Source organism: Toxotes jaculatrix, chromosome 15 (assembly GCF_017976425.1).
Source record: "Toxotes jaculatrix isolate fToxJac2 chromosome 15, fToxJac2.pri, whole genome shotgun sequence".
Lineage (NCBI taxonomy): Eukaryota > Metazoa > Chordata > Actinopteri > Toxotidae > Toxotes > Toxotes jaculatrix.
This window is the reverse complement of record NC_054408.1, coordinates 18,813,123-19,032,908: the sequence shown is the minus strand read 5'-3', so window position 1 is coordinate 19,032,908 and position 219,786 is coordinate 18,813,123. Positions and strand designations below refer to the sequence as shown.

The 219,786-nt window shown below is 40.0% G+C and overlaps 1 protein-coding gene across 7 annotated transcripts; it reads right to left on the bottom strand.

Annotated features, from left to right (window-relative positions):
• Positions 1–22,362: 22,362 nt before the first annotated feature.
• Positions 22,363–207,363, bottom strand: pard3bb (par-3 family cell polarity regulator beta b). 7 transcript variants are annotated; one of them, XM_041057217.1, is made up of 27 exons: positions 207,312–207,363; positions 205,982–206,207; positions 195,711–195,812; positions 166,712–166,865; positions 160,534–160,628; positions 152,137–152,207; positions 144,995–145,078; positions 143,715–143,840; positions 139,726–139,984; positions 138,570–138,678; positions 136,923–137,062; positions 136,605–136,733; positions 124,445–124,636; positions 123,242–123,400; positions 119,898–120,054; positions 115,311–115,413; positions 114,766–114,902; positions 111,000–111,044; positions 100,994–101,209; positions 98,159–98,384; positions 89,109–89,219; positions 88,229–88,606; positions 73,132–73,252; positions 41,578–41,654; positions 25,535–25,750; positions 25,233–25,343; positions 22,363–24,993 (listed from the first exon to the last, which is right to left on the bottom strand). In XM_041057217.1, the coding sequence occupies exons 2-27, from the start codon at positions 206,096–206,098 to the stop codon at positions 24,951–24,953; spliced, it is 3,678 nt and encodes a 1,225-aa protein (XP_040913151.1). In that variant the 5' UTR covers positions 206,099–206,207; positions 207,312–207,363; the 3' UTR covers positions 22,363–24,950. The 7 variants fall into 7 exon arrangements, with proteins under 7 accessions (XP_040913151.1, XP_040913153.1, XP_040913152.1 ...); XM_041057219.1 differs by lacking the exon at positions 207,312–207,363 and adding an exon at positions 206,954–207,243 and having other exon boundaries at positions 114,793–114,902; XM_041057218.1 differs by lacking the exon at positions 207,312–207,363 and adding an exon at positions 206,954–207,243 and having other exon boundaries at positions 139,732–139,984.
• Positions 207,364–219,786: the final 12,423 nt, after the last annotated feature.

Genomic DNA, 219,786 nt, shown 5'->3' with positions numbered 1-219,786 from the left:
ATGTGTGTGTGCTAGAGGAGCCAACTAATGTGAAGGTTCTTTCATTAAGCCACTTCACAGAACAGCCGGTCCATGTTGGTGGATGGAGTGTGTAACTGAGAAGGAAAGAATGAGGCTGTATGTGTGTGTGTGTGTGTGTGTGTGTGTGTGTGTGTCAGAGGGTGAAAGACTCAAAGACAGCATTCAGACTTTCAGACAGTTCAGTGTTCTTTTGTGAGTGTGTGTTGAGAGGAAGCAAGATAAGAGGCGCCACTAAAAGCTTCCTTACTCTCACACCCTCTGTTGTTTGTTTGTTAAACGGGGTCAATTTTTTTTTTATGTGTGTGTGTTTGTGGTGTCGGACTTCGTGTGTGTGCATGTTTGAGTGTATGACATCCTGAAGGAGAGTGGGAGGAGAGGGACGGAGCGAGGAGAGTGATGGAGAGCGGAGGTGTAGAAGTCACTTGGGTGTCAAAATGACAGAAGGGAGGAAGAGAGGAGAGAGACAGAAAGAGCAGCAGATGAAAAGAAGGATGAGCAAAGGTCAAGTATTTGAAAGAAGAAGGAAGTGTGTGTGACAAACAATCCCTGATCTCTCTCTTTATTTCCCAGCCTCTCTAAGAAACAGTTTGTTTTTTTTTCCCTCTGTCATGTTGACTGGTGGAACTGTCCCTGCTTGTCCAGCCCTCTGACCCAACCTTTTTCATTTGACTTGGAAAGAAAAGAAAAACAGACAGACAGACTTATCTTATAAGATGAATTGAAAAGGAAAAGACAGAGAAAAAGTACAATCCAGCCAATACATTTCTGCGGTTTTCAGTGTACTTTTACAGAAAATTACAAGTAAGCATCTGAGATCGGCCGTTGAAAACATTAAACAATAACAGTTATCCACACATCCTGCTTTAATACTAGGTGCTATTTGTTCTGGCAGAAGCAGACCATGGCTGAACTTTACAGCTGCAGCTGCTGGTTTAATGTCTGAAATAACTGATGTTTTATGTTTTGGCTTCTTTCAAACTGTGTTTACAGAGTTTGGCAGAAAACCAAACAGATAGGCAATGGGGTCAATAAAAGAACACTTTTCATTCAACTACTTTTTTTTCCTTCCAACACACACATACCACACACACCACACACACACACTTAAGAGCACAGTTAAATTGCTATTTTCAGCAATGATGGACTGACTGAAACACTGCAAACAGTGTGAGTTGTTTGTACTGTCCAACTGTCCAAATGACTTTTATTGACTTCCATTATCACTGCTGAAGAAAACAGAAATGCACCTCACATTTCTGGGTCCATTTTGTTCTTGGTTCTTGAATCCAGAGACAGCTGAAAGGATGTTTGGAGCAGATATTTGCAGACCACAGTGCATTGTAGTGACAAAATGTATCATATTTTTAAAAAAGGGGGGCAAATCTTACTGTTTCTCCACAGGAAATTCACCATCAGCATTGAATTTGTTCGTGTCTGAAGCCATAGAACCACAGTGAACTGACAAAGAATCAAAGACATTTCTCATATGACACTGTGGGAAATGCAGGAAATCACATGGTGCATAAGTTGAAACTGCAAGTTAAGGGAAACTAAGAACAACAAGAAGGTAAATTTCAACATTTCAACTGGCAGAGTGCCACAGTTACAGATTTAAAGGCTGTTTCGTAAAACTTGGCCTATATTTTTAGGTTTAATATTACTTGTTTCCTCTTTTGCCTCCAAACTCTATTTAGTGCATCCAGGACTAAAAACAAAAAAGGGAAAGAAATAAAAAACATGTACCTCAAGCTTCACTGCTGGTTTCTGCTTTGACCTCTGTAAGATTGTAGTGGATGTTGTTGTTGTTGTTGTTATAATGTGTTATTTTACACTTGATAATTGGTGTTTAACCCAAAACACAAAAAATCCATTAAAGGGATAATACAGCATTTTACTGTTGCACTTGCATAGAGTGAGGGCCCTTTGTACAAGACATTCAGTCTCTTGTACAGGCTCCAAAACACTAGATACTAAAATTCCCATATTGTATCTCAGTAGTTCTGTCCGCACCTGCAGTCTGTAACACTGAATTTCTTTTTCTGTTTGTTGTCTGCAAGCCAAGGTTAATAATCTCAGACAGGATGAAGCTCCTCCAGAGCTTTTTTTTTTTTTTTTACAAAGGCTGACTGGTGCAAACAGTCATTTGTAAATGGACTATCACTGTTTGTGTGAAACCGGTGGTCTGGTTGAAATCAACACAAACATTTACTAGTAAATTCAATGTTACATTTGGATGAATAATCGAAAGTAATTACCAGATTGATGACTGAGTTTGAGCACAGGCAGGGAACTGTCATGTAAGCTTCAGTAGAAATACCATCACACGAAGGGAAAAACAAACAAAATCACACAATTGTTTTTGTTTGTTTGTTTATCTCTCTGTGTGTGTGTGTGTGTCTGAGTGTGTGTGTGTGTGTGTGTGTATCTGAGTACTCTACAGGCATCATCTTTCTGTTACCCAGCTTGTTAAGGCTAAAATGTCAAAATAATTTAAAATCTAAATCACAATTAGGATTTAGCCAAAGTAAATGAATACTTACTGTAAACTGGATCTCAGTGTAGAGTAGAAACAGCTGACAGAGATTAACCAGAGTAGCTAGAGAAGAATGGCTCATTACTGTGTTTGTGTGTGTGTTTATGATTATTATTCATGTGGAGTTGCTATGATACAACCAAGCCAGCTGGGGAGCAAGAGCCGAGCTCAACCTTTGTTGCCCTTCCTCATTTATTAAACACACACAGAAATGCATGCAGGCAAGACCGAAAACACACAAGCACACACAAATCAGACAAATCAGTAATCTACCCGAGCCACACAAACACAAACACACACACACAACCTCTCGCACCCTAGCTCAAGTTAACATTCAGTTTATAGTAGCAGGTTTAGTAAGTGGCTTCCTCTCCGCCTACGCACAGCTCACGGAGGCTGAGAGCATCTGAAACACTGGTACACAATGTAAAGTAATGCCAACTACAAAACAACACAGGAAGGAATGCATATGTGATAATTCATTTCGTACAACACCTTCCTTTACTGACCTGCAGATGTTTGTATCACAGCTGGCCAATTAAAACAGAGCAACCAGCACATACTAATACACTGATTAACAACTTGTTCCTAGCGTGTGCGACGTCACCTGGTATTTATATAACATAGGTCATATAGCGTTCAATCACAGGATGACATATTATCGAGTTTCTCTATGAAGAACACAGACTAAAAAAATGCTCAAAGAAAAAGAAAGTGACGCACATGGTTGCTTTTGAAAGATTTGGATGTTAATATCACACAAAATAGGAAAACACACACACAGAGCTGAGCCATACTCAGAGCTGAGTCTCTGTGGTGAATTACACCTGTGCTGTTTGGTTCATGGTAACCTGTTTGTTTCTGCATGATATCACAATTCAGTGAGACCTGTGACTCTTAGGAATGAAGGAAAATAGCCTTATTTTGGACTTTGACCTAGAGGATTTTTTTCCACAGTTCATCCTGTGGATTTCTAAAAATCTTCATTGGACAAGGATATTGGAGTCCTGTGACAGAGGTTGTAATGTGAGAATGCCCAAAGTTAGAGTAATGGCTTTAACATATGCAAAAAAAAAAAATCCTTAAACTTAAAGGAAAAACTAGATTAAGTGACAGTTCCTTCTAAAACAATCTATATGAGTGTTTTCTGACCTGCCTCCATAGGTAAGCGTGAAGAGAGGTCAGTTAGGAGAAAATATGAGAACATCATATGAGGAAGTACACAGGATGCAAACCGACTCCAGTGTCCACAAGCTGTCTTTTTGAGGTGATATAACAATGCCACACTCATTTTTGCAAGAGAGTGAGAACAATCCTTACTCCAACAGTCACAACCAGCCACTTGTCAGGATGTAAACATGGAAAGTTAAAGTCATTTAAATGAGGACCCTCATGTGTAATGTATGTATGTGTGAAAACAATGAGGTTTCAGCAGTACATGTATGTGTGCTTGTGTTTGTCTGCCTGCAGCCAAGTGTAGGTGTATGTGTTTGGAAGTAACATGTATCCATATGTGCACGTGTGGAAAAGATAACAAGGTTATTCTGCTCAATATGTTGATCAGTACAACATGGACAAATCAATAGTGTGCATGTATATACGTGTTGGTGTTCCCTTTTTTGGATGTACTCATCTGCATTTTACATGTGCCATAATGTAAGTGTAAATACACAACCCTGTCTCCTATACAACTCTACACAACTAAACTGCAACAGCAAATATGTTTTATAGGAAATGTTAGTTTTGAATGAACGAGGAGCTACATTCATCAGTGTCAGTCACCAGGAGGTGGTGCGCGACAGGTGCTGTGACAGTCGAAACATAACAATAAAAAAAAGTTTAATAATGTTTCAGTCACTAAGAATGAATACTGCTCTGCAAAATTGGATATTTTGGTGGAAAACAAATACATTATGGTTTGGCATCATCATATTTTCGACTTGCCACATTCGTGCATCACACATCTTCACTGTGTTTATAGAAAAGCAATCCAGCTGCAATTTTACATATTTGCTGCTGCAGTTCAGTTGCATAGAAACTCTGAAATATGTCTGCATTCTGTATGTTACTGCAAATGTGTATGTGCTTTACACGTGTGTTGAGAGTAAGATGATTAGTTGGGAGGCAGCAAGCATGAAGTAGGTACGTAAACACATGTAATGGAATGAATGTCACTTTGGGTCAGTGGCACAACGATTATCGGTTTACTAATCAAACAGTTGTTTGTCCTGCTGTCTACAAACTGTAATGTAATGGGTATTTCTATCACACACTCACTTCACATTTAAATTCAGCCAAATCAATTATGTATATCTGATGGGAATATGATGGTTTACATTACAGCTATAGGAAACTTAAAATCATGAATCTGTAAACTAAAATGATCTTAATTGTGTTGTTTTTTTAATGATGTTAAAAAGGTTTACATCTATTACCCAAGATCTGAATTCAGGCCCTTCCGCACAGGCAACACCTGCTTGAAAGTCTCTCACAGAATAATAATATAACATAACTTTAATAACTTTAGAGGTTATAAATACAAGCACTGTACTAGAGTACAAACACACGTTCAGACATGGACACACAGAGCTGAGCGAAAGCAAAACAACAGAGGGAGACAGACCCTCCACAGGTGATGACGACTGTCTCGGGAGCAGCACAGGGTTCAGTAAAGAGCAACAGTCCATGACCTGTCTGGACAAACACTCAGACACACACACACACACATAAAACTCTGCAGTGACATGGTAGTGCAGTCAACTAGGACCTCATTATCACCTGGCTCTGAAATACACTGTTGACCATCCAAGATCGACACACAACCACACTTGGTCCGGGTACTGGTATCGGTTAAGGGTTACTGGGCAGAATTTGAACCGCATCTCTTGTGACGACAAGGGCATGAGTGTGTGGGCTTGTGTGCATACATTTGTAAGCTTGTGAATGTGTGTGTGTATTCTGTGTACCTTGTGGCCTTCAGTGTTTGTGTAGTATGCGTGTGTGTGTGTGTGTGTCTCGGAGGGCCAGCAAAACCGGCCCCTGCTATCGATACTCTCAGAGTGTCACACACGCCTGACTGACCAGCTACAGGAAAGAGGAAATGAGAGGATTCGGAGTGTGACATTCACGCTTGCATTTAAGAGAGTGTATGGCTTTGTCTTTGTGTGTGTTTTGTGTGTGCCACATTTCCCTGTCAGTCTGTGAGGTTGCATGGGTCAATGAGTTGGTCTGTGTATAGTATGAGTGAGCAATTGAGCATTCACTCCTGTTTCTTTGCTTCACTGCAAGTGTTAGTGTCAGACAGAGAAGGTTCAGTGTGTGTCAGAGCAGTAAGGAGTAACTCTAGTAGGTGAAATAAACTGAGGGGAAAAGGGATGAGGGTGGATGAAAGGGAAGGAAGGGAAGAGGGGAAAAAAGGAAGAGAAGGTAGATGGAGTTAAAAGGAGAAGGATGGGGGCTGAGTGCAAACCCGGTGAAGGCAGTGTGGAGAATGGGTAATTTTTTACTCAACATATTTTTTCATTTTTATTTTGGTCGTAATGTTGCTTTAGCCAGATAACTGACAGTGAAGAAATGTCAAGAAATATTGTGGATAGTGGTTGGGGCTTTAACCCCTGCAGTAAGCCACCCATGCCTGCCTTAAGACGAGAAAATAATAACTCAGGACTGAAATTGGATTGTAAGTAATTGGAATGAGATTTGAAAGGGAGGTGGTCGGTTTAATCAGTTTAATTGGGAGGAAATAAAATAGGATCATGTAAAGTGGGGAAAGAAATCCCTACACCATTGCCTTCTAATTACCTTATCACCTTTTACACAGTTGCCGTTTAGCAGTTTAGACCCAATAAAGATCTTTGGGATTTTAGTTAATACACATTGCTCTTAAAGTTAACAAAAGAAGTCTTATTGGTTCTATTCAGAACATTTCATTAATTCTTAAAAGTTTCTCTGCCACACCAGAAGTGAAGTGGTGAAGAAATAATTCTTACAGCATTTTCCTAATGATGACCACAAGAGCATTTCACTTCTTTAAAACTGGGTTTTGCAGCCGTGAACTCTAAGCCTAGCACCAGTTCTTGCCACCAATGAAATCACCATTTTAACACCTGTTTTGGTTATTCTAGTCACATGTTTCTCAAAAACAAATGCAAAGCAAAAAAACAAAATCCAGCTATCACGTCTACTACATAGTAAAGTACTGTTTTGAAAAGGTGTGACTTTCTTTAACCAAACAAAGACAGCTCTGAAAAGCAGAGAATCTTTTTTGCCTGATTTTTTTCCCCATAATTGAAAATGTCTTCAAAGCAGCAACAAGTGTTGTTAAATGATTTGCAGAACATCTGCAGAGTGGCATGTACGTGTGGCTTACCAATGCAAGTCCAGAAGTTATAAAAAGAAGATATGAGAGGCATAAACTGCTACAACATTTTCTTGCTCCAACTAAAAGTGCTGAAATTATCAGAAAGTCTGAGGGTCAGAGAAAAGCCTTAAATCCTGCTGTAAGGAGTTGTGAGTGGGTGCTTTTATAGCTATTTCAGGTCTTGTGTAACTTTGGCCTTTTGACATTTTATGGGTAGTTTGTGTTGGAAGGATTTAACAACAAGTCAAAATGCAAAGTTTAAGAAGATGATTATTAAAATCAAGATTAAAGCACTACCACTTTCCCAACAGTTACAGCCATGTACTGTGAAATTTCCAGTGCGTTCTGTATTTTTTAATAATAAGTCCAGCTGGTGCTGTAATATTCAGATTTTTGTCTGCAGTGAAAGGGGAAGGAAGAGAGAAGACATCGCAAACTGGGAGTGAAAAAGAAAAGGTGACAATGAAAATAAAGACTGAAGGCGAAAGATGGAAAGAAATGGAACAGGAAAGGAAAAAAAAAAAAAGAAGAAGAAAGCCGGAGAGAGGGACGGGTTCTTTGATGAATTGGTTTGGAATGAGAGCAGAGTGCTGGAGGGACCAGTGAAAACAAACTGGACTGAAGCCTTTATTTACACTCTGCTTCTCAATTAAGTCAAATAGGCCACTTTAACGAGGCTGACATTTCAACAGTATAATGAGATACGGAAAGCTGAGGGTCCTTCTGCAGGATGCGTGTTAACTGTGTGTGAGTGTGTGTTTATTTTCATATGTGTGCACCTTAGTACACATGTGAAAACACACCCATGGTACAAAGAGTTTGTTGTATTACTCAATTTGTTTATAAGGATGCATGTGTGCCTCTCTGCGTGTCAGTTCGTGCACCCTTGCACATGTGTGTTTATTCATATTTTGCGGTGCAGTCCCAGTCCTCCATCCCTCACCTCCTCTGTCTCCGCCGCTCCTCTGTGGCAGCGTTTGTCTAAACAGAACAATCTGGAAAGCTTCTGCGGCCGGCCCGGGAATGTTAACAGGCTGCGTCGTAACATTACACCTACAGGAGTGTGTGGGTGTCTGCAAGTGCAAGCGAGGGAGTGAGTGAAAGGGAGAGAGAAAAGGAGAGAGGGATGGAGAGATAGGAAGGTGGAGTGTGTATGCTGGTGTAACAGAGCGAAAGAGAGAGATTGGCTTGATGGAGACAGAGAGATGGAAAGTGAAGGTTTGGTTTCCCCTGTGTGTGTGTGTGTGTGTGTGTGTGTGTGTGTGTGTGTGTGTGTGTGTGTGTGTGTGTGTGTGTGTGTGTGTGCGTGTGTGCGTACTGTGAGGAATGCGGCACTTTGGAGAGCAGGGAAACTCCCTCTGTGGTAATGTTTTAAGCAGCTAATAAACTCTCAGGGCTGAAAGGATGAAACTGTATCCACACCAGGTGAAAACCATTTCTCACGCTTTCGTGTTTAGATGTGAGCGAATGCACAGATTCCTTCGTGTGCATCTGCGCCTGTCTGTTCAAACGTGTGTTTGTACCTGTGTATAAATATGTGCACACATGTTCTGTTTGTGTGTCTTCGTGCGTAAAATGCCTGTGTGAAGGTGTCTGGATGAAAACCTTAATTCCTGGGGGGGGGGGGGGGGGGGGGTTTTGAGAGCATGCAGACTCTTTTATGTTTCAACACAGAGCAGAACTCCTGTTGAAAAGATCCATTAAATGTACATCACCACACCTTCAGCAAAATATAAGAAACTATGAAAAATAAGCTTCTATAACTGGGCACATGGAATACTTTCTCTCATCCATACAAAGACATTTTACAAAGACAGGCATGGATACTGAATATGTGCAAGTACACAGTAGGTGAGTTGGCTTAGTTGCCCAATGCTAAAAGTCTTATCCCTACAACAGCAGTCAGAAGTTACTGTAAAATGTTAGAGATTTATGCTTTTCCTGTTTGGAACTGGGACCATGAAACAGAAATGCAATGACATTTTCCTAACCCAAACTCCAAAATCCCCCAATTTCAGACATTTAACAGACATTTTAATTTGAAAAACATTATCATCGTCCACAAGAATGATTCAGCAATTATGGTAAGAAGATGGCAAAGGCAACTCAGACTGTATTTACACAATCAAAAGGACTTTTTGCAATCACTTAAAAAAATCTGTTAGTAATGTTTATTCCAGCAAATGTGAATGTTTCCGTTTCCACAAGCCACAAAGTCTTTTTGGACGAGGAGGCAAAAGACAAGAAAAGAAAAAAGCAAACATAAATATATATATACATAGATACATATATATGTATCAAGTGTTCACAGATAAGAGAAAAGACATTTAGTTTTAAGTGGACAAGTTGTTGTTAGCGTAACTGTCAGGCTTGTTTATGTTCCCTGTGTCTCTCACTTCTCTGGACTTTGTCTTTGCTCTGCGTGTGTGTAAATGGATGTCAAAGTGTTTGTGATGAGAGCGTGTGAGTTGTCTTACAAATGTGTGCGCACACTCACAAGCTCGTACGCGCACGCTGGAGTAAGTGAATGTGTCCTAGAGAAGACAGACGACTCTCCTTTCAGACCACAGCGGAAAAGCTTCATTCCTTCCAGCCTCTACACAGACATTTTATAAGTCTGTCATCAACATCAATACAGCAACAGTGGCCCATCATCAAACACACATAGGAGCTGCAAAAGACATCCTCATTAAGCAAAATTACAAAAAACAAACAAAAAAACAAAAAACTGCTTTTCATACTATATTGCAAAAAAAACTAATAAAAAAAAGTTTAAGGTTCTTCTATTAGGCTCAAGATTGTCTCTCTTTCTCTCTATAATTCAGTCAGTCAGACCTTTTACACCACTCATTCAAGTGAATAACGAACAAATCTCAATTGCAGAGCTTAAAATGAAGCGACAGAGAGAATAAAGTCACACGTTGCTTGTTAGCCTATTTGCATTTCAGAACCAGCCTCACAAAGCAGAGCTGTGATGGACGCCACGTTCTGGAAAATTAATTAAGTCCCAGTTGACTATAAAATTTGTTTCTCAGTATCATCTGAGCTCTTAAATGCTTGTTGCGAATCTAGTACTCTTAACTGTCTCATGACTGTAGTGTGTAAAATGGTTTTCCATGGAGACAGTGTTTTGTAGGAGTGTGTGTGTGTGTGTGTGTGTGTGTGTGTGTGTGTGTGTGTGTGTGTGTGTGTGTGTGGTTGAGCACTGATGGATATTATTTAAAATGCTTTTTGGAGCCCCACTCAGTTTCAAATGCTTCTGGGCTCTACGGATTAGTTCCATATCAGTTTCCATGAGAAAAAGTTGTGGGCACTGCTAGAGGTCTTTCATTGTAGCACACACCAAAAACGTGGTTTGGCACAAGTCAAGAGGCTTTGTCACTGGTTTTACCCAAATTCACCAAAACCCCCCTCGTTACAAAGTCTCTTCATACCAAAGCACACATTCAGAGCTTATAGTTGATCCACATGGAGATTGTCAACAAAAAAGATATCCTAACCTCAAACAAACACGGATCATTTTTCCGCAACTTTATTCTCTTTCTTCAGTTGCACTTAAATGTGCCAACACATGAAACAGTTTCTCCTGATCTCCCACTTACTTTAGCAAATGAACAGATACACACTAAATAGATACACACTAAATATGATAAAAGCTCTCTGATACAACAAAATCACTAGTTTGGCTTGATACTATCCCCAGTGGTATCTTACTGTAGCCATCTCGTCTGCCTATTGGGTTACAGTAGAAGGAAATGGGATTTCACACCATCCATATTAATGCTACAACCTTGTTTTTAAACCGGAGAACATTAGGTGGGTTTCCATCCAAATGCAACACAAATTTTAACTGAAATTCAATATATTCGGCAAAAGAAAATGCAAATTAACACACATTTCTATCAACTGCTGCTGTGCTAATAGTAGGAGTTGGTTCATCAAGATAAACAGTCAGATGCCATTAAACCACTGTAGAAGAAGAGGGTGGAACAAGATGATGCAGTTAAAACATTGATTTAATTAAGGAACTTAACAGTTTCACTATCACTTCATGTAAATCTAAGATTTTTGTCTGCAGTGGAGCGTCACGTTATGTAATGATTAATTTGAAAAGCATTTTTCCATTGTACTTTCTTGGATTTTGCATTTGTGGATTCACCAACTTTTCCAACTGAGCCAAGTGGAAAAACTTTTTTGCAATACGACAACATTTTTATTTTGAATTTCTGGCTGGATGGACACCCACCTATTGACTTATTCAAAGATTGTTTTCACATTACATGTTGTTTTTCTTCTATTTTTAATTTAATGTGCTATCAACTGGCAAAACACCTCAAACATGAAAGGCTTGCTTTTCAGGCCAAGTTAATTCATAAAGCCCTGTTTACAAAACATGACCTTCACAGTGTTTCACAAAGGGACAGGAGGACCTTGCATGCTCTAATTTTCTTCTTAATTGAACTGTCTGTGTGCCTCTCTCTCCCCATCCTGCCATGAAAGCAATGAAATCATAAGGGCTCCACCTTGTCCTGCTTTTGGTATCAATACAAGAGACAAAATTATGTTGGCAAAGACAGGTACACAGACTAAAGACCCATCTTTCTATGGTTATTACAAACTGAAAATGAACTACTTTACTTTGATCTATGATATCAAATAAACAGCATTGTTAAGTTAGGTACATCGTTTATCTTTCAGATTTTTTTTAAATAAAAAAATCAGAACATTTCAGACATTATGCTTAACAACTGACAGGAGTTTACATTTTGTTTTCACAAGCCTTCAATGCACATTGCGAACTCTGCATGCCTCCCATGACTCATCAAGGTGTTTGCATCCACGCTTCTGAGAAATCGCTATGATGCAAAAACCACAAACATGAAGGAAACGGGGGCTGCCAAAAGGACAGCAGTGTATGTTATTGTGTGATTGTGTGAGTGTGTATGAGTCAGCAGAAACATCTGAGAACCCAACTAATGAAGTCAGTGGAGGCGGCAGGAGCATGAGCACAGAGGTTAGAAGTAGCCCACGCCTGGTTATAGAGACCACTGATGGTTAGATATCAATGCCTAACATGGAACAAGATGTCAGTAAACTCAATTTATCATGCTGAGGATATTGTGGACCAAATCACGAAGTATTGTTATTGTTGCTGTAACACGTCCTTCCATGGATGAATCATTTTAGGCTTTCAAGAGAACATCTACAGTCTCCCAAAGACCAACAGAAAAACCCCAAAAATCTGGGAACAATCCAAATTAGCGGTGGAGAAAACAATCCTAATCCATCCAACAGGATGAGCTAATCCTCATCCTGTTGCACTCTTTATCCTTTTTAACTCCTTTATCCATGTTTAACTCTTCCTTTCATCCTTCACTACTCGCTCTCCAAACAGTTTGCTGGATAACAATTCAGGCACTGATCATGTGACCCCAACACACACTGGATACAAGACAGATCATCCAAGTGTCTCCAAAACCACCTCAACTGCTATTTGTTTGCTCAGATTTACTCTATAAAAGTGTTTGTTGGACATTTTGTACAAGGTACAAATTTCACTGTTCTGTTGAGAAAAAAACTGAACAGATACAGAGAGAGACACAGAGGATAGTTACACTGAGACAGATGGAGAGAGGGAAGTGGGTGACATTTGGAGGGTCTTGACCTGATAAACCCCTTTCCGACTCGCTCCATCCATTTCCTCCTCTCTGCCCTTCCTGCTCCATCACAGCCTTCCAGAGGATAAAATGGGCTTTAGGAGAGAATCTGTCCACCAGTTCTCCATGCCAGCACATGGCACTCAGTCATGAGAAGATCAACTTATGGCACTACCAACAAACTGGTATCAAATGAATCTTATAAGCAGAGCTGGACTGGCCATCTGGAGGACTGTGAGCAGTGGAGTGATGGCATGAGGGTCTGCTCAAGAAAGCTGATTTAACAAACTCTGCACTGAACTGTTTTTGGTTCCAGAGCAGGTGATGAGACATTCATATTCACTATGAGTGAACGTGTACAATCTTCATCAGTAGAGCTCTAATATAGTGGGAATAAGAAGGACAGAGGACCCATTTTATTCCGGACTGACTGACCACCCTGACTGGACAGTGGAGCCAATCTACTCTATCATAAAGCAAAAAGTTTAACTTGGTCTGGCTCTGGGATTCCCTGGTGGCCTTGGGGTTGAGGCACTGACCATGAACCACAACTTCCAGCCGGGCACCTGTATCACACATCATCCGTTACTCTCTCCACTAATTTCCAGTCGTCTCTCTACTGCCAAATAACAGCACAAAATGCAAACTGTTTTAATAGTTCCTATAAAAAGTATTTACTCTTCTGATATTAAGTTTCAAAATTAATTACACAAATACAAAACATTACACACGTTTCCATGAGTATTTAAACCCTTAAATAAGACACAGTGATACTGTCGCTGGTGAAGCCCGTTGGTTTTACAATGAGACCCTCTGTTTGTAGTCATGGAGTATCAGTAAACTGTAGTATAAATATATGTATATCTGGAAGATCCAACCATTGTGTCAAAACCACCACCAAGAAGACAAAGAACACTCTGATTAACTCAGGGAAAAGATGACTGAAATACAGTATTTCAGTTTCTGATTTCTGCTGGAACACAGCTAAGGAAGGTGGTGATGAAAAGACCTGAATAAAGCAGTCCTCAGCCTCAGTACAATGTACTAATGTTGTATGTTCATAAAGGTAAACCTGCTTTAAAAAAAAGGGGGGGGGGGGGGGGGGGTAGACCAAATTAAGTGCCACTTTCAGAACTGGAATCAAATCCACAGTGTGATTTATTCTTGCTTGTTGTGTGAATTTCTTAATAAAACTAATAAAATCAGAGGAGATGATAAATTGGTGGACTAACTGCATAATACAGAGAAACACAAACTGTGTAATATCCTTCTCTCGCCACTTATCTTCATCTTTCATTCTCCTGTCATCTCTGAGCTTTCTGTCCTTGTGTGCCCCCACTGAAAAATCCCTTTCCCTTCTTCAACCCTCATCTCTTTCTCTTCTTTCCTTTTCCTAAAGTCTCCCTTTGTGTCTCTTGAGTGTTTTTTTGTGGTGGAATGTTTGGACAGAATCATTCCTCCTCTCTCACACATACTTATCCATTTCAGATTTTTTTTTTCCCTCCAGTATCTTGTCTCACAACAAAACAAGACATAACTGTTGCCTGTCGTTCCTTTTCTAACCGCCCTGAACAGAAATTAACTCAGTGGCTCAACAATCTGTACTTAAAGAGCATGAAAGAAAGAGAGAGAGACAGAGAGAGAGAACAGGGACTTTATGAGTTTTTTGTGTTCACTGGAAATCACTCGCTCGGGATTAGAAGTTAAACAGGCGTATATTTGTGCATGTAAGTTTATACCCTCTCTCTCTTTCACTGTCCCTTCTTCAGCTTCCTTCCCTCAAGCGATTTGAACACAAATCCGCAACTACAGAGTCTATTAGTTCAGACAGGGATCGTGTAAAGAGGGAGATGTATTTTTGGAAGATTATAATTGCTCATGTCATGCTGGTCCCATCCCTGTGACTGACTGTAACTGTGTGTGATTTGGGTGTGTGTGTGTATATAGGCTGAAAGCGCCCCATGGCTGTATGACAAAATGTGTGTATGTGTGTGTGTCTGGAAGAGAGTGAGAGAGAGAGAGAAAGACAGAGAGAGACACAGTGGTGCCCCTTACAGAGGAGCTTTGTTAATCAGATAAAGTACTTTCCCCCCTTCTGTAGTTTTTCTATTCATCCATATTGTTTCCAAGAGTTTGTTTAGACGTCCTGAATTAAGGCTTTCAGCTTCCATAAATGCTGCCCTTTGGCTGGGATCTGAAAAGCATAACACAGACCTTCACCCTCTTTAATTTAACCACAATGGTTTGATTGTTGGACCTTCACTGGGTCTGTACACAGTCTGGGAGTAAAAATCACCTCAGAAGCTAAACTCAGGGCAAAAAGCAGCATGAAATTACTTTTAAAGATCTCTTCAGTACTGTCTCTTTTCAAACACACAGATAAGGCTGATGAACCAGTGCGTGAGCATTTATGGTGGTTACACAACGAGTTTGGCAGTCTACAAGAACCCACAGTTGTGTTTTATTGTTAGATGACCTCGAGCGGCTGCAGTAATTATGACGGGAGCAAAAGAGGAAGTCAGGTGGCGTAATATAAAAAACAAGTTGTAGTATGAAGGGGAGGATTGATCAGTCAACAAACACAGGAACTTCACAGAGGAGACCGCTGTTTGTTTCCAGGGTGAAACTGATGACGATTCTACAACCTTTTCTGCCTGTTTATTATTGTAACCATGACGACTAAGGTGCTCTAACCTTAAGGAAGTATTTATTTCAACAAAACCACCACATCATGATCTTTTCCTTAACCTAACCAAGAAGTTTTTGTGCCTAAATATAACCAAGCTGTGACTGTTTCACAACCTTAACCACGTGTTTATTATTGTTATCATAATGACAAAGGTTCGATACTCCTGAAGTACGCGCCTCTGGGTTTTATCTGAGGTGGGACAAGCGACCTATGTGGTCACTGAAGCAGTATAAGTGTCCGACAGTTTTTGACTAGTAAGATTCATTAACATGAAACAGGAAAAAATTGGAATTCAAGCTGGTAATTTATTGCATTTTGATGTTCTTTTTTTCTTCATATATTTGGGGGTTTATTCCAGAGTTGACAGTAAAGAGAAGACACAAAACAAGTGGAGAGAGAGAGGGAGGGAGAGACAGGGAACAATATTATATAAAGGTTCCTGTCTGGGCTTGAACTTTTATGGCTGGCACCTTAAACCCCAAGGCCACCATGAGTCCCAAGGGACCTCCATGTTCGACAAAAATCTGCAGAATTGGGACCCTTGTACCAATTTAAATTGAACCTGAAGGGTGGATTATAAAGTGTGGAATCAGGTTAAATCTGCTCTGCCTTTCTGAAATGTCACCTTTACAGAAAAGCTGCACAGTGTTTTGGGTGCTGTTCAACTCAGTTTATCCAGTGAGGAAGATAAATGTGAGTATTTTTCCAACAGGTACATTTCTCCCACTCACACAGAAGCATGTGATCCTTCCACTTTAGTTAAAATAAAAATGATGAGGTTTAAGGTTTTGATTATTTTTTGCATTTTATTGTAGCGTTTCATTATAATGTACTTTATTTTTGACTATAATTGTCATCTCTCTCTAAAAAACTTTGGTCCACATTTGTTGTTTTAAACATGCTCGATGAATAAATAAATAAATTGACTTGTGTAATTAGTGAGGCTGGTCATTTCTGTATGATTTGCTTTTCTTTCCGGCTTATTCTGTAGTAATTATTTTTAGAAAACTAAATATTATTCACAAAAAACAGACCAAATTGTCAGATAAAAGAATGCTGTCACAGCTGCTGAGTGACAGCTTCATAATTCCACATTTTCTTCTTCTAATTGAAAGTTCATGTTAGTTTGTGAGCAGAATTTGTGTCTTGACCACAGAGTCAGACCCCACCAGAAACTTTGAGTGAGTTATTGAAATGATTAAAGACAACACTAAAAACACTATATTCTCAAAATTTCAGTTTAGGCTACATTACATGACAAGGTCAGAAAAAAGTTTAGAGAGGTGCATGAGTGAAAAGAAAGTGTGATGGGAAAATGGAAATAAAAACAGGCAGGAGAATCACATTAATGAAAAGATGAGTGTTTTGTTTGTAACTTTGCTGTGGCAAAAAGGAAGAACATGAAAGAAAAGCAGACGACTACTGAGATGAACGAAGCAACTTCATTTCCTGTTTGGAGAAAAGCAGCAGTAATCCTGTCTTCTCTCACTTTGTCTTTCTCTCTGACAGTTGTCTTTTCTCCTTTCATCAGCCTCTCCTGCCAAACTAAATGCTGTAGCAGTGCAGGATTATTACCAGCCGCGACAGTGTGGCTGGTATTGTTTTCACCTTGTGAGTCTGCAGGAGTGTGTGTGTGTGTCTGTGTGTGTCATCGTGGCGAGATGTGGTTCTGGAGACACCTACTGTAGTGGGAACGACCACAGGGGTGGTTTTGAGTAATTTGGCAGATGTTTACTTGTCTGTCTGTGACAAATTATGTCACCACCAGAGCCTCTCAACTGTGAAAGATGCCTGAAAAAGTCCTTTTTGAACTGAACCGAACAAACTGCACAAAACTCAAATACTTCAAGTGTGCTGCAAAGCTTAAGCTGAAAATTTCCGCATTGTGGTTTTCTGTTTTCTGCTGTTTTGTTCCCGCTTGTGTAATCACTAAGGAACCCACATAAAGCTGTGGTGTATTCCCTCCAGGTTCAGCCACTTCAGCTGCCTTAAATGGAGAGAGCAACAAATTTCCTTGTCTTTGTATCTGTGTGTCTGATAAACAGTGCTTAACTATCCTCTGCGTTTGTTTTGTGCTCACAGCGCAGTGTGTGCGGCCAAATGCATTGAATTTTGTTTGTGTAACTCCCGACTGCTCTGTTCGGTCCTGAAAATCACAGGTCCAGCTCACATCATGGGACAATGCTGGCAAGCAGCCGAACACAGCAGCACACACACCAAAAGTGTGTGCTGGTAATATGGATTGAGCCTGACACACAAAGCCAGGCCTAGAGGATCCAGCAAAAGAGACAGCTTGAGTTTGTGCGCTAGCAAGATGCCTCAAGGTTACCACTGTGTGTGAGTGTGTGCATGTGGGATGGGAAAAGGGGAAACAGCTGCCAGTGGAGTTTACCACAAGTCATTACTGGGCGCAGGGGACAGAGGAAATGTAATTTTTACACACAAACTCTTAAAAGGACACACTCAGTGTTCTTAATGCACTGTCCATGACCCTGTCAGGATATGAATCTCTGGACTCACACACACGTACAAAACACAATTTGCTTCCACCTCTGCTTTTACTATGTGGTCACTGGCCGTTCACATGTTCCCATCACTGTGGTTGAAGTTATAACTACATTTTTATTTAGTTTTTTTTTTAATTTTATACCTGTAATTGACCTGATTTCTGTTAGTAATGTACTAAAGCTAAATCCGCTGTATATTTTCAGGACGTGACAGTGATGCAGGTTTTGTGTCCATTATTTTCAAAGTCTGACTGTAAAAGGATGAGAGGTGTCAAACTGTAGATGGTGATGCTTGTGCCCATACGGCCATACAATATGAAAAATGAAAAACAATCACAAATTGCATAAAACTCTCACAGTACTTCTTATATTTTTCTGAAGTGCACACAAAGTGCTGACTGGGATTATCAAATCTGATGACTTAATGGAAAACTGACATTTGGCTTTGTGTATGACTTCTGCATATCAATACTGATTCATGCAATACTGAACTGCACCATCAGTTTCAGACGACTTAAACTTACTTAAGTTCCAAGGAAAAAAACATGAACACTGGCCAATTTGTATTAAGATGATTAAAATGAACGTGTGAGGAAGTGATTCTCTCAAAAAAAAAAAAAAAAAAAAAAAAAAAAAAAACCAAAGGAAAAAACCACACAATGTTATCCAAGCTTGTCACCCTTGAATCACAAGTCCACAGCTGTAGAGAAAACAGGATCATAAATTGACAATAATTAATGAGGATTTTGGGAGATCTGGCAGTTTCAGGGATGGCCTTCAAACAGGGTGTACATGAAAAAACAATCAGAAGTCATGGGAACAAAAAGCAGGCTGCCAGGCTGCCAATAATAGCTAGGACTGAACAATACCTTGCCAAGGAGACACACACACACACACTTACTCGTCCACAAACTGGCAGCCACTCATAATAGGAAATCCTAATTACAATGGCTTCCAATGCTTATTAAAACTACTAATAATAACTGCTAATAATTACAACATGCCAGACCTGCCATGGGAGGGAGGCTGGAGCAATTACACACCGAGTCAGTAAGTGACTAGCTCATACAGTCAATCGGTGAATCAGCTAGCCAGTTTAACAGCCTCTCAAACACAACACCGGTCAAAAAAATGTAACCAGCACAAGGCCACTCAGTCGGCTAGTCTGTCAGGAAGTCTAGGACGTTACTGTTCGGTTAGTCACACTCTTTATGCTGCTGAGAGCTGCACAGATCTGCACAGTGTGAAGACGATTCTCAGCGAGATCAACTGTAGCAGCAACCTTGTACCTTCACAGGAAGTCTTCCAATGTAATGGTAAAATCAAAACTCACCATGTCTCTGTGATTTAGGGAGAAACCATCCAAACATTAACAAAGGTTTATCTGTCAGGTAAACAGGCCAGTCGTTCACTCCTCCCTCACTCTTTTCATTTGCTCCATATCAGTGACATGTTTGATCCAGACCACAAGAAGATTCCAGAAGTACACTGCAATTAATGTCTGCGACTAATTTAAGTTCTGGCATACTTTAACACAGACACCATCCTGCTGTCACCAAAACTGAATTTGCTCCCATCTCCCTGCAGATCCCTTTAAACGCTGCGTTTCTCTTCCTCTAGGTCCCAGCCTGCTTTCTGTAATCCAATACTCTCAAGTCTGGTTTCGTACCTATTTCAAAATGACATTGTCATACTACTTCATTTGACTGCGGCCTTTGATACCATCGATCAAGTCATGTTCAGTGCTAGATTGTATAACTGGGTTGACTGGTTTCATTCTTATTTGACAGATGGAAAATTTAATGTCTGTATCAACAATTGTGTATTTTCTTCAGCGCCCCTGCTGTGTGGAGTTCCTCAGGGGATCCTCTTCTCATTGTACCTGCTTCCTCTGAGTCAGCTGCTTTCAGGACGTGTCGTTTCACTATGACGCTGATGATTTGCTGAATCTTTAGACTGTTTTAAGCATCTTCTAAAAACCCATCTTTACAAGCAAGCTTTGTTACAGACCCCCATCTCTGTCTTATGTTTCGATTCATTCTAGTTTGGTCTGTCCCTCACGGTGCTGTGTTGCATATTGTAGCATATAGTGTAGTTTTATTCCTTTATTTGTTTGTTCTTGTTTCATCTTTGCGTGTGTGAAGCACTTTAAGTGATATATATATATAGTAAATAAAGCTTTACTTACTCACCAGCACTTGAAAGGTTATTATAATCAGAACACTGAATGTTGAAAATACACTCTCTCTCACACACACACACACACGCACACACACGCATACACAGATGCACTTTGTAGATCCATGCTGAACACAACGTGCACAAAGTGAACCTTGGCAGTGACTCAGGAGAACTGAATTACTTCCCTCTCTCTCCCCATTGGCTGAAAGGTCTGGGATATGCTAATTAGGCCTTGACTGATAAAACATTCCCTTGGCCTCTATGTCTCATTACTACCTACTTCTCTGACTGCAGCCCAAGTCCAGCACCCATAGTGTCTGATAAATAAGAAAGCACCTTAAGCCACAGACTGTGACTAAATGCTTATTAATCGGTGGGGTATGACCTAGCAGTAGTGATGGCACTCTGCCAGAAAAACTCAAAAAACTTTGTGCTGCAGTGTACCTTATCTCCTTTTTTCTAATTGATAATTAGTCTTGCATTAATTTGGGGCCAACATCTATCTCTTATCACAAAAGGTACAATTTATCAGCTGCTTAAATGATGGACTAAATTGGGTTGGCAATGTTAATGACTCACCTTGCAGGGTATGGGGGACATGAGGGAAATAATTTCTCCTGACTCATATTTAATTAACCTTAGCAGATGTGCTGGGCATGCATGGTAGCTTAAAAAAAAAAAAGTGTATGTATATGTTTAAAACATTTAAAGTATGACATCTTTATCATTTTAAAGTGGATATTTTAATGCAAAAAAGATGTTATATACATAAATATAAAATGTAGGAAAACAATAATAGAAATTGTTATTGTTATATTATAAAATGAGATTTTGGAATTTTTGGATACAAGCAGTGTAATAAAAATGTTATACTTCTATGACAGAGAGGTTATTTAGTTGGTTCCTTCATTCACTGGTATCTGTAAAAGGAGAACCAGCAGTAGCAGAACTCTTCAAAAACAGGGTTCTGGTTAGTACCTTCATCTTGTGCAAGTCATTCCGTACTGCCAAAAACCAAAGAGCGATACGTACGTATGTTTAAAATCTTTGACCATGCTACATCACAACATCTTGTTCACTTTACCCAATTTTGAAATGCTTGCAGAATCAACTTTTTGTCAGGTAATTTGCAAATAAAACAAAATGAACTGAATCTGAAAAAAGTGATCTGAACTATGCAGGGTACCTCTTTCTTCCAGTAGCATGGTAACAGTAGCCAAACACTCTTGTGGCTCTGGTTTACCCAACCAACAACACCAACTATTATTAAAAAGAAACACAGAAAGTAAATGCTTGTGAAGACATCCATACATGTGAATTGTGTACTAATATCAGAGGAGTAACAGTAAGACACCTTCATGTAATGTTCACATCTCAGTACACTGTAGCTCTGAAAAGCGTCACCAGGCACTGAGCCAGCATTCAGAAGAAAAAGACATCCTCCATTGTTGCTTTCTGTTCATTCTGTCTTAAAGGAGTGCAATACAGTGACACCAAAACCATCAACCATGTGACCCCTGCAGGTCATTTCCTCTGATGCTCTGTGCTCTGTAACACATAGGAAACTATTATCATCTAAGCAAGTGATGAAACTGACCTTTTGGAAATGAACAGAACTGTCTTTGGTATAATGGCTTCAAATTCACACACTGTAGATTATTAATTGTCTCATCACCCACATGGCCCTTGGTGGACAATGCAACACGCTATTTTGTTATCCTGTTGCATATGTAATTTACTGTTTCCCCCTAGATCTATTGGTGACAAATATTTACAACCCAACTCCCATTTACCATTTGTGAGTTTTAATGGTACACAAACTACTCTATCACTCACCATGGTGGAGGTTTACCTGCAAATCTTCTGCCTGCTGCAACGTTAGCACTGAGCAAAAGAGTGAATGACCTAAATGGACATGTGAAATATTTTGGTGTTGATGCTCTATACTCGGCAGATGAGATGACCACCAGGCCAGTCTCCTAAAGATGTGTTTTCTTATTGTATTTTCAGCAATAGCTTGACAGTTGGATACTGGTGGAGAAAAGTGATTATAGCATGAAAAAGACAACTGTTTGTAAGTAATTCCCAAAGTCAATACATTCAGTCAATACAAGCCCACTCCTGCAACCTTCCTCCTACTGCAAAACAACTGCCGCCCAAATTTTTATGAACTTTCATTCTTTCCTCTGCTCTTTTCTTCTTAGATCAAACCACAGAGGCACTGGGGTTCTCGCTCTGCATCTGTTTTTGCCATTTCTTCCATCTCTCTCCATCAACACATTTGATCTATAAATCATCTCTATCAGCACCCCCCTCCTTTCTATGCCCTCCTGTTTCAGTTTTCCTTCTTTGCTTCTCTACCAATCCCTCAGTCCTATTTCCTTTCTTTCCTTCTTTCTCTATTTTAAAAAAAAAAATCTGAATTCTTATAACCCATCCTTTCTTTCTGCCCGTCAACCTACATTCTTCTTTCTAATCACAATCTAGTTTTTTTTAGGACAAACCAGCAAATGAGACGGTTTTGAAACATCTACTTCACATTCTTTTGCATGGGCTTCGGTTGAACTACTCTCAACATTCATCCTTTAGTGGTATTTCATCCTTAGTCTCAATAACATAAATGCAATTCACCAAATCCTGAAATGTCATTTTAAACATTTAATCTTCATTGAAATTAATACTGCTGAGCTTGGTAGTGTCAAACACAGAAATGCTAAGCTAGACTCCAACTCTTAGTTACGCTTAATTGATGACTTAGTAAGTGGCTAAATGGATATACACAATGGTGCAGCAGTGAGAAGAGCACTCTGATGCTCAATTCATGTTTCAACAGGACTTGTGTGCACTTCAACACATGGTGACGCCTACGCCACCAGGTCACAGAGATGTGCAACGAACATCCTTCACACCCAAACTACAGTACATCATACACAGAAAATATAGAGAAAAAGTGGCTGCTGAGTAACACAGAGTGAAAACAAGCTCTACAGCTGGTCAGTTTAACACCTGCCCAAAAACAGAAAAAAACCCAAAACATTTCTGCCTGATTTACCGCTCAGTATTGACATCTGCACGGCTTAAACAACTCAGCTCCACATCCAGTTAAAAAAATAAAACAAGATTAGTACAAACTCTAGTACAACACAGCACATTGTAGTGGTTTGTTACGTTATCTGAAATAAACTGTTGAAACGCAATTATTGGAGTTTTGCTCATTTCCTGCATTCTCCTACTTATTTTACAATGCTGCCTTTAAATGCAAGCACAGTTATCACATATGTGCTCATCCCCAACAATGTCGTTATGAAGAGTAGATGCCTTGATACGGACACTGTACCGCAGTAGGAAAAGGCAGCATTAAAAAGCTTTGGTTTGTGTATTGCCTATTATGAAATTATCATCTTGTTCTTAACCAAGCTCCTTCCAGAATGTCAAAGTTTATAGGATGATATTAGCATTCTGATGAAGCCTCGCAAAATGTGGCTGTCAGCTTTTTGTTTATGGCGATGGATTATCTCTGAATTGGATGTCTGACAGAAAACCAAAAATGGAGCGAAAACTCTAATCATGCTGGAATGATTCAATAAACACAGGCTGACTCCATGGATTAGGTAGATATGACTGTTAAAATGTGATTCATGAAAGTTTTTCATACATTCAAGTAGGGGTCGTTTTAAATAAAGTTAACTATTAAAAAAAAAAAAATCATTCAAATAATGGTAATATGTCCTGAAATTAATACATCCATTTGAAATTTTTTTCTGTTATCCCGAGGAGATCATTTAAATGCAGGAACAGGTTTGTTCATAAGTGCTGCAAACCAACAGCCAGGCATGGTTTAAGACTCCTACTGTTATCTAGTCCTGTCCTGGAAATGTATCTAGACTCATCGCTACTGAGAGAAATATTCTGGACAAAAGTGAAAGGCAATCACAGCATTATTACAAGTATATTATTACCGAGACAGATAATTCATACAGTGCTCTACTGTGCTCTCGTGCACTTCAATCATTAAAATGTTTCCGTAAGTTGATAAAACAAAACAAAAGTTGATCATCACACAAATAGTGGAGTTCTCCCTGTTTGGCAAACTGAAACTATAAGGCCTCAGAAAGAGCACTTTTTTTTTTTTAATAATTGATTGGGAATGGATATGCCATCTTACTGCATAGTGTTTCAGCAGCTTTCAGCAGATATTCCTAATATAAAGGATGATATCTTCAGACTTCAGACTGCCGACACAGTTTGGGAACACAGGCTCATTTTGACTTCTTCCATCATCTTCTACATCTCAACTCTCCCTCAAGCAGAGACTCAAAGACCTGCAATCGCATTTTTGTTAACATGAACTGCTTCAGTCTGATTAATAAATTTGGCTTTATCACACATAAGTACTGACGCTGAAAGATGTTATTTGTCTCTGTAAATGGCCACGTAAGTACGCTAATACATGCTACTTTTTAGGGTATTTTATTTTTTATCTTGCTGGTGGAGCGGCAGTAGTGAAAGTACCAGGTACAATGTGAATGAGTGTGCAGAGCTGTATTTATGCCTTTAGTGGCTTAATTTAAATGGATCCAATTACCTGTGACTCTGACTGATTCCTGAAAGAGACGACTTAATCAGAGTATAGTGAAACCAAAAAACCCTGCTAATTTTATACTCTGGGTAGACTCAAAGAAATTTAAATGACTTCAAACAACAAGACATTATGCATCAAACCAGCCACTCTATAATTAACCTCCTTTACCTTGCTTGTCTGTGTATTACCATATACTTTTCAACAGCGTAGACAATGTTTGATAATGATGGTGATTTGAATCGCACCATTAAGAGGTTTCAACTCTATTTCACTGGAGTAGAAAAAGCAGAAGCACTGCACAATAGCAAGTAATAAGCATTCTGCTTTTTCTCATCTCTGCAATTGATTTGTCTACACAGCTGCAGTCATGGCATTCTTCTGTCTTGGGTTGGTTTGGTGTTGCTGTTGCTGTCTTCCTCCCTATCCAGCGTAGCCGTATTGGTCTGGACTGGGATCCAGGTGCCTGTACCAGTCAGATATGTTCTTAGGTTTGTTACTTTACTTAAAATCTACAGCTGTAAAATTTAATTCTAAACTGTTCTTTTTTTCATCAAAGAGAGAGACAGAAATGTTTTACATATTGGAAACATACTGCTTTCTTTTGTAATCGTAGAACACTGTACAGATCTAAAGTTTAAAGAAAGGAGGATTTCAGCTCTAAGAAATTACCTGGGATTGTCTTCATCCACAAACTGCCCCTACCTGTAACCTCCACCCCCAGTCCCACGCATCATAGTGTCGTACCGTAGGCCACGAAGCGGAGGGGTGGGAGACGGGGGCACATCCTGTCGCAAGGGCCCTCTCTGCTGGGAGCTAGAAAAGAAAACATCGGAAAACAAGGTGTTTGTCCATACACTTAACAATGATCATGTTTACAGACAAGTCAGACAAACAAAAAAAGAGTTGACAAGTCAAGTGTTTTTCTGACAAGTCTGTTAGAGGTTGACTTCTGAGTGCAGCATGCACCGTGTGTTTTATACATACAACAACATGCATTTAATTACCTCGGGTGTGGGTAGTAGCCAGGGTCAACGCCCCGAGGGTCACCTGGCCGTGGATATGGCTGGCCAGGTGGGTAACCAGAGTAAGATGGACCAGACTGGGAGTTGGGGTTAGGGTAGGGCAGGGACTGGGGGTATCCCTGTGGGGCCTGGGGAGGTCCAGGGTAATGACCAGACCAGGGCTGCATGGGATAGTCAGCTGGATCCAATGGACCCCGCCTGGAGGAAAGAAAATTACAACACAAAGTTTTACAGAATTCAACAAGTGAGTTTTCTCAACTCAAAAATTTGTTTGACTTTTTTCTTTGCCCTGTACAAAGGGCAAACATAATGAAGTCATTCACAATAAAACATCATCATCAACCAACTGCGGGCACAGCAAACACCATGTTAGAGTTGGTTGTCTTTGTTTGGTCCGTGATGTTCTTTTCATGTCTTTTAATAAGAAAATATCAGTAAATTTTAATACTGCAGTTATTGCCAGTTTCTCTGGTAAATCTGTCAACTAAATGTCTTTAAATATTCATGAAAATCTGCTAAAAATGTTTGTTTTGGACTAGAGAGGAGTGATAGAGAGGAAGAGGCACACGCACAGCCAACAGCTCATCCCAGCCAAAGATCACATAGCAACAGAATATAAGTGACATGTGGCAGTTTTAAGTAGGCTAGGGCTCAGTTAACATGCACGCAAAGGCAACGGCAAACACACACGCACACACACACACGCACACACACACACGCACAGCTGTGGTAATCCAGTCCAGGCCTGTTAATAGATATCAATGTCTTGTGCCCAGTGGAAAGCAAGTACACAAACATGTGTCGTCCACATAGCTAACATTACGAGGTATTACATTTTATCTCTCTGTCTTTCTGTCTCTGTTCATTTGTCTGCATTTGTTTCTCATTCTCATCTCTATCTACCCATCTACCCATCACTTTCATTCTCTCCTCCATTCTCTCATTTTAAATTTTGCTTGAGTCTTAATCCCTCCATTTCTGAATGCACATTTGTTTACGCTTGTTTGCATAAATGTGAGATTATGGTAAATGTGTTTCAGTATTAAAAAAATGCTGCACAATTGTGATTCTGTCTATAATTACTGAAACAGTGGCTTAATATACTTCAAAATGTGTAGTGAACCATGTGCTTGTGTTAAAATGTGTTCAAAGCAGAATCATGCTATCCTCACCGAGTGTCATAATGACACTTATCATTGATATGCATAGTTGAGTGGGTGGGGCGCCTCAACCTCCAACCAATCGCAGAGTTGACCTGTTGCCTGGAGATAATGGGAATGTGCACAGAACCATGGAGACAGACCAACTGAATCAAACACAGATTTGTATATAAATACATGCACACACACACACACACACACAGTGTGCTGGTGGTCCCCATGCTGACGCCTGTGTGTGGCAATTTGGGTGGTCAGCAGTGGAAAGTGTCTAACTAACTACATGCCCATCATGTTTGGGATGTCTGCTTTAGCCCCTCCTGTCTCCATATCTGCCATGAGAGTGTGTGTGTGTGTCTGTGTGTGTGTGTGTGTGCATGTTAGTGAGCACGTTACATTTCTGCCTCTCTGTCAACTCATCTGTCAGCCTATCCGTCATCTGTCCTCTGGTTTTCAACTTATTCTGCTACACTTACTGTAAGTCATTCTGGTTAAGCGTAACAGCTACATGTCTCAAATGTCTCTCTTCTTGATAGTCGCAGCCGCTTTGTCTGCTTCTCTACTGCTAGAAAGTCTACCAACATGTCGGTCTGCCAGCTGCCCAGTCTGTCCATGTGTCTGCCTGGCTATCTCTCTTTTTAGAAGTTTTATGGCTACAAGTCTGCCTGCCAGCCAATCTGCATGACTTGCTATCCGTCTCTGAGCCTGTATACCTGGCCCTGTATCGGTGGGTCAATCTGTCACTCAGCATTTGGCCCCTGGCCACGATAATGTCGCCAAGGCAGAGATAAGAGCAATAGAAAGGTGATGGGAAGGTGAGAAAGGCAGGGCAGAGAGGAAAAGAGAGAGATGAGAGGGAGAGGAAGAGGAGAGGAGGAGTGTAGTGGGAGGTATGAGGGAGAGATACAGATGAAAAACAATGAGAGGAGAGGCAAAGAGGTGAAGGAGATAGAAAAGAAGAAGGGAAAAAAAACTCAGAGGAAATGGAAGGAAATGTGATGAATGTAAGAAGCAAGGAGGAGTGAGGGGCCAGTTTTCTGTCCATAATTTGGCAGATGAGACACTGAAAAAGACTCATGGAAAATTGGATTTCACCGAACTCCTGAGGTTTTTTTTTTTTTTTTTGGCACTTCTGTGATCTTACAGTGGTTACAGTTATGAAATACTGTACTGGCTAGTATGACTCTGACTAATGAACATGTGCTTATTGGTTGCTTGTGGCTTGCTCAGATTTCTATGTGATGCCCTGTCTCCAAACCTTTGTTTGCCTTTTGGCAGTCTAAGAGTGATCTACTGGAAATCAAGAGGGAAAGCCTCTGGAAAATACTGAGGAGGACTGGCGTTTGACAGGTGTTGGGTAAAGTTTAAAATATTAAAAAAAAAAAAAAAAAAGAAAGCAAAAATAAAGTACACACGCTTTTAATAAGTTAATTTATAGGCATGTGCTTTAAATTTAATAGAGCTTAAATGATCAGTTGATTAGGTAATCAAAATAAAATTGCAATTTTAATAACTGCTAAATTGTTCATCTGATTTATCAAACAAACATTTGCCTGTTGCAGTTTGTCCAATGTAAACTTTGTTGGCTTTCACTGTTTTAAAGTATTATAAATAGAATATCTTTGCACCTTTGGTTGGAAAACACATTCAACTTAAAACAAGTGACAGTGGGCATTGCTCTCTATTTTCTGACATTTTACAGACAGAGATTAATTGATTAATTTACAAAACAATTGCAGGACTAATCAATATTAAAAACAATGACTAACTGCGGCCCTAGTGTCTTATGAGCGTTTCCATATTGGGACTGGAACAGAAATCCAGCGGGAATCTGCTGTAAATCCGTTGGCAAGTTTGGAATTCTCTCTCCAGGAACCCAGTGAGCACTGCACAGCAGCTGGGGATTACGGGGTAATGAGGGTGGAACCCATTACTGGTGTGCACACACACACACATACACACACACACACACACACACACACACACACACACACACGGATAAGAATATAGCATGTGAGCTGAAACTTGTACATAGACATACACACCCACAGGACCCAACATTCGGCACACTCATATGAACATGCACAGGCATGCACACACACACACGCTGAAAACCTTAGCTTAAATGCAGTTCTAGCTCCTAATCACCCCCTCCCAAACCCCACGAACTCTGGAGGGGGCAAATTGGCACACAGCTGGAGAGGAGTTATGAGGAAGCTGGTGGTCTGTGTGTGTGTATGTGTGTGCACATGTGTGGGTGAGAGGGAGAGACACAGAGAGAGACAGAGATAAAAAGGGAGAAACAGATGTAATGAATGAGAACAAATTTCTGGCACATGCAACAACTAGTTTAACATGACTGAGAGAGTAATCAAACCACAACGAAAGAACTAAAGACATTCCCAGCAGAACAGAAACACCACTGAAGACTCAGTTTGAAGTGAAATTCAACTATGTAATAATACCTGTTTAGGGATGACTTCCTAGATTTTGTTAGCCGTGCAAACAGAGGATATAGGTTAGATATTTGAAAGGATAATTGGAAAGATTTCTCTCAAGGTCTGACAGTAATTGAGAGTAATGTGAGCCTTTCTAATTCCCTGGCATTTAAAAGATTTCTGATGGATTTCGGAGGAAACAAGGAGTTTGTTATATGTCCTCTGCACCTGCCCCTCTCTCTCATAAAATACACACACTTTCACTTACTCTTCCTAAAAGGGCTGGATACAGCTGTTATACTCGTAGAAACACACACACACACACACACACACACACACATACACAGCCATCTATCACCCCAGCCTGTCTCACAGAGACACGAGTATCTTTAAGAAAGAGAGACAAGACGTAGCGTTGTGACACAACACATTAAAAAACTCCTGAGAGCCAATGACAGCCACATCGCAGATGGATTGTCTCAATAAAACCAGACACTACAGCATAAACACTAACAACACTGCTTCAAAATTAGAACAGAGGAAAAGTTTCAGATGAGAGGGGGGGGGGTTATAGAAGGTGAGAAAAAGAGGAGGGGGGACAGTTTTAAAGTGAATGAGAGAGGAGCAAAGGGAGGAGGAGGAGGAGATAAACTACAGCAGCGTTAATTCAGTTATCTTCTTTATGAGTCTTTATAGAGCTGAGTCCTCACCTTGTGATGATACCCATTTAAAACTGATTCTAGGCTTGAGGTTTGGAAAGAACTTCATATATTCAAATTGCATTCAACAGTGTCAGATTCTTTGTCAATGAGAGTCACGATATTTTGACAGTCTGGTAATAAAACAGATTAATAGCTCAAATTGTTCCACAACTGCTGTTGTAATGTCATTTTGGGAGCCACAGTGAAAATGGAGCTGCCGTAATATAATGTCCCTGGAGTTAAACTATCTTTAACTTTGTTTCATCTTCCTAATGTGATACTTCATTATAAAGCTTTAATCATGGAGGCATCACAGTCCAAACAATGAGGCAATAAAATCTTAAGTGAGAAATAATGAAGGGTAGAGAAAATATTTTATCTTCTATCTAAGGAAGGGTTAGGAAACAGTGACAGTGAAGTCTATTTGAAGGAAGACTGTACTAGAATGAAAATGAAACTTGTGTCACATCTCGGGTTACTTTCCATTTACATTTAATATTAGTTTTGAAATGCTTAGTAAATGTGTTCCAGCTTAAAACATCAACATACTGTAAATTATAGCATCAAGTTGGTTATGAAACTGACATTGAAAATCTCGATCAAAATCAGTTGGCACTTGAAAAAATTGAAAAAAAAAAAAAGATGATCAAGGAATGAAACTAAGACTTGTGCAATAACAGTAAAAATGTCTTCATTATAAACAAATTTGCCCGAATGCCTCAGATGACAAAATATGAAATATGGCCCTTGAGCTGCCTTCCATAATAATATTACACATTAAACAAGGACAGTTTACAAATATTTTGCTTTCACATATGTGGCATCATTATGAACCCTATAAATTAGAGCTTTAAAAGAGCTGTTGAGTTTCAAGGAAAGTAGCTGATGCTCATTAATATGCACATTTATGCTGCAAAGTGCTTCAAAATCCAATTATATCATCTGATCCTGAGGGGGATCCTGAGATATAATTATGAAGTTTTTGTTATGTGTTGTTCTTCATTACTATGTTTACTAGCATTGGTCCACACAGAGAAACAAAGGTGTCAAAATGAATATATAGTGCCATGTGTAACATATAGAACAGTGGAGGCACAGATTCAGAGTAAATGTGCGAATTAAGACAGCAGAAATTTCATCAGCCAGGCAGTGAAGCAAGATTTTCAGGCATAAAGCAGGGAGGTAAGGCTTTCAGCGTGATTGGCAGTTGTCTTTGTCTAAGTAAAATCACTCTAAGCTGCTGTGTGAGCACACTGCACAGGTACAGTATACAGCATCTGGAACTGTCTTAACTGTGAGTGGTGAAAAACAGAGACTCCTAACAGAACACAGTCATTAAGAGTGACGCCTAAAGCAGCAGAGAAAGCTTCTTCTGTTTTATTAGGAGAAGCCCAATAAGACACTAAGCTGTTTTCCTACTTATGGTTAAGTGGTTACATACTGTGTCTGAGTGTGTGTGTGTGTGTGTGTGGCAGAGATGGTATTCTGTTGGTTCAGCTGTCAGTGTGGATTGTACTGGTGCTTGTGCATGTGTGTGTGTGTGTGTGTGTGTGTGTGTGAGACCTCCAAACCCCCCCTTGACTCCTGACCTCGTGAAGTCACATGACACTCCATCAGTTCCCACCAAACACTTAGGCGATGGGGTCAAAGGCTAAGCAAGGGTATTATCAGCCAGGATTAGGGGGCATACCAAACACGTAGACATAACATTCAGACTCTCAATACCATTTGGTAAAGTTAACAAGGACATGACTATTACTAACACTGCAACTACAGTGGAAGCCAAGCTAACATAGTGTTTTATCATCATGAACATCACTGACATGGGTTAAAAACAGCTGATTTTCTGGATCTTACAATAGGTCTTTCATGAGGGCAGTTCAATGCTGCCCTCACGAATACCATCAAAGCTAGACTTGTGTTATTTATTTATTTTACTTTTTGAAAACCAACAGCAAATCCAGCTTTCTGCAGTAAGGTGGAGTCTGATTTTACTCAAATTGAGCACATCTGAGTCAAACATCGTTGGTATAAAAAGGATGAATGGAGGGCTAAGAGCATGCAAAATAAAGATCAGGCATCATTATATCAAATAGGGACTGTTTTATCAGCTAAAATGAATATACAATCTTTTATTTCTTGATCTGTCAACTAATTTAGTTTTTTGGTCTAAGTGCCCAAGATGGAATTACTGAGGACTTCACAGTGAGGGAAAATGTGTTTGAAGCCAACAAGGAGCTTAAAGGCAAAGACCAGACCACTGCAGAATAAAATCTTCATCTGTATTCCTTTCAAACAACCAATGAGAAAAGGACAGAGAGGGGGTAGGTGAATGTAAAGGGGATAAGAAGTTGGAGTAAACAGAAGACAAAGAGGTGTGTCTGCAGAAGGATGAGCCAGTCAGGGGAGGCAAAAGAGGAGGAAGGAGGAGGAAAGGACAAGACCTGGAGAGAGGGTGAGACACAGGTTGTCCCTAAAACACAAGATTTAGAGGACAAACAGACGGTCTTGCAAAAAGTTACTTCAGCCAGGGAAGGCGTGAAGCTTACAAGAAGCAGAAAAAGCTCTGACATTCAAGTAAAAGAGAGGACAAGGGAAATAAGCTTGAAGAGAAAGACAAGGACAAGACAATGAGGTGGAGGAAAATGACCAGGGAAAAGGAGAGAGAGAGTTTAGATTTGAAAGCTGAAGAAAAAGGGGTGATGAATGGGGCTAGTGGAAGTAGAAGAGATTGAGCCTCCCAGATGGAATTCTTGTGAAGCTGAGAAGAAAAACATGAAAGAGGAAGAAAGAAGCAGAAAATGAGAAGGGAGGAAGAAAAAGTGGCGGAGGGGAGGAGGGGTAGAAGAATGGAGCAGAAGAGAAGAAAAGAAGGAAAAAGGCAGAGAAACAAGTGCTGCCCTCCAGAGAGCTGGCATGCTGAAGGTCAGCATCTGCTGAGAATAATAGGCCCTACTTTAGAGGAGTGTGCGCGCACACGCACACGCACACACACACACACACACGCACACACACTCCCGGATGCTTGTTCATACAGTTCACGTTTGAATGAAACTATACACCTTTCGGGGGCACCTATCTGTCTTTGTCAATAAAGTTCTGTCAAACATGATTAATCCACCTGGATTTTACAAATTACAAACTGACCAGTCCAGGAAACTAACATGATTACATCCCCTTGTGTATGTAACTGCGTGTGTGTATAATTTGGGAAATATGTGTGCATCAGGGAATGAATGTGTGTGACTGTGAGTGTGTCAGGGTGCATAATACAGAGTACTCGTATTAAAGAACACAGCTGAAGTGTTAAGAGAAAAAAAGACAAAGACAGGCAGAGAATGAGATGAAAATGACCACAGGAGAATAAAAAGAGGATAGCGGGGAGCAAATGAAAGGATACAGTAATACAGTAAGTACTTAAAGTGAAAAGCATGAGAGAAAGCAAGAGCGAGAAAGAGGAAACAGGAGAGAGAATCAAAATCAGAAAACAAAAAAAGTAAAAAAAAAAAATATATCTATGATGAGAAAAAGAGAAACAGTATGGAAAGAAAAAGAAAATGAGGTGGGAAAAGGACAGAGGAGAAACCCATTAGAGGAAAGTGAGAGGAACTGAGGGATGAGGGCCTTCCAGATGGTAGGAGACTGTTGCCTCGGAAACACAGAGAGGGCAGAACAATGGGGATTTGGAGTGGTTTTTCGCATCCCATCATAATACGGCCATGCCATTTGGAAACTGAGCGATGAAGCTAGAGCCAAAAAAAAATCGCAGAGACCGACAATTTACTGCAGGAAGCTCCTAACAAAAAAATAAAAAATTTAAAAAATCTGATCAACATGTGAGAATGAGAGATGAGCTGACGGATCAACGAATCAACAAGCTAAGAAACATGCCCTGTACTACCCCTTAATGCGGTTCAATGTCCTTCAGACCCTTTACAACTGTTTTTCCACTGCTTTCTCTCTCTCTCTTTACTTGTTAGACATCAGCTCCACCTTTAGTGAAGTGTGAACACAAACCCTCTAGAAACTGTCTTATGACGTGATCAGTTATATTATCTCCTAGATTAGAACAGATGATGATGATGGCAGGAGTCCTATTTTGCTGCAAATAAGAACAATAATATAGTGACAGCAGCCAAAGCAGATACAAATTGAGGAGAAAAAGATGTCTCACTAGTATACAATTAAATAATTTAAATCCAGATTATTATATCAACACTTAGGGAGACCAATCAAAATATGTGTGGAATAAAGTATTTTTTTTTTTTTTTACCACTGTTATGCTTTAATAACTTCATAAAGGAAAGGTATTGATGTCTAAGGTCATATATGGCTGTGTTATAAAATCTTCATATGTGTATATGTTATTTTGAAGGTCACACTAAATTATTAAAAGATATTTGCTCTCCATAAGAAAACTGTCCCAGAGGGCCGAAGGAAATAGGCAGGTAGAGGTGTGTAAATGTCTAAATAGCTTTACAAAATGTGCACTTATTGCAGCAGTGTTACATCTTTGTTAGACATTATACACAGAAATCACTTTTCAATGTTCTGAAATGTACCTTACAAACTAAATGAGTTCACAAACTCTAATATCAGAAGAGATGATAACCTTGTTGCAGAGAGCACCTCTTGAAATTAAGCCATCAGTCATGTTAAATGGTGCAAACCAAGTCGCTAGCCATTTCAACTTTTGGATACTTCACTGTGCAACAACCAAAAAGACAGACTGATCACATTAGCAGTGAAGTGGCTGCACCTTGTAAGTATCTGAATGGGCCATGTCTATCTATACTGCATGAAATTATCAAACTAAAGATGACATTTAGTTAAGACAGAGTCATACATAACCACTTATAGACAGCATAGTGGGTGACATCCTGAAACATCATGAAATCCATTACTGGTAACACCATATCCCACTCAGATACCTTCCATTATATCACATCTTGAGCCAATATGGTTCCCCTCAGCAAGATGTAATAGTTTCAGGCTGGTAACATTTTGCTCTGTGCACGACAATGGGGGTACAAATTACTGATAAAATTTCAATCCCTCAATAGCCACTAATTTGGTACATGAGGAGAAGTTCTGAAATTATACTTGTACCACACACACACACACACACACCCACACTCACACTCACACACACACACACACACACACACACACACACACACACACACACTCTTATGGTCACACAGAGATATGTATGCACAAACACGGTTTCTGCATTTGTATGGTACCTTAAGAAAACATATGGTTTGCACTTTACCTGCACACAAGCAGTTACTAAACCTATCACTACTATTACTGCAGTGACTTTGGATAATAATGGGCAAATGCTAAATTTCAGTTTTGTTGAAAACATAAAGCGTACTTGGGACTTTAATAGTGAATGTAGGACGCTGGAGCTGAATGTAAATGCGTACGTTCACTCACTAACTTGACTGCCACAGCCTCACCATTTTATTTTCATGTCAAACCCCTGCCTATTGAAGTAACATGAGCTGCTTCCTGTTTCAGCAGATTCATAAATCACCATAACAATCCGCGGTGCCTTCCATTTGGTATCAAAGAACTTGATGATGAACTCAATTTAGTGCACACACTAATCATGTTGCATGTCATACTTTGAGTAATGGGGAAAAAGAACTTCGAATGCACACACAAACACATTTAATTATCATTTAAAGCCACAATTTAACTTTAAGAATTTCTGGAAAAAAATTCTTGTTGCCGAACAGGGACGACAGATGGTCATTAGGCTGCTGCCAGATGTTAACATTTCACAGCTGCAACTGTTGAAATGTATGAAGCACAGTCCATCTTCTTGTTCTTCAGACAGAAGTAAATAACAACATATAATCCCTTAATCTATTTCCCACACATCGCATGATTAACTGCTGTAATTTATATGCAAACTATTGTCTCCCCTGAAAAAAGGTCAAATTTAAAACAGAGAGGAAGACGTGATACCAGTTTTCAAATAGGTATTGAATGAATAATCAATTGAAATAAATGGTGGATTCTGACTTTATATGTACCATGAAAAACGCTCTGTCTCCTTTGGTAACTACTGAGTATAAACCTTCAATACCTGGGTATTACTCTGCCACAATGTAACATTTATGTGTTTAAATTTCACAACTTGTACTAGACCTCCTTGACTCCACATGAGCACAGTATCACTTAACACCAGTTTAACTCCAGGATACCCAAAAACCTGTTAGACATTCACCGGCTGGGACCTGAAGGGAAAATTTCTTCCCTCACCTCAGGGTCCAGGCATATGAAAGCATATCATACTCTTGTCATGCCGGGACCCGTGGGTTCTGCAACACATTATGGGTTGTAACCCAACATTTTAGAGTCCACGATCAAGATCAAAGCTGTGACCAGGACTCTTTAAAGCACCAATGGGTGAACACACTCGAAACACTAGAAGCAAGGAACAAGACAGGGTCAAGAGAGAGAGAGAGAGAAAAGGAGAAACGGGAGGAGGGGAGGTAGTCTGTGAGAGGCAGGGTCTTTCTTGAGATCCCCTACATGGCTAACAAACAAGCAGAGTCTCGATGAGTCCAGAGACACACAGAAAAACAACTGGACAATGGGGTGGTTTGTGCAGCAAGTTGTAAAGTGGTCTGGGAAACTCTCAGGCCTGGTTGGGAGGTCTTCTCAAGAGAGATGGAGGGAAGAGAGGCAGAAAGAGAAGTGAGAGGCATGGCCATTTCATTTCCCTCCCCAGCAGAGTGAAATGATATTCAACAATGTCCTTTTCACCCCGAGTTCAGAGAGAAAGAGAAGGAGAGGAGGAGGAGCAGAGCAAGAGAAAAAGGAAGAAAAGCAGAAAGTGGAGGGAAATGAATGAGGAAATAAACTAACTACTAACTAACGACTAAAAGAGACATACAGACGGAGTGCAAGACGCAGTATGACATCTGCTTTCTAATTACTAATCATCTAATTATCATTATAATGAGGAAGTGACAGCCTTCCCAGAAACCTCTACAAGAATTCTGATTGGCTCTTTAAATCCAATAAGAGTAATAACAAGGACAAATGGGAAAGGGTGTTTGACTAATCAAATTGGGTCAAGGCTGTGTTTTGAACAACAGATAGCTGTTATCAGCAGAAACAGTCATGTCTTTGATCAAAGTTGATTAAGTCCAGTCTTATGTGCTTTAAAACTCACATCCACAAGCATGAGGTCTTCAGAAACAGTCATCAACAGAAGTATGGGCTGATGGAAGAACCATAAAACGCACAGGGTGGGCGGGTGGTTTATTCGTTTATGGATATGAGTGGGTGGGTTATAGCACTCCAATTGCCATTACTTCTCATTATGGTGGTTACTGACCTCTCATTTTTTCAGCTACCAAGTTAGTTTCCTGCCTTCCTTCCGTCCTTTCTTTCTTTCTTAATGATATTTTTATGGTCAATAAATCTATCATAACTTAACACTGTTGACTGTAAAGATGAGCCTGGTACGAAATCTTTAAACTTTATTTTATTCTTTTATTTTTTCCCTTTTTTTGTTTCCTTTGACTTTGTTTTTAATATGAAACAACGGGAGAAAACAAACATGTCTACATGTGTATGTGAGACAGAGAGAGAGAGAGAGGGAATGTGCAAATGGGTCAGTAATGGCACACACATGGTAGGAGCGCAACCTGCTCACACTGACTATACACACACTCTGATAGCCATCTACTGACCCCAGAATGACTGAAACTCACACACACAGGTGCATATCCACCCATAGTAATGGACATGTATGCATACAAATCACTGAAGTTATTTCAAACAGATGTACATTCATTCTCAAACATTAACCAAGACTTGGAGAGTGGTTGCATGTCATGTAACCACAACTTCCTGAGTTTGATTCTGGCCAGAAATATTTTTTCATACACTCTTCTCTCTTTCTTTTTTTCAGGTCTATTTCCACTCTTATCTAATGAAATGAAAAGGGTGCAGAGTGTAGTTTCATATACTTGTTCTTATAACACATATGAATAAATTCCAATCTTAGTCCTAAACACACCAGCATAAATGTCTTTCATTATTTAAAATTCAAATTGTTTGTCACATGGGTGGAGGTACAGGGACGCTCTCTCACTCTCATCTGGGTTCTTTGTTTCGGTATAATACCACCACTGAGGGACAGTGAGATGGAAGGGGAGATGGAAGGAAAATGGTGAAGTACAGAGACGAAGGTGAGATGTGGAGGATCGGGGGTGGGGTGGGGTGGAGAGGTCATTTCAAGAAGATGGTAGCGAGAGGAGGGATTCGGGGGATTTGGAGTGAAAAGACATGCAGAGTTGTGTCTTCCCCTCTTTCCTTTTCCGCGTTGTCAACTTTCCTGTTCCATGAAAACTCAGCTCTTAAGAAAAATACTTTAAAAGAGTACGAGAGTTAAGGGTGCTATTTTCTGAATTTTGAGCAGAGATCATTAAGCACAGAATATATGAGCAAGTGAAGTACTGAATGTTTGAATGGGTTACAAGTTGCTGATAGACTAAAATCACCTGGAGAAAAAAAAACGCTGGATCAAATAATATGCATTAATATTTATCATTTGATAACATCCAACATGGTTTTATGTGTAAGATTATTTTAGATTCAGGAGTACAGCATTTAAAATCACATTTAATTACTCTGGCAAAAAATGACTTCGGTGTCTGTGTTTCGTGTTCTAATACGTCTACTTTCCAAAACACTGAATAATTTTATGGAGAAGCAAAATATACAATATACCCTCAAAAGACTCCTCTCTATTTCATGTGGTGACATTTGCTGACAGTATGTTAAGTAAAGTGTTTCTGCTTTAGGCAGGCAAACATCATCCACTGCTGCTGGGTCATGTTTTAATTTTAGAGCCATCAAAATCTCGTCTCGTCTCACACTCACACAGCACACCCAGTGCTCCAGTTAACTGATTTTGAGTCAAACATACAGTACCTGACTAAGCAGCCCCACAGCTATTTCTGGACTCACTTGGAAATAGTAGAAACACAAACTCACAAATACACACAAGCAAATACACAAACATCGTCCCACCCACTCACGCATACAGGTATACCGGCATGCAGACACTAGATACACACTGCCTGCCAGCTATTTCCGAGTGAGTGGTGAAATAATATGTTTTCATAAGGTCAACAGCCTGGATGCGGTTTCCAAACATGATCTCTTCTCTGACTCTTTAGTCCCTGAAATATCTCTAGAAATAATTGACAGCAGGAGAAGGAGCATAGGCAGTGATGAAGAGGCAGGGAGAAAGCTAAATAAACGACAGAAGGAGAGACATTAAATCTCTGAAAAGGAAAACATTTCTGGGTTAATCTATGTATTTAATAACAGCTTTTTGGCTTTCAGATTGGTGTGCTCATTGTGGAAAACTTTCATGTTGACTCTCTTCAAATATGAGAGGCTGTTATGGAACTAAGTGCAATGCTCACATCGCATTTGGCATCCAGTTTCCAGCTATATATTTATTTATTTGTTTATTTTACAAAAATAATTTAGCTCTTGTAATATGGGAAATTGTCTCCTCAGAGTCAAATCTGCTGCTTGATAGTTCTAGTCTTTAAAGCAACACCCCCTAGTCTTCACTTGGATGGTGTACACAAAAATGTCATATGTAAGAAAACTGTATTATTGGTGACATGACTGTTTTAAATCAGACTTCAGCCGTGAAGAAAATGTTTCAGAACTGTTACCAGGTCGTAAGTGGGCAGATTGTCAGTGACTTTTATGGAAAAATGACTCGGGGCCTTTTTAAAACATGAGGTCTACATGTAAAATTGGCACAGCATTTACGGATTACAGTGCATGTCTGAAAGTGGAAACAGAGACGGGGTGTACTGTATGTGAGAGTGTGTGTGTCCAATTTCCCAAGGCTTTTCAGATACCACAGCCAGACCTCAAAACTATCATCACTGTTCTCGCTCCCATCTGCCAAAGTCATCACCCACACACAGGCATACTCTCTCTCTCTCTTACACACACACACACACACACACACACACACACACACACACACATGAAAGAGGTGTGAAATAGCCATCCTTCACCATTTTAACAGGGGTGGGAACCTGGCTATAAACTTTCTAACGCTCAAAACTTCTGTCTGTCATTCCACTTACTGACTTCCTCACTCTCTCTCTCTCTCTCTCTCTCTCTCTCTCTCACACACACACACACACACACACACACACACACACACACACACACACACACACACACACACACACACACACTCAAATGCACACACAAACAAACATTTGTTGTTGGCTTGTTGGTCTGCTGAGGTGTAAGTAGTCAGAAACAAAACAAAATGAGGTGAGAAGAAGGTAGTAAATTACTTTCACTGGAAAAAAAAAGGAAATGTGGACAAGAGTAAGATATCACAGAGAAGAAAAGGGGGAAAGAGGAGAAGGAATTAAGAGAGGAGAAGAGTACAGGAAAAGATGTAAAGAGGGTGAAAGTGAAGAAAGAGAAGGAAATTAAAGTTGAGGCTTTTCATGTCGGAAATGAAAAATGAGATGCTGAAAAACTGGGAGTTACCGATGATGGCTGGAGAATATGGTATGTTTTGGATTGTGTTTTGTGTTGACGTTAATACGTTTAAATGGTCAGTGAACAGCTGCGCCTTCAAGGAAATTTTACAGAAACGTATATATAACGGTGGCCACTCAGGGACAGAATATTTATCTGACTACATCAGAAAACCCATCATGAGAAACACATGGAAAGAATCCTTCAGCAATTGATTGGTATGCTCAGGAAGCTGTTATTGTTCTTGTGTTGGCTAATGTTAGTGATATTTCATGCTGTCCAGGGAGGAAAACAACAAAATGCACTGGGCAATAGGCAAACACATGGTGCACAGAGATAGTTGAATGGTTATGCTTCCCTGCTTGACTGTCAAATCTGACCAGAGCTGTCTCTTCTGTGTCCTCCACTCACCTGCCTCCTGACTTTTCAACTCTCTGAAAAAAACTATTCAGTCTTAGATATAAAGACAGAAAATTTGCCCAACATTGCCAAATGTTGGGCAAATAATATAAATAATATAAACTAGGAGGAAACTGACAAATATTGCAGGGCATTTACAACAGTTATTTCAGTAAAAAAAAAAACAAATCAGTGCCTAAGTGACTTTAGTTCATGTAGCTGCTGATTTGAAATGCAGAAAACAAGCAGCAATACATGCGCTAATGCCAATATTCATGATAAGTTCTTTATCCTGTAACAATGTACACAACATGGGTTGGAGAGTGAGGTGCTTGAGATTGTTCTTCAATTTTTCCTAAAACTAAGAAAAAAATGTTGCCAAAATTAAAACACTTCAGTGAAATGTGCAGCCTCAGTATAATGGCTGACATTTGAAGTTGGAGACCAAAAAAAAAAAACAAAAAAAAAAAAACACCACATAAAGACAGTCATGATGACTTTGAAACTACTGCACGTGCATGAGCCAAGGTAAGTTTTGGTGGGGGAGCAGATTCAGGAGTCAGGGATCAGTTTTCAACCCCTGTATGAATGTGTCTTCCCCAGGGAGAGGATAGGGTGAGTTCCTGGCTGAGACTGAGGCCTCCAGAGACACACGGAAAGACATACAGACTATTTAATTATATGTTTCAAAGAGGAGAGGAAAAGAGAAGAGAAGACATTTAATACTTTTTGATATTCTTATAAAAGGGAAGGAGAAAAAGCAGTACCTTGGTAAGGAGGCATACTGACGTTCCACCTCTTCGTAACGTGGTGCCAATCGAGGATCTGTCCCTCTGCCTGGAATCTGGTAAAGACAGACAGCTGGTTAGTTTGTGGGTGAACTTATTCCAAATGTTTTGATATTTTCAAGTAAAGTAGCCTAAGTTATATATTTGCCTGCTTTAGATACTATTAAACTGAAAAGCTGTGAGCCTAAGCGTGAATTGAGCACGCATAAGGCCGTCGTTTTCTGTGTTATGTGTGTGTGTGTTTGTGATACAGGGGTAATTTAGGATTGACAAGGGCTAGTTATTAGGGATTTAGAGTTAGAGTTTCGGTCTTCTGAGGGTTTTTTTTTTTGGTGGGGGTCTCCATCCTAGATTAGGTTACTTCAAAACAGGATGGAGTCGTCTCGCTCAAATACACACACACAAACAGAGTCGCACATACACAGTCACGTCTCATCTCCATCTTGAGGGAAAAAAAAAAAGATTAAGTCAAGCTGCTGACAGTTCAATCTCTTGTGCGTCCTCTCTTACTCTTCATCTCACTGCTTCTCTCTCTCTCACCCTCACATCTAGTTTTCTCTTACTCCACTTTTTCCCATTCCGCTCTTTTTTTTTTCTACCCATACACACACACACACACACACACACACACACACACACACACACACACACACACACACACACACACACACACACACACACACACACACACACACAGGCTCTCTCGCAGAGATTATCCCAGTCTATTCAGTAGGGAGATTCCGGCTGCTGGGGTACTCCTTAAAGAAGCTGAGTAAACCCCAAACGAGAACCTCAACAAGCTCCATTAATACACACAAATACACAAGCCATTTTCTTTGTGGGACACACTTAATATTGTAAATGAGACTCATTTTAATATATAAAGTAGGGTGACAGAGTGGGACATGACTCAGGCTGACTGCCATAACTGGACAAATGCTGAACTCTACTAATAAAAGTAATACTTCTTTGCAGCATTGCACAGTCCCTCCAGGGTCTATGTAACGCTGAGTCTCTGAAAACAGCCCATCAAATTTAGTCTATCACACCACTGCCTCTGTAAAATGATGCTTTTTTGATAATACACATCCCTATAACACACATAACTATTTTTAAAGTACACTGTTGTACCTTCAAACAGGTCATTGCTGTGTGTCATTGCACATTTTTGCCATAATGCCCTTTAAAAGTAGGGTGTACGTCTTGTTCCCACATACTGGGGAAAAAAAAAGAGCTTAAGAGTGATATTAGATCCAAAAGAACATAATGAAAGGAGGGGAAAGTGCATGAGTATGTCCCAAGTGGTGAAGACAAAAGGTTGAGGGATTTTTAGAAAACTTGCCTCTTCTTCTCTCTTTGACTCAAGGTAGTGCTGTCAGTGCGGAAGGTGCTGAGAATTAGATATTACAGACCACGGCTTTTCTTTGCTCTCTGCCTCTCTCCTCTTCTCTCTGCATTCCAGGGAATGATGCCAGGAGGCACATAAAACAGATTTGCTAGTCCTGCTTTCTTTTGAACACCTGTCTTTATAGCTTCAATATCTCAGGTAGAGAGACATAGGGAAATTAGGAGGGAACAGAGAGGTGGAGCGAAAGAATGAAAGGCATTAGATGGAAAAGAAAGGAGGAAGGAGAGGTAGAGGGAACGAGAAGTAAATGAGTTAGAGAGAGCTGGAGAGGGAGATATAGAACGGAGGAGGGACATTACGAAGCCATTGAGAAGTGGCAGGGGGAGAGAAGAGATGAGAGGTGAATTATAAAACAAGGGAGTGAATGGGGTGAAGACGGAGACGACAGAGTGGGGAGCTGAAGGGAACATAGCGACACGATTTAAACAAGATGTTAAAAAAGGGAACTGGAGGAAGCGAGAGAGGTGAGAGATGGGGGGATGGTGCAGCATCTGGTGGTGACTGAGAGGTGAGAGAGATGACTAAAAGCCGGTTAATACTTCTGCGTATGACGTAGAGCCTACGCTGTAGACTATGCAAGTGGCCTACACTGTTATGATAATGTGTAGGATAACAGCAGAAAGTGGCTTTAAGGGGGTGAAGAAAAAACATTGATGAGTCATGAATGGAGGGCTGAAGGGAAAATGAATGAAAGAAGGAGGCAGGTGTCAAAGAGAAAGCAGAACTGTCTTTAAGGGATAAGGCTGGCGTTATTCTATATATTTATATTGTCAAGAAATCCCATGGCAAGAGCAGAACCGATGCCTTAGTATAACATCCCCTACCTCGTGTGTGGCTCTCAGAGCACAGAGTGCATTTGTTGGGCACTATTTTTAGCTGTGGATAAATACACATTTCTGTCTCCGTGGAGCCTCTATGTGGCATTGAATTAAACCACAGTGCCCATGTAATGGTAACGGTAATGAAGAAACATGTCCCAGTGCAGCTTTGTGGCTCATTTATGCGTTTTCATAATTTTTGGACAACAGCGGAGCTCACTGAAGAATAAAATACATCAGCCACAGGGCTACAGGGGCAATACTTGTTAGCTGGATCAATTCACTGTAGGTTTTGGTCTTTTCAAGTGATTTGTTCTCAATAAGGAAAAAAATATATGCAGTATTTCCAGCCTTATCTTTTGAAAAGCAGTGGATCCTGAGCCAGGAAGGTGTTCCAGTACAGACAGATAGTGAATATGTGATTTGGTGCTCGTCTGCTCAAATGTGTGAGTCTTTGTTTGTTTCCATACACGTGGATCAAGAGCAGATTACTGTGTGATGCCACATGCTGGGTAAACACAAACAGATGAACATATAATGAACGTGCATGTGTGCGTATGAAGTCAGGAAGTCTATGGAGGGCAAAACAAAATTAACTTTATCTGACCACTAATCGCACACATGCACAAGCACAACGAAGTTCAGTGAGGGTGTTGGAGGCGTGGTAAATATGACCTGATATAAGTTAATAACATCAAAAAAAGCTTTTTTTTATTAAGAATACTTTCTCCTGACATATCATTATGTGTGTACACCTCTCTGAGTGTGCCTCTGTGGTACAGCTTTGTTTGAGTTTTGTTTATAGATTCAGCAACATCAACAGTTTGGAATAAATATAATAATAATAATAATAATAGTGTTTGATTCACAAGAAGCCCGGGCTGTGCAGCACACAAATCACATAGCACTGAGCATCTCATGCTATATTCAAATACGACATAATTACAGTGAATCTGGCTTGTGTGTGCACTTGTTTTGTGTTCTGTGAAAAACTTTTTAGGCCAAGGTAACAAAATACATATGGTTCCAGTGAAAGATGCTTATAGCTGAAAATTTGACAATCCCAAAAAACCCACTCAGCCAGAGCTAGAAGATTCCCTGGTTTGGTAGTAGATTCTTCACATTCACAACTGTGACAAGAGTACAGTGCAGGGCAAACACTATGACAGCTAAGGCTGCACGGGGACATACTGTACACACACACTCTTTTTTTGCCCTCACATGCACACACACTCAGAGTGACAAGCACACACGTACCAACAAGTGCACACAATCCATTTTCCCCCCACACATAAACAAAACATGCACAATCTTTATCTTTCAAGTGCAGCTACTGTTCACATGCACACAGCCAAATACACACCCTTCTCTCTCTCCAGGCACACACACATGCACGCAATTTAAACACACTCGCTCTCACTCACAGAGGACTGTGGCAGTAGTGTAGCACACTGGTTGGGGTAATGGTCTAGTGAAAAACCATTTCACGGCATAGCGAGCAGAGGAGAGGCAAAGGAGGGGAGCGCGGAAATCAAGCAGAAGAGACTGATACTGAAGGGAGAGGGAGCAGACACACACACCACAACTGTCACAAACACACACACACACAGGCTTACACAGGAGCACACACTGTAAGATGGGGTCATCTCTCTCCTTTCAACAGACCCTTCAATTTACCCATAAAACACACCAACCCCATCACTTTCAGCACTGACACACACTCTCTGTCTTTCTCCCTCTTTCTTACAGGTTTCTTCTTTCTAGGCAGATACACAGACACACACATTATGGCTCATACGTCCCATCCTTATCACTCGAGCTGTGTCAAGGATTTCAAAGGGATTTAGATCGACATGGAGTATTTGGTACATGCACACTGCCTCAATGAGGCTACTTAGCCCAAATGTTAAGTGTCTCTTTCTTTTTTTCCTCCTCTCTCCTCTCCACACTCTATCATCTCCCTCTTCTTTCTCTTCATCCCGCCATCAGACTCTTTCTCACCTCTCTTCCTCGATCTCTCTTCCGCTCCCTGTCCACACCTCATCTCTTCCCTTCATTAACCAACTCTCCTTAAGTGAAATAAAGGATTCCTCTGAGCAATGTAAAATCTCCGTCCCTTACTCTTAGTTAAAATCTCTTTTTTCCTCCTATATACTTGATGTTGTCTTACTCCACTGTCCTTTCTCCTTACCACCCATCAATCGCTTAACTCTCTCTTCATCATGCGCTCTTTCATTTACCTCCATCCCTCTTCCATTCCACAGCTGTCATGCTACCCCCTCCCGGCCTAAAATCAGTCACTGCACAGATTTGGTTTTTCTGTTAACCTAACAGAAAGGGGAAGGGTTTCCTCTACAATAACCCACCATCCTCCTCCCATACATTTCTTTTACTCTCAATCCCTGTCTTTCTTTCACTCCCAATGTCCTTTTCTCCTTCCGTTAATCAATAAAAAAAGATTTTGCTCCCTTTCTGTCCTCCCTCCATTGTGCCCCCCCACCCAGCCTTCCACCCCTGTAGAAATCGATGAATAAGGGAAGGCTGGTCCTAATCCGTATCAGACATATCGTTCTGCTCAGCCAGCACTTTGAGCTGACTCAATTAAAACACAGCTCTGAAGAGACTGCGGTTTATGTGTGTGTGTGTGTGTTATACTGCAGGGTGTGATATACCTAATGTCTAATGCCTAATGCCTGTGTGTGCGTGTGTGTGTATACAGTTGCATCTGGGTGTGTTTGGATGAGGGCCACCTGAGGAAGCCTGCGACTGCACACAGCAAAAGACAATAACCATTCAAGTGATGATCTTTTCACAATGGAAATGGTGTCCCTGGTGAATTCACACATTGTAAGTGTGGCTTTAAATACTGTATGATATTAAACTCCTGTTTTCGGAACAAACTGACTATGAAGAAGAGGGGAGGGTTATAGCCAGAGTGTGCCACTGAGACACTGTCCACCTTAAAATGTGAACTGTCCCGTTACTACAACCTCCCTGCTCCCAATTATCCCCCGTTAAACAAGACCAGGATCCAAACTCTCACCAGTATTCTTTTTCTTTATAAATTTTATAAGTAGCATCAAAATGTATTTTGACACTATAAAATAAACTTTTGGATGCTATTTAGCAAATGTGCATGGCCAACCTGTGGCTGTAGGCTCAGTCAACCCTGATAAAATTATTACATATGAAAATTTATATTTTTCATATCAATTCTTATCAATTCTCAGATAATTTTAATATAATTTTGTAGTCCTGACTGAGTGTACAGTTTTTACAGTGGTGTTTGTCCTCCTTTGCAGTAACCTCTAGACTAGTACCACTGGGCCCTTTTGACTCCCTCTTAGACAATCTAGGCTTAAAACACCAGGGAAAACAGCAGCTCATACACACACACACATATATATATATATATATATATATATATATATATATATATATATATATATATATATATATATATATATATATATATATATATATATATATATATATATATATATATATACAGTTTATAAGCACAGTGCAAAGAACTTTAAATGTACAACACATTTACAATGAAATAGCCACCATCTTTATAACAGTTCTTTTTTTTTTTTTAAAGAAAAAAGCAAAAAGCCCTCCAGCTTTCACTCAGGCATGTCACACGGTGTAAAAACTGCCTCAGGTTTTTAGGAAATTACAACACCTGGCTGTGTGCTATTAGTTGGATTTTGTCACCAGCTCATGTTGAAGGCCATTCCATGTGATTACTTCACCCCAGGCATGCTCTTATTATTTCACAGGGATGGAGAAAATACTTAAATCCATACACATACACACACACACACACACACACACACACACACACACACACACACACACACACACACAGGAAAAAAAAGGAAATTCATGCATACACAACCACATACTTAATCACACTCCTGCACACCCACGTTCTGTGTGTTTAAGATTAATACACCCTGTTAATCAAAACGATATCAGTAATATGTCATCATAGTCTCGAGTGAGGGAGAGAAAAAATATTACACCTGTCTCCCCTGTGTGAAGTGAGCGATGATTCAGCTCGGAAGGCATCAGAGGGATATCTAACACCGGTTTCAGTACAAAATGTTGATTTGTAATTTCTTTTCTTTTTTTTTTTTTTTAAATTTCCTTTCAAAACTCATATGAAATTTGGCTTATACCCTTCATAACCTCTCCGTCATTTCTGGCCACAAGCGAATGAGTTGTGATGCCATCCACTGTCACTCAAGCAATAAAAAAACAAAACAAAACAAAACAAAACAAAACAAAACAAAACAAGAGGACAGGGTAAAACAAGCTCGCTCATTCATCCTGTTCTTCCTCACACACTCCATCTTTCCTTCCCCCCACTTCTAACCAACCACGCATACTTCCTTCCATTCATTCACCCCTGCCCTCCATCACAGCACCCCAGTCTTTATTTATTCTTCTCTCTATAACTCTCCATCTGTTCATTTAATACCGTATGCCATCCTCCCATCCGTCCATCCATTCATTCTAGAGAAAGCAGTAATTGCAGCTGCTGGTGAAAAGCCATCCATTTTCTCCAGCTAATTACTACAGCCTCTTAACAAAGTAGCACTAAAGGAAAGAGAGTCGACAAGCACACTCACAAGAACGTACTTATTCACATTCACATACAAGTTCACCTCTGCACACACACACACACACACACACACACACACACACACACACACACACACACACACACACACACACACACACACACACACACACACACAGCTATTCTAATGAGCCCTTTCCATAGCTCATCATTCTTCTAATGAGTCTGTGCAGACCACACAAGAGACAGTTGCTCTCAGAAAAGTCAACTACAGTAAGCGAATTGTTCATTGCTCCATAAGATATGCATCAGCATCACAGGCTGGTAGCTTGTGGCTTGTACTTTCACCAGCGACCTAAACTATTTCCATTTTTCTGGTTTGTTAAAAGGACGTGATAATTTGCTTTCAGATTTATTTTAAATTTCAGTTCTAACAAAAATGCTTAGTTTTGGGTTTTTTTTTCTTCTCTTAGCTTTTAATAAAATCTAATGAACTGTGATTCACCTGCTTGTAGAATTGTGAGCCATCTTTGGGAAAATAAAAATCTGTCTAAGTGGGTGGTATTTGTGCGTGTGTGTTTATAAAAACACAGTAAAAGGTGTGGGCCGGAAAGTGAAGTTTCACAACCCGAGATCTCAGCACCTGGCAAAGTAATCGCTGAGTCATTGCTATTGATCAACAACCCCACAAGACCTCTGCAGACATACACCACTGTAGTCATTTTGCGCTGTTGGGTTGTAAAATCTCAGAGGCACAGAGAAAGGCAGCCAAAAGAGTGAGGGTGATAGACAACAAAAGCCAAAGTCTCCCACAAAACTGTAACAGAGGCAGAGAAAGATAGTGGAAGAATAAAAATAACCATGGGCAAATTTGCTTATTTGTTTACAGCACCAAAGAAGCAGCGAACATCTTTATTCACAAACCCTCTTCCTACTGAAATGTCAGCAAAGCACTAGAATAAAGAGCTAAGAATTAAGACTGGAGCACAGTTAAATGTCACAGCGCTGTTGAGCCTCTGGTACAATTAAGACCACAGAAGGTCAATTTTCCCCAAAGCATGCAGCTTAGAGCGTCTCCCATGAATAAAGCGATTAATACTACTTAATGCAAAGCATATCCTGTTTATTTAGTGTAGGTCTGTGAGGCGACGGAAGAGACCGCATATTAGGTTTGTGTGTGCGTGTTTGTGTGTTTGTATGCATATCAGTCCGCAGACCTATCAATCAAATTAATTCCTCTTTTTTTTAAATGGCATTTAAAAGTTATCAAGCACGTAGCATCCCAGCAAACTCACTGCACACACAAACACACACACATACACACACAGACACAAAAATTTTACATCGCTGCATTTTAGTTCTGGTTCAGTGTATGTTTAAACTGGTTTTAAACTGGTACACACTGAGATGCAAGAAAAACCCACCTCTGACCTCAAATTTTCACTTTGTGACGTACCAGGAAAAACTCATTGCATTCACACAGTGCCATGTGTACATGTTTCCATGATTAATAAATCCCCTTGTATGAAATTAGGCTATGCATGCTTATTTAGATGAGCAGGTCACATTTGTAATAGTTTATGATAAGCAAATGGATTTAGTAAAAGTTCAGCTTTTGAATTTACGCTAAAATCAGATATCTACTCTCACACACTTCTGTGGCTGGCTTGTTTTGTTTTGTTTTGTTTTGAGACCACAAACGAACTGCACCGAAGCCAGCTTGGAACTGGACCGACACTGCCTCTGGTTGTTTAGTCCACACCGGAGTTCAACTGACAGATTTCCCACCGGCCCAAACATCCTGCACTAAGTGGGCAAACGCTCCACAGTTTGTTTGAAATGGTTGGAAACAAGTTAGGTGTGAAAGCACCTATGAATGGTTTTCTTTTGGGGAGGACTGACTTTTGTCCCTAAATGGGAACTAAGTCCCCTGTGTTAACAATTTCTGATCCTGAACAATGAAATATGATCTTGCTGTGCACTTTTCCAGTTCAAATTGCAGCTATTTTTGTAAGTGTGTGTATATCTTATATACACATATATATTTTAGGAAGAGAGAGGGAGGAAAGTGAGGGATAGAAATGAAAGGGAGAGAGGGAGAGAAAGGGAGAGAGAGAGAGAGAGAGAGAGAGAGAGAGAGAGAGAGATGGGGATAAATAAACGATAGTAAGAAGGAAGGTAAGGCGATAGCAGAGAGGCTAGGATTAGCCTCTTCTGTAAAGCCCTAGGAGAAACACACACAAAAACACATGTGTACACACGTACGCACATATGCACAATATCCACGTGTGCGCGCACAGTACTGAGTACACATTCAGAAGATGACAAAGACACATATTATCCATGCAGTAAAATAAATAAATAAAAGATGGAATGGACACAAAATCACACATACATTTAAAAGCACACACACACACAGGTTTATCCAATCCTTAGTGTTCTTAACAGTTAAGCTTGTCCTTGAAAGTGCAAGGTGGGGACTTGATAAGGGGACAGGGAGACGGAGAGAAAGGAAGAGTCGGGGTGATGGCATATATAGAGGGACAGAGAGAAGGATGAGGAGAAGGAGAGCCGAAAAAGTGAAGCCAGATAATTTGGTTACCTCTAAGCCCACTCCCTGCCACCCAGATAGTATATCCCTCTTCCTCTACCCTCCCACTCTCCATCTGTGCGTCTCACTCCTTCTCTCTACCCCAAACTTCCCGACTTAAAAAAGTTCCCCTTTGAGGATTAGGGGGAACAAAGAAAGGTGAATTCCAAGGAAGACTGAGAGAGTGGGAGAGAGAGAGAGAAATATGGGAGAGTGAAAAGAAGCAGGGGTTAAAGGAGACACAATTTACCTGACAGAGACATAGAGATGATGGGAGAGAGGACGGAGACAGCAAAGATGAGAGCAGGGTAAATTTTCACCCCCTCTGCCATTTTTATAATGTCAGCGCCTTAGGTAGGAAAATCTCTTCTGGGTTTTTATTTGTGGAATCCTGGATTATTTATTTATTTCTCTATGAAATCTCAGGAGCAGGACTTAGCATAAGAGCATAAGCACATAAGAGCAGCACAGCCACCTCCCAACTGTGCACTCCTGTGTGTGTGTGTGAGAGAGAGAGGATGTATGCATGTGCTAAATATGAAAATATATACGTTTTGTATGCGCGTGAGTGCGTGTGATTGTGCGACAGTGGGAGCAGGTGGCTGCAGTGGCAGGTTAGATGGAGCAGTAATAGGATGAAAGTGACACTTTCTCTTTCTGCCTCGCTCACACACTCTCTTCCTCTTTCAGATGATTGGCTCCAGTCGGGGGGTAGTGATGGCCAGGGTGTCTTTTGATTCTTTCCTATATTTCCTATATTTTCTATGTCTTCTAATCTCATGAAAGTCCTGACCTCCTCTCTCCTATTGTCTCCTCTGTCATACTGTTCCAGTCTCAACATGTTTTATATCTTGTCCTCTTCATTTTTACATTGCTCTTTTGCCTTCTCATCTCCTGTTTTTCTACTTTTCTCACTTTTTCAAGACATCCTGCCACTTCCATCTTGTCTGTTCAGGTAATGCTGGGACTTTGAGGCCCTCCACTACCACATACAATAAGACCTGCTACCACTCCCAAAGTATTTCATTACAGTGAATAAAACTACAAAACACTAACTATGAATCTCGGGTCTTTCTACATTAATAACGTGTTATAAAGTTGGCCTATATTGTGGAATGAGATGAGAAACACACACAGTACTGAATGATATAAACATTCACAACAATGCAGATCGATCTTAACTCTATATGAAATGTAGAGAGAGAAATTGAAAGAGAAGTAATAATAACACCATATTAATCTATACTGAATTTTTTTTCATTCATGAAAGGTGTGTTTGTATATACTGTACATGTGATGTGCGAACCTGAATTTGCACATCTGAACATGCAGATATACCCATCTGGACATCTTTAAAACTTAAGGCTTTTCTGCTCTATACTGCATAACTCCTGAGAACCTTCTCTTTTCTAGTAGTCAACGTTTTCCAGAAATTGAGCAAAAACTGCATTAAAAAGCACCTTTTAGCTATTTCACAATGTATCTGAAAAGACTGGGCTGATATGGTGTCATAATGACTGTGCACAGAAGGAAAACTAAGTTGTCTGCATGTTGTACACACAAAAATCTCAAAAATCCTGACAGAGATGAGAAAACATCACTGAACACTTTTCAATTTGCCTGAAAGCTCTGACTTGGCTGAAGGGTCACATATTACCTTCAGTACAAGGGTGGATAGTGTCATCTATCACATGCCCTCTAAGAAATAGAGATGGACATTTTCTTGCAGACACAAGCAGTCTGTTGCAGATTGGCCAGGATGTAGACTTAGCTCTAGTCCAGGTGGGGCAGAGGATGGGGGGGAGGATAGAGGAGGAGAACAGAATTAGAGAAAGCAGGATGGGTGGGAAAGAATGAGAAATGTAAGGGGAGAGCAAGATGGGGATTAGAAACCCTCCGAAAGGCAGTCACTTAATTTCCTGGCTTACCTGGCTATGATTATCTCCTGGGTGGGAATGGAACGTTTGATGTCCTGGGACCAGACTAATCCTTGGTGACTAACCTCAACCTCTCATTTCCTCTGGATTAGCTCACTCTGCTACTTAATATAAAGTTGAAGGTGGACAGATATTAACCTACAGCGAAAGAGAGAAAGAGAAAGATTGTGTCTCTCTTTCTCTGACTGTAGAGACTGTCCTCACCAGAGACACGACAGTGGTTGTCATTTGTTCAAACATTTAAAAATCACTTATGTCTATGTTTCCTAACAAAAACCTCTTATGGCTTAGTGCGTAATGAATGAATGTATCCAAACTGGGGTGGACAAAGGGCGCTACTTTTACACAGAAGTCTGATGTTCGCATGCTCTCTGTTACTAACATGGGATTCTTTTAACCACATCCCCAGTCGTTCCCTCACCTTAGCTTAACAGTACAACTGTCTGAAAAAAAAACAAAAAAAACTTGATCTGTGCTGATCTCTTCTAAAAAAAAAAAAAAACAACCCAGAAAAAACAGTGTAGGAGTGCAGCAAGCTGTGCCTTCAAAAGGACTCATACACTCGTGCTTGTACCTCAGACTGTGGGTTTTCCTAAAACACACTGCCTATCTGACCAACTGCATGCCCCGCTGCCCTCAGTAAACTAGGTTATTATCATCCTTGTCTTTAATGCAAAATAGAGACAACTAGTGAGCCGTGCAAATAATCATTAAGTAATGTTTAAAAGCATTTTGGATTTGACACCACAGATGCAAAAATCATGGATAATAGTGAGGCCGTTTGCTCCCTGTGAAGTGCAACTGCTCTTCCATAACACTAGCTTTTCAGCAGAGGCACTGCAAACAAAGGGAACAGCGTTTTGTTAAAGAATTTAAGCTAACTTGAGTGAATAATGTTATAGTTTGAAGTTGTTCAAACTTTTTTTTTTAACAATACCATTCTGTGGACAGGGATCTGAGATCAGGAGACATTCATATGGGTCACTTTACCGTTAATGTTGCAGAATGTGTGAAACTGTCACAAGCGTCCACTGTAGAGTTTGATTTCAGAAGACAAATAGATGTAAGGATTAGAGGTATTCAAGTCAACAGGGAAACCAGAGAAAAATATGAGAGAGAAAATAAAGAACAATGAATGGTAGATGGAGAAGGAGACGCTGAACAGAAATACTAGGCTTCAAATCACATGGGGGGTGAGTGATAACTGAAGAGAGCAAAACAGGATAACTTCATTCAGTGCTGTTTTTACATAATCATCATTTCAACTCAGCATAGTGCAAGACCACTCAAAGGAAATTCAAACACACACACACACACACACACACACACACACACACACACACACACACACACTCTTGCTTCTCATGGTAACCGGTTGGCTGTGACGTCTTGCCTGTTTGGATTGATAAATTGGTGAAACTGAAGGTGACACGGTGCCTCAAACAATTTAGGATCTAATGATTGAGGGTTATTTGCAAATTTACACAAGGACTGCAACTCCCATAAATACACACTTTTATATCTCTAAGAGGCTGCAAATTAACTGACAATTTTTCAGAAAAGCTGTTGCCAAATTATGTTCAGCAGTCTTTCCCTGTTTTTTTTTTTTTTTTTTTGCTTCTCACCAGGCTTTTCTCAAGAGGCAAAGCCTGAAGTGTTGCCAGGTTACCAGCCAATCTGACCAATGACATGTCACTTGACCCTTCTCTCGGCCAATGCCATGTCTCCAACAACCGGCTGGGCCCCAGCTGGCCAATTAGCTCGCCTCTTAGTGTGGAGCTCGGCCAATGAAAAGCCCCGGGAGACTTCTGTTCATCTGAACTCACAGATGGGAGGACAGAGAGGGAGAGAAGAGGGAGAGGCAAAGAGGAAGAGTGTGTACGTGTGTGTGTGCGAGTGTGTGTGTGTGAGAGAGAGAGAGAGAGAGAGAGAGAGAGAGTGAGAGAGAGAGAGAGAGAGAGAGAGAGAGAGAGAGAGAGAGCGTGTGAGGGACTTGGCCTGAATTCCCAAACACTATTGAGACATCTTCACTGAAGAGGTTGGCTAGTTTTGAGTTAGCAGTTGGAAACAAATCTCTCCATTTAAAAGCGACCAATGGGAGAATTCCATTGGTACTAGAAGAAATGAAAAGGAAACCAAGCTGTAAACCTGGCAGATCTTAAGATGGAGACCACCTATGCTTTATTTATTCTATTTTCTGGAGGTTCCCTGCATAACCTTATGTTTCTTAAACATTGATAATCTACAAAACAATGCTGTTTTAAGCTTGTGATTTAGCATTTTAGTTTCTGTCCAGCCATAACTAGGTTCCAATGTGCAGCAGTTCCATGTGCCTTTCATTATGGATGCATTACACACAGAAGAGTTTTAGCTCAAACTCAATTTACTTTTTTTTCCTCCCTCCAAAATCACCTTCCTCTCTATCTCTGCTTTACTTTAAAAATAGTAAAATCACCAAGGCAGGCCAGTGATTTCCTGTCCATTAAGCCTAATTTAATGAAGAGCTCTTTCAGGTAAAGTTGGCAAGCTGTGAAAATTTGAGTATTAAATGGAAAGGCCTAAATGTTACTGGGTTGGAAAAAGAATATCAAGTGAGCTGTATGGAGGAAATACAACAAAATGCAGAGAGCAGTGGAACTTGAAAAGCTTTCTCTGCCTCACTAGTTACACAGATTTGGAGTGAAAATTCTCCCTGCATTTTAGCAGTATGTCTATTCTTTATCACAGAAAACATTAAGTGAAACTGACTTCCTTTCAGTCAGCATTTTGGACAGCTGTATTGAAATGCCATAGTTACATAAGCTCGCCCTCTCTCAATATCTCAGCATGTAACTTGAATTTCCTCTCTATTTCTGTACAACTCTTGCTGAATCTTTTCCCTGACGCACAATCTCCCCCATTTTTAAAGATAGCACTCTCTCTCTAGACATCTCTTTCAGCTGCAATTTCTCTTTGCTTTGCTGACATAGAATCACAGTTCATCTGTAGTGACAGGGAAATAGAAGAGAAAACCAAACATGCAGCTACAGTAAGTACACACTTAAACAGAATAACATTTCTAAATTTTTTTTAAGTGGTATGTTTGTATTAATAAATGTACATAAAGGTATATACTATGCATGGTGGTATGTCAAACAAACACTCTATACACATACCTAGACAAAGCTGAGTGTGTGTGTTTAAGTTTGCCTGTTGGCGTCTTTCTCAAAGGTTTGATCATGTGAACTAAAATCTAAATCTGATCAATTCAGCATGAGGTTGTTTGTGCTCCTGATGTTCCTCCTCAGCATCTCTCTCTTCTCAGGTTTATAGCACACCATGTTTTCACTGTGTGACTTTGATGCCACTTTAATGCAGTGTGTTCAAAATGGGAATGTTGTAATAAGCTGGCAGCGGAGGTGGTCACAGAGTCGAATCGGCGTCTGTGTAAAAGGGAGAACGGGCATGGCGGCATGGGATGATGTTACACATCACGCCTCTGACTCTGAAACGCCGGCGTGCTATGTAAAATCACACACTGAGGCAGCATTATGCCGACTTTGTTTGGTTCAGAGTGAACAAGCAAAGCTGGCATAATGAGGGGATCTTCGTAAGGCCAATACGGTGGGATCTCAGTTTAAAAGAGGCATAAGTTGACTCTTTCTCCCACACACTCACTCACTCTCTTTAGACACCTCTTGAGTTTCTTAAACCTGCTCTTATTTTGAAACTCACTGACTCCTTCCTACTGAATGTCTCTCAGTCTCTCCCCCTTTCTATCCCTCCCCTCCTCTCCAGCTCTCAGTAATTCTTATCTACCAGATGACTCACCATATTTCAACGTCAGATATTTCTCTCTCAGAAGCTCAAGAGCTGCATGCTGCTATAAGAATCGCTGACAATATCCAAATACACACACATGCACGCACTTTATCCTCGCTTGCTGACACACTGACAAAAGTGTGTATACAGCGTGCACACAGGTACACATATTTGACACATAGAGGTGTGTATGTCCTCGACAACACAGCTGAGCCAACAATCCAGGAAAAAAAAATAAACCATGTACACACACACAAGTGAATGGCAGTTGGCTATCTGTCCTGTCCACAGTGCAGTGGCCAGTGGTGATAACACTCGCCACTGGACCAAAACGCATCACTCTTTACCCACATAACTGGACAAGGCTTTGTGTGTTTGTCTGTATGTTTGCCTGTTGGCATCTTTCTCAAAGCCTGAATGAAAGTCATGAGAGCTAAATAGAAATCTAGATTTGATAGGACATAAGAATGCGTAGACCAATGAGCTATACCTGAAAGGAAAAACACACACACACACGCAGCTAAACACACAACCATGACCACAACCACAGATTTTCCAAGAATGTGACCTCTACATAGTAAACTGTATTATTTCAACCATTTGTGCCAACAGCAGTGCAACAAGAGACGCTTTCACACTAGATTAAAGGATAATTTATATTTCTGCATGTGATATTGATATGGCCTAAAAACCTCGTGTGTATGTGTGTTGAAAAACATGTACTGTACATGTCCTGGTGTAGACACTTATAAAGCATGGCCATTTTAACCTAATGTCCAGAGCATTTGTATTGGGACGGGTACAGGTGAGTCAATCTGAAATAAAATAATGGATACTACATTAAGTCTTAGGTTTAACGTGGGAGACACAGGCCTATAAACACAGTGCACAGAGTTTAGTGGTTCAAAAGTAGTTAAAATAGATGATTTCCTTTCACAAAGTCAAACAAAATCATAACATTTTGAAGCTGAAGAACAAAGAATGTGTAACTGCCCAATCAAATTGACAGCAGGAATCAAAAGTCATCACTTGTGGGCAGTCGTTTCTTGAGTCTGTTCCTGGATAAAGGTCAGGTTTAATATGGCATGTTCATGTAGTTTTATATATTCTTTAAATTAAAACAATCCACAGCCATGTGTCTCTTTTGTCCTATTTGGCTGAAGAACCAACATGACTTAGTCTGATCCTGTTCCCACACACATGTTCTCCCGTTATAAATATTTCCATTGCATACTCACAGCAACCCATAACTTCATATATGACTTTTTGATGCCTCAACCCTCAACGTATGTGGTCATGCAGGTGTGTACTGTAGAGAAACAGGGCTGCTTTGAAAAGGCTCGCCATGCTCACCTTTTAGCACTCTCTTATTTAGAGTCTCTCTGGTTAGGAATTCAGCACCACATCATTTTTGTTTTAACCTCCATGCTACAGATACCCAGCTGTTCTGTCAGAGCTGGACTGAGGCTGGACTGTGGGGAATCATGCATGTTAAAAACAGATAAGTCATGACATGTTGATTTAGTGTTTCTAAAAAGACAACACTTCCTGAAAGGCTTTGATTGTGAAGCAGTTACCAAAAGTGCAGCATCTTTCACCAGGGTTAGCAAGTGGCTGCTAACTCCATGACTGATGGTTTATGTTAACATATGGACTATTTCTTTGCCTTTTTTGTTGGTGAACCAGTGAATATATAGCAACACAGGAAAATTAAAAGGAACATTGAGATTTGTCTATTGTTCTTTAAAGACAGTGAAAAGAAGAAAACACTTCTTCTTGTGGTGTCCAACAGCTGCAACTGTGTGTTTCTACAGCTAACAGACCACAGTACACTTTAGTGAGGTCACTGGCTGATACACAGACAATTAAATCATTGAATTAAGGCTTCTTCAGCTTTTCATGTCAGGAACTACAAGAGGAATTTTGTCTCTCACCTCAGGACTCAGGCACAAACAAATTACAGAGGTAGTCATGTGGGGACCCAACAACCACAGATCCGTGAACCGTTCTGGATCTCAAACCAAACTTTATGAGGCCAGGCTGTAGGGAATCGTGCATGTTATAAACAGATAATAAGTCATGACATGTTGACTCACTCTGCCCTGCTGGAAGAAAGAAGACACAAATCACACATGCCAGCGAGGGAGTGTGTGTGTGTGTGTGTTTAAGAGAAAGTGTATGTATTCAGACATAATTCTTTACTACTGAGTTAATGTGAGATTGTGTGTTCATTGTTGTGTGCACTGTGCGTACGTGTGTGCTCGTTCTGGCATATATGTCTGATGTGTGTTTTCATCCTTGTGTTTTATTGTGTGTGTGTGTCTGTGTGTGTCTAACAGACGTTCAGCAGTCATCAGACCATCCAGGCACCAGTCCCAGACAGCAAGGTCAGAGTCATTCACTAATCATATTAACATTCCTCCATAATGACCCAACGCATAACTCTCTCTTTTCAGTCTTTTCCTCTCTCCCTCCATCCGTTTCACTCATGCTTTCCCTTTCACCCCGTCTACTCCCTATCTATATTTCTTTCTTGATTTTATCTACCTCGTCACCTCATTCTTTCTGCCTCTTTTTAACTATTCTGTCCACTTTTGACCTTCAACAGTTCTCTCATTTGTTGACTTTTCCTCCTGTATGTTTTTTTTTTCTGGTTTCCTTCCCTTCTCATTTTCCTCTCATGATTTCTACCCCTCACTCTCTCCAACTGTCCTTTCATTTCCTCTAGTTAAATCCCATCTCATCTTTCTTTCGATCCCCGTCTTTCCTCTCAAATGACCTCGTGAATTATGATGCTGTCTAATCCAGCAAGAGGTCACCAATTTAATCCTGAGGCCACAAGATTATGGGCAATGATAAGCACCCTTTACACAGGAGTGACAATGGATGTATCATTTAGAGATGGCTACAGTGGACAGATATTTCAGACATTTTAGTATTACACCACATCATTATTTATCCAACATATTTACATCACGCTTTACTGCATCATTTTGTTCATCTTTTTCATCTTGATGCATGAATTTGGAGACTGTTTACCCTCTACTCTCTGACTGTGTGCATGCACAATGACAGAAATATGCATACATGTTCTTTTCATCAGATTTATAAAGCCACACATGCACCTGGGTCTGTTCTTTAAATTTCAGTCATTGTGGAACTGGTCGCATGTACATGGTTTTCATTTCCACTCCCACAGTTCAAATTAGCAGATGTAGAAATGGCCTTAAACATCTGTTTGCATCACTATACTTGTGCCTGTACTCCACCACTCATCAGACCTGTCAGTTAGAAGAATGGCAAAGAAGATGTGAAGGTTTACCGAATGTGTCAACTCGGCGAGGTTCTCCTGCAGCATCAGAGCAACTGTCAGTACACACGGCTGTGGCTATTTACAGAGTCCGTACCACTAATTTATCACACGGATCTGTACGGATGTAATATCTCAGTCATCATTATTAAACGTCAAAAAGATGATCAATGATTAATTTGAAACGCTCATGTTGAAATAGACTTAGGTATGCTACTTCACGGTTGACAGCAAAATTAAAAAATCACCGACAGGGAAAAAAAAAAAAAAGAATGATGTAGTTTGTCACTCATAAACAGTTAATTAAAATTAATCTTATAAATGCCTTTGATCAAAACTTTACAGATTGATGTGTAAATTCAAAATTAATGATACAATCAGCGAAAATAGCAAAACACCTAAATGAATATGTCTCTTCTCTTAGATTTTATCTACTCCTGATCATGTCACCTGCAGTCGGCTCTAGAAAACTGTGTGTACACCTGGTCTGAAGAATGCATGAGGTGACCTCAGTCTCACCTCGCGGTTTTCTTTTAGAAATACCATACACATGCAATGATAAAACTTATGCCTTTCTTGTCCATCAATAAGAAGATACATTTTTATTCTGAGATTTGTCCCACTAGAATCAGAACATTTCCCCTGTTAAAAGAGAACATGTACTTCTGAGCCTAAAAAGGAGGAGAAGTCTGTGGTTAGATTTTCAATACTTCAGTGAGAAAAGAGCAACATGCAGGCAGCTGGATGTAAGCTCCAAAGATTTTCTGAGTCCACTGAAGGTTCGTCGGCACAGTGAGTCTTACTGTTGCAGTGTATTGCAAGCATGTGACATAAGTGCTTACTGTAGGTCAGTTTTGTGTTGTTTTAGGCATTTTTACTTGCTTAGATAATTTGTGAGTATAAAGCAGATCTCTATCAACACCAGGTTTTGCTTCTACTCTTTCCCAGCCAAATCAAACAGAGCCTGTGTGACTTGGCTTGGACCAGTCTGACTCAAAATGGTTATGCATTTGGTCTGATTTTCAGCAGTGGCTTTCATATTAGCCTCTCTAACTCCACACACACGTATCGTCTTAAATCTGTAAACACTGTCAAGGTTTCTCTCTCTTTTCTCAGTTACTACAGGTACCATTACACCGCCCCACTCTCTAGCACACACACATTAATGTGAATCTTACTTGGTCAGTCGGTGTGAATGATTTAACTGTTAATGGCTCCAAATCTCTGACAATGAGTCGGTCGTTAAGTGCTCCAGTCAGTCATAACCACCGAACCTCGCTGAAGATTACCTCATGACTAAGTGTGAGTGTGTGTGAGTTTAGCTCAATGGCGCAGTGGTCCATGGGGACTTGAAAGAGACAGAAAGGGAACATAGGAAAGACAGAGGAGAGAGAGACAATAAATGTCTGAGCATGAGAGTATCTCCATTATTGACTGAGACAGTGAGAGGATGTATATCATATCTGTACTTGTGTGTGTGTGTGTGTACGTGTGCGTGAGTAAGTCTATGCTAGTCCCAGTAGACGAAGCTATGTGTCTGGGTCCACTGAGTCGGCACTGATCCCATCTTGTCTGACTTGGGGATTACAACCTCCTGACCTGCTGCTGGGTGTATTCACATACATCAACACACACACACACACACGCATGCACGCACACACAGATAAACCAGAGGTCGGTGAGAGAGGGAGGAAGGCGATAATAAATGAAATGGAGAAATGCTGAGGAATATTCACAGAAAATGAGTCCTCCCCTGACTTTTCATACTTTACAGAACATTTTCAATTGAAGATATTTAAGAAAATGAACGTTACATTGCTAAAACTCTGCTGCATAATAAAAATGAAAGCTTGTCAAATGCAGAATATCTTCTCTCTAATTGCTCTGCATTTGCCTGTCCCTTCTCACCACTTATTCTCTCTGTCTTGATCCCCACTTCTCTCTCGTCTCGCAGTTGTTCTGAACCATCAGTGTGAGCCCAGTTTCCTTTCTGTTCCATTAGATTCAGCACATTTGTACCGTTCCAACGCTCTACTTCTCCTTATAAGGCCAAAGTGAGTAACAGCATTGGGCTCAATCCCATGATTACTCAGGAAACACCACTGTTTGACTGCAAAGTATGTATTTGTGTGCAGATGCATGACTGTGTCCACATGTTGCTTGTCTGTATGTGTAGACAAGTGTGTATGATCTTATGTTTGCATGCACATGTTCTTCTCGTGTGATGCTGTCTTTTTCACTTCTGCGCTAGATAACCTTTGCAAACCAACTATTCTTAGTTACATCAGATCTCTGCTCAAAAACAGCCTGACATGCATTCTCCATTAGCATTCATTTCTTTATCCAGTCAGTCATCCTTGTATTCACTGAGGCCAGCAGGGGGGAATGCAGGTCCTACCCTGCCACTTCTGAAATAATGCTGGTTTGTCAGATGATAAATTTACATTGGAAGTCTCTAGAGATGCCAGACGCTAAAACTTATCCAATTTGTACAATGGGTAAAATTTGTAATGTGATTCAGTTCTTAGTTGAATCAGTCAGCAAAGTAAATAAAGAGCCTTTTCTGCAAAAACGCTTAATGAAGGGAAAGTCCTCACAGTCGAGAAATCTCTCTTACACAACTGAGCTGCAGTTAAATATAAGTTCATTACACATTGTCTGTATTCAGACTGAGAGGGAAAGTAAACGGACTGAGCAACGGGTTTTAATAGCACAAATGTGTTTTTCCATGAGAAAAGCTGTGGTTTAGTGGTAGCACTTGGCAGTGTACATGTGCGCAAGCACAAATATGCATGTGTTTTAAGTGTGTTCGTGTCCTGTATGTGTTGGCATGCTGACTGCCAGGCTGCATGTGTTGATCTGAGTCTTTTTTCTCCGTTTGAATGCATGCCTTGTTATCTGTGTGTATGGATATTCTTGTAGTGTGTGTACGTGTGTCCGTGTATGAATGCTGATTGAGCAAAAAATGACAAATTAGAGCCCTTTGAAATGCTTCCCCTTCAAACCATCATTTTAGAAATGCAGTCTGTAAGTGTGGTGTGTGTCTGCTTCCAGCAGTGCAGTCTTTGGTGATTGGGTGATGTGGTACAGTATATTCCAGTGGATTTATGGTCACCCAGAGCTGGCATTAATAATGGAGACCAAAGAAATATGGTCCTACTCGGTACAGTCAGTATACTGAAGAACAAAACTCCTCGCTTTCTTCTCTTCTGTGTCTTTATTTCTCAAATTCTGTTTTTTCTTGTTGCACTTGTTGTGACTATATACTGAGTTCAAAACTATGTTTACATGTACATCTTTCCCTTCTCACTGTCCAAGTGCCTGAACTTTGTGACAGGAGGATATACTGCAGATGTATAAATGGGTGGACCTATCAATCATCTCAACCAAACAACAACAGCATTTCATTCCCCAATGTCATACTTAATAGAAAAATAATGATGTACCCCTTATTGGACAGAGAAAGAAATAATGATGACAGAACACAAACTAGAGTGAATATGATGGACAACTAGATCTAAACAGAGAAAGACAGAGGGAGAGGGAGAGAATGGAAAAAACAGTTTTTATGTAGAGCACAAACAACTCTCTTAACCCTGTCTTTGATAACAAAGAGCCACACTCAGCTACAAGGTTTACTGCAGTCCCTTTCTGCTAATAAAGGGTTGGGGTTCGATCCCCTGCCTCTCCATCTATAAAACACCCAAGGTAGTGCGCCTATTTCTGTTTTATAATGGCTGAAATCACATGAACAGTTTCGAGGTCACGAAGGAAAGAGTTATATGTGTGTGTGTGTGTGCGTGCGTGAGTGCGGAAAGATGGAGGGTAAAGGGATTTTGTCTGCCCCGGCATGGCTGTAAAATGACAAATATAAAGGTCTGCCAAATACAGCTCCATGGTATGGACAAAATATCTAGTTTTAGAGGCCTACATTTATAGCACTATTCTGACAGAACATGTTTCATTCAGCCGCCTGGTTAGCTCAGTTGGTAGAGCACGAGACTCAGTCTCTTTCCCCATGCGCTCACCACCTGTGGGAGGTACCATAGGACTTTGGTGCATTGTGGACTGGGTGGGAGTTGCCCCCGTGACCTGGGACTGGAGCCAGATAAGCAGCAGATGATGACATGACACGTTTCATTCAAGCATAACCTGTAATTGGAATTATTAACCCGTAAAGGCTGATTTATGTGGACTACCACCTACTGCCAGAGCAGTCAGAAAGTATAAGGACAGTGACACATTTTTCTTGTGTTGACTCTGTACTCCAGGACACGGTTTTGATTTTGAACAACTACTAATTGTCAGTTTAACCCTGTGAGCCCGTACGTATCATATATGATACCCACATTTCTGGGACTCATTGCATCACCATCAAGCATAAACTTTGCATTTAACCCTTTTAGATGAACTCTTATGCTCGTATACTGACTCCTGGTGGACCCCCCTCACTTTTCCAAATGTTTTGACATGTGTGATACAAACAAAAAATATAATTAGAATTTATTTTTTTAATTATTTTTTTTTTACATTTTGTCAAAGGGACAAATAAAGAGTTCATATTTGAAAAATTAGAATTTTCTGACCATTCTTTCATAGTTCAGGTCTCACAGGGTTAATCAGAAGTAGACTCAAGACTCAAATTTTTGTTTGTAGTACACAAAGTAACTTCGATATCACCATACATTTATCATCCCTGTGATGCTACAAGCCACTGTAGCCATGTACTACAACGATTTTAACTTCTTGCTTGATTTGGGGATTTTCACCTTCAGTTTTCATCAAGGGAGAGAAATGGTTGGACTGAGGTCACATGACTGAGTTGGCCAATGAAAGACATTTCTCACTTAGGTGATAATGGCTAATTTCCTCAATGAAAGATAAGGAATACACGTCTTTGCCCACTACAGAAATACTATTTATAGCACAAACATATCTTCTAATTAATTATGCATCAATAGAGGTGAGGATCACATGAGGGTGTAAGGGGTAATGGGCGCATACAGTAACTTGTCACTGCAAAAGGTAATTTACCAATTCATGGTCAAACCTAAGCAACACAACAGGATGAGCTGATTCTTTCACAGCATCCAAGTTTTACTAGAAGTGTGAGAAATACTGGGCGGGGGGGTCTTGCCTGAAGAATCAGAAACCTAACCTCACTTAACCCTGGACTCCAAATAGAGAAATATTCTCTGCATTGCCACACTGTTTTATTCTGGTTTGTCCAGGATGGAAAAACTGTGTTCACTGTTAGTCATGGGTCTCAGTGGGTGATACTCATGACTAATGTGCCCACATACATACAGACTGTGGCACTAAATTGTGCTATCATGGTGAAAAAGCTTTCTGTCTTCGCCCCAGTTCAATACTCTCTGTCAGTGTTCCAGCTTTTCTGATCTATCTGAAGTTTGTCGGAGGTGGTCGCTTTAAAAGATGGTGTTGAGACCATTAAAATGGAAGCTGTGCAAATAATGTGTTCCACTATACAGGGTGTACACACAATTGTTTAAGCCTGTATGAAGTCTTTGAAATGCAAGGTGGGCTAAATTACCAACAAATGCAACCTATTAAATATAGTAAAGGGTTAATTTTGATTGCACCAATACAGTTGTTAAAAAAAACAACAACAACAAAAAAACCTTAGTCTTTTATGTAACTTCACAATGTGCTGTACACTATGCACATGTTGAATGGGTCAGACAAATGGATGAAACTGAGAAAAGAGAAGAAGTTTCAGAGTAGTCCGTTTAAAGTGAGCAAAAAAACAAAAAGATAAAAATAAAAAAAGTTGTGGGAATGGTGCGGTGGGATTTTCCCAAAATCTATTGTGAATCACACAATGGTGTGCCTGTCTCTGGATGGTAACAGTGACAAGGGTAGGGAGAATACTGGACCCAGTTCAGGGGACTGAGACCTTGAACCAAAGACAAAAAAGAAATTCCAGAAACACACACACACTACAAAATTATTCCGGACACAGTCCTCACAGTACAGGGAATTCAGTCTTGATCAACAGGATATGATACAAGATCCTCTTATAACTGTGCATGGGCAACATTTGGAGGTGGCACAGATGAGCAGTGCTGCCAGTGTTACTGCATGCCCAGGGATATTTTGCCATTTTTGATCATCAGTGCCAATGAAATCAAATGTGTTTCCCTAGACCTGTTGTACACAACAGTGACATCTGCTTTCAAATGTTGCCTACGCAATTATCTTCACAGACAAGTACAGAAAAAAGCGGCTGCTACTATAACTGCAGTTCAAGGACAAATGTTTTTGGGGTGCTACCCTTGGAGCAAGGAAGGGTAAATGAAACATTATGGTGCCAAGGATAGCTTCAGTGTGAGTAACAATCCCAAAATTGAATTTTGTTACATGTTCAAAAGTGAGATTAAACCCGTGCCATACATATGTTCAGAGAGATGGGTGTTTGAGTTATGCTTCACTCAAACACTGACAAAGTTGACAAGATATCTGACTGGACAATGAGTCTTTATTTTCTAGCGAATTGGTTCATTAGCACTAACTTGTTATGGGTAAAGGACCATGATGCAGTTTACCTGATCTACACTGAATGACTGACACAGTTAAAAGTGAACTTGCCTTGGTTTTGAGGAGGATGTAAAACACATTACATAACTTGACTTACTATACTCTAAACCTATTCCTTCACAAGGACTGCACATGTGTATGTGTGCATGTCTTCATGTGAGTGAAAGGGAAATGGAATCTAAAATTAGTAAATAAAAACCTTCTGATTGTCTAGTTGGATTCTGCTCCCTCCAAATTCAAAGTCTCATTAGACGAAGAGAACATTATGTTGACTGGAAAAAAAGAACTGAGGGAACAGCTGGCTGGACACGCAGACACACGCACGCACACACACACACACACACACACACACACACACACACACACATACACATCCATGCAGTATCAGGAGTGGATGGGGAAACAATTCATACAGCAAAGTTTTATTTTTCCAAACCCACAAATCCCAATTCTGAGACTTCTGATCTGCCATCCGGCCCATTAGGACCTTTGAGCATAGGGTTTGCGTGTCTCCCGGTCTCTGTGTGGGTTGTATTCCCACAGTCCGGAGATATACAGATTAGATCAAATGGAAATTCCCTGTAGGTAAGAACTTGAATGTGAATGTATTCTTCTGTCTAAGAGTCTGTTATCCTTATGAGAGACTGGCAACCTGGCCTGGGTTCACCTCCCCTTTCACTCTTTCTATGCATGTTGGGATCGTCAGCACCCTGATACTGAACTGTATTAGCAGATGCAGAAAACAGATGGATGAATAGACCCGAAAAAATAAAAACAATCATCAAATAGCCAATAATCCAATTAAATGACTCAGACATCCACCTTCAGTTTACAAAGCGGCACACTGAGGAAGGCACAGCTGTGCTATATGACATAAAGTTTGAGTAATTTAATCACAATTGAAGGGGAAATCTATTTTGTTGATCAAGTAAATGTGGCAATCCCCTGATGGCTTGATCACAATACAACAGCAGTAGCAACACAATAGTGAAACACAATGCCACAATTAGCTAGAAAAGCACAATGGAATAGAATTCATAATACAAGGAACATATACAAGAAGTCTTTTATTAACTGGGTCATACAGGCACTGAACACAGAACGACTGAACCAGAGACTGTGTTTGTTATTTTATAATATTTGCTCTCTGGTATTTATTTGACCTATCTGCCCACCTGCTCATTTATACTGGTGTATGTTGTATGCTTTAATGGTGTGTTGTGCAATGCCTAGTGTATGTATTTTTGCTGTACTTTGGGAGCAACCAAAGTTTTCCACTGAGGTGGACAATTCACAAGTCAGTCACACCTCCAGCATTCTCAATGTCCTGTTCTCCGAGGTCTGTGAACAGGACATCTTGTTCACCTTGATCAAAGACAGAACACTTTGCCTTATTTGTCACCAATCTGTTGCTCTGGCAAATAAAAGACATTTTGGACACCATCACAACACAAATTGTGTAATACTCAAAGAGGACAAATCGAACAACTCCACCAAAGTTCTTTGGCTGAAGTTTGCACTGACAGTTGCTTGTAACGAGCTCACAGACAACAAGAAATGTACATGACATTTTTTTGTTAAACTAACCAAGTAGCTTTTCTGCTTAAACTTAACCAAACCGTTACCATTCTATAACCTTAACTATGTAACCCCCGGTACGCCTGCTGCTGGTATGGTGCTATGGGTTGTATAATTACTGTGTTTTCTTTTTTTCTATCCTGTTATGAGACCAACTTTTTAACAGATCAGGTATCTGGGAAATGTGTTACACTGCATGTGCACAACTGAAAGGCTGAGGGGCTGAGAGAGCATCAGGGAGGAGGAGGCAGGTGATGGAAAAAGGAGAGAAGAGGAAATTAAAGTAATAACCGATATGTGCAGACAGCAGATGAAAAACATCTTGTTTGTAGTCTTAATTATCACTCCTAATGGTGGAGAAAGATAAGTAAGAGACTTTTTCCACCTTTCTAGCTGATGGAGATGTACTATACATGTATAATAACAGGAAGTGGACAGGGGAAATAGCTTCTCACATTGGCTAGAAATGTATCTAAAGGCTGTGATCAGCTCTGTCAAACAACATGTTTGTCTATCAAGTTAGCCCTTAGGCGGAATATTTCTTATGGTAAAAACCTTCGGCTTCCTGGTGACACCACTGCTATTCAGCTTTAGTTTTTATGCTTTGAAAATGGGGAAGTTCTTTTTTTAATTACCGGAATTAGAAGGAGAACATGGTGACAGGTAGACAACAATTAAGATGGACACTGGAGAGACAGATGAAGTGATACATCACCAAATAGAAAAGACCATTAAATTGCTCTTTATAGAAGCACTTAGTCTCCAGGTGTTTTAGTGAGTGTAGCAGCTCACTGGACGACAGAAAATCCTTCACCAGATAGACTTAAAGTTTAAAGATGAAGCAACATGAAACAGCACTGTGAGTAGGCAGCAGCACTATTAAAGCCCAAAGTACAGGAAAAAAAAAAAAAAACTAGATGAAAGCTTTTCATTATAATTAAATCCTATAATAAAGGCTGTGTCACACCGCCCACCATAACAATTGGCTTCCATACCCTCTGTGTAGGACTGTGTGTGTGTGTGTGTGTGTATGTGACAACAGCAACAGCGCCCTGTTGATTTAGTTCCCCTCTCCTTAGGGAGAAAGTCTGTTGTTGTCTTCCAAAATACACACACCCACCCACAAACACACAATGCAGTCACTTGGAAACAAACTTGTGGTGTGGCTTTTGATGCTTGATAATTGTTTTTAGGCAAACATAATTTTGCTAGCGGAGACAGCTAAGCCATAACCATGAATCAATGAGATGGTAATGGAGCCATAGGGGAAAAACACACACACACACACACACACACACACACTCAGTATACTGTGGCAACATTGCACGAGGATCTCACTCCCTCCTTCTTCTGCCTGCCTTTATCTCTGCTTTTGTCTCACTCTCTCTCTCTACACTTTTTTAAGTTTCCATCGCTTTTACTTTTCACAGTCATTCAGCAAATCCTACAAAAAAGAAAAAGATCTTAAGGAGAAACAAACAAACCTATAAAAGTGAAGTTGAATTAGTTTGCCATCGGCTCACCCCCATAACCATTACTTGTCCCTTTACCCTTCCCACAGAAAGCCAGTCAGGTAAATAATCGCCTGTGCTTTAATTAATAAATGCATCATCTTTAATGAGAGGGGCTTATTAGGCCCTGTGGCAACTGCTACTGGTCTGTTTTTCTTTTGATATTTTTTTTTCCTTTTTTTAAACTTTCCAACTTCAAACTTAATTTCCACCTCTGAAGCATGCTAATTGCTCTCGCTCTCTGCTTTATAACAACAACAAAAAAGTTTTCTCATTTGGAGGCAGAGAGCGGTGTAATGTGCAGCTATCGATCGCAGGGTAAAGGAGAACTGCCCTAGTCACAAACAAAACGACTTTTTGATCTAAGAGTGGGGCAGGTATAAGTTTGGGTAAATGAAAGGCGCTACATCTCTGAATCATTCAGTGTCGCTTTCTGTATTTTATTACATAAAACTGAAAACTCATTGAACACCACTTCAGTGCAGCCTAGAACCCCAAAATAAATCTAAAATAAACGACTGACTAGGGCTGCAGCTTGTTTTCATTTTCAAATATATATATAAATATTTCTAATTTCTTGATTAATTATTTGGTCCATAAGATGTCAGGAAATACAAATGCAAAGTCACAATATTGTGAAAGGTTCAGGTTCATTTTGAAAAATCATATTACTAGCTACATTACGCAACTGTTAAGTCTGCGATTGTGCAGCAGTGGCCCTTTCGCTATTCCACAGTCAAGGTTAAGGTCTTTTCTGTTAGTGGACAGAAGCTCTGCAACAACCTGCTGAAAGAGATCTGCTTGGTTCAGTCAATTTCTTCTTTTAAATCACGTACCAAATCTTTTCAGATAACTTATTCAGATTTCATACTTCTGCTTTCTCCTACTTTACACTCTTTTAAAAACTGCCTTGTTTTAAAGATGTGTCTTGTGATGCAGTCCTACAGAAGAAACCAATAAATGGAGGGATAAGGTTATAATGACTGCAGTTACTGGAATGATGCTCCAAATGAAAGACTTTTTAAGGCCTTTGTAATATTGCTGAGAATGCAATTCAATACCTTCTTTACGCTCCAACTGGTTGAAAGATGATGGAAAACAAACAATAAGGCCTACAATTATTTACACCAATGTACTGACATTTAAATCACATTATTGTCAGTACATCCCTGCTTTATATAACAATAAGTCCTAAATACACAAAATTACCACAAAAAGTGCCTCTGTCTCTTTGAGTATGAAGGTTCTATATAGGAGTGGTGTGGTGGGGCACTGCAGCAGACAAGAAAATTAAATATAATATTAAAACATTTAATAATTTTGTAAATAAAACATAAGACTTTTTAACAGTTTCTAAGTACTTTTTTGACTCCTTGACTTTTCATGACCTGCGGATACCCTGTCAGAAGACCACTTATTCTGTTCATGTACTTAGTTGTTACATTAAAAATGATTTCCTAATATGTGGGTTCCTGCAGGAAGCACTGACTTCTGCTGCAGTAACTGTACTTCTTGATGTACAAGCACATAATGTATTTTCCTTAAACAGCCTTGAGGACTCGTGGCCTGGTGCAACTCCATTAACGAAGACACATCCTGTAAGACATAGCCTAGAATAAGTCTTCTCCTCAGCATTTAAAACTCCTGAAATGCTTTCGGTTATATTTATCAACAAATTCCAGCTTAGATGTGAAAACAATAATAATTAAATTAATCAAGATTAAATTATGAAGTGCTTATCAACAACAAATAGATGTGTTTATTTATTTTGTATTCTTCTTTTAAGCACAGCATAATGATGTTTGACAGCATCTGGGAACACACAAGTAAAGCTTCTGTCTCCGTCCAGCTGAGCTGAATTGAAGTGTTGATCACGGTGCAGTGATTAAACTGTGATATACTCCAATAAACCTGTCCATTTGTCATAGGAGATTAATTTTAGCTCCACCGTGAGGAACTAATTTAGGTTGTTCTGGATGATTTTTTCTTTTTTTTTTTTTTCTCAAGAAGCCATGGAAGCTTAAATATCACTGTGACAAGATAAGCCAAGGTGAAATTCAGGCACTACCTGATTTTATAGCTGTGAAGTTGGTTTTGAAAGGAGGCACAAAGAGGCCAGGGATCGTGTGTGAACTGAAAAACTGAAACTGTACTCAGTGATACCTTTAACGTGTCCATGAAAGAGTGTGGTTAAGATTTGTTTTTGTTAACAGGAAGGGAAAAACAATACAAGGCTTTTGTTCAAATAAGGAGCCTGAAGTGGCCTGCATTACTGTGTATCCCAACAGAGTTTTAACATTCGCTGACAATTACTAATAAATAATCCCGATTTTCCATGACATCAACTCTCCGTCTCAGATTGTTCCCTTACCCATGTTTATATGTTGAGTGACAAATAAAAGTGGTGTATAAATAAACGGTGTCTGAAAAAGTCAACAGTGGTAGAAATAGTGAAGCAGAGCCTTATGAAACCTGGAATAAAACACAAGCCTGATAATAAACTGTCAAACATTTCACAGGTCTCGCTTTGCACCCGCTCTATTAACAGTGTAATCCATTAAAACTCGTCTAGACTTACTAGACGTCTAGAAGTCCAGACGTTAGGCATTAAGGAGAGATGCCGTTACCGTTACCACTGGCATACAAGACAAATGAGTAGCAGCAGGTAAACGGGAACATATTGTCAATGTCTGCTTGACCAAGTGGTATGGCAAAACAATGGCACTGTCAGACTAATAAAAAGAAAATCTGATACCTAGCAACATGTTTATAATAGCAGTACTCACACTTGGTTTACAGCAGCAACCAACAAAGTAATGGCAGGGTGACACCTGGTACCAGAGTGGGAGGTGATTTCTCGTTAGCGCATTAATAATTTACCGTTATTACAGCATCACAGATGTGTTTCAGAGCTTTTTTGCAGCGTGACTCAGGCAGCGTGATCTCAGAAGTCAATCTGTGAGAATGTGACTATGATTCTGTGATTTGAAAAACAGCACCCGCAGGATGACAAGCAAGTCAAACCTCGACTAATCTCCTCTGCGTCTCATCCACAGTGAAAAGTGGATGATATCGGTCCCATCAGCTCAGTGCCTACAGGAGCCATTCACTTCAAAGCGCATCTCGCGACTGACGGCTAAAGGGCCTTGATCACTCGACAGACGCAATAAAAGCAATGATCACTCTGATAACTGATAGGGAATAAGAACTCACACAAACACTCATACGCTGTACTGGTGTGTGAACACTTTCGCACTATTGATGGTGATCTCATGGAAAGAAAACCTGATGATGGACAGACGGAGGAGAATTTAATAAATAAATGTGAGGAGGGAAAAAGTTCAGATTAAGAGACTCCAGTGGACTCTACTGTCATGTGCTTCTTTGCGTGTCCAAATGTCGGCGTGTATATGTGTGTTTGAGCTCCTCACCCTGTGTGCATCGTTTTCGTGCCCTCTGCGTCGTGAGTCCAGCTCTTCATAAGGTGGTACCATTCCTTCTCTCCTTGCCTGCAGGTACTCTCTTCTTAGCTGCTGGATCCTGTCCACATTGCTGCACACGCACAGCCAGAGGCAGGTAGGCACACAGACGAGACCAAGCACACACACACACACACACAGACAAAAGAGAAAAAGAAACACAAAGAAGTAATTGGGTTAATTAAGCTGTTACACACCTGAGGTGAATAAAGAGAATACCACATGTTCAGAAATGAAGCCAAAAACTGAACACATTCATTTTGGGATTCCAGATCCTAAGGACAAGCATGTTCAATAGTGATTCAAAGAGGTTATAGGTCGCTGTGTGTTTTAACGTAGGTTTTCTCACAACTTCATCACATTCACAACTCTGATATTGCCACCAGACAGCTGTCCTGATGATGAGCCAGCCAGCAGATGCCATTAGTTTATTTAAAGTTATTTTCCCGACATCAACCTGCAGGAGTTTGACTGTGGAAATACACACTTGACAAATCCACCTGTATATATGCGCACATACATGTGTGAAGGACACACATCACACATCACACACACACACACACACACATACACACAAAGATCAATCTTTTAATCGTTCTGACTGCCTACATCTATATCTGGTTTTTCCATGTTTTTCTTTTTTCTTTGCAAAAGGCAAGAAAACAAAAACATCAATCATTCTATGAATATTCTTTCTCTCTGTCAACAGAGGAAATATGCAGCATATCAACACTGAACCCTGGGCACCCCTGTGAGTCATACACATACACACATATCCACTCACCCACACATAATGGAAATGTGGAAAGCCATATCATACACATATGTTCCCATATGCACCATTATAACTGCACTGTGAACCAACTTGGTGGAAGGAGGAAAAACACATTGATGTAGAATCAGGATTTATGAAAAGTCAAAAAAAAAAAATAGCAGCCCACTCGCTCCCTTTTCTCCAAGGTGTTCTGTAAACTATGTCTTCTGAGAGGTCACACAAAGGTGGTGCATTACCGGTACTCAGCATGTCACACATAATGTGACATGAACTTTGGTCTTTTTTAGATTTGTGGGTGTTTGTTTCTGTGAGAGTGGAAATCCCCAGTCAAAAATAGGCTTTTAACAATTGAAAATTGTAGCACTGTTCTAACCCTAACCCTACAGCTTGAGATATTCCATCCCTGACAGGGGCTTTGGTTCACGTGAGAAAAACTGAAGATGCACAGAAATGAATTATTAGACATGAGCAAATCATCATGAGCACATCATTAACACCACACATTAGCTAAGGTCAAATACATGATTAACACACAAATGAACAAAAAAATATGAGTAACCTCTATTATGTGTCTCTTGGTAGTGTCTTTCTCTCAAACTGGCCATTCAGTGATTCACTGCCTAAACACACAACCCACAAAATCAGATTAGCTAAGAAGAAAAAAACACTTGTCCATGTCCATGTATGTCCGACCATGGAGAGACAAGAGACATTCCACAGTGTTGACCATGGAGTGGGGAAAAACTGAATTGCGCCACATGACATACCAGGAGCAAAGCAACAAAAGGGTTAGCAACATGACAGACAGTGACGTGGCACATTTAGGTTGCTAGAAGATTAGAACACAGAGCTACAGTGGGGGGAAAAAAGTAGGTTTCATTGTCTACTTTTTTTTGGAGGCTTCATACTAGCAAAGAAGAGGAGCTGCAATAATGTCATTCAAACTAATTCACTCCTCCAAAATAAAACTATCCCAAAATAAAAGTCTTATCACATATAGCAGTATAAATTATAAGATGGCTACCTGTAGATATTTTACCTTCCAAATGATAACATTACTACAAAGTTAAAAATCAAAAGAACTTTAAAAAAAAAAAAAAAGCTTAATCGTGATTTTACAGCAATGTTATTTTCCCAAAATGTAAACTATGCTCAGTAGTTCTTTTTTCTCTGTCCACATTGTCTTTACCTGTTCTCTTGTTCTCTTCCCACTCCGCTCTTTGAAACCATAAACCCAGAGAGCTGTGAGAATGAGTGTAATATCTAGGGCTCTGAAAACACATTTTCCCTGGTCTCACATCACAAATCATGTGTATTGCATGTGCTCTCACCCTCATATTTCAGAAAACATGACTGTTTAAATGTCCTTTTGTTAGCATCTTAAATCACCAAACACAGTCTCTCCCTCTTGAATCTGAATGTTGTTTCTTTTTATTTTTTAATTTTAAGTCTTAACAATATTTAATACACAAAAAATATTAGAAGCAGAATATACAGTGCACTCTTTCATCCATTTAGAATTCACTGGGGGCACAGGAGTCACAGAGTAGATTGAGAGAAGCTGCATTTATGTATAGCATATTGAGGACTGCATTGTGGTGAAACACAATCTAATGTCAGTGTGTGTGTGTATTTGTATGGGTGTGTTTCTGCTCCATATTCAAGCCGCAGAGAGAAAGAGAGCTGTGTCAGCAGTAACGCACAGCATCTACTGTGCAGAGAGCAGATCTGCACAGTGAAATCAGATGCTAACTGCACGTCACGGCCAAGAGAGACATGTTTTTTTTTTTAGTCCTGATTGTCCTCTCACTTTGTCTTTCTGTTCGGTTTAATTCCAACATTTCCTTTTCCTTTAAATTTTTACAATTCTCTTAATGAGTTTTATTGAGCTGGCATTCCATATTTCATCAAGCGAGGAAATCCAAAAATTGTCTCTTCTACCTTATTCAGCATCACAGGGATTGTAGTATCCCAGAATGTTAGAGCATGCGAAAGTGGCAGCTCATCACAGGGCTATCACGTAACAGAAATAAACATTTAAAATATTGGCAATCAATGGGACACCCCACTTCTTCCCTTTCCTCTTTCCTTTACCCTCTGAACACCTCTGGGTGTCTTAGATACAAAGGTGAATGCTCAACCTCTCTCCTTGTCCCCCCTAACAGGGATTTCTCAACAACGCATTTGTAAACCAAGAAAAAAAAAAAAGTTAAAAAGAGAAGAGAGTGCTAATGCATCATTACACTGGATAGCTCTCAACACTCTTGTTGTAAGTGTTTTTATGTGGTTTCCATTTCCCTGTTGGGTTCTTATGGAACGCACAAGTCATGAGTGGGATCCCAGTCTCCTTTATAAGGGCCACTCCAAACTTTGGATGCAAATCAGGGAGAAGCTTAAAGATGAGAAAGGAAACAAAGGCTCGAGGTGTGTTCAAACAAAACGTGCCATGACTGCCTATAAAGACACAAGGAAAACACACAGCTCAAAATCACTGCACTGATCCCGGAGCTTCAATCCATGAACGTGAAAGCAAATGAGGAAAAAAAGAGATGAACTGGAAGGAAAGAACAGAGAGAGAGAGATGGAGCATCTGGTGGGTTTTGCCATCAGTGTGTCTCACTGAAACATAAACAGGTAAACTCTGAACACATACTCTACGTCTGCTGCATACACTGCTTGCTAAGCTATGGCTAAAGTCTGTACAGTCATTACTTTGGCTGTTTGTGGCAAAATGTAACATGAAATGCTCAAATATATAATGTGCATGTTCTCCTTTGCTGTGCTTTTTCACATTTATGTATCACAGTAGAAAAGATTTGTGTTAAGGAGCACCAAATGACACGCACACCATACAAATATGCGCAAGCACACACACTCACACACCCTCACCCCCTGCTCTGTTTTTTTGACAGAGGGCCTGGGAGAATAAGGTGGTAAAATGTACACAACACTCATTTTATACCCACAGACGCATGCACACACATAAACAAACATTCTTAAGTATACACACACAGGCTACTTTATATGATTTATAACCCCACATAAAAGGAAGAGGGTGGGCTCACAAAGTAATAAACATGATAAACACAGACACACATAATGCAACACACACAAACACATGCAAACATTTTCAGGACCACATACTGAGGGACTGAAGAAGTTATTGATTAGCTTCAGAGAAACAAGTAAGCCATAAAAGAAGCAGAATTGTATGACTTTGCTTTTTAACTACCACTGTGGTTATTAAACACTGCTAGGATTGATTCATGTGGTAAAGGCCAAATAGCAAAACACTGTTCTGTGCTTTTGTGTGATACAGTAGATGACTGTGTACCTAAAACCAACCAACACTTTTTCTTTAATTACCAGTACCATCAAGAATAACTTCAGATGTATGTCACGGTTTGGTTCTAAAGCTTAAAAATACCTTAAGGTTTCCATGTTTCATAATAAGAGCACAGGCTTCCCCCATAAAAAACTACTTCTTTCTTTTTCTCACCCTCTCTCTCCTGCGAGCGCACACACAGAGACACACACACACACACACACACACACACACACACACACACACACACACACACACACACACACACACACACACACACACACACACACCCGTGCAAACACAGAGAGATCAATCTCTTGCTCTTGGTCTGTCACACCAATAATAATTCTATAAATGTTTAAAATCAGAATCGGAAACTTGGCATAGCTGTTAATAATGCTGCTATTAATAATTAAGAGTTCTGTTCCATTAATAACATGGTGCGATACGCCCCAAAATATATCAATGTCCACAGTAAAGGAATACATCCTTGTCATTAAAGCCTATAAATATTTACAAGACTGGTTATAAGAGGTGCAATTTCTTTTTCTAAAGTTTCTTTAAATCAGTTTTGGGATTTTGTCATCTAAAAGCAAGACTTCAGTGCTAAGGGCAGGATGAAATGTGACCTGTGTTTATAGGTCGTGAACATTTAACATTAATTTTTAATGACATAATGTGAGATCTCTCAGATCCAGAAGTAACACAATTCATTCAGGAACAAAAAAAAACACTATCCATAGGTTTAAACTCTCTGAAAGATGTTTTATTTATGTAACCTTAATGCTTGTGTTAAGTGTAAATACCCTGAAAAGGCATTATCAGCCTGGATGACTTTAGGCCTGGCTTAATAAGATCATCAATAATTAAATACCATGCAGTGGTTTTGCAAATCCATTACCTACACCAGTGCGGGTACTTTATCAAAAATAAAAAACACAGTGATTTGTCATATGCACCTAAAGACCTATTGGTGTTTACTCTCGATCATAAAAAATAATTAGGAATATAGACAACAAAAAGACAGCGACAAATGAAAAGATAGATACAGTAAAAAAGAAGAAGGATGAGACAAAGACAGAGAGAAAGGACAGGTCAAACAAATGTGTTTAGTGTTCTCTAACAGACCACGCTGAGCTGAAAGGTCTCATTAATCTAACAGAAAATGGCCAAAGGACTGCAACATGCACATGTAAGAGCTCAGATTCACACCTACAGGGATGGACAACACAAAGGTGATGTATAGTCTCCTCTTAGATGTGGCACAGGGGAAATATGTTACTCAGATTCTTGGCTCTGTCTGATTTATTGCATCTATGCACATATGTGTACATGACAGTGTGTGTGTGTGTGTGTGTGGGTATGTGCACAAAAAAATGAGAAGCTAAAAAATACGAAATGTGTAAAGGAAGCTGTTAAATTCTTCTTTGTAACATAGCCTGCTGACATCTCCTTCATGGATGTACAGTGGTACAATTTGGTATTAGAGGGAGTAAAATCATACTTTACTTTCCAAAGCTTAGAATGTGTGTCAGAGAGGGAGAGGGTGTGTGTCGATCTTGCATTCTTATGGGGAACATAAAGACAAAAAAGGATAAAAATGCTACTGGCAGAGCTGTTGACCTTCTTTTAGTAGTAAAGTTAGATTTCCGTTCATTAGCACAAACACAAAGTCATGATAGTGATTTGGAAAAAAGTCAATAAAGCTTGAAAATATAAACTGCAATTGATTCCAAAGCTTAAGGGATGGTACGTACTGTATACAAATGGCTCCGTCGCTATTTTCAGGAAAGTAAGAAATGTGTGACTTTGCATCCTGTTGACGCTGATGAATGCAGCAAACAACAAATGGTTTTCATGAAACCTTCGAAACGTTTGATCCCTTTCAGTGCAACAGCAAATGAACACTGACTTCCTATTCAAATGAGATGCAATAAGGCAGGGACCTCAAAACTTGTTTAGTCAAGGATACAAATTGCATTGATTAACTTAATTATACAAGATTTCTAAATGCAGTTCCATACAACTTTCATATAATTCATGTTGTTACAAAAGAGAAAGAGCTAATTAGTATTTTAACAATCTGAACTCTCAAATGAACGGTCTAAAAATTATTTTATTTTATTTCTTTAGCCCGATATCGTCTCTCTGCAATGACAGGACTCAAACCACAGTCGATAACAGTGGGGGAAAACAACAGAGGAAATGAAGCTTAATATTGACTGATGATGACAAGAGGGAGTTGTAGTCTTTTTCTTTCCACACGTCCACAAATGCGAGCTGGACTGTGTGTGTTCTCCCCGGTGTCTAGTTGTAAAGCAGAGGATCGTTATCAGACCACAGCAACGGACACAGGTCAATGCATTATCTCTGTCTCTCCCTGTGTCTCTGTTTCACTCAGCAGCTTGCTTGCACTTACGTGTGCACACACACACACCGATTACAAAAACAGCTTAACCAGTGTGAGTTATTGTCCATCTGGTTACATGGAAATGAGCTATATGCTCCGTCATTTTGACATTTTCCTTTACAGAGTCATTTAGGGCAGTAAACATTCACAACTCTGACACTTTCAATTTTCATTTTCTCACCCCTCCGTTCAACCTTCCGTTTCTCACTCTCGGGCCTCATCCCACTCTCCACAGTTTGTGCAGGTAATCATCTCTGCTGTCATTTCCATCCCTGCCTTGATACCATCTATCTCTCCTTCCCTCCCACTCCATCTTAATCTCTTCATCATCTGCTTATCTCCACCTCCTCTGCCCTGCCTCCATTCCCCTCGCTCGTCTCGCCCTTCATCATCTTCCTCCTCCTAATCTCCCAAGCTTCTGCTTGGCTCTAATTAGCTGACGTCTCCACTAATGAAGTTTGACAACAAAAGATCACCAATTCTGGCAGGTGGGTCAGAGGGGGAAAAAGAACGAAAGGGGCAAGAACAGAGGGAGAGAGGGTGACTGAAAGAAAGACTTCGTAATACACTGCAGTTGTGTATGTGGCGTGGGCCCGTGTGCGTGCTGTCAGGTTGCTCTGTTACTCTCTTCTCCTCTCCAGGCTAACAGGAAGTGACACGTGTTTTTTAAACGCGGCTGACGGGATATGACACCGCTCCTTACACGGCGCCGTCTAAGCACGGGGAGTAATTAGCGCTCTATCGACTGCCGTGACATCAATCAGACTAGCTGTCTAAATGCCCGCGTGTGCAAGAGAGACACTCACAGAGGCAAAGGAGGCTGACAATCAGTGTGTGTGTATCTGTGGATGTTCACACTGTACAGATTGAAACTTGTCTGGCATAACATTATTTAGACAAACCTTCCTTGTCTGCACAGGTGTGTGTGTGTGTGTGTGTGTGTGTGTTTGTGACAGACAGTGAGAGAGGGTGTGCTACAGGTGGTAAAGTGGATGGCAGGTTGTCTGGCTCAACATTCCATTAATTTATTTATTATTGTATGCACATTGCAGAGAGAGAGAAACAACATTTCGATTCCCCTGTATGTCTGACATATGGTGAAATTGACAATAAAAAGCCTTTGAATCAGCCGTGTGTGTGTAGCAGGAGACTTACTTGCCTAATGTGTCTGCCACTCACATAAACTATAGATTGCAGTTGCCTGTTTATGTTGTGTTGCAGGAAAAGTGCACCTTCAGACCCAAAGAACAAACAAAAAAAAGACAGCTGTTTCTTCTGACAAACTGGCAGAGACCAAACATAGAACAATGTTAAGGTTAAGGTTAATGTTATGTTATGTTAATTTACCATTTCATACTTGATTCTAACTTGACCAAAAATCTCCCTAATAACTCAAGCAGGTTTGAGAAGTCACTCCAGCTGACCTTTTAATTCACATGGCTTCATATCTCTCATGCTCTCTGTCAAATTGTCTTTCCCTGTTCTACAAATATTTGCTGGTTATGTGGACACAACCAGGGTCGTTTTATTAGGTTTAATTAAGAAAAACATTAGTAATAACCCTCATAACCAAACTTTAATAACTAACCTTTCCCGAAATTCGTCAGCTCAACCTTCACCAGCATTTAATATTGTCTAAAAAGGTTCGGAGACAACTTCAAGGTTATATGACGTGCAGAAATCTCTAGCATTTTATACACATGCTGCTACAGTGAGACACCCCAGACCTGTGATTACACAAAATATAAGCTCACATTGTGCATATAGATGCTAAAACCACCATACAGTACACTACACCTCACACTGGCATTTCTGTTAACATAATTACCATACAAAAAACATCTTTAATCATCATTAATCCAGAGCCACACCTTCAAGGACTCAGAAACAAATAATGCACTGCATTTGAATCACAGACAACACACACACACACACACAATGTGTGTTGCTTAGCTACAGGTTTCCACAACTGAAACCTCAATTTAATTCACTTTTTCATAAACCATCCCATGTGACGAGGGTATAAGACACAGAACGGGAACAACAAACATCTATTTAGATGAAAAATAACATTAAAGATGCCCAGAGCTCATTTCGTCACCGAGCATGCATCTCTTTTTTAATTTTTTTTGTTTTGAAACTTTCAGTGTGTTCACATGTTAGTGTGTCCTTTTAAGAGGCCGAGTGTATGTGCCCATGTGTCCTTTTTACCGTGTACGTGCTCTGTCGTGAGCGGATGTCCTTTGCATGGAATTTATTTTTCATTGAGAACTACTTGTGCAAATACGAGAGGCGGAAATCATAAATGAGAGGAAGAGAGTGCAACAGGGGGAAAGAGAGACCTAGAAAGGGTCTATTGACGGAAAGAGAGCAAGGGGGAAGAAGGGATGGAGCAGATGAGTGCCTCTTGAGAGCTTTTCCTTATTAGCCAAGCTGAATCACGCGCTTTGAGTCCGGAAAACACACACTCTGGCCCTTTTCTTTTCTGCTAACCATCACTTGCCCCCCCCCCCCCCAACCCACCTCTTCTCATTCCTCTTTTTTTTTTTAGCCCTCTTCACATTCTCTACTCTCAGCATCCCAGTTCAGTTTATCCTTTATTTTTTTTTTTTCTACTTTCCCATCTCCTTTTCTGAGTCTAATTTGCCCTTTCAGGCACAGACATTCACTGACCCCCCACATCCTCATTCTCCTTGCATGTCCTCACTCCGTCCACCTCGTTCCCCATTTCATTTCATCTGTTGAATCATCCCAAAACACCCACTTAGCCTCTCTTCCCCTCTGAATCCCTTGCTAACTCTTTTTTTCTCCTCACTAGTTGATCCACTTTCCTCATTCTTGCAATTATTTGGGTCCACTCATGTCTTCTTTCAGCCCACAAAATGTGGACCCCGTAGCGTCTCCTCCAAATCATCCTCTTCACTGTTTTTTTTTTAAGTTCTAAACATGCACTGACCCTCAATCTTTTTCTTTACCTTTATCCCCCATTTTCACTACTCTGTATCCCTGTCTTCCTGCTTTTAGATTTAAATCCCCTCTTTTCTTCAGCATTTTGTTCCTTTAGCTCCAGACTCATTCTGGGTCTTTCTTCTCCATACCTCTCTTCTGTTTCACCCCTTCCCCCTCTCTATTCCCAATCCCACTTAACCTTCCATTTTACCTCCCTTTAGTTCCCAAACACTTCAGCCTTCTCTCTCATATCTGTCATGGTCCTTGGATCTACTTGCATCTCTCACTTTTAAAATAGCTGCAAATTCCACTCGTCTTTCCACCGAGTTTATATTATATATATTATTATTATATATTAATGCCACTTTCTTCAAACCTCCATGAACAAACCAGTCCTTTAAAAAACCCATATAAGCATAAGGCAGATCTGCCATGTCCACTAGTGGAACATATACACACCAGCAGTACTGCTTTAAAGTTTAGTAAAGTAAAACTAGCTGATTAAGGTTAGGGAAAGATTGGCTTCACTGTTAAAAGATGATGGGATGCAGACCCTGTCTGGTGTTAAAATCTAATGCTTTATAGCACTCAGACACCTATCCATCCACCCCAGCCTCCAGTCCAACACTTTTCATGGCAATACTGAGCTGCCTCCTGCTCTTCTTCAGCTATGCCTAAACAGAGGTCATTTTAAGCTGCTTGGAAAAAACAAAGAAAAAAAAAAAACCCAAAAAAACAAAAACTGTAAATTACTGCTCCTGCTGCAGCTACTTTTCAGTGCATTTTATGTTTATGTAACTGTAGCTGTTCACTCACTAATGAGCTTTTTGTCACGACTTACATTATTTGAGTTATTACTGCCAAAATCATGTACCTACCCAACCCCTTAATATTAGCCCTTTAATTAATGCACGCACACATTCACACACATACACACACGTCCAAAGACCCCACCCCGGCAGGACTAATTACCTACAAGAAAAAAGTGATGTGGAAACCAGCACTTACACAGATCAACCTGGCACCCACTGAAACTCCCTTCAAAGCGTGTGTGTGTGTGTGTGTGTGTGTGTGAAAAGTCTGCAAGATAAAGACAGTAAGTATGTATTAAAGCTGTGTGTGCGTGTGCAGTCTGTGTGTGCATGTGGCACTCAATGAGCTGAGAGAATGTCTGATTAATTAACATGGAGGAAAGAAAGCCTCTCCAGTGACTAGCCAAGCAATGCTAAAAGCTCATCTCTCTTGCCTGTATGAGCTCCCTCTATGTCTCCCTTGGTCTCCATTTCACCATTCTGACTCTTTAACACACATTTTCAGGAGAGAGTATGTTGTTTACAGTTATGTATTCTGTCAAACAAGACAAGTACAATCTTTACATTTAAGCTTAAATATGTCTGGGAAAGCACAGTAGATGTTACAGATGTGTAAATGCCTTTATGTAGCATTTTAGTAGTCAAATATTCACTGAGAAGCCTAGCAACCACTCCACGGTGTCTTACACTGGGTAACGCAAGGATCTCACAGGACATCTGGTAGCTTGCTCCACAGAAGGAAAGAGTATTACTGTATGATATAAAGCAGTAAGAGGACGGCTGCTCTCTTCCAGCGCAAACGGCAAAAGTTTTCAGAGTTTCTCCAAATGGCAGATGGTGGGACGAGTGAAAGCCAATGGCAAAATCATTTCCAACATGTTTATCCTCTTTAGACAACCAAACCCAAAACAAACACAAATGGAGGAACACCAAGAAGGGAGGGGGGAAAGAGAGCAAGAACTCTGTCTTTTCAGTAAGTGGCAACACTGCATAGCTCTTATCAATCCAGCAGAGGTTTATTCAGCTTAATACAACAACTGCACTGGCACGGAATGGGAGCAACTGATGATCTGCATTTTTTTTTTTTTTTTAGTTCCTACATGTAAAAACGCAACATACAACTTAGCAATATAATACAATACAGTATCACCTCAGACTATAGGCTCAAAATTGACCACTTGCTTGAAATAAAGCCTCTCTAACATGGTCTCAAAACAACTCAGCATTTTAAGCATAGACGTTCTATAATGTTCATGATCAGGATTACTCTTATTAATTATCTTGTGTAAGGAGGATCTATGCTTTCTCCTTGTAAGAGGTTGACCAAATGTTCTCTAGAACTTTCTTTTTTTGCTTCTTTCTTTTTTATGTTATTTGCTCTCAACACAGCTTTCACTCATGTGCTACAGTACATCTGTCTCTCTCTCTCTCAAACTCACTCCACTCTGGTCTCTCCAGGCTGATTGTTTTCTAATTGGTGGAGTGCCAGAGGTCGTGGTTGTTATGGTAACCTGCAAGGGGCACTTGGAAGGGTTAGGTAGTGGTGGTGGTGGTTGGGTGAAGGAGAGAAGGGGCACTCACTCAAGAAAACTGAGGGCAGCCCTCATTCAAGGCTTAGGTGGTCACTTCAGAAAATGGACCCTGAGAGGGAGTGTGTGCGTGTGTGTGTCACTTACCTCAGTTTTGTACATACACAAGTGCGTGAGTGCGCAAGAGGGAGAAAATAGTTCTAGTGAGAGCAAAAGAAGGAGTGAGTAAGGTGTGTGTGTGTGTGTTTACATGCAGGAGGTAGGCAAAGAATCCTGCTCTCCACTTGAAAATCTTCTGAAGAGCTCCTTTACTTGAGTCCCTTTCTCTCCCACCCTGATTCCCTTGCTACTTCCTTCCCTACAGAAGCCACTCAGGCCCTCCAATCTGTCCATCTGTGTACTGACAGAGAGGAGAGACAGAGGGGATGCAGGAAGGTGGACACCACATCTACAATCGTAAATAGAATGACAACACAGGAAACAGTTTCCTTTCAGGAAAGATACTGGTAGAAAAATAGAGACAGAAAGTGATACAGTAGATTATTTACCGAGATGGATAATTAAATTTTGGTTTGTTTATAAGAGTGCTTCTACAAAACACATTCATGCTCTTTTGTGTGTGTAATCTTTAGCAAATGTATGTTGTCTGTGTGTGTGTGTGTGTGTGTGTGTGTAATGCGCTTACTAAATGAGTCTGCATTAAACTCTGCCATGCATAAGGAATTGAGCTGGCTGTGCCCTTTAGAATTAAAGGTGGTGAGCTAGTTGAGAGGCAGACAGTGTGATATATCACTGTGCTGTGTGCTTAAATAACTGTCCTTCCATAATAGAGCTGTTTAAAGCAAAGCACGGATTGAAAAAAAAAAATTCTTATAACACACACACACACACACACATGCTCACATCAGGCCAACTGTGTTCATAGGAACACATAACTAAAGCAGTGGTACCGTGAGGATCAAAACCCAGGTATCCTGTGGTAGTGGGCAAGAATTTTCTCCCTGCACCAACCAGGGCTTGTAGTTACAGGCTGCATGGGCAAGAAATGGCAATAAAAACAGTTTAATATTTAATAATTAATATCTATGAATTTCGTTCTAACAGACAGCAGCCTATCTAAATCTTTTATTTATTCAGTCTGCATACACACACACACACACACAGCTATGCGTGCACACATAACTTTGTACATTTGTGAGCAGTATGCTGTTGGTGTTTCTATCACTGCCTTACTCTCACTGTGTGTTTGTATGTGTGTATGTTTGTGTGTGTGTGTGTGTGTGTGTGTGTGTGTGTGTGTGTGTGTAAATCGGTGTGCCTCATTGCTTTGCTGAGGTGCTGATGGAATGGGGTCCGTAGAGATTTTGTTTATCTCCATCTCCCACATGCACACCACAGCTCTTGCCCCCCCTTGACGCACAGCACAGTAAGACAGAGTCACGAACACACAGACACCGCTGACACACCACCTTCTTTTTTTAGGCCCCATCGATTACTGTCAGCCAATAGCTGGACTTCCTTCTGTCTGCATCATCGGGTTTCAGGAAGTGATGATAAATGAACAGCACTATCTGCCAGGACTGCTGTGGCCATGGATATAGGTTTCCAAAATCAAGACATTTTACAATTTGTTTTAAGGAAGGAAAGAAATGGGAACATTTAGCAAGTAAAGATTGGATAAATTAAACTAAGCAGCCCCAAATTACCACCTGAGATCAAGTACATGTTCTATAAAAGGCCACTCTGGATCCATGAGAATCATTTATCTAGTTAATTATAAGATTGTTAGATAAATATTCTTCTTACTGGCTTTGGATGTGTGTGTAAACCTAAAGAAATGTTTTAAAAGGTAAAAATTCACAACAGCATACAACATACTGATAATTAAAGAGTGGAATCAAGTTCAGACAGCTTTGTTGTGACACGCCTTTGCTTAACAAGAACAGCCATTTAACCCTTAACTTTAGTTTTAGGCACCGTGTTACCATCCCTGATTTTGGATTATCTAAAACTAAACAATGGTTTGAAGTTTGCTTGATTCCATCCCCTTGTGCACATATTTTTTTTTTAACAATTTACTTTTAATAATAATCTTAAAGAAGTCTACCCTAAAAGTCAAGGTTAAAGGAGTCAGGACTTTGCATAATTAGACACCATTATGCATGGAAGAAGCAACACGAGAAAGACAAGGAGGCGGAAAACATCACGACGAAGCCTGCAACTGTCCATCAAACAGGTTTACTTCCTCGGTCGAAGACAGGTACAGAAATAAGGTGGATGGATGTGTGTGTGTGTATGTGTGTGTGTACTGGTAGATATATTCAAAGGTAAGTGAGCTGTGACTGACATAATAAAGGTAAGGAGTAAGGAGAAAGGATTGTTGAGCTGAGTCCTGCAGTGATTGTTTTTTATTTTACTCTGAAACACACAACACACACACACACACACACACACACACACAATATCTATGGTAGTGGGCATCTGAGCGCACATGCTCATGCTGAAGCTCAAAGCAAGCACAAACAATTCAAACTTTTCTTTTTGTCTGTCTGTCTCGATCTCTCTTTTGCTCTCAAAGAAACAAACACAGACACAGACACAGACACACACACACACACACACACACACACACACACACACACACACACACACACACACACACACACACACACACACACACACACACAAACTGGCCTGTGGCAGAAACACTTGATTTAGACAGGAGCAGGTGAGAGAGGTAGAGAGAAATATGAAGCATCAGCAAGATAATACTGCGCTGTAAAAGTGAAGAGGGAGGGTAGAGGGAGGGAAAAAGAAAGTATATTTAAAAGGAGGAACGGCGGTGGGATATTTGTCAGTTTGCTGGGCATATTCTGTGCTTCACAGCCAGTTTCTGACACCTGACTGGCAGCATACATTGCCTCTACACCTGCCGTTGTGGTAGGTGAGCCCACACAGTGCCAACCCCTTTATCCTTTGATGCTGAACCTGACTGAGAACCCAGCGGCTCACCTGGGAGCCTGGCTTCAGGAGGGGGCCGGGTTAATCAGCAGGTTTCAAAAAGTTAAAAAATATATATACATTTTAAGATCTTTCATATGATAAGACTGAATTAAAGAAAAAAATAAAAGAAAATCAAACTAATTCTGCCACTGTGTCAAAGTACAGAACCAAATATTTTATTTTTATACCACCGTAAAAAGAGACGTCACAGTAACTTTTAAATCCAGAAAGGTCATGGTGCCTTACCTGTCATTGGCAGTGGCAGAAGCAGGAGGCGATGTGGTTCCAGCTCCCCTTGGTTTATTGACCTTGGCATAGAGCCTATCAATGTGGTCATCATCAGGGATGGCTCCAGGGTCGTTAGCATGATTTCCATGCCCTGGAAAGGCAGAAGGGGTCTGGGGGGAAGTGGTGTGACCATGGGTGTGCTGCACTGTACTGTAGGGAGGTGACTGAGACAGTGGCTGTGGCACTGAACTCATATCTCGGTCCCTGAAGGATTGTATTCGGGCATAGTTGGGGTCTGTGTCATCATCCTCAACATCTGGATATGTGGACCCACCACCTCCACCCTGCTGGTCCCTGGACCGGTTCTCTCGCAGCTCAGGATGCCCTGCCTCAATTCTGACAGACAGATGGAGAGCTAGTTAAGACATTTACCTCACTGAAATAGAGACTGAGTAAAAGGGAAGAACATTAATGTAGCACTTAAGCATATACTATGTGTGCTTTTGCATGTTTATGCTTATGTGACTGTGTCACAGATGACTGAGAGAGGACAAGGGTGACCAAAGAGGGAAAATGGTTAATAAATCACTCTGAAGGGCACCATGAGCAAAGGGCTCAGGAATGACAATCATGGAGTGGAGAAGGATAGAAGGAATGGAGAGAATGGAAATAATGAAATGAAATACAAGGAGGAGAACGGCAGAGATGTTAATGAAGCAATTTCAGTGGGTTCAGTGAGAATAAGTGAACAATCATCTGCGATCGAAGAAGAAAACAAAATCTGGCCACAGAATTTTCCTCAATGAGAAAAGACACAAAGACGTACTCTGAATATACAAAGAATTTGAGTCTGAGAACACAAAAAGTAATTATCATCTCATCTCAGAAAACTCCTCACCTTTCCCTCTCCTCTTTCATCCTCTCAAGCTCATGATCGCTCAGAATGTCTGACTTCTGTCGCTGCAGAGCTGCTTTCGCTTCCTTCTTCTCCTCTTTTTTCTTCCCGAATCTGGACAAGAGAAAAACAATGAGACAGACAGAAAGACAGAGAGATGGACAAAAGGGAAACAAAAAAGGGAGAGAAAAGGGGAGAAACATATCATATTGTAAAAACTCTGTACGCAGATTTCAACATAATGTGATACTGAGGAACACACGCCACATTAACACTGTCCTTACAACGCACACATATATAGGGATATTATAGATCATGCACATGCAAACACAGTTCTAAGAACAAACAAAGCCACACAGTGTTATTTAGTGTCAGCTCAGTATCAACACCGGTACCAACACATGCCAGTTAACACACAAGTAAAGGTAAACCAAACTCAACCTCTTGCTGTAACTTAAAAAATTGCATGACACTGCTACATGCCACTTCCAGCTGTTTGGTGACCTTTGAAACTGGTAGTGGTAGATAGCCATTGTTGTCAGCAGCTACCATAGCTAAACACAACACTTTAGCCTGCACTCCTGCTGCTGCTGCTGAGTTTTGCTAGCCCTGCAGTTAATGCTACAGTAAAGTCCCATTTACACTGAAATATTCCCCAAACTTTATTTCTACCCTTTTCCCCCCTCATTTCCCTCTTCTTGTTACTCTTCCCTCTTTTTTTACACACCCCATCCACTATGTAGTGAGAAGGATATGGTTAATTGAGACAGTCAAACCTGCTAAATAGTTAATACCTGCAGCCTGAAAACCGTGACCTTATAACACGCCTTATGTTTTATTTATCCAGCGAATGTATCAATGTTATATCCTTTCATCTACACTTCTGCTTCCCATTGTTGCTGACATTTCTAAAGCCACTATACCTGTTTGTGTGTTATTTAAAACAACATTTATGGTCATTCTGAAGTTTGTTGCTCTAGCACGTGCATGTCTGTGCATTGGTTATAATAAATGGTGTGGTATGTGCACTGAGCTAATAAGTTTGACTGAAATGCTTAATGTGGGCTGGTAAAGAAGCCTATTTACCACCCATAGGGTGGAACTCAATGGGCAATGAAAGGCTACAACCGTGTGTGTGCATTAACAGCATGCGTGTGTGTTTGCCTCACAGGGGACAAGCTTTGCTCTAATTACTGCTACCCCCAGTGCTAGAGGCTTACCCTTTCCTTCAACTCTCTCCCATACTCTCACTTACCCCTCTTTCACCTCTATTTCCTCTTACCTTTTCCTCCTCTTTTACATCAGCTTTCTGTTCTTTCATTACCCCTCATTTCTTTCTGTCCATAGATCACCTCGCCTCCACCCCATCATCTCCCCGTCTCGTATGACGTTTTGCTCCTTTCTCCTCGCTATGAAACACTTCTCTCACTGCACTTAACCTCTGAGCCATCCCCTCGTCTCCTCTCTTCTATGCCGTCATCCCCGCCATCCCTCTCTTGCCGCACAGTGAAGACTGATCATAATAAACAAGAAACAATCTGTAACTACGGAAGATTTACCTACATTTAGCGACAAAGTGGAAGGGGAAAGAACAGCGAGGGAGATATGAATGGGGGAGAGAAATGTAAATGGATAAGTCGACACCGACACTGCTCATTATCCATACGTGCAACAGAAATAAAACTGCATTGAATGGACCGGATTTAGAATTACATGACATTTTACTGGTATACTAATCATGAGTGTAATCAGTTTTGTTGTATACTGTACAACAATTTAAAAAAAAATGTTGTGTGTTTTTGTGTGCATGTGACCTTTTGTGAGTGAGGGAGGAAAAACTGAAACATGAGGCATGAGACAAAGACAAAAAAGAGACAAATCTTTCTCCTGCTTCTGCTGTCAGGCTGAACACAGAGAGCATCTAAGGCATCTGAGTGTATTTGTCTTAGCACTTGCATGCACAAGTAAAGACATCAAAATAAATAAATAAATAAATAAAGGGAAACGACTTGTCTCACGATGAAGATGATGCAGCATCTTAATGAATTAATAAATTAAAGCTACTAAAAGGTGGGAAGTAGAAAGTTTTGCTTGAAATGGAAGAAGTGAATTTGAAAACTGTAACTTAAACAGCACATCACACACACATGCACGCACAGGCAGAACATCCCGAACACGTTTTGAAGTTACCACCTTATTGTTTGAGCATCGTTTCACAAGGAATGTCAGATAAGAACAGCTGATTATCAGCCACATTACCTCGTGTTCTGTCATTAGTGGGAACAGAATGATGACTCATGAATATTCAAGACCTAACGCCGCAATCTGTATGAAAAGTGTATGCCTCACTCATTTGCATGTGAGAAAGATCTAATTACAAATATATGCACAGGTCTCTTTAAACTTCCATCTGGGTAGGAAAAGGTAGGATGAAAACGAAAAAAAAAACATTCAACAAGTCTGATGTCAAGGAAAAAAAGTTTTGCTAAGCTATTAAAGTTTCGAGAAAACACTATGTACCATCATAAAATCTGTTGTGCATTGTACATCCACATTACTTCTTACTGATGAAAACACAAGTCATTATAAGGCTACAAAAGAGAATGATTAAACAGTCCCCACTCTTTTCCCAGCTAATCTCCTTGAATATATTTGGAAATATCAGCTTCATTAAACAGAGGAACCAGCAGCAGGTACAGCAGAACACTCCATCAGTGTCGACACTGTCCATATTCCAAGTCTTTCAAAGACTTCACAGCATATGCCATCGTCGCAGATGGCCAGAAAGACTGCTTGAGCCTGGCTGCTGTGTCATTTTGGGTTTAGTTTTCCAAAGATGTGTGCAGGTTAAAGTTGCTAAAATAGTTTTTTTTTGCCTAAATTGTTTGCATTACATTTTTCTCAGTGTGGTTAATGCTCCAAAAATTAACAACATTTTGGATGTTTTGCTGACTATCCAGCCTATAATGTGACACCTAGCCTTAACCAAAAATCAAGCCTACATCTATTCTGACCTAACACTGGCCAGAACATTAGCTGGTATAACATCATTAGATCTAAAACTAAAACTGGTTTGAACATACTGTACATTCACATACACACAGACACGCTATTTGGAACGATGAGCAGTGAGCAGAGGGGCTGTTCCACACTTATGCTTCTGAATAGTCCAATGGGTGAAAACCCACTGACAGATGAGTAGAAAACGAGTGCAAACATCTGTGACTCTCACTTCACCTATTCTTTCTATTCTTCCGCTGTTCTCTCACCCCGTCCCTCTGCCACTCCTCAGACACGCCTTCCTTTGCTATCATTGGCTAATGGATCCCTGAGGGGATGGGTGATTGACAGGTTTGCTACGATTACGAGCACACGCACGCACGCACACACACACACACACACACAGACAAATATATATAAGCAGACAAACAGTGTGTAGGGAAGCACACATTCAGGGGTGAGCATGCACAGACACACACACACACACAGATGACTGGCAGGCATGACAACAATCAGTGACACACCAATGACTTCCTGTCATGATGTTTGATTGGCAGCTGGTGGGTCCTTCCCCCCCTTTCAAGCATGTGCTCACTAATTATGAAACAATGACAGACAATGTCTGGCCAGAAGACAGGGTTTTTTTTTCCCAGCATAAGGAACCTGAAGCGGCCTCCTTGAACAACTTTGCCTTCCCTTTACTCAAACCTGGCCATGTTGTGTATGTATATATGCTAGCTAATCAAAAGAGATCTAAAATATAAAGGATACTTATCTGAATATGGTATTTGATTTTGTGACATCCCCCACATTTTTACAATGCTCCATAATGTAACATAGTGTTTCCACAAAGTTGTACTGCTGTCTTCCTGAATGCCTTTTGTAAAAATCAACACAAACAAACAAACAAAAAATAACAAAAAAAGCATATGGATCTATTTTTTGAGCAGATTTGTATAAAACTCTATCACAGAAGTTATTTATGGTCTCATTCTGATTGAGACAGACGAAGAATAAGATACCCTAACCCTTTTAATTCCAAACTAAATTAAAATATGGCAAACAAACCAAAAATCCTTTTCAGAAAAACCCACAATGCCTCTTTGCCTGTAACAAACCTAAAGACTTCTTGTGTGAGCAGTAATCCAAACACATTTCCACATACACATTTTCCATCCCATCCGACAACAGTGAAACACATTCATACTATTTGCAGATGATTTTGATTTAATAAAGAGCTCCGCCAATCAGAAAGTCTCCCGCAAATGATAGGGACCGCAGCAACAAAGTAAGTCCATTTTCCACCATCAGCCCTTTCATCTATGCACCACGCGCATACATTCAAACACACACAGGGATACAGTGTGAACAGGCTTAGGCTAATAGGCCTACCATGGAGCTCAACCATAATAGACTCCACAATGGAGCTAGTCAGTCCTAATGGGCCCCACCGTTGAGATGGGCTAATAGTCCCAACGATGGAGCACTTTAAGTCTAACAGAGGTAGTGCATTATGACCAGCTAGAGAGAGGGAGAGAGAAGAAAGAAGGGAAAAAAGGGAGGTAAATATGGGGGAGAGTGTAATTATAGGCATCAATAAGAGGAAAAGAAAGGGAACAGGCTTAATGTTCAAAGAGAAGGATGGTGCTCTAATTCTAACCTTAAGTTTTTGTGTTTTTCTTTTTTTATACTCCTACAGTTTTTGGTTTGTGGCTGCATTCTCCAATTATGTTGCTCTTTGAGGTTTAAGTTTTGCTAAGGTAAACATACCTTGTAAATAAAATTTGCTTATGAAAATAGATTATTCAGCTGACGGAAAACATATATGCACATGGACGCAATGTATAAACGCACACACATATACACGTACACACACATAACAGAGCAGGGGGGTAGATGGAGGTGAGTACTGCAGTGCATGATTACAACCAAACAGGCAACGATGCATCTATTATCATAGATTCTCATAAATTCACACCACTTTAAATCTGAAAATGAACAGCATGCACACATGCAACACACAGCCGCAGTCACATAAACATGATGCACTGGCAACAACAGTGCCTGTTCCTCTCTGGTTCTGGTAGACCTTGTTCTAGCCCAGTCTCACCTAATAGATTACCATATTCTCATTTGGACAGTCTCTGTCCCACCCTCTCTTTTTCACAGCCAGACACAGACACAGACACAGACACAGACACAGACACAGACACAGACACAGACACACACACACACACACACACACACACACACACACACACACACACACACACACACGCGCACACACACACACACACACACACACACACACACACACAGATGACAGAACAGCTCGAGAACCATACTCCCAATCCATGGTGATTATGTTTGCAGACCATTAAGTGATGGTTGTAGGTATGTATGTGTGTGTGCAATGTGAATGGTCAGTCAGGGGCTGAGGGTTACACAATTTGTTTGAATATCAGGCATAACTGTTTGAGCAAGAAAAAGAAGAGACACAGAGATCAGAGAGGAGCAAAGGGCCAATCTGGAGAGAATACACACACACACACACACACACAGTGTCTGAGGAAGATTCACAGCAACCACGTGCCAACTATATGACAACCATCTGACTGTGTGACCAATCGTGTTTTATCACCACATGAATATTCATAATGGTAGGATGGTTATCACCGTGCAGTCGCGCGTGCACGCACGCAAACACACAAGCAGATGATTGGCATATCTGATTGGCAGGTGGCAGCAGTTCAGATGACAGAGCCAGCTGTCCACTTTAAAGGGCGTTTACAACAAACATTCACAGTCTGACTTTAATTCCTGGGTTAACAGTGTGAATGAAACATTACTGTAATTACATAAAGCCTGTCTACACTTTTACACCCTCTCTTCATTAAAGTGAAGAACTAAAGTGTAGCCCAGCCTTTTAGGCAGTTACAGTTTAATTTGGGAAAAAACAGAGAGCAGAGTTCCTCTAAAAGAGAGAAATATACTGTGGAAACATTACAACAACAGTACCAGTATTTGTATTTGCAGCAGGTGCATAGTAAGAAACATATTAGTTGCTAAAGAGATCTTCTGTGTCTTTTGTGTGAACCAACATGTGATAAACATTAACGTTTGCAATGTAAAACCAGATACCTTAGAGAAAGGTTGAGTATCCCATGCCACCCCGTCCTCCGGACCATTAGGACAATCAAAGCTGGCCTTAGATGAATGTGACAAATCAGCAGCTCGGCTTAGATTGAACTGTGCTGAATAGCACCAATTTGCCTTCTCAGTCTAACACCATTACATGCAATCAAATGCAGATAGGGAGCTGGAGCTGGAGGGAGCAGATAGAGGGAAAAGATGGAAATGATGAAAAGATTAGAGGGGGGGTGCTGGTGAGGGCAGGGGTGTGGTTTTGGGGGTGAGGGGGTTGAGGGAGAGAGGTTATAGAAATATGACTGGAAAGAGGGGAAGAGGAAAAGGTTGAGATTATCACTGGGCTCTAATCAAGATCCTCTTATAGTGATGAGAGATGGGGTGTAGAAGAAAGGTCTAAATATATCCTTGGGTGTATTAGATGGTTTCTTAGGGCACTTAAGGCAAGAAGTGGTGGGGGAATTGGTGGTTAGATGAAAGGATGGATGGAGAGATAGGAGCATCCAGATAAGACTTGGTTCGATCAAGCCAGAGAATTCTTGGGTGTGCTGCGTAGGCTGTAAGTGGAGAGGTGGAAGAAAGATGAATGTATACACAGAAAGAAGGGATCTGGTGCAACCTTCCCTGAACTACAAGGCTCTTAAAACACTGAGTTGTGTTAGTGATCCATGATTTTTTTTTTTTTTTTACCTTTTTTTTGAAAATTTAAACAGTAGGGTAAAATGTCTTAGAGACATTTTGAATTTCTTATAAGATAAGATAATTCTTTTCATAAAAGAATTTGCACAATATCTGTTTCACAGTATCATATACAAAGGAGTGAAGGAGTTGTGGTTTTGTGACCATTAAATATGACTTTGAAATTGACACTGAAATTGACCTACAGGTTGGAAATTATATTATTTTTAGAACATTAACAGCTTTGTCTGCATTTACCTCAGTATTTGAATCATACACTGCCGGTATCAACACCACCTCCACCCTCCACCTCAGTACTCAAAGCTTCTATTGCATCTGCTGCTGCAGCCCGGCTTAGCTCTCTCCCTCCTGTGCTGCGAACAGGCAGCAGTGGCTTGTATGTATAAATAGGCTGTAGAAATAAGCTGTACTTTCTGTTGAGTCGCATATTCATTATCCTGTTTCTTATTAATTTCCTTTCAAGGTTGTTTAGAGGTCCTTATTACATGAATAATATAAATAAGATAAAGGGATGGATATGGAATTTAATTTAATGGATGTATTTTTGCGTCTTTTTGGGTGAAATGACCTTTTATCAAGTTTGAACTACCAGGGATTTTCTTCCATGTTGCAAGGTCTATCTTTGCTTTGAGACTTGAAGAATCACTTTATAAAACTAAATATTGTTTCATTTTTTTCTGTACAACTCAAAGTTGCATCTTGTGTGATGATTGGTTGGTTGAAATGCCTGAAGGGCTGACACCTCAGGAGGAACTGGCAAAGATGGAGGCAGGCAGGTCTGACATTAAACTAACACTACAAAAAAAAAAGAAAAAAAAAAAGGTTCACATCACATTGCTCCATCTCGTAATACGTTAAATTTTCTTTGTGCATAAAACTGAGTTGACACACTTATCATCAGGCTTCGGCACAAAGAGCCATTTACACACTCAACTGCCTGACAAAGGCAGCATTTTAACATCATAAAAGGAACATTTCTACTCACCATAGGAACATTTCTTACCAATGAGCAAGGGAAAGCACAAAGTTGAGAGGGAGGGAAGCAAGGTGGAAAAAAAGGCGAAGAGAAAGGTGGACACATTCAAAGAGAGAGCACTGAACCTATTCAATTAGGTAACATTAGCGAATATTAGTCTAATTGCCTAATGTTTCACTTTAAATAACACGCAATTCTGAGATATAATCACCATGATAAAATGTGACTTTGAAATCTGGAAGTGTTTTTCTGTGTTCTGGTTCAGACAGACTGCTTTTGTAAGTGCGTTTTCAAAGACTGTGGCTTTATTTTTTTTAGCTCAAATTGCAAGCAAGCGTTTTTCTTAAGATCTATATCTATGTAATGATCATGTGAATTCCCATTTCAGAAACAACCACAGCAAATAAAAAAAAAAACAAAAAACTTAATATTAGGTAGGTGCTATGGTAGAAAGTACAAATTGTTCATTGAAACACTTTGCCCCATTCACAGTGTGTGTGTGTGTATCTATGCCCCGTTCACACTGGAAGATAGAGTGTTAAAGTTAATCACATGAAATAGTTCTGACAGATAATTTTCAGGACCTCTTAAGGAAATTGGGGCACCTCTCTTACAGTGCTCTTTGTGTGCCTGTGAGCATGTGATAGTGTTTCATGAGGGGAAAAAGACCAGTGTTAATGTTTCAGGGATATTTTTCTTATGAATACATGAGGTGTGTGGAGACTGTGCTAGTTTGTGTATCTGATTTTCTGACACTGAACAAAGACGGGATTTATGTTGTACATACACAGTTGTTACACCTCATGTTAAGGAGGGGTCATCTAACCAGTGGGTTAACCTGTTAATGATCAGTCTCAAAATGTATTGCTGTAGGAAGATGGTAAGTTTATAGAGAAAATACTATTTGTGAGACTCTAAATGTGAAAACATAAAGGAAGCAGATGACTCTGAATGCATATGATACCAAACACACATTTCTGTTTATCACAGGAACTGGAGTCATTTCTTACAAATGTCTGAAACACACACTAACTTTGTAAGACATCACATGTCTGACAGAAGTGACTTTATCAGGCAGCACAGGTGCTGTATTGATCATTCTACAAATACATGCACACACACACAGTTTACATACAAATACACACACACAAAGGCATATGACTTCAAATACAAGTTATTTAAATAATCACCTTCGCCTCCTTCTCTTTCTCACACACACACAGTTACTCACCTCAGAAGGCCAAATCCTAGTTTTTTGCTCTTCTTCTCTGTCTCTTCAGGCTCCTCTGCTTTCTTTTTCTCTTTCTCTTTTCCCTTCCCCTTGTTCTTTTCTTTCTTCGTTTTTGCTTTCTTTTTCTTGTCTTTTTTGCCTTTCTCCTCTATCTGATCCCCCGCTCCCTGGCGGGATGAACTACTTGCAGGGGTGTCGCGGCCTGAACTCAGCTCAGAGCCATCATCTAGATGGAATGAAAAGAAGAGGAGAGAGATGAGGGTTTGAATAAGTGGGGGCAGAGCAATGTTTCAAAGAGAAATAAAAGTAGTAGTGAAAGAAAAGAACGTCAGTGGGTTATGTCCACTTCCATCATTTTGTTAGATCTAAACCAATAAATCCAGAGTCTCATAATGATCATGTACCTATCCAGAAATGAACAGTCTACATACACACAGGCTCATGATGCTTCACTTTCTCTACTCCCCATCTCCACAGCAGATTTATTAATTTTACAGTGAATTAATTAAGTCTTAGAAATAAGAAAGCAAAAAGTGTTCAAAGCGTAAACTGTGATGCCTCATTATTTCCTCGACAGACTGGAGCTCTGGTCTTGAATAACAATGATCACACACACACGTTTGCATAGCTATCCTTGTTAGTACATTACACCAACTTCCATTCACTGTGTATAGTCTAACCTAACCATAGCTATTACTAATTCATGCCTAACCCTAAAATTAACCTGACCAAAATTCACACCTTACCCCTAACCTTAACCAGGAAATCAGAAATGACATTACGCCTCATTAAGACAAGCTTTGGTCCCCCATGAGGACTACTAATCCCAACAAGGTCGGTGTTTATAGCGGAATAGGTCCCAAAGAGGTAACGAAAATCTGTACACAGACGTACACACACACCCACGCATACACACACACACACACACACACACACACACACACACACACACACACACACACACACACAAACACACACAAACACACACACACACCACCTGTCAGATTTTATAAGATAACCAAACCTAATTGGTTACTTCAATTGAGATTTTACTTTGTGTGGGTATTCACTTCACCCTTAATTACAAAGACTGTCTCCTGACAGGATAGAAATTTAATTGTGTTTGTATGTGTGTGTGTGTGTGTGTGTGTTGTAAAAACTGAACATGACCACAGTGGCCACAGCTGTGATCTCTATTAGACTTTTGTTTGAGCTGTGTATATACATCCTATGAGAGGGTTTTAAACTCTTCAGCAGTGGATACTGCTGGATTCTGTGAATTATTCAGTGGATTATCTGTGAAATATCTATCTACAAATATTTTATTGTTTTATTTTCTTCCTCTTACCGATAGGTTTGTTCATAAAATCTGAACAGCAAAGTCAGGAAAACTCTGTGTCTGATTTGCCACAGTTTGTTCTGACCAACATAAACATTTGGATAATCGGGACTGAAAGAACGTTAGAAACTTATCACTGCCATGTCACGTTACATAAAACCAATCATTAATAAATTAATTATCATTAATTCCTTTACTATACCAAACTTCAACATTTTAAAAACACAATGAAAAGTATTTAATATATTAAATACGGTACCTTGTACTTACTAAAGTCAGCTGTGTTTAGCTTAGTAGCTATTTCATGAGATAGAACAACAAAAAAGAAAGAGACACAAATGAAACAGAGGTAAGGTAACAAAGCATGCGAGGAAAGACAGAAAGCGAATGACAGAAACAACTAATCACTACTATAATCCATTCCAGCTGACATTAGACATCAAAGCCAGTGACTCAGAGCCTGTGTTGAATGTTCCTCTTGACAACTGAATTCACTGGAAACTGTGAGGCACTGTGATATTAGCAGGATCCCACACAACACATCAGCTACATATAAACCCTGATTAAATATCACTCGTGCACTTATACTGTCAAAATCTTCACAGTGTTTGCCCTCCTAATCACCAGTGGTCTGTAGGTAAAACAGGTAATCCACCTCTCAAAAACCGACAGACGATAATTGATGAGCATTTACATTTGACACAGAAGTGAAGATATACGAATTAAGATGAAAAAAGTGAAAGAGTGAAAGAAAGAGAGAGAGAGATCTTCAGTGTGCACTTCAGAGAACTGTTATCTGTCAGTTAACGGCAGCTCTCAAAGTGTTGAACATTTAGAAAGATGGTGACAGATGTGGCCGCTGCGTGTGTGTGGTGTTGACATGCCCTATTAGTCCTATCCTGTGTGAGAGTAGTGATCTGAAACAGCCCAACTCATTACTCTGGTGGTGACTGATAAGAGTTTGCTGCTAATAATACAGCTGGGAATTGAACCCCCCCCCCTCCCCAGTGAAACAAACCAAGCAGCCACCATTTAGCTCCTGAATAAATATTTAAAGCGGAACATTCTGTGTTGAGTTGGGCTTTTGAATTGTGTTATATGTGTCGATGATCGGAGGCATGATGTACTTATCGGCAAGGCCTTGTCTAACTTTGCCGGAGAAAGTGTAATAGGGGAACACGTTGCATATGGACGTAAGCCATGACATTTTGAAAATGGTAGCATGTGGAGCTTAGAGGGAAGGAAAACAGCATGTGAAATGCATGAACATGCTGTTAGGATTGTGCTGTCACACTAAGCACTCCTTAAGCAGCAAAGTCAAAGCTTTTATGGACATTTCTCTGAAAATGCACAACATACTTATAAGATTCAGGGTGATTCAGTTTTGAACTTTAGTCTTTACTATACTATTTGGTTTGTGTAGCAATTTCTGTTCATGAAAGCGCCAGAACAGCACACAGTCGTACAACACGTGCGATCCCTTTCATCTCTCTTACCATCATCATCTTCAGGTGGTCCATCATAGGATTTATCAATAGCTGCTCTGAAGCTCTCGTTGCAGCCTCTTCCCCTGACCATATTTGGGCGAGGACGGTGGAATGGGAGGAGTTCATTTTTTCTGCTGACCTCCGACATGGCCGTCTGGAGACTCTCCAACGAACTGGACTTCTTCAAGCCAAGGGTAGGACCAAGTTCTACAGGACTTGATGGAGCTGAGGTGGAGACATATACACAATAGTTTAATTATAACTCTTCGTAAATGGGTACGGATGTGTTGCATCAGAAATACTGGTACAATAAGAACAGACGAAGAACCTGAAAAGGATGTATATGGTAGAAGATGGCCATTTTTTTCAAGTATGATCAGGCTATTAAATTGGTTTATCCCTCCTGTGCTTTGCTGTGATTGGGTTAAAAAGCCTGTGGAGACACAGTCTGGGAGCCAGAAAGACCACGACATGGCTGAACTCTAGAGAGCAGAGCCAAGGGACAAAAAAAAAAAAGACAGTGATGCAGTTAACTATGCTGTTGTTGAGTTTGTGATGGATGTGAAGTCTGCTTCTCAGTTGCTGGTCCTCCATCCATCATCACAAGTATACTGTGAGAGATATTACTGAGGGAGGGAGGGATGCAGCAGAAAGGATGATGAAGAGGAGAGCGATGTATGAGAGGACAGACCAATGGTGGAAGTATCCACGGGAGAGTGAGGTAGGGATCAGAGATGCTGTGAAGCTTCAAAATTTCCAGTGTATATAATTTGCAATAAATAAAAACAAGCAAGACATCCCTGTATGTTCTGCATTTAAGCAGACTACCTAACAACTGTTGCTATACTGCTGCTCCAACTCTGACTGCTTAATTTGGACTGAGGTCAGCGTTGAGCTCCATTGTGCTGAGGGCTGCTGATTGTAAAGCAAAAGAGAGAAAGAAGGTAATGTGTGCTTCCAAGTTGGTTTGTCACTGTGTGCCACCTAAAACAGGGAGGACACTGATGGCGGGCAAGATGGGGTGAAAACGGACAGGAGGAATGACAACACGGGGAAAGCAAATTAAGTTTCCTCCAGGGAATGCCACGGTGGCCGAGAGGAAGACAGAGAAAAATGGGAAGGAGGGAGGAAGGGTGGGCTCGCTGCCAGCTCAAAATACTGGTAATCCTTACACACACACACACACACACACACACACACACACACACACACACACACACACACACACACACACACACACACACACACACACACACACACACACACATTTTGGATTCCTTGCTGGCTCTGGCTTGTCGATATGATGCCACTATGATTCATGATAGCTAAACCTGCATCACTTTAGCTAATGATTCCCTATACACACATGACTGCTCTTTGCGTGCGTGGATGCGTGTGTGTGTGTGTGTTTTCTCAGAGCAAAGGAGATGAGAGGGCTGATGTGACTTCCACATCTATTTAAACAACCATTAACCAAACACACACAAACGCATTTAGTAATAACACACACAGAATGTATGCACATACATAATTTAAGTCAGCTGCCAGGAGAGAACGGCCATAACTCCCATCCATAAACACAGTCCACATGACATTCAGATGCAAACTGAAGAAGTAAACATCACACAAGTGCTATGTGATTAATCTATACTGAATCAACCCTGGACTGATACTGCAGGTTTTTTGACACAGCTGAATAAACACGCATCGACAGAAGACAACAAAGTTTGCTTCTATGTTTATATGTGTTTTATAAACTTCCTTTTAATTCTACATGATACAGCAACAGTTTCAGATTAAATGACAGAAGTTACACTGTTACAAATGTTTTAGACTAATAGTAATATAGACCCAAAAGATAGGTGGTGTTAGAGCTATGCCCCTCATATAACTCAGTGTGTAATACATGTCAGTACATGACGGACCATTTCACTTCTTTCAAAATACACGGAAAGACCACTGCTCTTTCAAATGTGTATTTGTCTTTGTAAAGAATCACTCAGCTCTTTAACTCTGGCAGTCAACAGGGGTCAACAGGGTCTCCTCAGCATCCCTATATATGTCACAGGGTATAATAGGATGTTAATTATTTAACTGTTACCATGCACAGAAACATCTGCATGTGTTAACACCATTGATAACCATATTTATAACTTCCAGAAGCTTCATAGTAGTGTGTACACTTTCCCACCATTCTGAAGTAAACTTGTCTGAAAAGCAAACCACAGTTTTCAATCTTAGAAAAAAAATATAAAAACAGTTTTTAAACAGAAATATATACAAGAACAAATTTTCACTTCTAGGGCTGAGAGTGGTGTGTAATGTTTAAAAAAAAAGTTACATATGCCCATTTCAATAGCTAATCCACTGTTTGAAAACTCTGTGGACTGTGGATTAGAGATGCCAGTAACATTTGAACCATGGCCACCAAAGGCACGAATAAACTCAACATGATTCGTCCAGGATTTTTGATGTATTATTCCTTTTATTCACACTCCAGTCAGAGTCCTGAAACTCTTCGAGCCAACAAGTTTGCAGTTGCCAACAACATTATCAAAACACAAGCACAGCATCTGACATTTTCATTTCAGTGACATTAAATTCATAATCCAGCGTACTTAGGCTCAAAACACACAGCTGAATTTGTGCGCATCAGTGTTTAGTCACACGCTGATTTGTGTAGATTAATGCATTACATATGAAACACAACTGAGATGTTTTTCATTTAAACTCAAAGCAAGACGCCAGGGTCGAGGTTCATTCTCCACTCTGGGATCTACAGAGTCTGAGGGCAACTGCAGTCAGTCTAAGAAGTGTAATACAGAAGAGAACGCGCTATTTTCACGAGCAGTGACCTCTGAGTCCAAACTTGTCTGATTGCAGAGGGCTGGATAGCAGAATGATATAGAGAGCGTTAAAATAGCTTAGTGCTGTTGGGCTGGGTTATCAGGGAATGAACAGTCCACACAAGCAGACTCACACACACATGCATCCACGTAGTCAAAAATACACACAAATACATCCTTGGTCTCTCACACACAAAGTATTTTGCTGTGAGTAGCAGGATTTGTGTCATAAATGTAATTACTGCTGTCCAACTGTAAGATGATAGAATTAAGCTGCTTTTAAAGAGAGAGAGAGTGAGAGGGAGAGAGAGCGAGAGAGCGAGAGAGAGAGAGAGAGAGAGAGAGAAGGGATGACAAGCAAGACAAGAGTAACAAAGTGGTCTGAGGGAAAGGATATGAAAGTGGGGGGTTGGCAGAGAAAATACACACAGTTAAAGGATGCTACAGAAAGAGAAACAAAGAGCAACTCTGGGAACGAATGATGGAATATAGTGACAACGACGGCGAGAGAGTGAGACAGAGAAGGAGAGAGGAAAGAAATTAAAAATGAAAAACAAAGCACAAAGAGAGAGAATGCCCAGCTATCCCAAGGCTATTTTATTGGCAGGAAGGCAATGGGCTACTTTCAAAGTCAAAATTACACCAAGCAGTGGCTTAGCAGCAGGCTGCAGTAACAAAGCCAGCAGACTCAACAACAGCAGCAATAAGGAGATGTAACTCTATTTCTGCATTTTATTTTATTTTTCTTTTTTCTTTTTTTGCATTAACGTATACCCAGAGAACAGGGTGTATGTTAATGGAAGTTCCCCTATGTTTCAACCCAGAGTTGAAGAAAAACGGTATATCACAGCCCAGATATTTCACTACCCAGCCCAGCTGCTATAGCAGGATATACTATATACTATAAAGCACTGTCACACCATCAGGTTGGAAGGAAGATCATTCCTGTAAGCAACAGTTTCTTGTATATTATATATGTGTTATGAGGGTCAATCTCCCAGAAGATGAAATGAGGTTTTGCTATCCCACAGGGCTTCATTATAATTGAATGGGCATCATAAACAATAAAAAACATATGACATCAGCCTCAATCTCATGTCTCAGGTCAGTATTTATTGGTTCCCTTCAGACCTGGTGCAGATGCTGCAGCATTGAAGAGCGACAATTTAAAAAAGAAATACAAAGAAATAATAATGCAAATGTAGTATGATGGACTGGTTTCCACAGAAACCATCCCATAACCAGAAGGTACCAGGCCTATGTCATTTCAATGTCTTTGAGCGAGATTGTGAGTTTTAACTATTAACCTGCCATCCCTTTATATGAGCCGTGTGAATTTGTGAATTGTCAACGTTTTAACAAAAAGAAAACTGAACAGATGCAAAGATCTCTTTAACAAACACAGGTTAAACTTGACAGGACACAAAACTTTGTCTAGTAATTATTACGTTTTCCCATTTTCACACCTGAACTGACACACCAAAACTGAGAAAACAGCCATAACAATCACACTAACTACAATTAATCATTTTGTCAATCCCTGTTGCATTTGCCCTGGGTTATTTGGCCAGTGAACACAGATTCAGAAGTGTCTGTGAAAAATAAAATCAGACTCAATTACCTGACAATCAATACTGTTTCCTTACCGTAAACACACAGGAGAGTCTTTCTGTTTGATCTGCAGGCTGAGGATCCCTAATATTGCCACAACAATTTGCTTTTCAGATTCACTTGTTAACAGTGATTACCTCAGTTCACAAAAAGATGCACAATCAAATATCTGTCAGGTCACTAGCATTATTTTGTGGGCAGTTGCTGAAATTTAGCCTTAGCTACTGATGAGTTTTATAACAGAGAAGAGATACATGTCCTCCCCTGTGGTTCAAGATGGAGACTAATAATCTTATTAGACTGTATTTCTAATAAGTTGACTTATTAGATCTTATTATATATACTGAAGTGCATACTGCACATACTGCAACTGCCTCTTGAGACAGTTGCATTATCTCTTATGTATACAAGCAAGAACGCACGCTCTTCAAAAGTCACACAAACTCTTCCAAAATAAATCCATCACAGGGACTGTGACTGATTGGTTCAAGACAGAAACAAATGGCTTCCCACTCTTTGTGCTTCTCTCGCTCAAGAATCATATAATGTACAGTATAACAAATGTCAGTGATCAGTGTGTAGAGCCTGATAGAGATGAATGGCTGTACCAGCAAGAAACGACAGCGCTGACCATCTCCTGATTACTGCTCACCTTTACTGGCTTACTGGAGGAGATGGAGAGGGGTCAAAGGCCATTCAATATACAGAGAGGCAGCCAAGAGTACACACTAAGACAATAAAATATCAATGTGTGCTAACCACAGAAGGCAGAGGCAGATACAAACACGTGCACAGGAAAAAAGGTTTTCAAGATCAAGCATTCCCACCTGCGCACATTCATACACCAAGTGAGGTAAAATGGTAATAATGATGGAGAAGCAGGGCATGCTACATCAGCTGTTTGAATTCTCTAAGAATGGCTGTAAAGAGCTAACGCAGAGTTCGCACACAAGCAAGTACCCACACACACACACACACACACACACAAAGACATGTTGCTCCGCTTGTGACAAATTAATCCATCAATCCACATCAGCCTAACAAGGTGGCTTTCAGGTTAATTCCACAGCAAAGTCTGCAAGAGCCAGAGAGACCGGGGAAACAATGAAAAAAAAATCCCAGGAAAAGGAAAAAAAAAAGAGAGAGATGAAAAGAGAAATGAAGAGACAATCAGAGAGAGAAGGAGACAGAAGGGGATATAGAGAGATGTGGCTCTCTAAAGACGCAGTTTTGGCAGAGCTTGTCAGTGTGTGACTGTTGTCAAAGTCAAAGTTCCACTGGGGAGAGATTCAGACAATGGACTGCACCAGTCTCCCTCAGCATCACACTGGCCCCCTGACACACATACGCAGACATTTTCAGAGAGATGCCGTTCGTTCTAAGCTCCTCTGCCTGTTTGTCAGTCTCTAAGCCTGAATGGCGTTGGCAAGAAGGAAAGCGAGTGAGAGTGAAAGAGAGACACAGAGAGGGAGCTGGTGGTGGGTGGAGGAACAAACATTAGGCAATACAAAGACATAAAACTACAACAAAAGCAGACAAGCACTTTGGCGACTGAGTCTTTTTACTTGAATGTGTCTGTATATAAGAGTGTGTCCTCACAAGTATAGACAGATGAGAATAATTCCACACAACATGCCCGCTTTGCCATCACTTCTTTAGGAAGCATCTGTATTGGGACTTGTGTGACTATTAAACACTCTCACCCACATTTAAGATCACTTTTAAAAAAGAGCGTAACTGAGAACACTGATAAGCATGCGCACATACCCCCTAGAGAGACAGAGACACACACATATACACACACACAGATCACCTGCTTTTCTCTGACAAGCCTTTCATCATCCCTGTGGATATTCATTGCTCACCATTTATTTTCACGAGGAAACATCTCTCCTACACTGCGACACACACACACACACACACAGAGCTCCAGGCTGTCCCCATCACCAAAGGAAAACAAGGTGAAAGAAACACAGCTGCAACTGCTCATTTTATGTCCTGTCAGCAGTTTTAGTATGTGTGTGAGTGTGTGTTTGACTGTACTGTCCTATTTAAAGCAGTTTGAAGAGAGAATTCGTCTACACTTGAGAAAGACGCAGACCGATACATTCAGTTTTTTTACTGTCTTTCGCCATGACTCGGTTCATGTTGCGCAGCAAACGTTATTTTGACAGTGACTTGAATTCGGCTGGATTTTAATTTGAAGCATCGTTTCTGTCACCGCATTTCACTGTTTCCTCTTCCTTATTATTGGAACGATATTTGTGTGTGTCACCACAGAAACATGAGGAACGTCTGACCACAAAAATAAACAAAAACACACACAATCAAGCAGTGCTTACAGTTTCATGTTCTCCATCAGTATTTATAATATCAGAATGCTGAATTGGGTTTTTTTATGCATATTAGAAAGAAGGATTTTTTAAAATTTACTGAAGAGAGTTCCACAATTTACGCAACTGCAGACTCTACACACAGGGAATGTATTTAGTCACAAACACACACACACACACACACACACACACTTTGTAATAAGGCCTCCCATTTCCATCACTGTGCCTCTCAGAATCAGCAAAATTATAATATAATATGACATCTTCCAAGGTTCACATTTTCCACAAGACGATGGAGACTTTCCATTACCATAACGGTCATAGTTTTTGTGTGTGTGTGTGTGTAGTTGTGGCGATGTTGCCCAGTGGTTTCTTGGGGTGTGGAGGGAAAGACCACTGCTGGAAGTGAAAACAGCATTCCCAGAAGTCATTGTCTTTAAAACTACTCACTTCCCAGGACCCCACCCCACACTCCCCTCTCTTCTCACCAAAGTCCATGGCAGCTGCCTGACGCCCCAGTGCACAGTTGTTGGAAGCATTTCAGTTATAAAAAATACATTAGAGCAAAGGAAAGTGCGTTGGCAGAAAAAAGGTCATGCTTGCCAGGCACACACTCTTTTTAACAACTCTCTGGGCAGTGTAGTATTATAAGACAGGAGACACGCTGACATGCAACAGGTACAGGGAATGTGTAAACAGGTTTTAGTAATAGAAAATAAAGGTCTGAAAAGCAACCAGAGGAAAAGGCTTTGCTGGACATTCATCAGACGTATTACTGTGGGAAACACAGCTAAAACTAGAAAGGCTGGAAACTGGTCAGATTTTCAGAACAAAAAAAAAAAAAAAAATTTTCATTTTGAAACTTTCAGGTATCACTTGAGCCCAAATTACAGGCGAGTTTAGATACACCGATAAGAGAAAATGCAACAGTAAATAAAGCCACACACTATAACTAGCTGAAATTGCTGTATTCTGTCCTTGTCCAAGATTTGAGTCAATAAAAAGAGTTACAGGACAAGGTAAAGCCTATAAACTGCAGCATATGTGCTAGATAGACGTCTCAAAAACAAGCTGTATTCTACAGAGCAGCACAACAAAGGAGAGCAAATGAAGTGAAATGAAGACAATACAGCCATTTACTAAATCCACCTCGTATTCCTGGATTATCAACTAAAGAAAATGGAAAACTGAGTCAGGGCTCAAGACCTCAGAGAATCTAAAAATCCAAGGTTCACAGTATATCACTTGGTTTTTGGTAATCTGATTAATTGCAAACTTGTTGAGGAATTTCCAGTACTAAAGAACAAAGCCAACTCAGGTGGGTTTATCATCACTGCTTAATCTTTCAGCCCTGTCTTGCATAGAGACAATTTAGTCTTTAAAACCCCAGGTCTCCCTGACACATTAATCCAGCGGAGCTTCAGAACTTTGTTACACTGTTCATCCCAAATTATGAGCCCTATTTCCCAGGTTTGCTTGATGTTATTCACTAAGCTCTGTCAGTGAGAGAAAATGTGCTCTGCAAGTCCTGGAATACAAAGGAAAGTCATTGACACTTTGACACAGCTTGTAAAAGCTGACAAACACATAAACAGATGTTCAGATTTAGTGTACTTACAATCAAAAGCTTTGTTTTGGAAACCTAAAGGAATAAGAAACCAGAGTCTATGACACTAGAGTTGTACAGTATTCCTGTTTTATTTTTTCTTCACACCAAGTTTTACCCCTCTGTGTTTACCATATCGATCCTGCTGCAGTAATCCTCTTTTCCTGTACAAGATGTTCCCTCACCTGCCTTTTTACACCAGTGTATCCTGTCCAGAACACATTTAACCACTGTCCCACTGTTTTCTGGACTACAGTTACACTTTAGCTCCAAACCCAAAATGAGAAACTGAAAAGGATAAAAGATGTTTTCTCCATATTTTCAGCAGTGAGAAGAAGTTATTTGTGTTATATTAGGGTTTCACTGTAATGAAAAAAATTGTTACAACAGTGCCTTGCATTCTTTCTATATCTTATCTTTTATGCCCCTTGTATTCGCTTGCCTGCTCCCTTTGGAATGGTTATGACCATGGTATACTGAAAAAAAAAAAAAAAACAACATGCTGAACTGATTGACAGGAATAAAGTGGCAGACAGCAAGATAGACACACACAGAGTGGAAAGAAGTAGAGTGCTCTTACACTCAAGCAAGTACAAATGAAACATGGGAGACTTCAAGGCAAAGTGAAGAAGAAAAGTTCGACATCAAACTTGTGTGTGCGGGCTTCTAAGTTGAAAGGTCTTGAAGCATCAGTCATCTTTGTTCCCCTGTGCTTGTGCTTTCCTTTTAGACGGGTGTGTCCTCTCTTATTCTGTCTCTTTCTGTCTCCCACCCTCAAGAACAAGCTTGTCTATGCGTATCTGTAAGAAGTGGCCATAGTCTGGCCCTTCTCTCCTCGCTCCAGTCCTTCTGCAGTTCTCACTTTCATCTGCACTTTGGACAAATTAAGGAGGTATTTCTGCAGAGGCAGAGAGGAGCCAAGTGTATGTGGGAGACGGAAGAGGCAGGATGCAAGAGGGAAAGTGAAGTGGCATGTAAATGCAACTGGAGAGAGAGGAAGAGAAAAAAAACGGGGATATGGCAAACACAGTGACTTCAAACACACAGTGAAGAACTCAGTAAAGTGATAGACACAGCAGAGGCTGTTTTGATTGCATTATAGAAAAGAAGCAAAAAATAGAAAAGAAGACAAAGAGAGAGAGAGAACTCTTTGTATCTATAATACACCACAACATGCGTGTGTGTGTATATATACTGTGTCTACTCTTTGTTTACCAATTTCTCTTGTTTTATTGCAGTGGCAAGACATGAGTCGGTAGGGCCACTCATCATGGTGCAATTCATTCTGATTTGAAACTGAGCCCAAGTGTGCGCTCCAGCCAATGCAGACACAAACACATACACACATCAGCTCTTGTCATCTTCAGGTTTCCCATGATTGAGCTCCAGTTTGAAGGCACCACAGCAATATTCTTGAGGAAAGCCGTGGCTGTGGCTCTTACTTTCAGGTTTAGTTTCTCTGGTTACTTTTCCTTTAAGTGACTTTGTGTCTTTGTCATCCCCTTTGCTCTGTTTCTTGCTGCCTTTGGATAACACCTTATTTTTTTGGAAAATTAAGCAGCAATCTGTGAATTGGAATGTGTTTGGGTGTAGGGGGTTAGGGTCGGGGTTAGACTCACCTGCAGTGTTTCCAACCAGGGATCCTACGTTGCTCTCATCTGCCACTGCAACAAAACAAACATGTTAATATACATATACACTGTCCATTACTGCATAAATTACTCCCTTCCCTTGACTTGGCTTCTGCGTTTTCCATTTCCTGTGTCTGACTTCCCAACTGTGCAAAAGTGTCTTTCTTATCCCATAAAGAACTTTTTTTTCAATCTAATTGCACTTCTCTTTCCTACCTCCTTCTCAGCTTCCACTTCTGTCTCCCTCATTCTCTATCACACTATTACTCTTTCTGTCTCATTTTACAAGATGGTGCAGTAGCTGCTCTTTTTCCCTGTGATGTGAAGTCAGCGTCACTGCTACAGAAGTCATTTCCCTCCCTCCCTCCTCTCTCACATCATTTGTCATTCACCCTCCCTCTTCTCCTTCAGTCATCCCATTTCTCTCCTTTTTCCCCTCAATCTATCTCTTTCACCTCCTGCCCTTAACCCTCCCGTCTGTCCTTCCATGTTTTCATTTTCATTTTAGTTACACTCGTTCCATCCAGCAGCGTTCTTCTCCCTCTATCCCTCCTTTGCTCCTTTCACTTTCTACCTCTCCCCCAGTCCTTCTTTTGCTTCTCCTCAGTGAAGCCACAGAACAGCCCAGTGCCAACAAGGAACACATTGACTGGTAGCACTCTGCCAAATACATACACACACACACACATTCAGACCACAAAAACCAAGCAGTAACATGGCTTCTCCCAGCAAATAGTTTTCTAATGAAAACCAAGCCTAAAGTGTAATTCTAGCTGCGTGTATGTCTGATGGCATCAGCCTGCGGTGAATCAATATGACTGCTTCAGCAGCCCGGTCGTTTGCGGATCAGTGTGCGAGTGTATGTGCCTACTTCAGCAGATCTGTAGATGCCACATGTGACGCACACAGAGGCTTATCACTAGGGAGGGAGTCTCAGAAAAGTACAAACAGAGACAGGCAGAGGCAGTCGTTTCTTAAAAAGATCAAGTTTGAGCTAAAACAATTACTTACATCTATTCCATTCTGTTTGATTTAAACAACCTACAAAGTGTAATCTTAAACTGAGTTACAGAACTGATGTCCACATTGAATAAGCCTGAGTGAAAACTCTGAAAAAAAAACCCTTAAGACAAGAAGAACTGGACGAACTGTGTCAAAGGCAAAGGCAGAGCGAGAGAGAGAAAGAGACAGAGAGGGAGAGAGTCAGAGGGACAGTGAGAACCAGAGCAGGGAGTTCATAATTTGGAACCAATCTTAAGTTATTGTTAAATGTTTAATTGAGCTGGGGTGGAAAATGAAATTAGGACAAATTAAATAAAAATGAAATTATGTAACTGACCCACAAATGAAATGCTGAGAACGCTGTGTCTGCCTCTCTTTCTACTTTTTATAGAAACAGAAACAAAGCAAGAGTTAACACTGGCATTGCTCTCCACCACAGGAGACAGCTCTTGGCGAGTAAAGGAATGACGTTTTTTTTTGCTGCACTAGCAACGTTTCTTCTAGAGTGATAAGTAAACAGCTGTTTACATTAACGTTGGCTTTGCTGGCCTATTTTTTGCATGAACTAAAATATCAAGATTACAGCATAAATGCTGTATCCTGCTCTAATTTTCTAAGTGGCCCTATTAGACTATTTCAATCTAGCATGTAGACACCTTCACAAATTACTGGAAGTGAATTAATACTTATACCTAGCTCAGCTAGTGTTGTTGTCCTGGATGGTGCAGTAGCCATAAATGATGCAGTACTGCCTGATTTTGAACTACATGTAACACTTTAACTAAATTGTGCCACATTAAACAGGCAGACTGGAAAACAAAGTATCCTTACAATACTTCTGCCTCCCCAAATTTATATTTTCATGATCGCACATGAAGCACAAGATATTATACTATTATGGTGGCATCTGTGTTGACGTGTGTCTGTAAATATTCCATTCTTTTGAATTCTGTTTTTCAAGACTACACCTGACAGAACTCACCACGTGTCCTTCTATAGAACCGATTACATTTTGAAAAACTCACTGCAAGCATCTACATACAGTACTAATGAGCCAAATCTGACTTCCATATGGTCATGCAAAGACAAGAGCGCTGACATATACTTGCTAATTAATGTACAAGTTAGGCTGCTTTATTAGCTCATTTGTAAACCTGGTTATGGTTCATGTTTTGTGGTGATTATAGGAGGCTCAAGTGTCTCTTGTTATCAGTGAACTAAATTCTTCTTGTATTGTCACAACTTAGACCAATGTCCACAACCTCTGAGTAGACACATATTAACAGTCACCACAGAGCAGGCAGAGTGTCTGGATCTTTATAAACAGCACTTTGTCACAATTAACAAAGCATCTTACTAACCATAAGCCAAACAGCAGAGAGGGATCTATCAGGATTTCAGGCCAGTCTTAAGGGATAATATTTATCCGCAAAGATGGAAGGTTGTCCTCTCTAAACTACTTCTGGATATAAAACTGCTTTGTAATCTTAGTTAAATCTTCTTCCTCTACTGACAGTATAAAAAAAAAAAGACAGACATTTGTTAATAAGCTGCATGATGGTCTGGCAATGAAAACTGATCATGGCTTTCAAGCAAAGAGGAATTCAGTTCTAATTTATCTGTCGCACATTTTAGTGAAGATCAAGTATGTAAAAATACAAAAGAGGTGATATACAGATGTACAGTTCATACCATCACTTTCTTATTCTTGTAGAAATATGGATCTATATGCTATTCAAATAGTCTCCTGCTCTTTTGTCTCATCTTCTCTGACACACACACACACACACACACACACACACACTCTCACACACAGCTGGCAGTGGAGCCAGCTTGAGGAGGAGGACTGAGGGAAGTGACATTTGAAACAATAAGCTTTTGTTGTGCCTCTGCATCCACTGTCATATTACACAGATGTATGCATGAGCACAGACAACATACACACATACACACATATTTCTAAAGCTGACTTTTTAACAATCACTGAAATGTCACTGAACCGTTGCATCTGAATATCAGTAATCAGAAAGCAACAGGTGACAAAGATGGCGGGCAAAGCAGTGGCCGCCAAAATTAGCCTTGCTGACTTGTATTTGCATAAAATCCTGTGACACAAATTGTGACTCATTTCTCAAAAAATGAATGAGAAACAGAGGGAGGGAGAAGTTTGTTAGGTAACTGTAGGTTCATACATTTAAAAGTGCCACATCCTGTCATTTCAACAGCATGACAGTTTTTTTTCTGAGCCACTGGAGATCTCGTAGTCAAAGAGAAATTCACTGCAAGGCAGGATGAAATTCACGTGTCTCTCCTCCACACAATCCCTGTTAACTTAAACTTCCTTTGCGTCGTCTGTCATCTCTTCTTTCTGCTTCTTACTCCATAACACTTCTTCTGTAACAACTCTCTCCTGATATTGATGGAACAAATGGGTCATATTACAGTCATGGAAAACGTTCCTGTGATGAACACACCAGATAAATAAGATAATAGACACACACACACACACACACACATATCATTTTTGACAGATTGCAAATTGCAAAACTCATGCAACATGCATAAATGACAGATGTGTCTGTGTGTATGGTTGCACAGTACAAGTCTGCAGAGGTGTCAGTCTGCATGTGGCTTTGAGGAGCATGTTACTGGTGCAGGAGGCGTGCATCAGAGGGGATATTCAATTATATGTGAGGATAAGACACATGCAGCCACCATGCAGAGCAAGTAAACAGAAAAAAAATTGCCCCACCAGGGTGCTGCTGGTTCTGAGTCGTACCCAGGTCCATGCTCTTGGAGGCTTTAACATGCTGGAACTGCCGCTGGCTCTGGTTCTGGCTCTGGGTGGGAGACTGGGGCTGAGCCGGGCTCGAGATGTGAGAGTTTTCCCTGGAACAAATTGATGGTACAGTCATCATCTGTAACATATCTGTTATTAGTTACTTTATCTTTTTTAAATTATAATGTAGTTGATTTTATTTCTATTCTCTTCATTTTGTGTGATCTTCATGTGGACAACATGTCTAAGACCGAAGGCTGATCTAGCATCCATGCTTGACACTGCTAAGACTGGCTTTCTGTGCCATAACGTATTTATATCTGTGACTGACAAAACATTTGGCAGCACAAGCTAGAATGACAATTTTGAAACACTTCATGTAAAAACACATTCGCTGAAGCAACTTTGAACATAATATTTCTAAAGAAAAGGAGACTAACCACCAAGCTTCCCTGGGGCTGGCATAAATATCTTTGCATCTACTTAATTTCTGTAGCACAACATACACAAACACAAACCTTTCCTGTAGGTAGGAGTGTTGGGTAGAGTTGTTGAACTCCTCATGTCCATACAGCTCCCCCTCCTCTTCCTCGTCCATGTGAGAATAACTCCCATTGGTCACTGGGGGAAAAGTAGTGGTCATATGATGCAGAAAGTCAGAAAGATTTTTAATAACCATGCAAATTCATTTTGGTTACAATAAATACCAGTACTTAAAAGTTTTCACTATGGAAAACAGCATTTAAACATCCACTATTTCTGGTGTACTAATGGCTGTCCATCAATACGCTAAGCATGTTTTGCACAGCCATGCTGTACATGCTGTACAGTACACTTCCTTCCAAATCTAGTGTGACATAGAATAGACGTTTTATATGAGTTTATTGTATCACATTTAGCCATGGTAAAGAGACATGTCTTTCTGGTGTTTTGTTTACAGAGAAAGCAGCTGAGTGGAAACAGGTGACAGTACACTATAATTCAGATCCAGGCCAGCACTCACAAGCGCTACACACACAAACCGACACAATCATCTGCTCGTGAGCTTTACAAGGCCGTGAGTGAACACTGAGACGAACATAGTAAGCACATGGAAGAGGAAAGAACCAGTGGATTATGAGCAGGATTGTGCTGAGAGGTTTCTAAGGATATCGTGATACTTTTTTTTTTTTAATTTTTACTCCAACAGGTAGAAAATAGCCACTGTTGGAATCCAGTGGAACTGCTTCCAATTCAAACTGACCACAGGTGCCATGGTTCGTGAAGAAGTAAGCATGTTCCTCAGCCACTTCTGAAACTCACAAGAAGTGATATCATACTCAGAAAAAAAAAAACAAAACAGGAGGAACATTTTTAACCAAACACAATCTACTGTGTTCTGCAGTTAACATAAACGTACTCTATAAATGTAAAGAAAAACAGCCATTTCTACAAACAATAGAGTACAAACCTAAACTCACTTGACAGCTTCACTGACAAAAGGTCTTTAGGAATAAAAACTAGAGCGAGTGACAGAGGAGAGAAAGGGTAGAACAGAAAGAGATAAGCGGTTGGATGAGGAAAAACCTAAGGGAAACAGAGAGAGGATGAAAACCATACCACAAACGCAGCTGCTCTACATCTGCAAGTCGCTGCAGATGTAGAGCAGTGATACGACTGTGTCTGCTTGATAAACGAGTTTATGACAACTTCGTACACTGACACATAATGATCCCGAGCGCAATTTACATACAGTCATCACTTCTCAGAGTACACAGCAGCCACAGCAGCCACACAACACATACTGAGATTATTGCACAATCCTCACTGTGTGTCCTTTATGTGCTTGCATCCGCACACGTGTGACTGAAAATGGACCGGCAGCATCTGAAGATATCACACCCTCTCATCTCTGTAACTCCCTCTCACTTTCTCTACACTAATCACCTGCTTTATTTTTCTTCTGCTCCCATTCTTGCAGTCTTCTGATATTTTGGCTGTCATTTATCTCTCCTTTCAGATCTCCCATAAATCATTTTATCTCCCACTCAGTTTCCAGCCTTCTTTTTTTTTTTCTAAACTTCTTCCCTCCTCCTCACTGCCAGCACCTTAATCAGCTGAACCGTCAAAAACACATTCTTCTTTCACCTCACACACGCACACAAATCTGTTCTCACTGACTCCCACTATTTGAAGTGAAAAAGGCATTTGTTGCGTGGATGATAGATCAATAGTAGTTTGCTCCAATAGCAGATATGTGAATCCTCCGCTTTTGCACTCAACTTTTCCTTCCTGCCATCTGTATTTGTCTAAAATGTGTCTATCTAATCATGTCTCTCTCACTCACTCCCCGTCTCTGCCACACTTTCCTTTTCCTCTCTAAAAGGAACCCAATGATCAAGAATTTAACACATGCCTGTGACAATACTGTAGCTTTTTTTTTCAAAACCTTAAAAACAAGGGCCTGTATCATGTATAAAGGGGCAATGTGTAAGTATTTTACAATAAAACATTTAAAAATTAAGATTGAACAGAATGTGAATAAATAACAGTTCTGAAGTTAGCGTGCTGACCCATTAGCCCCAGCCCGTCCCAACTCATAATTAGTGAGTCAGTGTAGCGTTCAGTTCGGTCCAACATGAGAGGATGAAGAAGTAGTAACTGTGAGTAGGCTATAAACCTGTGTTGCAGCCGTCCCTTCTCCGTGCTGAGGACAGATTTATTCAAACGAATGTTGGCTCAGTGTGAGAGTGAGGGTTGAAACCTGGCTGTGATTCGACAGCTGGCCAATTCTTACTCATTGATCCTTCAATTTTCTGATCAGAACCAAGATTATTTGAAAAAACTCGGACATCCCTTGATTGGATAAAGCGTCTCCAGAAGCACATTTAAGACATTAAGCAACTGTTTTCAGATGGTGATTTGCAATAACCATGATGAGTAAACTGATGTTTGAACTGATGTGTAGAATCAGTGCTCCTTTAGTGAGAATACATAAACTTCTGGGTCATTATTATACTAGGACATTTTGGTTTTCCATCCCAAAAACAATCAAAACATGCTTTGATGAAAAAATCGGGCAAGATTGCATAATATCTGAAGCTAGACTAAAACTCTATATCATTTTATTCCATGCCTCCGAGTAGATTAACTCTTCACAGAGAATACAAAGCGACAAAGTGCACAGAAAGGAGAAAAGTGAGAAAGGGGAAAACTCGTGGTAGCAAACTTAATGAGATGCAGCGATGGATAAGAGATAAAGAGAAAGATCCATAAATGCAAAAATAACACATCTGCATAAATACATATGTAGGGAATAATTAAAGTCAATTTATTCTTCTGCAGAAGCACACACTGGTGCAAGGAAAAGATTTCTTCATTTTAATTTGGACTTCAATTCCAAATAAAATGGATTCAGCATGTGAAATAGTTCATTAGGAGACTAAAATACTGGCAACAACTCACACAGCCTGAAAAATGTGCTTACTGTATACAGACGCACACTGACACAAGCTAACACACATTAATGTGTTTATGTAAATGACACTATAGCTGAGGTGAATTTGAACAGCAAAGTGTATTCAAGGTCAAAGCTGTTTACCAGATTCAGTGTAAACACACACCAAAAAAAACAACACTGTTTGATCCTGGCCAAATATCCCTGAACCAACAACACACACACACACACACACACACACACAAAGATCAGACACACACAAGCACATACAGATAATATAGGGGTGGGAGAGGATAGAGTTACTGAGAAAGAGCGATATGAAACACACGGACCTAAAATAACTCTTTATAACAGGCTGAACCCAGCAATAACAAACAGAACAACCTTGAGGAACACAAGAGAAAAATAAAGCAGGAGACGGAGCTAGGGAGAGAAATGAAAGAGAAAACAGGAGCAGAATAGTGTCTAATTAAGGCTAGAGTGCAGACGGCAGTACCTGTTTTGTTTGTGTTTGTGTTTGTTTTATCTTGGAGACATCGCTCATGATGATTAAGCTTATGCAGAGCTTTACTGAAATTACCGCAAATGATACGCCCACCTTTGCTATCGCTTTAATGGCAAAAAATAAAACAGAAAAACTAAATAATAGGCATGTGCATTACATTCAGCTAAAATCAGGGATGGAAACTGAAATGCCAAGGAGCTACGTCCATACTACATTCCCAGGGAGTTCACGCACATCATCATGGTTATTGTTTACACACATCCCCTCCACTAACCCAGCCACCACGTCATCCACTCTGTTACCACAAGATTCCAGACTCTGATCTCCAGGGACTTCAACTGGACTCTCCCCAATTTCACTCAGTTTGCGAATTGCACTACCAAAGGAGAGGTCCACAGACCTGCTGTATGCAAATGCTAAGAGGCCTGACAATTCTACCCCACACACTAGTTTTTGTACATTTCCATTTCTACATTTTTTTCTGTTCATGTATTGTATCTTTATTATTATTTAATAGTAATTTGTGTTAACTGTATGTTGTGCAACTGAAACGAAGCAATTTCCCTGCTGGGATCAATAAAATCTTTCTGATTCTGATTCTGATTCTGAATAAGGTCAGATTTAACTTGAATTAACAATGTGTTGGATGAGTTTTTGAAAATAATACAGGTAATGAACCATTTTCCTCAATAAAGAAAATAATGCTCGGTGTAGATCAGTAATATTACAGACTACAACAATATGGCATCTTTGTTGACAGTGCAATACCAGTTTTGGTACCAATGCCATTTTTTTTTTTAAAACCTTAGTTTGAGCAATATAATCATGTTTTTTACAGGACCCCTTTTTTTTCTATTTTCATAAAATACGCCAAACTTCACAAAGCATAAGTTTTTATTAGCTTCCTTGCCCGAACTTTTCAGCAAACCTTCATGATTCCCTGCTTTAGATCAGGAATATGCTGTAAGTAAACAAGCCTACGACCAAGCCTCCTGGTGCCAGCTTTTGATAACTCACAGTTTCTGGTACTCAGTGCATTGTAGGATATCTGTAATTCTCAGTGCATTGGAAACAGAGACTCAAAATGACTAAATAAGAATAATGACTATCTACTGAAGCTGTGCTGTATGGAAAATGTCATGTCTGTGAAAAAACTCCACTCACCATTAGATGCATAGAGTGTGTTGGTCAGCATGGGTGAAGGGTGAATGGGGCCATTGGCCTGACTGACCAATCCTGTCTGACCGTTCACTGGGCTCATCAGCACCGACAGGCCAGAGGAGCCGTCAAATGAGCGATTGGGTGACGCACCATGTTGATCCTAAGACACAGAGGAAACAAAAACTACAATAATGTACAACACTTTGAAAACACATTTCATACAGAGAGATTAGAGACAGGTCTGACTACCTAAATTCCCAACAATTATGAAAGGACAACACTACTTGATGTCTACTCATAATCTGAAATTAGGTCTGAAACAAACATATATAAAAATATGTTGATTAAATGTTTGCCAAAGTTTGGTATCACCCATGTTTCAGTTATTTACCTTTGTTGTAACTTTGAAGTTTTGTATGTAAGAGTTTGGTATGCGGATTACATTTAAACTGAGAGATGACCAGTGCACCAAGTGAGGGCTTTGTGGAAGACTATTCAAACACAAATAGATGTCAAGAGACTGAATGAGGGAGAGACTCTCAAAAGACAGTGGAGGATCAAGGTGAAAAAGGGGACCTCATTTCCCATGGCCCGTAGGTATTGTAACTACCTTCAACACTGATCACTATTATGTGTGTGTGTGTGAGTCTGAGTGTGGCAATGACAGTCATACTGACACTTATTCCCTAGAGGGATGGCTCTCTTAGGGTCCTGTAATGATCAAACAAAGCATCAGTTGCAGTGTTGATGTGTCTCTTTTTGTGTGTATTTCTTTAGGAATTTAATTTGCATTTATCTGTGTCTGTAGAAAACTATTGGTTTTCATTAACATGTATGCATATGTATGGTGTTTCAGTGGTGTGATTCAGTGTACTTGTGTGTTTCTGTATACAATAATCCTCAGCTCACACAGAACAGATAGCAGTACTGTGTGTGTATTAAATCCTCCTTGCTGTCTTCCTCTTCACCTACCCAACACCACCACCACCACCAGTTCCTGCCCCTCGCCCAGCCTCTCCCCTGTTCCAACCCAGGACACATCATTCTTCAGTATGTTAGAGGTTCCCCTCCCCTCCCCGGCTCCCTCCCAACACACATCCCATTAGCCAGTGTCATAGTGCCATAAGATTACTCTCGAAAAACACACTTCATCAGACACCAAAAAAGGTTGTTGAGGTGTAAAAATACTGGTTTATCGCTGTGTGTAATTTACAAAGGTATTCTTTCAGCTCTCATAACTCTCTACTTGAGAACAGTTCGTGGTTCTAGTAGGGGTGTTGATGTGCTAAAGAAGGAAAGAGCAGAATGGTTCCTGCACAAAAGGTCTTGATTGTCAGCAGGATTGCTGCTCGGTAGCACTTAACATTTGAGTCAAATGGTTAAGGAGAGGCACCAGGTGTTAGCAGGTCCAAATAAAAGTGACACAGCAGAGCAGGGCAAACTCTACTCTAAGTTCCAGTTAGATGTGTGTTGTTTTTTTTTGTTTTGTTTTTATTTTTTTATTGAATACATGATTTGCAGGCTTTTGCCAAATTACAATGGTAAGGATTCTTTTTTTCTCATAAAAAGTAACAGCAGCATTGCTGATGTTGAAGAGAGGCAGGTTATGGCCATGACAAATAAGAGCCATACTTATTTAGCTTGGAGACAGAGGACATTTGACTAGTTATTGAATGAAAAGAGCCGCTGGATAAAGTGAGAGGTTGAGGCAGAGTTGGCTGGAGATGAATACAGTAAGAAGTGAGTGAGAAAAAGACTAAAGGACATATACAAGAAAAAGAAGAAAAAGATCAGAGGGGGAAAAAAAAGTGGAGTGGTCCACTTCTGCAATGTTAAAAGCATCAATACTAAAGCCCAAAAAGGCTTTTAAAGGTACAGGCTCTTATCTATCTGCCTTTATCTCCCTCTTTTTTTTATTCCTGTCTTTTCCACTCTCAAGACAAAGAGGGAAACGTGGATGCAACTCTTTGATGTTGCTAACAGCTTTGACCATCAAGGTACTGGTAGGGGATGCCCTGAGCCCTGCAAGCCCCAGAGTACCACTACATCCACACACACTCACTCAGATGCCAGTTTATTAGGTATGCTCACCAAAAATGCCTGCAGTTTAATACAACAGCCATGAAATAAACCCTACTTTCACAAAGGTTCTAAGTAAGATCAGCTTTAACTAAGACGCAGAGCCACTTTGTGGTAATTTACACTAATTTGGAAAGTTGTATTTTGTGATGCTGTTGGATTGTCTTAATGTATGCTGACAAGTGTTTCTTAATACCATAAATTCTGTTCTCTTGTTTTATCTTTGCGTTAATCTTTTTTTATCTGACTGTTTACTTGTCATGTTTGTGTATGAATATATAATGCAGGGTGTATATGTGGATCTTTTTTTCCGCAGTGCAACAGGCCATTCACACTTGAGCCAGAAACCCGGCTCAGCTTTATGTGTGCAAGGGTTTGTACAAACATTCAACAGAGCCGTGTTAAAGGCATCAGCCAAGATGAAAAGCATCTTTTTTTTTTTCATAAAGAAAAGAGGTACAGCTGGGTGAAGAACACACGGTCACACACACACACACACTCACAAAAAGACAGAAAATCTGAATAGCTGAAGTGTAAATGCTCTTTTTGGTGCTGCTGTTAAGAGCAGGGAAGAGAGCAGGAAGGCTAGTGTCAAGTACGGTATGTGCAGAAAAAGACAGAGGCAATGAGCCGCAGGAAAAAATGATGCTATAGTCAGTGACAGCCAAAAGAGGGGATAGGAGATACAAGGTGAGGATCAAGGAGGTGTGCATGTTTTTCTTCTCAGCCAAGCGCCAAAAGCGTACATGTGCTGTCATTCGCACAGCAGGTTTATCAAACTAGATTTCTATGACAATAAAAAGAAACAATTTAAATTTATTATGAATAGACTTAATGTAGTGTGTTCACCTTTATTTATCCATTACAACAGTTCTTCTGCTGGTCTGTTTCTCAATTACTCAATGAAATGTTTGTTTTTTAAAACGTCAGCAAATACTGAAAACCATACATCACAAGTTCCAAGTGCCCGAGGTGACGTCTTCACATGTTTTTGTGCTGAACAAAAAAACTCCATTCAAATCATCCAAGATAAAGAAAACCAAAAGTATTCTCATTTAGGAACCTGAGAACTTTTGCCGTGTTTGCTTAAAAATAAAATTAAAAGTTTAATTTATTATTTTTCTGTTGACTGACTAACTGATTAATCAGCTAACTGTTGCAGCTCAAACAGTCACTCGCAATCACAGTGAACATTAACACATAAACCAGACCATTTTTCCAAATTCAGGCCCCAGTGGCAGCACTAATACGGCTGAGAGTGCGTGTACCTTCAAAGCCCTGAGCACCACCAGCTGGATGGTCCCTCTCATGTTTCCCTCCTGCGACATGGAGCGGCGGAGCGTCTCCATGGCCACATGATTGGAGCGTCCCAGCAGCGACTCTCCATTTACAGCTACCAGCTGGTCATTGACACGCAGACGCCCGTCCTGTGAAACACACACCAGTTTGATTAAAACACAGTGTGCACTTTCAGTGTGCTGAATTACAGATATCCTGCATGTGTGTTTTACATGTCTATGCATAAATCATCAGGGTTTAAAAAAAAAAACAAAACATGTAAATTCGTGTATGTGTGCACGAGTCCTTAAGTAATTAGTAGCTATATGCTAAACATTACAAATATCAAACTGCTCCATTAATATTTCCTTATGCTTTATGTTAAGATAATTCTGCTCTCTTTTAAACGATGGGAGGAATCACTGGGCTGTTCACAGAGAGCGACTGTATACACACACACACGCACCTGTAGCCTTCACTGAAGTCAAACAGCATAAATCCAAAATACCAAAAACTTGGAATGACACACATTTTCCCATGATTCTCTGACTCCACTCAGCCCCAAACACATCAGCAGAGACTACCATCATCTCCCTCTGTCTGACCTCTCTGGTGTGTTATTTACAATGACTCTACAGCAGACTGGGCCCATCTATTCCTGTCTGTCTCTGCACAGACACTACAAGCTGCACAGGTGTATGGGTGTGAGGGGGTGTGTGTGTGTGTGTGTGTGTGTGTGTGTGTGTGAGTGCGCATCTGTTTGCTTGTCTGGCTCTCTGCTGTCTCCGTCATGTCAAGTGTGTCCTGGTGTGTGAGAGGTCAAAGGTTAACAGAGCAGGAGCACATGGCAGCAGAGACGCAGAGACAGCTGAAGTGGCTACAACAGCTCTCACAAGGCTGTCTCATATACAAAGAGCTGTTCTGATGGTAGTTATTATTTTCCATAATGTTCCACTTCAGTCCTTTAATTGAAGAGGTGAACTCTCTGTGACTCTTGTGTGACATCACATTGACTGTTTGGAATAAACTTTTCATCCTCCTTTTCAGCACAGGGAAGACAGAGCGCTAACTTCAGGCTTAGAGGAAATGGGAAGGACAAATTAAATGCTTTAAATCAGAACTTGTGTAGAACTTACACAGTTCTCCTTTATTCATTTTTACTCATTTGAGAATGTATGAGAGCATTATGTCACCTTGTACGCAGCTCCTCCATGTATAATGGATTTAATGAAGATTCCCAGATCCTCTCCCGTCTCCCTGGACTTGTTTCCTTTGAGGCTGACACCCAGCCCTGCCGAGCCAGTGTCATTTAGAGGCACCTCAAACATGAGCTGCTCCTTCCCATTCTCCGAAACAAAGCCTGGCACACGGGACACCTCCTCCTTCTGGGGGTGAGAGAGAGAGTAATGGAGATGGAAGGGGAGGGATATCAATGAAGAAGAGAGAAGGGTGAACGGGGTGAGGGTGAAGAGACAGAGGGCAGCTCATTGTGTTTGAATAGTATCCAAAAGCTAAACTAAAAGCTTTTCCATTTGAGAGAAACCATCACAAGGTGCTTTTCAGCTAAATTTCTCTATGAATGAAAAAAATTGCAGCTAGAGTTATTTTCCAAGAAAAAAAAGGAAAAAGAAAAAAAAACCATTTGGACTGGCTGCTTTCATATACCCATCTTCTTTTCCCTTTTTTCAACTCTGCAATATCAATAAAATGACCTGTGCATTTTCAAGAGGTAATTGGAGAATACAGCAAACACTGAGAGCCAGAGGGACAAAAGTACTGAGCAGACGTAATATAGAGTGGAAAGAAAGATTGTAAAACAGACAGAAAAAACAAGAACCAAAGACTGACTTTGGACAAATGACTATAATAAAACCCAGAAACATGGTGAAAAACGCCAATCAAGAAGAAGGTATGGCAGTAATGACTAAGTTGGAGACGGAGTTAGAGGGGAAAAATATCGGCAACAAAGAAAGTAAGTGGATCCCTCCAGATGAAAACGTGTGTTTGAAGCTTGTGAAAGCTCAGTGGGAGCGGCAGCATCCCTGCACTACCTATGGATTATACTTGCAATGACAAGTTAAAGGTATTTATCAAAAAAACATTATTCCATTCCAGATACCCAACAAACTTAGATAAATGCCTGCTTGTGAAACCGTAGATTTTCACTGTAAAATAACAGTTGAGTGCATATTTTTCAAATATTATCTTGTCTTACTATCAGGTAAAGAAGCTTATCAGTTGATCAGAAACAAAACACAAGCTTTGGATGAGAAATTATATTATCTAAAACAACACTGTTATTAACAATGATTTGCCAAAATCAATCCATCAATCCATAGCCAAAATGCGGTCATTATTTAAAGGAAAGCATTGAATAGTTAGTGGAATAAACTGTGTGCTGCATATTTTATTATTATTAGACTAAGATGCATAGGATACAATACCTTATTCAGTACTGGACAACATTCTGCATTTGAGGCTAGAAACTGTGATTTTTAAACAGACAGAAGAAAAGAGAATAAACACGGAATCCAGAAAACAAAAGGATGAGGTATGTGCTTGTAGAATGTGTCTGAATGTATTAGCTGTGTTTAAGTTTCCATGCCAACATTTTTGTGTCAGTCAAATTTCTGTCCACGAGTTGTTTATGTACAATAATGTGCGTGCATGTGATGGTGACTGTATGTACTTGTGGTAGAAAGTCTACATCTGTGTGTATGTGTGTGTGTGGTTGTCTATGTACATGCATGAATTCAGTCTGCCTGTGTGTGTGTTTGCGTGGGTCAGCAGTGTCAGGTTTAGACACTGTTTGTCTGTGGGGATGGTAGGTTTAACAGCGTTAAGCCGACACAAAGTCCTTTACTCTGCAGAAAGCTGTTTTCCCTGCTGGAAAACGTCCTCCAATCAGACTGACTGTCCAGACCTGATAGGAAGCTTCACGACCTCGGAAAGAACTTTAAAACCCCAGATGAGAAATGTTAGCTACTTTCTGCGCATAATTACAGTGAGAATTTACGACTCTGTGATATTGTGTCCGAAGTTATGATTTGGGAACTTTTCAGTCTTTCTGCTACTGCTACATTCTTTATTTGTCCGATTTTAACTTCCCCGCCTTGTTAATTTATGATTTCTTTTTCTTGTACTCAGCATGGGACAGAACCAGTGCCAGAGTGAATTTAGAGCAGAGGATGGGTATCGCTGTGCGGTCGAAAAGTTTCAACCAACAGTTCTCAGCTTGGGGGTCAGGACCACCCACAGGGAAGTGAGATGTTTTATGGAACCTAAGAAAAATATGCAAATGTATGGAAAGTTGTTTTTTTTTTTTTTTTCTGGGTGATGAATTCAATTTCCCTGGAAAACAATGAATAAGCACAGCCTCCGGGCTTCCTATGATAATCTACCAGACAAACAAGTGGGCTGTGAGGAAAGAAAACAAAAAAAAAAAAAAAAAGTAAAAACATCAACATTTGGTGTCAAATCTGACTGTTCTGTGGGTTTTTACAATCAGGTGGACAGAGAAAGAACCTGTTTCTACTCAGTGGCTCAATTCAGAAAAAAACACCACCACAAAATTAAAAGAAGGTCTCTCTTTTTCATTTACTGGAATTGCTTTAAAGCATGCACATGTACACACACACACACACACACACTAGTAGACAAGGGCACAAATAATTTGTAAGTGCACACTGCAATTTCATGGAACATTTCTATTATTTCAGCCTCATTGCTATGATAGGTGGTTATATCTGCATGTAATACTGAAATAATAAACAGTGATGTGCTTGTGTGTGTGTGTGTGTGTGTGTGTGTGGTTTCTGTTTGTGGCTATAAAAAGGTGCTTGTATCTTTGCTACATAAACTCTATCAAAGGTTATAGAAAAAAAAAAAACCCTTTGCGTAGATGAACCCCTTCATACTGGTCGTTTAACATTTCAATGGGCTGCCACAATGATGGATCAACGGAAAGACGTGCTATTAAAAAGACAGCTCAGTGTCTGTCGGTGCGTGAATGAGAATGTGTATTGTTTTATTAAACTGAGCCAAAGAACAACGAATGAGAGAAAGATGGAGAGACACATTATGTGAAAGTGAGCTGGAACACTCAACTAAAACTTACACACACACATATAAAAGAAAAAAAAATGTACTTAACTCAAGCCTAAAGGCCAGATAAACTGTCAGCCAGAGAGATAAATAAAGATAGAAAAGATCAAACAAATGAGGAGATAAGAAGAATGAGGATCATAATTTTAGTTATCAGTCTCATGAGTAATATTAGTAGTATGCTTTAATACTATGCTGCTATAAATTCTATGGTCGCTGTGTGTATTTGTGTGTGAGGACACCTGCTTTCAGCAACACGCTCTTTTAATGAGAAGCTCGCAGATGCACTTCCACCAAGCCATGCAGAGAAAATGTGTGTGTGTGTGTGTGTGTGTGTGTGTGTGTGTAGGTGTGCATGTGTGTAGAAAGCCCCATGCTGTGGGACTGACTGCCCAAGGATTCGTTTTACAAGGCCAAACAGCAGTAGCTGCTGTACTTAAATGAAGCAGTAGGTGTGAACACACACACACACACACACACACACACACACACACACACACACACACACACACACACACACACACACACACACACACACACACAGGTAAGTACTCACAGGGACATAACCTGACATTATCATTGTCAGTGCTTGTGACTTTTGAAATTATCTGTCCCATCACGGGCGTCTCAGGGTGGGCCTCTGTTGTCCAATCCCCGACACCCTCTTCTAATGGTCAGTGTAAGGGCTGCAGTGGGGGACCTACAGACCACAATGAATAAATACAGAGGAAAAGACACAGGGAGAGGGACTGAAGTGGTTTTAGTGGGTTAATAAGTCCGCGGGGAAAGTACTATCAGTGACCAGAGCTTTCCAAGGAACCAGGAATTGGTTCATTTCCATGACATATTTCCTATATTATCGATAAAATGTCTGTGAGGGTGCTATACGAAGGGATACAGGTACAGTCCTTTGCAGTCCTTTGCAGTCCTTTGTAGTTAAACGAGCACAGCACTTGTGCCGTCAGTGTACAGTCTCCTCTGGAGCTGTATATTAAAGGTCAGTGCATGCAGGGAATGGCAGCCCGTAGGTGCTGTGAAACCCACAGCAGATGCTGGCGGCACAGGGTTCGTTTTCCAAGGCTACAAGTGGTCATGGGCGGTCACGTTGTAATATGGGACCACGGTGTGGGCAGGGCAGCCGTCTGTTCATGTGCTGGAGCCCCCCACATGAACACCAAATTGCTTCTTGGCAACAGTTTGTAATTCATAGCCGCTGTCTTCAACACACTGAAACACTAAAAGGAATCTTTCACAATGAATGTTTCCTGGTCTGTTTTTTTTTATACATGTAGGTGGTTAGGACAACGAATTAGTACATTTATAACACTAATGATAATTGGATTATTGTAAATAATTAGATCTTAGTCATTGGGTCATAATGTTATCAAAGCTTTTTCATGGTATGCAGTAATCTAACTGTCCCCTAAAATTGAGTTTATGTTTATTGAACAGCACTTAATAAGACTCAATACACCTCCTGAGGACTGAGTGCATTTTCTACATGCCATGATTGCCATTACCAGCACTGATTGAGTATGAATTATTTATAACTGATGTTGTTGATCTGTATACTTGCAAGCTATGGTTAAGCTAACATTTCCAGTGTGACTGTTGCATTTGCCTCGTCAAACTCAGATGGTGAAAAAGGTTTTCTTTTCACAAAATCAATCAGTCTTGTTTAACTTAAATTTGAGGGCATGGGCATGATGTAATGATATTTTCTATCACATCTGCTAGCCTGTAGGTCTCTGAGTTCTCTGAAAGGGTCTGTCGGCAAGGTGCTTTGCAAAGGTGGGTGTGTTTAGATCGGTGTGTGTAGATTTAAAACATCTTTTATAGTTGGGGCTCTGTGGTGACTGTCGGCTACGTAGGCTAATTAATGCCACGTTTCACTCTTGTCATGATTATGCAGACTGTTACCTGGCTACTTTCTTATGTCAGCCAGCGCTAACATGTGCACTTCTATCTTCAAGCTCTTCATTAGTGTGTTTCAGAGTTGTTGTAGTGAATTTTGTTACCTTCAGAGTCAGGCTAGCTGTTTCCTCCTGTTTTCATTCTCTGACAGTAATATCAATCTTCTCATCTAAGTCTTGGTAAAACATAAAAATTCTATTTCCTAAAATGTCATTTCAATTCAAAACTGGTTTTATGAGTTTCCTATTTATCAGATATTTGCTATTCTCAACAAAACTGTTGCTATTACTCTCGAACAAAGATTCTGTTAGTTAAGAGTAAGACCAGCATCTTGCTATGGCAGTCCCCATGCTGATCTCCAGTGATTTGAACCCACAATTGATATGTATGAGCATGTGTGACAATCACGTGTTGAGGGCTTTAAGACACGGCAGCGACTGCAGATGATAAGATAATGAAGGAGCTGATACACCTTCAATAAACTGCAGAGAGAGAGATGAGACAGAGAGCCAGAGAGAGAAGAGAGACATGATACCCCTCTCAGCTGCTCTCCACTGGGATGATGGCAGCTCCTGCAGAGACTCCAAGCTGCCAGGGAGTTTGTGCGAAAATGTGTGTGTGTGTGTGTGTGTGTGCGTGCGTGCGTGCGCATGAGTACACAGGTCTCTGAGGGTGTAACAGATGGGGGATCTACTGTAGTGATTCTATGAGGTCACATTGGTGACGATATCAGACACACACACACACACAGAAACAGACAACAGACTGCACGGACACACACACACATACACACAGTGGCTGCATCAGTGATGGATGGGAGATAATCAGAAGGAAGAAACTGTTCAATAAAGTTGTTTTGTTTTGAATGTGCTCTGTCACCAGTTGCCAACTCTTAAATGATTTGTCAGTGTGTGTGAGAGATCATCTGGTACAAAGGAGAATGTTTCCTGTTGTGAGAAAGAAGGAAAAAAAAACACACACAGGAGAAGGACAGACAGAAGTGTGTCTTGCAGCTCATCACATACCACTGCCAAAAGCAGTGCTACACAAATAGCCTGACAGAGTCACACTTAAACCTTTCATTCAGTCCTCTGTATTAGCAGCCAAAGTGTGTTTGTGAATGGTTTGTATTCATATACTCAACTATTCTGTGGCTGTGATCATTTTCCAGTATTTATGCTTTTGTATTTAAGGTGAGATTGATGGCGAGGAATATAATGAAAGAAATCCAACCACACCAAAGTCTGTTCTGATTTCATCTGATTTATTCCAGTGTTTACTTAGTCAAATCTTCTCACCTTAAACCTCACTCCTCAAAATTATTGTTACTTTACTGGATGTTTAACTTACGTACAGAGCTCGACACTTCAAACACAGTTTGCACATTCATTGTAAGAGGAAGGTTTCTCTGTTATTTCCTTCAATCTGAGTACAAGATAATTGCATATTAGCATAATCTTGTGACATCACAAGGAGTGTGGAAGCTGATTGAGGTGTGATGTGCAAACATGAAACCTCCAGTGCACATTCAGTGCAGTAAAATAAGAATGGACTTTTCAGTGAAATTGAAATTTATAGATTCTGCAGCTAAAAAGCTATCAAATAGTTTATCAAACGTTTTGGCAGGAGAACCATAATATCAGACAAATGATTATGAAAACACAGCCTCTTTATATGGATTAAACTGTGATCGGAGTGGATCTTTAAATCAAACACTAACCTTTTTTACTTATAAAATTAGTGGTCTGTAATAATAATAATAATAATAATAATAATAATAATAATAATAATAATAATAATAATAATTTGCTTATTTCATTTCATATCAGTGTTGTGATATTCACCAGAAGTTAGTTTCAAGGCTCTAGCCAACTCAGCAGGCATTTACGTGTTCATGTGTGAAGAACATTACTGAAAAAATGCCTTTTTATGTTTTATGTGTGTGTGTGTATGCACAAAATGCCTTTACAGAGAGCCAACACAGCAGGTGTATACTTGTGGTACACAATTGTGGAATGCATCTGAACATGATTGTATGTCACAGAAAAAGTGACTTTGAGTAAGTGTGTGTTTGTGCGTGTGTCCATGTGTATAGACATGGTGTAATGTCTTTGTTCTACAGCATGCACACACTTTAGCAGACAACACCAGATGGTGGGCTAAAATGAGACAACGGAAGAGGGGGAGGAGAAGATAGACAAGATCCTTCCATCATTTCATCATCATCCTTCTTCTGTTTCCTCTCCGTAAACACAAACAAGCTGGCATAAATCTTCACATCAAATGACTGAAGAAAAAAAAAACTGTAGCCATATCACTGTTTAAAGTCTGTTAAACATGGTATAAAAATTATTGGAACTGTACATAAGGTTTTGTACAAATTCTTAAACTCATTACAAAGATCTTAAAAAATGACGAGCACTCTCAGCCATTACCATCCAATCCTTATAATATCAACAGAAAAAGATGCCAAAATTTCACCGGCTGTTTTTCTGCAGTAGAACAGAGTTGTTCTTTGGTTCTGAAGAAACCTCTTTCAATTTTTAAAAAATATGGACAATGTTGTCTTTATTATAACTAACTCCTAAAAATTAGGATATGAAAAAAATGTTGTTCTTTTAGACTTTACTGTGATCTCTCTAGATAATGACAAAATGGCAAAATGTCTTAAAGCGAGGACCTCTGGATAAGATTTTGGTGTCAAAGTTATATGTTTTCACCTTTTTTTTTTTGTTAATTTTGACTTAATATTTTGAAACAAATAACAGCCATCAGGGGCCAAATTCTCTTAAAACAAAACAACAGTTCACTTACAGCAGCATAGTGAGTAGACGAGACTGAGACCGTGCTTTTTCCACTCTTGGTTGGGACCATGTAGCTGCACCAAGTGAGGGTGCAGGTCAGTTAAAACAAAGCTTTAACATAAAATCCAAAACTGTCTGTCACATGGCCGTCCTCTGCAGCAGCGAGAGGTCCACAACAAGACTGGCAGAGCTGTGTGGAAGCCTTGTGTGAATGCTGCTTATGTGCAACCGACACTGCAAAACCTGGAAAAGATTCCAGCTAGTGAGGTGTGAGAATACTACAAGGCTTATGCTTGATTTTGAGGTGTGAAGATACAAACGTGGGAAATTCATTGTTTCTATGCGCTCCCTGTTTTGCACTGTCAACCACAGAAAGCGTGACCCGCAAAAATTAACAATAGCAGAGTACAGAGAGCATCTCTCAAATGCTCCGGCATATGTGTTTTATGATATTCAGCTACAGTGATGGACATATTTAGATTTAAAATTGCAAATGAAAGCGACAACACTGAGGCTCAATTCGAAAGATGCATGACAACAATGTCTGTCTTTGCAAGAGAGGACAGTCATTATCTGCTCGACTACAAGAGGTTGCGTGTCAAGATGATGCACAAAAACGATGCAAAACATATACGTATATGTGCACATACACACTGACATACTGTCCTCTTCCAACAGGTAACATGCCCCAGTACCCTTAATAAACTGAACATATGTTTTGCCCTCACCTTATACCCTGTTCGGCCCTTCCCAACATTTATTCAGTTCTTTTTTCTTTTGTACTAAGAAAAATTATTGATAGATATCATGGAAAATAATTTATCTGATTCTTCACTATAATCCAATAGGCCCCTTAAAAATAAATAAATAAATAAATAAAACATCTGGTAATGACTGAGTATCACTGTCCTGAAATGCCCCCTCCCACACATATGAACATACACTTACTTACCACATTATGTCACTTGTAAAAGTTCACTCAAGGAGTGTGTTCACAGCTCCATTGTGCAGAGCTGCAATTGCATCTGCTCTTGAAAACTGTTGTGACTGTTGAGCAAATACCATCAGCTGTTAGTTGGACAGAGGTGAATTCTGGTGGGGAGTTCTATGTGAACAGAGGGTGAGGGCAAGAGAGAGAGAGACACTAAAAGGAAGAGAAAAGCAGAGAAGGAGACAAGTTTGTTGACCAAAATAAAGTATGTAGAATAAATGCTAAATGTTAATGTCAACTTCTGTCTCTCTCTCTCACACCAAAGTCACTCGGGACATCTGTTTCAAGCAAGAGTGAATTACAGCAGTGGTGTGAACAGATTTGTAAAATATGTAATCTTCTCATTTCCATTTATCAAAAAACCACCATGAACAGGGAGGATCCCTTGTTCATTTTCCTGTTCACGGATCCACATCTTCCTCAGTCTTCACATGATCATTCTCAACATCCATCCAAACACACACACTCATCATCTACCTAGAATGATGTATTCAAGCCAAGCTAAGCTCGCCAGTGAGAAACTACCGCTCACCAGTGTAATTAATCATAACTCACTCTAAAATGTAGTAGAGAGTCAAACCATCCATTTTTCATCCACATTCTTCATTTACAGCTGATGGGCCTGGAGCCTCATCAGTCTGCCTTTCGACCAATACCTCCCTTTAATTCCATTTTCCATGACATCTGACCTATTTTGTCCAGATATAATCTGCACTTTCATTTATTTAAATTAAGCAACAACTATAAAAATTCCAATTCACATATTTAAAGAATTTACTGGGATATCCCCAACACCCCTTTACCAGCAACATCCCAGCTGTACTGGAGAAAGCCCAAACTGATCTAACTGCCACACTGCGTGATGTCTGCAATGGGAGGAGTAAACACTGACTAAACACACTAAAATCATGATCACATGCAATAAGTGAATGAAATACAGATCAGGTCAGATTTAAGCTGATATTGTGACATTGAGCCCAGTGAGCCTGTCTTTGCATTAAAGCCCTAGTTCTGTGTTTGCTTTGCAGTTACAGCTGAAGAGGTGTTTTCTTTCATCTTATTTTCTTTATATAAATATACAAGCTTTTTTCTTCTTAATGATGATTAAACAACCTCATAAAACTCACGAAATACGGGAAAGAAGAACTAAAGGCCTCATGGGTCTGCATTAACATGACAAAGCTAAATATCTCCGTCTATTGTTCATTTTATAAAATATAATGGAACAGGACAAATCAGCCTTTGAAGCTGCTCTAAGAGCTGAGCACGCAAAGGGTCAGAACATGCAATAAACCTCTCTAACAATGTGTGCATGCATGTACAAACGCACACAGTACACAATTGCAAGCACGTATCCATAAACACATGTACCTACACACAAACACCGGCAGCGTCCTTGAATCATCAGTTGGTTTAAACAGCTCTCCAAATACACAGAGAGAACAATACTTTTCCTATGGGAGACATTTTGGTGTGTAGTTCAGTATACAAATGAACAATTTTCAAACAGTTCTTTTCTAGCTTTGGACAAGTGAGCATGACTAAGTGAGCATGTGTATGAAAAATATTGGACCAATGAGAAGTCAGTTTCCTGACCGGCTGAGTGGTCTAGTACCTATGTGGTCATGTTTTACTGCCAGCTGGATCTAACCAAAATAAAACCCACAAAAATGACCAACTAAAGTATTTTCTGACAGTAGACATTTTAGACAGTAGATTTTAAAATTAATTCAAAAGCTGACCAACTTTTAAATCCATATGCTGATTGTGAACTCTTCAGGAAGCAACACTGGCTATATGCAAATCATTTAGTAACCATGGAAAAGTGTATGCTTATCAGCAGGCTTTTTCACCAGAATCTGATTTGCCCATGAGGGTCCTGATGATGCCAAAACCGTCCCATCAATTAGTTACTTGTCACTCTGTATAACTTCACGTTTGCAGCTTTTGCTTTTGGTTTGTTTATATACGTCAGTGTGAACAGGATGCAGATCAGAACTAAAAGGAAATGATGTATCTTTTCTTTTCCTCTTTTCTCTCTTTAGTTGCACAGTTGAACATTTAAGAAAAGTCTGCTGTTCTTCCCCAGTTTAGAACAACAATCCATCTGGGAGCTAGAAAACTTCATGATTCACTCCTACTGGGTATTAGCTACCAAAGCAAGCTTTCAAGCATTGTTTGCTGTGGATGCATGTAACAGGATGGCAAATGAAGGTATTCAGCAACACAGCAACTCGAAAACATATCCTTGGTCGTCACACTGAGAGGCCATGGAGTTCACACATGCGTACACTGAGAAACCCTGGACTAGATACAACACTCCAAATGATCCTAAATATTAACACATGTACAAACTCCAGCACATTGCTCCCTTTCCTGTCTGCACAAACAGAATTTCCTACGGGGCTCAGGGTCGCATGCGTGTGGCTAACTTCCTGGCAGCCGTTGAGGAAACATCAGTCGATAAGAGCGGACAGAAACACAGAGGGAAAAGAGACACAAAAGGCAACATAAAAGGAGAATAAGATACAATGAGAGATGGAAAACATGAACCAAAGACATGAGTGATGGGCGGAGAGGAGACAAAAGCAAATGGTTTTATAATAATATGTAAGTAAGACCTCTTGTTATTCCCTTTATGCTAGCATGGACGTGTGTGTGGCACCTCCAAGTTGTGGGGGAAAAAAATCAAAGTCATCGTCAAAAAAGCTGAGATGACAGTGATGACATGACAGAAAATTATCTTAGAGAACAAAGACTTTCAGGAAAAAGGACAGCCAAAGAGCTACAGATTTACTGTACAAGAGTGAAAGCAAACAGGAAAGAAGAAAACACAATAAGCAAAATTACTGTATGAACAACAAATGGCAACAGGATATGAGACTGTCAGGAAAGAAATTTCAAGAAATTTAGAAAAATATATATATCATTTGCACCTATATTTGCAAAACGTATAGAGCTGAAACTAACATCAGAGCATGCACAGTACTTGATCATGCAGTCAGATTAAAGGGAAAAGCAGGGAAAATAGAACAAGGATGAATAAAGAGTTTATTAACCAAAACAGTGTTGAAATTCAGCAGAAACAATGTGGCAGGGGTAGACCAGCACAAAAAATTACCAACATCAAGTGCTTTTCAATCAGAATGGAGTTCGAGAAAAAAACAGTGTTACATGATTGCTTGGCAAGTTTAAAGCGAGGATATTATTGTACAGGGAAGTGCATCATCTGTCAAATAATTCAGAAAAGCCCTCGTTGATATTTAAGGTTACTGTCTATAAAGAGAAGCTTTCCTATAGGCTGCTGAGCTGTGCATCATCCAGACAAGCCTGTTGATTGGACCAGAAGTTGCAAAATTAGAGTTGAAATGTGAAAATGAACTGATGATGTAGTTGTGTGGCTGTCTGTCTTTCTGCCTGCCTGAAAATGAGTAAGAACCATCTTCTTTGCAACTGGCCACTGACCCACCACTCAGCTAGGAAATCTTTTTTTTTTTTTCTCTTTTTCACTGGCAATACAGCATTGTGATTGGCTCTTACCATCTCTCTAGGCAGGAACATGTCTTCCTGACGTAGGACCACTAGGCACACGCTCTCTCCCTGCCGCGTGCTGCGTAGCATACACACCAACTCCTCTTGGCCCACACCTGTGATATCCACACCGTTTACCTACACACAAAAACACAAATATCACCATTTCAGTCCATGACCACATTTTTTTCCCGTGTCTCCACTACTCTCTATTTTTAATGTTTATTTCAATGCCTCACATCTTTTGTATTGTAATAACTTGAACAGTGTTTTGGAGTAATGATGACAGTAATCACATAAGTCTGGAAACAGTCAGCTGCCCCGTACCTCAAGGATGCGGTCTCCAGACTGTAGCCGCCCGTCTTTGACAGCAGCTCCACGTGGCAGAATGTTTTTAACTAGAATGGGACCCGGACCGTGGACTGAAGAGTCTCTGGTTACTACAGTGAAACCAAGACCTTCTGAGCCTAGACAAACATACACAGATATACAAACACACACAAAGAAATGTGAATCGAGGGATGAGTCACAATAAGCAAGCATAAGTCACACTCCTGGGCCAATATCAACACACAAAATATCCTGTATAGCTGTTTACTCCCTGCCTCTATATTTGTCTTCCACAGGCTTTGAGGGCAGAAATCTATCCATCCTTGCACACACACACACACACACGTGCGCGCACACACACACACACACACAGACACCCTAAACTGCACCCGAAAACTTCAACACAGTGTTGTTGACTCAGCTCCTGTCTACATTCTCTAAGTGTGATCATTTAAAGCCCGAGGAAATTGTGTGTGTGTGTGTGCGTGTGTCGTTTTAAAACCTTTAGCTGTATCTGCTGCTACAGTATCTGCAGGTGTGAAGGTTTTAAAAATGGGTTCAGGTGCAGGGCAGAGAGAGGGAAAAGAAAATGAGGAAGCCAAGAGGAAAAAGTAAAAGAGAAATGAGTGTAACTCGGTGGAAATGAGGAGTGAATGTTCTGGAAAGAGAAGGGATGAAGATTAAAATAGTAATCAGTGAAAAACAGGTGCACATACACAAAAAAAAACGTGCACGAAAGCACTCAAACACATGCACACTTCTACCAAAAGGCCACACACAGACAGAGAGACTGGTTATGTGTTTTATAGACCTCATTTAGTCTGGTCTCTTTAGCAGAGCCGAGTCAGCAGTTTGGTCCAGTATGAATTCATATCAGCAGAAATGAACAGATCAATAAAGACTTAATAGACCCTGAAGAGAGGGAATCAGGAAGATGGAGAGAGGAAGGATGAGAGGAAGGAGAGTCAGCCAAAGAATAGAGGAAAGAAGATTTATAGAAATAAGCACAATGCAGGGAAAACAGCAAAAGACAAAGCGAGTCAATTATATTCATTCAGAAAACGACATGAAATAAAAAGGGTCAATGATGGACATTCAGAAAATGACAGAATGAGTGTGAAAGAAAAAAAAGAATAAATTGGAACTAAAACATAGAGATAAAAAGAACAGATGTGACGCTATTAACTTTCCTTAGTTCTACCAAAAAACCAGAGTGCTGATCTGTCACACACATACACACGTCATCTTTAACATCAACATTAAGATTAGAGTATTTCTGACACCCCACTCTCAGTCCAAATAGCTACAGAAAACTCAGCATTTGCACATAGAACTCTTTCTTCTGAAGATAACTGAACTTTTAAATATGTGTAAATGCTGATTTCAGAAAGAAGTTCCTGCGCACCTCAAAGTCTCAACAACAAGTGCATAAAAAAAATCATAACTACGGAAAGTACTGCACACTGCCCATCACTTACACTCAAAAGCAACAGCAAGTGATGGACAGTGTGCAGGATTTGTAACTGTTAAAAATGAACAGAATTAGTTCAGAGGACTAGAAAATTAAGGAACTAAACCATAAGAGATGTGTGACTTTTCTGAAATATTTCCACTCATCAGTAAGATTTACAGAACGTTCCTCACCTTTCTTTAAGTCAATCCTCAGTCTTCGTCCTCCTCTTTTATTGGCCACCAAGCTGGAGAGGGCAGGGCCTTTTTTAAGAAGGGGGCTCTCACTCCTCCCTTTGGGGGTCTAAAAGGAGAAAGTACAGGATTCAGGTTATTTTAACAGAAGTAAAATTAATAAAAAAAATATATAAGGCTACAAGAGAGAATGTCCACAGCAGCTTAATCATTTAAATGAACCATTTGCACTTCAATTGTCCCAGTTTGTCACATTCTACTTCCATGATTTCTGATGACTGGACTAAAATTGATCTGTGAACTGTGGAACTGAGCTCATTTCTTCAAATGACATATAAAAAAATAGAGCAAGGTGATATTTGTTGAAGCAGACTAATAGGCTTTTACACAAAAGTGACCACCTACGAGTCATTGTCAATGTTATCCATTTATTAAGAACTGCTTACCAAATTCAAAACACTAAATTAAGACTGGACTGTTTTCTATTGTTATTTTTCAGTTTAATAGAAACTATATTGCATCAAAGTTGATGCACTAAGCCAAACTTTGACAGTATGGGTTAGGTATGTATTTGTATGTATGGAGGCAGCAGAAAGAGACACACAATGCCCTGCCAAACATTTATGGAACAGAGCCCCGACATCTGCATTACAAAATCACACACTTTACAAAAAAAACATAATAAATAAGATGATAATCAGCTGTTGCTAAGTAACTGTTGGCTCTATCCCAGCTGTTTTTCAAATGTCTGCCATGTCACCATGGTGACGCTGATGCCACAATTACATGTGTTTGAACAAGAAAGACTTTATGGCTGTAGAAAAAGAAGAGAAAACAATGTGGGATTAATACGGTTCCTACAAACTAAACTTATCCTGAAAGAATGAATAAGTTATGAACCAAGTACAAAATAAAATATATAACAATACATTATGTGTAGAGTTGTTAGAAGGAGGAGGCATTTAGGCCTGTTTGTTCTCTAAGAAACAGGCAGAACCTAGAACTCAGCCAGTTTACTGTTGTTGCACTTGAATGATATTAATCATTAAAACACTATAAAACAACATTATACTGCATATACAGTAAGTGAGATTTAAAAAAAACTGTTCACAAAGAAGTTCACAAAATGTCTCTGAGTGATCCACATTAATCTTACGCTGACAGCAGCTTCCAGAGTGGCAGCTTCCTCTGCCAATCGTGTGGCTGGATTCTCAGAGGGCTTAAACACAGGTTTGGCTTTGACAGGCGGAGGCGGTTCTTTGGTCTTGGCAGTTCTGGGGCTGCTGTCAGGACCGGCGCTGTTGCCAAACAGCTGACCAATCAGACTCTTCTCATAGCGATCTCTGTTGGAGGAGGGAATTACTTCCAAGCGGACAACCGGGGAACGCATGGCCTGACGAAACACTTCCTGGGCTCTGGGAGGGTGAGGACGAAAAGATACAGAGAGACAGGAGATGCAGAGCAAGAGAGGAGACAGCAGAGAAAAAGTTTTGTTCAACAAGTGGGTGGAGTTTTAAGTAAGGTATGTGTACTCCACATTCATTTACCACTAAAACTAATCATGCCATTAATCACAATTACATAAAGTGCACAGTTATCAATCTCTGACAAGCAAAGTCATTATCAAAGGATATATAAATCAATTAAGAGAAAAATGATAATAAAAGATAATGGTATGAATCTGATTACACATTGCTAATGATTATAAATGGAGTGTTTGATTTTCAAAGATTGTAATAAACTGTAGCATATTTTAGGCTCATATATCTTTACTAAACTGATTTTAAATGATTCTCATTTTCAAGATAGATGAGTATAACTAACAATTGTTTTTATTGGAAGTTAATTTTTTTCTTAATTAATCAACTGATTATCTAGTATCAGAAGTGTCAGAAAGAATAAAATTTGCTTATAAGAAGCTGTCAGAACCTAAGATGATGTCTTCAATGTGCTTATTTATTTGACAAATCATACATAAATCCTAATCCCATTTAAAATTTACAATGAAATGAAGGACATTTTTGTATTTAAGAAGAAGGAACCCAGCTGACTACTTCATCGAGCCCAAATTACACTAGTGATAAAACTTGCTGAGTTTGAGTTTAGTTTCTTAGTAGGTCAGGAGTCATTCTGCACTGCATCCAGCTTATGCTGTTTTCTTTCAAGAATCGAGTACCTGTGTAAGATTAACAATGAATGACAAAGAAAGTATGTAATAAATACGTAATAAATTATGTAATAACTATGTTTGTAAAAATGATGTTTTCTTAGGTATGAGAAACAGTGTACATCTTGTGAAACACGACACATTTCAAAGAAATCTTATCAGAAAATGAAACCAAATCAAAGTATCCAGGCTCATTAAAACACAAACGTGTGAGTTTACCACAACTAGTCTTTTAGTTTACAGTGTGTAGTCTACATTTACAAAAAAAAACTGCATTAATTTAGTAGTATAAAATAAAACACACATGTGAGCCATGGTCTGTTAACTGTAGCTCATTATTGTCTAAACTTCTGGGGGCTCAGTGTGTATGTTTCTGTTTTTATCTCCATTGAGCTCAGGACAAGACATAACAGGAGATGAAACACAGAACCAAGACACCTGTACAGAAGGCCATTATAATCTCGTGATCTATAAAAAAGATCATTTTGAAGACAATTAGTTTATATCAGATTATGCTAAGTAAGTTAGAGGGACCATTGTGTCAGGAGCGATTGGTACACGCCATCATTCACTTCAGATAACCGACAGAGAAAATCCAGTTTGTTTAAATTTTATTGGATTACACTCCTATTGTTTCCCGCCTAGATTATTATTACATGTAATGTTCATAATGTTTCCGTAACTAGAGACTATGTTTAGAAAGTCATGCGTGAGGCGTATACACATTTTAATAAAGTAGATACGCAATGATAATACTTTAAAATTTGACATTAATAAACGAGGATGACTTATAGACATGATAAAATGGCATTGTGGGAAAGTTTCCATCTCAATCAATCAATCACTGAGGAAATCAACTTTGCTTTAAGTATATGCATGATACATTTATGACCAACTGAATTTTCATCATATCTACTGTGTATTATACATTTAGTAACTGAGCCTTTTTTTTAGACTGACCAATACTTGCCAGCCTTCATAGAGTACTGAGCAACCCACTGATAAAACCGAGAGCCAGCTTCTGTGAATGATGCACTAAGTAAGAATGATCTCTAAGAAAGTGTGTGTGTGTGTGTGTGTGTGTTTTGGGGATGGGTGGTCATCTCTTCTTCATCCTTTTCAGACAGGATTTGCATGTTGAATCTGTTAAACACACTAGGCAGTCTAAGTAAGTGCTTGAGTCACACCTTGCTGAATGACACGTGAAGTGATTTTCATTGTATTAAGGCCACAATACAGTACAATGAAACTCCATGTGAAAGCTGTGTGTGTATTGGGACCATTGTTCACAGATGATATCATTATTGTTCCTGATTGGACAACATGTGCAGGCACATTTGTGTAAAAGAAAATATATTCTAATCAGGCAGGCTTCTTCAGTACAGCTGCCAAGCTGGGACAATGGCAGTGTGTGAGTGCGTGTGTTTGTATGTGGACACTGCACTCACAGGGCTCAGTGGACTATCAGTGGCCTACTTGCCGTATATCTCAATACACCTGCCATGACGGAACAATACTGGCAAGACTGTGTGTGTCTGTGTGTGTGTGTGTGTGTCTTTCTATGGTTATGTTTGACAAATTCTGGTTCAGAACCAACTTTAAATGGTTGTTTGAGGGTTAAGACTTGGTTTTAGGGTTTCGTTTAGAGTTAGGCTTAGGTTAGGATTAGGGTAAGGGGCGGTGTTAGGCCTTCAGTTGTGATGGTTTAAGTTAGGGTAAGGTGCAAAGAAGTGAATTATGTCAATGAGTGTCCTCACAACTAATGCAAGACAGGAGTGAGTGTGTGAGCTGGTGTGTGTGAGAGAGTGAATATACACCTGTTTTTGAACAATAGACGCAAACCCCTCCGGTGATAATCCCTTTACCTACAGTACAGCATAAAATACCTCATATAATCTTATTACCACACTGAATACTGGACACGGACTGTTGTGTAGACTATATAGACATTGTAATGTGTGGTAATCATTATAACATCCACATCAGTCCTTGTAATCTGTGGCAATTGTTTTTACAAGTGTGTCTTTTGTCATTTTAATGCTCTGTAATCATGTTACATCCTCAAATACTCTCATGTTAATGTACATTGTTTCAGGTGCTTCAGTGCTACAGTAAGCAATCTCTACTGAGAAACATCTGGTCTCAAATGAATCTCGAACAAATCTTTCCAAAGAGGAATGAGACGGAACACGCAGACACACAAAGGCCAGCTCCAGGAGAAACACACACACACACACACACGAATTTGGAAGCAATGCTCTCCAAACATCTGCCAAATGTCTTCTCTGCTGTTCTCTGCGATGGCAGTACAGCAGTGATATAAGCCCTCTGACAATGGAAAGGTAAACAAGACACACACACACACAGACAGCAGGAGTAAGAAAAGACAGGCCAGGCCTGACTCCAACAGGTTTTTGGCGGGCCAACAGCTACTCATGTCCACACTTAGACCTTGTTTTTCCTCTTCTTTTTTGTATAATGTTACAGAATCACAGTAGGCGACACATCTACTTTCATGTAACTTAATCTGATTCTCAAATCTACATATTTAAAGCTCAAATCTAATCTACATTTAAATAGTTTTTCCCTCTCTGTAGCAGTGCTTGTTTTGCCATTGTTTTGCACTTTCAGTTCAGTTTAATTGATGTGAGACTAACTTTACAATCTGAGATACATTAAAACATGCATGGATAGACATCACTGGAGGTAAGGCTGAAAATGTTTTTTGTTGTTATTGTTGTTTTTTGGTAATTTAGGTAAACTGACCCTTATCAATAAAAAGGACCAGCATACATCCCTACATTAACCCAAATTCATACACTGACAATAGACTGCTGACTGCATATGCATGTATCTGTACTCAATGTACTGTCTTTTCTCACTATAGACATACACATTTATTTTGTTCTCTAATATCCTTGATGTGGTTTTGTTACTGGACTCATCTCAGAGGCACAGACAAGCATGTGTGCACTCACTGGCTAAATGTCTTGTCCATGAGGTCTGTGTTGTTGATTCGGACGATGCACTCGTCCTCTTGAAACAAGCCCTCCTTTCTTGAGCGACTCTCCTCCTCCACTCCACGGATGTACAGACCGAGAGACCTGAGAGCGAGTAAGGAGAGAAGGGGAGGTTACAAGCTGCGCAAATTGTTGGACATGTTCCCATCACAGTCCCAGTTTCAATAACTGTACACGTGTATGCAAACACAAGGACGCACATTCTTAGAATGACTTGTGACAGTCTGTGCACCAGAAGACTTAACTATCCATATGGTTTGTTTAGACAAGGCTTTGTCAGTTACAACCCCTGACTGTCTGTCGGTGTCCCACTGTGGATTTCTATCCTCGCTTATATGATCCACCATTTGCAGAAAAAATCAGGTGTGGGAGCAGAGTTGTCACCGTTGGGTTAGGAGATGAGAGGACAGAGAGGTAGAACAACATAGTCAACATCACAGAAAAGTACCAACATACACACATGCATTGGCAAGATAAAAAAAAAAAGGCAACCGGACCTGCAGTTTAACATGTGAGAAACAGCATATAGATTTACAGATAGACAGTAAGACTGTAGGATAGACTCAAGAACAATTTCAGCATCCTCAGCCCATAACTTCTACCATTTCCTCACCAAAGCGCAGCTTAACAAAGCAGAGATGATGACAGTGACACACAAAAGACTTCGGCTCCAAAAGGATGAAAGTAGGTTAAGAGGTGAAAGAGATAATGGTAAATGGAGGAAAGAGATAGAGGAGATGTTCAGGAAAGAGGGAGGAGAGGACACACAAAAAAATGGAGAAGAGAGGGAAAAGAGAACAGGGGGGAGGGACTTAAGGAGGAGATTGGTAGGGTCAGGTGAGTCATGAGAACAGCCATAAAAACTCATCCTGCTTTCCTTTAGGAAATCCCCCATCTACTGTCTGACTGTCACACACCCACAGAAAAGCCCTGCATAGCTATGCAATTTTTCCTCCCTTTCTTCTTCTTTTCCATTGTGTGTGTATAAGTGTGTGTATGTGTGTGTATAAGTGTGTGTGAGTGTGTGGTTGCCAGTTCTGTGTGCTGTAGTGCAAGGGACCAGATTTCCTTTCAAGTGCAGAACAGGATTACAAGAACATAACTCTGGGACATACTGTAGCTGCTAAACATACAAGGCTTTCTGAGGTGAAAGGGCAGATCTTTGGCCTTATATAGATGAGTATCTGTTGTTTTTGTGTGCATGCACCTATGTGCGTGTGTGGATGCACACAACTCACCGTCCACTGAGTGATGAGCAGTAGGGAACCACGTGGATTCCCAGGGGACTGTCCTCTCCCAGGATCTCCACTGTTCTGGTCAGGCTATACACATATACACAACACAGAAATCGAATCAGAAAATATTATCAGTATACTCAAATGCAACACAGGTACAAGTTCTGTCACTAACAGCTTTGACTTAGCACAAACACTAAAATAAAATTCCTGCCAATGTTGGACGTGAGTGAGTGTAAAATAGGCCTAATCTATACTTAAAAAATGCTGGACTCTTCTGTTGTAACTATGCAAAGTGATGATTCCAGGATACGGACAAATATAGAGGCAGACCTGAGGCATATAGAGGTCAGAAAAGCTACTACTGATGGAGTGAAAGATGCCTCTCAAAAAAGGGACTTACAATTAAGAACAGCTGATTTGCATAAATCTGAGTGGTCCAGCCAGAGCTCAGACCTTAACCCAACAGAGGTGATGTGGAATGACCTCAGAGAGCCATTCACACCAGACTACTAAGACCATACTAAGAATCTATCTGAGTTGCAGCAGTTCTGTTGGAACAATGGTGCAGAATTCCTCCAGAACATTGTGCAGGTCTAATCTGCACCTACTGAAGCTCTTCTTTGAAGTTACTGAAGCAATTCTGAGTCCTATAGGGACCACCTAACCCCAGTCCATCTCTCTTTAATGTTTTCAGACATAATCTGTATAATGATCAACTATTCAAGGACGAATCTGTGACACAAGCTAACATTACATGGAAAACACAAAATAAAGACATGCTTATGATGCAAAAACATCCGATCAATCCTTCATTGTACACATTTGCTTAGAATATAAAACACGACAGAAAAAAGGGGAAGTAAAAAAGAAAAGTAAAGATAAAGAGAGTAAAGGTGGAGACAAAAAGGCTTTATCAGAGAAAGTTGGAAAAATCTCACACACAAACACGTGTGGTGCCACACAAATACAAACACAGACACCAGAGTAACAACAGTACTGAACATATGTCTCCTGAGGTTAAGTTTGAAAGCTACTATCCTAGATTGATACAGTTAATCACTTTCCATGAATGCATTCACTGTGCTAAAAATACAGTTTTTGTCAGGGACTTAATCCATGTCAATGAACCCAGTCCTTAGAGAAGGGAATGCCAACACTCTATTCAAAGTCAACAAAACTGCAGACTGCTCCGAGAGTGTGTGCGTGTTTGTCAAAACTTTTTTTTTTTGTGCCATTCATCTCTATGGGTTTCTTCCTCTCTTTGAATCTCTCAGTGCCTCTGTCTAGTTTGGATTATTCAAGTGAGTGTCTGCTTTGCATTCTGTCTGTGTTTTAATGTGTGTCTTTGTTTGTTTGATTAGTTTATCTATCAGCGCACAGCCATTAATCCTCTCCTGACCTTCTCTCTGCTCCCTCTGTTTGTGCGTTTTTTTCTAAGTCAGTTTGTCTGAACTTAGTTTTGTGCTCTTTAGTTCTACCCTCCTTTCTTTCTCTCTGTCTGTCGCTAATTCTGTCTGCTTGTTTTGTCTCCATCTCTCTCTGTAGACCATCTCTTCCTAAACCTCCTTCAACTGATAGTAGTGCAGATGCTGATAAATTCCAGTGAGAGGGTGGTTGATGATGGTGGGTGGCAACAGGGGAGAAATGTGAAGTGCAAAAACAAGTTCTCCCCCTCTCTCTCTCTCCATCTCACGCAGACACACACAAAGCTGATGCTGCCTCATCGCCACTCAGCAAATTTGACTTAATCCAGACAATAAGAAACAAGGGACTGCAATAGAGGGGAAGAGAGAGGAAGGCAAGGGCAGAGGGGGGAACGATGGATGAGAGAGAGCAAAAAGTATGTTGTACTACGTACGGGGAGGAAGGTAGGGAGGAAGAAAGAGGGGGAAAGAAGAGAGTGAAGAAAAAGGGGGAGGTTATTAGTAGAGAGGAGAGGAGAAAGAAGAAAAGAATAGAGGCAGTGGGGAGTTACAAAGATGGAGTTAAGGGAAAAACAGGACTAAAATTTTCTTCCAATTCTAAACTACTTTTGACCAGGTTTGAGTGGAGTGGCCGACATGGACATTCAGCTCACCTGGTCCGGCTGCAGAACAGTAAGCTGCTAGCAGTCAGACAGTCCTTCTCTCTCCCCTGGCCTCCATCCTGTTTGGTTTTGTTATATTTATTTGTCTACACTCCCTGCGAAGGTGTTCCTGGCAAGGGGACAGATCCAAAATATGCTGGAGGGATTACATATCCCATGTGACCCGGCTTCACCTCGGGATCTCCCAAGAAATGCTGAAGGTGGCTACAGAGAAGAACGTATGATCTAAACTTGCAGCCATTGCAACCCAGCCCTGACTAAGTGGCGGAAAATGGATAGAGGGAGGGACTATCTGCAAAAAAATATATACTCAAAGACTTGTGTAGTGCACATACATTGCTAATTAGCACTGAACATAAGGTACAGATGAGGAAGATGAGAATGGCTTTAGTCTTGCATTTTTGCACATAAACATACTCAACAAATTGAAAGTCAAGAGATCATCAAACCTAGAACAGACTGTCTGGGAATCATGAATGTCCAAATTTTGTATACCAAATTTTTTATCTAGTAGTCATGGCAATCCATCCAACTTTTGTTGACATATTTCAGTCTTCGCAACGGTGGCGTCAGTTCGACACCACCACCATGGCAAAAAATGACGTGGGGTAAAATAGGAAGAGAACGGGGGTAGAGAAAGGATAGATGTGCAGAAAACTGAAGAAGAAAATAAGAAGACAGAGAGGGGGGAAAAAAGGAAAAAAGGAAAAGAGGGTAGGAAGCAAGGGAGGTCTGGAAGCAAGATATAGTGAAATGAAGGGAGGAGGAGGCACTGAATTAATTAGACAGGGCTAATGAATAGCATTAATATGAGAGGAAAAATAACATCCACTCCTCCCTCTATCCCTTCTTTCTGCTGTGCCTCTGATCTCTAACACTCCCACGAGAACACACACACACACACACCGACAAGCACTTGAGATCCATTTGCATTTCCTTTTTCTATTTTTTGTGTGAGATGTTTGACAGACTGCATCAATGCAAAAAATGAAGTGGGGGTGAGAAAGAGACAAAATGGGTGAGACTTGAGAAACGAGAGAGGGAGAGCAAACGTGAGAGAACAAGAGACGGAGAGAAAGGCCAGAACACACAGAGAGGGAGAGGGAGAAAGAGAGAAGCAGAGAGAGATGAAGAGAGCAGGTGTTCTCTTTATCCACCTGCCACTTCACTGATCCTCAATATGAAAGACGGAAACACAGAGGAGAAATAACAAAAAAGGAGGATGTGCATTACTAAACCACTCTTTCTCTCACTGCATCTCACCCTCTCATCCTTCTTCTTATTTATCATCTCCCTTTCTCTTTCTCTTTATTTTCTGTAAGCTGGTCTTCAAAGTGGAGAGCAGCAGGGATGTAGGGAGAGTAAAGTGAAGGCAAACCAGTGAAAATGCACAATATCGCTAAAGATTAATGTATGCAAATACAAAAATACAGACATTCACACAAGAAATGAAAGTAGACTATAAAAAGTAATTATGTCACGAATGAATGAATGAATGAGCACATAGCTTAATAGTATCAATAACAATGAAGAGTAAGTACACTGTGCTAAAACGCAGCGCTGAAGCTGACCCATGCAGAAAAACGTCATGCACAGTCTTGGGGCAGGGAGTTTCCTCTTGGTCAGACGGGTAAAATGCAGAGTCTCACTAAAAGTAACTACTCAGCACACACAAACTGCAGTAGATTGGCTAGCTAATGTCAGCATGGCAAGTTATGGCCGATGTAGCTACAAGCAGACTAGAAGCCTGGTTGTCTGGCTCTCCTATTACTGCTGTCTCTGTTTGACTGGTAAAAAGGCACTCCCATATGGTTTATCAAAATAAAAGTGCTGACAAAAACAGGAGAGTTGTGCTGAGTTCTTGTGCCTTCGAAAAGCAGTAATCATATCAATGATGGTAACAAACTGTTGGTAGAATTTTTCCATCAGAATGTTTTACCATGGTATATGGTAAAACTGGTATATCAGCACATCTTCACAACTAAATATGTTAAACTAATATTACTCATAATAATATTTATCCTTCATACCCTCAAATACAAAGAATTGACAAAAGGTTCACTGTGAAGATGAAGAATCTGGTGTATTCAATAAGATATCATTAAATATTACCCATGCAAATGTGACAATTAATGGCAATATTGTTTTCAGGTGATTTAGAACACCATTACTTACATATTGTATGGTAAGTAATGAAATTAATAAAGAGTAAAAGTGAAACATGAAAGAAGAGAGTCTAAAAGTGAAGGTCTGCTCCAGTTACACAGCTGGTGCATTAGTTGCTGTACACATGAAAAGAGGGTGGGAGAAGAAGAAACATCGGAACAAAGCTGGAAAGAAGACGCCAAATAGAGAAGAAGAAAGTGAGGGCAGGAGACAGAGACACAGAAAAACAAATGGACAGAGAGAGAGAGAGACACGGCTTAAAGATCTACACACTGACAGACCAAGTATCTGTCATAATCTTAATACCATCACAACAGGCATCCTCACTGCTGATGAATCAGAGAGTTAGGTCCCAAAATGACATATGAATAAACTCTGTTAACCATGGAAAACCCCATTCACATCCAGTTTGTCTTGTGCATCCAGTGAAACCTATTTACCTTTTCACCTCCCAGCTTCTAAAACACCTCCAATACAGAGCCTTATTTCACAAAGAAATATAATATACTGGGAATGCTATTTCAATAAACCAATTTACAGTAAATCTGTTTCCCTGTATAAAAAGGACATTTTGATTCAAAGGTAATGAGTTTTGCAGTGAGCGTGCTGTGTGGTTAAAATGATGATGAGCCATTACTGTATTCATAGGTGGAGCTTCACACTCACAGGTGCATGCACACACACACACACACACACACAAACACACATAAACAGAGACACATACACAGCGGCAAAAACTCATACACAGACACATACACACATTTATTTAACGTATGCTTTACTACTCCAATATTTATAGCTGTGTTCCTCTCCTCATTTTGGACTTTTTTGCAATTTCAAGGATCGTTTCCCCGACGACCACAAAAACCATTATATCACTTTTACATTACTCACAGTTGAGATGGTTTGTGTGTGAGTGTGTGCACATGAGAGGGTGGGTGTGTGTGGGGGGGTCAAACAACTGTGAGGCTGTGTGTGTAATAATAATGAACTTTATATTCACTGCATAGAAGTGTACACTAGTGTTAGGCACAATAAAACTAAAACTGTCAAACAATGTTCTCTGATTGTTCCCATTCAGTTCTTCTGATGAGAATTTGCCTCTCATCGCACTCTATGTCACAGAGTGATCAGGACATAACTCAATATAGAGACGGGAAAAATTCAGTTACTGCCCAGACCTTGCACAGAGAGCGTGCCTCTCCACGCAATACTATGAATACGAGTGCATATGAGTGCATGCGTGAGTGATCTAACGTCTGTGTCTGTCTGTGCTCTGTGGTTGTGGCCCGGTTGCTATGGAGAGAGGCTAAGGCTGAGGTCAACATTATTCTTTGCACACAGCTCTCCCTCTCTGTCCGTACTCGTCCACACAGGGTAACTACGTATGATTTTGTTTCAGTATTTATGAATTAACTATGGATTAATTGCATGACCACAGTGACCTGTTGATTTCTAAAACACCGACTAATACACTATCCATTAACAGAGGTCAGTGTTGTCAGACAGAGCAGCACATTGATCAATGACGTAACAGCCACTTTCTCAAATTTACTGCCGGCCCATTCACCGCCTTGGTTTTGTATTCGTCATGCTAATGCTGAGACTGGCCCTGGCGCGGATGTGTGGGCACTGTATGTTCATTAGAAGACAACTTTGATTTTATTGTGTCTGAGGTAGATGTTAGGTAGCTGTTTCTCTGCTATTACATTGGTAGTTTGTTCTCTGATCAGTTTGTAATGATCTCCAAACCCACAATAACAAAACCCTGGTAAAAAATAAAAATAATAATAATTCTTTAAGAATCAATAAAGCTACAAATTCATGGTGATTTCCAAATGCCTCAGTTTTGGTATGTGATTACACCTGTATGAAATATAATACGAGGTTACATATCATCTAAGGGAAAGTATTACATAGCAAAGGCTACATATGTAATGTAAGGGTGTGTCATGTTACATGTAATGAGGTTTGAGACAAAATAGTGGAGGCAGATTTGAATGCTGACCATTAATGTAGAGGGGGCACCTTAAGCTAAGATAGAACTATGGTAACACACGGAATATTAATGGACTGGTAGAAGCAGCACATGCAACCGTCTTAACCTCAGTTATGCCTTACCCTGATTATAATCATAAACAGAATCAAAGGAGCTTATTATATTGCTCTACATGTTTGTTATATGTATGGCAACTGTGTGTCCTCGCTCTTGTGTTACAATGCATGAGCCTGCCCTCTCATCCTCCTGCCCCACACACTGTGGAAATAAGCAAACACACACATAAACATGCACGAGTAAAAGGCTCACAGGAGACACAGGGCATTCTGCGTCCCTAATACTTAACTAAGCAGCAGTCGTTAGTGTATGCATGTGTGTTGCAGTATGTGTTCACTTGTGTCTGCCTATAAAAGAAAGGCAGATGTAAGTGTGTTTTAGCAGTAGCTGTTTATTTTTGAGTGTGTGGCAGTTAATGCATGTCTTTCTGCATTGTGTGTGTGTGTGTGTGTGTGTGTGTGTGTGTGTGTGTGTGTATATGACCCTGACCCCATTTTAGCAGTCTTTTGTAGTGAGCTAATGATGGAGCTTCTTTACACTAACTATATCAGTGAGGGCCTTGATCTGGATTAGAATACAGCTTTAATGAAGGGAAAGTAGGACAGAGACACACACATAAACATCCACAAACATGAATGTAGACAAACATGCACACGAAAAAACAAGCTTGTGACACACAAAGTCTTAAAAACAGAGTGATAGTGTCCCTTTCTCAGGTTATTCAATCAAATCCATTATCGAGGTTTGTTAACACACTGATTCAGCACGATGAATGGAAACACGGTGTATCCACGACACTGTGGACTTCAGTACAAGAGCAACACACAAACTGACCTGCCACTGAAGGTGTGTTTGCCTTGGGCTCGGTCCACCCCTGCAGGCCTCTCCACAGCGCGACTGGCTGTCTGCAGAGAACACACACAGAACATCTTTCATCTTAGTCAATGATTGGCATTTGGGAAAGAGAGAGACAATACAAGAACAAAACAAAAAGCTCTAACAGCACATTCAATCTGTCAAAAAGTGGAAGGACAAATGGAAAAAAGTAGAGATGTTGTGGATATTGGGGGACATGTGAAGGGATTCTCTAATCACCATTGTAAATAAACAAAAAGCTGTGAATGAGTGACTCAGTGGAGAAATTAAGGGACCCACCCTGTTTTGACTTTAGCTTCTAATGCTCTTCAGCCCAAATGAAATCGTGAGCTCAACAACTACGTCTTTGCAATTTGAAAGACACGGGAACCCATGAAGAGAAGGAATGATTAAATGAGAGAAGCGATGAGTGAAGGAGCCCCTAAATTGATGGATGGATGATGTACAAATAGCAATTAATATCTGAAGGCAAGAAGACAGTGTAGTCAAGCAGTAATAAATAACACTGTCAATGGGTATGGCAACCGAGAGAAAGGAAGAGGGGTGTGAGGAAGAAGGGTGCAAACGTGAGCCGAGGGAGCTGTAATAATTACTCTATACAATGACATTTGGCAGGGTTTGTATGAAGTGTGTGTGTGTGTGTTTGTGAGGACACGGAGAGGTCAGCCCCACAGGGACAAGGTTTTGTGCCATGCCACCATGCAACAGTGACAAGAGAGATGAATTATCTGATAGTAAACATGTGGCAGCATTGTGCATTCACATTCATGTGTGTATGACTACACACAAGCTCCTTATGTGTGTGAGTCCACAGAGTAGACACTGTTCCATGAATATTTAATACAGTCAGACACAACAGCCTGGCCACAAATACCACTTTTGTGAAGCTGATAGCATTTTTGGACATTCTGCAATGTTTTGTAGTTCTTAAATACTGTGAAGGAAAAGTATTGATTTATTTTATCAATAGAGACCCCAAGTCCTTCTGTCACCTCTGGACCAGTGGCTTTTCTACCAGTTTCTGTGTCTTATTGAGTTTTTTTTTTTTTTTTTTTTTTTTTTGCTCAGGGTCTACTATCCATGTTCTCAGATAAATCTACAACAACAGTTGTAATTCAAACCCTTCATGTTAGCACAAAAAAGCCCTCAAGTTTTACCAGCAGCACACATAATATGTCATAAACATCTACTTTAAAAGTCCGATTTCAATTTATTTTCATTCTAAATTAAAGCCAGTCAGGGGGTCGCCACAGTGAATCATCCGAAACCAGCGACTTGCATGTTTCAAATTCGGCACGTTGTTTTACGCCAATGCCCTTCCTGACACAACCCTCTACATAGAAAGAACATGTAAACTCCCGGGCACCCCAACCCCCAAGCGCCCAGAGCAGGGCTCGAACCCGGAACCCTCTTGCCCCCAGGCGACAGTGGCAACCACTGTGCAACCAAAGGCACCTCAAGCATGAACTGCACTATGTAGATAAATTAGCTTCGTCTCGATCATTGTATCAGAATGTCCGTCAAAATCATCAGAATTACTAATCTACATATCTGTCCTCATGGTCCTGTGCGCATGTGGATAGCTGAGCTTAGGCATGCAGTGTGTGTGTGAGCATATGTAGACAAACACACACACACAGGTCAATAAGGCTCAATGTTAGTGGTATGCACTAATGGACTCTTAACATGGCCTTTAACCTTTAACCTTTCACCCTATTGCCATATGACCTACACCACCTGTCAGAGTAGGAAAGAGGGAATAAAAGCAAGACAGATGAGAAAGATGAAAGACAGCAAAAAGAAGATGAAAAACATCAGAGACAATGACTGATGAGAGGAGAGAGAAGAAGATGAGGCGAGACTCAACAGTGAATGACAGACAACAGATACAGTAAACATATGTTTCGGGTTTGGCAGCCTGGAAATCAATTAGTCTGGTCTAGCTGCACATGCTGTCATGTGAGCTTAATTACTAACAGGATGACAGGTAACATTAATTATCCTAACCTCTTTGTCATAACAACAACCACTCATATATTAATTGGAAAGTCTTTGGTCCTTAATTGTATGTCTCATTTAATAAGTGCATGTAGAAATAGTCTCTCTTTCTCTCTCTCTCTCTTTGGAAGAGCGACATCAATTACAAAGGCCAGCAATGTACTTTAATTATCAAAGGGTAATTTAGAACAAGTAAATGAATCTGAACGAATAAATGTGTCCCATTATTCATATTAACCTTACAATAACATAAATAATATGGAAAATTTTAAATTTGTTGAATGGTAAAATGCTTTGTGGCTCGTTTTCACTTGAACAAGCTTTAAAAATGGATATTCACCTGTACTATTTATTTATTTTTACATATATATATATATATATATATATATATATATATATATATATATATATATAGCAGTGACTCGGCATCAAGAGTTTTAAAAAAGATGCTTTAGTTGCCACCTGAACACTTCTACCAGTTACAAGTACTACTACTGTTATTTTAATGAATTAAGTCAATTACATAACGCTAATATTCTTCTTCCAACATCAGCAAAAGCCAATATTCTGGTAATTAAAGACGAACATGCTTAAACCGCTATTAAAGCTGCAAAATTCACTGGAAAAAGAAAATCAAAAACTCTACCATGGATATGTTTCAAGGTTGATCTGCACTGTCAGCCAAACAGCTTTCAGTGTTTCATAATTATATCAAAATGTAAAGTAACACAAACAGCCCCATAAAGAAAGACTATGTATATACATGAGAAGTAAAAGCTCATAAGATATAATGATTGAAAAACCTGACGCTTCAGTTTTGAAGAAAATACAATTATACATTTAAATGACAGCGATTTATTAGAAATATACTGACAACGGCAGGGAAAAATTAATACATTAGTCCACCGACCTTGGACAGCTCAATCGATACTCGTGAGCATTAGGGGCCCTCCAAAAACTGGAGAATAGAGAAGCAGAATTTCCATTTTAACTCAATGATGGATAATCCTACCTTGAATAACTACGCTTCTAAAAAATGGCCTGCAAGCATTTAGTTTTCTCGGTCTAATCTAATAATTGCTAAAAGCGGATAAAAACAGCAAACTATTAGTGATATTACTAATTACTGAATAACCAATCAGGCTAAGTGTTCCCTGAAAACACTCCCAGAGTGGGTATGATAAATTAATAGTGATGAACGCTGGACAGTTTGTGCCTATGTGTATGTGTATGTGTATGTGTGTGTGTGTGTGTGTGTGCGTGTGTGCGTGTGTGTGTTCATCTGTATGAAAGTGATAAACATACACTAATCCATCTTGAAATATCTATGGATGTGGATGAAGAATTTAAATGAATATGTGATAAATACCATGTCAAAGGGCCAGAGGGCTGAACAGGGAAGAAAGCAAAAATGTTCAAAATATAACATCACACTATTTTTTCTATTAAACAAAATCTCTTAATTTATGCAGAATATCACTGGATAAAACTCTAAACTTCTTTTAATGTCTCAAGTCTTTGAGAAGTTTATCAGTTTAAGAACAAATAACATGATGACAATATAATGTGTTTTTGTGTATTGGAGTTAATGTTAACAAATTAATTTGTTAAGTAGGAAATACACATAACCATATCATAGCCTCAATATTTACTTCCCTAGCATGACCTGGGGAAAACAGTGAGTTTCTGTTACTGCATTATTCAGTACAAGTCAGACTCATTTGGCGTACTTAATGAATATGAGCACAGCACTCTAATTGCACACATAGGCAATGGGTAAAGCACAAACAGGGACAAGAAAGGTGTAAACACAAAAGGCCATACGTATGTACAGGTATACAAAATTGTCACTGACAAACATGCATGAAGGGTGCCAGCAAAAAGCCATGACACACACATGCAGACAAAGGTGCACATGTACGTACACACACACACACACACACACACACACACACACACACAGGTGTAGCTTGATAAAGAAGTGCTGCACTGCCTTATTAGCCCCAGTAGTATTCTAGGCAAGAACAAATACTCCCAGCTTGATTAACACATTGTAACTAACCTGTAACCGTGTATGCGAGTGTGTGTGTGTTATAAGCAAGAGAGAAAGTGAGAGAGCGACAGGGAGAGTGATTTTGTGGCTCACTGTACTCATTTGTGCCTGGCATTTAGAAAGGAAGAGCTGCACCACTATATCTTTCTGGGTTGAAATTAAATAAAGACAGGGGACAGAGAGTAGGAGAAGAGACGGAGAGAGAAGAAAGACGGAGAATTACTGCAAGACGAGTACTTTCTTCCCCTCATCGCTCTCACCAAAAGGCCAAGTGACAATTTGAACAATTACCCGGAGCCATTACCTCTATCTGAACCTGGCTGGTTGAGAAGAGACAGACCTATGAGCGTGTGACCGTGTGTGTGCGTGTGTGTATGTGTGTGTGTGTGTGTGTGTGTGTGAGGGAGTCTGAGTGAAAGAGTGAGGGATAGGCACAAAAAGAAAATGATGTATGAGGAAGAAGACAGAGAAAAACAGAGAAAGAATTTCTTTATTTACAGTAATCCCAGAGTCAGCAGGTGGGAGACAGTAAAGCATAGGGTGAAGATGTGTGGCACTGGGGATCATCAAATGGACAGAAAGATGTGAGGTATTAGTAACACAATAAGTTTTTGCACTTATTGTGTAATGAATGAAGTAAACCATATAATTTATGAAGCTCCGCAATGAAAACTCAAACGCAACCATCTCTTTACTAGTGTCTCGCTGGATATAATCATTCAATGGTGCCATTGAAATGACAGTGAAATTTTGTCAACATAAACATATTAACACTTACACATTTACACTTCTTACACCAGGTTTATAGATGTAATAAGACAAGGAAAAACTCAGGCTAATATAAGTTAGAAAACTACTGTTTTGATCAAAGCTGTGATGTTATGTGTGAAATGAGCAACTAGAGAAACCTGAGGCGTTAGCACAAACTGTAAGAAAGAGACAGAAGCACAGCTGGTGTAGTTGACATATGTGTATGGTATCGTGCAGGCGCACCAAAAGACGCACAAAGTCTGGACAGACCTACTGTGTAACTGACACCCAGTAATATTTCATTTGATAGCCACATGAGAGTGAAATTAAACTGAGCTCAGAACAACATGATCCACATTCCTAAGCTTCATCTTACATTTTGTCAAGAAAAGTAAATAGATTAGTCTTGCCAGTTTACATTTATTAGTGACGAGTCCACACCGGGTTTCACTTCCGTTAAACCATGTTTCATGTTACTGAAGACTGCAAATCAAAACAGATTGCAGGTCTATTTCCGATGGATCGTCGTAGTAACTGTGCTGCGTGGAGTCACTATGATTGGGTGAAACAAGCGATCAAATTGTTAACAAGACAATAAATATAAATCTTTGTTGTTAAACTCGTATAGTTGCATAGTCATAAACATGTTAGATCACCCTAAGCAGAATTAAGTGGGGAGACTGGCCACCTCTGAGAACCAATCACATTTCCCAAAAGAACTGAACCTTGCAAACAGGTTGTTCTACAGGGAATACAGTGACGGTTAAAAAAAAAGGATGTTTGTCCAGTGAGGAATCTCAAGGGAACAGTGCTCACCACTCAAGAGTCCAATCAGGCGTGGAGTTCCTTTAACCAGTGAACTTGAGGGATTTGCTGTGTCCTGCCGCCTACAGGGAATATTAAACCGTAGCACTACCATAACAAGCAATCAAAGCTACATCTCCGTGATGGCACACTGTATTACAGTGTTTGTTACCACGTTTTCATAAGTAAGTGCATGTCTGTGTGTGTGCATGATTTGGTAGCGTCACATCTTGTGAAAGTGTGTTTGTGTATAATTCATATAAGAAGCATCACCTGAGACAAGCTGACAAAATAATTGTGAGGAATAGAGGGTAGAAGGGAAGAGAGCAAGGAATAGGAGAGTATTTGGTTTTACTGTCACAGAGTTGGCAAAATATTTGTCTCCTACCTCTCATAAGAAACTCAATACGCTGTGATAATATATAGCAAAATGTTAAGTTTACAGAGTAAACTTGAGAGATGGAGCAGGTTATTCTCAGGACAGTCTGAGTTGAAATAACTGTGGTTCTGTGTCTGTTATAGTCCTTTCACTGTAACTACACCTGGATGCTCAAAACTCGCTATTGTCCTTTTCAAATGTTAATTAAGCTACAGCGGATTAACACAGCAGCTGTTTGTACTGACAATGTAAATGCAATGCAATACACTTTACCTTTTGTTTTTCTACTGATGTATCCTTTGTTTTTCCATTTAGACAGAACACGAAGAAAACAGAGAAGATGAATAGACAAATGTTGTGGCAAAGGACAGAAACATGGAAAGATGTGGAGTTAAGCCATTAGTTCCACAGTTAAAGAAGAAATAGGAGATGCAGCAAAAAACATATATCAGCTTCAGAAGACAAAGAACAGACAGCACGGATCAGCGGGTTTTAACATGAGGTTCTAAGGTCAAAATGCCAAAGCAGACGATGAAGCTGGAGAGAATGGAAGAGGACAGTTTATTTAAAGAGTTTTATAAAAGGAGCAAAAAAAAGAAGCAACAAAATGCTGCAGCCTTCATAGAAAAGAAAAAAGCACGAGCTGTGATTAAGAAGAGAAAGGTAGATTTTGTGGTACAAGTTGAATAGCAGCTAATGTCGTGTCGGCTTTATAGTAGGCATGGACCCAAAGTATTAATTTTGAAACCCTTTGGACAAAGATGTCAAAAATATGATAGCAAAAAGATCAAAAAGTGAAGTCACCGCCAGTGAGGAAGGAGAAGAGGACGAGGGAGTAAGCTGAGAAGGAAAAAAGGAGAAAGGCACAAGTGTTTGCCCTCTGCCCTTTTCAGAGAGGCAGAGAAAGGATGAAGAGCGAGGAAAAAAAAACTAAAGAGTCATTCGTCTTTGTTAGTGGAGTCTGATGTGACAAAGTGTGACTGGATTAAGAAGAATGTGAAGATGTGTAAGCACAGCTCATCCACCAGTCCTCCACCACACACACTATTGACCACAAGGCAAAAAATAAAAAACTTACTTGTTTTATTAGTATGTTCTGATAATTGTTTCCATTAAAAATGAATTGTTTGAGGTTAAACAGTAGGTGTTTGCACATTATATTTTTGAGGTGCTGTATGTATTCTACATAAGAAAGCAGTACAGAGTTTCAATAAGCAAAGCTTTGTTAACTGGATATCTGCTTGCTTATCTCAATAAAATTTTCTCTACAATACAAACTGCTCTGTACAGCATGTGTGTGTCAGTGTATATACGTGATGTGTGTGAGGCTTTCCTAAATACACGAAAAGGCCTGACAAAAAAGAATCTCAGACACATTTTAAACCAATCTGGCACACAACATTTCTGTGGTTGGACTTTTGTAAGCACTTTTTACTTTAACTATGCTTCCAACTGAAAAAGAACAAGGAACTTTATTAATCCCTGGGGCAATCTTTGCTCATACCAGCTGCAAATGCATTAGTAGGCAGTAAAACAATAAGTATACAAAACTACATCAATAACCTGCCCATTGTCTGAGCTTTACCAGCAGTGGTGTGAAAAATGTTAAGTTTGTCCTGGGAATGCTGCTAGGAGAACGGGCAATGGGGTCATTAAAATCAAAGTGTTTATCCCCTTGGGAGTCTTAATGTGCTTAGCATATTTAATGGAAATCTGCCGATTAGATTACAACAGCAGGAGAGGAAAGCTCATAGTGTCCATGAGGATTCATCATAGCAAATCAATATCTTCCAAAAGCTGATGAAGCTATGTGAGCACATGGAAGAAACTGACTTAAAGACTATAGGGAAGAAATTTCATGAAACAAATCAGTTTGGCTTGTTCATTCCTTGGGTTTATAGGGATAACGCCCTCAGTAAATTTAAATGTAATATTTCAATTAATGTCTTCTGTTTTTTTCTGCTCAGGCTGAAATTTTGACCCAATACAGGTGCTAAACAAAAGCTTAGTGCGTCGCAAAGATCATTCAGAGAATCATCCAGACATAGCTGGATGTGGGCCTACAACTTTTACCAAGAATGTCATCCATGATTGCAAACAGTATCAAGCATTTTTCAATTGTGGGGATAGACAAACACTGCAGGCTAGACATGCATAGCAAGACTATAGACGTTAAGAAGTGTTTCAGTGTTGGCTGTTATATACACTGAACATCAGACAGGTTGTCATCACTTGGTTATGGGTGCTTGTGTGTGTGTCCATTAGCATTTGTGGTCTCGGTGACACAGGAGCAATGTTCCTATGTGTTGTGTGTTCCAATGTGTGTTTCAAACTGTATGTGCCATTTTATTAAATTGCCTTAGGGTCTTACCATCTCAGCAGCGTCTTCATTGAGGGAGGGTTCGGTCTCTGTCGGCTGGGGGCTGAGGGCTGAGTCACTGCTACTTCTCACCAGCAGGGGGGTGTCTGTAGAAAACACAAGGACACACACAAATGACATGTTAAGATAGCTTTCTTCATTCTTATCCATGAAGGCCTATTCTTAATGATTTGGGTGAATATCAGAACTGTGCATCTTACTGCACAAGCATTTCACTACAGCACTCTGAATTTAGCTTTGCAGCTAAGGCAAGTTGAAAAACAAAGATATGAGTGTGTTTATACGGTATGTCTGTATAGACTGAATAACTACTTAAAATGTTTAAAGTAGATGTTTTACAGCCTGTAAATCTACCACTTTTCCCTATGTCTTTGTTTATAGGAAGTATCTGCTGGTGACATACCATCAGTTGTTTTAGCTGCAGAAAAATGACCAGAATGCATGACCAACAACAATGTTAATAAAATTTATTTTATTTTTTAAAATTTTATTTCTGTTTTAATCCACATTAATTCTGTGGTATTTTTTTAAAAGCGTACTCTTTTCCCCTCAAGTTTCCTCTGGTAAAAAAAAACAAAACAAAAACAAGACTGACAAAGAATAATGAAAAAAAAAGGTGAGAAATGAGAAAGTTTGCATCTACAGCCAGTCTCTGTGATACATGAGCAAGATCCACACACACACACACACACACACACACACACACACACACACACACACACACACACACACACACACACACACACACACACACACACACACACACGTAACTGTCTTAAAATTGCTAATGCTATTTTGATGGAGTCACAGTTCAGCAAAATTCATGTCTAATAATAATCTTTCAAATGACAACATACAGACTCTAAGCTAGTCATGGCACACTACAGACACACAGAGTGTGTGCGTGTGTTTCGTTGCGAGTGTCAAAGCGTGATGAGGAAGAGAGACGAAAGACGAATATTCCTTTGTTGTGAGGTTGGCAAAATGAATTTCCACGCTGTCATCATCATGTACCTGTGACATCAGTCCAAGACATGTCTTAGTGAGCTTTCAGACAAAAACAAGAGCATCCTGACACTCAGTGTAACAAACTTGGTGAGAACACAACGCTTACCATTAAATTAGTTAAAGGCAGAATAGAAAACACAGTATGAGCACATATAAATGTAAATGTGTCTGCAGATGCATGTGTATTTATCGGGGCTTCGGCAGGTTTTAAATAGACAAGCCTTTCAAAGCAACAGTACCCAGAACTTAATTTACAACAAACTTAATAAGATTTAGAAGTTTTTTGTTTTTCTTGTCAGAGTTTTTCAACAGTGGAAACTCTGGGTTTTCAAAAAGTTGCATTAAAATGACAATGAAGACACACATTTACAGAGACAGGATTTGTCACAACAGATGATATTATTTGCATATTGCCAACTTCATGGAAGCTCACATACATTTACCATTTTTAGCTTGTTTTAAAAAAAGAAATGAAGAGCAATACAGTGTTATGACTGGTCCGTGCACATTTAGCAGAGGATAAAATTCAAAGAAAGAAACAACGAGAAAACATGAACCTAAAATAATTACCAAGGGAAAAACTTTTCATAACTACTTCTTTTACTCATCCAAATTTCTCAGCATTACATTAATGTGACATTAATGTGTGTTTGTCCATATCTGTAGATTACATGCTATAGCAGCAGCATCATCATAATGCTCATTCCCGAATGCTGTTCTGGGAGATGTAAGTGTGCACCGCTCACTGTGTTCATTACATCTCTAAGGAGCAGATCTGTGTGAGAAGTTAATGAATGATCCCTTTCCTTCACATCCCTTCAGTGAACCCACTGGTGTTCATGCATCCAAATGGCCAATAAGTGGCTGATTTGCCGATCCCTGCGTGCATGTAGGTAACATATGATAGTGTCTCCCTCCTCTTCACATCTCATCAGCCCACTGCATAAAATCATCATTTAAGAAAAGCTGATGGATGAAGCACGCCACATTATTGCCTATGCTGCTGCTGGAGCTTGGAGAAATAGTGAAATGGAGAGAAAAGTCAACATTGCAGAAAGCCGTGCAAATAAATAACATTTATACCTGGAGGTTTTAGTCTGATCTGTGTGGTACATTCCCAATCCTCAAATCTACCATCCCCATTCATGGGGCCCATCAATCCATTTATACATTAAGAACATTGTCATGTTAGCTTCTATAGTTCCGCTGGGAATAAAATGAGAAAGGTGGTGGAGAGGGTGGAGGGAACTCTAAATGAGTGGACTCCTCTGAACACATGCCAAATGATATTTGTAGGGTCATATATTGATTGTCACAAAATGGACCCTTGGTGCTCTTAAGACTGGCCGGGGGGTATGGATTACATCAAACCTAATCAATTCATCTCTTCAAGGAAAGGCAATGAAAGTGGGGATAAATGGATGGAGGACAAAAGACACAAAAATGAGAAACAGAGGGCAAAGACAGAAAGATAATTAGTGAGATTTATAGGAAATGTACAAATATAGCTAGATGCACTTTCAGATAAGTAGCAGTGTCTAGCAGCACTACTGTCTATATGCCTCAAGGCATTTTAAGATCAATGCCTTTTACAGGTCTTCTAAAATGCACAGTAATGTTTAATTATAGATCACATAGTAATCTCCACTTCCCTCTATTTCCCTCTATTTAACTTCAGTAATACTTCTATATAAAGGTGGACTAGATGTCAATACTTTATTGATAGCATGGTAATAGCTGGGTACTGTCTTCGATTTTTCTTTTTGGAAAATATGTAAAAATGGCTTGAAATATGAAAAAAATGTACTGTTAAATGGGCAACTGAACAGTAAAGGCTTCAACCTATTTGGTTATTATATCAACATTACAGCTAACCTTTTGATTGAGGGTAAATATCTTGTAAAAGTACCAGCTGTCATCTCTTAAATTTTATCAAATTATACTTATATATATATATGTGTTGTTTTAAGCAGTCACAAACTGTAATTTTTGACTTTTTGATCCTTTCAACACCATACAGTTGATACAATCACTCAATGACCACTGATTATCTTTGGCTCCAATGGAAATGCCCAACCTATGCTTTCTACTGCAAATTATGTATCCTTCCTTAAGTTAAGCAGGGGTGCTCATCAACACTACTGTTTTTTTAGAGTCTTTCATTGAGACTGAAGCATAAAACATCATGTAACTATGTTACCTCTCTTACTGCCTGACAAGTAAAGAAAAACTCCTCAGCAGAGAGATGGGGGGCACAAGGGAAAAGAGACAGAAAAAATCAAAGAGGCAATAAAAAGAACAAAAAAGGGGAAAATGGTCTGTTAACAAGAAGAACGGAGGTGAGTAACAAAGGAAAGCGGTGTAGAAAAAAGACGAGAAAGAAACAAAAGAAGATTAAGACGGTGTGAAGAGAGTGAGCGAGAGACAGGTGGTTAGAGTGAGAGGCAACATTAGACAGTGATAGAGTCCTAAGTCTGACCTTCCCAGATTGACAGTGATAGTCTCCAGAGCTCCGTTACCTCTAATCCCCCATGACAGTCACACATTACCACAAATCTCTGCTGACAGGAGACCATACTAAAACAGACTAAACTTCCTGTCTTAACAGTGTCTGGATCATACAGCTAAGGCCCCCTTCACAATTTAGGAAGGTCATACAAACTGAAACGTAAATTCTGTTATTACTGTCAGACGTTAAGCAAGTAATATGCGTGTGAAATGAGGAGTAGGAAAAGGAGTTTTACTGCAATAATCTACTATGTAAAACTGTGCTTATGATTTCTGATTCAGTCTGGGAGTCGCTGAGCTAAATAAAGTGTTAAACATCCTTCAAGTTGACTGAGAAATTTCGATAGCACCATTCAACACAAGGATCGAAAATAATTAAACTTGTTGATAGAGCGCAGCTTACAATAGATGGATGAGCTTTATCACACTTCATTTGACATATTAATGACTAATATTGAAAACAACCATGACAAATTGTGTTTAAATGTCAAGCTAGTCAAACTAGATGTTTGCTATCAAGTGTTTAAAAAGGTAGATGTAGAGAGGTGGGATCTGCGATTAGCTAAAAGCAGGAGACAACTGGAAGCAATGCACAGGTTTTGGCAAACTGTAGGTACACACAATCCATCAGCCTCACAGTTTGTTATGGTAAGGCAATTTTAAATTTGGACAAGCTGCTGTGACAGCTCTAAGCCCTCTCACACTCACATCTACAGTATCTGTACTGAACAGGCACTTGACTTGAAGAAAGACAGAGAGGAAGAGATGAAGAGAGGGAGATAAAGAAAGGGAGAGAAAGACAAAGTGGAAGACAGAAAGAGAGGCGAGGAGAGGGGTACGGAGAGAAAGGAAAGGTCATGCAGATAGATCTGGCCCATGTAACAGTAACCAGACACAGGCATCAGTTTTTGCTCCGCAGCCTGACAGAACACATACACTTCCTGTCTTCTCTTTCTTGTCCCTCTCCTCATCTGATTCTCTTTAATCCCCATCTCAGTCTGCATCTCAGAGACAATACTGTCAACATTTCAGCTGTCCTCATCTTATTTTCATCAGTGTCCCACAGAAAATGGCAATCACAGCTTGACCTTTGTCTGTAATATAATTCACTAAGTACAAAACTAACATCATTCCTACTGTATTGTCTACAAAACATACAGTGTAAGGTTCTTTTTCATTACGTTTTCAGTTTACATATCATTCATTTTAGCCATCTATCCACCTCTCCAAAATGGTGACTTGACCGCTATCCTCCACGGACTTGACCTGGCAGTAAACCTCCTCATCAAAACTGAGCTTCACTGAACCTGTTTCTTGTTTAACATCAGTTATGGCATTGACCTGAGTATGCACTGACCCACAGGTTACATCTAAAAAGAAAAAGGGTTCGCGAAGGACTTTTTTTTTTTTCTTTGTTAAGTCACAGGAGTCATTTCAAACAGCACTTAGACAGCGTGACCTTGGCATCAGAAAAACCTGCCTGAGTCAGCCGTGGGGGAAGTACTAAAAATACTGAGTTTGGTCACAGAGTAGTTGTGGTTGGCCTGTCTTGTCTTCAGAGGCACAATATTTTATCTAATTTGGATAAACTTTTGTGATGCGATGACAAATGTCAGAGTCTTACAGAGGTTAAGGTCATTGCTCTCCCTCTACAGAGAACAGAGCTGCTACACTAAGCGATCACTTTATTAGTAACACCATACATCACAATGTTCACATCATTCCTGTAGCTTTGTCAGCTGCACGTTCATGCTGCCAATCTCATGTTCTACCACATCCCAAAGGCGATCTACTGGATTCAGATCTGGAGACTCGGCTGTTGACATATGGCATGTGGGGTCCATGGATTCATGTAGTTGACACCAAATTCTGACCCTACCATCTGCAGCCTCAGCAGAAATCCAGATTCATCTTCAGCTGTTCTGATTTGAGCCTGTGCCCGCTGCAGCCTCAGATTTCTGTTCTTGGCTGACAGGACAGGAACCCAACATGGTCTTCTGCTGTTGTAGCTCATCCACCTCAATGTCTGACGTATTGTGCATTCTGAGATGTTTTTCTGCTCACCAGTTGTAAACAGTGGTTGCCTGAGTTTCCATAGCCTTTCTGTCAGCTCCAACCAGAGATCGGAGATCAGCTGTTTCAGAAATACAAAGCAGCCCATCTGACACCAACAATAATGTCACAGTCAAAGTCACTGAGATCGCATTTTTCCCCATTCTGATGTTTGATCTGAAGATTAACTGAAGCTCCTGACCTGTATCTGCATGATTTTATCCACTGAACTGCTTTGTTATGTTATGTCCCATGATTGGCTCATGGGAGATCTGCATGAACAGGCAGGTGTACATGTGTTCCTTACAAAGTGCTGGGTGAGTGCATTTCATAACTTTGAGATGATGAAAACATTTTCTTGCTTCTGCAATTTGTAACTTTCAATAAATTTCAAAAGTACTTGCAAATCTCACAGGAACAAACACAAAGCATTAAATTATGTTTAAAAATTATAAATATGTGAATTTTCAATTTACATGTAGACCTGCAAAGATAAAGATTTCCTTCAATTTGATTTTTGGGGGTGAACTTGTCTAGAAAAGAACAGGCCCAATGTCAAGGTTAGAGCAGGCATTACCAACTTAAATGGAAAATTACTCACTGGACTTGAGCGCTGAGGAATTCACTTCGATCTCTCCTCCTGTGATTGGCTGGAAGACAGCGAGCTCAGATTGGTAGAGGTCAGGGCTGGGGGCTAGGCTTGTGTTAGCCACACCCCTCTGCTGGGCTTCCTGCTCCTCATACACCGCCATCAGCTAAAAAGAAAAGCACAATGTAGCTGGTTATTTTTTAATTACTTCTATTCTTTTCATCCATTATGAATACAGTATCTGATCACAGTGGAGGAGCAGGAACTTTTTTCTACTCCCAACTCACTCATCTCACACTGAGAGAAAAGGCGCTCCAGTTGGTATTACAGCCAGTCAGCAAACTGCTGCCCTTTACTCAAATTATACACAAAAAGCCAACTTTTAGGGGTAACACGAATTCATACAAAGTCACAAAGAAAATGGTAACAGAATCAGCCATAAGCAGCACAACCAGAGACTGACTTGTCTTCTCAACTTAAAAATATTTAAACTTGACAAGAATTTGCAGTAATCAGAAGGTTATCAGAAGGACTACAGTTACTGAATGTACACAAACAGCCCTCTGATCGCAATTCTTCAAAATAAAGCAAAAATAAAGGCTACAGCATTTAGTTTATAAAATTTTGATTGGTTGTGTGTGTTTACATGCACAGAACGTGTGTGTTACCTTGTGGATGAGGACGCTATAGAGGACGTCCAAGGAGCCCAGCATTCCTGTGACAGTGTGTGTGTGTCTACTGATTACCAGCTGGCTCCATTCGTGTCTCCCCTTTGCATGTGTGTGACACCCTGCTAGCTCTAACTGTGTTATATAGTGGAATCCCTGTCCATTGAGTATTGCACTGAGTCTGCGTTTAGCCTAACATAGCACACAGCTTGTCAACACAGTGTTCTAGGGGCCTCCACGCAAAAGCTGAATAGACCTGAGTGTCCCTGTGTGTATATATATATGTGTGTGTCGTGTCTATAGCGGTCAAGAGTAAAGAAAAGGGACTTTACCAGTAAAGCCAGAGGCTTCCTGCTACACTGGAACCCACAAGTGTGTGACATACTCTCTCACTCACACATACACATGCATCCTACAAACAGGCACACACCATGTAAAAGTCTTCACAATAGTACACACATTGCTGTAAGTCATTGCATTGTGGCAGAAAGGCAAAAGTAATTAAGCTGACATTATGAAAATGCAACTGTAAAACAAAAATAAACAATAGCAACATTTTGTACTAAAAGCTCACACAGGTGCAGGTATAAAGAAGTCCAGCCCTGGCATCTTTTTCCAAGGCCAACCTGATAATTAAAGAGGATTTCCACTGGAAGCCTCTTCATTGGGTTTTTAATAAACTGGGAACAAGAGAACCATAAGAAAAGCTCCACAGCAACACTGAAACATTAAGTTTGACAAGACAATTACGCAAATGAACAAAAGTCTGACCATATTTGAACCACACAGACTTTAACACTGCCACATGCAAAAGTCAAAACAAAACCAAATAATTTCTTGTTTGTTGTTGCTGTTAGCTGTACATAATGTTCACATGTAAATAAAGTACACTTAATCTTGGAATTCTTCCATGAACCCGTTGAATTAATAAACAAACAAACAAAAAAACTGTCCCCTATACACTTGTGATTCCATTAAACCCATGTGAAGTATTTTTTTAAGAAAAGCTTCTTTTTTAAATGCTATCTGTGTGTAGATGTGTTGGTTCTATATACTATAGGCGCACTTCTTTTCCAGCAAAACCTCACCAGGCAGAGAGCAGCACAGCATCAAGTTATACAATATTGCACATTTCTCACCATCTTCCCATCCATATCTCACCAACTACTCAGAACGACTGATGCCTCTCAGTCTCTCACACATTCATGTTCTGCCATATTCCCTACTTCCATCTGTCTCACACACACCTTTCTCATTGTCTTGTTCCATCTTTCCTCTTATAACAAACCTGATGTTCTTTTATGCTCTCTCCTTCTAACTTGCTTGTTAACTATCATCCTTTCCTCATCCCATACCACCTCTTCTGTCCCATTACTTCATTTACACGCCGCTCTGTCACGTGCATGCTTGTAGTATAAAGCCTTTTGTTTAGTTGTGCAACTACACATATTTAAGAAAAACTGCTCACAATCTTATCCAGATTCAGTAAATCTGTCTGTTAGAGAGAGGCAGAACAAGACTAATAGCTTCCAGATAAGCACACAAACACACACACACACACACACACACACACAGTGGTGGAGGAGATTCTTAAAAAAGAACATCTGAAAGAATGACAGGGAGAAAAATGGGAAGACAAATCCAACATAGCCTTGCTGAGTTTCTTAAAAAGCAGAGTTGGAAAGAAAGGAAAGACAGCTAGATGAGACAGGGGAGGACTTGGCCTCTGTTCTCTCCGACAGGAGACTCAAAGACCTGCCAAACAAAATGACACCGCAGCCTGAGCATGAGAGAGAGAGAGAGAGTGAGGGGGGTGAGAGACAGAAAGGTGAGACTGCACAGAGTGAAAGCACCGAGAAAAAGAGTGAAATGGCCATGAGGAATGAAAGAGACAGCAGCTGAGAGAGAAATATAATGATAGTAATGAGGGGGACTGACAGATGTGCTGTACTGTAAAAACCTTTGGGATGTGAGAGTAAGACCAAAAAGCAAACCTGAAACTTGACATTGTCTGTGAGTGTCACTGTGTCAAGTGCAATGATGTGTCCATTTTTGACAAAATGAAAAGTTACATGCTGCCAGCGCTGCTTCTATTCCTCTTACACCACAAGCATTTTTTCTGGTCTCAAGACTATATTGTAAGCTTGTGAGTAGACACCTCATGTCTTTCAGCCTTTGAGTAATAAGTTAATCGTTACTTTTCCCAACTGTGAACTGCTACGAGTGTGTCTCCATCATGCTATTATGTTACCTATAATCTTCTCATCAGCTATCCTGTCATCAAACTTGACAGGCTAGAAGATAAAGATGGTAGTAAACTGGTGTTTTCTCTCCCTCTCTTTATTTTTCAGTTATTTTTCGGTTTCAGTTTACTGTCAAATTTTTACTTTGATCATGTTGCTGACAACCTCATGTAGAAATGCCTTTATCCATTTGTGAGCTTGAATACTTGAGCTCAAAAATGCACCTGAGAAATAAGACTTCATTTTGACTTAATTTGGATTTGGGAGGATGTTCTAAACACTGACTATGGCACAAACCACATCAAAGTGTGGTTTGTTTCCATTCTGCTGAAATACTTCATTCATATAAAAAATGAAACTTTAAAAACAATTAAAAAAAGGTTCTTCTGCTCTCAGGAGGGTCAAAGGTAGGTTCAATAACTCTACTCTACAGGCCATAGCAATGCTGTCGCCCATAAAGTAGGGTGTCTAACTTGTGGACACCTGAACAGGACAGAAGGCATCCTCAGGGCTGACTCCAGCTTGTTAAATGTCCACACTCACAACTCAACTTTATAAAACTTGTAAAACTTCTTATAAAAGTTCATCTGTAGCTAGAAAACTTAACCAGTTGCCAGGGATACACTCTGGCTGATGAGATTACAGTAACATCAGTAACAGAGGCTGAAGGGACAAGCTGATATTACAACAATAACAACAATAACAATAATGGTCTAATTTGTCCCACCCACACAAGTGCTACAAAGCAAAGAAGTCAATAAAGCACAGCCTGGGCATGCTTACACAGTCTTGAGAAATCATCTAATCAGACAACATTAGTTAAAACACCTATGTGGGTGGACCACGAGTGTGTAGAGGATTTAAAACACTAACTGGGAGATTGATATTGGATGGTCCAAGTGCCATTTGGGGAAAGATTGTGTATCATCCAACATGAACGTACAGTGCTAGGAAATGACACACACCGTCACACACGGCTATTAAAATCTAAAATTTCTTGGTTCACTCACCAACTAGTAGTGCTATTTCAATGAGCTACAACTGATATACAATACAATGAAGTGCACTGCTCAGCATCTCCTAAAGTGTGTGTGTGTGTGCGAGTGTCGGAGAGGGGATGAAAAAGTGCAGAGTTGGTTCCTATCCTCTTATTAAAATTAAAAGAGCACATGAAATTGAGATAGATAGATTAATAGCAGTTCAGGATTTAAGTGCATGACATGGCAACAGTACATGATCTCTCTCTCTCTCTCTCACACACACACACACACTGATTGATTAGTGTGGTGTCGATCAATAAAATGCTACAATCAGCCAAATGTATGAGCATATACACAGCTCACAGACAGAGCACACAAAACAATCTTTAAATATGCTTAAGCTATAAGCATACCACTGAGATTTGATTTCCACTCATGACTACTTACCATTAAAAAAAATCTGTGTGTGTGTGTGTATGTACTCTGTCAGCAAAACGCTTAGCAATGACCACTCCATCACCATAGACTTAACAACAAATTGAATTGGTTGAGATGGACACACATGATGGCACCTGTCCATCATGTGTAAAATGTGTATGTGTGTGCAGGTCTGTGTATCGTCAGGATATGCTGTCTTATACAATTACTCTATAGGTTATAAGCAGCTCCACTGGTTTTAAGCATAATACATTAGAGAAGTGAGTGGAAATAAGATGAACTGCATATATGGTAATTTTCTGCCAACTGTGTGATTTCAGCTTTTCATGGTGCTTTGTTATTAAATAAGTAACGCTGCTAATGAACTCCAATAATCTGACTACAACAATAAACTGAGCATTATAAGTGTGTCTTCAAGGTCCAAAATCACAAAGCTCTTACTCTAACGCACAAGAGAGAGACCAGGTTTGATCACTCAGTGACACACACACACACACACACACTCTGTGACAGTGGACAGACTGTCAGCACCACCTAGCTCTACACAACAGAAACTGCATCTTAAGTGCATGTTGAAGCCACTGTCACACACCTAACCTGGGCCCTCCCTGTCTGTTACTGTGTCATCGAGCCGAACACGGAGCTGTTTTCTGCCTGTGTGTGTCTATCTGTACATCTGTCTCAAAGGAAGAAAAACTGTATGGACAGCAAGAGCTCCATGCCTTGTCAGTGTTTCCCATACATTTATTTATTTGTGGCAGCTCATCACAATATCACTCAATAACACTGACTACCACATATCGATCCTTTTTTTTTTTTATTTACAATTTCAAACGGCTAAAATCTTATTTCATGGCAGAGCTATGTGCAGCACATTGATGCACTCTGTCCCTCTTTGTCCCACTCTCCCTCTCTCTCTCTCTCTCTGAAACACACTGATACAGACCTGTCTGTGATTAACCCCTCCTCTTCATACACACTCAAAACGTGTTCATGGGCAGGAGGAAGAACTGTTATTACCTTTTGTCCTCAGATAAGACGGCTGGCAAAATTCCTAAAAAGAATCAATCCAGAGTTCAAGAATGGTTAGCATCTTGAACACCCCTGCACAAAGCTCTCTAAAACTGATGTATTCAAGTTACCTCTGAGAAGTTAGTTCATCTATGTTCTTAACACATGTCAATTTCAGAGACCCAATTCTTCATATAAGTTATTAACAAGCTCATCAGGAACCTAGCTAGTAAGGACAGCTATAGGTTAATGTTAGAATAGAGCTGGGATGTCCAGCATAGCACAATGTTTGGTCCCTTAATCTGGATGAATACTGAATACTGAATAATAATAATAATAATAATAATAATAATAATTCCAAAAACCTTGTCCCATGGAGAAGGAAGGGGTCTTGACCCGAGGTTTTTGCAAAACAGAGTACCTGGAAAGGCACATGGGGTAGGTGCACAGTCTGAACAGTGAGGTTAGGTATTCAATTAATTTGTTTTCGAATATTTCCAGGCTTCAACCAGTGCTGCTGTGGCAGCTGAAGCAGCAAGAGAGGGTAAGGAAGGGATCGCTGTAGTTAATGAAGAGAGAGATGTTGGAGAGGAGTAGGAGGACAGCAGTCAACATGCTGCTGTGGGACAGCCTGGTAGGGCATCAGCAACAGATGAGATTACTGAAAAAAATATTTTGTTATTTGTTTGACACAATGTCAAGCAGTGGAGTTGTATACCTAACGTTTGTTTGTCACAAAGCACTTGCCAATTACCACCACCACAAATAGAATCTAAGTCTGTGGGAAATGCTGCTTGTGGTGTATGCAGAATGTCTTAAAGTCCATTCTTTGTAAATGAATTGTGTTTCTGAACTATGCCATTACAATTTACAGGCCCACTGAGTGGCTTTCTGTCAGTGTGTCGTCATTCCCTTCTTTGCCCTCTTCGTGTAATAGCAAAGTAAAAACAAAAAAAAAAAAGGAACTTTTATGTGTCATGACATAATTTTGATGCTCTTTGTGCTGCACCAATAAAAGAAGTCAGTGCATGGTTACTAATGTGGCAAGATAAGGTCACTCGAGCACACATACAGCACAGCTCTGTGTAAAGCTGGCATGAGAGGTCATTTTTTAAAAGCCCTACACATTTCTGTGTGATTCCCATAAAAAATAATTGTGCAGATCACAAAGAGAATTTGAATGAACCCTGAGGCAGGTCAGCTCTCCTATGCTCGGCTATGTACAAGTTTGCCTTTTCGTCTTTCATCAGCACATATTCCTGCTTAGCCCTGTTTTCCCCTCTGGGTTCGCTTTGCCTCCTCTCTTTTGCTTCCACTCATTTCCCCTCCCTTCTCTTGCCTTTCTTCCTCTCTGGTTGCCTCCTTCCTTCATCATTTTGCTTCCTCTCATTTACCCTGCCTCCTTTTGCTCCTTTTTTCTCGGCTGCGCTTGTTTTCCTCGTTCTCTCCCTTTGCGTTCTCTCCTGTAATCTTCTCCACAGCTTCTCTTCTCTGCTGTCCCCCTCGCCCCTCTGAGCTATGGCGGTTCCTTACAAATCAGCTGATGTAAATCATCATGTTCCAGCACTTTGCTCTGTCGTATACACCCACAAAGCAACAAAGAGCTTATCGATTAACACATGAATCTGATACACCCGCGCTCACTCTCTCAATCTCAGTACTCTTAATCTTACTATTTTTTTCCTTAGTGTTTTTTTTTCTCCCCATCTCTCCTTTTCTTTCTTGTTTTAATCCTTTTGTAATGTCTACATTTCTTATATACAGAGAGTATATACAGAAGATCAACAACAGATTTATACGCAGATTAGAAAACACACTCAGCAGAAAGTGATGTATCTATACCATAAAAGTCTCACATACAGAATATGTAGCACAAAAGGACAGCGACAAAAAGAGCCACACACACACACACAACCCCACACATCTCTGACTATGACCTCTCCGGTACAATCGATCCATTGCCGTGGTAATCAATAAACAGGATGGTGTTGTCTCCGTATGGAGAATATGGATGAATGAAATTCACCTGCTCAGCAGTTTCAAGTTTGTGTGTGTGCATATTTGTGTACGTTTGTGTGTGTGTGTGTGTGTGTGTGTGTGTGTGTGTGTGTACGTTTGTGTGTGTGTGTGCTGACCCTCTATTGATCTCCAGTCACCTTACCTCTCAGTAGAGCATGAGAAATACAGACAAAACAGACAAGAAGAAAAAGATGAATGGGTGACAAATGAGAAACACAGACATAAAGACAGAGTCAGGGGCAGGTTACAGACATGCAGTACAGACACAGACAGCAGGAAGCAAGCTAAAAATTCCCACAGAGACATTATATAGACATATGATTTAGAGATAGAGAAAGCACAGCTTCAATTGTCAGAAGCAGAGCAGCTTCCATTTCTACCAGCAGGACAACTGTTCAGTGACTTTGTGAACTTCAGACAGACAGAACTTCAGTGTCTGCCACACAGCCAAAATATAATGACAACTTCTGTTTCCTCAGTCATGCAGATGGTGTGTGTGTGTACGTGCCTGCATTCAAATGTGCATGTGTGTGCGTGAATGTTTGCATTTGTGTCCCTGCATTCATACATATATGCATTTGTTCTTGTGCATGAGAAAGAATATCGGTGCGTATGAGAGCGTGTGCACGTTAACCATCTACCATCAGCTCCCCGAGGCTGTGTGTAGACCACACTTGGCCATATGGAACAGCATTATGGAGACACGCAGTGGCACAGATGGACACATTCTGTGCAGGCCATATTCCCGATGATCCACCAGTAGCGGTCTAAACGACAGCACTCATAAACAGAGGAGCCTATTAACCAGGGGAAACTGCACGGGCTCCGCCCTCTGGGAAGAACGGAGTAAATTAGTTCACTCAGGGTATCGAGTGCTGTTTGCAAACTTTTTCAGCAACTGTTTTTTGGCCTGCCACCAAGTTCCTTACTGAAATAACATTAATCAGTGACAGCTGATTTACCCAGTCGCTAACGTTTGTCATTTTAAACTGCAAAAGCGATAATTAGGGCAAGCTAAAACACAAGAAGCTGCTCCCTAAATGTTTCTTACACTGTTTTTTGGAAAGAGGGAGAACAGATCCATCAGAACTTGGACTGTACCCAAATAACTTTTCACATTCACAACACTCCGATTTTTTTTAATTTGCATGTGCATTTGCAGCGAAATCCTCACACTGTTGAGTTCAGGTCCCATAAAGGAGAGCAGTACCGCCACACTAACATGCTGATGTGGACAAAACATAGCAGACTACAGTAAAGGAAGAACTGGAATTTGGTTGAGTTTACTTTAGCCAATACAGATCCACTAAAAGATGTCTGCACTGGAGTCAATACTGGCCCTTAGAATTAAATCAAAACACCACTTAGTATAATTCAAAACAATCTGACAGCTCCACAAACTAAGGACTCAAAAATGATCACGAAGATGAAACATCTCTCTAAAGGTTTTCACAAATTTTGAACATTAGAACCCAAGTGATTTACTTAATGGTTATTCTTGATTTTAGCTGGGTGTATGGAACAAACCAACAGCCAAGTATATATTTAACAGCAGGCAAAGGGAAAATACAAATTGAATTATATACCTTCAAGAGAACATAGCGTTTGCACTGTATCAATCATGATAAACCACTTCAAGTTTTCAGCAGTGCTGTTGCTGATTCATACTGATGTGAAACTCACACAAGAGAATCCCTGCAGGATGATGTGCCCCTCTGCTGAGCAACATAGCTGCGACCTGAGAACATAAAGCCCACTACACATCTGTTCCACCTCTTGTCAGAACAAGCACAGAGATCTGCCTGCAGTGTGCCAGTCTTCTGTTGCTGTGGAACTACATGAACGAATCTTCTCCACCGAGCCACAGAAGTTCATTAAAACGAGCATAGTTACTGTATCTTCACATTACAACAACACCAATAAAGAGACAAGAAAACTGTACTATAATTGAAGAGTAGGGCTGCAAGTAAAGATGATTATTATTGCTGAGTGTCCTTCAGAAAGAGACTACCCAACATTCCCACCCACTTAACGCTGTGGCTAGTCCGCTGTGCAGAGGTGAGAGGGGAGCTAGGCATTTGTGGCACTTTTAATGCGAACAACCAAGTGTAAGACTATGAATGTCTTCCAAGACTATCACAGCCAGCTTTTCACTGCACCCTTCAGTACAGGGCTTTAGAATTACTACAAACACATTTGATTTCCGACACAGCCTTACAACACGTCTTTAGAACTAGTTCTGAGAGACCATAAACCAATCCTTAGTCTACATCTCTCACATCCCCTGATAGCTCATTTATCCAGCCTTCCTTTCCTTCATCCTCCTGCTTTCTTACCACCATCTTATCTCATTCAATTGGCTCTCCACATAACAATGGATGTCTGAGTGGCCTTTTGAAGTAGGATTTGCTGTCCGTCAGATGTGACTGATTAGGCTACACGCACACACCCACACCCACCATGTTCCCTCTCACATACATGCAACACAGCGTGTTTTGATGGTTATTACCTGAGGATTAATGTCAAAACACTAAGCATTAGTAACTGTCAGCTGACAGTCCTAAACCTGGATCAATGCAGTACACACATACGTGCATGCACATTCACACGGAAACACACAAGAATTAAAGGAATAGATTGTATCAAACCTGTGACAAGTGTAAGTCCTCTTATTCTTCTGGAGAGGGACTGATAAAATGAGCAGAGAATATGATTTCAAACTTTGATGATGTTTTTTTTTCCCAGTGGACTGGAATAAATAGACTACTTCTTTTTATTCTCTTGTACCTCCAACACCAAACCTTGAACATGTTTAGTGGAGAGTCGCTGTCCTGTTCTATCCAACGGAGGATTGCAGCTTTAGCCTTTCACATGTCTATAATCTGTAACCACTCTGGGGATTTTGAGGTTAATTGTTGAAAGGTTGTCTCCTGACCCCCAGACAGCTTATCTGCTCCAGAGCTGAAGGAGAACAATCAATCTCACCATGTCACTTCAAACCACGGAAAAAAGAAAAAAAAAAAAAAAACTGAACTCAACTATTTCTACACAGGAAGGAATCACTCTCACCATTTTAAGTCAACAATTTCTATTCATTCAAAAACTGAAAATAATGACTTAGTTATTACTGAGTTAGTTATTCTTGGTTCAGTCAGTGTCTTCGACACAGGAGCTACTCTTTCAAAGCTAAATCTCACAGTAAATACTTCATACATGTAGCATTTAACTCCACATTTATGTGTTCACTCATATGTGAATGTCATTGCTGACAGCAATACTGGATAAGTCAAATTAATATCATATGCATTTGTATAGGGGTTTACATCTCAACCAGTGCTTAATAAAACAGCACTGGCATCAAAATATTGTGCGCAGATTGGAAAATTACAAAGTAAAATGTTGTACAATGAGAATAATGGACTGTTGGCAACACTGTTGTGATGTGATTGTTTCAATACTGCTGCCGGTTTGCTTGCTAAAAAACGGTATTTGCTAGAAAACACCATCCTAGTTCACATTTTTTTAAATTCCTTGTTGTTCTAATTCCGTCTTGCTCTTTGATGTCCTAAAAGTATAGTCACACAAAGAGTTGGACAAATGGACAGACACAGTAACATGGACAGCCAGTCAATCAGAAGGACAGTCAGAGAGATGACATGTTTCTGTGAGCAGTGGAGGAGGAGGGGGGGGCCTTGGACTCTAGACAGTCTGACCTAAGTCATCTTCCTGATTGGGCTGTTTTTATCTCTTCCTATGTGGAGCTGTGCAACAACATTCAGTCTATTCATTAGTGTCTGCAGATGCTTTCATTACAAAGGGAGAGATGGGAAGCAGTGGAAGTGTGCGTCTGTGTCTGTGTGTGTGTGTGCGTGCGTGTGTGTGTGTGTGTGTGAGGGGCAGAGAGAGAGAAAGAAATAGGGAAGTAAATAATATGTTTAGGGGTTTAATGGTAATGTTTGCTTAGCAGTACCAGAGTATATGCATGCACAAGCATAACATGCAAACATTTATATTACACATACAAACTAACAGACCAAAAACACACGAACAATCTACATAGAAATGGTAACAATTCAATGTTTATTAGGCTATAATAGTTTGTTTCTTTATCAGTTTGCTGCCAAGGAGATTTAGTTTTTTGCCAACCAAACACATCTCAAATATATGGTGACAACCTGCGGTCCTAAGCCCAGGCTCTGCAAGCCATTCCACAATCTCGGCTGAGGACCAACAGTGACCGGGTCTTTTCTGTTAGGGCCCTCAGTCTTTGCAATAACCTCCCTGAGGAGATCAGACTGGCGAGTTCCTTATCCTCTTTTAAATCCCTCTTAACAACAAATTTTTATAAGTGCACTTTCTCAGAGCTTGGGGTCTGAATTCACTTTTAGCTTTTTAAGTAACTTCTTAAAATCTATTATTTTACAAAGTCATTCTTTGTTTCTTATGTTATTGACTATTTAATCATTGAAGAATGTTGTGTGTTTTATTTTACTCTACCTAATTTGTAGCACCATATTTCCTTCCCAATGTTGTATCATTCTTTAAACTATACTTAAGTGTTTTCTATTGTTTGCATTTAATTTTCACTGTCTTTGTAACTTTGTTTTGAAAGGTGCTATATAAATAGTTTTGGTTTTTTTTAAGTTCGTTATTATTATTTGGCATGACCCCATTTTTAGTCTGACTGGTCTAGACAACTGCAGATTAAGTATGTAGTTTAAAATGCTATAAAACTATTATTTTTCTTACTTTAAAATAATCTTTTAGGTTCCTCAGCTGCACATCTAATACAAACTAAGCTCTAACCCAGCTACTAACTTGTGACTGCATGGACTGTACATGTAAACAAAGAAAGATGTTCCATGTCGTCATCCTTTGTTAAAAAAAATTAAATTAAATATTATACTATACTATAGCATAGCTGAACTGTGCTACCAAAAGTCAAAACTCAGTTACAATCACTTCAAATACCTCTATTAGCTTTGATTGCATTTCTCTCTTGCTCACTGACTCTCAGTCCTTCACTTCCTCTCTCCCACTGTACTATCACGCTGTCTTACCTCCACCTCCTCAAGGTGAATGACAGAAATGATGTGATGCCTACTCAGGGAGCTGATGATCTGTGAGTGCGCGCGTGTGTGTGTGTATGTGTGTGTGTGTTTGTGTGTAGGGGTTAGGCAATTAAATGAGCCTGTTATCATCACTCACACATTCAGGGACAGGTTCACTCTTTATAAAGCTCTCACTGCCCAGCACATTACTCTGTCAATGTATGTAAATCTTTCTCCTAATTCCTGGTAGCTTTGTGTGTGTGTGTGTGTGTGTGTGTGTGTGTGTGTGTGTGTGTGTGTGTGTGTGTGATAACAACACATATGCACAAACGATTAATCTTTCTTTTGAACACACACACACACACACACACACAGAACATACATCGAGAACACACACACCACAGGCGGCTTTTCTTTTTAAAAGGTTGGCATGGGATGTGGTCTTTCTAACATCTCTGTGATTGTTTGAGTCAACACAGAGTGATTACATTAGTCCTCCTTACAGATCAGTTTATCTATTCACCAGACCATGAATCAAATCCATCTCAGCACAAATGATGTGTACATAAAGGGACAATCCACCTTACTTCAGATTACACACTGCCATAAAAACAGCTGCAAAGGTCTCTGGATGAAGTTTCAGACTGACCTGCGATCTCTTAAGGTAGATTTTAACCCATTTTCTTGAAACAGCCTGAGGATTTCTGCAGCAAAAATGCATAATACCTTCAGAGATTCAGATGGCTATGACTGGAGGCTTTTAAGTCATTAGATCAAGCAGCAAATTATGCTGCCTCAGTGTAATCATAATGAACTACAGAATGAGACTGGCAGGTCTTCAGTGGTTCAATTTAAGGGATTTTCAAGCCACCTGTTTTTCATTCATACAAATCTGCACGCTGTCATAATCTCAGCTGATTTCACTGTTCTCACGCGGAAAACAAGAATTACGTTTTGAATGAAATTATTTCTTCTGATCTCACATTTCAAGAGCAATCAGCTGTGTTCTCTGGGTCACAGCATGTAAGATGATGCCTGGGATGAAAAGAAGTTACTATTTATCAAGAAATTGGGATTCTGACTTTAACCTGACAAACTGGCAACTAAAAAGCAAGAGCACAGTTTTAGACAATTCATTTACATGTAAACAACTAATATGACATGTTTTCTTATACACTGACCAATTGTTGGCTTAAAGATCAATTTGTCATTGTGCATTTGAATACAAATATATTCTCTATCTTCATGCGCAATACTTTAACAGATTTTTTTAAACATAAAGTTATGCCATAAATTGATCCTTCTGCCACAACTGAAGACAACAAAATGTTTTCAAAACCTTCTGAACTCTTTAATATAACATCAGAAATGCCATACCATCCAACACAAAGCTTATTTTCTTAATCCTTCAAACTGTGATTTCAGTTTGAGGGGAAAAATGTTATAAAGTGATAGAGAGAGTAAAAAGAAGGGACAGGCAGGAAAAAGAACAATGAATGGGGGTTGAAAATGTGAGCTACTACTTTTTTTTTGTTTTCCGTTTTTTAATGTGTCTGTCTACACCAGTGGCTCACAGGCAGGCCCTCATGTGGTGTGTGTGTGGGGGGGGGGGGGGGGGGGGGGGTAATATGACTCACATGACTTACATGGGGAAAATAAACATGAGTTTCTGATGCTACCATGCTGACCTTCACTAAAATTCAACTTGGATCCCTATTTATTAGTTGCAAACCCTGTTATTGCTAATTACTGATGGGCTGGGGGCACATTAACTTGTTTCAGCTTGTCTGAGAGACTCCGGTAGACTAACACACAGGCATATGATGGACCAGTTCTTAGTCATATGGCCATTTAGCTGGTCCATCCCCAGCAAACTCCACATTCAGGCACTTCATTAAGATAATTCATCAGCAGAATGAATCCATGAGGACGTGGACTTCATAACAATAACAATTAGTAACACACACACAATTTCATGCAGTATCGTGCATCCATCTATTCTTGGTGGGTCCCAGGTGCAGCTGTGTTTCCTTAATTAAGAGCCAGGCTCCACGAAGACCACAGGCTTCACCGTTTATTATACTCATAATTAACCCTTTCGCTTTCACCGTACCTGCCTCTCTCTCTCTTTCATTTCAATCACTGTGTTAACCCCTTCTCTGTCGCTTAAAATCAATCTTCCATGTCCTGCTGCTTGGCTGCCTCATGCTGTCACCTCGTGCCCATCTCACACACTGTCACCATTAACCCAACATTTGTCTTTATTTCACCCTCTCTTCCACAATTCTTTAATTGCCAGCCTCCCTCTGACTTTCATTTTATTCACTCTTGCAATTAACCCCTTTCTCTCTTGCACTCTCCCCCTTCCCCTTCTTACAAATTGCACCTGTCTCTGTCTCGTTCTCGCTCTCTTAATGTTCTCTCTCTGGCTTTCTGTCTCATCCACGCTCCACGTATCCTCTCCCTCTCCTGCAAACGCCATTACTCAATTAACCCCCTTGGTTCCTGGCCAAGGGTCAACATATGTATCAGGTCTGGATCAAATCTGTATGTGCCTTTGACAAATGAAGTCCACACACACACACACGCTCTTGCACCCAAAGGTGCGACTCCAAAATTATTGGCTTCATTAGAGGAAAGGGTGAAAGAAAGAGTTAAGTGGTGAGGGTGAAGAGATGGGGTGAGGGAGAGAGGAGGCAGACAAAGCATTACTAAAAACTGACCGAAGAATCAGGACAAAGCAAGGGAAGAGTTATGCTCCATGGAAAGAGATAAAGTAAGAGAGAAAAAGGAAGTTAAATAACAAATGCTGGAGAGAGCAAAAGGGACAATGATTGATGTGAGCTGGAAAAATATGGCAAAGGAAAGGAGTGTACATGTAAGTAGTTTGACAGGTAGTGTTAACTAAGACACAGGAAGAGCATAAAGGGAGAAACTGTTAGGGCAAATGGCAGACAGCACAAAAAGCCAGGAAAGAGCAGACATGGAGTATGAAGAGAGGAGAGAGGGAATGACTGCAGAGAGGATAACTACTGAAAAGAGGTAGACCTGAGGTGGAGGATGGGTAGAGCAGAGCAATGAGGTGAAGGTGAGAGGGAGCATTTAGGTTCATTATGGCTGAGATCTCACTGTTGTTACCTCTTTTGTCCTGTCGTAATGAGCAACCTCTCTACGTAACACAGAGATAATGATACATGAGCTGAGCCTGGATGACATTTAGGAAAAAGCTCCATTAATTGGAAAAACCTGAGCCCCATGGATCATCAGCTCACCGTAATGTTTAAGGCTGACATAACAGACACTGTGACTTTTTTGGTTATTTTTGATATTTTTCAGTTTTGATGAGATGAACCATTTTTAATGGTTTGCATCCTTTTGTTTTCTACCTTTTGCAATTAGAAAGTTTCCACCAAAATTAAGAGAAGACAGAAGAGAAGTATTATTAAGTCAATAGCACACATTGAGTGCTTACTGTCCGACGATGTTCATTGTTTGGTAGCTTCACACCACGTGCGCATGCGTGAATTTGATGACACGAATTCATACGTGAGAACGTACGAATCGATCTTTACAAAATAAAATGAGAATAGGAGAATCGATTTTATCGACACAGCTCTAGTATGCACATTTTTAGCTTGCATTTGAATCGGTTTGTATCAGTGCCACTGTTATGAACATACTTCAAGTATATACCATATGCATTTAGTGCTTTTTCCATTAATTACTGAGAAGCCAGATACGCGGTTCTGTTAGAACTGGACTGCACAGATGAATGAAGCGTATCAGCCAGTTTAACATGATGAGTGCTCGTCGCAGCCTGCAAGGAATTACACTGATCCATTCGTATGTGTGTGCATGTGCATCCACACACATGTATACACACACACCCACAGTCACAAAGACAAGAATGCGTGCATTTAGCAGATGGCTGGTGGTTAAGAGAGTGTGAATGATAAAATCTGCCCACTATACCATCGCCTTGTCCATTATTCCACTCCACTGCTTTTGACAAGTGTGAGGGTGTGTGTGTGTGTGTGTGTGTGTGTGTGTGTGTGTGTGTGTGTGTGTGTGTGAGCTGAAGTATATTTTTGTGTGGAGCTTTCAGCTCAATGTGTCTGTGTGTAAGTGAAACCATCTACTCACATCACTTGTGTCATAAATGAACAATATTAAAATTAAACCATTAAATTAAAACATAAAAACAGCCATTTAATTGAGTTTTGTCTATTCTGATTTTATTGTTTCTACCCATCATGTGTGACGGGTTGTAAGCAATCAAACTAATGGAACATTACAGACCTATTCAAAATGTGCCACACAAGTGATATTGTATTACCCATCTGTGTGTGTGATCAAGTGAAACATATGAGGCTATGCGGCATTAAGGGTTACGTTTGAAGTCATTGTGTTCTTGATGAGTTACATGGTTTGATGCGTGTCAGCGTGTAAAAGAGAAAGATATACAGATGGAGGAGGTGAGTGTCCGCAGTATTTAGACAGATGATTCACTGAAATCGCACACACATAAAGAGCTCATTGCACACACGATTCAAAACACACACACACACACTAAGGTTTACAGACAAATAAGATTTAAGACCAAAGAAAGCCCCAATCATGAGCATACACCCTTTTACCCTTTCAAAAACAGAAAGGGGAATAGTCATTATATAGACTGACTGACACTGTAAATCACTGCAGAAGATATAACCTAGTAAGTCATATATCACTAAAAGCTGATAATTCAGCCACACACGTACATACAATATGCACATATAGTAAACGGTGCTCTGTTAATATATGTTGGCTGTCAGTGTAGACTGATATATGTGTCAGTGTACCGCAATTTAACAAGGCCATAGCCTCATCAAATATAATTCACAATTCGACTAATAGCTGAGATCTCAGCTCCTAAAGAGCAGGTTTATGGTTCCTCTACCCTTCTCAAGGACTACTAGATACACCTGCTCACACATACACACACACACAAACACACACGACAACCCATCAATGAAAACTAACATATATGATAACTATATAATGAAAAATGTCAGGCTACGTCAGGAAAATGACAAAGAAACGATATCTGAGTCACACATCCAGTGGACAGCCAGAAGATTTTATAGCTCCTGTACCCTTTTGAAGGACTAGGTTGAGCAAGTGTATACATTCATACATGGCAGTGTATGTTAAACCACTGGAGATTGTGACAACAAGAAAACAACACACATTTGTGTTTCAACTTATAAGAATCTTACACAAACAAACACATTTTTGGCCATACATCTATCTGAGTTGCATGTGCTGCAGTAACTGAGTCAGGACAAGACCCATCTCTGTGCACAGCTGTCTAGCTAGTGTCCAACAATGGCCTGCATGTAAGGTGTTTAGGGGACATCTGTAAAGTGTAGCTACAGAAAATAACCTTGGTCACCCTCTCCCCCTCTAAACTGCTTAAGCTGCTGCATGTACATCAGTCACATGCCACACCACCAACCTCAGCCTGTGGGAAACCCTGCCGTTACAAAGGGTATTTTTATTTTTTGACTAAGAAAACCTAAAAGAAAACAAATGTCGTACAAATATTCTTTCATTTCATCCCCACCTGAGTAACATGTATGCCTTTTTTTCTACTCTGTTTCTATACTGTGTTCAGTGTGTTCTCAAAGATAATAAAACTGTTTTGTTGGCGCTGAAAACCTGTGTAGGCCTTCATTGTTTCCACACAATACACACACACGCACACACCAGAATAGCCAGTAAATGAAACCAGTGCGATGTGTGAAAGCAATAAGCAGCACTGCTTTCTTTAGTGGAAGGTCAATATTATTCTCACCAGTCGGCCACTCCATATGGAGGGCGGAGGGGTCAAAGGTGGCAAGAAAACTGTTAGTATTACATGACCATATTGTATGTGTGTGTGTGGGCATGTGTGAGAAACATATGAGTGCGAATATTTGTCCTTCCTGTTCATTCACTTAACCTCTGAAAGCTGACATCACACTTGAAAATGAAAATAGGTCTGAACTCTGTTGCCCTGAAAGACATATCTATAAACATGATTAGGGCAGGCTGAACAAACAGACGCAAGACTAAAGGCCAAAAAAGGTTTGAAACAAAACATGGCTTATACATTTTAAAGAAATGCAGCATGCCTATGAAATGAAAGTATTCTTTTCCTTCACTGCAGCTTAATTTTATTACTTAAGCTAGTGGTTACATGCAAGGTATGGTACAAACATAAGCACCATTGCCAGACACCTTGGAACCTGCAAATGACTGATGTGTTCATTGGTTAAGATAATCTAACCTATAATCTATAATCATAGCAAAGAAAATGTGCAGGCCAAGTAAAATATCAACAGAAAACATACGTCTTGAATAAATAAGCTCTTTGTCAGATGGAGTCTGTGGTAAAGCATAAATAAATAATAATATGACTGCGATTGGACCAGGAAATGGAAATGGAGAATTCATTCTTTATTAAAACTTGAATTACTTACTAAGTTGCTCAGTCACTTAAAGTGCAGGAACAATGCCAGCAAGACTTAATGATACTGGCAAAGCTACAAAAAAAAATAATCATCGTTTATTAATACTTAATGCAGCACTAATATGATTATTAAGCTTAACACATAGGTTCAAGGTGAACAATGTGATTTGTTGGATGCCCGTCTGCTTCATTTAAGTATCAGGTTTTTGTTAAATTGTCTGGGATTAAAATGTCGTGATTAAATGTGGACCGTGTCAGAGGCCACCCACACAAATTGCTGCTTCTCAACATGTCTGCATGTTTTTCTAATCCCTTTTAAGTCTCATTGTTTTTATCTGGGTCATGGTTCAATTAATGTTGACATGTTAACCAGCAACACAAGCGCACACAGACACACACTGGCACACACAAAATGCTATAAGAACCTTATCATCAGCTACCTTAATGCACAAGCACGTATCCTACACAGCATGTTATACATACGTATCCAATCGCATACTGTCCGTCTGTTTGTCTGGTGTCTATTGTCTTCATTATCTTGTCTCACCAGAATAAGCAGCAATGAATAATCACATAATCACATTTATGAATCAATACTTTAAACCTGGCTTTGTGTGTGTGTGTGTGTGTGTGTGCATATGTATATGTTATTATCGAAACCAGGGCTGAAGCTGGAGCTCCTCACTCAACTGAAGTCTCTGTTAGCACGTATGCGCTGCACAGACTTAATGTACATGTCATTTATGATGAAAACTGTAAAGGGGGGATTATGGGGCATTATGCATAATAACCCTGCCAACAGGGTGATAATTGCCTCAGTCTGACTGGCTTGTGTTTTCTTCCTCAAAATGACAGAGCTAAGCTGGTGAGAAAGGGTGGGGTAGAAAGAAAAGAGATGGAAAGCAGAAGGAGAAAGAGAGATGGGGGTGGAGAGAGAGAAAACGTGGACAGACGTGTACTGCAGTGCAAAAGCCGGGTGAGAAGTTGAAGATGAGGAGGAAGAGGAAATAGCAAGAGAAAGACAGACAGAAAAAGGCTGGGAAAGCTAGAGAGCAGGTTTAGACAGTGTGTGAGTCAAAGGGGTTAAGAGAGAGAAACCAATGCCATCTGCGAACTACATGTCAGTTACAAAGGGGAGAAACTGTTCATACAGTACAAGCTTTTTGTGTCATTCACTTCCTCTGCATGTGTGGCTCTTTTGGTACTTTTTGTACAAAAATACATCCAGACTGACATCCACTTCTTCCTGTGCTTTCCTTTCCTTGTGCCTCTTTCTTTGCCCATCACTCCAGCCAAGGTCTGTGTACTATATATCTGTGTGCTCCACCCATTTATTCATATCCAGCAGCTACATCCCAGATCACTGCTTTGACAAAATATGGTATGTGTTTATTCAACATTTTATGAATGAAATGAAAACTGTATATACACTGGTCATTCTCTCTGCTGTGTCTACACATGGCATGACGTAGACAAGGCATGGGGTCAGGCATGAACATGGCTGAAACACCTCCTGTGCAGACAATGCAGTAACGGTGTATTCACACATATGGATACAAACTAGTTCTCTAGGGCTCTCATGAATCTGTGGTTCTGCTGAACACGTAATTTACGCACCTGCACCATCTGGACAGCAGTGATTTGTTATCACAACAAATCACTGGTAACTCATTAAAAACGCACTGTAGAGAATTGGGAAGCCAGACATCGCAATGATCACCTCTTTCTCTACTTTGTTTAGAATCTATTTGCATAGTGGAGTGGAATAGTACACCCTGACACTTGAGCTGCTGAAAGTCAGGTCTTGACCAGCTCCCAGCAAGGAAGGAACGACAATGGTACTTGGCAAACAGACAATCAAACTGCAGTGGGGCAACAGGCCGTCAGCCCCACTGCAATTTGTTTTCTCACAGTCGGGGCACTTGACACTGAGAGTATGACAGCAAAAAAATGATTTTCTTCTCCAGATATTCATTTCTAAATTACTTTGTACCACTAAAGCCACTTTTTTTTTCTGCTGCCAGCAGGTGGGGCTTTGCCTCACTTGCCCCAAATGGCCCATTGCCTCTGCTCCTTCCCTTAATTAAGCTCTCTGCTTCACGCCATTTTCAATTTCATGCCTCTCCTCCATATACCCTGCTTTCTACTTTATTCTTTCTACTTCTACTTCATGAACAGACAATTGATCAATACGTCAACCATACATCATGGAAAATAAAAGAAACACATCACATAGTCAACTCAAAGGGTCTGTCAGATCCATCCTACAGGTTACAAACATATGTAAAGCATACATCCACAGACATATGAGAAGATACTAGCACACAGAACATTAAATTAATAGGCTATGGTAATCCCCCCCCCCCGTCAAAACAGTATTTGAACTTCAAAATATGTTTTGACACAAACACAAGCTATTAGACTAACAGTTAACTGCCATATAAAAAGTTAAACCAAAATAATCGGCAGTGATGAATGACTAAATTAAAATTACAAGTTCACACAATCAGTGATGACAGCAATCAATCTGTAAATGATGCAACACAAACATTAGTCTGGCCAAATTACTTTTGTGTGTGTTTATGTGTGTCTGTGTATGTGCACATCTAAACAAATGATGCAGCAGCCCTGAATCATCAGTTCTTATTCACATTTGCTAAATGAACATTTAATTGATTCATCTCTATCAAGAACTATCACATCTAGCGAATATATTATTATAACATGCATACATGCTACAAGTTTCAAAGTCAGTGCTTAGACTGACCGACAGACATTAATGAGCATGTTTTCCAGGGCTGCATCTGTTATCAGCATCAGCCTGTGTTATGTGCCACTGATTAGCAAAGCATTCATGATCATGGGTATGGAGAACTGAAGAGCGAGAGAGAGCACAGAAGGGAAGGAAGGGCCTGCTGATAATATGGAACCTGCTCTGAATAATTTCCTCATTAAGAGAGGTTTGGCTACTTTGTTGTTGATTCTGGTATTGTAGTGCCCTTTAATTATTTTAACTATTAAGATTAACCAGCAAATAAATAATTTCAAAGGACAGATTTGTGAGAGGGGGATGAAGAGATTTTTATTTAAATAATAAAACAAAAATAATAAGGATATTCATATATGGGAAACTACAAATTTTGGGTTCATCGCCAAACCTTGATCAGAATGTAGGTGAGAGTAATGCATTCAAATGGGAAAACACAAAGAGAAGTAAACTTTATTTGGAGCCAAACAAAGCCTGAACACAGATTATATTTCACTTCCTCAGATGTAGACACTTCCTCAGCATGTGCTGATAGTCAGGTGTGACAGCTTCACACTATGGCCTGATGTGTGCTCAGTTCCTTTATGACCTCCTCTTTTCTCAATATAAAGTCTATCAACTCCTCTTTCATAAATATCTAAAGTTTATCATCCGTGCACATTTTAAATCTATCTTACGTTTTAGTCACCATGCCAACGTGACAGACACTGTCTGTATGAATGCCAGTCTGCCTGTTAGTCTGTCCCTACCCTGCTCCGACCACCCACCAAGCCATGTGATGGCAACATGCGCCAGGAAAACAGAAAGGAAATCAAAAGGACAAAAAAGAAAGAGAAAACAGGAGCATTATTTAAATATTTAAACTGAGATATGAACTGTTGGCCTTACTGTCTCCTCGAGCAAATGTTTTCAAAAGTGCACAAGTTTTGGCTAACTGAAAAATTAACACATACACTCACACACACACACACACACACACACACAATGTACTCCGCATTGAGTTGGCCTGAGTCCACCAACTGTCCATCTTCACGTCTCCAAGTCAGACCGTTTAAGGTTGTTTCATCCCATCAGCCAGACAGACAGTATAATCGCCAGACAGGCTTTGAGTTTGATCAATTCAAAGTGTATCTTAACAGGATTTGCAAGACAACTTCCAAACAGTTCTCGCACAAATTACACTACTGCAACATTAAAGGCCTAAATGGACTAAATTTCTCTGAGGAGGCGCCCACTGGAGAACCCCAGGACCGCCAGAGATCTCACAAGCCCTGCTTTCTTCTGATGTTGATGCCAGGTTTCTGTATTTAGAAACTAATAAACTGATCTTTGGAAAGGTTGTTCATGTGCAGACAAGGAGAAGGATACGAGAAAGTTTCCAAGGCACTGAGTATATGGAGCAGTACAGTGTCAATTACTTAAAAAAACTAAAAGTTGAGTTACTCTTTAAAAATGGTGATATAATAGGTGAAACTATCTTATAGGTAGGATATAATCAGATTGTGTTACTTTTAAACAAATCAAAACAAAACTTACTGCATGAGTAAAGCACACACATTATGTATGAACACACAGAATGTATATACTTCATACTAATGACAGTGAACAAAAAAGAGAAAGGAAGTGTAAATGAATGCTTTGCTGTGATCATGTGTGTGCATGCAGGTGTGTGTGACTGAGCGCTTGATCAAGTGTGTGTGATATTAAGGTCCAAGAGCAAACATCAATATCATACAAGGTAACAGTGTTTCTCCTCTCTCTCTTTCTCCATTACCATAACCAGTTAACCTTTTAAACAAACCCTGGTCGCTGTGAGGCTGTTTCTGCAATACCTACAAGATGGGAAAAATACATTAGGAATTACACTTTCAGCGACACAGAAAATGCTGATGGGAATCCATATTTCCTGCTTACTTTTCATTTTCTTTGGCATGAAGCAGTGAGTGGGCTTGAAAAACAACGTGCAAGGGAGACATAATGGAGAAAAGGGTGGAGTGGTGGAGAGTGTGTGGTGGTCTAAAGGTAAACTTGCACGTATGCTTCCCAAAATGTACAGTCCGGACTTAAGGGATAGGGATGATTACACATTTTTTGCACTGTGCTTCAGCACATCCAATTTGAAAGAAAATAACAGATACTACATTAAAGTGCCAAGTCTCAGCTTCAATTTACGAGTCGGTCACCTGATCTCAATCCAACTGAGCTGCATTCCACTTGCTGAAGACTACACTGAACTCAGAGACCCCACAACAAGAAAGAGCTGAGAGTGGATGCAGTGAAGTCCTGGGAGAGCATCGCCAGGGAAGATACAAAGCGTCTGTTGATGTCAGCGACTTCAGGCAGTCACTGGCTGCAAAGGATTTACCCCAAAATAATAAACATGATGATTTTGTTTGACTTCACATGTATCTGTCCACTTACTTTTCAACCTCCTAACTTTTGGCATTGTGTTAAAAGGCCTATATCTCCCACACAGTTCTTTCTATACTGATGTAAACCTGCTCAAATTAAAGTTGGGACCTGACACTTCAATGTAGTGTCCATTATTTTATTTCAAATTGAATGTGCTGAAGCACACAGCCTGAAGAACAATAAATTTTCCAAATGCTTACAGTCTGGGCTGTAGGTAATCTTTAAACACGTGCTTTTGTTTGCTGTCAGAGCATTTTAAGCTGTTTGGGACGTATCTGGGTTCATAAATTTGAGCACTCTCTCTCCGAATGCATCACTTGAGTACTATATTTCAGCCGGGGATTTCTGAATCTGTATTTTTGACCTCGGTCTTCAGCAGACCTCAAAAATCTTCTCTGTTTTCTTTGTGGTTATAAACCTAAAGCCAGGCAGTCTGAGTCTGCCTGCAGTAAAACACTCATCTGGGATTAGAAGCCATTTATTCATCTCAGCTCAGTAATACTATGAGAGCCTTGCCTCAGAATCCAATGAATATTTCACACTTTCATTTCATATGCAATCTCTGGTGCTCAGAAGTGTGTATTGCTGGATATCATTCTGTACGGTTTATTTCTCAATGTGTGTGTGTCTCACCATATGTGTGTGTTTTGGGGAATTAGTTTGTAGCACTGTATTTGATCCCAGGCTGAAAATGTGTATTTTGTAGTATGCATGTGCTTTTATATTTGGTTTTTGTGCTCCAAAGTTACGTTTTGTACAGTTTCACTGAATTCACAGGACATTAAAAAAGGAGGATATTTCTGTCTTTTTTGAGCGAGTATGAAGAGAGACCTGTCGATAAACTCTCACGCACGCACACACCCACACTTGTACTTACATCTTTTTGAGGACACTCACTGACATAATCCATTCCCTCGCCTCTTACCCTAACTTTAACCATCCAAACTTAATGCCTAACCCTAAACCTTACGCTAACCCTAACCAAAACCGATCTCTAACCTGAACCCTTAAACCCACTCTTAACCCTAAAACAGCCAGTACTTTCCCAAAACGTCCTCACTCTGTAAGGTCTAGGCTTTTTTCATCCTCACAAAGACAGATGCACAAGTACGTATGTAAACACACACACACAGACACACTCACACACATTAATCTACGGTCATTTTAACTCCAGCCTTGAAACAGAAACCTGCTAAACCAGCTTTAACTACAGATCTACTATTCAAATGATTCAAAGCTTATCTAATCATTTTACTTCTAGCCAGGCTGATACACTTCTCCTTTTTTCTTTTTTTTTCTTTTTTTACATTAACCATTAACCAACTGCTTCCTCAGTCCTGTTTACATTGAAAGGGAAGGTTAACATCTCAGTTGTAGGCCTCTGTTTCCCTCAGCTCTTCTGAACATTTCAGCATCTTTCAGCCAGGTATTTTCTTCAGGAGTTGATGGACACTAGAGCTAAGAGGAGATGTTAAGTTGGACTTACACTTGTCAGGTAGCCAGACAGACAGCACAAAATGAACGCTACAGTAGCTCTGTGTCAACTGAATGCATAAAATTGACAACTGTTTGCTATTACATGTTCCTCCTAACAGCTTTATCAGATGATAATATGCCAATGTTGTATTTTCAGCCTGTTCTGCTGTAACAAAGTTGGAAAAAATACGAAACAAAACAAACAATCCAGCCTGAAATTAATAATCAATAATTTCTATGTGAACTTTGCCTTTGACTGGTCTGATATGTCAGAGTTAGAATTTACCATGTGCTACAAATAGCTTTGGCTGACATCAAATGAGCCTACCTTGCTCACATGTTGGAACATTTCATCTCCATAGTAACAGTGCAAACCACAACCTCAAGGGCGAGGGCCTCTGGCTTTGTGCCAACTGTGGCCCAACTTCTCCAGAAACCCTTAAAAAAGTACATTTGGGCTGTGCCTGAATATAACAGACATTCAGCAACTTACTCCTAAAGCAGTAAACAGAGATTTCAGACATTATGAATTACCATCATTTTGCATCATCACTGACAGGTGAAGTCCACGGAGTTACTGTATTGTGACTGTTAATTTCACATTTATAAATATGAATAGTAGATAGATAGAATAGAGAGTAGTGTACACGCAATGGGAGCTACAATTTTTATTCCACTGTGGAATTGTTGAGGCCACTATATAGTGGATAAAGTTACACAGTCGGAATTGGTACACGTGTAGCGCATGCGGTGAGCTATTCTGCAAATAGGGACTGAATTCAGACACAACCTTAGCTTATACAGCCAATCTTGTTCAGTCTCTTTCAAACCAGAGATTTTGTGGCTATAAAACCCGTGCAGTTCACTCTCCAAGCTACAGGGACTGATCTTGGTTGGAACTCTGTACTGTAACATTTCCATATAAAATAGGGCTACAAACAAGATCACAGTGACACAGGACGAGTGGCTACCAGCCAGCTGTGGGACCAATGCAAGCTGCTCTCTGAATCTCTACAAAACCATGGCAACAGGCTCTCATAATAGCAGTCCTCTAGGTCAGGTGCTGGTCTCCTGACTCTGTTATTGCTCCTGTCACTGAGTCATATAGCCCCAGGGCTGAAGGCTTAGTGTGTCATGTAACGCCCCCGAGTTTGAGAAATGAGAGCTCATCAGGAAAACTCATCCAGCAGAGAGAACAACAGGTTATAAATACTTGTCATGTGGAAATTTATTCACTGTAAAGATAGTTCTCATTAGTCACTTTTCTACAGGATGTCTGAGGTATCCATGTCAAGGAAAAAAAACACTCTCAAAATTTTTAAAACACAAAATACATGTTTCATTTAACTGTAGCTATGCTCACAATGACAAAAATATCTTGCTTATAAAATCTAAAAATCAGGATCTGAACCATAAGAATGATTATTTTGGACACTAACAGATGCTTGAGTTCTGGTTAGAGGGAGAGAGAGATTACTTAATTTCTTCTCAAAGGTTCTTATAGCCCTGAGAGAAATTGCCAACTAATGCAACTTTGTTCTTAATTAGTTCAGAGATTCTCCAACAAATCCTGCAGTATTTATACATCCTTAAAGGCATACAGTATGAGCCGAGGACAGGGAAATATACTGTAAATTACATTTTCTAGCCAGTAACTTTTGCTAGCTGTGACCTAAATGAATAATTCAGTTCACCATAGGACACAGGCTCATTAGAAAACACTGATACTGTTTTACTGTTTTAAATCCACCACGGCCAGTCTAAAAGCCCAGGTGAAAAAGGAGGAGGGTCAGGCTTAGAGCTAGCAACACCACTCTTTGCTACAGAAATGCTGACAACAGAAAGAAAGAATCCAAAGATTGGTCTTCTTCTATCAAGAACAGCTCAGAGAGCACTGATTGAATGGGAAGCACATGGGCAGAGAATCATCACAGCTTCATTCAGGACCAAGAAGAGGAAGATCAAAATGAATGTGGTACAGTGCTATGTACCAACAAAAGACAGCGATGATGATGATGAAAAAGCTGCCCAGCATCAAAAGAAACAACATATTCTACAAAGATGAGATGGGTAAGCAGCGCTTAGAAGAGATAAATGGATGATTGGAGAATGGAAAGAGATTGGCAGAAACCTGTGCCCTCACTCAAAGCTTCCAAGTGAAAACCAGTGTCAGGAAAGGCTGTTCACTGTCCCCTTTCCTCTTCCTTCTGGCTATCGATTGGATAGTAAAAACCACAATATCAGAGAAAAGAAACTGGATCCAGTGGACACTCAGCTAGATGACCTAAAGTTGCTTTGCAACCTTACAGTCAACAGAAAACGCAGAAGAAGACAACAGTACTAGCAGACACCTCATCACAAGTAGGCCTCAACATCCATAAAGGTCAACACAATCTAGGAAGACCCCGGAGGGAAGAGCACATGAAGTAGAAGGCTTCACTTACCTAGACAGTGTCACTGACAGGCAACACAGCACGGATGCAGATGTCAGAGCCAGAATAGGCAAGGCAAGGGATCATTCATCCAAATGAAGAACACACAGAGCCTCAAAGAAACCGGCCATTGGACAAAGCTCAGACTCTTCAGCTCCAACTTCAAGCCTATACTACTCCATGGATCCCAGACATGGAGGACAAAAAGGAGCGATAGGCATAAGTAAGTAAGCACTGTTTTAATGTGCTGAGCCACTAAGAGAGGGCTAAAGATTTATTTAAGTTCCTGAGCCACGGCTAAAAAAGCCCTTATTCTAGGCCATTTATCACATTCTAATAATGCCAGCGTCTATGAGAGGGTATGAAAAACACAAGATTTTCCAAAGGGGAAAATGAAAAGTGACACAGTCCTCAGGGGAAAAATAAGAAAAACGGGGAATATACAGATTGAGTCTGCAAAGTCTCCAAAAGTGAATTGCTAATGACGCTGCCTAATGCTACAGGCAAGTTAAAACCATTTCCCTTTAAATTTTTGCTTGTGTGGCAATATTCTATCCAAGGGAGTGGCTTATAGGCCACTACAGCTCAATACTCTGGAGTATGAACAAGCACACACACATTCACAAAGATCCACACACACGCACAAGCTTGCGCATGAGCACACACACACAAAATACAAGGTACCCACTCAAACCTTTGTTCAAGTACACATACCTTTCCCCACACACACAAACACACACTGTTTTGTGACTAATTAATAAGTATAAATCAAAAGGATTATATGCATTATATGAGAGGCATCAGGAAGGATTTAAGGGTTAATGAAGAAGATAAATTTAAATGGCTGTCTGTGGTTATTTACAGTCATATAAAACCACTGAATTCCTATCAGTGGTTTTGTATCGCAGAGGGGAAAAAGTAAAAGGAAGTCAAATTATTTCAACAATCTCTTTAACTACATTATCAGATTGAAAGCAGGAGCAGAGTGAAAACATTAAATTCTCCCCCGAGAGGTTCTTACCTTGTCTTTGTCTTCTACCAGATCGCTGAGTATATCATCAGGGTCCAGAATCCCCCCATCACAGTATTCAACATGGTGGGTCCGAACCAGGTAATCTCCTTCCTATAACACAGGAAACAACCAATGCAAATCAATAAACTTCATATGTGAAAGACCTGATCACTCTCCCCATTTTACTCACAGTAAGTGAACATAATGTCTCTGCCTAGTTCTTAAAATAGTGGCTATTTATGTCACTACCACCATCATGATCAACTGATTAAATCAAGCCAGGGATGTCCCATCCCTCCATCGACTTTTCTACATATCGGTTCAGTACTTTTTGCCTAATCCTGCTGACAAATAAATAAACAAACAAACCGAAAAACAGACAAGGGTGAACACATAACCTCCTTGTTAGAGGTAATAAATTATTTGCTCAATCTGATCTATTTCCCACTGAATCAAGGTCACTGAACAAGGCTGTAACATCAAAAACACAAAACAATGGAAAAAAGGTGGTTTCATCTCACAACTGGTGAGGAGCGGCTGCATAGTTTTAAAAAACTCTCTGATGGTTTGAATGTTTTGTATTTTTATTTATGTCTAGTACATAATAAAGATATTAAGTATAAAACTGGTCCTGAATATTTAACTGATTTTAATTGTATTTAAATATAGATTCAAGTCCTGATATCTTAACTTGTGTTTAACAGCACACACCATGATACAGCTGATGCATTGTGAGAGACCAACAATGAAAAAGTTCATTTTTATTTCATGAGGACTAAAAACAGGATAAAGCCAAAGCTCAGAGCAACCTTAAAGGTCTACTATACTGGTCACCAACTCCTTCATTCTGCTTCACATTTATGTAGCTCCCTCTGTTCGACTCCCCTTCCCATCTCTGCTCTCTCCTTTGTTTCTTTCCTCCACACGTCTTCCACGTCTTTCCCTAGGTGCCTTGTACAGATTACAACCCAAGGCTGGCCCTTTCTCTCTCCCTCCACACTCGCTTTTCTCCGCTGTGTTGGGTCTGTGATTAATGACATCAACACTGCACCGGACAGCTGACTACATAGAGCTGGTTGTTGAACAACACGCGCCTATGTGCGCGCAAGCACACGCGCACGCGCACGTACAAAACCACACACAGCCTAAAGAAAGGTATGAGTCAAAACGTTTCAGGGCGGTGCTCCATTAAATCACTCTTTCAGGGTCAGGTTTGTCAGTGCTTTTCACAAACTCCCATCAGGGAGAATGTAAGATGGAGCAAGGTGCTCTGTGTCCCTGGATATCACTCTAAGTCTCAGTGTCAATACCAGCTCCTACACTAAACTCCACTCTGCAGCAACACTCTTTCCAATAAATTACTTACCAACTTACATTTTTTAAAACTTTGACAGTGTAAATTAGTTTATTTGTATGGTTATACACTAGATCTGATTAGCAATATGCCTTGATTTCTGATCTACTTTAATACAAATCAACAAACCAGCAGAAGAAATACTATTAATTTTGAATAACCAAGTCAGAAAGTTTTAATGCAACTGTGTTCATTAAGGTTAGAAACAGAAAATGTTAAGTTCTTCCACTGGTGGATGTTTTAAATTAAAAGATTTGAATAAAAGTTGTGCAATAGTTAAAGTGTAATGATAACAGAGAGCAGCATTTAACCCAGTTGAAATGCACCTACTGAGTGTAGTAAGGCCATTTGTTTATGTGTTACATGAAAAAGATGTATGTCAACATACAATACAGCAATCTTGAGTTCAGTCATTCTTCACTGCCATATGTCACCAGCTGATAAAAGTAAGTAACCTACAAATAGCCGTTTGCTCACTTGAGATAAAACGTTTATGCCGAGTTAAATATAGCCTAGGTTCATTAAAGAAAACACACACACAATTCTTTCTATTATGTCACAAAACAAGACATTTCAATGGCTTTTCAGCCATCACTGTTACACAAGACTCTGACACTGTGGCTGTTTATACTCTTAAATTGTCTCTCTTCCTCACTCCCTCTCTCCCTTCCTGCTGGAATTCGTTGTATAACTCTATTGTAACACTGACTTGGCTGACACCCAGGCCAGATGTAGGAGAGAGAGAGAGAGATTTTCAAACACTGCATTTACATTGTTTTATTTTCTCTTCTGCGCAGTGTCAGCTCTATCAATCAGGGTTTGGAGGCATTTTAACGCTTGGACAACACATGAATGTTTTCATGATTACTGAGGAAAATGTCTGTGCCAAAGTGTCATGTACATTTTTTTTTTTTGCATCTTTTCTGCTCTCAGCTTTATGCATAACATCTCACTAAGTCCAGTCTTTTGTTACCGCCTGGGCTTCAGAACCAGTAACAATGGTTCTAAATTTTGTCTATACTTGTTTACTGGCAGGTTCTCAATCCATCATCCCCACGCAAACACTGAGTCACTACACAAGCAACTTTATAAACCATGTCTTGACATAAAGACATGATGAACTCTACCGTGGTTTGCATTCTTTATAGAGAACATAACCACAAAAAAAGCATTATACATTTTCAATGGCTAGCTTAAAGTCAACTATTTCGTTTGAGCTAATAATCTATTAAGTGAATTCAAAAGTAAGAAAAATATCTTTTATGTCAACACAGCTCAAAAAATAATTAGCAGATGTATCAATGATGAAAATAATTGTTACTTGCAGCTCTACATGGATAATAAAGTTCTATAAAAAAAAAAACAATATATGAAAAACCCACCATCCATTAATATAGAGATTAAAACTGTTAGGACTATATGTTTTTCTCTCTTTCGTATCACTGTGAACTGAATAGTTGGAGTTTCGGACTGTTGGTTGGATACAGTATATAATTTGATCATGTCGGCTTCACTAAACTGTGACAGGCATTGTTCACCATACTACATATGACACAGACCAACAGAAGAATCAATTAATTGAAAACATAATTGGCAGCTTAATGTCTAATAAATATAAAAAATAATCTTTAGTTGCAACAGTATCAACAGCACCATTAGAATTTGTGATGTTTTCAAAACACATTGGCCCTGTTCAGACCTGGCATTAACATGCGTCTCAGGTGATCCAGTTCTAAGTCCGTCAGTTCACGGCTGGCATTAAAATGTGTCTCCACACACGCCTCTAGTGACCACCTGTGATGGGATCTCACTTCCCCACTTTGTATGCAAATAAACACGTACATCACTTCTGTTTGCAAAGACCAAATGCATTGTTGTTTTCTAATCAGAGGCATCAATGCACTTCCTGTGCCTAGTTTGCCGGAAAGTAAAAGAAGAAGAAATCAAAAGAATACAGACTGGGTCTATTGCTTCCTTGGCGTGTTCCAGGCAAACCAAATCACCCAAGATGTTAGGAAAACACATAATATCTCTACAGGCTTCCAGAAATTTTGCTTACATAATTTGAACCGCATGTGTTTGTTCATGAATGAGTGACATGCATCTGCTTGCACAGAGGACGTCTGCTGAGGAGGCGGTCCTTCAGTGTATCTCCTGAAATAGATGTTAATGCTGAGTCTGAAAAGGGCAATTTTCTCTCTGTATTTACAACTGACCACAGCAGACGTGAGCCAGGAAACAAGATTCACAATCAAACTGTCTGTTTTAATTGCAGCAGGAAAAAAAAAACAGCAAATGTAGTGATAAAATGGTAATTGCTGAACACCAGCTGACAGTAGCAAAGCCATTTAGCTAAGAAGACAAGAGATGAGAGGTAGAGAGATAAGAGCTGTGAGCGCACTGATCAAATCTAATTTTCAGAAGGAGTGCATGAGTAATGTGTTACATATTTTGTTAGGAACTGCAGAAATGCTGTACCTCCAAGTCTGGGAGTGTAAAAACCTAGAGGGACACTTAGATATTGCGGGACTAAAGATAAGAGTTGTAAACACACTGATCTAATCTGACAGTCAGGGGGATTAGCACTTAATACAGAGTTTGCTTGATACTAATACAGATAATCTTAGGCAATTTTAGGCATTTGACTCTCAGGACATGATCTAGCTTTGATTATTAGTTTGGAGTAAAATCCCACCAGAGTTAAAACACTATGTAGATTATCCAGTGTTGTTAGATATGTGTTTAACCCCTAACCTCTCTCCCACACTTCATCACTGAACAGTCAGCCTTTCAAGTCTGCCAGCTGACACAAGAGTCTGGTATGTGAGCTGCTGTCAAAACCAGAGGCAGTGCAAAGAAGTGGACTTGAGCACACCGCAAAACAGTGATCCAGGGTCACTTTAAGAAAACTCTGGAGCTCATGCGGTCTACACAAACTCTGAAAGGCGACTGTTCAACACACTCACAGCTGAATACCAGCAACAAGTTAAACCAGAGGCAGTTTACGTCAATTCCACTTGAAAATTACATTTCCAGTTTTTGGCTCTTAGGCCAAAATAGAGAGTTCTGGAATAATCACAATTTCATCAAGCATTTCAGGTATGCCAGTATTACAACGTATTATTGCTGGAGCCCTGTTTAAGCTGTCTTAACAAAGGCCATTTTGTGGAGACAGTGAATACTGATGCGGCACCTAATTCTGTGGAAAAATTAAATCTGAGTTAAATTGTCCCTTGACCCATCTTGTGACCCAGGAGTAACAAAGCTGCTCTTCTCTGACAAGCAAAGTCAGAAAATTGCCAGTGGCCACGCCATTACTAACCATGTTAACATTTTAGAATGCTACATTTCACATTAGCACAAGCTGATTTTTCACTCATCTAAGTAAAATTCATTCATCTTGATCGCTCAGAATCAGGTTTCATTAGCATCTTACCTACCTGTCAAAGTGACAAAAATGGGCCTGTTTACTTTTTTATGCTATCTGATCAACAGTCATTCTTTGATAATTCAGATGACCAGGATGACCTGCATTATAAGCACTCACTCTTAATCACTGATGGTCTGGCAATATGGCAAGCTTATGCAGGTCTAAGAGTACTGAGTAGAATAGGAATAAAAATAGGAATGAGAATAAGAATAAAACAGAACAGAGCCAAACAGAATAAGAAAAGGGACAGTACAGAACAGAACAGGTTGGACTGACAAAGTCCTGCAGTTTGTCTGCAGAGACGGCGGCCCGTGTGTCCTCCCTGCCCCTCTCTCCCTCTCAGAAATAATTGCCTGTGCTCTGGCATGGGGCCATAATGTTCTTACAATTTTATCAGCTTGTTCGGCCACGCCTCATCAGCATTCCTCCGCTGGCTAATGAAACTACAGCACACACCCACATAGACAGGAACACTTTCATACACATCCACCTTGCGATTTACATGTGCGAGGCTACACATAAGAGCATACACAAAAGCAACTGGTTTCACGGTTTGTTTCTATCCTTTGGTCCTTTTGGACATTTCTAAAGCACATACACCACACATTTAATACCAACACTGTTAAACATAGATGCAGTTTACTATGTATATATTTGAGAAAGGTAACTCAAATCAAACTTCACTTCAAAAAAAAGGACTATACAAACTCATACGCTCACATGATTGTGCAGTTATATAAAAACAGCCAATGTCTTAGCAGAGACTAAACCTGAAACCACATAAACAGGCATCCATAAACACCGAACCACACGCGTCTGTTTGGCCAAAGGTAATTAAGAAGTCTGTCAACAAGCTGATAACTTCCTGACAACTCCCCACAAAAACAACCACCGCTTTCCTCCCTCCCTCCTCCCTCTGTGGCCACTCTTCGTCTTCACCCTGCTCTTTGAGCCATCTCCCTTTTCACATTCATCATCTTTGTTCTGATTCCTTCAACATTTTTATTAATTTCCTCTCTGCCGCTTCTCAATATGAACCTCCATGACTGCTTTATTTTTTCTTATATTACCACTTTCATTCTCAATTTCCCTACCACTATCTGTGCTTTGCCTCTATGTTCATCCATCAAGGGCGATACCTCCATATTATAACTGTTGGTAAGCTGTTTTGCTCCTTGGTTTTATAACAAATAATTGCAGATCATGGTGCACTTATTTCCCTGATGTATTGAGTGAGGAGGACAACAATGAACCTAATATTCACACTAGCTGAGTGACAGGCCACTAACTGACCTAAGAACTCCTAAGAACTTCTCTCTTCAGCAGTACACCTACCTTTAGCTTGAGGTGTAGTATAGGGATCCACATATTAAGGCATACCTCAACACATAATAGTTAGTATTGGCTATATCATAAAGTTCCAATTCGTTCTTTAGTTTATTCCATTTTTTTTTTTTTTTTTTTTTAGTATTTACAATGTGTTTCAGCTAAATTCAACATGATCAAAATTATGAAGAATCATGTTTAACTAGAATTCTGATTTAATTCTTCTTCTTTAATTTAACTGATTTTTTTTGCACTTTTTTGACAGCCATTTAAGATCTTTATACTTTTATATTTACTATTTTATATTTACTTTTATATTTATTTTTTTTTATGCTCATCATTGTGACACACATTTACTTAAACTGTCCCAGTTTATACATCTCCACTCATCTGTGTCTTTACATGCTTAGCATCAGTCACTGAGCTGTGAGCGCATGTCCACCAGTTAATGAGGTGAAACTAAGTTTTCACCAAAAGAAGCTTTACATGAGCTGAGCATCTGCAGATTTCTTAGAGGAGACTTTTCAGTGCATTAATATAACAAAGGTCTGCTGTATCCTACATACTAAAACATAAGCACACTCTTACTGCCATTCACTTTCTATTCCCATTTTTCTCTCGTACCCCCCCCCCCCCCCCCGCCTATTGTTCCATACAGGGATATACAAAGGTGTATAGAAATCTAGTAATTAAGCTGTGATCAACGTGAAACTAAAACAAAAAACAAAAACACCAATGCAACTAAAATACAAAATAAATCCTCTCTGAAACTCAATGTAAGACTAAACCTCAAAGATCCCCAACTCATTTCAAGCTCACTAAAATGTAGCTAAGTGCTAGGTCCTCTTAAGCACTGCTGTGGGAACTCCTAACAAAGCAGCTGATAAATGGAACTGCCAGTGTTAGTTAGCTACAGTGGTTGCAGGCTGGAACACACAAGATAATAAAATGTTTTTAATGCAAGCAGCATACTCTGTAAGTAGGATGAAGCAGATATGGAGGAAGAGGAGAGGCAGTAAGACAGACAGAAAGTGACCTGTCTCAGTGGAAATTTAAAAATGATGATTTGCCTAGCACTGGGAGGGAGGATTAGCAACTGCACGGCTCTGTAACACACACATATCATGGCTTTCTAATCCTGAAACACATTAACAGCCATGATTACACAGCTACAACAACGGAGCAGTGTTGCAGTGAAATGACTGAGTGATGGGAAGAATGAAAGAAAAATACACACCTCACCATCACGGAGAGGAGGAACGAGACGGAAGTGAGAAAAAAGTGAATACACACTAAAAGGAGAGTATTTAAAATACTAAACAATAAACAAGGAGATGAGAAAGAGGCCAAAATAAGCAGAATGAAAGTGGAAGGAGACGTAAAAACAGGAATGTTAAGGCAGTAAGGGAGACTGAGAAATGCTGACAAAGCTGTGGGAAGAGAGGAAGAAAACAGAGAGCGAGGAGAGGACAAAGAAGAAAAGCCGTGGGAGAGCAAGCTAAAACACATACAGTGTGCATGTGCTTAACAAGGCATTTCATTCACACAGACAGGAAACTAAGTATTTACTCTGAGAGCTCTAATCGATAGAGCAGGGAGGTGCATCGTTACAGACATCAGAGCTGCAGGAAAACACTCCTGGAGCTGTCACTCTGTCTCTCAGTGAACATTAATAACACCAAAAATGTTGCAGCTTTTGTGTAAGGTTGGGGATTAACTACACTGCAACATGGCATGTAGAAACATTTGGTTTTCCGTTTTTAAAGTCAAACTGTAATTAAAATTCTTCTTTGCTGGGAAATCAGTATATCTCTCCTTGGTGTTTGTTTTGACTGACAGCACCCCCGACATTAGTGTTATCCAAGGGGTGTGAATATTTGGTTCACATTGATGATGCAAATAAGAGTAAGCGTTATACTGTGGTTGGGAACTACAATAGTAGGCTAGTAGTATCTCTTCAATTCCAAAGGCAATTCGGAGTCCAAGGTCATTACTTGTTGGCCATTGCTTAGTCCCATGTGTGATTTAAACATTCACCACGTTACGTTACCATGTCGTGATTCGAATCACAAGGTAACATACAAAGTGATGTGGTTACAGGACTATCCACTGCTGTGATTTCTGACAGTCTGATGATTTTCCACCACCACAACTGGACCAGTGACAGAAAGGCAGCTAACACTAGCTGGACCCCCTCAAGAAGTTGTCACTGACTCTGCAGGAGATGAAATAAAGTAACAATGAGTGGTAATTACCACTAGTTTGCATACATCCAGCAGGAAGGGCCCGTGCAAATGCTGAATCCTGTAAAGGGACAGACAACTTAAATCGCTAATGGCTGGCAGCCCACACTATGTGGGCTTGGTAAAAAAAAAAAGGGAAAGAACGCTTTGTATCAACATTTGTTTTCTATGCAATACACTGGGCACCTCACCATAGAAGGTGAAACAAATTTCATCAATGACGTCTCAGTTCCATCCAGGGTCACAGTGGGCCAGGCATGCCAGTGAGCACATCTAAAAAGAATGCAGTTGTTTTCAATGTTATCAATTACATCTGTACTTCTCCTGCTACAACATACCAAAATGGCTGTGAAAAAGGTCTGTGTTGGCCCTGAGATGTCAGTCAACAGTTTAAACATTGAAGCTTCAACACAGTTTCCACCAATGTTCATTTAATTGTTTGAGACAAATATGCTAAAGAGCTGCAATATCACTATAGTTTCTATTTTCTCACACAAATAAGAGGAAATTTAAAATTTAAATTTGTACACGAGAACATAAAGCAGTAAAAACTGTTCCTGCTTATGCCCAGTTGTCCATCCTGTCAGTTTAGAAGAGAACAGAGGAAGAACGGAGTCTCACGAAGAAGGAACAGGAGGTGAAGGAGGAAGAGTTTAAAGAGGAAGAAGGTTCAAATGACAGAGAAGTGAGGGCTCCTGCTACATGGAGCACTGTGAGGGAGGTGATGAGGAGATGTACTGGTGAGAAGAAAAGGCTGATAAATAAGATGAGGGAGGCAAAACACTCAGGGGTATTCGGTAGGGAGGGGTACGGTGGGTAGATGAAAGGAAATTAAGAGGAAAAAAAGGTAGGGAGAGCAACAAAGAGAGGAGGGAGGAAAAAAATGAGTGCACCTCCAACCACTGTCTTAGTGTCTGTCTCACATAAACACAAACATACACGCACAGCTTCGACATCTCTCCCTCAATCACAACTGAGGCCATCTATCTATATGACTGGTGTGCTCTTTGAATAATGGAGCCAATATGAAGCAAGTCACTGAGAAGATTTGGTCGTCTGATGGGGGTCACAGGGTTCCCGCCCCAAGAGCAGAGCCGGGAATCAACAGTAGTCATAAAGGAATCGCAAGAGGGAGATATTTGCATTTTACACTCGCAGCTAAAGTGGAAACGACTCATGCCTGCTCCTGTCTGGACCATCGCAATCCATATCAGATGTGCTTTTAATTTTTTATACAGCAATTATGGAGGACTGGACCTCCTGGCTTTGTCTAATTTCCCAAGACTTTGGGATGCGAAAATCATATGGTACTTTCATGATATAAAAATGACAGAGCTTTCGATTATTCTTTTATGACTTCAGGGAAAACCTCAAACATTATGAAAACCCTGTTTCATAAAAAGTTATCTTGGCTCTTTTCTAAGCCTTTCAGGAGTTCATGAAAATCCTTAAACATTATTACAAAGCTACTTCTTACAATTAATAATGTAGCTAACTGGTGGCTCAAAGGTCAGATGGACTAAAAGACAGAAAAAATTACATTTGTTCGTGTTCTTGAGCACACTGGACTATCTGATATCAGTGACAACAAAATACTATTTCTACAACTACAATTACTGCCACTCAGAAAGTTTAACAATTGAGCAGCATTAGTATGAAAAAAACATCCATCATGACTGCTTTATAAAGTCATGTAGAAGGTGAGGTCATTTTTAAATGTACCCGCCTGACATATTTGGGAAAACAACAATATTTAAGTATCTCGTATGCTGTTTGGCGTGTCCTTCAAATATTTGTGTAATGAAGATAATAATAATAAACACATTTGCCTGTATTAAGAGCAGCAACTTTAAAACATACAGCTCCATGTCACAACATTGCCCATCCTTAGAGGCTAATTTCAACCATTTCAACTTCTGAGCAGTACCTGTTCCAGGAGTTTTCTGTATCTCTGCGTGGCTTGCTGGATGAGGTCCCTCACGGTCCAACCCTCCTTGCAGGGCACCACCACACCTGTCTGCCCAAACGTTACTGTCACCTTCATTATAGCACTCCACACTTCATCCAAGATGTGGGCCCTCTGGATGTGGGTGAAGAACAATGCTGATAATAATGCAGGAAGGCTCCAAATTGCAGAATGCCCCCCAGAAGGTCTTGATGAGGAGGCAGGGATGTGACCAACCAGAAAAGGTTTAAAAAAAAGAAAGAAAGAAAGTGGGACAAAAGCAGGACTAATAGTGAGTGGCTTGTGGTCAAAAACTTAAAACAACTGCATCCAAACAAAACTTACTGCTTGTCAAAATGCTCAATATAGCTCATTTGACAGACTGTCAAATGTGCTTACTGTCTGTCCATGCCATGCCTAGCAAATTTTACAGCTGATTATAATGACAGAATTAAGTATATTACTTTCTCATACTATGGTTCTCAGCGTTGTCCTTTCCTTTCTCATCTTTTTCCACATCTCCTTAAGTGGAATCCTGCAAGTACTGATACTATGCAACAAATCCATGTATAAATAAAGTTTCCTGAAACGTTAACACTGCGGTCTTCTCATGTTGGAGCTGAGTGGTAGCTGGTAAACGAAAAGTGTGTGTTTTATGTCATTTGTCACCGAGAGTTAACTAGTGTTAGGGTTAGGGTTAGACAGACGCTAGCTGTCTGTCTTAGCTCCAGTTGGCTAAAAATGATTAGCATGGTCCTGCAACCTGGCTAAGCCCGGCTAAGATAGCAAGCCAAGGATGATAGCATTCGCTTTGCCATAAGCATAACAGATCCTCACGCCCTTGTCCACTACATCAGGCGATGCAACAACTCGTTTCGACAGACATACAAATGGATATCAAAACTTTCACACACAGTAAGCGAGCTGAGCCCTGCGCTAGCCAACGTTAGCCACCTTAGCTGAACTTTGGAGGGAGGGATGCAGTCGCTTGGGCATCATTCCAGAAGTTTTCCCTCTCGCAACTTTCCTTTTCTCGAAGCGGTCGGTAGCATCCACTTCATCACCGACAGATAATGTACTGAAACGTGGAGGTTGTTTTCACGTTCAGGGACAAACTGCAAGCGACGTGAAATAGTAAACAGACCACCGTACTGTGTGCTGGAAAAGTTTTGAGATGCCTTCACTGCCGTCCGCTCCTGGCCAGTTCCTGACCAGCTCTTCCACCGCTTGTTGCTGTCACTTTCTTAAAGGCGAACTGCTCCTATTATTGCTACAGTCGATTATCATGGCAAATGTGTAAGCATATAATTACCAATATTACACATCTGACAGACACAAAGCAACATTATCATTGTGTGGGAGCACTGTTTCTTGCCATCTGATGAATGTACGTCCAGTATTTCCTCTCTTTTAGTTCTGTTTTATTCTCCAAAACAATGAACTGAGAGATCACTGGGGAGAGCTGCAAAGTTGGGCGTTAAGTCTCTGAGTTTTGTCGCTATGAGTCATAGTTACACTCAGCAATTTGATCCATTGTTTATAAAAAAAAAATTAATATGAGCTTCCCCATTCGATAGATATTTTTCCATGTAAAACGTGAAAAACCTGCTCCTAAAAGGTGGTAGGACATAGCACTAGGATACTGTCCAAGCTCAAAGCTGCCAGCCAAGCCTCCATGACATCATTACTGTTTTTGTTTGTTTTGTTTTTTTCGGGTGTTTGTTGGGTGTTTGCACTTCATGGCCTTAAATGGCTTAATTCTACATTTGGGTTTATGTATTTAATACAGTCATGTGAAATGGCAATATGTTAGCTACTTCAAATCAAACAGTGATGCTGCATTTCTGGAAGTCAAATTGTTTAACCAAAATAATGTACGAAAAAACATAAACAGTCGTACATGTGGTATGATTTTATTAAGTACGATTAGCAGTAATAGATTTTGTTTTACCTTCTTAACACCTGGGGTTATGTATTCAGTGATAGTCACAACAATTTTAAAGGTATGATTAAATGTTATTTTAATTAAATAATATTAAGAGATTCAATCCAGTACAGCAGACATCAAATTTGTATGTGTGCAAACCTTGAAACCTAATCAAACCCCTTGAACCCCTTGATCTTCTACTGGCTGGCATTAGTTCAGTATAAAACGTTGAAGCCAACAAAAATACTGTACTTACAAAACATTTTGGCTTTTCACAGTTTGGTTCATCTTCAAAGAGGAAACCCCTCACTGTGAGGTGGAGTTTGGATTTGTAATTAGCAGCTCAAATGTATGCTTGTGTATGTCTGCTAATTGATTTGGGCTAGGTTTAGTTTCTGGGTCACTGAATTCCATTGCTACTAATGAACCCCAGGGGAGGAGGAACATTGTGCATGCATGCATTTTTTTTTCTTTATTTCTTTGGTGAAAGTTTGAAAGTTTGAAGTACACTTGAATAATCATTAAGGACATAATTGTTGAAATCTTTAAATTAACTGAGAAGTTGGAGAATAGAGACAAAGTTATTTTTTTTTCTTTTTAATGACACTACAACAACACACTGTAAATGTAATAAATAAAGATTAAAGGACTGAGAGTTATTTGGTTTAATACCACTCTATTTCATCCCAAAGAATCAAATTCAGCTCTTTTCAGGGTTTGACATGTGATTTGTCAGCATCGATTCAAACTGGATTTGTACAGGCAGTACAACATATAATTTTTTTTTTAATTTCCCCAACACTGCCAGTAGACTTTTTTCATAGAGGACATTCTGACATGTCACATCATAACACAGATGTAAATCAAATTAATGATGGCACAATTCCATTTTGGCTGCTTCAGTTTCCAAGTCCTGCTATTGTGCATGTTGGCTCACTGTCACACTGTCATGGCTTACTGGGACTGTTGAATAGACCACAGCCATCATTAATGTTATTAGTAACACCTGTGCTTTGACTACTATGCTAAGTCAAAATGTCTGCTGTGAAAGAGGCTGACAGCTGAGGTCATATCCACACAACAGTGAATAAATCTTGTGTCATGTCATGTCTAAGGGTTGCCAAGACACAGCATGAAAAAGATCCATTCTTCCTCAGCCTCTGAGACAAATTATGGAAAATTAACAATGTTTTATTTACAATATGATAATAAATAGATGGAGCTAAGACTGAGTTCAGGGTGGGCAAGACAAACAAAGCCTATAAACTCATGGCATAGATTACATCTTACAATCACAGTTATAACACAAACAAGTGTGGAAGAGATGAATGCAGCTACAGAGCCAAATTGGCTCCTTATGGATTGTGCTGATTATTAGGAAGGAGCCAGTAGACTACCTCCATACACACCTATTTACATACATGCACTAGTACACAACTGCTATACATAAGATGCATTTTTTCACAGTGATGGAGACAAGGCAGCTGATAGTGACAACAGCAGTATACGACTACGGTCATAGCACTGGAAAACAAAAAACTGTCAGTTCTTGGCTGCACAAAGAGGCAGTGACAACAGCATTTGACCATTGTCAACTTCATTGTTGACCATGACACACACACACATTATACTCAACTTTCTTTTTCCAACCCCTATACCCAACCTTAACCCAGTTGCCAAAAAGGTTCCCACTTTGGTTTTATCTTTTCACTCACAGACAGACCTTGCTCAGCTGATCCATATGGTTGCTCATTCCTTCTCCGCACCCCATATGGCAAAATCCAGCAGTGTGTGCCTGCCGTGCCTCCTCCATTATGAACTGTTATTAACCACAGCGAACATGCTAGGGTGTAAATGCTCCCCTGCTGTTGGGCCAGGTGCATCCAGACCCTGGCAAACAAATTAATATGTGTGGTAGAACATGTTCTGCTTTAGAAAAAAAAAAAAGAAAAGAAGAAATAAAGAAAATGAAAAGGTGTCGTGGGAGAGATGAGGGCATTGTAAGATGCTGAAGTAAGACATGCTGGATACATGAAAGCACTTAATATCTGTACATGGACACATCAGCTTTTGTCCTTCATTCACTCCTTCCTACAGTTACAACATTGATTATTAATGTTGAAGATCATGTACCTATATTTTCCATGTGTCGCCTATAGCATGTTTCTAAATCACCCCAGCAGCCTCAGATCAAATGTATCACCAGAAGGTTTTCAAGAAGTGAGATGGACGGAGAGGCACATCTGGCATAAAAACAGCAGGGGGCCACATACACAATAACAGCCACAAAAACTCATTCTGCAGCCATAATTCTGTTCGTGTCATGTTTGCATTTGAACAGTACTGTGGAGAGACAGGAAACTAGAAAAAGAGACATCAATAACACAAATTTACCAGGATGGCTTCCAGCTCAGGATGTTTACTGTTACGCCATCAACCACTGCTCATCCAGGACACACTTTTTTGTATTTGTGAACAACAAAGGTTAAGTATCCCCTCTTCCAGCACCACATGAACATTGTATCCAGCTCTTCCTAAACTGGTGTTAACAGATCTCAGTTTTATAGACCCACCTACTCCTTTTTCATTGTGAGCACATGACCCACAGAAAGTCTTTATGGCCCAAGATTCATTATGTAGAGGATGCATTGAATAACCATTGACAAATGCATAAATCTATATTGTAAATGATATTTATGTGCGATAAAAAACACATTTCAAATTGTCAGATATTAGTATCAGTGTCTTCTTTATGTTAAAGCTTTTCTTTGTGTGGTACTTATTTGTTGTTTTCATTTGGCTTTTGTCCCCTCACATTACTTTGCCTGCTCTGTGTTGAATTCTAAATGTCCAAATCTCATCAATAAATTATATTAACCAAATAAATCCAGCTCAGACAGAATGCTGTGCCCTGGTACTCAACATGTTATATGTTACTCAAAGATTTTTTCCTGCACCCCGCGGAGTGATGTTGGTGGGTGTGGGTGTGTGGTTGGAGTGGGCAGGGGGCGAGTCATGTGTCGGCCACAGATACAGGCAGATCGATAATAGGACTTGTCAGCGGGGACATTTTGATCAGCCACACTCAGTCCATTCCCCTAAACCCCCAGTCCCCCATACAAACGTGTACACACAATCAGTCACACCCCATATCCCACTGTGCAGGGAAAAGAATAGCAGGCTGTCAATAGACCCTTCCACTACATGCTCTGACACACACACACACACACACTAGTAACAATTGCCTTGTCGATCATGCCTTGTCCTTGCAGTGATCTTCAATGTGTCACACACAGTATGGACTAGTGTTCTACTATCCAGGGTAGAGTAAAAACCATTTATGGCTCCACTTGGAATCTTGACATATGTTGTTTGCCCCAATGCTTTTATTTTCCACATTGCAATGCTGTTTTATTCTGAAAGGTATTTACACCTTATTTTAAATAGTCTTTTCCCAAAGTTTTGAAGTTTAACCTAATGAAGGACTGAACAGCACATTGCAACTGAGAAGAGTACAGCGATTTAGGTTGAAGTGATCAGGAAGTGATCAAGTGAATTTAAGTTCATGAGTTTTAGACTTTTTATGTGACTCAACTAAAATTATTTCTGCAACTTTTAATTTGTAATAATAGCATTTAGTCATTGGCACTTTCATCTGAAGCAACAGTTTTACTTTTGTGCTCCTGAATTTAAAATGGTCTTTGAAATGCATGTGTATATGCTGATGTTACTCACTGGACTGGTTGACATATTTTAGTCTTTTTCAGTACTTCTTCTTTCTCGGAGAGAACTCCTACTCACAGCCCATTGTGGCTTTAAAGAACACATACATCAATTTGACAGGAATGACACACAGGACAGTTATTTAAGTGACAGAAGACATCAGTTTTCATGTAAGAACTACATATAATTTACACCTGGACCTGAGATGCACCCGACTACTGGCTCTGAATTTGATCAGATGGTAGAAGCGAAGATGTTGCTTAGACAAAGAGACACACATGAAAAAAATAGCACTGATACTTCAACAACTAGGAGAAAATAAAACAATGTCTGAAGTTTCGCCGTGGAGGAAAGCAAAATAGAGCAAAAGAAACAGAAAATGAGAAAGAAAAAACATTACTTGGCGTGGTTACCACCCACCGTTTGAGAAAACAAGACTCTTGCATCAGAGATGGACAAAATACTGGATAAGAAAAGAAAATAAAACAACTGCTTGGTGATGACTCAAAAACCCTGAAAACAAAACAGTGTCTTTAATTTCACTTTTGCTTACATTACAGGCAGTCTGAAGTACAAATGTCTGTGAGTAACATTTCCCATGAATATTGTTGTTTTTCTCCATTAGGCCAGGCTGCCAAGCATTTGGATGATATTCTTTTATTACGTGTATAAGAATGAGACACATACAAGACAAGTGAGATCAGACCAGGCAGGGAAAGAAGCAGAGACAGACGAAGCAACAGGTTCAGTGAATTTTACACTTTTTTTTTTACTTGTTAGAAGCAACATCTTCTCATGAAAATGATAAATTTAGCTTTGTCAATTCACTGCAGAAATTTCTACACTTTAATATCACCTTTCACCATGTAGAACAATCAGTGAATGTGAGTCAAATTAAAAAGACAGACAAATTTCCATTCTTTCCCATCAGACACTAAACAGTAAAAAAAAAATCTATATTTCACACCTATCAGTCTGGTGTGGTTCGCAGGTGTTAATTAGAGAAGAAAGAGAGGAAATATAACAAAACACCTGCAAAGATGCACACACACACACACACACACACACACACACCTACCACGAACTGAACCTGAACACACCTTGGGTTTGCATCTGTCTTTTTTTCCTTCACACACACACACACACCTCTGGCTAATAGCTCAATTAACACACTGTCACATCAGAAAATGTGAGCTCACTAAATCCACCTGTCTCCAAGGAGGATGGCGAAGAGAGAGGAAGTAATTGATACTATATTCGTGGAAAGCTTCTTTGAAAACTAATTATGTGTGTATAAGAAGCAGAGAATTATTCCGACAGCTCATGAAAGCTAATAGTTGTGGGGACTGGGAGGTATGTGTGTGTGCGTGTAAGTGATTTTGCATGTGTGTATTTCATCACGTGGCTGTGCCGTGATCTCTCCATTCACAGGTGATGTCACAGAACCAAGTTGCGATACATCAAGGCAGACTGTGACTGCGCTTTCCAACTTGCTGCTCAAGGTTTCTTCCTGTTAAAAGGGAGTTTTTCCTTGCCACTGTCGCCTTAAGTGCTTGCTCTGGGGTCAGGCTCTGGGTCTCTGTAAAGCGCTTTGAGACAATTTTGATTGTGGAAGACGCTATATAAATAAAATTGAATTGAATTGAATTGAATTTACTTCATTTTAGCCTATTTTACACCAAGAAACAGATACATTTACAATTGTGAAAAATAGTTGACTGGGACTAAATAAAACTGGCTTTTTAAGGCATGTTTGGGGGAGAAGTTAGCTGGACTGAATGTCTGTGTGGGTCCAAAGAAATGAGGGTCCATGAAGTATATCAAAACTGATACGAATTTAAAGCCATGGTACAAAAAAAAAAAAGAAAAGTTCAAAAACAAGAAAAACTGAATCTGCTTTTGTGATCACAAGCAGATTGATTACATTCAGAGTGCTTACAACATTTTCATGCAGAGAAAAATGAAATAAACTATATTCTTCTTTCTTCGACTTATTTAAAAAAAAAAAAACAGTAGATGGTGAAAGCTATCTAAAACTAAGCTCTTCTTCTATTTAGCTCATTTTTAAGTTTCTGAACAACAATGGAGGTCTATGGCCCTGAGAGATAAGAAAGATCAGACTCCGGATACACACACAATATTTGTATGTGGCTTCAGTTCATTGTTTGTTTTGGTCTTTCTTTTTTGTTGACGATAAGAATAATGTTGAATATCACCAGCCCGGTCCTTTAAATCAGTACAGTTGGTTATATCTGCCGTTTCAGTGCAACAAGAATTTGATGTGAGCAGATGAATAGGGCGATGGAATGGGAAGAAGTCTGATGCTGAATTGGATTCGGAGGAATTGCAGACCAAAAGACTAGCAGGTTCACGCCCTCTATCTCATTCCTTTCTCTTTTACAAAAAAAAAGACATTTTCAATGCATGAAGCAATTTAATCTCTCTCTCTTCTATGAAAACGCCTCTAAATGAGCGTCTGTGAAATTAAGGAGATCGCCCAGAGATTGGTCAGTCTGTCGATCTCTCTCCCTCTCTCTTTCTTTGGCTCCATCCTGTCTCCCTCTAATACAAAATATAAGATATTATCAATGCATGAAGCAATTTAATCTCTTTCCCTTCGCTCTCCCTCTCTCTCTTTCTTATGAAAATATCTGTAAATGAGTGTCTATGAAATTAAGTGGGAAATCGTTCTGTTTTCTCTAAGGTCAGTCTCCCTCCCTCCCTCCTTCTCTCTCTGCCTCTGTGATCAGTCAGAGGTCAAACTTGCTCCCATCCGAGAGCAGCATTCTGCCTGCCGAACATTCCCCATTATCGTATGTAAATTCATTAATTGCAAACCCATAACTACATCATCCTTATACTTTGACCTCTTTTATACAGCGCGCACACACACATACACACACGCCATAACACCTTCTGCCCTCATGCAAATAAAAACTGATAAATAAATAATTGAATATACAAGCATTTTATGTCTGAGGCAAATCCTCAGAGAGGGGCGAGAGAAACAGAGAGATGAGAAAACAGAAAGAGAGAAGGAAATGTAATGAGAAAGGAAAACCGAAAGAAAGATAGAAATAAAGAACGACAGAAATGTTGTGACGTGTAAGAAAAAGATGGGGGCTTACGGGGGCTTAAACAACAAGGCAATGAAAAGAAACGATGATAGCAGAGTGACTGACTGCCTGAATGAAATCAAGGTTTTTCAGAAAACAGAATAAGATGCAGGGAAAAACACCCTTTTGTTATGTTAAACACACCATCTCATTGGGAATGTCTTGGCCTGCTTTATTCATCCCAACATTGTCATTGCAAATAATGGCGGAGATTGACACAGACTCTTGCTTTGAATTAATCCCGAAGCAGTTCAAAGAATTTTATACAGAATGCACTGCATTGATGCCCTTAAGCTGGAGAATGATACGTATATGCACTTCTAGATATCCACCTACTGTAAGTGTGCAAACTCTTAAGCTGTCTTAGCAATGGCAACAGTTGCAAAGAGTCATTCATTGTGTGCTTCTTGTATGCAAATGGTACTCTCCCTTTTAAGTACATACAGTACGTGCACTGCTGAGGATCAGTACAATAAGAAATCAAGCCATGTGCAAGCCATGTATCCTTGACAATAATGTGAGAGCCTGTGCTGTAGGCATCAGTAGTTGCTTCTAATATTTTTCCTAAAAAGTATAAGTGAAACATTCCAGTACTTTTGCCTTGTCTTTTTTTCTTTGTTTTGCTTAACTTTACTGTTGCCACAGCAAATAGTGTTAGGGTTAATTAGGACATTTCTGACGTAATAGCTACATTAGATCAGAACAATGGATTACTATTCCTTGTAATGTGGAAAAGGTTCACGTGTAGGGACAAACCCATGGAGAATAATCACCACATCATAAACCCAGTGTACCCTGCCTCCCCAGCAGTTAATGGCAGAGAAAAATAGCAAGTAGCTGGTGAACACTGTGGTGTGTTTAGCAGATAAAGAGTTAGATATTTCCTTCGCAAGTCGATGGACACCAATACAGAGACAAAAGACTATTGGATCTACAAATAATCTGTTCACTAGAAACACAATTCCAGTGTCGCTATATGCTTTATAAAGTATCAGTATATGGCTGTACAGATACACTGAAAGCATGTCATTCATGTACACACTAAAGGCGAAGGGCCCGAAATAGTTCCCTGTGGAAATCCCAGCATCTTCGATGAATACTGCTCACACTGTCAAGTAGAATACTTGTTGTTGTGTGAGTCAAGTAATAAATTTGCTAAACAATGAGTGTGCAGTGTGTGACTGTTGTTTATCATGATTTCAGTCATGGGTTCAAATGATTGATGTCAGGAGTGACTAAACTGCTTTTTGAACTGTGAGGTTCTACAGCTTCTGTCTCATATTAGAGAGTCAGACAGTGCTGCTGTGAATTCAGATGAGAAAGGAATGCTCTGTACCTGGATTCTACCAAGCCCACAAAAAACTGTTTCTCATAGATTACACTGTCTGAACTGCTGGTGAAAAAAATGTCTGAAACAAAGCCTGGTGTAAACTGGTTGTATGTGTGTCTGTCTGTGTGTGCGTGTGTGGTTGTGAGTGTGTCCAGAACCAGAGGGGAAAAGAATAGTGTTTCTTTTGTTGATTTTACAATGAACAGATGAGCTACAAGCTCAGTGGGAGAGAGGCAGATGAATGTAATCAGAAAAATCAAATCAATTCTGTCTCTTTTTTACATATTGTATGTTACATGCAACCTTCTCTTTATACTCTTTCATCCCCAATGGTGAAAAGGTGATTACAAAAAAAGAAAATAATAACACCACAAACAAAATTTAGGACTTAAAACTTTAAATACTTAACTTGATTTGTCAAACCTGAGAACAACCTTTCAGTGGAATCCTGTGCTTTGTGGTAAGTGCTCCCCCTAGAGTCTGCTGTGATAAGTTTCAGTTCCTACCTCTTTGTCTTTACCACAGGTTTCAAAGATGAATTAGACCTTGTAGAGCAGTACTACTCTCAGAAAAAAATTCATGCTATTTTACATTTTTATATTTTGTAGGTGATTGCCTTTCATGGCAGTCTGTCTCCTAAATTATCTTCTCTTTGCTTCTCTCCCTTTCTCTCGTTCAAACGTTTTCAAGAAAAGCAGCCACACAAGACATAAGGTCTCAAGTGTGTAGTATGTATGTGCACAGATTTGCCACCACTAAATGTGAAAATAAATGACAAGTCTGCCATTGCAAACTTGTTAAGATTATAGTGTTATTTTTGGGTCCCCCATGATGAGAGAAAGTCTGACCTAAGCAGAAAGAGGATGGAGGGAAACTGAGAGAGAAAAGGATGAAAAAAAGCTAGAAAAGAGGGGAAATAATTCAAAAAAACAAAGAAAAAGTGAAAATATTCAGCTTTGACTGTGGAAAGCGGTCACCCTTGTTTTTTTTTTGTGTGTGTGGGGGGGGGGCTTTACAAAACAGACACCAACAGACCTATTTATTAGGAACAATATTTTCATAGTCCCCTCATAGAAAATTCCATTCCTCTGTTCACTTTGGCGAAATGGAAGCCTTGAGCCCACAGTGTGCGAGATATTACTGTGTGCCTCGTGAAAAGTCAATAATATATGACCGGCCTGAGACTGTGGCGCTCCTGAAACCACAGGAAATCATATTCTTCTTCTTCACACTGCTTTTTTCAAAATTTTCTTCTCTCGTCTCTTTCTTTTTCTGCAGTTTCTATTTTGCATGTGCGTGTGTGTGGAGTGGGGGTTGGTCAGAGAACTTTTTAGCCTGTAATATTGGGGCAAGCAGGTAGGCACTCTTAAACTGAATTTTCAACAGGCCATGGTTTGAACAGGTCACTGGGCCAAAAGGAGAGAGCAAAAAAGAAATTGTATGAAAGACGAAGAAGAAGTAGTGTGTAAGGGAAAGATTATAGTGGTATTGTATAGAGAATGAAAGAATTAAATAAAAAACAGGAAAGTCTATTTTATTTGGCATTCAAGTGCAATTGCTGCCTACACACACACAAACACACACACACACACACACTGACCTTTCAAAGCCTTCCACATTTTTGATAACCTGCCCACCCCCCCCCCCCCCCCCACCCCACCCCCCATTTCCTTACATTACGGCTCAGGGTCATTTTCCTTAAATCACACCTAAAAGTACAGTGTTGAAAAAAAGCATGCAAGGAGGCAGGAAAGAAAGAAATAAAGAAAGAAGGAAAAAGAAAGAAAGAAAGAAAGAAAGACATAGATGATGACTATTATAACAGAAAAGGTCCTGCTCATCTATTGTAATTCTATGCCCATGTGCCTGTGTTTCAGTGTGGCCTTCTGGCATACAGTACACTTCACTGACAGGCACTGCATTTTAAAGACAGCCGCATGAATGTTAATGCTCCATCGGATCAATAGTGTTTCTGGGAGTTTGACCCTTTAACCTTCTAGAAGAAACAAAGCTACTATATTTTCTGTAAGGAAAATCGAACTGACATATTCCCTTCAACATTTAGTGGAAGCTGAGGCACATTATTCAAACATCACTTTACACATTATTGGCATGCTTCCACAAATATGCAAATTATCTGTTTCTATGGTTGGCTTTCTTAAGAAAAGCAGATTATCATTTTTACACTTTGGTTTTTGTACAGAACAAAACTCATAGGATTAAAGCTGAATTTAAATTTAAAGGAAAACCTCAGTTTAAAATGAGTGCTGTAGATTGACTTGCCCCAGCATCACTTCGACTTGTGTGGTTGTGATTTTGTGGTCAGGATGCTTAAGGGTTTGTACAGGAATATAAGTAGGGCACACACACACGTGCACACACAACGATGGCCACATGACCTGTGCATGTTTCTACAGAGAACAAAAGAAGTTTTGTGCATAAAAACCAGTCATCCATTTTATCCTGTCATCATTACCCATCGCTCAATTTGTGTTTTCTCCAACTCCCTCTTTCCTCACCCTTTTATCTTCATGCTAAAGTCATTGTACCCAGTTAATCTGAGTTTATAACTTTTTAAATATTATTCTTTCACCTTTCCCTTTCAGAGGTGAATTTCCTCTTGCTGTGTCATGCTCATATAACAATCTGCTCATCCCTGGTAAAATAAATCCTTAGAAAGGAGAAAAGGAATCAAAGGTGGAGAAAATGAAGTGGGGTATTAGGAAGCAGATGAATAAAAGAGAAGTGAAAAGATGAGAGATAAACAAGATGTTCTTCAGGTTCCTTGAACAGAAGAATGATAACAAGCTCAAAGCCTGATGGAAATCCATGCTTTAGAGACTGTTATTTTAGTATCAGGTCTTTTCCTTTGAAGAGGGTTTGTTGCCATTTGTCTTTGGAGAGAATGGCTACTAGCCTCACTGTGACCTCTTAAACTGTTTTTCATCTTCTTTTCCACCTCCTCCTTGTCTTCTCTCTCTCTATCATTTCCTCCCTTTCCATCCCTCCATCCCATCCTCTCCATGCCCCCATCACTTTGAACGTGTCCTGTTGTAATAATGGCACCTTGTCACCCTAAATAATCTCACATTCCTCCTTTAGATTCCTTTCAATTTCATTCCTTTGTTACACTCTTATCCCTTACTTATTTAACAACCTCTCTGTTACATTCTCCCTTGAAATGCTACACCCTCTTCCACCTTTCTATCATCTCCTATTCCCTTATGGAAGGAGGAGTGTGAAGTTGGGTGTGAAATGAGCTGAGCCACTAAGCCTGTAAGCCAAAGTGAGGACAGTGTGGGCACAGAGAATGGCTTGCAAGATGATACAGTACAGTGTACTGGATGCTATTAATGCTCTACAGAGTGTCAGGATGGCATTTGAATTTAACTACAGGGGGGTGTATGTCAGCGTTTTGTGGATTCCCCACTGCGTGCAACAATCCAGCAGTAGCATGTCACTGTTAGATGCTGCGACAGTACATCCAAATATTCTCTGATTATTATGGTGAATTACAGGGTGATTTCTTCTTCTATGAGTTGTGTTTGAAATAGAACATGCTGCAACTGCTATTGTGTGACCAGCAGAGAATGGAGGGACTCCTACCACGTCAGTGGTAAAGGAAAGACATGAGTCTCGGTTTATGGTTCGTTACCATGGCACCGCAATGACACCCACTGTATATCTGGCC

Bases quoted from the DNA above. Each gene is read 5' to 3' on its own strand.
- pard3bb (XM_041057217.1), bottom strand. From the start codon at position 206,098: ATGAAGGTGACAGTAACGTTTGGGCAGACAGGTGTGGTGGTGCCCTGC. The intron at 120,055-123,241 runs GTACACGCACTC...TCTGTGTCTTAG, and splicing joins TGGTGCTCAGGGCTTTGAAG to GATCAACATGGTGCGTCACC. The intron at 24,994-25,232 runs GTAGGGGCAGTT...TGACTGGTACAG, and splicing joins ACTGGGGGTGGAGGTTACAG to GCACCTGGATCCCAGTCCAG.